This window comes from Megachile rotundata, chromosome 3, assembly GCF_050947335.1.
Source record: "Megachile rotundata isolate GNS110a chromosome 3, iyMegRotu1, whole genome shotgun sequence".
Taxonomy (NCBI): domain Eukaryota; kingdom Metazoa; phylum Arthropoda; class Insecta; order Hymenoptera; family Megachilidae; genus Megachile; species Megachile rotundata.
In genome coordinates, this window is record NC_134985.1 from 19168610 (window position 1) to 19389900 (window position 221291).

The 221291-nt window shown below is 46.6% G+C and overlaps 3 protein-coding genes and 1 long non-coding RNA gene across 7 annotated transcripts; 2 read left to right on the forward strand and 2 right to left on the reverse strand.

Annotated features, from left to right (window-relative positions):
* The first annotated feature begins 520 nt into the window (after window positions 1-520).
* Window positions 521-162394, forward strand: Shrm (shroom). Of its 4 annotated transcripts, XM_076530083.1 has the most exons (14): window positions 521-1633; window positions 21209-21697; window positions 110621-110992; window positions 112025-112337; window positions 113376-113618; window positions 113693-113847; window positions 113916-114782; window positions 114864-116597; window positions 153352-153955; window positions 154204-155113; window positions 155720-155867; window positions 158445-158655; window positions 158799-159065; window positions 159652-162394. In XM_076530083.1, exons 1-14 carry the CDS (start codon window positions 1479-1481, stop codon window positions 159901-159903), a joined length of 6720 nt encoding a protein of 2239 aa, XP_076386198.1. In that variant the 5' UTR covers window positions 521-1478; the 3' UTR covers window positions 159904-162394. The 4 variants fall into 4 exon arrangements, with proteins under 4 accessions (XP_076386198.1, XP_012146201.1, XP_012146202.1 ...); XM_012290811.2 differs by lacking the exons at window positions 521-1633; window positions 21209-21697 and adding an exon at window positions 37687-38088; XM_012290812.2 differs by lacking the exons at window positions 521-1633; window positions 21209-21697 and adding an exon at window positions 37687-38066.
* LOC143264180 (uncharacterized) lies at window positions 27163-38088 on the forward strand. Its single transcript, XM_076530084.1, has 7 exons — window positions 27163-28143; window positions 28623-28925; window positions 29167-29283; window positions 29407-29703; window positions 29953-30161; window positions 30233-30442; window positions 30501-38088. Exons 1-7 carry the CDS (start codon window positions 27910-27912, stop codon window positions 30643-30645), a joined length of 1515 nt encoding a protein of 504 aa, XP_076386199.1. The 5' UTR covers window positions 27163-27909; the 3' UTR covers window positions 30646-38088.
* LOC143264181 (uncharacterized) lies at window positions 118796-131511 on the reverse strand. Its single transcript, XR_013037720.1, has 3 exons — window positions 131132-131511; window positions 130904-131047; window positions 118796-120374 (listed from the first exon to the last, which is right to left on the reverse strand). It is a non-coding gene; the product is annotated as an uncharacterized LOC143264181 (long non-coding RNA).
* On the reverse strand, window positions 162385-168654 carry LOC100881613 (heat shock cognate 71 kDa protein-like). The gene is made up of 7 exons (XM_003705621.3): window positions 168168-168654; window positions 166861-166979; window positions 165946-166275; window positions 164903-165301; window positions 163899-164270; window positions 162880-163257; window positions 162385-162625 (listed from the first exon to the last, which is right to left on the reverse strand). Exons 1-7 carry the CDS (start codon window positions 168466-168468, stop codon window positions 162539-162541), a joined length of 1986 nt encoding a protein of 661 aa, XP_003705669.3. The 5' UTR covers window positions 168469-168654; the 3' UTR covers window positions 162385-162538.
* Window positions 168655-221291: the final 52637 nt, after the last annotated feature.

A 221291-nucleotide genomic window follows, 5' to 3' on the forward strand; every position in this document is an offset into this window, starting at 1 on the left:
GATCGCATCTTCCTTTCACTGACGTTCCACGATGGCCTCCTCTTAACGATCTGGAAGCAGTCGGCGAGGGTGTTCACGGAGGGTCCCGTCGTTATCGAGATAAACGAGAAGGAAGAAGGGGGACCGAACGAAGAGAGGCCGAACAGAGCGACGTGGAAGAAGGCTCGAGAAGAAGAGGAAGAGGGTAGCGTCCTCCTCACAGGTGTCGCTTCAGAGCGCTACCACTCGAGGCCACATTTGCTGCTGGTACCGTGAACGCGAACGAACGGTGAACCGATGCACCGACGCCGGTATTCCACGTCGAGCGTGCGTTCAACGTCCACTTCGTATCGTCGCGTCGGCGGGCAACGATCGAGCGTCGTCGCGCGGCGAGTTCGCGACGCGGGAAAACTCTGTTTCCGCTCGTGGAAAGCGTCGGTACGCCGGTGAACGCGCGCGCGCGATACCGACACGCTCGACGAAACGATAGAACCAAATCAGAATGCGTGATTTCGCAATCGGTTGTTGGCCGGTCGACCGAAAAGCTCGCAGCTGGAGATCGTGAGCAACGTATCGCGCGAGGTTCTCCGGCAACGAAAATCACCGGTATTCGGCGTCGTGATGGCGTCCGTTCGTGACTGTCCGCGCGAAAGCTTCCGGGTCGGCCCACGAAATACGAGATCGCGAGTTACCGGCAACGAGCTTGGATATCTCGGTGGATCGTGTTTCTCGGTTGTAGAGGCGGTAGTAACAGTTTAGCTAATAGGAAAAGAGAAAGAGACTTGGCCCGTCGGCGAGCGACGAAAATCGTCGAACGAGCACGGATAAAAATCGTGAAGATTTCGAGTGGCTGGATGGGACGAGAAGGAGCAACGAGACGCACCGTTAGCCAGGAACAAATTCGTTTCCTGGAAGAGCCGGCGAGGCGACGCGCTCGAGGTAAGGCGCAGGGTGGCATCGGCCGATCGTTTGGACAAAGTCGACCGGTAGGACAAGAAGACCGGTCGCCGGAACGGCCGAACACACCGTCACGAGGCGGACTCGTGCGTGCACGCCGCGGACGCTGCGTGTGTATACGAGGACGGCCGTTATGTAATCCGCTTCGGCCTACGCCAGCCGCATAAGTGATCCGCGAATCGGGAACGACTCGACGGCCGGCCGAATTTTTCATCGAGCCCGAGCGTCTTCGAGATATCGTCCTCGAGGAGGAATAATTCCTTCGAGATACCGGCCAGATATCGCCGAGCAATAAAGAAAACGTCGAGAGTATTAACTTTCCTCGGTTCGATGCTCGCTTAATCAAGACGGAGGATCAGCCGCGTCGCGAGAAACTTGACCGATCCGTTAGAGGTTAAAGGCTGCTACACACTGCCATGAGACCGCGACCGGTCGCTGTACACGCGCCGAGCGAGGGTGCAGTGAAGTGACCCCGGAGGAACGCGCCGGACAACCACGGGACAATCTCGGCCAACGATTTCCAGGCCGAGGGTGAGACAGATATGGATGACAACGCGAGGAACGGCCTGCAGGCCGACCAGTGGCTCCCAATCTTCGAGAAGGGGGAAAAGAGAGCGAACACGCTGGGCAGCGGAGCGTTCAGGTTCATCCGCACGCGCAGCAGTATCCGGCGGGAACTGAAGAGGCAGTGCAACAGGTAAGAAAGCAGACACGATTGTTCGAAAGACGCACGGCCCGTAAAATTACAGTCTTCACGGATTAACGTCTGTAAAAGTTGGTCAGGACACGCGGAATCGATCGTAGAAAAGAATCTGGATAAATTTTTTTTTTGGAACGTGCTTTTATTTTACAGCCTATTTATCAAATATTATATTTGTGAAACGTGTCTCGATGCAGATGCGATCTTTCTAAAATACGACGGGTATGAAACGCACGGAATGCACGAAACGGGCTAAACGTATGAAATTAAAATCGAAAGACCGTTATGTTGCTTATTAAAACTTCCACCAGCCGTGACCGAAACGTTAGCACGAATCCGGAATAGGTGACAGCTGGGATGGTTCACGCTCGGTTTTAAGGAAACTATGTTAGAAACAGTCACGCTCGATGCTTTTGCGAATCTTCACGAGCCGATGGATAAACGCGTAATTAGAACCAAAACTGAACCTACCGTATACAATAGGCTGGCATAATATACAAATTAATTAACAGGGTGCGTATGCATCGCGAGATATCTTGTTCTCATAATTTGCATACTTGTATCGCTAATTGCGATAAACATTTTAAGCGTATGACTCATTCCGAGATCTAATTGTTCAAGAATTAGACGAGTAGAATATCATTTACCGTATGCGAATTATTAGTAACTCAAGGTTGCACCATTTGTTGCAAACGATTTTTTAATCGCGTAAGGTCAATATTCTTTCGTGAAATAAATATCTGATTTTGGCAGAGCGATACTGCTCCAGTTCCCCGTAACAAATCGAACGATTAAATAGCAGTATATCTCAATTCTCAAATTGAAACGTCAAGTGGTAGAAGCATTCGCGAGTCGTCGAAACGGTCGAAAGCAACGGTACAGGGTCAATGTCTAGGTCCACGATCGATAGACGCTCTCTCTTCTCTGGTTGCTCGTGCTCATCTGTAAATCGGTAAATGTCACCCATCCAGAGATCGTTGGTCGTTGGCGGAGAATTCTGAGCGAGCATTGCACAGCTTGCTCGCCTAATCTGTTGGCTGCGCGTCCATCGGGTCACAAGATTCCTTGGATTAGAGCAACGGGATACCGGTTGATCGGCAGCCGGAGAATGAGCCGCGACGAAGCAGGAAGCAGAAGCAATCTGCAGAATTCGCGGTCCTTACGGTGAGAAGACCCGGGATTACTAATAGTCGACCGTGGAATCCGAGACAGTCGCTTGTCTTACGACTTCGTGATCCCTCGGGGCGATAAGGCTGGAAAAGTAATTATCGTTTGTAATTCGAGAAACGGTCGAGCGATATTAACTCGATTGTAGGTGCGTGGGCGGTGATCGAGGCAAAAACTGCGTTACCTTTTGCGCGACTTGCTTCAAAATACGATCATCGTTCGAGCATTTCGTTAATAAAAATAAAGACTATTTTATTTACGCGTTTCTCACGATCTCCAAAAGTTAATACGAACTTTGTATTTCCGAGAGGACCACCCGAAAGCTGTTTCGAAGATTACGCGAACGATAATGAATTGCTCAATTTTTGTTTTAATAGTTACAAGCTCGTCGTCGACCTCCGAAGTAGACTGCACGTATTACGAAACACCTTGTACGCTTCGATAGCTCCGAAGACATTTAACAATAAAGACTATGTTTCGTTCGATGTTGCATAAAATACCCACCACTTTGCTGTCCTTTCACGTAAGAAAATAACCCAGTAGCAATGGCAATAAATTTGTAATCGCGTGTTTCTGTTCTCCTCGTTAGAGGCGGCCAATATTAGGTACCGTGATCCGGTTGTGCCTGTGCGGCCCCATTTCAGATTCTATCTGTTGTAATTGAACGCTTCATAACACGCGTGAGAATACACGTTTTAGTAGCGTATCTTTCCACCTCGGGCGTAATATCGCGTGATGCAAAATTCCGTATCGAGAAACATTGTAATCGCGACCGAAAAATATACCCTTAACATATAAAATAGCACATGGTACACATAAAATATGGAGGACGGTCGTAAAAAACGTGAAACGACCAAATATTTCTTGGTGCAAAATTTCGCTACGGAGTCGAAAGCAATACTTATCTCGCAACTTAAAAAACCTCTCATCCGTTTCTCCTAATTTTCGAAAGTACGAAGCTCGCACACGAGTTCTAATCAAACTATAAATCAAGAATCTCGAACGTCGGATACCCCCCGCGGTATTCGGATCGAACGTATGCTATCTATAATTCATCGAGACGAGTTTTATAACCATCCAGAATTTTCGGTCGCAACACCGTTCGGTCGGTGTGGGTCAGGATTAATAAGAACATTAGAAACACCTTCTGAGCACGGGCACTGGATTTATTTCGAACACGACCGCGTTATTAATTCTCAGCGTTCCGTGGAAGAACGTTCGTTGTTCTTCTTCGATCCGGCTCGTTATCGCGTTGTACCAATTTACGATGTCCCTGTCTCTGTCTCCCTTTCCTCTGTATTCATTAATTCATCGTTTATTCGGACACTTCGGCGCTCGAATAGTCTCCCTAGTGTCATCGTAAATCACGAGCCTACACCTTTTAGTTCGATTGGCGCGACCAAAAATGTCTGTTTTAAATCACGCTGTAATTTCACGCTCGGTGCTCGCGGTAACGCGTGGGTGGTGCACGGGGAAGAAATAACTAATATCTAGCTTTTTGTTCGAATTTTAGTCGATACGGAATTTTCGAATCAAGACTCGAGCGTTCTCAAATTATTTATTACTCGTTAAGAAATTCGTATTATCTCGTAGTCGGGAACGATATTTGCTTAGAAATAAGAAATCGTTCGATGAGCATCCGAGGGGTGAAATCGTCGTAGCCATAAATTCGCGCGTAAATTTTCGCTATGAAAAAACAAGGAGTTTTCGAAAATATCAAAGCCTCTCGGTTGACCGAAAGAAAGAGGAAGAACACGTTGGCGAGGCGGTTCAGGCCGGATAATCGAACAGAAAGAATTACCGCAATATATTCCGTGTTTTAATGTTGAGCCGGATCGACCGAAACGTCGAGTTCGCTCGTTCGTGGGCCCCCGTCGCGCATAATAAGACCCTCCGCGAGGTCCACGAACAGCCGACTTTGGCCCTGCAGCTTCTCCGTGGTACGTATACAGAAACGGCCTCACACAGGCTGGCCGGGGCCCGATACACGTAGCGAAACCGTGCTCGGTTCGAACACTTCCGTGTTGTACGACTAATGAATCGCCTTCTCTCTCGAAACCCTTCCACCCTCCTCACGGTCTCTTTTCCCCTTCGCTCGCGTTCGTCTGGTCATCGCTTTGGACGATCGCGATCGCGCTTCCTCCAATCAACCTCATACGAGCATATTTATTGGTCGTACCGATGCCCGCCTGATAAAGTCCGACATTATCTGCATCTTACGAGCGGTTTTCGACGGTGTTACCTTCGAATGGCCAGCCTCGTCTCCTCGCCGTTCTTAGGGTTACCGCTACGCGTTATATCCTTCCATATGACGAAAGTCTACCGTATGAATAGTAAATCGTGCCAACGACGATGATCCTTCGAAACTTAGCGAGTATCGCGTATAAGCTCGAGATTACTACGTTACGTACATTATCGACGATATCCAGAATCTAGAGAATCGTATCCCAGAAATAGAACGAGAATGCGAATTAACGCAGACAACCTGGAAGCGATTCGAGATGCAGGGATTAAACTCGCCGTGAAGCGATCATCCCACACTGTTTTCTCCGCGCATCCACTCGATTCTGACTTAATCCAGCTGTTGGTTCGAACATACCTACGCTTGCCAGATCTCGGCATTAAACGTCTGAAAAATTCCCCGCAATCTGACTGAGTTTTAACCGCGAGATTTAAGACCTACTAGATGTTAGAATAGCGGCGATAAACACTTTTACATTGGTCAGTCCTCGTACAAGTACTGATAAATTTTCTCTGCCCTTCCTTTCGCACAACCACGAGGAATTTTATTTATCGAACGCGGGGTCATACGAGTCAACGAGTACACTTGTTTCGAGCCGTGCGAGTATGTACGTATTTTATCGTGGCCTTATCGACGGGAACGTGAGAAATCGGACACGCAGCTCGAGCCTACGGTCGATCGACTCTGACGTGCCGCGATTAGGGAAAAGTAAGACCGCTCCGATCGATCGTTAATGGAACTTCCGTCCACGTAAATCATGTTAACGAGCACTGAATTAGCTGATCGATAAAGACGAGTAGTCGGCTCGATCTACGCGTTCGCTCGAACCGGAGTAAAAAGTGCTTGAAACGTTGCTCGACTAACCTGTAATTTCTGTGTGGTTGGAGAAACGAAACCGTGAAATGCGAAAGTACTCTCCACGGATTGACTACCGCTCGAGAAACATGGTCTTGGTACATTTCGCGGACTCGATTTGTTCGGAATATAAAGTTTAGGACAATTCGAATGTAACATACGTTCCGGTACAACGACATTTACCCCAGCAAGCCCATTGTGCGCTAACCGTAATGTCAAAATCGTGATGAACCCATTCGTTTTTCATGCTCGACGGCCAAATTTCTTGTACCGGTTATCGGCAGAGACCGCGAGATAATACTACGGTAAGAAGTTTTGAAATGACCCAACATATCGTTGACCGCGGTCTGCATCGGCTTAGCAAGTGAACCCAGATCTCCTTACGCAAACCGGTAACTATTATACATTTACAAGCCATTGTTCCGCGATTTTGCATTTAGTCCGGAACAAATTCGAAAGGAGTCGCGTCTGGTGTCGCCGGGCACAATAGACAAATAGGTGGCAGAAAACGGGCCTGCGAGCTGAATAATGCGTAACGGCAAGTTCGGTACCTGTATCTGAATCTCGTATTCCGTGTACGGTTCACCGGATCCGACCTCGCCGCCACGATCTCCGGCTATTACTCATAACCATTACGTTCGGGTTCGGGCACCGATATTATCCGATGAAGTCTGATAAGCCGTTTAGACGGTTTCCAGCGTGCCGTTCCGTGCTTCATTGTACTCTCTACCGGACCAACGATCCCCCGTACACTCTTATATACTCGCCGCGTATATATGCTGTATGTAGAAGGACGCGCATGGTTACAGACCGATCCGGATAACCGATAAGCAAGGACGTGCTTATGAAACTTGGCACCTCGCTATCCACGGCTGGGATCTTCCGGGCAGCCGTTCCGTTTCAAATAATCCATAAATGTTATAGCGCTGTCTATCATTAGTTTGTATAATCGAGTTACAGATCTGCATGGATTCGATTCTGACGTTGATCGAGCGGTTGGATCGTTCATCCGGAAGCGTAGTCCAGTTCTTGATACGCTATCGCTTAATTCGAAAGGACAGGAGGTTTCATCGCTTCGTACCTCGAGTTCGTGGATTGTTTCATCGCCGCGTGATATATTACCACGCGTTGTATCACCGCGAACTACAACGACCTCGGACCATTAAGTAATAACCGGTCAATGTTTTCACGATCGGTCCGAATATATTTTTAACATCAAGTCTTCGAATACCCTGATTCATAAATTTCATTATAACGCCACGCATCATGTGATTGACCGGCTAGGACCGAATCACGTTTGTACCCTTGAGTTTATGCTATTCTCCCCGATGAATATCCCACAAACGATGTCGTTCTGAGGCTTAGCCTTTCGAGGGAAACGACGTCGACTTATCTTCGTAGCTCGAATAAGCCACGTACAATGAAGTTCGTGCTGTGCACAATGAGAGCATCGACGACAACTGTATTCCGAGGGATGTCAACGAGTTACATTTGATCAGCGGTGAAAATGTGGGGGAACGAACGACACAATCGATGGTCGTTTACACGGATTCGCGTTGAGGGATTATCGGTGTCTGCCCCGGCTAGCAATTCGCGTCGCATAATCGGATTTACCGAGTCTGAAAACGAAAGACCGCACTGTACGTTTTGTCATGCCGATAGTGCACGGTTTCCAGACATTCGCGAGACATTCTTGGAGAGGCGAGCAAACGCTCTATTAACTAAGAACGGATTATTTGCTTTATCGAACGCCCACACTTCGCGTTGCCGCACGACGTTTTCTCGACAATGCGAAATCGAGCAGTCAGAACCGCGGTTCGAATGGCGAAAGACAGCTGTCGCAATCGTAGCTCGGCAACGAGAGCTTTAAAAGGAGCGATTTTTCCAATGTCGTGACACGAGCCGGAGCAGAAACAAATTCAAAAGTATCCTTGACATTTCAGCTGGAAACGTTACACTCTCGTTCCTGTAATTTACCGTCATTACTCGTTGCGTCAAGTAACGCTTATTCCTCGAGGGGGCAAAAGAACGTGTAACCACGGTCAACCTCTATCGAATAACCGAGTCCAGGACGAAACTAAACTAACGATACGCGTGAAATAACACGCCCGTGTACTCGCACGACGGTGTACCGTTATCGACGACGCTCCGATCGCGAAGAACATCGGGGGAACCTTGATAAATAACATCGTGGAAGAGTCTCCTCCTTCCTGTTCGGCTTCGTCGTTTCGGTGGTCTTCAAAGGAAAGTGATGACTCGAGATAACGGACAAACTGGCTCAGAACCAACGAGCTGGTTCGATTAAAGCCGCACCAAAGCTCCCCGAACGGCGTGTCCGCTCACCTTCCCGAGAATCGAGAATTACGCGCGCTGCGTCTGACCCCGCCTCACCGCGACGATTCGAATAATTGCCGCGTGGTTTTCGCGGAAAACCTTTCGGTCGTTAACGAAGCGTCTTGTAACGATAGACGGAAATTGTTGATCGGCGACGAGGGAAATGCAGCATCTGCTGAATGTTCGAACGACGCGTCGCGTTTCTCTCCCCATTACGGCACACTCGGCAGAAGCGGAGAAATTCGCAGGCGATTCAGCGGGCGGCGAGTATCGCGGGAACCGATAATGGCTCTCGAGGAGATTTCAGGTTCACTGGAGTACTCGCTCCTGACGGGGAGGATCGGATAAAGATCTAAATGCCTGCATAGCTGTACGTACGGCACGCCAAGGAAGATCCTTAAATACTGGCAAGGTAACGAAGGTAAAGGTTTCTCGTGACGTCCGCTTTGGCTGGAGCCGTCAGGGGTCAGTGAGCGCTCCGGTCGGCAAACCCGGCTCTGAATTCTCTCCGTCCGAAGCTTCTGCCTCCTCTTCCTTCCTTTCGGTTCCTTCCTTTCTCTTCTCTGCGCCACCGTTCGCCGCTTCGAACACGAATATTCCACTCTGATAAGTCTCGCGACGCGATTTATTGGCCAGCCCCGGGTCAAAGGCTCCCTCGAACTGGAAACTATTAAGCGCGGGGGTCCGCCACGCCGACACGGGACCAACCGAGGCCTCTCTGGCCAAGCCGAGCCGCACCGCCGCGTAAACCGCGCGCGATTCGTCTTGATCTCGTGCTCTTGGAAAAGCTAAGTGGATGTTATAAATCTGGCCAACTCTCGCAACGCCAATTTCCGAGGGGACTGCTCCGAGGCTTTGCTATCCTGGCTCGTTGACCGTTCTATTAATTTCCTGCTCGACGCTCGACTAACTTCGAATTACCCTTCGACTTCATAATTGCCGATGGTTCTTTGGTACTCTTCGTTTCCTACGGTAATTGCGGCTGAATTATTTATACTCCGGCTGCTTCGAGTGATGTATGCGAGCCAGGCTTCCTTGAGAAGGGAATTCTTCATTGTTTCTTTTCAACGGCCGACCCTTCGTCCTGCATCGAATTAAGTCAAAGCGCTCTTTAGAAAAACATCGGCATCAACGTTATGCTTTTTCTAATCGGCCACATGCGTATATAATTTATCATGCGACGTGCTTTTTGCGAGTATGAAAATAATAACCCCTGAATTGTGACTAAAGCGTCAATCGATGTATCGACGTTTGTTATCAATTTTCCAGAAAGAAATAGAGGATTAGCTCTATCGTGTATGTAATAAAATTTCGAAAAGTATCTATCGTAAACTCTACTCTCGCGTTGTGAACATAAAATCGTTAATCGGTGTAACTTTAGTAAAATACTGGTGAAAAATGCGTGTTTTGCAGCGTTCAGCCGTTAATGATACACCAGATGTCCCTCATTACGATGCTGTTACGAGGCGAAATCGTATCTACAATTGGGTAACGAAGAACCTGAGACCTCTTTCAAGGGGAGATACTTCGCGATACGTCACTTTATACCAGTCCTAATTACTCCACTGTGTCATTTTATACCAGCGTCTAATCAGCGCTGCAATCGGCTTAACGAGAACCCCATTACGATGGTTAATAGGATTTTTCTTGCGTTACTGCTTTGACAGACGAGTCCCAATGCTTTTGTGCGTGATAGTGCATCCGATACGCGATTAGGCATTCATGCGTGAATCATGAACAATCAGCCGAGAAGACTAGGTGCAAGTGCAATTAGATGCGAAGGACCGTTCAATTGTCTTCCGTCAATATAATTATTCTAAAGAAAGGGAAAATGAATGGTTCGAGTCGGTGGCAACGTAACGGTAGCCCTTCGATTATGGTTCTTTCTGTGCAGCGAGGTGTTTTCAGACGTGGACACTTTACGACGTCTGCACCACAAGGACCTCTCCACTAGTTCTTCGAAGCGTTAAACGGTTTCGCTGTACATTCACACTTTTCATTGCGAAATTGGCTGTTACAATGTGGACAAAAGGGGGTGCAGACTTCTAATATATGATCACTTTTATTTGCTCGATGGATTAGTCTTTGTGTTCACTGTTTCTGTTTTGACCCATGTTAGCTAGTGTGCCAATGAAACTATAAGAAAATTTTACGAAGGGAAGATTGTCGAATATGTTTATTGTTCTCGATGATCCGTCTATCTGGTCTCCGTGCTCCAGGTTCTCCTGAGTATTTCAAAGACTCGTCCGACAGCGGTTGCATTAGAGTCGTCTGTTTGACCCGACCTCGTGAACCTCGCTCCACCCATGGCTCCGCTAGAACTCGTGCAAGTCGAGTCGCGTAAAAGGATCCCAGGTACGTGGAGTTGCCCTTCCTACGGTCCCATCGGCGCGATCTCTCGCGGGAAATGGAGCACACCGGTCGATTATATTCCAGCGAGGTCGAGGCTTAACTCGAGCGATCCTCTAGCTGCTGGCTGGCTTGCGTCACGGTACGCCTTTTGCGGGCACTGTTATCCAACCTGGAAGCGTTCGCGATGTCCGTGTACCTGATTCAATTAAAAATGATAACCGGCAACGGTTACTCGACGAGTTGGAAGAACGTGATACAACATTGCGGCAATTTAGGCCGGATTACGGAGAAATCGTTCGAATTACCGTGTTCCACCGTTTCTTGTCGCTATTAAGAGATTCAGCCGGCTTGTTCGACGTCGATTACCTAGCGTCGATCGACGATACGGGCGTTAGTTAGATCGTTGGTTTATTAATAAATCGCTTTAGCCGAGTAATCGCGAATCACGAGTGTAACGATACACCGTCGATGGCGAGTTCGTGTAATTCAGGCAAAATTGTAGGCTCGAGAAAGACGGTGGTGTATTTGCTCGCATAGGCGAAGAAGCGTCATTAGTTTTCGCTTCGATCGTTCGTTGGCGGACACGGAAACTATAGCAACGTGTTTCCGGTTCGACCCAGGGTCGGGGTCATCGCGTAATTCTACCTAAACAAATCGCCGTTTCGCGGTCGAGGATCAGCCCCTCGTCGTTTCGTGCTCCTCCCTTTTTCGAAGCTCACGTATCATTTTCACGAACACAACCGTCCATGGACGGTTCGTGCACGCGCTATTTACACGATGCATTAAGCCCGAACGATCGGTCCAGTCGGCGCGCTCGATCATCGACTTCCACTTCCTCGTTCGAACTTGGCGCAAGAACGAACTTTGCCTACGATAAACGACCGTTTTGAATCGTTATGACGCTCTTGCGTGCGAGCTTCTTCCACGGCTGCGTAATTTATGGATTAGCATTCGTCACGATCAGCGTGAATTCGAACTCGAAGTGTGTCAAAACAATACGTTATGGGAAAGCGCGCTTTTCTCATCGATTCGAGAAACTTGATCGTTTTTGGTGCGTGCAAAGAGAGCAATTAGACGCTGACAAACATTCGTCGAAATGCAACTAACTATATAATACTTACGGTATGAAAGTTTTCATATTTATCCACGTTTTATTCGGTCATAAAATTTCTCCCATTCGGAATTATTAACTCGCCGTTTGTAACTCGTATCGCGTGCTCGAAGAGTTCGAATTTTTATTCATGAGCAAATGGGCGGCAAAAAAGTACTCGTTCCCTTCGGAAGAAATGAAATCGAGTCGTTTAATATACTCGCGATACAAATCTCGACATTTATACGACGCGAATTCCGCTTCAGCGTCATTTCCACGTTCGTCAGTATTCCAGGCAGCAAGAATTCGATCGTTTCGTTCCATCGAGCAAAAACACGATCCCGAAGTTCGCTTTCGCGCTCGTGTTGCATCCCCAACGAGAAGTTTTGCTAGAGTTTCTTGAAATCGTGCTTGTTCCGACTGTGCCGGATCACGACCGTACTAGAGTTATTCCAGAAATACAACTCGAAGCGAGAGTCGCTCCTGCAACCACTTGTCATCCACTTAATCGACATAGCGCCAGATCGAATTCCGTGAGAGAACCGCGATTCCAGGTGTAGACCCGATGACCTGAAAGTACGAGAGAGTAATGAATATTTTATTAGAATAGAGAGTCAACCTTCTTAGATCACGTACAGCTTCTTACTCTGATCGAACTATGCTGATCAACTTTTCGAATTTCACTCATCTTATAAATAAAAGCGACACAGAGGAGTCTTCATCTGGGACGATCAGAATGTACTATATGTTAATAAATTCTGATCCCGAGTTGCCAAGTACGAGTAGCAGTTTTTCAAAGAAGGGAATCGAGTATGTGCCTTTGGCTGCTAAAGTCTTAATCCGCGGATGTCGCGGATTCGGTCGCACGATGGGGTCGTGTACAAGCTGCCGACTAGAACCAGCCGCGCATACCGTCGTGTATATCGCGGCAGCATGATTGCTACGTATTTCACGGCGGGATCATTCGCAATCGGACATTATCGAGCCGGAGAAACCATAACGAGCCCACGTAGAGAGTTGCATACGATCGGTCGGCAACGAGCATCGCGGACTCGTGTGTACGTACGTGTACACACGTGTACGGCGTCATGCACCGCCGGTGAACCGCGGGACCATAAGACACGTATGTTTATATCGTGCCGCGTTGCACACGCTCACGGTGTGCACCCATGGCGCGTGTAACGTTCACGGAAACGTATGTACATCAACTACGTGTTCGTAGTTACATAGAGTGTCGTTGTAACTGCCTACTTGAGCCGGTGGCTAGCGGCTCCCATCCCGCTCGAGCGATACACGCTTCCCTCCTGCATATTGTTCCACGATTATGCTTCCATTTCGCGGCCGTGTACGTACCAGAGTTCCGTGCGAACGCTCGGAGCCCACGACCGCTCGCAGAGACGATTATCGCGGCTTTATCGGTCGTGCGACGCTTTCACGACCGCCCGTCGACTTCGCGATAGTCTCGATGCTTTTGCTCTCGGACGTGTCTCGGGCTACCAACTTCGAGATAGCGGGTGTTGCACGGGAGCCTTAACTTTGTTTCCAGCTGTCTAGGAAAACACTGAACCGTGCAGTTTAAGAGCCTGCCAGCTAGGTACGGCCGGGTGCACCGGCGCAGGATTAAACTGGATGAAATCGAATCCTGACTTTCTCCGCTTAGAACGCTGGGGTGCGTTCAATGTACGACCTTGATCGTGATAGTATAGTACACGCAAGGTGTGCTTAGGATCGTTGTAGTTTGTTGCAATTAGTGAGCCGAAAGTGTCTTACTTCAGGGACATCGAGCGATCAAGATGCGGAAAATTAACCTTATCTGAAATATTAGGTCGTTCGAGGCCCTCGTTAGAAGGTACAAACTGGATTCGATCCGCGTGAACAAATCGGAAGCGTCAAGATCGTGCTTCGAATGACCTGGTGCGCGTAATTATACGTAGGAGGCTCCGCGACGAAAGAACTCTCGAGTTCATACTTTGACAGTAAATATATGCGCGTCCACTTTCCTGAGGGTGCGCGATCGCGTAAGATGAAAACTCGAGTCGTTCGTGGTTGCGCAAAAAGATCGCACACGGCAACTCGTTAAGGAGGTGGAGCAGCGTCTGTGCCACGAGCACTCGCGATCATCCGCTTCTAAATTATAATTTCCTTATTTACATTCCTGCTAATTGCACGTTCCTCGACGAGGTAACGCGTCCGCACGCAACTTTATCTCCTACGGTGCTTCGCACCTTTACAAATCGAACCGGCAGTCCCAGCGCGAGTACGCTGATCACATGTTTTCTACGACTGTCGCAAAATCGTAGTTTAATTGTACCGGTGAATATCCGCGGAATCACGCACCAATTAAGGCCGACGATTAAACGCTTCTGGATAAACGCACTGCGCGATGCGACCAGTTATGTTACTTTCGTTTAACAAGCAGCAACTTTGTGAGTTCATATAACGTGCGTCTACGCGAGATCGTTTTTCGGTGCGTTTAGAGATCTCTCGTGAGTCGGCGTCGTTTATTCCTGCCTTCGGCGAGATACGTTGCATCTTTTCATTGCGCCACTTAACAGTAGGTGGACGAGTGCTACGACTCGCAACAATTTAACTTTAATTTAAGACCTTTTTGCCGAGGGAACTATCAAGAAAGTCTTCCCGCGATCCATTATCCTGTGTCACGGCGTTCACCAGTTCCAGAAAGCATCGGAACTGTTGGTGGCCGTCACGGTGCGAAGTATTCGCCGATAATCGCGCGAACGGAAATTATGTTTCGCTAACGACGCGGTCGGTGTTCTTGCGGGTCGGCGACACAGAGCTCTGAAACCCGCCGACCGTTTCAGAGTGGCGGCGTGCCGCTCGAGGAATTCGCCTCGCGTCATCGTGTCGCTATATTTCCCGACAATGAGTAGTAAAGCTCGGTGATATACGCGAAAAGGGACGAGGGTGTCGGTTTTTTCGCTGCGGCATACGGATACGTTGGAAAAGAAAGCGGAGAAGGAGGAAGAGAAAGAAAGAGAAGAGGAGAGCAACGACGCGAGCAAAAAGGCTTTCGTAGCTAACCTACGAGCAAAGAAAAAAAATAATGGTTGTCCTGCAGCTACGGTAGTCTGTAAAAATGTTTCGCCGTACAGGCAACAGCAGCAGCAACAGCAGCAATGGCAGGAGCAACAACGACGAACGCATTTGAATACCGCCTGTCCTTGGCAAGTATTGTCTGCCTTCCTTCTTCTTCTCCTCTTTCTGACTCCGTTTCTTCGGCTTCTTTTGCCTCCCCTTGGTCTCCGCTACCCCTTTGCTACTCTTTCCCTTGATTCATTATACGAATCCTTCTCGTAATGCGTTCGTGTGCGTGTACTTAGCGTGCCACGTGCTCCTTCGCGCTAAATTGCCGAGTAAAACGCTCGTAATATACAGGGTGGATCATTTGATATTATTATCTTAATTTATATCGATGTCATAACGCGCAAAGAAAAATGGATTAAAATTACATGGTTGCAAACCTTCCACTTTGTATGTACATCGCCGAACACGTTAAGCTGCGCTAGAAAAATATTCGAGGGTTATCAAGCGCTCAGCTTTACGACCCCATTTCCCCTATAAATTATCGTGGAAATAATAGAGATGGACCGAAGGAACGTCGAGGTTACTTCGAAGTTCAAATAACCTTGCATTTCGGTACGTAACGCAAACGGCAACCCAGATTCGCAGAAATTAGATCTATTTTCTCGCATGATCCATAGCACGCCGGGCGCAACCCGTTCACATTCCACCGAAACAATCCAGCCGATCGGAGATATCCGGTGTCTTGTTGGGATCATTAGCTTGAGATCGTGTGACGTAACGAGCCAATCAGTGTCCCAACCGTCCGAGTAATGATCGTGTACCGAGAGGTATTAGCATCGTGGACGGACGGTCGATACCGTTAAACAAAACCTTACCCGGTGACCCTTGGCCTACAGGGTCGCCAGGGACTTTACAGATAACGAGGACGATCTCGTCGAATCGAATCGCTCGTCTTCCACTCGAATCGCCCTCTTTTTTTCGGCCTTCGGCATGCGAGAAAACGGATACGAGCAGAACGAGTAATCCGGATCGCGACCTCTGTCTTTGTTCGGAGCTCGCAATGGGAAACGGACAACGCGATCGAATCGTTGTTACCTCCTTTCCTGATCGTTTATCGTAAAACGGAGCAGATTGTAGAGGCACTTTGTAAAAAAATATGTAACACTCAGAAGCAACGAAACTCTTTTTACGCAATTCGTTCGGTAACGGATCGACAAAAATAATCGACGAGTCGTAGAAAACGTTAGAAAGGATAACGGTTATATACTCGGCGAGAGACGGCTCGACAAAAATGACGGTCATCGGGCCTTCCTAATTGCTATCTTTGATCTGTAAAACGCAGTCAAGCGTTGTCCATGCACGCTCGTGTATCCTTCGTCATCGTCTCGTTACGTTCCTTGAAAAAAGCCACAGGAACTTGCACGTTATCTTAAAATATCCCCGGCTGATTAATTTGCACGATTAGCTAATAACAGTTTGTCGTGCGCGACGATTTAAACCTATTAACGGACGCGATTCCGCTATGGTGCGCTCCAGACTCGATGAGTTACATATCCTGGTGCGACGATCGGTGGGCGGTAATGGGTTAATAACGTTCGCTCTTTCCTGCGTATACTATTACCCATTAAACGCACGCATCCGCGTGGACGTCGTCTGGACTGGAATCGAACGCTTCCGTGGATCGGGATATAATATCGTGGCCAAGATGGGACGGCATCCCGCTGATTCGCTAGATAACCAACCGAGCGAAACCGAGGAATCGTTCACGACACCGGTGACAGATCGTGACCCGTCCTGACCGTAATTACGAACCTCCAGAGCGGTTTATTGCCGTCCGACATTCCGGCGCGCCTAAAATCCTCGCGTTCGGTGGCTGTCACAACAGCCATGACATTAGTAACGCCGGATACGCCGGTCCCGGAACGAACATTCGTCCCTCGTGAGATAAGGGATCTGTCGACGTTCCAACCTCCAGGTCTGCTCGACCCTTTGGTCCCGATGTCTCGCGAGAGAATGTACTCGGTTGTCCCGGTCAAGGATTTCGGGCCACTAAGTGTCACCGCTTTTGTCCTGGAGACTGGAAGAAACTTGATGATACCGGACTTCGTGTCGTAACTTCGAAGACTTCAGAAGTCACTGTCGCAACGCTGGACTCTTGCGATCGTGAACAAAAGAAGTTCCATTGTCGTGGGACTGGACGATATAACGAAATCTGTATCGTTCATAAATTGCAAAATTCTTCCTTGCTTTTGCAAAATTTCAACAGATGTAGTAACGTTCATATTTTATACCTTGCGAGCATAATCTTGGACGTAATTCGAAAGCGTAACCTCAACCCATCGTGGCACCCTGAACCACCGAGGCATCTGGCGAACGAACCCGGTACACGAAGAGGTGCACGCGCCGTGAATTCGTGGCACGCAACAATGTCCGTTGCGTGAAAGCAAACGGTCCACGAGCGTGCCCGTCGATCACGATCGATAAGCCGACCAGAGAGGACACGCTGGAGTCTTTGTACTCTGAACCGGAGAGACAGCGGGTGCATTGTCCTGGTTCGTGGCCTTCCGCGATGGTACCCTGAAGAAGGCGCGGGGTTCAAAGGCGCCGACCACCGTCACGGCGATGCTGAATTTCGCCAAATAGGTACGCGGTCACATATAATGTGCGCATTATATTCAGCAGTCAGGAACTGGCTCGTGTTTGAACGCGGCCTCGCGTGTCTTTGCCTTTCCTCTTCGGACGAAACGCCAACAAACCGTTCCTCCCCCGCTTGTCTTGCCTCATCTTTTGTCTTTGGAACGATATTGGTTCCAGGAACTTTCACTTTTTCGTTTGAGTCTGGATCCGACCGAAATGCCAGAGGGACCGTGTTTGTTCGGAATTCGTCATCTCTCTTGGTAACGGTTTTATCGACCGTTTCGATAATCTAGCAAAACTCGTTAGGGAAGCGTTATATCCTCGACGCGTTGCATAGCTATTCGCGTGTAAGTAATAAGTACAAACACCGAAGCGTTCCTGACATCAAATTACCTAGCAACTACTGTAAATTGCACCGTATCAAAAGGCGATTCAAAGGCGAAAATAGAGAAGCTACAGGTTGTTGGACGCTTTCAATTTCCGTCGAAACTCGAGCACCTCGTGAATCTCCCTTGCTCCAGGAGCCCCAGGCGCGAATTAATAACGAGCTTGTCCATCGATAAGCCGCGAACAGGCATCGTTGCGACAAAAATAACCCGGTAAATCGAGTTCCCTTATCACGCTGGCGTCGATGATTTCACGCCAAAGATTTTTCAGCTCCTCGGGTCGAATCGATCTGTCGGATCGTGCGAAGTTACTTGCGCGTTCCGTATGATCCAGCAGCTAGCGATTAACGCTCGGCGAAAAAATAAAGGAAATCGAGCGGATTCGATTATTCGTCGAGATTCGAGGCTCGATCTGGGAAACGCGAATCGACGCGGAGAAGGATGCAAAGCGACAGTTGGGACAGGAACACGGTCGAGGAAAGGTAAGCGTTCGCTCGGAGTCGTGGAAAGAGGGAAGAGGAGATGGCACGTTACAAGGAGGAAAGAAATGGCAACGAGACACGGGAGGGACGGAGAGGAGCGAGTACGGACGACGAAGAAAACAAGAAGAAGCGGAGGATCTCGCGAAGCGAGCCACACAAAACCCGAAGAGCTGGCGAGCGAGACGAAGAGTAAGAGGGACGAGAACCAGCCCAAGTCCAGGCCATCCAGCCACGAAAAGGTGTAGGGCAAACGTATACAGGGTGTACCATAAAATCGTTCTACTCCAATTTATCTTTCTTCCTCCTACCTTTTGTAATTTGCAATTCTCCAATTATTCTCGATATTTGGATCAACGCGCCTTCGAACGATTTCAATAATTTGCATCGCATTTAAACGGAATATCTGCGAGTTTGGAATTTCACTTCTCATTCGCCACACCCGTGTCCGCATTGACAAATAGCTTGTCCATTCTTGTGCTAGAAAAGCAGATAGTACACGGTGAGAAAGTCACACGTTTTTAGTCATCAGAGTCATTTTAAGTGATAAAATATAGTTCGATGAAGCGGAAAGCTTCGTGAATCATGTTTAATGCATGACTTCGGTAATTTGTCTTCGAGCTATTATTCATGCGTTATCGATATCAAAAGTAGCACTTATATCTGGTTAACGAGAGACATCATTTTCGAAACTTTCTACGCTGAACGATATTCCTCGTAGCTCGTGGATGTCACGATAGCTGCTGCTTTAGAACAATGCTCCTCGTCGGTGGATTGGACCAGTTCGGATCGCGAGAGGGTCCTACGTGTCTCCAAATAAACTAGAACGAAATACACGGAACGAAACGTGGCAAAAAGAGAATTGAACTCTTCGGAGTGAGCAAGTTGTTTTCGGGCTGCAGTCTGCATCAGCGTAGCTCCGTCACTTGTTCGAGAACTTCAATTAACTACAGTCTTATAGCAACGTTTATCCCTTTAAAACACTCGATTACATTTTTTCTATCCTACAAAAATATATTATAAATTAAGTAAACGACCGACACTCTCGCTGTCACAGTGAAAACTGACATACCTAGTCAGACACGCTACCATAAGTTTCTGTTTGCAATTTTTCCTTCGTGTCAATCAGCGCGTTAATAGTGAAGGTATATAAAAAGTTACGTATGCAACATTGTCTTTCGAAAGTCTAGAATATGAAAGAATCGAGTTTCAAATAATTTTAATTGCAACGTGTTTTCACAACGACTCGTTAATTTAAAAGAAAGTAAGAGAATTGTACGGAAAATCTACATCGGCACGCAGTAAACGAAGCGTTGTTTATTCGTGCAAACCTCTGATCGTTTCAAAAACATTGCCCTTCCGTTTCGACTCTTTTCTCTCATTGGCTGTCACGATATTGCTCAACGCGTTATCACTTTCCTCCTCGTTAGGCGAGGCAGATAGGGACTTTCGGTTGTTCGTTGTCGATACACGACCGAATCCCCGTACACCTGACGAGGCCGTTGATTGGCCGAGGCGAAATTTCGGGACCGCTGTCTGATAATGTGCTCGCTTTTGGGACCGAGGAACGACTCGCGTTGGGCCCATGACAAAAACGAGAGATAGGAAAAAAACTCGAAGAGATAACAGCGTGGGGGGTGAACGGGTACATGAACGGCCTCCTCGGAGGGGGCTGCAGAACCGGAATTTTATACAGTGGCGTAACACACTGGATAATACGCGGAGAATCACGAAACTCCTGGTCGATGCTACCGCTCTTACCTCTTACGCGTTCTGTCCTTTTCTTTCCTCCGCGTTTCTCTCTCTGCCGAACTCTGCCTTCTCGTTTCCTTCCTTTTCTACCATCTGGTCGGGGTCGAGATTTCGTTGTTCGATTAGCCTTTCGACGAGCTGGACTGTCCTCTTATCACGAATGCCTAAGATTCGTTCGCTGCTGGTCAATTAAGTAACCCCGATACACGCGGCTAATTAATTTCTGTTGTAATTAACCTTTAACTGCGCCATTAGTTTTTGTTATATTTTCAAACTGTTCTTTTTCCGACGAAAACACACCGTTGACTTCGAAAAAGGGCGAAGCGAGCGCGTGGTCGCCGAGATACTTCCAAGAATATATTAAAATAAATTACGTGACTTTCGAAAAATCATTCCAACTGTCGTGATGTTCCGTAGAGAAGTTGCCTTCCGTGTATAATGGTAATCGGCGAGTAAACATGTTTTTCTGAAAGTTTATTTTCGCGTTGTTTAACCGAAAGCGAGTTGCGTATTAGTCAAGGTAGAACGGCGGAAAAATTCGCCATTGTGTTAGAATAATAGAGTACGGAACACAAAGAGGATCATCGATAAGGAAGAGTCGTCGGACAATGGTAAGAGAGGACGAAGCCAAGCGGTGGCGACTCCTAGCAGCGATGGCCAGAGGTATCGATGACCTTGCCAAGGTCACCGCGTCCTAACTACACAGAGACCCTTCCCTCGTTCTTTCTCCGTCCCTCTTTCATCCTGCATGGTCCTTATTATTATAAAGCAGTTGCCCTGATTCCCCCGAGGCCGTGTGCCATTCATTCGCCTCTCGTTCGTCTTCTGTGGCCCTCCACGCTCCTTTTTCCTCGCCTCGCTTTTTGTCTCGTTACATGCACACGACCATTCTTCGCCGGCTTCGACGCTGAAATCGAAACCGCTGGACCGAGGCCATTATTGCGTCTCTATTGTGCGTCTCTCTACTTCCAAGCTGCGTGCTCGCGATCCTAAGAGGTTCATTTCCCTTTTTCCGCCCTCTTTTCAACCATTTCGAACTGTTGTTTTCGCTCCGATGCACCGGAACGACACCGTCTGGTGTTTGTCGTCCGAAGTGGCCCTTGCCGATATATTCGGCGTTTCGAGAACTATGTCGTCAAAGTATCTCTCCGACGTCGAAAAACCGCAATTTTTCTCGATTTAACGCGCGTATAAATTGGTTCGCGTGTTTTCAACTCGTTTTACTTGTTTCAGAAGCAAGAACAGCGACAACCCGATGGTCCACGAGACCGGCAACAGTAACAGTGGCGGAGGATTGGGCAAATGGCTGCGCGAACATTTGGGCGGTGGCTCGAAGGGCCAAGGCCAGGACGCGTCCTCTCCGCCGAAGACGAACAGCAACAGCTTCGTTGGCAATTCTGGAAACGAGAAACCCTGCGGCAGGACCGTGTACACCTCGCAAAACCTTTACTGCAGCCTGCCGAGGGAACACGGCCGCCATCATGCTTACAATGGCGCTCGAAAGACCGGCCACGGGAATTCTGTGAAGCCCCAAGGTTACGATCGACAACGATGCGCCAGCGTGAACCATCACGAGAAGACCACCTTGAGCGACCTTGGAACCCTGACGAGAGGCGGGCCGATCTACGGCAGCGAGGGGAAGACCCCGAAGAAACGAAATCGCGATCGACGAAGGCACTCGTTGAACGAGACGCACGAGCAGGGCCGCCAACGTCGAAGAAGGTGAGTGAAAATTCTATAATTAAATAAATCGCCACGCTGGGTACGACCAGCTGGAAAATACCGATTCAACGCCGTCTCGCGCAAACCACAGAGTCATCTCTTCGATCTACGAAGACCGCAGATACCCGGTGAGATTAATTTAATTTGTTCGAGACGTCGCTGCGAACAGCGAGTTCTTTGAACGCGTTTCGGGGCTAATGCGATTGGAAACTCGATCTACACGGTGCTGCGTTCTTACTTCGTAACTTATTATTCGACTCACAGATGTTAGCGATGTTGCAAATTTTCTTTTTACTCGCTAATCGATTCTGTAGGATTCCAATAACGAATTAAACTTCGAAACTAATAAAAAAATTACCGATCATTCGATCAAATGTATCGGGATTTCTAACGTTTCTCAGCGACAAAATATTTTTGCGAAAGGAAAAAATTGTTGGGACTCTATTTACCGTAGACAGAACCCGCAATATCTCCGAGGCATGTTAAGAGAAAGAAGATAGCGAACGACGCTAACGACGTGTCATACCGACGTCTTCTTTAGATGACTAAGGGTATGCGATTATTTATAGAAGATGGAAAATGGCATGAAAAACAAGCCGATACAAAGTAAACATCTAGTCATTCAAGAATCTCTCGCACCTCGAGCTTTTCGCGTTATCTACCCCGCGTTCAACGGCGTTGATGCGCTCGTCTCCGGACAACTAATTTCACGGAACAATTTATACCCAGAGGCGGTCTCCGCTTTTCTGCGTCGATTTTCCTGTGTCAGGAAATCGATGCCCGAGGCACGGTTAGACGATCGGTCTTTTTTGTCGACCATACGTCCACGATGTCGCGGCAAGTTCGCGGAAGTCGCTTCCCGGGTACAAACAGCGGATCTAAAAAGGGAATTGCGGAGAGTAGCCCGCGGCACGCTTAGCGCTGTCGGTCGTAACACGCCATTGGTAAAAACGGCCAGAGTCGTTGGCCGCTCGTCCTCGTACACATTGAATCGTCAAACAGAAAATTACGGTACAATGCATCGAGGTGGAAACGAGCCGAACGAAGACAGCCTCTCGTCTCGTTAATCGAGGGGACGACGTACGCGGGATTTTGTTGAACATCGTTTTCCGCGTCGTCGAAGACACCGGCCATTTCTTCGAGGGAAGAAAGGACGGAGAGGAGCCTCGTTGTATTACAAGCCGACGTACTTTCGTCGAACATCGGTCAGGCAGAATTGTTTCTCGTCGGCGAGACTTCGCGCCGAGTCATTGGGCGCGCAAATGCCGACGCGATGCAAGCGGGCACGCGTTACGACAGAACTCGATGCCAATTCATTCGATGGAATTATGAAACACGCGACGAGCGTCGGCTCGGTTTTATTTCTCCGACGAAAGCGCTCGTCGTATCGTACAATTTTCTTCGGAGATGGACGCCGCGGGGTGTAACCTCGATTTTTCGACCGAGAGGAAACCACTCTCGACTAAGATGATTTAACGTGGACGGCTGCCCCCTCGAACGTCCGGTTATCGCGGGTATAGTAAGACGGCAGCTCCTTACGTCGGTTGTACGTGTCCACGACTGGTATGCGGCCAGTATGTACGTCCGGGATATATGGTTGTCTTCGTGCTGGCCCTTCGTATAAGACCCTCTTCGTGCCGGTCCTTCGTATAAGACCCTGTTCGTGCTGTACGTAGAATCCGAGGCCGCGGTTCGCGAAATACCGATGTACTCGGAGTTCGTCAGCGATCCACGAACGAGTCAGAGAAAGCGCGAAGTAAGGAAAGAAAGGGAGAGAGGCGAGCAGTAGGCTTGTTGGGTTCTGAATTTACGACGAAGACCGCGATAACCTCGATAGCCCGACACGGGTATATTGCCGCCCCGAAGACGGCCAGCTGTCTATCGCGGTTCCCCGTTGCTGCTCCGCTCACTTTCTGCATCCTGGAATTTCGGAGACGTTTCTCCTCCGGAGAGGTAACCGGGAAACGGATGAAAACTAATCGCTCGTTTCGCGGACCGACGTCCATTTATCGAGTTTCACGATCCGGGACTTTTACGCGTTTTTTAAATTCGAGGATATAAAACTGTTCGAAGCGGTAAACTCGTGGAACGAGAGCGCGATGCGTGGCACTCGAACGGTCAATGTCTAACCGACAGTAAAAATTCCAAAAGCTGCTCTCGAACGAACACACACTCGAGAGTAACAGTAGGAAGTAACTCGCGCCAGGTTCTCTCGAATAGACACGTACCTCGGCTCTTCACGGGGACATTCTCGGCGTGAAACGAGTTTACACACAACGATCGAGAGACAGGAGTCTACCGTGAATCGATAAGCACGGGACCAGGAAAAATGCTAGCACGCGCGTACACAACGTTCACTCATATCTCTGCGCGGTGCTTTATTAATGGTCGGAGCATAAACAATGACACTAGTCGTGCTAGCTGACTAGACGAGCGAAAAGTATCGCGTGCGTTACTCCACAAAGCGATATCTCGTAGGAATATCGTTCGATCGGAGGCGGACGTCTCGGTATATATTCGCGTCAAACGCAACGTACGACACCGGGAGGTGTTATACCTGTCGTGGCCGTTCTCGCTCGCGTACACGCGCGTTCGTCTATCCTGCACGGCCATCTGAAAAAGCCGTTCGAGTAACGACGTATTCTCACGCGTTTATTCGCCAGCCACGATCTACGCTCGTGGATACTAGTCGACCGGCCTGTGCCTACTTATGCGCACAGGTGCGAGCGCGAGAATGCGTTGCATCGAAGCGGATAGAAGCGTGTACCGGACGGTATAAGGTACGCGAGATAGCCGGATTCGGAGCGTTAATGTATTCGTCAGGCGGGCTACCGATACATTCGCGCCGGACGACTCTTTGCTCCTCTTCGAATCCTCTCGGGGCCCTCTTGGGACCAGCTTTCCCTTCCCTCGGTCCCAACCGTCCAACTAACTCTGGGCCTTTCTCTCTACTCTCTTTCTCCTCGCCTCGCCCTTAAACTCTCTCCGTCGTTCGCTTTCTTGCAGGCTCTCGCGAGCTAAATATAGCTAGGGCCCGGTTATAAATAGAATAACCCCGCGGGCCAAGATGGCCGGGGTCAGCTCTTGCATCGTCGATTTCACGTCCTTCTTACCTCGTCTTCTTCTTATTCTTACGCTCCCTCTTCTGCTTCTTCTCCGTCCCGGCTCCCGATTTTTCTCCTGGTTTCTTTTGCACACCTTGGCTCCTCGGATACAAGGATTTACCTGTCCCCGCGCGTTCGCACGGCTACTTCGAAGGCTTTAACACCTCCTTACCCACCCCGGGCAATTCCACGGGTCGACCTCAGACCGCCGAGGTCGGTTCCCTCGATAAGAGGTCACCGACTGAGGCCCTCGGTGTGCTGCCCTCGAAGGAACCTCGATGGTCGTTTCACCGCTCCGTAAACCTTCCGCTCGTAAATCGTAGAAATACAAATTTTGATCTCGGTGAAAATATTTGGAGAAAATTCGTGGTGAAACGAGCGTACAGACTGACTATGACGAAACGGAATGGAACGCTGAAAGGAAAGCGAGAGGATCGGTTACTCCGTTTTCGCTTTTTTTTTTTTTTCGAAGTCAACTAGACCAACGTTCGTTCACGCTCGACGAGCCACGATGTCGCGGTCGCCTCGAAGACCGTTTCGCTCTAATCGGCCCAGATTAAATGCCTCCTCCGGAACGACCTAGTGCTTTATACGGCTTGTGGAATATATCCTACGTTTATCATTCTGTACGAGAGGTCGCAGGAAGGACAAGCAGAAGCAGAGGAAGAAGAAGAAGAAGAAGAAGAAAACGAGGAAGGAGGCTGGAGGCTCCATTCGAACGTGGCCAGGGCCGTATCGGCGGGATTAATGGCAATGACATCTCGCTCGTGGCCAGATGAGATTCTCCGGCTCTGCCGCGAGAGTAGGAGCGAGAGAAAGGAGAGAAACGAGAAGGAAAGCGGCCGCGCGGAGAAACGGAGACGAAGAGAGGCGTAGAAAAGGAAGGAGGAAAGAGGAGAAGTCCAGAAGAAGAAGAAGAAGAAGTCGACGACGAAGCGGAGGAGGTGGAGGGCACCCGATGCGAGTCGAGTGCGTTGACCTTAGGATTCGACGAGCGTCCTTGAGGATACCAAGATGGCGGGTTTATGCAACCGGCCACAATGGTATCCGCGGGCAGCGTCTCTCTCTCGTCGCGTTCTATTTGACGCACGACGATTCGACGCGCTTGCATTCTCGAGGGACTCTCTGCTCGGTGCACATCGCGCACACCGTCGCGCGGCTCGCGGGATACGCGCGTGCACGCGCAACGCGCGTACCATCGCCACCGACATGAGCTTAAGACGCGCCGTTAAAGCCAGTCAGTCCAGTTTCCATCGCGGCAGCCTGCACGGGACGAGCCGGGAATACACGGCGTGGATTCGAAAGGAAATCAAATCCGAGGAAAGGCCAACGAACGGCCTGGGATGCGCTCCACGACCTCTGCGACTCTTTTCCACTACCTGCGCTCCGTTTCGATCGCGCCAAATGGAAAAGCGAGCTTCGTCCTCGATGGCTTCCTAGAGGGTTCCCGTGAACTACTCGTTGGATCGTCAACGACCCTGTTCGCCGTTCCGAGCCACTTTTTTCTCTCGACTATCGTCGATTCCTTTCGTAGACGTCCTCTCTGTCCCGAACCACGCTCGTTCCCGTAACATTTTCTGAATTCCTGCTCCGGCCGCGGCTATTCATAGCTCCCGAGGTATTTTTACCGGCGATCGTTCGCTTTCTTATTAGAACGAGATCGGTCCGTTTTCTCGATCGTCCGAACGCGATCTCGCGTGCGTGCGCACCGTCGACGACACGAAACGATTCGTCCGAGCGGCCAATAAATTTTGTCGACGGCTGTCATCCGCCGGCCCGTAAAGATTCGGGAACTGGAACTCAGGAAATTGGTACGTCAGTGTCATCGGGACGTAAAAACTCGTTTCTTGTCTACTGCACGCCGTGGCACGCATATCGGGGAAAAGAGCCGCGGGGATTCGATACTGACAATCGAACCTCGACCACTCTTGGACCGCTCGTACGTGTGCGTGCGCGTTCGCGAGGGGGAGTGCGCGCGCGTAAACGTGTGCTCGCTCATACAGGTTGGCAACGAAGCACGAGTACACGGTTACACGGGCACAGACACCGCGGAGAGACACGTACAGAAGGTACACACGCGCGACTCGAGCAGGGATCCTTGATCCTACAGGAATGCAGTCTTGGCGGCCCACGCGGCTTCAAGTACCTCGCTCTGCGTCTCTGTTCGTCGTTCCCTTTTCGAGTCGTTTCGTTCCTCTTTCTTTTTTCGTTTTCACCGGATCTAATCCCCGTAGGGCCGACTCCGTAAAGCAAAGAGTGGCACTGCTCGAATACGCGTGCCTTCTCGTTATTGCGTAGGCTACGAACGAATCGTATTCTTTTAATCGTGGGATCATCGAAAGAAAAAGTTACGTGATCCGGCACAAAAGGGTGGAAAGTAGATGGTAATCTGTGGTGGGTCGGTCCGTTCGCCAAGATAAATTGTCCGTACCACCGTTATCCCCGGTATCGTGAAATCTGAACTTGGGAAATCAAACGCGGTGATTCGTCAGGCGGTCACAGATTCCTCGATTAAAGCGGGAAAAGATCCTATACGATAAATCGTTCGAAGCGCAGAAATCCAAGCAGGTAAGAGGAGCTTGCATCGAGTCTTTCCCGAGGAAGCTTCCCGCGTCTTCTTCGTTTTCCTCGCGTCGCGATGGGAAGCACCGGCGCGAAAACTAAAAATAACGAAATAACAAAAGCGAGCCACGGGTTGTTCCGAGTGGCGATTTTTCGCGACACACGGCCACGTCTGGTTATTAATTCCTCGTCGTTTAACGTCCGGCGAAAGAAAGGTACTCGGGTTTCAGCTCGGCGTGTTTCGCCGTCATGCGGCTCTCGCGTGATCGAACGAGCCACGTCCCCCATAAATAAACTTTTCATACATCAGCTTGGAGACCGGGCGAGCGCGGAATAAAGCACATAGAGAGATGAAATCATAGGCTGCGCGCCGCAGGATACGCCGAGCATCCGCACCGACGGTGTCCGGTAGCTCGCAGCGGTTTAATCGACGTCCCGCGAGGAACTTTTCCTCCGTGTATCTCCACCGAGTGGTTAAGCGAGCGCAGCGCGCTGTATACACTCGCTCGAGAGGGAAGATCATCTTCGATCTTCAAGGTCGACTGCATGCGGCTCGAGGCCTTCTCGAGGAGGCGTCGATCCAACCGTGCCAGCGAATTCGTTCGACTGTTTTCTTCGTTCCGTAGTTGTTCCTCTTTCGTATTCTCCTACCTTCGGGTTACGCGTTTTCCAACCTTTCCTTTTATTCGCGAGACTTTTCAACGTGACTACAAGATGACGACCGAAGATCATTTGGACTTTTCCTTCGACCATGCAGACGGGGAAATGGTTGATCTCGGGGTAAGCGGAACACGAGGAAAAACGAGTAGAAATTGTGCTAATTATGTAGAATAGGGTTAACCTCGATGATCCTGATACGAAGACTTACGTTTGGAGTAATATCGTGTGCAGTTACTAATGAGTATATGTACTGAATATACTTGCAAGTAATGGAATTTAAACTTTCACTGGTAGAAACATACATTTTCACACCTGGTTAATTGAAGCGTGCACACACGTACTTGTGCATCAGTTTAGAAAACCCCTTTTACTATAATCCACAAATTTGACGCTCTACCTGTTTGCGAATGTTATTTCGCAATTGATTGTTCGCTCATATCGAAATGAAATATTGCTAGTTTATGAAATCAAGCAGGTTTACATTATATAACTGAGTGATTATAAATTTATTACGTAAGACGTTATCAACCGCTCAAGCAGTAATACGAGCAGTGCGAGTCCCAATACCGTAAATAGATAACTAATTACTGTCTCTCCAGAATTTCGATAAGATGTTTGATTACGATATTTGGGGAGAAGAAGGAGAAGGAGAAGATGAAGGAGAAGAAGAAAGAGAAGGAAGGGAAGACTATGAGGCACGAATGGAAAGAGAAGAATCGATCGGCGAAGAGTCCTCGTGGAATGTGGTCTCGAAATGGAGCGTCGAGAGCGAGGCATTTCACGATGAGGAAGAAGTAGGTGAAGCAGAAGAGTTATTTTCCTCGACGACTTCTACGACGGAAAAGTTGGACGAGGAAGCGCGAGGAATAGAGGAGTCCGTAGTTGCCGGGATACCTGAAGAGGTGCGCATAAACCTGTCATTCGCTCTCGTTCTGCCCGTGGTATTGCTATTCCTCACGACCTTCGTGATACATTGAGATTCTAAGACGCTAAACCTTCCGACTTCTCGCCTTTTATCCTCCTTATTCCTACTTTGATCCGTGTATTTGCACATAATGGCGATAAGTTCTTATTGTAAATGGAGGAGATGTAAATAATAAAGAGGTTTCTGGTGTAACGTCCTCTCCCCTTCCTCTGCGGCAGGTTTCCGCCGAACGCGAAGCCGTTATCAACAGAATAAAAGAGTTACAAGGAGAGCTGAGCGAACTGCGGAGGAAAAACAGGCTGTTAGAACTTTGGGTCAGTCGACAGATGAAGAAGGTCAGAGTAAAACGAGATCGGTTCCTTTTTTCTCCAATTTGCATCTCTTCGTTTCGCTCCAAAAAGCAATTGCAATGTTAAATGGTATCTGTCAAGTTTCTCGTAAATAAACCATTCATGTAGGCCCAAGAGAGAATGACACCCTCGGACGCCGATAAAACCATGGAACAGATGGAAGAGGTATACAAGGAAGCGTTGAAAAAGTACAAAATGCAGATCGACGAGATCATGATGCAACAGACTGAACTGATATCCGACTTTGACAATTACGTGAAAAGAGTGCACGCGACCAGAGAGGAGGAACGACAAACTTTCAACGAGTTTCTGGACCGTGAAAAGGAGGTGGCCATCGATTTGGTTTTCGAAAAAACGGGCAAAAAGCTGACAGATAGGATGATGAATGCTCTGACGCGTCGTCAGGTTTGCGTGTATGGTATTAATTATCGGATCGAACAGAAAATTCGTAGTATCTCTCACACTTACGACCTATCGTTCAAACTAAACTGCAGTTATATAGTTAACGATAATAAATCAATTAAAAATGGCAACTACTGAAATAGAGGTCGACCCAATAAATTTCACTACGAACTTTCCAAATCCGATACAAATGATCATTGTTCGGTTAGAATAACCCTCAAAGTCTTAGACAGACTTAAACCCTCAAAGTAGACAGAGCGTCGTGAAGTGTTGGCAGCAGATCGCGTGAAGTACGTATTTCTTCAGCATCGTCTGGAAGATCTGAAGGTGCGGCTCAAGATCGCGGAAACTCTAGGTGAAGGAATGACCACGATGGACTACGAGGCGCTTCACGTGGCCAATATGGGCTACAAGAACAGACTGGATGAACGAGATAGCGAGCTGGAGAAACTACGGATCAAGTACCTTCGTGTTTTCGTTTCTTAGACAAACATTTCCTTCCGCGGTGATTATCGTGCTCGATCGTTAACAGAATTGCCGAGACGGTAAACGGAGTGGCTCAGTATAAAGAGAAAGAGATATGCATCGTGGAGGACATCGAGCACCAACAGCGAAGTCTGAGCAAGTATAGCGACATTAACGCCAACATTCGAGAACGAGTGAACGTTGTTCGACTGTCGTTAAACGGAATACGGAACAGCATAAACGAGAAGAAAATCGGAGCAGGGCTGCTAGTGGCTCCGTAAGCCTCGCGAACGTTCGACAAACGATTGTTTCTTTAACCGAACTTTCGTCTACAGACAAGAGTTGCTCAAGATGGAGAGAATGATGAAGATGAAGACCATCTTGGAGGATAAGATTTTCCTGCTAAACCGCGAAGTACAACGCTACGAGGCGGGCAGACACGAGTTGCAGAAAGAAATTAGAAAATCGCGACAGCGTTGACGAGGTGGAAGTTTGGAATGTAGTCACTGACAGGAGGGTAGGAAAATTCTTGGAATTGGCAATATATCGAGTTGGCTAAAAGGTATTCTTCGTTAATATTCCGGTGGCCTCCGTGCGACTACGATGGCAGAGGAGTGTCCCTGTCGTGAAAATCCACACGAAAGGGAATTTGTTCAGCTAGCGATGCAAAACGTGGTATGAAACGATGTGTACGTGACCGCGGACTATCCACATCGAAGGAAATCTCTCGGTATTTATTATAAAATTCAATCCGGTCCTGTAATTTGTTACAATGTATGCCCGTGTAACTGTCTCGCTTAACTGGCAAGCGATTTATCAACCTCACCGTGCAGCTCGTTGTGATTCGCATTTCTCTTTGAAATGGTATTAATTTGATTGGTCGTGTCAGGCCGCCCACTGATGTTTCAAGACCGATCCGTCGACGCGAACGAGCGTACATATTAATCGAATCGACCGGATATCCCGAGGCATCGTTAGCAATTTTTTCTCTTGCGTTTTTAATCAACGTTGTAACAAGTCTGTACGTCCAGGAATTAATTACCAGAGCGTATCGAAAGAAATCGAGTCGGTTCCATGAACTTGAACGAGATTCGCGACGTCGTTTTCCTATTAACTCCGTGGCCGTGGTTCAAAACGGAGCAACGCGCGTACGATCTTAAAATTCATATTACTCTTTCCACGCATATGGAATGAAGATAGGGAACGGATTATAAATTGGCCTGCTTGTTGGAATATTAATTCTCGCCTTGTAAGCGATTCACTTCGCTTCGTTAATTAAACGATAATCCGCGTGTTCTTCGTTTTCGTATCTTTCGCGCTAGAGACGAAAAGACAAACGAGTAGGTCAATTAAAGAAACTAACTATTTATATCCGTCTGCTCTGATAAACGAGAGCAATCTGTATCTCACGATTTCTAAATTACTTAAGCGTAATCCTGAATCGAACGATTTCCGAATCGGTAAAAACTGATTACATTGTCGAGGATTACACCCGCGGCTATTGAAAACTGCGCGTTCGCGAAGTAAGTTGTTGCTCGTCTCGCAACATATTCGCTGGATGATTCTGTTGGATTTCCTGGACAACACGGGCCATATTTCTCCGAGCGTCTAACTTCGCGAAACAACTTCCCCGATGTTTCATAATCGCCATCAGAGCCGGACGATGAGTTAGCGTTCGATTAGCAAAAGCGCTTCATTGTCAGCCACGTGGGTAGTTTCATTCATTCGTCCACCCACGCGAGAACGGCGTTATTTCAAAGATTCCAAAGGTTATCCGCACGCTCACGCGCTCGATCGAGCAACAAACTCGCGAACACCAGCGCGTACTCCGTCGAAAGCTCGGAAAAGAATCGCCTATTAATTTCACGTGGGCGTTTGAACGTGCTTTGACCGGGCCAGATAAAATCAGCCAAGGGTGGATCTCCCGCTGTTCGTATCGGAAAGGGCACGGCATCGATCGACGAGCCGCTTCCCCTCTCGAAGCCTGTTCGCATGATTTCGGGCCAATTAGGAGCGGCGTCGAAGCCATTAATTCTTTTTGGTAATTTGTCCGTGGCCGGAATTGATTTAAGAGCGACGCGTGGACCGAGGGTAAGACGAATGGTTCCTCGTGTAACACGAAAAGAGATGACGTGTCAATTAAGCTACCCTACAATCCGCTGGACGATTATGCGCGAGGGCTCGAGACGCGTGGAAAGATAAATCACGATGAATCCTTCTTCGATCCATCGGGCCAAGTATTCGTATCCGTCGTTCGCGAATCGACGGCTCTCTCGCGTTCTCTTTTATTCGCGGAAAATCGTACTCGACCATCTGACCCACTGACCGACGAATCGAGTGCCGATTTCGAACTTAGAGACTTCGCAACGTAAAAATTTCTGGGAAGAATTTTTATTGCCGATCTAACGTCAACTTCTGCAGGGGTTTTTAATTTCAGGCGCGAAAAGCCTGCCTCGTTCCTTAGTAGACCGTTAGAAGAATTCGTATTCAGTGTCCTGTCGCTACCTGTCGACCTGTCACGATCCTACGATACGCCGAGGAAATTCCTAGCCGCGTCTCTGTTCCTCTTTCGGGTCCTCTCGTATACCTGGCTGCCGCAAATCGCTCGTATCTTCCCAGAAACTCTTCCATTTTTCCCCGAAGCGACAGCCAGGTTCCTTGCTGGAACTTTCTTTCCGTTTCACGGCGGTATCTCTGCGATCTGTGATTCTTACGTGACCGTTTCCGCGACGCGACAGAAACTTAGCTCGTGCAAGTGTCGAGGTCGTAGCTCCATAATAAACAGCGACACCGTCGGTTCCGTACACCGCGTAAGGCGGGTGGTTGGTCAAAGACAACCGCATGCGAAAACAGAGAGAAATCCTCCGACGAATTATGCAGATCTGACGTATTTGCATTTAGTTAGCATACACCGAGGCTCGTTGCACGGCCGGGACTGTGCCATGGACTTTCATCTGTTTACCATAAAAACGTCAACGGGATCCCGATGGATCCCGTCGACGGTCTCACGCCGCCTCGCCCTCGAATCGATACATCGATCTCACGGCACTTTACCGCGAATCGCTGTGTCATAGTTCAGAGGCTTCCAAAACGGTACCGTTTCTACCGGTTAATCGCGACCCAATTTGCGGTAAGTATGGAAATCTTCGAACTTTGAGAATTTGAAACGACCGAGAGCTTATGAATCTTTGAGAGCTTATGAATGGAAGATCGACTGTTCCATTGATAGGGGGTTGCCTAAATTTTGCGAGTCGATCGAGGTAACGCGACAATTACGCGAACGCGGAACCCTTCCGTAAAAGGGAAAACGCGCGTTAAGGAATCATGTTCATTCTCAAGGTCGACCGGTATCCTACCGGCCGCTTACCGTACACTGCATAACGCGTTTCTATTACGCGGTCAATTGCAGCGATTGTTGCGTGTCTCTCGCAATCAGCGCCACAAGCAGCGCGCGTGCTTTCTCTTTCTCCTCTTTTCTCTCTCGCCTTTCTCTTTCCCGCCCTCCCGCCTTCCGTTTTCGAAACTTTGATTTCCGAAGTGGTCTAGCATTATGTCGCTCGGCTACGAGCGGCGATCGTGAGAGAAGTGGTAGCAAAATAGCAGGTACGATGAAGAAATATCGGATAATACCGAGTGTTTGTGATTTACGAGCATTTAAATTATACCGTGCTACGCTTATGCGATTTAATTTAGCGATATTACGTATCGAACGATCGATGTTGCAAGCGAGGTTGGATCGAATGTCGCGCGGTGGTCCGCGAAAAATCGCGGATCATAGAGCGCTGTCACGGCTGGCAAATTGCGCGAGCAGGATTGACGTTTAATGGGTGTCAAAATAACAATACTCGCGACGTCGAGATTAGACAGCGCGCGTCCAGCGAACGAGGACTTGACGCGAGGAAACTATAATCCGGGTCAAATGAAACGAACGATAAATCATATCGATACAGCGGTTCTATTTTTGACGATTCCATCGTGAGTCCAGGCTATTAGTCAAAATGATACGAATGGCCTCTTCGCGTGCCCGATACGAATTACATTTTCTGCCTACTTAATGCTATCTAAATGGTACCGGTTCACGGAAATCGTCCGCTAATCGACCAGCTTGTTCGTATTGCCCCGTATAATAAGATTATGCCGGCTAGTAACCGTTATCGAATTGTACATTTATTCTGGAACTGAAAAATTATGGTGTCGAGTATCCGAATCATAAAGTACTTAAGAGGACTTGGGGATAACGACACGAAAGTAGCAAAGACACGTGACATTAGAAAATACACAATCACCTATAGCTAAAATATATTTCAAGACGACGAACTTTTTAAATTTCTGTCTAAAAAATGATGTAGCCCGAAACTGTCGTAAGAATAGAAAAGTGCACGAAATTTCGAGGTCCGTATGGCGAAAGATCGAAATCGATTGGAAACGGGTCGCGTTACACAATCGTCCCATGGAGATCCTAAATTTAGCAATAGCTCGTCCGCAGCATCGGTCTTCGAGGGTCTCGATCCGGTCACCGGAACACAAAGGTGCCTTTTCGTGCCGGTTGCGCCACACGAAAATAGCGTAATCACGGTGATTAACGAGAAAACTATGTCTTCGGTGGCTTGGTCGCGGTGATTCCGGTCGGAGCAGCACGTAGACGATCGGAGGCCAGCAGCAACCACGTGCATACCTCGTATTGTGACAGACAATGCGCGTGGATCGATATGCGGAGCAGCGATTTAAATACAATTACGCGCACACCATTCTACGTACCTTCCTTCTCGACGGATAAAAGCGTGACACGTTCGAGAAACCGCGGGCAATCTGCCGCTCTTAAGTATTTAGAAACGGTTTAATGGCACCGATTATTGAATCGTCCTCGAACCGGTGCACTGGCATCGCGATCCTCGTCCTTGACAAAAGACAGATGGTGGACAAAATAATGATCGTACAATTTTTTGTACTCGGTGTCGGGAACAATAGCCTTTTCTAAGAAAGAATGGCGATATAGGAAAAGAGGCTGTGCCATTCGCGCGAATTAAGCACGGCCGTGTGTTCGACACGTGCGAAAGAACTTTCTATGAAAAGTTGATCGAAGATGAATCGATCATTGTTCATCTAGGTCCCGTTGAACGGAAGGATCAGAAAGCGCTTTTAAGCGGAGCGATATCGAAAATCCATTACCGAGCGAGAACATATTTCAATCGATACGTATTTTCGAAAGTTCGAAATCGCGTATTGTGAACGGATTTTCGCGTTACACGGGCAGACGTGACCGACACGTGGCCGCGCGTGAAATTACAACGACACACCGAACCGTATATACACGCCCCGCATTATGTAAGTATAGCCGTAAACGTGTAATAAACGAGAAGGAATGCCGCGTTTTAGTCACATTTTATGGGACAAGAAGTCGCGCGTGGGTGAAGGAAGCGGAGAGAGAACTCGCCACGATTTTTATGGTATCGAGAGTGTACATCTGTTTTGTGGCGTGGCACCGATGTCCGTGATAAACATTCGTGTGTATCTGCTGGCACGGTAATCCGTTATCATTGAGTTCCGTTTTATGGCCATCGTCCGCCTCGAGTGCCATCGAGAAAGGTGAAATCTCCAGGGGAACGGTCTTTACGATGCGATTACGAGATTAGATGTAAATATACCTCGTTAACGTACATTTCAGAAATATTATTGTTCGCGTGAAACAGTTTCGAGATGGGAACAACATCCTGGACTACTGCATTTTTTATCTCGCCAAGCTACGAGCACTTTACCTTGCTATTAGCAAGATCGGTTCTTTAATTCTTAAAGTAACATTTTTATCGCACAATGCGCTGTATATCGTCGCGTATGTTTTAAGATCGACCGTTCTAATTGCGAGGTAAAATCTTTCGAAGACATCGTTGCTAATGTAAATTCGCCATGAAATCGCTTTATCTTCGTCCCGGGGAATCCGATGTGATTAACGATAACGTTCGATTTGACGGAAAAGAAACGTACCGGCGCGACGTGGTCGTACGCGATACGCCAGGTATTTTTATACGTCTCCCTCGACGTCCGTAGGTACCGGGTTTCGCCATTAAGCGGGTTTTTGCTCTTATTTATCATCTTCAATTTCACATTCCGGGATATGCAAATGAGACACAGGTCACGCGTTAAAACAAACGCTACAAGGAAAGAAATTCTCAGTCGCCTTTTCGCATATACGCGCTTTTAACGAACACCTACGTCGCGATTCGAAACGCCGCCAACGATAAATTGCTTTCGCTCTAAGGTCGGTCATGGCGCCGATTAATCGAAATAGCGGTCGTGTTGCAATCGAGGAAAGTTGACATCTCGATTCGAAGATGATCGATATTTCGCATCGGCCGCAAAAACGGAGCACAGTTTAAGCGCGGAAACTCGTTAATTACCCATCCGATATGCCGTCCGCAATTTTCTGTTTCGTTGAATCGGACAAATTAATCGAGAAAGAGTGACGTTTCGATTTGACGAAGATCGATATTTTGCATAGACGTAACGGCTGTTAATTATATATATTTCACATCATAGCGTTGATTCTGCTTCGACTAACGGAAAAACATCTCGTTGCAAAGGAAGTTCGCATTTCGATTTGATGAAAATCGATATATTACACCAATGAGAGCAAAAATAGAACAGAGTGCGTTAATTGCACATCCGCTGTTGCGTATGCTTCCGTGTTTATTTTATATACTTCGATTGATCGAGGAGACATCGGTGTCGTAATCGAATGTAAATCTAAGAATAATAAAAACTAAGTTTTCCTTTTACTTCGTGTTATATCGATTTATATATCAATATCGTAAGAAAGTTTTTGTAACAACCGTGGTAACGCGTCACGACGGTTCGATAAAATTTAACGAGGCAAAATTAAAATTGTAGCATAAATAAATACGTTCCCTGTTAACGCGTTTTGTCTAAGAAAAACATTACCTTTCTATTAGCGTAAGTCAGCTCGGTGGACATTAATTTTGAAAGCATCGTACCATTTACGAGTGGAAGGAAATCTCTATTTCGCATCTAAGGGAGCAAAAACGGGGCGCATCAAAGGGTCTAAACGCATCGACGCGTTAATTACACATTGGGTATCGCGTCCGCAAATTTCGCGTCGAACTAATCGCGAACAAACCGGAGAGGAAAGGTGGCTGGCAAGAAAGGACGAAGAGGAACAAAGCGCGAGGAATATAGAAGGAATAAAGAAACACAAGAGAGGAGGATAATAGACGTAGATTATAGCGAGCGGTGGGGGCTGCAGAGTGTGGAGGAAGGAAAGAAGCGGGGTAGAGCGGTCGTTTGCCTTGGATCGGCTCCGAACCAAGTCCGAGCCCAATCCCGAGAGGCCGAGCGCGAACCCGAGCCCGATCCCGATTCCGATCCCGCCTGATTTCCGCCGCGTGCATTCCAACTTGTACGTTCGGACGGGTTCGGCGAGCGTCGAGTTTAATCGGCAAGGTTCGCTGCCGCTCGGCACCTCGGCTCGGCCATGCTGTCGTGCAACTTCGGCTACAGTCGTGTATCAGCGCTCGCGCGGAGTGGATCGCGGAACGCGCTTCGTTCTAAACTCGACGATGGAATGACTGTGATCCTTTTTCTATCGTCGTCACGAGACGCCGAGAAAAGACGCTTGTCCGCGAACTGACGTTTCGCCTGCGCTTCGTCTCGATGTCACCGCGACAACACGCTCGTTATCGATCGAAAAAGTTGCACGTGGTTGCGAGCAGGATTCATCAGCCGGCGCGTTAACGTGCTGTGCGTGTAACAGTGGATGTGCTCCGTCTGTCTGTCGCTGTATGTGCATTCCGCGGACCGCTCGTCATTCTGGATAACGCTCGTGTTGGAGCGGAGGTTCGCGTAGCAACCGCGAGACAAACCGGTGCTGCTCGACGCTGAATCAACAGGTGGGAATCTGCCAACTTACAGGTATCTATTTGTTTCGATTTTTCTGTTGTACCGGTCTCCGCCAGCTGTCAGCTCGGAGCCAGCTGCCGTTGAACCTTGCGATTCCTCGCTCGTTCCTCCACTTCGCGATTCCAACACGCTCGAGGCAACTCCGTTGCCACGGTTGTTTATCGTGGGTCGAAAGGGGCCCGCGTCGTTCGTGCACCTGCGTGGCCCCTTCGCCTTCTTCCTCTCGAAAGCGTCAAACCGAAGTCGCTCCACGTGCGAATGGAAATTATACGATCCGTTGCGTAACGCTAACGTAATACTCGATTCCATCGCTCGCTTTCAAAGAAATTAAGGGGAACGCGTCGGCGTTCGAGAATTCCGTGGATATTCGAATAACAGGTGCGTCGCGCCGTTGACGAACCGTCGATAACGTCGACGGCGTGTTTACGAGTCGCGCGCATGCGCAGGACGTTCCGTTGAATTTTAACGGGTCGCGAATTTGTTTCGCGTGGAACAACGCAGAGATAAAGATCCATACCGTGCGCGTTCTTCGCAAACACGAACCACCGAGAAATACCGAGAACGAGCTTCGCAACGGGATATCGTGGCACGAGGTGCGCGCAACCCCGATTGTATGTACTTCGCCATTAACAGCACGCTAAACATTCTCAGGAAACTTTTCTCACACACGGACCTCGACCATTTTCCGACCCGTACATTATTCCTCCGCGTTTGTTTTCCAACTAGAAGGAATGCGCCTCCTTTCGTTCGTTGTTCCTAACGCTTTTAAGGCATTTCGAGAATTTATTTTGCTCGTAAAGTAGCTGGTCGAAGCGACTAAATACTTTTGTGCGTGGAAGAGTTAATACTTCGCGATCGATCGATTTTACGATAAAAAACCGCGACTCTCCGTGTCAACCTTGACATCGACTCGATATAACTTGGAGTGCCTTGACCTTTCGTCGATAAATCCGTGGGTAGCTTCTTCTTGGCGTCGTCGAAGGTCAACGCCGCTTCCTTCTCCATCCTTTCAGCGGCGATGGTTTTTCGAACGAATCGCCCGGAGCAACTCGAATCGAAATAACATCTCGCTGTTTCGTTCCGAATCGAATCGTAGCGAACAGGACGACGCTGTTTTTCTCCCGATCCGAGGGTCGAATAATTAAGTCGATTCAATACGGCATTGTGAGCTAATGGCAGAAATGGAAAATGTTCGGTCGGTGGGTCTGAATGGCAAATGTCGCGTAGTTCCGTCGACCTTGAAGCATCTTGTTGCTCCACGTCTGAGAACAGAATGCAAAATTGCTACCGCAAACCCGCAGGTATCGAGGATCGTAAAACTTGCCTACGATTGTGCTCGTTTCCCTCCGACGTTCCCTTACATGCTCATGAATGAATCATGACCACCTTTAAGAAACACAGTGGATCCTCTGCCGTATGAAGAACCTCACGTGCCACCATTGGCCATCGATACAGCTACCTGCACTTGTTAATTACGGTGCTCCAAGTCCCAGCCCCGTACCTTGTGTTAGGTGGCCGCAGGTTCGACAACCGTGCTTGTTAAAATACCATTAACTACCTGGTTGGCAATCGTTGGCTACAAGTAAAATCACGATTATTCTTAAAAAGGAATAGGCTCTTTGATACCTCGCCGTTTCTTTTGTAAACGCAAGATCGGTGATAAAACTTCTTTTAACTCCGAGATATTAATTCCTTTGAAGTTTCAGCGATCCGTCGAGTCGAATCAGAGAAAAGTATATGCAGATTGTCGAGTAATTATGCAAGCGGTGAAAAGTAACGTAAGTAGGCTAACGAAACCGATCTCACCACGGTTTTACACAAGCGGATAAAATCGGAATGTTAAACGATGCTCGCGAAACGCTTCAATTGACGATTTGACGAGCGTTCGCCAACAATTAGTAATTCAAACACGCGTTTTCTCTCGAATCTGCCCGTTTCCCTCACGCTAGGGTGCGATATCGCGCACGTTCGTGTCGTACAACGTGTATCGTTCGTCGTGTTGCGCGAATTCTAATTCGATCGTAAACTCCGTGGTATGAAAGCCAGCCATGAAAGGATGAATGTTTGCTTTATGAAAGATGCGTGCTCGAATGTAAACAAACAACGCATTCAGTTGGTGCTCCTGGGACGACCTTATCGTAGAAATGTTTGTGTAACGAGCGAGAGAGCGAACAGTTTTTTTCGGGATATCGGGTTCCAGTCGCTCGAGATTCCTCAATGAAGCGAGCACAGCCTGGTTTTCTGGGAAATGTTGTCGTACGCGATCATTCAACGAGCGCAAGGACGTTCTCGCGAGCGTTTCATTGATTCCTTATTTAGTCGAGTCAAAGTACGATTTCAACACTTGTTGCGACGCTTTCGTGACTTTGAGACGAATTCTTTGCTAATTAACAGCTTGACACCATCAATTCATCCTAATCGAGAAGTTAAATTAGATTCTACAAGTACGGAATTTTAAATGTTACAACTTTACAAAAGTCACATCGCGGTTTCGAAATGATTAGGATGGTAACTCGCCCTAATTGTTAACCCTGTGTCCTATTTCGATTGTAGCTCGACGTCACATTTCTCTTGCATTTTATTAATGATTCAGATAAACAGATTGGTTGAATTGTATATTTTCATTCAATTACTATTTATAATAAATGAAAAATGTATTCGTCACATACTCCGCACTGTTACAATACATTTTACTGAGATCCCCTTTTTTGATGTGTTTTGTAAATGAAGGAGTTGTTAGGTAACAGAAATTAAGGAGTGTAAAGGGTTAAATATGCGTTCGAAGAAACATCGCTGTATAAACGCGGCGGTGTTTAAAGAAGAAAGAAGGTGTTCGCACAGAGGATAGGTGGAAACGCCATTACCTCGAAAAGAGCACATATTGCTCAAGAGAGTTGCGCGGGAGGTCTTTCTCGCGGATTATGCGAACCCACGGTAGTTTTATTGCGGTAAATATATGCTTCTGGCTCCGTTTCTAGCGTCTTTTCTCGTCGATAACCACTATAGAACGGAGGATCCAGTTTGACTGGAACACGTTCTAGTTTCCTCGCGAGGTTAGATTACCGCGATCTGGGTTACTCGCACGAAATTGAGCAATATTTTGTACGTTGCCTATAAATCGACTCGAATCCGTAACATTATGGGTCATCAGAGGATCCGCGGAGGAACGGTCTGCTCCGAATACGCGTTAGTATCAAACGCAACGGGAGAATTATTATACACGGCATGACGGATGGTCGGGTCATTAGTGACTTGCTAATCTAGGAACTACCATACCAGGGCAGCGAGTTTTGTGCTTCGAACAAAACACGACGCTTAAGAGTTACCACGCACGCTTTGCCTCCGAGTAGATCTGCATTTTCTGTGTTACAGTTACGCGGCAAATTGCCTATACACGCTCATGTAGTAATTGGACTTCATTTGCCCTTAGGCCTCTCGAGCAGATCTCGTACAAATTGGACCGGGCTGCTCGAAGCGCTCGGATTCTACGTTTTAGATGCTCGTAGGAGAATGAACTTTCGTCCTTAATGTCTTTAATGAAAGAACCACCGACGGAACGGTAGATCTCCATAGGGAAAATGCCTGTGTAGGAAAAGAAAACGCTTTAGGATTATTAAGTATCATGCCTAGTTTGCCTAGACTATTATCGTTTTTCAAGTGCCCTTACGCTTCTTTTCTCTCCGGCATTTTCCTCGGGGATTCTTACCGGTGCCCGTTATAACGCCGTACGAGTCGCGAACAGAAGAGAGTTTTCTTCGACTCGAAAAATATGCTTCCCGAGGCACGCTCGAAGATTCCGCGATGCGAAACCACTGAATGATGATATCTGCAGCGGCGATCTCGCGATTTACTCGGTCGACGACGGTCTAGCCAGCGTATCTCGAAACATCTTGAGCATTTCTCTGCTCGTTTCTCTATCCGGCCAGCCCTCCTACCGTTTCGCGCGCGTCTGGGCCGCTCTATAGCAGCGCAGCGGATGTTCGCCGGACGACGAAAACCGGATGTCCTTCGCTTTGAGAAAAAGAGAGATTAAACGAGAAATAATGTAGGATAACGTAGGAAGAGGGGTCGAGCAGTGAATACACCCTGCGAACGAAGCCAAAGATCCGACCGAGCAATAACTTTCGCATTAATATTCCTGTTGGCAGGCAATAGCCATTCAACCGGCAACTTTCCAGAGTACGTATATAATCGACGATTCAATCGTAATCTCGGGAAATTGTCGAGGAAAGGGAGCGTCGTTCTGAACGCATCGCCTCGCATTTCGGTATCGTAAAGTCCGCCGGGGTTTCGAGACGATTAATGATAAACCTTTCAATAAATGTTGGGAATGCGTAAACGTTGAACCGCTATTGCCAATTTAAGCGGCGAGACATTCCTTCGAACCTTCCCCGAGACATCGTAACCCACTTTGTGCTTACCGAACAAACCGGGTAATTTGAAATCGTTCTCGGAACGAAATGGACTCGTATCGGGTTCGATTTGTCCTGTAATTTCGAGATAATGTTAATCGATCGGGTACACGCGCGATCCTTTATACGATCGCACTTGCATATCTACACCGGGATACAATTTATCCATTCGTGTTCGTTCCAATTGCACCGATTCTTCCATAACCTGTATCATTTTTTCAACGTTTTATAGACTTTCGAGTCGCGTTAACGCCGAAACCACCGGGGAAATCAAAACGGCATTCTTCGAATTTTTATTTGGAATTTCAGAACCTTTTTAAGACTTTCATTGAAATATATGTTGACTTTGACTTGTTTACACGCTACTTTATGTCTCGCTCTCTGCGTGTAAATGATTCGATACAATGCGATCTAGTCGCTTTTACCGCGTTTATACAAATTTATCGTACTCGTGTCCGAGCGCTCTCGCAGAAGAATTCGAATCGAATAAATGTTGCAGTTAATCTTTTTGCAGTGAAAGTTAATTAGACGCGTGTTAATTAATTTTCAACTAAAGAGCTTCCGACAGCGGAGTAGCATTGACTGCTCCAAAAAACTCGTTGAATAAATAGCGTTCTCACGAGGAGCACATTTGCAGGGACTGTTCTCCGATCAATTGCAACGAATGTATCTCATGGACGACGACCCTCTAATCGCTGTACAACTATCTTGTGTTACACGTAAATTGGTTCAGGTATTCTGTCATTCTATCCACGATCAGCTAAAATATCGATTAAACCCGAACACGAGTCAAGTGTCCAAAGAGAGGAGGGAAAGGTACACAGACTCGTGCAAATGCAAAGAAGATAAGGTATCTCGAACAGAACGCGGACAAAGGAGACCATTCGTGGTAACAATGGCAATATTTTTTTCCCCGACCGAGTTAAATATTGTCCTTTCCATAGTCAATACGTTATCTGCTCATTTCCATATGATAGGTCAATGATAACGTTTCAGAACGTTCACCGTGGAACGCGAGCGGGGATCGGGTCCGGTTCCTTTCTTCTCGCGTTTGTTTCGCGCTCCAGCAAACTCGACCCGTGTATGTCGCTCGGCAGAAAATCAAACTTTATCGAAGCTAATGATCTCGAAAAACCAGGGTCCTTGAAGTTGAAATAGGGTCATGTGTGGCCTGTTACGAAATCCTGCCTCGATATAACGCAATCGCTTTTTTAACCCTTCGGACACGTACTTCGCTTCGACGGAGTTAAATTTCGTGGGTCGTGCGAACCCATACGGTTTATTTGCATTCCACGGCTAGTTCAACCGGCACGTAATTCGATCAGGAATGTAGCGTGTGGAAATTTCAGATAAAAGTCTCCAAGACTCTACGATAATAGCGAGACCTGTCTTTATTCGTTCTTCAACATTCTTGGAGCGCGATGGTTCATGGATGAGACGTTCCTAGGACGCGTTAATGCTGTACCGTTAGCGTTGTAACTTTGTTTTCTCGTGTCGTCGGATTTTTCTCGGATACTCGACCGTCGGGATGTTTGACGGGTGACTGCATCGGAGGCGTCGATCTATTCATCGACACCCTGCTACAACGCCTCTTGCGTAACGAGGGAATTCTTCTCATCGAGATAACGGTCGACGCGTCCGACGATCGAAAATCATTATTTATTCGCAACGTTATCGATCGACGCGCGTGCGCTTTCTGGCGATCGAAAGGAAATCTCATTAATCGATATTCGAGCATTTTGCAAGATTGTTGCAACGAGAGATGCTAGATTGCGCTTTGTTGTTGCGGGTTTGTAACGCGGATTAAACTCGATTTCCTTTCGTTTCCCTCGTTTTCCTTTGGCTCACGGTTCAGATAGGCGAGCAACGATGCGTGGATGCCGCTATGTCGATCCTCGCGCACGAATACAATGACATCATTGCGTTAATTAATGATTAACGGCCTGGACAGGATGCAGCTGAACGTTTCACCGCATTCGACGCGTTGATCGGTGATGAACTAGATTGTGAGTTAATTCGAGTTTCTATTGAATATGCATTAAAAAGCGTTTTGAGCAAATAAATCTCGCCGGTGCTTACATAAACGAATATAAACGGGAACGATAACGGTCTTTGTGTAGCGTAGAAAAATTACGATTCTTGTGCCGCTAATTGACCCAACTCTTTAAATTCCAAATGCAAACTTATCATCCCAGGTGTGTTAGAAATCCGCTACAAAATTCTATCGATTTTAGACACTTTTAAACATTTCTTATTTCACATGGTACATAGTTTAAGTTCATTCATATGGCCACCTACGATCGGAATCAGGTTACAAAGTAATTGGCGAGTAATTTATTAACAGGTTGCATGTAACATGCGCGTTTCGATATTTTATAATTGCTCGATCATTTGCAGCTTAGCGATAATGGCCGGCTAGCCTATCGCTTTATCGGAATCGTATATAAATTTCTAGCAAGCATTTCCATTCCGTGTATCGCTTAGTCGAGACGGATAATGCTTTACCAGATGTTGTCGATTTTCAAGAACCACAAAAGAGTCTCCGTTACGTTACACGCTCGTCTTGTTTTATCAGTGAAAGAACGCTGGAATTCGCGAGAAAGCTTGTAGAAATTCATTAGACGAAACGTATGAAACTCGTTCGATGGTTTCTTCGTGAAAATCTTTGTCACGCTTCATCTCACCTCGATGATCATTTACGCGCGATTGGAATTCGTTGCACAGGTATCGAAGCGAGAGGCACGAGCTTGTTCCGATATCGAATTCCATCGTGCTGACGGCAATTCCGAGATCTTCGATACGATTTTAACAAGCATCGGAAACATCTAATTTCGCGTGTTTCTCTCGAAAACTCTTCTTAATTCATCGAAGTCAATCTCGGAGATTTCGATGTCAGCACGATCGACAACCGGTTAATGGACCTTTGAATGTAATTGATGCATTCGCGAGTTAATCGAGCTATTAAGTGTGACGCAATTAAGAGTACTGCTACGAACTTTGTGCCACGAGTTACTTGAATAGCGCTTTTTAGCGGGTTCAGGTATAAAGGAATAACTTGCGTTTATTTCGTTTAAGGAGCGATAGGTAATGTTCTCAAAACCCAAGGATAATGTTTCCTGTCTGTATCCCGAGGAATTGTGCAAGCACAACTGACTTGCGACAGACAATTCCTTGAATGTCAGGTTAAACGCTGCACGATTGGAATAGCTCGTGTAATAATCTGAGAACAACGCGGGACAAGAAACCCGCGACAAATTTAACTGCTTTGTTAGAACTCTACTTCTGGTGACCGTTTCGAATTAAAAACCATACTTTTCGCGTTTAATTTTCGTGCAAAAAGCCTCGTTGCTTGTTCCCGATTCAATTATTACGTTATCTCGAAAGTTTATTGGCACGCTTAACACGTCGTTAACTACGGGTTTATGATGTCGTTAATTTCTGTTCTTCATTATTTTCTTTTCATACTTCTTTCTGGTCTTTACCGTTTTAATCCAATATTAGACTGGTATTCGCTAAATATGGGTTAGAATACGGCATTTTACATATATTAAATATAAGTGTTGAATAACTTCCACAGAATTCGATTATGAATATTTATTCAGAACAAATAGGTCTAAAATTGTACAAAGAAACTGTTGAACCGCTCGAAAAAAGCCGCGACGACGACTGGATAAACAAATTTCAAAATACAAAATCATTAAATTTAACAGTGAGAAAATCTCAATCTCTAGATTCTACAAAGTAAAATTTTAACAAGCACTCTCGACTCAATTTGTTTCAAAATTGTCAGCATCTAATTCTAAATTATAATTAAACTACACGCGAGCGAAGCCTGCCTCGAATTCGGAATAACGGATTAGGGTAAGCATAGAAGAGAAGCAATTTTGGTCGCGCTTGTTTGCGTTAGATCTCGACCCTCGTTGTGCCCATAATAAAAGAAAGCGAACGACGATGCCGGCTTAACCGAATTGTTCATGGGTCGGGAAATGACGAAACGTCCATGGGAAAAGTTTGTATGGAGCACAAGGTCCGGGTACCTAGGTAGAACACGTATTGTTGCAGCTTCGCAGGTACATACCTCGGTCAATTGTTGACTTAGGACTCGAGGCAGTGTAAATAAAAGCAGTCATAGAATCGAGTTGCTCTCTCCCGCGTTGCGCGTGATTTCGATACGAGCTCGGTCGTTATCGTGGGTTTGCACGGCTCAAAACGGGATTTATCGTTGCAATAATTCACGACGTTTACGAGGAGGCGGTTGTCGATGCTTTTTCGTGCGTGAACCAGGCCAGATCGACGGAAATTACGCGATATACCGAGCTAACAGAGGAGCGAAGAATATTCGAGCAGCGTGAAAGGGAAGGGAAGAACGACCGGAAAGGAAGAGAATTCACCGGTCGCTACAAATTTGGCCATCGAACGTGTGGCGATTGCTAAAGAGCCTCGTTGCGCCGTTTCATTGAACGATGACGAGTCCCAGAGATTTTCCTGCTTATGTTGTATTAAAACTTTAAACTCCGAAAGTCGTATTTTCGAAAATTTCTACGTTATCTGTCGCGTCATGTGTACCTAACGTTACAGTATAAACAAGATCACCGTGAGACGACAATTTCTCCATTTTTTTGCAACATCAGTTTCCTCCTGAGTGCAGTCGGCAACCGTACACGCAGAGAGTCTCGATCGAAACGCGCGCGACTTCGGCCTCGAACAGATTCGCTCGATCTCATTATTTCACCGGTGTTACTTAACGGTACGCTTAGAGAATCTGCGAAGCGTGCTCGTCTCGAGCTGACACAATCGGGTCGTCTAGCCGCGAATATCTCGCGCTGAGATTTCGCGAGCGTGTCGTCCTGTCGTTTTTTTCTCGCGAAATCGTATCGCGCTGTCAGGTCGCGTTACGCGCGCAAAATACGCTCGAGGCTGGTCGATACGCGAAACGAGAAACGCTTTATCCGAGTTCGCGGTACACGCATCGCGCTCCGGCCACGGAGATACGACTGCATTCCTCGGTGCATACGTATGCAACCAGGCGAGAGAGGCGAACCGACGCGACGGAGGAACGTGGTTGGTTTTATTTTACGCCGTCGTAAACGGGAAATTCGTATCGACGTGAACGGATGTAATGGGCCAAGTTGCCGGGTACATTTAGAAATACGACCACCTGGATCGTTCTTTCCGTAATATTTTACGTGTTTTCATCGAGAATGCCGAGCTCTCTTTGCCAGAGAGATTTCCGTCCGTCAAGTGGACGCGTTCGAGCGGAGTGCAGATGGTACCGATTGAAAGTCGATCAGCCTGTTTCGAGCCAGTTTCCAACTTTTTTCTCTTGTTTCCAGCGATAAATTAGCTGCGTCCGTACTGGTAGACGGACTCTTTCAATTGGCTTTGAATTAGCTACGTGAATACTGGTAGACGAAGTCTTTAAATCGTACAGTCTCAGTCAAAAGCGACTACGTACTTCAGGACGTGTTCAATCAGCCTCAATTTCCGTGGATTACACTTTTACGTTTCTCGACAAGGTTCAGAACGTGACCTCTGGGTTCCACTTCGACTACTAAATTATCGACGCTGACTGTACTTTCGTTAAATTCTGGAATGCTACCGGTGAATAATCACAGGTTACATCGACAGGATGCAAGTTTAAGGACATGGTACTTTTTGCTCCAGCACGAGGTTCCGCTATATTAGCATTACCGCTTTTCATATTTTCATTTGCCGCTCTAATTTTCCGGCGAAGATGGCATTTTCCTACCTAGTATTTAAAATAATTAACACTCTCGTTCGTTGACACCGATATCTTAGATATGTTTAACACTAAAACTACCAAACTGGTCATATGATAGCTTCACAAGTTTCTTATTATAAGGTGCCCATTTTGTTAAAGTACATTCGTTAAAGTAAACATTGATTTTCATCAAGATAAAGACTAAATATGTGTACTGATTCATGTTTCATCGTTTGTTCATTTATTTTTTAACTTCATTTTTACTTTCAAATTGAGTACACATTATGTGTCGGTAAACCTAACCGGTCAAATGACCGCTTTACAAGTTTCTTATTATAAGGTGCCCATTTTGTTAAAGTACATTTGTTACAGTCAACATTGATTTTCATCAAGATAAAGAATAAATGTGTGTACTAATTTATGTTTCGTTTGTTGCTTTATTTTTTGACTTCATATTTAATTTCAAATTAAGTACACGTCACATATGTAGGTTTAGTGTTAATCGCTATACTCTGACAGTAGTTATGGTTATATTGTAGAATTTAGCCGGAAATGGCCTTTAACCGAAATAAAAGCGAAGAATGAGATGGTGATCGATGTCCATAGCGGTTTAATTATCAAATCGATCGAGCGATGGTGGCCCGTCACTCGGAACGTTATGCAAATGATCGCAAACGTTCGAATTAACGTCTCATTGTGCAGCGATAAATTTCGCCGTTGCTTTGAAGTTTCCAGTTCATATCGTAATCGATGTAATACGCTCCCCTATGCGGGTTGCCGATCTGTCTCTCCGGAGAGTAGCGTGCTCTCGATCGGCGACCGGTGAGTGGTAAAATCGAGCCGGTGTGTCGTTAACGCGGTTAGAACCATTTAGCACTGTCATGCCGGTGGCTCGAGAGTAGTACCTTATTCCTATTCGCCTGTACGACGCTCTATCGTAACTTTCTCCCGATCACGATTTACCCTCGATCAACCGCGGTCTTTACGCACGTGTGTACGCTATCGCGACGTATATATACGTGCTTACTTCGATTATACCTAGACTCTGACATTTGGAATGCTAATGTCGATTAGCGGAATCGATAAGCATCGAGGACCTCGTGCGGGAGTACCGCTTCTATGCCTCTCGAGTACCCACGCACTTGATTACAGACCTGTTGAGTTATTCCAGTAAAATCATTCTGAATTGGTTACTCGAATGATAAATTGTCCGACTCGATTAGAAAATGTCTTCGAACCTTATTAATCGTATCGTTATTCGATCCCTGACGATTTTCCTGTTCGAACTTGCTAATAAAATACGACTACTTAAAAATTCGAGCGTAGAAAATAAATTTTCTACATTATCGCGCGTACCTTCTAATTACTAGATCCCTCGAGATTTACCGGCTAAAATATAAAATCAACTCGCGGCAACCGACAATAGACGAACACGGGGGGTTAATGTGGTACAACACCTACGCGTTGGTCGTGTTAATGGGATTTACGTTTCCCGCCTTTGGTGTCATAACAGCGGAGGGCCTTGACGTCGAGGCAGCTTCGAAATTAATTTGTAACCGGAAAACGTAGGCACGTTTGATACTTGTGCCCGAAGGCTCTGCGCGCGCGTACATAATTTTATAATGTTGTAACGTTACGACTAGAGGGAGTGCGATTCTAATCCGTTCTTTATTCCAGCCTGTAACTAATATATGGAGTCTCGATCTGATATAATGAGGCATTGTTCTAGAGAGGGTAACATTTATTCGGAACCTCCAGGCGACTCGTTAAGGAACTAATTGAAACGATGCTTTTTTCTGCTTCTCCTCCGAACCACTCTGATTGATCGTATTATTACGACGCGAGACAGTTTATTACGAAAGATACAAAACGATAAGTGAGAAAATTAGTAACCCGAGTCGAGTAGAAACTGGTTATCAAGGTCTCTACCCTACGTCATTTGTTAATACACTCCGGAGGCACGCAGGGTTGTAATCGTATTTTAACGTTATGCGAAAAGTCGAACGTCCTTGCTGCTATTTCAAATGTAACAGTCGAATTCGTTATTGTTACGCGGGGTATAAAGTAGAAAGCAGAGGAGGATATATACTCGGTGAACGTTGCCATAAAGTCGTGAGCGACGCGGTGGACAGTTATTATGGGTCGTTCGCTTTCCGATGATACTCTTTTTGCTACACAAAGGAATACTGGAACCTTGGAATTCTCTCCCGCGATATTTTTCTCTCTCTCCCGACGACACAGAAAAGGGAAATCGTTTCCCGAAAGAGATAAAAAATACAAAGTTCGCGGTCGGATATTTGCCCTGGTATTCGCTTCCGTAAAGCCAGCATCGAGTGTATTACCGATTATAGTTAGCTCGTCGATGGATACACGCTTAATCCGGTAAGAGAAGAGGAAGAAAACGGTGTGCATATGAAGAAACGCGCGAGTCAGTGAACCTTGAGACGCTCGTAAGCTCACGGCATCGCGTTTCCCATCGGAAAGCAACAACCATCTCCGTGGCTCATTTCCAACCACAAATTCCTCGATATTTCCCCCTATTGGCGTGTCCAAGGCGGCGTGAAATATCGACGCAATAACACACTAGCCGTCCGATAAGACTCGCTAACGGTGCAAGATCTTCCCGGGCGTGTAGCGACGGGTCGCGGAAGAAGCGCGAAATGATCAGTGGCCACAAAACGGTGATGCACGATCAACGGGTGGAACTATCTCGCGAGTATTTCTCACGTTACCACACCGCAACACCGTATTTTCCGTGCGGACCGATGTGTTCTCGTTTCCTCGACCGCTCGACGACGCGAGGATGCATCTGGCTCGCCGAGTAAGGATCTTTTATGGCGATTTATCGCCACATAAGTAGCGGAGAAGGAGGCAGCTGGAGAGAAGGTGTGCAGGAAACGCGTTTACGAGCGGACCGCGCGTAATCTCGCGTCCGCGTAAACACGCGTAAGAGCGTTTCTATCCGTATAACCCGGTAACCTGCCCGATAGTTCCGTTCTATCGAAGTGTGCGCCGGTGCGCGCGAGTACTCTCACACACGCGTACACGAGCTCGAATACGCGCGAGCATTCTGACGCGATACGCGCGCGTGTCTTCCTGCGATCGAGCAGCGGTTCCCGTTGCGGCGAACATTTGCAGGTGCATACCTATGAGAGTCGTTGGAAGGTTCCTTGAACTTTGTTGCTGCGGAGACTTTTTATTTTTCTGATTGCCTCTTTAAGAACATTTGACGATTAACATTAATTACAAAGATCTTCTACTTGGTAATTCTCAGCATCAATGATTTAATCCATCTCCAAACGACAACTCTTTTTTGCGTACAGGAAAAAGAATCTGGTATTTGCTTGAATAGAAGTGAATCACTGGGGTCTGAAGGTCTCCCGTTGTCATCGTCACGATTAAATTGCCCGCTCTTAATCTAGATCTCATCGAGGCTGCGTTAAATGAAGAATGACACAGGTCCAATGTTATCGACCGGTCAGGCCTGAGAGAATACATTCGGTCGACTCTTTGTATCCGCTGCTCTTTTTTGCTTCCGTTTGTATCGAGCACAGTCTTCCGTGTCATCCACACATCACTGACTCTCGACGAAACGAGTATCTCCGATCGAACGATGGATATCGTTCCAATTCGAGGAGAGTTTCGAACTCGCGACGGGAACTCGTTCTTTACGAGGAAACAAATATTTATCGCATTCCAAACGCGTTACTAATCGGGCACTATCGTTGCTAGACCAATCGTCGTCAGGCGTTATCGGTCCCTGAACGCGTTGACCTCGGGTCGGGTCACATTGTCGTTTCATCACGCACCGAATAGAGTGCAGTAGCGAGCTTTCAAGTACGTGCTACTCTCGGTTAATCGATAATTGCATAATTTCGTGACGGGCAACTCTTTCCGCAACTGGCAAAATTAAACGTCTGCATATCTCTCGCTATAGAATTACAGTGTCTACAGTTTCATGCACGATAACCAGCGAGTACAACGCTCATTTGTCTAGTTTACGAACGCGAAATTGATCATGAATCACTTATCGATCACGTTGCTCACGATCCACGGTCAATTATGAAATTTTAAAACAATCTTGTTTCGTTTCGAAATGCGTACGAGCGATCAATGAGAATTCATGATCGATCACGTCGCGGAGGACAATCAGAGGCTTTGTTCGTGCAGGCGTCGGGACGCTGGCTGTGTTCTCCGGCTGACAGTGACCTCGTTGTCTCGATCGGACGAGGGGAGACGCGTGTCGAGTATCGATGGCAAATAAAACACATGGTTCGTCGACGCATTCCTGCAACTAGTACGGTATCGGCGCACTTGCAACCCCCTTAGACGAGAGACCGGTCGAACGAAGCCATGCAGAACACCGTTCGCCACTCTTTGGATCTAGTTAGCGAGTCTCTGGCGAGGCTTAGCCGTTCTGGAACGCGACAAGCTCGGCCCGCGAAAAAGGGCGCGACACCTAACCCAATCCCGTACCGTAATAGAGGCACGATGAATAAATTACGCGACTGGATCACACACGGGCGGTGCGTATTTTTTTTGCCACAACTGCTGCCACGGCAATCCGAGCGTGCACGAGACACGCGCTCTCGAGCCAGCACGGAATAAATTATACGCGTTAAAACCTGTATCGTGTCGTAATGGCCGGCCGAGCGCCGCTAAAATTATCCCTCTCTCGATCTTTGCAAAAACAAATGTTTCTTGCCGATCGACTGCCGAGTATCGGCTGCCGTCTCGAGCGATCGCTGCCTGCCTGACGTCATCCGCGGGAAGATATATTCCCGTCGATCGTTTACGTTCGATTAATAGCCGCCTGCGTCGATCGCGAGTTCATGGACACCCACGTTGAACTCGACGAAACGTTCGTTTCGATACATTTACCCTTTTGACGGTCCGTTCGAACGTTAGATCGTGTCGTGCTCGAAGAAGCTTGCGTTCAATTATCCGCGGGCGGATATTGTCACGCGTTCGAACACCCACGCGTTCTTTTTGCGTGATGCATCGATCCCGACGATGTTCTGTAACTACGGTGTACGGTGATATAACGAGCATCCGTTGTTGCGTCGAAACGAAGTATCATTTAATGGAGAGTGGCGGAGATTACCGACATTCCATTGACTGACGCACAAAGAAAAGGAAAAGTTGGGAAGATGGTGGTCGCTGAAGAACGATCGGAGGTTCGATTTTCTTGAAATTAGCCGGTGTCCCCCCGGATGGCAGGTAACCAAGGATCCGGACGGACGGCCGGACGCGCTTTGAAAGTTGCGAATCTGGTTTTTCTTCTCTCGCAGCAGGACGTATTAGCAGCCGTCAGCAATTACGTGAGTCCTCGTAACGTCGACCGGTGCGAAAGCCTCGTCTTGTCGAGAGTAAATCGGCAACGGGTCAATGTCCCCTGGTATACGTTCGTAAACGCGGCGAAAAGCGACGATACCGGTGCGCTTGAGATAAAGGTGCGAATGCGACATTAACACCATGGGCACGCTTGCTTGTTCCCGTCGTAGCGTCCAGCGTTCGACAGGGATTTAAATTAATGCAAATTGCCCGGATATCGACGCTTTTCGACGAATCTGACTCATAATTGAAGGATTAAATCTGCTTCTTCGCACCTCCCATACTGTGGAATTTCTTCCGTGTGCACAGAACTTGGAACACGTTTGTGTTCCTTCTTTCTCCCTCTTCTCGAAGTTCCGTTAATCTTCTCTGGCATTTATTTCGAAAAGTTACGACGCGATTCCTATTTGAATCGCTTATTAGACGACATTAAATCTCTGATAAAAATGAACGATTAGAGTCGAAGAAGAATACAATGCCCTCGTAAGTCGCGAAACGGGATCGCTGCGATTCGTGGTGCGTGCTTCGAAGCGAGATTCGAGATCGACGGAAGAAAACGCATTCGACACGGTAATATTTCATATTTTTACGGTGTTTGGGTTTTCGTTGATCGCCTACCGCAAACGCGCGAACAAATGGGGCACTTTCGTAACAATATCTCGTTCTCGTACGAGCGTGCAATGACCCAACCTGTTTCGTATCGTGTCCATAAACCCTAGGAAATAGTTCGAAGACAGCTGTTCATGCAAATCGTGCGGAGATACAAGGGACACGAGGTTCTCGACGATCCTGGTATCAGCGTATCATCGTCATTTGTACACGGTCGCCGCTGGTCGTCCGGCACAATCGGTGTTCGTACCGTTATTTAACATTATACGGAACGATCCTGAAAGCGTCTCGAAGCGGCGATACATCGAGCAGAATCACCTACAGCTTCGAACGCTTGTCAGAAGCTCACGGTAGTATGTGTATCGGTCGTATCCATCTGCGTGGTCGGACACGAGCTTCTCGTGTCGATTCTCGCTACGTTTTGTCGAGGCCACACGCTCGAAACTCTGCCTCAGGGGTCGTTGTTGTCCTCTTGGGTCACGAGATGGATCGATCTCACGACGTCACCCTCGTTTCTCGGCCAGCACACGCTTTCAGCTGACGGCTGTGTGACACAGTGGCGTAAATATGGCAGCGAGGAATGTGGCGGTGAAGCAGCACGGTTCCGGTACGATGAACCGCTGGATTTCGCGGATAACCTTTCTGAAATAACGACGTCACGTTGCGATGTGCTCCCGCTGGGAGATCCTCCAGTTTGACGGTGTGACCCAGCATCCTACGATTTATACGAGTTTTGATCGCTTCAGACTCGAGATATCGGACAAATGTCTTGGGGTATCATCCAGTCAATGGTATCTAGCTCTACTCCCCACGGAGCAGCAATTTTTATCCGTATCGTGAAATCGCATACTCGGCTTTACGAACGAGGCTAGAAAATCTAGAGTAACATCGAATATCGGTTATGATATTGATTGATTTCTCCTATCGTCACGATAGTCTACGATTATGGCGTACTCGGTGTACGTTAAATGCAGCACGAAACTGACACCCAATGGTAATTTATAGCATCTACCACGATGGTTAATGTTCAATGCCATGGTATCGGTGTCTGGACAGCTAGTTGGCGGACATTCCAATTAATTTACTCGCGGAGGGGACGATGATAGTTCGACTGAGTGCCATAACGCGACTTACGGTCTTCGACCATGCTGATATAACCATGATTTTTTCAATAACGATATGCATTTCTGAGCTTTTTCAAGTGACAATAATAAAGAATAAATTAATGCAACGAAAGAAATCCATTTAAGGATCGAAACATCGTTATAACATATATCGCGTGAGGTAGCTACCGTAAAAGTTCGAAGATACCGTTTATAATCTTTTACCCGGTTCTTCGTGATCCAACTATTTAGCCTGCGGCAGAAACGAGTTTTTAGCAAATGAGTATTTTAAATGGCCACTAATTGACGTACTGGCTCAAACTCGAACGGATGGGACACATTAACACATCGACAACCGAATGAACGTGTTTCGGCACGGGTTAGTGACATTTCAGCATTACCTTGATGTCAGGATCCTTCGGTATTTTTTCCTAAGGACGAAAACGCGTACCGATCGTTGTTAGACGATTACGTAAGAATCGCGAATACGAATGAAACAGCTTCCAAGGCCGAGCAGCAGAGAAACACGATCGTTAAACCTTCGAAGGTGGTATTTTGTGTGGCAGCCTGTTCGGCTGGCCTCTGATCCTGCGGTGCTTCGAACGAAAGTTAATACGCGACCAAGCTCTCGACTATCGTCGTGAGAATGCTCGATGAATGAGCGCATTCAATTTTCATTCTTGCACGAACTCTTCCGGTCAGGAATTCCTCTGATTCCTTCAAACGTCATGAATCACTCTGTCGAAAGAAATGACTGTGGGAACATTGATTTTAACGCGTCGACTGTCGCTGCGACAATGATCGTGTCGATGATTTACCGCGCAAATATCGCGTGTCAACTTTTAGCGAAACTGGAGATTTTGTACGGAGTTTCTTCACGTTGAAGGGTGCATTCGTATCGAATTTCAAAATCCCTAAATCGCCAGGCGCGAAGTTTAACAAATGTCAGCTGTGGCTCGAACTCGCCGCTTGCATTTACTCAGCTATTCGGTTAAAATGATCGGTCGTCGATAAATCGGCTCATTTCACCTGCCCGATGGATCACGATTTCGCGAACCGTCCATACCGCCGACAGAGCACATTTTTGCACGTACCGACGAGGACGGTAAATTCGCCGAGCAAAGGAGGATCTCTAATCTTGCGACAGAGTTATCTCATCGCTGACAACGTCGGGACGCGGTGCTTTTGGTCATCGCTGCAATTCTTAGTCTCCCCCTTTCGGAGCCTCGTTAGGAATTTCGCAAAGCGTATAATCTCCCGTGCCGTGTTTCAAGTTTCCCCGGGAAAGGAAGAGAGGGAAAGGTTTCTCGTCGCGACGGAGATTCGCGTGCGTATTATTGAAAAGAGAAAGTAGAAGGTCAGAAACATGGTACACCGTGCAACGCTCATAGACTCATTTGCGGCTTTCGAAGTAGTAATTGGTCATTTTATTCGGACTTAGGATTTATCCCCCATCGTTCGACTGATGTAGCACCGCGTCTTTTCATAATTTTGAAACTTTTATTTTAGGCAAACGTTTCCTTCTTTGCCGCGTTGGAGACTCGCGTAATAGGACACTCGATAATAACAGTTCTACAGCGGCGTAAAGGTTAGATTTCCTCGTCCGACGAAATTGATACATCGAACGTGTGTGTCTGCTGTTTGGTACAATCGACGAAAACGAACGAAAGATGACGCGAATTTTGCTCAGGCGCAAGGTGTGTGCAGCTGACTTCGAAAGACAATCATCATTAGATGACTTTGTTTGGCCGCGACGCGTTTTTAACGAAAATTGCATCGTAATTGGAGGAGCGGAGGGGCCAGTCGGTCGATTATCGAGCGTCCATTTGGTCGTGGCGTGTTCGTAATCGCACGCGAACCATGTTCCGTTCATTGAAATACGACGGGCAAACGCTGTACGCGTTCCGAACGATTACTATAAATTGTACATCGTCCGGCGAAGACAATGCTCCACGACGAAACGGACGGGACACGTGCTCGCGCGAGCACAACCGGAGAATTCGATGCGATCGAAGTTTAATAATGCTTCTACGGGGTGGCCTGTTACAGAGACTTCATTACGGCGAGCGGCGTTGTTCGGCTGCGTAGAAAAAACGCGCTTTATTCCCGTGATTACGGTCTTCAAAATTAAACACGCCGTTACGATACATAAATTACCGCTTTCCTTAAAAGGCGACAATTATTTCCCATGTTTCTTTACGCTGATCGAAATCGATAAACGAAGAAGTCGTTTCGTAGGAGATCGCTGTAAATGTCGTGTCGGAGAAAAAATCCGTATGGAGCAGCAGAATCTAATCAAATAAAATTGAAACGCGCGCGAATACTTAGGTAAATTTGTTCGACTCGTTTCTTTCTACTAATCTAGCTAAATAATAACACCGATGCGATTATATGGAAGTAAAGCTATTAACGATAAATTAACTCTAGTATTTTTCGACGAATACGATCCCCGCGCGCAATAATGGCGACGCGTAGATTCCTCCGCAAGCGCGAAGTTTGCACGAAATGCTCTAAACATCGGCGGAACAGGTACACACCGAGACACGTGTTCGCGTATGTACTCGGTGCAAATGGTAAGCCGTGCATAGCAACCAGTTTCGCCGTGTTTCGTCGAGCGTTTAGTCGCAGATCGGCTGGCGGCGTTATCCAATCTTCGATTCGAAGCCGAGACAATGACCTCGTGTTCAATTTAAATCGAAATCAAAACGACGTCGGATTCCTTGCTACGTAAATTCAGATTGCGAAACGGTAATCGGTGCAGCGCAAGGGTTTCCTTTCATCTTGAACGATCGACGTGTACCACGTGTACAAGTTGGCATTAAGTGGAACGATTTGTAAAATCATTCTCGGAATAATTTACCTTCCGAGCTCTCCGGCTAAGAACAAAACAACAGGCCAGTTCCACATAATCGCAACCGGAGGTTAAACGTTAGTTATCGTTTTATGCACGATCGTTCTAAACATTTTCACCGACTTTCCTTCGCACGCGATACTTTCGTCGATATGTCACTGTCTTCGCGGCAAAATCATTGTCAAAGTTTCACGAAATATCGAAGAATCATTCGTTACGTTTCACCGGCGTCGCGAGCGTACACAATTTTTCACCTGGCGATCCCGACAAGTAATTTACTTTCACGAGCGATTATTATGTAACCGGCGAGGAGGTCGGGTCGCAATGACCCTTGAACCTTTCCGTACCCTGTAAGGCCCCGTCTCCGAAGGACGTCGAGCCTCGGCGAACACGGATCGACCACGGTGAATTTACCACGATGCGTGGGCGATCCTCGAGAGAGCCTCTTCATATATGGCGAGAGGAGAGTCGGGAGGGCACGATGCGCCATTTATTTACGACTGTGTGCGCGTACACGCGAGCGAGTAACTCTCGGACTCTGGTATCGCGCGTCGATCATTAGCGCGAACTTCGCGAGCCTCTGCCGAGTTTCGACCCACGGATTTCTAGCTAATGCAACGGAGATCGAGGTTTCTACGCCGAATTATTTACAGCCACGAATTAAACGCGGACGAGTAATCGCTACCAATTAAAATGTTCCATCCAGTCATTAGCTCCGACCAATCCGCGCCGTCCAACGGAGATAGAATGTGCTAACGCGTTCGAGAAACGCGTCGGCGTCGCGAAGGTGTTTCCGAGAATGCTCTCTTAGACTCTATATTGAAATTGTTGGTAAACATCTGGTATAATATACCTGCGCATGTATCATTAATTTCCAAATTTGTAAAGCAATTAATTGATCTATTCGTTTTACGAAGGACACGCTAAGTACACGATAGAGATCAGATGATACAATCGTTCCATAAAAAGTCGGGTTTTTCGACTGTTTACAACGCAGAATAAGAAGAAACAAAACGAGCATTTTAAACGATGAAGTCACTGGAAACTCTCCTCCTCGAGAGGTCCAGAATGCAAATAAGGAATATATTGACGGTTCAAGGTTTCGTTTCATGAATTTATGGGCTGAATGTCGAAACAGGTTCAGTCCTGCTTTTGAAATAAAAGGTCTATGAGAAGTGGTGCAGTGCACGAAAGCACTGATCTGTGATTTAACAGCCTTGCGAAGTAATTACAATATATTAGAGACAATAAGGTACTCGATAACGAACCTACAGTTTGTTAGCAGAAAATTACAGGTCTCGGTATTTTCCCACTGCCGTTTCCCATCGCGCCGACCTGTTGATCGTCTTGCCCAAGTTTCCTAAACATTGTAGTTAATTCGATCGGGGCTGACCTAAATTCGCTTGTCTGCGAATATTGCATTCCGACAGTCGTAAACTTCCCGCACGGTAGATGAAGTATTTCCATTGTCTCGTTTCGTTCGTTATACCTCGATCCCCGATACAGGTATTTGCATACCTTTGAAAGTGCATCCGTCGTCGAGAGCAAAAGGAAACCGTCGGTGCATCGAGAAGGAAGGAAGAACCTTCGGTGCGTGAAAAGGGATCAGTCGAGGAAGAATTCGTGTGGCAACCGACTCAACGACGCGGTGCGGCGGCAACGTTCGTTCATTATGCTTGGTCTTCGATACCCGGACTATTTTTAGTGAACGCGTGGGCATAAATGAGCGCATAAAAATGCACATACCTGCCAGCTCGTTCGCCTGCCTTCGGATCGGTGAGAAAGATCGTGCAACGGAGACAGAGGATAGAAAAGAAGGAGGATGAAAAGAGAAGTGAACGCGATCAAGAAACGAAGGAGAGAAAGAAAGCCGAAGGGAACAGAGTATGTACAGGCTTGCGGGTATCGAGTATAAGAGCTGGCCGACACGTTGGCGCCACCGAAGTATTTTATGCATGCCAGATGAGAGTACTCGTCTCGGATCTGACACTGAACTCGCTTCACGACCCACGCTAGTGCAATCCACTCGCTTTCGAGACGTACGCCAACACCGAATCGAAGAGGGTCGGCTCTGTTTTGGTGATCTTCTTACGCAATCGTTTCGATGAGGCTTACGATACGTATCCGTTTCAGGCTGCAATTATACAGACTCGAGAGACGGATTTATCGTCTCTGTGCAGAGCGTGTTAGTCCTTTTTAGGGGAAAAGAGAGTGGATGGATGGAGGATTTGTCATACGAAATTGCAGTCATTCAAGATTCTGGTTATTCAAGGTTCCATCGTTCTATACACCTATGTCTGAAATTCTAACATTCGAAGTCCCACTAAACAAAGTGCTACAGTGTTCTCGATTGATTGGAGGATTCGATAGGATTCTCAAGAGCAAGTGTTCGAAAGTCTGAGATGGGCACGTACTTAGCCTGAAACCGGCGGAATAAGTGGTTCGAAGTTAGTCGATTGTAAGGCTTGTGTGACCGGGACCGAAATCGCTTCTAGAAGAAGCCGTAGTTTGGTGCGTCCTCGCTGTCTTGAATTGCTACAAAATGGGTTAAAACGTGTTGAAAGGTAAACGGATTATAGCAGGCCGATAAGGAGCGCAAGAATGGGCATGTTGCGGTAAGCCGATCTGTTCTGACCATTCAAATGTAGATCATCGAGAATCCTTCGACGAATATTCGTGTCACTAAAAGCGACCACCGCGTTGCATACATAAGTCTTCGTTGTCGATCTAGCAGCTGGGACGTATAATTAGCATTCTAATCTCGCGAGACGAGCAACCGTTTTACAACGCAATTACATCGATGTATCATCAGCTTCGACGCGTGGTCGGTACAGGATCACGAGGATGACTCAAAACTGACCTAACACGACCGAGTCGAAATCCAAGATTCTGAGTCACGCGGTTCTATCTTCTATAAATTGAATCCGACCTGAGACCGAGAAAGGGTCGGTTCGGTCCGGTTCTATGGTCGTACGAACCGAAGCTTCCGGTCCATTTGGATGCTTGCGTGCTGAATCATTTGCTGCTCTCCGAGCCGGTGATTTAAGATGGCTGGCGAGTTTTAGTCATCCCGAGATCTCCGTGCTGACCTTGCAGCTGGTTTTATTGTCGCGATGAACAGACGCATACCGCGTGTTCCGCGTCGCGCGGAACCTTCATTGTTCTCACGAGGATGCGCGCTTTTCACGATGTCACGAACGCGTTTACCGTGCACCGCTACCGCCGTTGAATGTCAACGACAGAGCAACGTCACGTTCTAGTCGTCAGCCTATCCGTGGCCGTTTTATCGCGCGTGATTCAGAGGAACGTTTGTTTATACCGCGTGCATACGCCTTTGGTCTTCACCTTGCGATACGTATTTTCATCGAACATTTCCATCGCTGACATATACGAACATCGCTTGAACGTGATTTTCATAAAACTACCTATGCCCATACTATTATATTTTTGTTCTTCTATTCATCCCGAGGGATAAACAACGCTTTCATAAATCTTAATGGCGGGTTATCATGTAAAGAGATATATCAAAAAGCGAACGAACACTCGTTTTTCTCGAAAACAAAGAAACTTTCTCCCTGTGTTTTCGACTCACTTTTACACAAAGCATAACCTCCTTTTCATGTATACCACGATTTCTACCTTAGCAACGATCGCATATCATTACTCGAATCCAAAAATCCTCGTACAACCACCGCATAAATTTTTTATCAAACCTGAAACATTTTCGTCCATGAAACCCCAAGCACATTAAATATGCATTACGAGCAAATTTCCATGCGCAAATTCCTCCCAGATATCCAACACGTATAATCACATGAAATCGCATGGCCAGTTTGGCACGCTAGTTTTTCGACATTCCGCGTGTATCAGGGAAGAGCAACATTTACACCGTGTCTCCTCTCATGCGAGTACGCGATCAGACGTTTCTCGGACACGCTTTGTCATTACTGTGCTGCCGCTTCATTACGCTTGCCGTGTCGTGCGTGCAAGAATATCCAATGACGATTGTTCGTGCGGCACACGCGTTACAGGTAGAGGTGTCGCCGATTACTCGAGTCATTAAGTAACTCGTTTTAAAAACTTAATTATATTCCAGAACTGTGCGTTTATTGGATGCTTTGAGTTGCTAGGGTTTCAGGAACATATGTTGTACAGGTGGCAATGGGGCGAGTAGTAGATGTGTGTTTAATATCTATGGTTGATGTATGTGTTTAATATCTGTGGTGTATTGAAGTATTGATGGTATTGTATTAGTGTGAGTAGTGTAGTATGGTGCGTGTAATGTTGGTGGGAAGAGTATACTGATGCGTGTAGTTCGATACGTGTAGTGTGGGCACATGTGGTATCCGTGTGAGTAGTATACTGACGCGTGTAGTTCGATACGTGTAGTGTGGGGCATGTGGTATCCGTGTGAGTAGTATACTGACGCATGTAGTATCGACGCAAGTAGTATACAGACGCGTGTACAGTCGATGCGTGTAGTTCGGTGTGAGTAGAATACTGACATGTGTAGTATCGATACATATAATATCGGAGCGTGTAGTATCACCACATATAGTATACCGGCGCGTGTAGTGTCGGCACATGTGGTATCCGTGTGAGTAGTATTCTGACGCGCGTAGTTCGATACGTGTAGTGTCGGCACATGTGGTATCCGTGTGAGTAGTATTCTGACGCGCGTAGTTTGATACGTGTAGTGTCGGCACATGTGATATCCGTGTGAGTAGTATTCTGACACATGTAGTATCGACGCAAATAGTATACGAATGCATGTACTGTCGATGCGTGTAGTTCGGTATGATTAGAATACTGACATGTGTAGTATCGATACATATAATATTGGAGCGTGTAGTATCACCACATGTAGTATACCGACGCGTGCAATATCGACACATGTGGTATCCGTGTGAGTAGTATACTAACGCATGTAGTATCGACACAAGTAGTATACGGTCCGGTACACAGTCGATGCGTGTAGTTCGGTGTGAGTAGAATACTGCCACGTGTAGTACCCATATAATATCTAAGCGTGTAGTATCACCACATGTAATATACCGACGCGTGTCGACGCGTGAACCATTGTCGCGTTCACTATCGACGCGAGTAACATACCACTGAAATATCACCACGTGTACTAACGGCGCGTGTACCACATACGACACGTGTATTATCAGCGCATATTATATCGGCGCCTGTATATCAGCACACATGGTATACGGTATGCATAATATATCGGATGTAGTGCAATCATAACATATCGCAATAGTAGTGTCTATAGTATACTGTGCCAACATATTACAACACAGTGTCGACCAGTATAGTACATATCCTGATGAAACTTGCATATGAACATAGGGTAATTGTACACGGTATCATTACGAATCCCAAGAATTTTTCGTATCTTGTGTACGAAAGTAATATATTGTGCACCTGTAGGTTGTACGACGTTACGAGGGTCGTAGCATGTACGCTTAGGTTGGCACAGCATCTCGATAAGCATCGAGGTCTCACGGTTAGGGTAGAGTAGTAGAAGCTGGTGCGATAGGACAACTCGTCGAGGAGGTGGCGAAGGTCGTTTCTTGACATTCTTGGCCGCGTCCTCGAAGTCCAACCTAGTCTCGCCACCGTTCGAGTTCGTTGATCCACGTTCGAAGAAGCGTTACAGTTTTTTCGCTTTTTATTTAGTACGAGTGACGCTATTGTAACGCTCGCACGAAGGCCAAGCGTATAAAAAGCGTCATGCTCTTTCTCGGAATCGGAAATTATTTTACCACCTTAACTTTCCTCTTCGCCATCTTTTTGCCCTGTTTGGCTTCGTTTCGAGCGGCCAGGATCGTTACCGATCGCGTGAAGGAGTTTGATCTCATTCCTCGTCGTTCGCGAGCCTCGTTTTATATCCTCCGTTCGAACCGGGATGGATCGTGTTCGTGCTTTGATTGGATGAAGTAATTGACGCACGCGCGTTTATGGCATCTTTTATGGCGCGAAACTGTTTCCTTTCTTTTTTTTCTGCTCCGTACAGCCTGTGTTACAACAGCCTACCCAAGATATCGACCGTGTAAAATGACGTATACCAATCGAAAGTAAACGCATAAAACGCATTAACACCTAATAATTACAATTTCGTTAAAGTGTTATTTTATACGATATCCGGCATACTGAAAAGAATCGATCTATGTAAAAGCAAATTCGGAAAAAATGTATTAACATTTGAATGTATCCGATGTATCTACCTATAAAAAAACTATTAACATCGCATTATGTCGTTATCGTTAAAAGCAGACCAGCCATTCAGCCTATTGTAGATGCCCCGCCCTGCATATTTCAATTATTCTAACATCCTTCGCTCGAACGATCGTATTTCATAAATATCATGGATATGCTGTTGTCGAACAGATTGTAATACGAAGAGAACGGTAATGACGGAGTGTACGTTCGATAGCCTTAAAATTCTTTCCCTACGGAATAGAGATTAACCTCGATTATTCTATTTCTGTTTCAGGTACGTTCCAAGATCATTCTGGACGACTGTGCGTACAGATTAACAGGTTGATCGAGTAGGTAACGTAGCACGCTTAAGTGAACTATATCCATCGACGGAAAAAGAATCGGTAGATAATTAAGAGTTTGCCCGGTAGGAGCAATCGATTACCCTTATCGAGATTACTCTCGATCGGTCGACCACGGCTATTAATAGTTATCTGTTGGAATTGGAATGCGATTCAAGACTTTCACTGTCACCTCCTCGCGTGAAACCCGCAGACACGCGAGCGAACAGTGGTCTCTCCACGCACGATCGCAGCCACGAGTCGCCTCTTTTCTATCTTTTTCCGTCGTCCAACTTGCGTCGAATTCGTTTTTCCTCTTTCTAGCGACGTACCAACGAGAAGCTCGCTTTCGTGCGAATGTATGCAGATTCGACTCGCGTTCAATCGAGCCGGTCGAATCGTAATTATTGTCAGTTCACCGAGCTCCATGGTTATGAATAATGCAATTAATGCAAATGGAATTTATCCGATGAAGAAACGTTTCGATCCGTTCCTAAATTCCGTCGATCTAATCCACGTTGAGAAGCCCCGTGAGAACGAGAAAATCACGATTTTATGCCTCTTTTCCGATTACTCCTTGCTGCTAATCAATTATTTTCGGTTTCAAGCAGTGACGAACAGAGCAGTGTCGTAGATTAACTTTCTTAGTAGCGAACAGTTTTTCTGTGTATTTGATTAGGTGGTTTATATTGATTGTTAATAGTAAATCGTTTTTTAGGTTCTGTTCGTTTTATGACTTCAGATTCTTTGCTTTCATAGATATACTTTAATCGTTTTCAATATCGTACGCGTAAAAGGATTACCAGATCAATATACATATCGATGTTTATTACCTAACTGCACTTTTCACGTACGCGTAATTATTTGCAGACAAAGTTTATAAATATCGTTTACGTTCTTCAAAACGCAGGTCAATGCACAATGCAACTCGCGCACACCCGGTGCATACGAATCTCGTATCCTTTCTCCAGCTCGAAAAATTCCGTTTGCATTCCGAGGCTGATGGTAAAACAAAAACTTGCAGAAACAGTAATAGCGGTAATAATAAATGAAAGCATAATAGATGACCGCGTATGTTCAGCCATATCGCTGAAAAGGTTAATGCGATATAGGTAAAAAGGAAGAATAGATGATTAATGGAGTTCCAGTGTGGAATTGATTTATAATAAATTAGCGAGGCGATGAAAACTCGAATGCTGTTCATTTTTTCTCTTATGAAACTTTTCTCTTTATCATCGTTCGGTGTCATTTCCTCGTGTAAATTAGCAGAAGTCATTAGCAAGGGAGAACCTGCTAACGTGAGAACATTTCAGGTGGAGTTCTATTTGCACCTCCGTTCAAATTAAGGAAGTCAAATCAGTTCTTTTCATATTTCACACCTGATAATTTTGTACATTCGTCACGTTATGTTTCATATAACTTCTTCACAGTTCGAGTTTCGGAAGTTAGGTTCACATCTTTCACGCCTGCTAATTTTGTTAAACCGTAATCAGACCTTGGAGTATTATCGTTACCTTTGTTCTCAGACCACTGTATTAATTTCAAGATCAGCACCTATAGACCACCCCGTTCAGTCTTTAAAATAAAAAATAAAAATACCTGGAACTCTTAAAGGTCTCGCAGTTAAGGTGATCGTAAAACGAATCGTACTTCGTGGAATTCGGTGCAAAGGACAAGATAGCACGCGAGAAGAGTTCGCAGGCCATTCCGTGTCGATTATTCCGCAAGCGTCTCCGCGCGATTGAGCGATCGTCACGCGTAGATCGGTTTCTCCCGAAGAAACTGGACGAGAACTCGCCGGCACGTTGCATTCGAAGGGGAAACGAAGGCGCACTTCATCAGCCATAATCTGTAACGGCGATTCCTCGGTTGTTCACGTTCCGCCAGGAAAAAGAAGTCGCTCCCTCTCGCTTTCTAAGCCAGGCTCGGTGTCGTCACGTGCGTGAGAGAGGAGGCTCGTTCCAGGGAACACGCCTATCTAGGTACCGTATCGTTCGCCGGTGAACGATCGTTCGTTTCCTTTTTCCACGGAGTTTTCGCGGTCCTCCGTACACGTCGCGTGCTCGCACGCCGTTTCGAGCCACTGTCCACCGCTGGAGAATATTTAACGCCGAGTCGAAGGTCCTTGGAAATCGTTCGACCCGAAGGCAATGCGTTCGATCGGCCACGGTTTGCGGTCACAGCAGATTACCCGGTACCGATAGCGTACGCTCGTGTTCCTTCGAACTTTATTGTACCCGGAATGTCATCGTTCACCGTTTCGATTCGTGTCCTCGGATCGTTCCCTTCGTCGTCGCGGAGGTTCACGGCCCTTATCGGCCCGGAGAGAGCCACACGTGTACGTATGTAAGTTCCTCGCCTCGGAACGACTCGCCAAGGTTGTTCGAGTCGAGTGCTCCGATCGTTCTCTATCGTTATTATCGGTTTATGCGAGACTCTTGTACCGAAATAATCGAGCAGTCGCGTCGTCTCCGACTCGTTACATCAGCGCTTATCGTTACCTGTTCTCCCCGAGTGCATCGAATCGCATGCACCGTGCTTTATTGATTCGATCGGTTCTACTTATTCGTCAGAAGCTGTTAGTTCGTCAGAAAACGCTTCCACCGTAACCGTAGCCTAATGATCCAAGTATATTGCACCTGGTGCACGTTGGTGGCCCTGATTTCATGGCGATTGGAATCGCTTGTGCAACGCGCGATCGCTTCGATAGCTGCAGCCACTTTATGCCGGTCAAATACGAACCACGTGCTACGAGATCGGTGAAAGTAAGCGTTTATGTTCATCATAAGGCGCGCGACGAGCCGGACTTTAATTATCCTCGCGTGCTTCCAAGCGTGCAACTACATCGAGTTCAAAAGCGAGAAGGAGAGAGAGGTGCACAGGAAGGTCGATGTTTCGTGGCTTTGAGAACGGAAACCAGTTTCCTCAAAATCGGCTCTGTTCTCCTCGAGGATGTCATTCGGTGACCTTAACCTCCGAAACCCCGTTCCACGAACCACTTTTATGCCTCCGTTTCGAGTTCACCGGCCACAGTTCTTTCGGTTAATTGTCGTTTTACATCGTGGACGTATTTTCACCTCCCGTTTCGATTTCGTAAACTTGACTCTTGAATTCATGAGAAATTGTGACATCGGACTCTTGCCCTGAATTTGACTCTTCTGGGAAAAGACTTTTTTATTCAGAAATTGCATTATTCTTTAGTTCATTAATTATTATATTTCTAACTTGAATTCATACGGTTTATAACGATATTAACATCGAGAGTGATCAGAAGAGGACAACGCAACCGTAATTTTCTCCTTCTGACGAAACTTCTCGACAAGGATCACACCGATGGTATTTAGATAGGGATCGAACGGCTGTTTCTACATCCCTGAAGATAAATTCTGATAAACGCGTACACTCGGATGATCATTATTGCTGAAATTAGGCTGTTGAAAGTTTCTTTAACTCGGTTAAAGCTGGTTCCTGCTTCTCTCTTTTCATCCAAGAATTTACATACCCTCGGATGGGTCGAAAATATTCCAAGGACTATTATCTTCACCTTGTAATCGAATTCAACGGGGGAGATAATTATCTCGAAATTCGTCGCTTAGAGATTTGAATGGCATTCCTCTTTCTAAGGTGCTGCTTAGAGCTACTTGCAACGTACCCGTTGGGGTATCTAGGTTACGGAGTTGCACAAGCTACGTTTTGTGTCTGGTGACGTGTCTACCGAGAGCAAACCATTCTCAACGTGCGCTAAGAACGAGATTCTCGAGTGCAACGACGAATCGAAGTCGTTGGATTGGTCAACGGGATCGGCAACCGGTATTTAGAACGGCTCCATTGTCTCGGTGGATGCCGGTGGATTAAATCGCTGCCGTTCGTTTCGACGATCGAAACGACCCACGATGAGATGGTAACAACGACGACGATCCCGCGATGGATTACGAGAGATATCGTTTACAAACCGAACTTTTCGACCGTAACGATTTCATCACGGTGGTGGATCATTAGCCCACTGGCGATTGTAATGACGGTAGAAGTGCTTTTTGTTCATCGGCAGGTATCGCGATCCTAATGAGACATTTTTTCGCCGTGGGGTCCCACGATTCGACTCGATCGAGTTAACAGGGGTAATCGAACTTTGAAATTCGAAATTGCACGCTTTAGCCACGACTGTTTCAGACACGATTAAATATCGAAGCGATAGATGACTCGTTGGAGCGTTTCAAATTCAAGTATTCAAATTCTTAAGCCCGTTTTTTGCGATCGTCGATGGTATGTAACGTCGAATAGGTTAAGGTCGATTCGTACTTTTCATTCGCGCGTGTTACTTCAACAAACGAGCGGAGATAGAAATAGCGGACGTCATTGATAAACCTCTTAGCGTAGAATTTTTCTAAATGCCCGTCTAATGGAAGATTAACGAGCGTCAATAATAAATTAGATTTATTAAAAATAAAAAAGCTCTTCAAAGAAAGTTACAGCGAGTTCGGCACGATGCGCGGAGTTAATAAATTACGATCGCGCATTCGTGGCATAACTATCGAACACGAATCGATGATATAAACAGTAAATATCATTATCCGAATGTAATACGCGGTGTAAATCAGCTTTTATTCGTCCATTTTGCCAAGGAATCACTGACCACAGAATTAACGTCGTCAGCCGGTTCGATTCCATTTGATTTGTGTTTCTTCCGCGTGTTTTTCCCGCCGTCTTAACAAGCTGTCCAAACTAGTTAGGCGCGTCGGTGAATGCTAGCATTAAGGTCTATCGTTTCAAAGCGAAAGCTCCATTAGAGCAACGACGTAATGACAGACCGCCCTCGATACTCGCGAGTTTTCCCCGTCCGAAGCGGGGAAAAGGTATCGCGAACGTTGTAAGAAAACGAAGTCTCTCGATCTTTAGTGTTCATTGAAATCGCGTTCGCGTTCTTGCGACGAATCGATCGAGCCTTATTACCTCGTCGGGGAAAACGTTTGCACGTAGTCGAGCATGCTCGTTAGTATCCAAGACTGCTTTTTTTACCCGGCTACTCACAATTATCGCTTTTTGCCGTTTGGTTATTAGCGAAACGCGTTCCCACATACGAGACACGAGCGCGTTCCGATGCTACGCGACGCCGACGATGAATTTCAATGGCGACGCTTCCTCCGGCTTGATCCGTGGCATTGAATCTGATCGACCAAAACGGTCGGTGCCGTTCCTTCGTACGTGACGATAAACCGTGAACGAGTCATAAAACTAAATAAGGAAACGAGATGCTCGTTGCGATCGAGAAAAGCAACCGGGTAACGAGAAGAGACTCCATTGCACTCGTTTGCTTTTGAATAATAAGGTACGAGCTCGTTTTTCGCGTTAAAAGTGGAGGAGTTCCGTGAAAAGGCTTATTTATACATTGAACATGTAGCGCGGTGCGATAAGGATAAGAATCGTGTACGCGATGTTAAGCACGTAACCTCTGATTGTTGTTGATACAAGATATAATTTTTATTAACAGGACGAATAATCCGGACAGTATCGTTTCGTTGGAAACTTTAAACGAGATTTGTCGACCTTCTAATTTGACCGCATTAACGCCCTGACACGTCGTGGGAATCTCCGGGAGACTGATGCTTGTAGGGTCTAGTCACGTCTAGAGTTGACGTCATCGATGATGTCAAAATTAGAAAAAGCGATTATACGATAAATTAAGTTAGACGACGAAATTGAAAGACCACGCGTTCACATGCTCTTTAATGTCGTACCACGTACGGTTTTCTTTTGGAAATCGTGGGTAAGACCCACGGACGTTCGTTTAACATTCGGTACGTTAAAAGATCTAAAGTCGAGAAGGATCTACGTTGTATTCTTTCGAGAATTTTGTGCTTCCAAAGACCGGGGGACCAAATACTAGAGGCATATTTAAGACACAATAGGGCAAGAGTAGTTTTTTGTCTCAGCGAGGAACAACGAAGCCAAGGGAATAAGAAAAGAGGGATTAACAAAAGTACATAATGTTGGGCCCGAGGTTTCGTACGTGAGGTTACTGCTAACAGCTAACGCTGCCCTCCTCGTCGTTTTCTCTCGTTTCCACGGAAAGCCACGGTGTTTCTCTCGCTGGATACTGTACAATGCTCGCTGTTTATTATTCCCGAGGCACGCTCGCGACTTCCGACCCAAGGATCGCGAATTATGAGTCATCGCGATGATACTCGAGAGTATCTCGAAAATCTGGCGAACCTTTTGCCCTCCTCTTCGAGTGTCCTCCGAACGAACGGCTCGAACCACGTCGTGGAAGAGACGGACGCGACAGACCGGAAATGTTTGTGGGGTTTCCAGTCGGGCTCATATTTCGATTCATCGATCGTTCGCTTCGAAATTGCACGCCTGAATTTCGAGGCCCTTGCTTACCATAAAAAGGACACAAGGTAATTTTTATCAACACAATGGAACGAAAAAAGGAAAGAGGACGAAAATCGCTGACATTTTCTTCTATAAATCCATATTCTCGGACTTTAAAAGGCGTTCACGAGTGGCTCGCATGGCATTAATCGCGGGGCAAAAGAACCTCGCGAATCCCTCGCGAGATTGATGGTTGAATAGCGTCGTCCGGTGCTGGGAGCGTGTGCTCGAGCAAGGTCCGGCTAAATGAAAACGTAGAGTACGTAGGCAGCAGCGTCGTCGTCGTCCGTGGAGTCTCGCGTTTTATGCAAACGTGAATTATGCATATACAGCCTCTGCTCGCACTCGAGGACAGTGTACGAGTCTAGATACGGATTAACCACCGTAAATTCCCTCGAAGTCATTCGCTCCCTCGTCTGGTCGACCTCGATGCAGCTGCAGCCTCAGCGAAAGAAAGAGGGAGAGGAGATGTTTTGCTCGACAGAGAACGTGTGCTCGATGTAGCGAGGATTCCACGGAATAATCCTGGCCGGTAGCCGACCTTGGCAGCGATCCTTCGGATGCCCGCGCAAGTCGCGTGCCCTACGTGTTGCCCCGAGCTGTGACATCATTAACCGCGACAGCGCGTTACGACTAAAACGAACAGCCTGTACACGGTATTAAATTTCCCCCTGGCGAAGATGCGAGAGATTTTATTCGACCCCTCGCTGGGCGAAACGAACGTCCATCCGAGTATTTACGGGGAGCGTTGCGAACCTCCTTTAGTTTTATTTTCGTCGATTTTCTCCGACCGATGGGAACTTCTCCGAGGCTAATCGCCGTGTAACCCGAAGCGAGGACTTCTGAATTTACCGTGGAATTGCAGCGATTTTGTACCTTGACCCCGTTGCCGTACGATCGAACAGTTTTCGCCGCGGTCGAAGCTTTGTTCGCTTTCAGATATTTATTTCGTGTACTTCTGTTCCATCGGAAGATACAATTCGGTAGTTAACGAGTTTCGTTACCGTGCTTTTTTTATTCTTGCCCCGAGATCTAGTTGCTGAAAGGTATCTCTTTGGGCACGGTGACGCGCTTTAGAAACACGATTGTCGCTTCAGATACGAGTACGAACGATTTGCATGAGAAAGAATCGAGTAAAAAGAATTCCTTCACGATCGATCTTTCTTTCGCCGCGGAACGTACGAGGAATTTACACGCATTCTCCGGAAGCCCATATACGAATGTTCGTATCGCGTTTATCGAATATTACCCACTTCGCTCCAGGATACTCGTATTACTTATATTAGTTTAAAAACGTTCCACGCATAATATGCTTTCGTACTTCTCTCCGATACCGACGGGTAATAGCGCGTCTCTAATGCATCCCGAGGTATTCGGACTATCAAAAATAACAAGACGATCGCGAGCCGTGGAATCCGCTGAAACTCGAAGCATCTGAAAACGGTTCTGAATTCCTTCCCACGAGAATTCCATAACATCGTGGATAATTAAGTCAACCGGGAGAAGAAAGACAGAGCAGCATAGAAGTTTCCCCAGCGCTATTCGAGGCATCCTAATTACAGGGGGCCGGCAGGCATGGCCGAAAATAGCAGAAGCTCGCCAGTTGGCCAACTTCTCGTTTTAATAAAATCCGACGCGTAGCGCACGCATCGGTGCATACCTGGCAAGCGTGGCTGGTTCTCGAGAACTCGCTGGAATCTGGTCGATGAGCATCGTGACGCTTGTTACTCGATCGCGCTAGGAGGCTAGACAGCCGAAGGAATTCCGCGTTTGATTCGTTCGGCGGAAAGGGAGAGTACGTGTGTGGTCGCGAGCGGTCCGTTCGGTTGTCGGCGTGCAAGACGCGTACCGTGTCCGTTGGCTCGACGGACGTGTCGGCGAGCGAGAAACGAGACGCTGAACGTGGGGCGGAATCGACAGCTTCGGAAATGTTGCGGCGCTCAGATTCTCTATCGACGCTTCGATCCGTTGAAAAGTCACGATGCGCGCTCGCGTCCGAGCAGACTGGTCTTGAAACGATAGGAGAGGAAAGTAATGACGAGACAGGCTGCGTTAACCGGATGATTCATTGCCACGAAGCGAAGCGGCCGCGGGCGATCGTTGGCTTTCCAAGTTCGTTCGGTACGATCGGTGCTTTAACGCTATCCGTCGAAGCGTTTCGCGGGCGGAACGATCGGATTATTACAGCGAAATTGTGGAAACCGCTCGGCCGATTTAACGGTAAAAGCACGCCGAGACGGGCATTCGATGTACGATCGATTCCTCCGAGAAACATAGTGTTCGATTTTCCTTCCACGATCGTGCAGACGGAAAGCATAACGCTATTACGCTAGGCATACGATAATGTATTGCCTGTACGTAGGATAGAGCACGCGTTACATACCCGTCCAGGACGTTTATCCTTACGTAACGGACCTAAAGCTGGGTTTACACGATCGCGCAATTTGTACGAGACGGCGATCGAATTTGTACCGGCAGATCGTTGCGTGCCAAGTCTGAAATAGCGAGAATAGTTAACCGATGATTCGAGGAATGTAAAAATAGACTATACGATCGGTTGTTGCACCTATCACAGGAAGAGGTATACAAGAGATGAATTCTTATTTTGGAGTCATCATTAGTCCAATGAAATAATAATGTAGATCTCGGGACATGTAACGATATTTCATAGCCCACATAGTATGAAGCTCTTCAGTCCTATATGCACGCTAATAGATAACAACAGATATTTCAGCGTGAAGTGAATAACTTGCCGATAGAAACGAAGGTAAAGAAAATCGTTCAGAAGTATGGAAAATCAAAAGATCAGCTATGTCGTAGGTGAAAAATGTTGGAAGCAAGAAACGAATTGAGCATGGAACGCGTTAAGCAAACAACGGGAACTCGTTTCCTCGCAACGGTGCGCTTCCACGCCCACGCCCACGCGCGAACTACTCGTCCGTGGTACACGCGTTCGATACGGAAGATTCGAGCCGATCGAACGCGTCCAACAATCAGCCTCTGGTCGGTTTCCGTGTACACACTAGCCGTTGCATCGGTTCTAACTGTTCACTGTTCGACCAACGAGGTAGAAAATCGAAGAGAAGGAAAACGAGTAAGGGAACCACCACGTAACACCGTGGGAGCCAACGACCTCGTTTCACGGTTTCTTCTCCGAGAAAGTGATCCGGCATTACGGGAGAGACCGTGGCGCCATTAACCCTCCGACAACGGAATGCACGCTCGAAATCCGCTCGAGATACTGCCGATGGGATCGCGGCCTTATAGATCGCGGTCATTTGTTCGGCACGATCGCGTTGTCTCGCGTTTTGTCGATCGTTCTTTAACCCTTTTACCGACAGTTGCCGGTACGTTGTATATGGTCCCATAAAAGATGACAATGGCCAAACTGTCGGCAGAGAAACAAGGTTTATCCTGAAGATTACGATGCTGAATTATGTACGCTCAAATTTATGGGACCATTTGCGTCACAATATTTAAGGTTAATTTTTAGTATCGAATAGAAGTTACGGGACATTCGAGGTCACTGGAGTTTTCCGTAATTTTCCACTCTTCGGACGTTTAATAAAGCACAGTTACCTGGCGGCTTGACGAATCGAATGGGAAAAGGAAACATCGAAGCGTATTTTGAAAGCGGTATAACAGCGTTCTTGGCTACTGTGTCCCGGCTATTTCCTTTCGATGTACCGCTACCTCGGATGAATAAAGCTTGGAAGATGTCCGCGATCGAACAACCGAAGAAAAACCCGCGCGCGGATGTCGTTAATTATTTCATCGATTGCGCGTCATCGTTATCCTTTCGTTCAATTATCTCGGTGGTTATTAAGAAATTAATAATTGATCCGGAATGCTCCCGAAACGTTCAACTTTTTTAATATCCTCTCGTCGTGGGCAGGAGTTAATTAAGAAACTTGCTAGGACATAAGAAATTTATTAAACCCTCGGTTAATCGTTTGTATCGAAGGATTAAGCTTAACATCGTGTTCACGGTTCATTTCGTTGTGCCTGTACGGATGTAGCCGCGAGCTAACTGCTATTTGCCATTTAAAGCAGAAGCCAACGACCCGGGGAGTAGGTTGTTTAATTATTTCAGATACACGTGACGCAACGTTCTAGGTGATCTTTAGAAATTGATCTTTTCGATGTTTATTGAATTGATTCCGTGCTGGAGATTGAATTTTAGAATCGCAACCGATCCAACGATGACTTACAGTATTTTTAACGACCTTGTCGCGAAATAGAGAGAGGTGGATTCTAATTAACAAAGCTACATTATTCGAACGAAAAGAAGTGGAAAAAATTGCTAACGGTACAGAATCCTGCATATACGTATAAAATACCTTGTCCAAATGTGCAATTTCGTTTTATCAAGATGTGCAACCAGTTCTATCACGTATTCTGCCCACCACATATTAATTCCAAAACTGGAAACGTGCACAGTAGGTCAATTACTCCTGTTTTCCAGTTTCTCACAAAATTTGACGTTTCTTTTCGCCTCTATATTTATCTTAAAAAAATGATCCTCGAAAAAAGAAACCATTAAACCACTTTCGAACGCTTTCATAAAATTAGCTCCGCGGTCGTTGATGGACCAACGTCTATAAATCTTCAAGTCAGGTTAATTAGCTTCTTTGCATAGTATATTTAAAACATGCAAATATCCTGTCGCGCTTCATGGACAGTTTTTCTGTGATCGACAAGGCGCGTTAAAAAATTCGCAACGGCGTTTTCGAAGCGTCTGCACGAAAGGATGGAAAGCATCGAGGAGGATCGAAGGTCGCCGTTTGCCTTCGGGGATAATTTCCATCCGCGTGCAACTCACACGCACTCGCAAGCACGCACACAGAGTGCCGCGCGTTCGCACGACCCGCGTTCCTAGAACAAACCCCAGTTATGGGTTTCTGTAAACTCGAACAGGTAATTCCATTAGCGGACCGCGGCGGTGGGTGTGTTTGCGGCTATGGCCGCGAGCGAATGCACGCGTGTTCGCCTAGAGAAGCGAACGTTTTACAGTTAGCCGGGAATTTTTGTGGGAAAATCGAAGCGCACGATATCCTGGCGGCATCACGTTTTAAGGACGACGTCGTGAGCTACGCCCGGCGTCGTCGTGTCAATTCCAAATACGGAGCTGGCTCGACCGACGTTGACTCGAGTCACTTTCGTTTGCTGGTCCGGGTTCGGCGGGCTTTGGCCGGCGAAAAATCTCGACGACATTTAAAATTCAGATCACCTCCGGGACCTTACTTCCCTATCGTAATGGAATTCCACGGTGAAAGCGACCGATGCTTTTGTCTCCGGATTTCGTTGGTTGCGTAACAACCTGACCCTGTTTTCGAAGTCGGGAAACGCGAAAATTTCGATCGTAACGTTTCGAATTTAGAAGCGAACGGAGTCTCCGAAGGACGTGCACTTTTCTTATCGGATCAAGAAGGCTGCGTTATTTTCACGGTGTCGAAGTACCCGTTGTTTCCGATACGTTCTCCTCGATATGCAGGGGATAAAAGGACGACGGATCGATGACTTAGCCTCCATATTTGGCTGTACACGCGATTGGACTGGAGCGAAGTACGATTCGAATACTTTGTCAGAGGACAATTGTATCGGCGCGCGTTCGTCGGCTGACATTTCTGTTCGATTGCGAAATCGTTGTTCGCCTCTTATTGTTTCGTGGTTACGGTCTATCGGAGTAGTTTATTGCCGGCCGTGTCGGTACACGACAGAAACGAGAAGGGATCCGCAAACAACGGTGGGTCTCTAACGCGACCGACTGTTTGTCTGTCTGTCCTTGATCCGAATTAAGACGCGTAGCGTTGCGAGATTAAGAAACGATGAATCCTTGCGCGATCCACGGGTGGCTCGTGTAACTCGCGGTACCCCATTACAACTGGCAGTTTCTTTTCTTTGCCAGCCGAAACGCAGCACGATCCCTCAATTATCGTAAGAAATGCCGTTACCGGGATAATCGCGCTCGTGATCGACTCGCTTTATGCCGTTTCATCCTTCGCCTTTTCTTTCCCGTTAACGATTTCGCTTGACCGTTATTTTTGCTCGCGCCCGCATGCTTCCTCGGGGAATCGTAATACTCGTCGCGACTCATCGATTCTTCGCTTCGATCAAAGAAGTCGGTTAGAATTACTCGATCGCAACTGGAACGCAAAATCGTAACACGCCTTTTTTGTCGGTACGATCCAAGTCGTCGCGGCAAAAAGATCTGCATTTATTCAGAGATAATCGCGAGTAATTGAAATCTATATAATTTCACCAAACGTTAATTCGTTCGTTTCCGATGGTCGAGCGAGATAATGTCGAAGAATATTCAGGTTCGAGGAAATTATTGGCTGGGTCGTTTCTTCGAGAAAGGCACGGACCAGAAAATGTCAATTACGAAGATTAAGTGAACGCCATCTCTAATCGATAATAAGCTGACTTAATTTGCGGAACCGAGATCTCGGAAATCTCGGTACCAGAAGAAAACGTAAAGATTCAATATGAGTTTCCTTCGGTGCAGGTTAGCAATCTGTTCTTAGGTACCCTGTAGGTTCTCTGCGTTAACCACGAACGCGCAAAACAAGCAATCGCTTATTAAAGAAGAAATTATGATACAAGTGGGTCGATGGATATTCCGCTTGTATCGCGTTAAACCGCGACGAATTTTAATCCCTGTTAAAATGCAAAGAAAAGATCGGAAGAATAGCGGAGTGGACGTAACGCGACAAAAACGCGGCGGAAGATTCCCCGGGGGAATAATCCGAGGCCGGTGTCGGGCGTAAGATTTCAAGGTGCAACAAACGTTCGCGTTTCTCGCACGACCAAAGCAAAATCGTATTGTTAAGAGGGATCGTTAACGCCGCTCCGGTGTCGGGCTTATTACGCGGCTATTCTTCGTCTTCGAAAGGACAAACAACACCGAGTCTGTGTTGAAAAGCGAACGAACGGCAAGGCACGCCTTGAAAACGGCATTCGAACCATGCAAATCGTCGTGATGGCCTCTAAGATCCGCGGCATCGGGGTCGTGCGAACCGTAAACTCTGATACGGACGTAAAGTAAAACTGCTTTTCGAGCAGCTTAAAGACGTCGTGCCCGGCCGACTGACGAAGGAACGAGCGAGCGGGTCAACCTTTCCGATCTGCAAATCGACACGACTCGTAAAACTCGTTCAAGCAGCGTGAACGCCGTGCCGACCACGAGAGCGGCTCCAATCCCGCGCAGACCGTAAATCCTAATACTCGGAGAGAGATAGAAAAAGACCGAACGAAACGAAAGAAGAGAGAGAAGAAAGAAGAAGAAGAAGAGGAGAACCGTGAGGTCGTCGTAGGTGGCGAGACGATTTCTTTGTGAGCTCTCTTCCGACCGCTTCGTGGCCGTTTAAGTCTTCTTCCTCCGCCGAGCGGCGGCGTTCCTTCTTCTTCTTCTTCTTCTTCTTCTTCTGCGCTGAGCCGCGGCTCCAGCAGATCGCCTTTGATTTGCGAAACATCAATCTTCGTAATTTATTGCCGGTCGCCGTGGCGGTGTGGCAACGCGGCCGTCGATCGACGCGAGAACGCGGTCCTTCTGCGAGCGCTGGACCAACAGACCGCCTTACGGACTAACCGATTCGACGATAATTTTGGATCCGCTCGTTTTTAATCGTAATCGCCCGACCATTACGTCGTGACCGATGTCCGCAACTTTGTGCATCGGTTAAGTAAATTTATTCTCGGTTCACCGTTGCTGCAACCGTATCCTCGTTCAGCGAGCTTCGTCGAAGCGTGCTCGATGGACGGTGTATGATGGACACGATGATTGACGTTCAAACCGCTTTGTGTGCCAATGATAAATTTTTGATCGGAGATCGAGCTCTTTGGAACGATTTAGTCATCTTCATTTATATTCACGATAAATTATACACGTAGTTTCGTCTATCTCTATTCCAGTCCTCTATATCCTTCTATTTCAAGTATTAATATCTATAGTTAATAATCGCTAACGATCCAACGCGAAACCCTGTCACGAAAAAAACTCGTAAGACAAGTGGTTAATCGTTTGTTTTTCCTTCAACGGTGATCGTTCTGCTCCGGCTCATAGGAATCTCGAGGACCACGAATATATGTATATAATTCCTGGTTACTAGGTGGTCTCGGAAACGATGCCTCGGCCTTACGTTTGAAGGATCCAGTCGGGTCCGATCTTACCGCGTCTCAGTTTACCACCCATACATCTGGCTACCTCTATGCACGGGCTCCGTGGTGTTTGATCGAAAAATGTGGAACTTTAAAAAAAGACGCTGAACGTCTGGCACGGCCGACTGTCGGAGCTCGTTAAGTCACGTGGAAACTGGGTATCGAATTTCGAAAAATTTTGTACAGGTGGTCCCTACGCTCCCCTTTAAACGTTCTGAAAAATATTCTTTCGGTACACGGGACGGTCAATTTTGCCGGGAGGGAAGACGGTTTCGACCCGAGACGAAATCTTCTCACCGGGTTATCGCCACGATTCCATCTGCCACTCTGGAATTCTCCCTCGAGTGAAACTTCCGGATTCATCGGGAGCTTTCGCTTTCTCCCTGTTGCTTCGAGTCCCAACCTCTGGCAAGTATCATACTCGTAGGGTTTCTCCTAGTTTCTCGTCCGAGAATTATCTCGAGTGTCTTTCCCCGTCGAAGATGCAGAGCAGAGTTCTGGCTCGAAGAGGTCGGTCACGAGCGGCGTCGCGGTCGACCTGACCGGAAAAGGATTCGAGATCTGGGCTACGGGCGGAGATGCAGTAGGAATTTTCGTTTCGTGCCTTCTGACTCGCCTCTCTGTCTCCTGCACGCACGGTCACGCTAAGTTTCCGTGCAAAGTCGTGCACGAACTCTATGCTCTGCCTCGGCTTTCTTCCTCTTTCTCCGGAGTTAGGTCGGCTTCGTGTTTGCTACTTGGCTGCTGCACCGTTACCTAACCTCCAACACCGGGACGCTCGTCTTCGGCCACGCACGCGTCTTTTTCGTTCGATCGAAGCGAGTCGTTCGGCATCCACGATGGAGCTTCCATCGTTCACCTTGAACCTCGAGCGAGGGTTCAAGTGGTTAGAAGCATTTACCGTGAACGGCTTCGAGAAGTGGCCATCATTGTGATCGAGCGTTATCGTCTCGATGAGGTCACGGTACCCGGTACTGGGCCAGCGTAGTCAGGCTAACCGTGTGTGGATTTATCTGATAATGCGAGGCTATTATTGGCTATCTCGCTGTTCGCTAGAACCGGGGCTGGGTAGCTGATTCCTGATGCTTGCTTTCGACCAGATTAGGTTCCGAGTCTTAAACACTCGATACAGCGATTCATTAATATCTTTCGCGATACGAGAATTTTAAGGAATCTAAATTGTAGCGTTTAATCCTTAAATGGAGACAACTGGAACTATTATGATACGACCGAAGTTAGACATTAATTTTTTTAAACGGTAGATATACAGAGCTACCCAGTCCTAATGTCTCGGAGCAAGGAGGTCAAAGAACTCTGAATTATCCTCGAACTAGAGACGCGAAAGTTTCTTGCGTTCTGGAAGTTCTAAGCATCGACCAAACGGTAGTAAAAGTGCACGAGGAAGCATATCGATCGTCACGGTACCTGGAACGATAACCTCTGCCACTTGCGCAATATCGTTCGCGTTATACAATCGTTACGATCCCTGATACGCAACGCGAGAGTATAATCGCGTCAATGACGTCTCAGGAGCAGACGTGTCGCGTTCGATAGACGTAGCCTTCGGGAGGACAATAAGACAGTCGGACCGGTTTGCATAACGCGCTGCCTGTCTCTAGAATTATATAATTAATGCATAGCTGAGCCCCGATCGATCTTCTTGGCATCTCAATTGACGGCTACAACTTTTATCCTTTCGCGACACGGCTACCGCTTTTAAAGTAGCCACGCTGGAACGACCGAGCCCGTGAAAGGAACACAGGATAAAATTGCGGAACGGTTGCTTCGAAAACTTCGGCAGATAAGATCCCCCGATCGAAACCTTTTATCGAAACGTTTATCCAGACGCGAGTTTTAATATTCCCGATTACGATCGGGGAAATTCGCGCGAGGGAAGTTAAATGCAACCTTGCGAGCCTCGAGCTCGTAATTCACCTAGAGAAGGATCGTGTTCGAGCGTATCTGCGAATCGATTCGCCTCGTACCTTGCACGAGCCAGGGTCGACCAAGCAAATTGTGGAAGGAAGCAAAGTCGTGTTTACTATTTTCAGTCATAACTTCTTTCGAATCGCCGGCACGATTCTCTGGAAACGTTGTTTCCGTCGAATCGTGCCACGCCAATCTAATTTCCGTTCCTATTAACGTTCGAGTTATTAGGAATACGATCGATCAAATTTCGTGCTGGCACGCCTGTTTGATTAACGTTCAGATAATTAAACACGTATCGTATTGAACCCGAGCCCTTTTTACCAATAAATTTCTAGCCAAGTTATTCGGCACGGAACGAAGACGTTCCTTATCATTATTGTTCTCGCGTTAAGCCCATTGAATTTCTTCTAAACTTCCTACTAGTATCACTTGACTCTATTACCGCTCTGTTTCTATTCCTATCTTCCATTTATGAACGTTTATATAACTGTATCTCGTCTTTGTATCGTAGCAGCGAGTAATTCAACTTATCACATCGTAGTCCGCCGTTTCGTTTCAACTGCCACGATGCAAAAGCTTATAATAGCGTTGCTTGTTACCGCGTATCACCAACAATGCTCGCTTTTTACAAGGAAGCGCTCTTCAAACCCGGATTCATCGTGTCCCGGATTACTCTGACTGCTGCAACAAGCTGATCTATGGAGATCATCGTGAAGTCCCTTCTTCGGAGTGCCGTGTAACCACCACCCACATCTTCGGGACGGATTAAATCTGTCCCACAATAGAGAAGCTAGCCGCTCAACTATCTCTAGCCCAGACGATTGCGAAAATAACCTCTGTCCGCTTAGGTGCCCGTGGCGCCGTAAAGGTGACGTCGAGGTCAGCTCTTCGGCTTGTTCGTGGGTGTTTTCGTGTTCGAAAGCAACGAGGAATTCGTGTGTCGTTTAAACCGAACCGTAACGATTTGACGTTCTCGGATCTCCGTTTCTCTGTACTGGACGAGCATCGGTTGCTCTAGGTCGTGTTGGGCGCCAGGTTCGCACGGATGCTCGGCAACATTAGTTCTTTGCTTCAAGGGCGAAAGGAAAGACCGTTCGACATCCTGTTTCGTCCGTTTTGTTGCCGTTCGCGTCCTTTTCTCGCTTCCTCGGAGCCGTGGTAACGGTAATTGCAAGCGGCGGGATTTACGAGCGCTAATCCACCGTGGCAACTCCGATGTCTTTCGTGGAAATCGCGGTAACGTCGAGCTTCAAGGAGTTTTAGCGATGGGTAACAGTCCATCGACGGAGGCTAACGTTAATTGGTAACGCAGTGACGAGCAGATCAAATGCACACCGAGTTCATCCGTGCTCGTAGATCCAAGACGAAATTACCAAATCGGGTAATTTTGCAAATGCGATTTTATATATCAAAATGAAAGTTGAGAAGACTACTCGCAAATAACCGCAAGTACACAGTATTTTCCCGCGGATGCACTTGCTCATTCCTAGCATAAGCGATTTAATTGAATCGTGGTGTCTTACGAGCAAAACTCCAGTAATAAACTGCAGAATGCAATATCTTTTTACATCGAACGATGTCCATCAAATTTCATGGTTCTCCTCGGGGAACGAAACCAGTCCTTTGCGTAACACGGATGGTGTATCCTTGTAAAGCCGAAGATCCGAAGGTTCTTAGATAATCTACGGGTTAAGGTGACCGTACGGTACTCGCTTTTAAAAAGTATACTGACCCAGTAACACGTGGGAACATTTAGACACGAGACTAGCTCGGTTATTCACAGCCGCATCTAATGTTTCCTTGTTTTACGCCCCGACGAGACGCGGTGTCGTAATGATTTCCGAGATTTCCCAGGCCTTTGTGGATTACGATACATTTTTCACGTGCGAGCGGACGCCTTTTTCTACCCGCTCTTGCCTGCTTAATTGGGGTACACGCTACCGTGAAATTAGCGCTGCTTGTGTCATCCTTGCGATACGACCGGGTAATTGTTTTGTGCGCGGTAAATAATTGCCTCCTACCGTGCCACGCAACGAGTCAAGCTGTATTATTTAGCATGACGGAACTTGGAGCTTCTTGCTCACTTGCTGATTTGTTCCTCATACCAGAGCTTTCTTCTAGGTACCTGGAATCCGTCCAGAAGTTGCAACATACGGGATTTGGATTGCTCTTTAGCTCGGTTAGAACTCTACTTAGGCTCATTACGTTTCGTCTCGCTGAACCGATGAAATAAAGACTTGAAACTTTTTTCTATAGACTGCGTCTACCAAGAATCCCTCCGGAAGAATCGCGGTTAACGTCGTAATTTCTTTCGTCAACGATGCTCGAAAGTATTTCGTGTTCTCTATAATATTAGTTCCGGCGATGAGCATAATATTATAATAGGTCGGTAATTTGTAAGTAAACGATTAAGGTGAAAACGACCAGTACGAAAATTAAACAATGTCTGGTGGTGCGTGAGAAACGAGAGGTTCCGCTGCAGTGACGACGGAAAAACAAGATGGTTAGACTTCGGTAAGAATGGTTATCGGCACGGTGCAATCTCCGTGAAATTAACGCCGGTCCAATTAGCGAGAAAGATTTCCTGGCCGGTCTGGCAGGATGCGTTTGCCACGAAAGGCGGAGCGCCAAATAGGAAAACGATCGACGGCGACATTATTTACCGATTCCTCTGTTGAGTCTATTATAGGGGAGCTAATTTACTCGCCTGCGCTATTCAGTTACCTGCTCGCGCCGGGCACACGGCATTCCTGAAACGTAAAAGACGCCCGACAGCACGCGGTTGTTTATGGCAATTACGAAGCCAGTACGTGTACTCGCGGATTCCTACGGCTGCCGACGTCTTCGCGGATTCCTCGTTTCATGGGCAACGATCTTCATTTGAATACGAATTCGATACGCTCGATTCCGATTGCTTGCAGCATCCAATGGCCAGCCCCTGTACGATCCTCTGGCTAAAGAAACGTACTGCATACCGAGCAACCTATACTCTTGAGTGATTACGAAAACGTTTCGCCATTAAATACGTCATAAATTATCACGTATATAGTAGTGCTAACAATATCCCTTTATGCAAATAAATCAATTTATTACGTGTCGCTGCTTTCGAGAGGTCTAGTACCACCTGCACACGAGCGAATTTTTTCCGTGTCATATCCATGTGTCTTTCTTAGCTAGCAAACAATCACGCGGAAAAAAGTCGAAGTCCAAAAGAAAACAGCAAAAGACTTAAATAGTGAAGATAGATGGGCAGGAGCGGCCGCTTTCTGATCGATGCAGTCTAGGTAGCTAAAAACCGGCGCGCCCATCATCGACCCGCTGGCTGGTTCGCAAATGTACGTAGATCTAATCGAAGCGACGCGGTCGTAAAGCTAAACAGCAACGCTCCGAACGCAGTGTCGTTAACTGCCCACGTAGGACAGCCAGTGGAGGGTAGGAATGCGGCTGACGTCTCGTTCCGTGTGTGTCTTCGGCGGGATAAGCTGCTCCTATTCGGTGGAGCAGCCTGGAGAAGACGCGAGGAACGATCGCGAGGAGCAATGAACGTCAGCCGTGTGGCGAGCACTCGTACGCGCCGGTGCTAGTCCCTTAATCGATCGAACGTCTCGAGTCGGACTCGCGATCGATCGCGGTTGCCGATCTCTCGAACGATCTGACCCTCGAGACACGGCTCAACCGTCGAGGGCATAAGTACACGTCCGTGCGATGCTCAGCCGGGGACCCGCATTTCCGGCTTCTTCGCTGACCTCACGGAAAGAACAGACAACGGCTCGTCCGCGACTCCACGTGTCGATTTACCGGCGACGTTCCACATTCCCCGCTTCCGTGTGAGAGAAGGATGGCCGTGTCGATCCTCGGACCCGGAGGAATTCGCTAAACGGTCGGACGTACGGGATACGTTGTCTTCTGACGCGCATACGGGTCGTGAACGTACGCTGAAGCATCTCGATTGCGGCTCCGTTGTTTATCGACGCCCCCGAGGTATAACTCGTGACGCGAAATCCGGTTGTTCGGTAGCGCACCACACTGGGAACAAGAATGCTATTTCGACAGAATATTCTTGTACCGACTAGTTTCTGTGTTTCAACGTACGTGTCAACCAAGATTTTTCTACTTAGGCTAATCGAGGAAGTCTCGAATTGATGATGTACTGTACCGTTCGTGTCCAACGACGTCTGTGTCATTGGGTAACAAAGGTAGCCTTTCATTGTGCTCCGTGAAAGCCCTCCCGAGCACAAAGCTCGAGATTAACCGGTAGTGAAAAGGATGGTCGGCAAGGTCGAGGCTGGACCGTTTCAATATTTCAACGTCACTGCCGTCCAAAACGGAAGAACGTCACCGTGAACGTTATCTCCGTGAAACTAGCCACGAAGCTCGTTTATCGTGCCTGAACTCGTTATAATTCATGTCCTCCTCTCGCCGCGAAGAAGAAACACGTAAACCCGATGTTTTCGTATTAAATGCGGAGAGACTCGATTTTATGGTAGAAAGTAAGAAGAAAGAAAAACAGAAGCCGTGCAATATAGAATTTCAGACTCGGCTTCCTTGACCGGAGCTGTCTCGCTTTTGCCCCGTATCTTTCGAACAATTCAATTTATGCTCGACACGGTATTCCACCTATTCTACGGTTTCGTTTTAAGCGAAAAATATGGAATCCTATCCGGTGGAATGAAGTTATCCTTGAACGCTTCTTGCATCTGTATTTCCGCAAACGTTTATTTTCACCGCACCGTGTTCTTCCTGTTGGCGACAAATGCGCTATTGCAATAACAACTATTCGGTTTGTACGCGTACCCCCAGGTAGCTATCAGGTTCTATTTGCATACTTCTTGCGCAAGTAATCCTAAACGTCAATCTGGTCGCTTTTACGTAGGCGGGATCATTTCGATGCAAGCATCAGACTGAGAAAATCACCATATGGTTCGTGCATAGATTAAGATATTCGAGACACGCGTATGCGTCATATAACTATCGAATATAACGCACCATGTGCAGCACTTAAAAACCTGTTGAACAGATAGGATCATGACAGGGGTTAAACGATGCAGAAAGTGCCAAACCGAGAGACTCGTAAATATCTCGGTGCGAAAGATATTTTTCACCGTGTTAGTATAGAATTTCCTAGTTTCGGAGATCGTGTTCTAACAAGACAGAGTGTATCGGCGTACGCGTTAAGAATTTTCGATTCGATTATTTTCCTCGTAGTTTTCATCGCGGCTTCGTTAACCTTCCTTTCTGCTCCTTTCTTACGTCCTCGTAAAAGGAGCACTTCATTGTCAGGAAATGTAACTCGTGCGGTTTTCAGTCGCATATCGATTGCAGGTGTGGCTTACGATCCTACTTATCGATTTCAAGCGTTCGGTTAGCACATGTCACTGCCGTGTGCCACGCAGAGAAATAGATTCTAGGATGAAACGAATTGATAAACTCACTTTTGCTGACACTTACGAGCAAATCTGGAAATACGGTAATGGGTCCGTTACGTCGATCAGTTTCGATCGTCTTATTAGCCAGGATAGATATAGTCGGAACGATTTCCGTGACTGTTACCCAGTTGTCGAACGTTGTTCGCGTTAAAATAGTACTGGGAAATTGATTGCGTAATTATATCGACGGTATTAACGATCGAGCGAGCATTTCCCTGCTAAGGAATCAGGAAGACTGTGCGGGTTGAGCGCGCAATTGTAAAAATCGTTTTTCAGTATCTTTTATGGTGGTTGTATCTTGTCGTAATGATAGAATATCAAAGTTTATGGTGTTCTGTAAGACATGACTTCGTGAATCAAATGTGCCTTATCTTGTTCATGTTGGCCAGAGAGAAATAAATTCTTCTACACAACGTTACTCGACAATTGCGAGTTCAAATCCGACTTCTTGGTAATATCACTCGCCATCGTGTCGTTTATCTTTTTACCTGCCGAGAGTGTTCATATCTAGAAACGAAGGACTTGCTGGAAATAGCAAGATCCGAGTTTCTTAGACGGAACACTCGTAAAAAACACTTGATGTGACGCGAGACAAAGTAATTCGTCGCTAAAATGTTAATTACACGATTCCGGAGTCAGAGGACGCGCAGCTGTGACAAGAGTTTTACGAGCACCGTTTTTTCTTCCGGTGCGAGAAACACCAGTCGTTGAATCTCTCGTCGGCAAGCGGTCAGAAGTCGTCCTTGCGCAGTTATTGCGCCACAGGATTTTGTGGTTGTCGACAAACTCGGACATAAACATTTCAGGAACCGCGCTTCCCTCGTCGTTGCTTTACGATTGTATGTTTCATCGAGAACCTTGAATGGCGGATCTGAGCGCGAGCCAAAAAACCTCCACACATTGTATTTTATTATGAAAACGCGTATCTCGTTGTTGGTCCGCCTACGGCCGAACTGGTTTAAGCGAACAATCGAAACAAAGACGAAATTGCGAGCACGATCATCGACCACGGATGCAACGAATGGGTGAGTCGCATATCGATGCCAGTTTACCTCTACGAGTCTACGATAAGAACGACGAAAGTGACATTCTTGAGACTTTGTGCTTCGAGAATACAAATCTTGGTTGCTTGCTTTACAATTTCCTTCGTGCATCATAGTCGAATAGCGAATCGCATACGAGAACAGAAATGTTCGTGCACAGTTTCTTTTTTCAAAAAGTTAATTACGGAGTCGAGGAGTGACTGGTATTTGTTATATTTGGAGCGTAACTCGTATCACGAGCGTGACTCGACAATACGAGTCAAAGGGTTAATCGAAGCTACGTATTTTCTGTACGCGATAGAGACCCAGGTGGTTCGAGGTGGGAAAAATACAATAACCTAGAATTTGTTAAGCACGGTACACGAATGCTAGGATTAAAGCTCCCCCGCAACGAACTAATAATACCCTGTAGCAACGCATTGTGTACACGAGTCGATCGGTCGATCCACGCGAAAGAGTGTCAGACGTGCTTCATTGTCGCTTCAAGTCGGCGAGGTAATTTCTATGGATAATCTTCCACGAAGTATGTCGACAGCGAGTACCAGCCTACGTGAACGGGCGTGTAAATGATCATCAAAAGGGCCAGTGATAATCCATTTTCATTCACCATCCTCGACATCGAGTTTTTGCTTTCTGTGTAATTTCTACTCTGGACGTATAATATTCAACGAACCGTAAACGAACGGACCACCGCTAAAGCGATGAACATTTCGTTAATTAAAGAGCAGCGCGCGAACGAGGGATTTCACGACCACCATCGACTCGGCTATTTTATTCCCCTCTGTCACGGAGATCTCCGCGAGTCACTCGTAAAATGAGTCACCCGAGTCGACGAGTTGACGAAACGCGATTTTCGAAAAAGTGCGACGTCAAGGTTGACAGTCCCTTTCGCGCGTTCCTCGACGGTGTCGTTCCTCCGATGCTTCGAGACTTCATCTGGGACCTTGAGACTTTGTAAAATAAAGCATCGTAAGCTGGGTCGCGAAAAATTGCCGTAAAAGCTTGGAAAGAAAACGCGTTTAAAAACGATCAATTTCGCTAAAAATATTATCGCGATGATCGTTACTCGAGGGTCCCTCAGCAATTACGTAGTGTTTTATAAGACAGAACCGAAGGGTGAAAGACTGGTCCTGGACGAGCTTGGTGCCCTCGAACCGAGCGTAATGCGTTTCTTTTCGCTGTTCACGGACCTGGTGAACACCGGAGGACTTTTCTTTCCGCAACCCTCGGAGAATTTGCGCTGCTTACAATCGTCCTGGCTGCTTCTCGGGACTCGGCGCTCGTGAGAAAAAGCCGGAATGTGGTGGAATTAATTGAAATCAGCATAGCTCGGCGCCGTGGCGAGCGTTCCTTCGTGGAAACGGCGCGACGATTAATGGCCGGGATCGTTTCATTCATCGCTGCATCAGTCGTCCAGGTGAAGGGCTGGGGGAGGAGGATTAACGCGAAGCGCGGTGCCAAAGGTCAATGCCGCGGCAGTTCCGCGGCAAGCCCCTTAACTTTGTGTGGGAAGAATTTCTGTATCTTTTCTTTCCTCTCTTCATTTTTGCCTTTTCATTTATCGCCGATTAAAGAGTACCGCGTGACGGAATTACTCGCGGTACAGTAATTGGTAGCTGCGCAGCGGGGTACCTCCACGAGATTTATTTATTTAATTATCTAATGTCAAATTTTTATTTTCTTGACTGACTGAAGTATTGACAGTTTAAATTACGTTTGATGCACTCGTTAAGATTATACGGAATCAGCCCTTCCTCGTTTCGGTTCTCTTCTTTCAGACTGCTCTAAAAAGCAATCAGTCACCATCGCCATCCATTGTTCTACTGCCGGGTTTCCACGAACGAATACGAGATACTTTTTCTGCGAAAGCATGGCGAACGGTATTCGAGCGGTATATTCACGTGAAAGCGTAAAAAGCGCGTCCGGTAGGGGCCTAGCGTGGCGGCGTGGTCATTTTGCAAGCGAATAAATTGAAAAAGGTGATTAAGGAAGAACGAGCCGTCTAAGCGAACTAGCAGAGCCGGGTACGCCACGAGATTTATCGTCGTCCAACGGACGTCTGTCATGCGAAACGTTTTCACGAGACAGACATTCCTTCGTTGAACTTGACGCTGTTCGCGAGAAACGTTCTTCCGCCAGGCGACACTATTCCATTTAATAAATACACCGTTCCATTTAGCCGGCATCGAGTCGCGCATGGCCGAAAGCGAGCCGCCTTAAGTGCACGGATTATCCGTGAAACCGTTTCTCTCGATCGAAACAGCTTTCCACGACCGAGTGACAAATGAACCCGCCCGACAATTTCGCTTGCTCGCCGATTTACGACAATTTGTACATTGACTTGTCCAGGTCGTTTAAGCGTTACGCCACGACGCGACGCCTTCTTTTTTTGGCGAGACGCTTCGCGTCCGAGGATTATCGAGGATCGTCGACAAAAGGTTGTGGACGATCGAATTTATTCGCGTGGCCCTCTCGTTGTAACCGTGGATCGATCGATCGGAGTCGTACGCCCACGCGTGCTCCGTATCCGGGCTTGGCGAAAAGGTGCGAGCGAACGTCGCGCTTTCTCTCCATTACCATCGCTGATGTATCGCCTCCGAGTCCGTCAGAAATTACGATGTGCACGGAAACACGGGACGCATGGTCCACCGATGGTATGGCTAATCGACGTCGTGGCGAATAAATTCGGGTGTAATTGGATGGCACGTTTATTGGGCTGTTCGTCTCGCCTCCATTTCGGCGTTTCTTCTCCTTCGTTTTACGCGTGGAAATTAATCGACTCGAAAATATCGAACGCGTCCAGAGTGATGGGCGTGTTCCAGGAGTTTTCAGGTTGCATTTTTTTAGATGCCAACGAACCGATGTCGAGAGAGATTATCCCGGGATTTCGAGATATGTAGGCAGGTATTTCGAGCGTTAAGTTTTATGAAAGCTTGTTAAGTTTGCTCGATAGGCTACCGGTTAGTAACAATGTCGGAATGAACAGAATGGAATTTATAATTAAACGCCCATGAAAGTATTTTATCTTTAATCTGTAATTTAAAATCTAATCATCATCTCCCGGTTTTCATACCCTGCACGATGTCCATCATGTTACTACCCGTAACATTAATCGCACCCTGAATTTTTCATCACTCTTCCATTTTTTAATTTTGTTTACTCTTGTATTCGGCGTTAATCGCGATGAAGATTTGCCCCCCATGTTACGCAAATGTTAAGCTCATTTGGAACCGGGAGCGAAAATTGCATCGCGATAGGAAGTTGTAATGACAGTGCAGGCCATCGATGATCGACACGATGAATATCTAACTATTTAATTGTCTTCTGGAAAAAAAGGAATTCACGTTCGAATTATACCAATCGGAATAAAAGTCGTAGCTTTCGTTCAAAGAATCGACTAAAGAAAGGGTCGTGGCTACCGTTCGAGCGAAGGGAAAAATATGGTCATCCGTCGACAAGATATCAGTGGACTCCGTTCCAGGAACGTCGCGCGTCTCGTCGTCGGTTCCAGAACGGGAAGAAACGAGGAAGAACGAAGCCCGTAGGATCAGCACGGTTGGCATTCCACGGAACGACATCTGTTCTCGACTGTTCCGCGTTCTCGCCATGAAGGAGCTACGGACGGCTCGTTTTGTCCGTGGCTCGGTGCTCGTCGCCGGTAATTGCGATCGATACCTCGCTCGTCCTCGACGTCCGTGTTCGTCGTCGACTCCTCGTCGAAATTAAACGACGAAGAACAGTTTCTTTCGTCGAGGACGAAAGCGGAGACACAGAGGTGGCTCCGGTCACCGTAAGAGTCGACTGAAAAACTCGCCGGCGGCATGCGCGCGGATCCGTGGCATGCGAGGACGCCACCGGTAGTTGCCCTAAAACGACCCGTTTGAACGCGTATCGAATCCATCGCGGGATTCCGCGCAATGACAGAACGCTCATAACATCATTAGTAACGTGACCGGTGTACCGCGTTGCGGGGAATTAAAGCGGAACAAATTGAAACGGAGCGGAGGCAGGCGTGCAAGAAGATGTAACAGAACGGTTGATAAAATAAACACACCTAACAGACTATACATATAATGACACGATACATACATCGGTACTGGTATTTCTTTCAACTAACATTACGATTCCCCAGCAATTATTTTCGGTACATCTGGGTACATAGCATACCAGTAACGATAACAAATCTGACCATCTTGCACGCATTTGTAATGGCGAGTACCGTGTACATTATGCCTGCGAAAACAGGCACCCGACAGCACTGATATCTCAATTACCCCAGGTAGTCATTCGTCAAACTAAATCCGTTCTTCTTCTCGCTACCCATCATCGAACCTCTTGTATTAAATCACCTGTTGGCTGACACCGCGATACTGCAAGTATCCGGCGCTCGCTCGCGGATCCATACACCGGACTGTACGCGAGCGTCAGTGATAAAGTCGCCGGAGCAAGTATTTATCTGCGGGCAAAGGTATCCCTTCTTTGCTCCGGGTTCTCCCTTTGGATCGCGGCGTCCTGCCGCGAAAAAGAAGGTCCTGCGGGCTCGGTTGCAACGCGGCGATAAATCGACGTTCATTCTCGCGCGCGCGCGTTGACCGGCAACAATGAAACAACCGATCGCGACTCGAACGAGGAAAAGAGAGCGAGCAAACCCTTCTGTTATACACCTATCTGATAGTTGGAGCGTGAGTTATTAGCGTATGGCGCTTGCGAGCGTCGTAAAGGAGCGCAAAAGCCAGCTTTACGCGGCGCGGACCTTGAAGTAGCGCCGCTCGGCAGATCCGACGATAGCTGCGGGAAACGACGTGAAATTACGGCAACAGAGTCTGCGGCGATTCTTAATGGAAGCGTGGTGCCGGACTTTGATAACGCTCTGGTTATTATTGATATTAATCGTTGTTTCGCTGCTTTCGATTATCTCGGATTTTTTCGTTGAACGATATTGCTTTTCGCACGCTCTGAACGCGATCCTGCGGGTGGATCGTGTTGCAACGCGATCAGATTAATTGGATCGACCGATGGAAATATCGAAATTGATCAGGGGTGTAGAGCGCATTAACCATTAAGTACACGATCATGTCAGACGTGGTTAAATATCGCGAAATAAAAATTCGTATCACGCTTTGGAAAATGTGTTGGATAAAATTGCGACAAGTTCTGAAACATCAATTTATCTTTTCGTGTACTAAAAAACGACCGTTTTGTGTAAAAAGTGTAAGTTAAAAATTTGTTGGACAGCACCGCGTTTGAAATCACCCTTCTTCGAACAAGATCCTTCGAAAAACCAGATCATCCGTACGCGGAGAGACGTCGAAGCAGCGCGATTAATCGAACCGACATCGCTCGAGTCGGGCATCGATTCCTCCCGCTATCAATTATGCCCGGCTTATCGAGCGCGCCGCTCGATCGTTCCTCCCTGCTGTCGATCTTTCATTCGCGACAAGGGCGAAAAAACCCGCGGACAGAGTGCCTAGTTTGGCGTGTTGAACCCGTTCCGTTTGCGATCGGTGCTCCGACTTCCCTCTTCTTCATTTTTTTTTCGCCTTTTTATTTTTTTGTTTTCGCGAGTTGTCGGACAGGTAGCGGATAACGAAACTCAGCGATCGGGTATCGATCACCGGAGTCGCGTACCGAAATCGGCCACGTAGCCGCGTTAGATCTCTCGGTTGACAGGTGACGGTCTTCGAGAATAGCTAGCGAAGTGGCAGAGAGGAATTTCGATCGAAATCTCGATACGTTGCAATTACTTTTTTTTTCGCTGCACGCGGCTTGTCGCGCGAGGTTTTTGCGAACCGAGGAGGATCGCTCGGTGCCGGTGCAGCGCGACGCGGGGCGAAGACTCGGTGCGCGTTTTTATTTTAATCGGCAGACGCGGACCGCCGTTTTTCCCCGATGCTCTTGATTTCTGGAGCAGCAGCACGTGTCGAGGCACGAAGCCGACGAAAGAGGTGGTGTCACTACCTCATACGGCTCGAGTTGGCGTGCTCGTTGCTCGAAAGACCGCTTCTTGCCCAGTTGGCGACCGTACAAGGGCCGAAAGGCCTGGAAACGAATCGAGAAAGAGACGTACACCGCCGATTGCATTCTTGGCCTTGCGACGTGTCGGCCAGTTTTTGAAATCGCGCCTGCTCATAACCCCCTAACCCACTTGACCTCTGGGTTAACGGGTTGCGACCACTCTGCCTTTCAAAAAATGACACTTTCAATGGAACGATTTACACCTTCGATTAGCATTAGTTACCGACTTTAGGAGACGATCTCGATAACATTCTTAAACTATTAACCGATCAGGGATCAGGGTCGACAGGTCTAATTAATCGAGCAACGATTCTTTCTGTAAAAAACATACATGAACGTGTGTCATGTTACGTATGACGTTAATTGCAAATTATACAGCGGATATATTGCTTGCCCTATTGCTGAATGAGCAGCGCGAAGAACGATCCGGCAAACGTCCGAGGTCTGTCGGAGGCAGGTGGTTCGTCGTCGTGGTATTCGGAGACTGAAACCGATACCGTCGCATTAAAGTCGATGTCCTCCGGTTGCCTTTTTCCGCGAGGTTGCCTTGGCCGATGACATCTGGCCGACGGTCAGGAATGCCGAGCAATAACCGGTCTCTCGATACTCGCAGGGTGTATTTCTGCCTAGGTGAAATTCCTGAACAACGAGTGCGCTCGTGCGAGCTCGCAACAGAACTCGTGCAAACTTGGCGTCTCGGCCGCTTCGTCTTCGAAACGTTTTCTCCGATGTGGTACCACTGAACGCGCGGATCGTAACGCGCTTAATGTGCATTTAAATAACAATGACGGGGTCGCGGTTGCACGCAGAGACGAATGAGCCTTATCGTACCGTTCGTAAGCTGCAATTTATCGTAACTCGAATCGCGGAACGATCGCTCGGAACTCGGTTATTCTTCGCGGTAACGGTTAATAATAACATTTTATTCCTCCGATATTTTACTCCTTTTTTTATAGCAGAACCGACTCGTCCGGGTCTCGTTTCCTACGGTTAAACGTCTTTGCTCAACGAAACGCGCAACTTCCGCGGCGAATTTCAAACCGTACAATTTCCTCGTCATAACGCTTCCCAGCACTGTGCTCTTCAGGCTCGCCGTAGGAGGAGTCGAGAACCGTCAGGTCACGAGATAGAAAGGAAGAAAAACTAGCTTCCTAGTGACCTCCTACCGTCACACCTGCGCCCATCGTTATTTCCAAACAGAGGCGGGATGCAAATTATTCAATTAACGTCCGGCGCTGTCCGGCAGCGATACGGTCTCACGGATGACTCCCGTCGGCGCCGATCTTGCCTCGAACCTGGCGAGAACTACCTCGAAACGTATTCCAGATAGCGTTGACACTTTGATTGGCAGTCCAGGGTGCCGTGGTCGAGGCACGAAGGAAGTGTCCAGTTGAGCGTCGTTTATCTGTCCGTCCGGAGAGGAACGAGGGAAAGAGTTCGATCACGGGAACGGGGTTCACCTTTCTGTCCACGTTTTTTCGTGGCACGTTTCGCGCGGATAACGCCAATTAACGGGCCGTTCCGTGTGTGGAGATTTAAAGCGGTGCATAATGGTGCGTTACGGATACGGTGAAAGTGTTGGCACGCAGGCGTCGAGGGAACAAGGAAGACGAAGAAGAAGCGGGATCCGTGTCGCGTTACGGACGTCGCGAGATCCCATCGGGACGCATAAATCAGCCCGTTGGCGATGTAATTGCCGTTAATTAAATTAACCCGCGCACGGTAGGCAGCCAGTCTCGCGTTCCCGTTACTCGGGAATCACTGGCTATCTGTAATTAGTAATTGCACGTTTACCCGACGACTGTTGCCTCTCCAACGGTCGTCTTTCCCTCGCTCCTCCCTCGGTACGCTAATTTGTCGCCGATATTTATTGTGTCTCCTGTGTCGTCGAGCGTATGCCGTTGCTCTTGCTCGACAACGTCGCTCGACATCGTATCGACCGGGTGGCCCGGCTTGATTTTCGACCACGGCGACAACGATCTCTCTTCCAACCGGTGGAAACATGATCCTGATGCATGCACGCGCATTGTGGTACGATCGGAATACGCTCGAGAGGAACGAACGCGTCGCTTCCCTCCACGACTCGCAGACGCGTATTTCTTTGGCTGATTTTAATCTGCACCGCGAGTACCGTAAACAGGCGCGAAAGGAGCCGCTGTTTATCTGTTTTACTGTAAATAGTAGGTAGCCGAGAGACGAATAAGACCCGACGAACCGGTGAGCAACGTACCGGTTGCCGCGGGGATTCGATTGTGCCACGGGGACAGGGTTAGGTCTGGATAGCAAGTGGTACAGCCGCTTCGAGAGTGACCTAAAATCGCGAATAGAACGTACGAAACTTGTTTCCTTCGGTGTTTCGGTGATACTTTGAAATTTCGAGAGCTTGCGTGCCAGCGAAGGAGTTGCAGAACCGATCGACAGAACCGATAACCTGCGAGTATTCGACCGTAGACTATCGCTTTATCTTACAGAAGGGTTCGAATTCCGTACTCTACTAATTATCAACTTACGAGCAAGCAATTTATATCGTAAACTGACGGAAGACGTATGCAAGGGTCGGCGCGATCATTCGGTATCGATATTCCGGATGAATAGCAGTCCGCGATGGAGCTTGCCCATAACAGTACAATAGGCATGGAAAAGATTTCCTTCGGAGTCATTACGCGATCGTCCGCGACGACGCGTTCGTCGCGCGCATAATGGATGTTCTCGGAAGAGAGGCACTTCCAAGAGATGCAAATGCCGATCGATCAGCGCGAGATTACTCTTCGTTGACCCAGGCGATCGTGGTCGTTTGATCTGAAATCTAGGCGATCGCGATAAAAAGCTCGCGGAGACAGAAGATGAAAGAAAGAGACGGAAGCAGAGATCGGGACCTCGTAGTGTCTCGGCTGTCAACGAGTGACAGCGGTTAACAGTATCTGGCCCCCACTTCGCGTGAATTATATGCGAGCAACGCGTGATTCACCTCTCTGTCGTCGTATGGTACAGGTGGGTGTACGTAAACGGCCGCTTACGCGGGTTACTTGTCAGTCGCGCAGGACTAAGCGGCTATATACGAGCGAAGGCAGTCCTCCTTCGCTTGACAGCCGTTGACAAGAGGGTGGTGGTCTAACGGCACTCGGTACAGGGACGTTCGTCCGCTTCGGAAGCACCGATCTCCTCTCGACGATCATCTCGCGTAGGTGGCTTCAATTACCGTGATCGGTCGCTCGAAGAAAACCTTCGTCTCGCTGACGATTCGTCCAGGTTTGCACGATGATCCGAGGAACGATCCGGGATTTACGGACGAATTCTTTTTCCTGCGGGTCGTTGTCTTCCGCACGAGAAACCGATAGTTTTCCATTGAGTAATTGAATACGATGGATAGTATCGTTGTTCGCCGATTACCCAGTGTTTCTGTTTTACTCCGTTGGTTCGATAGTATCGAAGAGGCAGGACGCATTACAGTTACGCGCGCATTCATCATACGCTTATGTAATCACGTATACTCGCTTTGGGGCTTTTCGTGGGTGTACGTATCACGCGAAAGGGCTTCGGGTTAATGACCGAAATACGGAGAAGCAGCACGAAGGGAGGTCATCGTCGAGAAAAGGTTTCGTGCACTCGTGTAATACGTACGTTTCCAGAATATCGTCTTCACGAATGTTAATCGAACGAACGTTGACTCGTACCTTCCACATCGTCTGGTTCATCCGGTCGGAAAATAAAGATAAACGAACATCGTGTCGAAAGACTTTCGAACGACCACTAGCAGACGTTCTATTCGTCCACCCACCAAAAGCTAAAAGCGAAACGGCTCGTTCGAGTGAAATTTCCTCGTCCGTGATCGTTTATAGCGAGCAGGCGCTAACGAGGAACGTAGGTCGTATTAGAAGATCCTCGCGATCGCGGCAAAAAGTACGCGACTTCGGTTAGCACCCACGCTCGCAGTCCTACGCCAATGGTCGAAGCCGAGTGGAGCGAGGAGTCGGGGCCGAGGAAGGACCGGTTCTTTCTCCGGTCGTGCGAGGTTCCTTCTGCTAGCCCGTAGGCTCGGTCCGCGGGGCCTTAGCTGGCCCTCTGGACCCCACGTTGCATCGTCTTGTTCGGCCGGTCCTCTCGAGCCAGCGCACTAACTTTGGACTCGAACAGCTTCTCTGCGAATAACCGCTGCGGGCCGCTCATTACCGCGTCCCTAGCGAGCGGACCGCTCGACTCCGAAGCTGGAATAACTTGCCGACCGCGTTCGTGTCTCCGGAGACTTCAACGCCTGGCTGGTTATGCCAACTCGCGCGCTCGGTGATTTCAACGCGTGGAACGCGCTATCCTCGGTCTATCGATCGCCCTGCCCCTTTCCGCGACTTACTTATCTCGTTTATTTGCTTTTCACCAATTTATTATCGACGTGTCTTGAATGTGTTAGCAGTAGATTGCTGGTAAAAGCAACGCGGGTCATAGATATTTTTGGAATTACCGCCATTATAAATAGCTCATTTTTTCCTTGTACTAGGTACATTGTATCGTGTATCCTTGGCCTTACATATTTTTACACCCGAATTATACCAAACAAGATTTCTCGAATTTTGAATAGCGGACGTAACCGACTATGTCACAGCATTCACGAAGGTCGCATTCAACTACTGAAAAGCTGTCCTCGAGCAAAAATTGCCTTTTGTACGGTTACGCACATTTCTTTGCTCAGCAAGTATTTGGACGGTTATTTTCGAGTTTCTATAGGTAGATTTCATCATAGATGAAGTCACGCGAATCATCGGGATTGCACAATCTGCTGATTCATACGAATGAGAGCATCCACACTTTGGACCGCGGTCGCAACGTCCATCCTTGACGAGATGTAATTCAGTCTTTTGTGAACGTTCGTAATATGGGTCCACTAGGACACTCTCGTTCGTACTCGCTTCTACGCGTAAATATTTGAAACCAAGTTGCCATAAAAATTCGTTATCGCTGTGAAATGCCGATCACCTTTTCGCGTTCGAGTTCCAATAAACCCGGAGACGTACGGCAAAGGAACGATCATCTCGTTGCACCTGGAGGAACGAACGAACCGACTTTCTTCGATTGTGTCCGTGTATAGAAACGCGGTCGCCGTAGGAGGTAGAATCTCGTGGTCTTTCAGTTGCCTTAGACTTGACGCGATGAAGCACGCAAGTGGCTCGATAACTCGCGGCTCCATAGTTACGCAGCGGGACGATACCGATCGGTCGATACGTCATTCCCGATAACTCCTTCTCTCGATAAGGAAGCACGCCGCGGCCAGGCCAGGCCATGCCCGAGGCGAACTCGCGGCGTTCCAGCAATTAATAAATTCACCCCGCGTCCGCGTTCCCGTTCAATTTATTTCTCTGTGCTCGCCGCGTAATTTAAGCTGCTCCGCAACGCCGGACACACGGTAATAGCGATATTACTGTAGACACGCGTCACTGCGTAATTTCACGTCTTTTTCTCCGCCCTCCTCTCGCTCCTCTTCTTCTCGGTCCTGCTGGTCCCGCGCGCGGAAGTCTCACGCTGATAAACTCGTTTAAGTCGGTTTCTCGAGCACCGCATCCCGTGTTTGTCCAAACGATTAATAACGTTGCATGGAATGTTAATACGCGTATACATATAAAACAGTCTTCGTATTTCTGTGTCCCGAGGTACGAGCGCAAAAATCCTTTGATCACTGCCCTCTCCCTTAGGCGCCGTATTATTCTAAGCACGCGTTTCTTGCTCGAGAAAATGCCGGCAAGGTCGAGCAGCTATTAGCGTACGCCTCGTCCGACGCCACCTCTTTCCGCGTTAATTAATCAGTCCGACTCGGTCGTATTCCGCGATGTAATTCGAGGTATACGCGTTCGCGAGACGCGATACGAGTCATGCATCGGTTTACGCCTATTCGTACACTGGATCGATTTGTCCAGCCGGTTAATTATTGCTCTGCCCATGCCAAGACGATCGATAAAGTTCGAGGTACCATCTTTCTTCGGACGCGCGTTTACGCTCGTTTAAGATGGTCGGATATCGCTTTGGTACCGATTCGTCGGCTCGATAATCGTCTCGTTCTTCTTCGCGATTATCGGCATACGAGAGCAGGAAGAAATCGAGCGTTGCTAAGAGGGAACACCTCGGGCCGTTACTCCAGGAAATCGTACGCGGCGTGTACGCATTTGCAACGCGAGCGACTCGCTGCGTGCGTAGCTTCTTTTCGACGCATTTGCACGTACAGATAAGGCCCGCGATGCGACCGTGGGAGGAACGAACCGCTCGGATTCCTCCTCGGGCCTGAGAGCCTTTCCTCGTTTCCAGCCGTGACCTATTCCGCGCGACGAATTTATTCGATCGGCTCGCGATGCCTCGATCTTCCTTCTTCCGGATGCGCGCTTCGCTTCGAGGAAATTCGCAACCGGTTGCCGTCGACGGAACTATTCGGATTTATAGAATTCCTACTAATTTTATTTATCTATTTATTAATTGGACTCTGACGTGGAACAAAAAGAGTGTTCTATTCGAGTCAATTTTTACAGTGAACTGATCTTGATATAACATTCATAGTGACCTTGAGACTAATCTTCCTTTCATTACTAAATATACGTTCTGATAGAAACTGAGCTTTTATGAATTACTTCTTACTATCTTCAACATGAATGAAAATAATTAAAATGCTCATATTAGAACACTGTGCAAGAAATGATGTAGATGTGGCACAGTAGTTATCTCATTAAATTACGACATATGACATCAGGACGTTGAACAAGTTCTCTTAACGATAATAATTTGCCATGAGAAAAGTAACATCATTTGTAGATAAGTGTACCCGATTAGTAATTACATTGAATCATCTAGAGCATATAGTGGTTTGATTATTCGTGTTAACAACACTGATCCTACATAGATATTTATTATAGTTAACAGGAAAGATGTATCGATCGCGTTCCTATTATATTTAATTACCACCAAGCTTGTATTATTTATTCCGAAATAATTAGCAATAATTAAGGATAAAAATCCAAGGAATGAAGGAACCGTACTCTAAGCAGAATCATCGCAATTCACCACCGTGGCAACGGGATCGCGATCGAACGCGACCACCGTTCGAACGAGCAAATTAGAGAAACACAATAGCCTATCAAGACGGACGATCGATCGATCGATCGAAGGGGCGAGTATGTCGAATTTTTCTCTCGCGTCGGAGATATATGATCCGAGCGATCGTTTGAAGTATCAGCTGGATCTCGCGGGGCGAAGAAATATGCAGATAGATAATCTGCGCGACAACAAATGGACGCGCGATTCGACGCGTCGTAAAGCTGAGAACAGTCGTATGAAAGTACATCCTCCTCCCGTATCGTTATCGAGCCGCATCGCCGCGGAATAATTGCTACCGAACACGGAGAATGGTAAATAACAAATTGCGAGGGGTCGATTTTTCCGTTCTACCATCTACCATCTATCTAACCATCTGGCTCTCGTTTGCTCTCTTCACTTGCTCTCGATGCTCGGTTATCGAGCGGTTAAAGATCGATCGCGATCGCTACGTCGCTCGCATTTCACGCGGCGACGAAGTCCACGATGTTCCTCGTCACGGTGGAATCGATCGATAAGATCGTCCGCCTGCACGATCCTAGCGACAACGATCGCTTCTCAAACCTAAGCTTCCTGATCGCCGGTGCCTAAGTCTCGTTATTTACTACTAAATCGCGCTGGAATATAAACTGTAAACTTTTGGACTTTATCGAGACCTCCAGAATTTTGGAAAAGTGTATTTGAGTATATAGAACTTTGAAATCTTGTGATCTCTCATTTACCTTACAATTTATAAATTAATGAGGCTTGTAGCGTTTCAAAAGTGTATCGTAAACCTGACATGTCGTTTAACAAATCACTTAACGACAGCAAATTAGTCGGAGACGGTCAACGTGTCATCGTTGATCTGTTGGAGCGTGTCCCTTCGCGTGAAAGTACGCGTTAATCAGTCGATGCAATATGGGCTTAATGCGAATCAGCAACGAACGGTCCAGCAGAACGGTCCTGAAGTTATGGTCCTGACTTTCGAAAGGGAACACGAGCCCTCGATCGCCAGCTTGGTGACCAAAACAGCGAAAATTACGATCCGTTTCTCTTTCCGCGTTTCGTCGTATTTCACCGCTCGTCGTGTCCCGACTTCCGCGATCGTTCGTCCTCGCCCTCTCCGCGAACGATCGCGTTAATAAGGACAATAAGTTTTTCGACCGGTACCAAGAATAAAAGAGTATTTACGTGTCACGCGAATGATAATTCCCGACGGGTTGTAACACTTTTTCGGCCCGTAAAATCGGGCTCTGATAAATTCTAAAAGTTTAACGTGCATGCTGGGGGAAGTTTTATGAAGACCTCGGGAGGCTCGACACAATTTTTAAAACGGGATTTTGCAGGAGAAACCTTTTACAAGACACCGAAGTATCTCTTCTGGATGCAGTGACCTTTGAGCTACTTTGGAGGAGTTTCGTTTTATTCTATTCGTTTCTCTTCGCGTTACAATTTCATACGCTGCCAATTTACGCGCCGTTCAGATAAATTTCTGTTCGAAAGTTCGACTCGGAGTTAAATCGACGTAATTAACGGTCGATTCTCGACAACGTACGTATGCGTCATCCACGACGGAACGATTAAAATAGAATAGCGTGTGGTTGCCGTCTGATTCGATAGGAAAGTAAAATCCGACTGAAAATATCGGCTTACATCATCGTCGGCGTTTCCACGACCGACAAGTGTTTATCGAGTGACGTTCGCCGGTATACCGATACGGATCAACGCGATAAAAATCGACATAGCTTGTCGATCAGCGGCCTCCCACAAAAATCCACAAACGTTTCAGCGCGTTCGACAAGCCCGTCGTTCTCACGTGCAAGTATGCGTGTTCGCCGGCTGAAAAATTCGCTTTATCTTCTCGCCGCGAAAGCGGTATGGGAGAGAACACAGTTATCTTGCTCTCACGAGTTCTCGAATTCTTATGTTATCGACGCGCAACGAACACACACGCCGTCTTCATTAATTAATTGTTATCGCGTCTATTAGCGGAAGAATCGTGATCCGCTGATGAATGGACCTCCGACGCTATCTCTTTAAATTCGAGAAGAAGAAGAAACTCGATGACTCTTCCTCGAGCAGTTACAGTTGTAGCGAGGAGTACTTGAATCTTAGAGAATTAATTATAGATACTCTTTCGACGTAATACCATCCTCGTATAATGCAGCACCTACTTGTCTTACAAGCACTTGTTAGCCCGTCATCTACGCACGCAATGCTTGAATACGAGATGAACGATTCGATAATAATCGGGAGAAAAGTGGCCTATCGAGTTACATGGAAATACCGTAAATTATCGTAGGATTATTGATGATTGTCCCGATGGTGGTTGCCGAGAGGTAAAAAATAACAGAAGCGGATAAATGGGATTAAATCTTTAGGTTGCTCTGAGCGGTTCGAGGTTTCCATAAGGATCTCTCTAACCTCTTTCCGAGTGCCTAAGATCAAAGTGTCTAGAAATATTAAGCGAAGCTACGAATAGAACATTATTTACAACCTCCGATAATCTCACCCACGTTACGGCACGTTATTCGTGGTCTGACCCAGTAATAGACCCATAATCCGGTATCCACGGAAACGAGCGTTGATCGATCCTTCGTCGAGGCGTCCTACGCCGATGGGTGTGCACAATTTCCAAAGGCTTCCGGGGAATACTCGAAAGACCGGTGCATTTTCTAAGAGACACCCTGTACGATCGCCGGCTACCGTCGTGACAACAATCTTGGCGAGGGCCCACGCAGTTTCGTGGCACAGCCCTGACGCCAACGCTCGATCCACAGGCTGGATCGTAAGTCTGGCCGGGGAAGAAGAGAAAAAAATCGAATCGCGGCCAGATTTCCATTCCGCGGCCCACGGATTCCCGTGAAACGCTTCCTTCCAGGCCCTGTTCCATTAGCTAGCTCGTTGGCCTGAATATTTATAATTCGAGCCTCGAACGACACCCGTGACGAATGTCGAGCGTTAATGCTCGCTGAATTAATAGCCCTTTTAAGAGACACCTTATCTCCGGCTTAATGACCGCTCTTCGCGACTGCGGAGCAAATGGCGAACGTTTATTCCTTGTAATTTCTGGCACTGACGATTCGCGGCACTCCATATATCGCGTCGAACATTGATATTCCGTCTAATCTTTCGCGTTAACGAATGACCGCGATTGGTGCTCCTGCGATCTGAACAGTATTTAACGATCTACGAGACGTTAAGCATTTCCTAACCGAAGTTTATACCCTCTTAGACACTCCTCCTGGTCTTCCAGCAAATTTAGTACTGACACAGATCACACCGATACGAAACCTTAACAAGATCCATAATTCAACCCATTTTTTACCACGCGAAGTACTTACGAGCTTTACTTTATCGAATTACGTTCATTTCGGAAGATCAAAGAATCAGTTTGAACGGTGAATTTTTATGTGAAAGTTTAGAACAGTTTCTGATTGAAGACAAATTAATTACTCGTTATTAATATACTTTAAAACAGAGCGAAATAAAAAGTTTATACCATAATGGTTCGGATGCTCGTGAACCTGAACGTTACCCCCTGTTAACTCGAAGCTTCTGTAATAGAGTCTTTAATTATCGATCAATCGGCAGCTGTCTCGAGATTCTCGAACTCGCTTTCGAGTGGTTGCCCGTTGGCTATGCCTGTTACGTTCCTCATAACGAAAGCCCGTTATCGTCAATCGATCTATCTTTTCCGCTGTTCTTGCAGCGGTAATTGCCTTCCATCCTGTCGTTTTGCTCGCTCGAGGCCGAGGACAGTGGGTTCGCGTTGAATTTACCGCTCGAAGTGATCGAGAAATAGACGATAAGCACTCCGTACGTCTGTATGGCATTCTATACGGCCAGCCAGTTTAACCTCCTCCCGCATTCCTCGTCAATTTCTTTTTCTTCGGGTCCACAATCGACGCGAGGAACGCGACCCGTGCGCGTTGACCTTCATTGTTTTTCCACGGGGAGGATCTTTTGCCTCCTGTTGCATCGGTGAATACGGACGAGATTTGCGACAACGCACACCGTCGACTTTGGGACCGTAAATCGAATTTTCAGTATCTATGATACATGGATTTACGTGGATTTAACATGGAGGCTGGACAAATCAGGTGTGCGAGGCGTTGACGATCAGATTCTCGAGTCCGGAAATTTAAAATAATACAAAAATTGACTACCCATTTGCCCATTATTGTCCGCAAGTGCACGCTAATTGCACATTCGTGTCGCAGCGCCTTGTCGGACGCAGTTGGCCATGCCTTAACGGATTAAAGCAATTTCAGTCAGGTCTATAAATATTCTCCGATGCTAACTGTCGTCGCTTAATTATTTCGGAGAAGCGGATTTTCTGAATAAAAACCTTAACCGAAATTGAAAAATTATCGTCGATAGTTTGATCGCGGGGTACTCCAGTGGGAACTGCAATTCTCTTCCGTGGATACTTTCACCGGTTTAATAGCGAAATTTATATCGTAGTCCTGGCATCATCGAAACGTCTTTATCTCGCGGCAGCTTGATAGATGCTGCCTCGCCGCCGTTAATTCCACGCTGCGCTCGATGAAAATAGCGCGCGGATTACGGTCGAATTAAAATCCGGCTCGAACGCTCGCTCTCGATCGTTCCTCTGAATTGCACGTGTGCCGGTGGTAACCAGTCGGCGAGACACGGAGCGCATTAATTACGTGATGTAACGCGAATCACGTTCTCCGACCGTTCTTACATACTATTTTTTTTATTTCTAGTCTGCTCGCAATCAATCGATTCTTCTTCCACCGTGCGAAAGCAGATAGGCTCTAAGTAGATCAGAATGTCGCACAAAAAATGTCATCAGCGGCCATCTTCATCGGCTTAAGAATCTTGGGTAATTCGAAAAATCCGGTGCACCAGATGTAGACTTAATCAACTTCTTAATTTACTGTACAAGATTTGTACTGTACATGATTTGTACAAGAAAGGGGTGTCGATAAAATGTATTGCAACAGTGAAGGGTATGTGTACATATACGAGTGCAAAGGGTTAAGTAACTTGACTTAAAAAGAATAATCACGAACGAGCAAGTAAATTCTTTCTAGACACCTCACTCGCGAGAAATTTCACCGGTTCCGTCACGTACGAGTCCTTTTCTCCCTTTACAACCTCGAAACGCGATACTTCTCGCGCTGCCGCCGATTCCACGAACTTATTACACGTCCTCCTAACAAATTCGCTGACAGCCATTGCTTCGTGGCTTGGTTCGCGACCTTGCAATCCGAGCGGCGCGATAAACCCGCTGGAAAGAAGGTGAGGAAAGGCTGGCGAACAGGGGAAACAACCCTCTCGAAGGAACGCGCGTGCTCGTCGCGAATGAATTGCCGCGAATTTATCACGGCGAAACTCGAGGCGACCGGATGGCCTCGCTCGGCAATTAACGCCGGTGATTTAAGCGCATACGGGCCACCTTTCAACGTGTTTCCCTTCTTTGACTCTCTTTCGCACGCGCGTAATTCCTCCACGCTCGTCCCTTCCGTTCGTCTTCATTTCGACGACTGATATTTCGTTCCGGTTCTGCGACTTCTTCCCGGAATTCTTTAATCCGCGTCCGTTTAATTCGCTCGTGTCTCGTATTTTCTTCCGTTCGACCGCATTCCGTTCTTTCTCGCTTCGTTACGTCTCGTTACGTTCCATTCAGATTCGTTCTGTCGTACGCGCGATTCCATTCCATTCAGACGCAACCCTGTGTTTGCCTCGTAACGATCTGATAATTTAGACGCGGCTCGCGTGAATTTTGTTCCGCGTTCCATTTTCCTTCGTGGAATTTGCGAAATGGAACTCGAAGATCTGCTTGGATACAAGCTCTTGATTTAATGTTTAACTCGAGGCCGAGTAGAGGGTACCTTCTTAGAATTAACGATCAGCGAAATCGATTTTTGCAATATCAGATGCACCTTGTACATTGCAAATGTACACTCATCAGATTCTAACAACGCTTACACAAAGTCAGACTAACGTTGATATTTCAACGTCGATATTTCAACATACTGGTATGATATTTCAACAATTATTTATTTAATTTTAAGAAGAAAACATTCTAAAGATCGTAGAATTAATAAACGTTGAGTCCACCTTGTGATTATTGGGTGCAGTGGCATTTCGATGGTCCCGACGCAGAAGATTACACGCCTCAAAGAATTTGCCTAAACAACTCAGCACAGTGGGCAGAACCACGCGTTCTAAAATTTCCCTTTCAAAAACCACGGAGAAACTACTTCCAGTAATTCTTACGTTCCCGTACCTAATGATCAAAGACATTCTTTCACCCTGGAGTCATTCGTCGTTGAAAGGACCTAAACCATTCACGCGTTCCTTCGCAATTTGAACAACCTTCAATAGGCCACAAAGAAATGCTGGCAAAAGCTGCGTAACTTCGTAGCACAATAGCCTCGTTGTTTCTTACGAGACATCTTCGAAGCTGGTAGCCTGGTTTTTCTAAATCCCATCATTCGCATGATTCTCTCGTTTAGAATTTTGACAGTCCCGACAGAGGAAATTACACGTTTCATCGTGGGTTCGCGTGCTCGTCGTGTCCATTGTTAAACGAGCAGTCGAAGAGACGGAGCGGACATTTCGTTGTCAGTCTGGATGCGACTGCTCGCGCGAAAGGAACCAGGATAATCGGCGGCTGGTTTCTCGCGCGCGACAATTTACATGTGAAAAGCTTGTTCACGCATCGAACCGACCTACTAGTCCACAATCGATCGCGACAAGGAGGCTGCGTTTAGGAGAATCGTCGGAATTTCTCTGGAGCGTTATTAAGCGTCGCGTATTTCAATCGGCGGAGGATCGTAAGTCTGTCCCGGCTCGTCTATTCAGGCTCCGTTCTTATTATGCGAAACTACGGGCGCCGACACGCCCACCATAACGAATCCAATTTAACGCACGCTAAAGATCGTGAGTTCCTAGTGTATACGAGGCATGATAGCGTGCTTTTATATTCAATTTATTAGTCGTGAAAGCGACTACCTAGCTCCGGCCGTGTTTACGATCGTCGTCGGTGCAGTCTGTGAAATTCGAGGGTCATGTTTCTAAGCACTTACGTTTCCAATCCTCGTTCCATCCATTCGCAGCCAGTTATTAAATACCCGTTAGCTTATTGCGAGTTGTCAATGCTCGCTGAAGCATTTATTAGCTTGGTCCGACATTCGTTTCATTAACCGATCGGTCGCAACGATACCTTGTAAGCATTGCCGTATTTAGCTGGGGTTCAGGTTAGGACCCCGAATCATTCAGATAAGCACAGTATCAAACAATCTATATTTCTTAGACAGAATGTCCGTGTACAAATGAAAGTACTCAAATTCTCAAATCCCCAAATAGTGCGCTACAGTGTCGAGTCATTATCCGAATGGACCACCGTGGCTGAAGTTACGCCAATGCTCGCGAGACGGTCGATCAATCGTTTTTCGCGTTTCGATTCCGGCTTGCATACGTATCGAGCGCATACTTTCGCTTATTACAAAATCATTTGGCTGCGTTTTGCAACGGTTGAAACGCGTACGGTCCGAGAGAAGCTACAGCGTGCGGTTCTATCAGCCCCGCGTAAAAGTCCAGCCGAGTTCGATTCTTTTTGTTCGTGGCTGGCTGGTAAACTTGCAGATGCGGCTTGTGTACGGGCGCGTGCACATAAATATACATCGTCACGAGGATGTTCGTACCGGACGCGAGACAGCGGCGAGCTGTCCTCTTCACGATTCCAAGCGAATCCCTTATTCCTCGCGAGTTTTCGTTCGACGTCTCGCCGCTCTAGACAACGGTGTCCATAGAAACGTTCACGGCGTGGCGAGAGGACACGGCACAAGAATCGCAACGGATGTTCTCCTCTACCTGCTGGTGGTAGCGTCATCGATCTTGGTCGCGAGGGGCGTAACGACGCGACGCGAAGCGCCGATTGTGCCGGTATACGCGCGCTGCCTCCAAACGAACGCGGAAGAATCTGGGACGGACTATCCGTATCTCTGGTGATCGCGGGACAAGCTACGATAACCGATGATGTATGGCCGATTGTTCGTTGGACTGTGAATCCTCGTCGAGGTTTGGATGACCCACATCTCGGTAGCAGCACGATGACGACGACGGCGATCCACCGTGACACGCGTTACCGTTCTCGTTTCGACGAAAATGTTTCGGAGAGGTCACGCGTGGGTAGCAATTTTTCTTCCGCGACAAATGAACGCAATTTTTTATACCGACTCCTGAAATGGTTAGGGAGTGACTTCCTTTGTTGACTTTCAGCTCGTTTGATCAAAAAGGTTCGATGACGTAGGTGGTTATAACTTTAGAACGTGTTTATCCGGTGCTTCGATTGATCTTCTTAAAACGTTCGTGAATGTACTACGATCGAACATATTAAATTGCCAAAAGAGTAGGAGCCGCGTGCGAAAGATTCCATTCTCTCCGAACAGTATTCATTTCTTGTACCTCGGCTATCCATTTTACGAGTACACAATGCGACCGCTGATTAAAATGGACACTATCGATCCCAGATCGCAACCTATGGTTCTCACATCTTTCTTCATTAGCAGCCCGTTTGTTTTCATCGGCGTTAGTTGGACACACCTTCTTCCGTGGACTTCATTACGGCGTAATTTGGTCAGGCGATTATCAGAGCCATCGATTTAATCGATAAGAGACGTTGTTTGTGCGACTCATCGAACGCGAGCGAAAGGTTAAGCGTGAGGCCTCTCGAGGGATTTTATCGCGGCGCGGCGTGGCGCGGACACGCCTAGCGTTCGATTCGACGAGCTCGCGCCTACTTCTGGACAATATACTTCTCCGGTTGAACAAATTGATCAGTAAGTCGCGACTCGTACAGGCTTGTGCGCGGAGATTCAGCCGAGATCTCCGGGGATCTAGATTGCCGGGAACGCGTGCTTCGGGTGAAAGCAACAGCGGTCGTAATTTACGGGCGACCGTCGTCGATCAGCCGCGATACTCGCGGAACCGCGACCAGGACTAATCGCGGAACGCTCGTGAATACGTTCTCGATTGGTGATTTTCATTTGCACACCGCCGATACCCGGTATTCAGCGCCGTTTAATGGTTATCTTAATTAACCTTTCACCAGAATCGATTAGAAGCAGCGACGCGATTGATTTCCACGCTTGGAAAAAGGAAAACGCCGATCGCGATCGGTCGGTTCGCCGATCAATGCCGAGATATCGAACGTCCGTGAACGGATGATGCCTATTTTCCATACGGAGTCGGTGTCGGATAACGAGACTGGCGTAAGAGACTCGAAGCTGTACGTCTCGATGTACGTTACGAGAATCGTACGACAGCTATCGCGATGGAGGATTTATTTACCGGCTCGTAGATGTCTCGAATGCTTCGGAGCTGCGGGATTGAGATACACCCGATCGAAACTTCCGAATCGACAATGGTGCGCGAACTCCAGGAGTCCTCTTTGGTATGGGCGAGTCTTTCTATAGAGGTATTCGAGAGTCACCCCCCGAGGCGTTCAACACCTTTAGTCCCTATACAGGGGATATTATAGTTAGCGAGGTGTTGGAACTGGAACCCAGATCCTTAGCTCGCAGCCAGGGTACTTGTTCTGGGATATGGTGTTCTCTACTCTGTAATATAATTTTTAACCTCTAGAATACTGGCAGCGTGTACACCAGGTGTGCCCTAATGACGCATTTAGAGTGCCGCTTAGAATGATATACGCTTAGCATGGTCTAATAGCGGATGTACGCGCTTAGTAATTATCATTTCGATATACTGCCACGTAACTCGTTTTTGCACGATGCAAAAATCAGGAATTATCCTGGTGCTCGATTACGTCCTCCTCGAGTAAAAATTGGTAAAAATCGGTTTAATCATTGGCGAAGAACAAGAAGCTGGAATCGAAGCGATTGTATCTTTATTTTTCGCGAGCGTTGATCCATTCGAAGTGGAGGAGAAAGAACGCGAAAGCTAACCGATCCGTTTTTACTCGATTCCGCAGGTGTATCCCGGATGGCGGGGACGTCGGTTACACGATGACGGAACTGCAACCGTCGCCGCCGGGATATCGAGTCCAGGATGAGGCCCCGGGCCCACCTTCCTGTCCTCCGGGCCCTTACAAGTACGCGAGTCATGGCCACGGGAGCGAACCTGCCAATTTCAAGAGTGCCTCGTCGTATCCTCAGGAAGGCTATGGCCTTAAGCAGAGTCCGTCTCGGACTGTGCCTTCTAACGAGTACTATCGGCGCAGAAACGACGGCAGGAGGTCCGCGGAGAACGAGCACGAGGCTGGCAACGCGGCTAAGAAAGCCACGGTTGCCGGTTACAACGAAAGTCACAAGAAGAATACTGCGGGTTATAAGAACGACAGCGGGTACGACATCTATTCTTTCTTACATTTATTTAGTTCGTTACAACTTATTCCGGGATAAAAGTCGAATCGTGCTCGAATGTCTATTTCTTGGGCTACACTTCTGAATTTCTTCTTTCCCTTTCATTCTTGAAGGAGATCTACTCGGGGATAAGGAACACGATCTCACCATTTTTCTTACAGTTCACGAGTTTATAGGTCACTGAATTTGAAACATAGCTCACACGAAAGCAATCTAGTTCTTGAAGCGATAAAAAGTAAAACCTTGGCTGATCACTCGAAGCACTTGCTCTTCTTCGCAATTTATAGTCTGAAAAGCGACTGATCCCGATCGGTCGTTAAAGCATGAAAGTAAATCGATCTCAATTATTCCGCTCTACTAATTGCGCAACACGAGTGCATCCCAGTTAATCCGGTGAGAAAGAATTCATTGAAGACCTCGTGAACGTTATCGCGAAAATTAATTATTATCCTCGGTGCGTTCGCGGACGAGCGACGAGTTTTCCCGGTTGTTCGCGCGTTACTGTTTATCGAGCGGCTTTTTGCGCGCGAGATAAGAGATACCGTTCGGCAGCCAATTAGATGTTCGCTGTATTAGTCCCGACACACTTAGATTTCGCGATAGATGGAACGTGGAGTTCCACGACGAACACGGTACGGTTGCGGCGTCCCGTCGCCATGGGGACCAAGTCCGAGGAACGACGTCGCAATTATGGCCTGATTATACGCGTTTCCAGTTACGTTGAACTTGTTCGCCATTCCATAAATTACGGCTACCGCAGCAGCACGCTCTCGCATCCTGCTAATAAAGTGGTTCAATGATAACTCGCGAGCGGATACCGGGATTACCGACGAGTCCTGCGAGTGATTCATCGCGCGTCGAGTGCTAATAACCAAGGCGATTCGCTCGCGTATAATTGCTCGTACGCGAGGAGGAACGACCAGGAGGGTTTCCATAAACGATCGGTTGCAAAGAACAGGCTGGCTGCTTGAAGCGTGCCGTTAAAGGATACGTTTCCTTGTTTGTCGGGACAGGTACAGCGAGAGCCTCGGATTCGACAGCTACACGCTTCCTCTCAATGAAAGAGACGAAGCGTCGCCACCACCGACGCCACCGGTCAGAGACGCGTCCAGCCTCAAAGGGGTCTGCTATGGACCCGGACACGAGAAGTATCCGTCGTGGCCGAGCGCGCCGGAGAGGCATCCCGACGAGGACGTCCACGGTTCGGGACACAGCGGATCCCATCGCTCCAAGTCCTGGACCGATCACACCAATTACCCGAAGGAAAAGCCTGCTCAATACACCAGACCGCACACCAAGAGGCCCAATCCTACGTTCACGCAGCAGGTGATGTACCCTAACCATTGGCGTAGCTATTTTTCTTTTACGAGGGCCAAACTTAGATCGCTACGATCACATGCCCATGCGTTATATTCCTATCCAGTTACGGCAATGACCTTATCACGGTCTTCGAAAAATTACAGAGTTCGTTCACTCTTAGCAGTGAATGAGAATTCGAGTTTTTCCTGTAGGTTACCATGCCGGACGAAAACGGTGCGTCACTGCGTGAACGAAACCGCCCCGACGAACATTCCCTCGCGTCTGGTCGGTTACGAAACGGAAAACTCATTTGCAAAGCGAGCGAAACGTCGCTTTCGAGCGTGTTAACGAGTCACGAGAGAGCTTATCGTACCATTTTCAGCGAGGTCCGCGGTCGCTGTAAAGTTTCACGGTGTCGACGGGGACGACGTCCAACGAGCGGGCGTTCGAAGGAAGTTTAATTGGTCGAACGTGTCGCGTTAAACACGGAGAACGACGGGTAGGTCAGAACCTTGGGTAAAGTCGTGCTGCGCCCTAAAACGGCGAGCATAATTAATCTCCCACACCCGCACTCTCCTTTCTCTCGGTGACATAATCGCCAGCGGTGTTGCGCCGCTGACTTCCTGAAAAGTAGGCCAGCAATTTCGAGACGAGTTGTTTCACCCGGCCGACCCGTGTCTCCGCCTTTTAATCCTGACGCGCGCGTGTACGCGAACGAATTCCAGCCTTTCCAGAACGCTACCGCCGAGAGAACGCGTTAACGCGCCGTAATTCACTCGGCTTCGCTCGCGCCCGATTTAGAATTCCCTCATTAGCCGGCCGCGCCTTTCGACAGACCCGTCTAATTAGCTCGTTACTCCTTGAAACGCGATCGAAACGCGTTTGAGCCGATAGTCGCGGAGGAGCAGAGGCTCGCGCGGCTGAAAGGAAAATGCAGTTTAAGCCGATTTACGTTCGCACTTGTAAAGCACACTTGCGCGGCAATTATGCAACGGATCACAGGATGTGGCTGGAGGAAATCGCATCGTAACGCACTTAGAAAGAACAACGATTTTCGCGTTGCAGCTGAAGACGGTGATGGAGCGATGCGAAAAGATCCCGGCAGAAACGTTCGAGTCGCGCAACAGAAGCAACGTAGAAGAGGAACCGAGATTGTGGCCTCGCGTGGATCGCGAGGGTAAAGCTTTGGGAGACGCGGAATACGTGGTGCCATCGCCTCCTGAACGCGAGCAACAAACCGCTCAGACGCTCAGCCATGCCGACCTGGAGGCCTACGTCAGGAGTTATCAAGATCCTCAAGTGTCCCAGGTAAATTCACTTCAGTTCTTCTGTAACGTTTACGATGTATCAACCAGTCGGTTAATCTAATCGTGGTTCGTCAGGTGGACATTTACAGGGAGGCTACCCTAACGCAAGCGGGTCTCGAAGAGTACACGAGGGTGCAGCATTCTCAGCAGGCCAGCTACGCACAATCCGAAGGATACCACAGCTACGTGTCCAGCGTGGACTCCACGACGAACACTCCGTTTCTCGACAGGTAAGATCATCCGGTCTGTTTCGAAGTTTGCCGTGTTAAAATGTTTACGCTCGACGTTGTTTGGACAGATTGAGAAGAGACAGCGAGGCAGTGGCTCAGAGACCAACCTCGACCTGGGAGGATACCTCGAGGGAAGGAAGAGACAGCGTGGTGACCACCTCGAGCGGAAGTGCCTCCAGCAGCGAGACCCTGAAATGGCACGGTTCCATGTCGGACGTCAGCGTGTCGAGCGGTTTACCGGCGAGACAGGGCGCGTCGGATCGATGGCATCACGGATCGATGTCCGACGTTAGCAGCGTGAACGGTGGAATTTTAACTCAGAAAACCAACAACGGTTGCCACGACAAATGGCAAGGTTCCATGAGCGACGTCAGCAGCAGCGGTTTGTCGCCAACCACGAAGGGCAGGCACAGCGAGAAGTGGCCGGACAAGTGGCAAGTTTCGATGAACGATCGCAACAAGCAGAGTCAGGGCAGATCTAGCTTACCGGCTGTGATTAATCACTGCAACTCGTCGGCCAACGTAACCGACGTTTCAACGACGGTTCGGGAGAGCAAGTGGCAGGAATCGAGCATCGACGAGGAATCGTTGGATAAATCGCAGACCAATTCCCAATGGGACAATTCGGCGAGGATCGAGGCTGACAAATATGGGTCGCTGGCTCAGCCGATGCCGCAGAGTCCGATACGTCAACAGATTGGTCAGACGACGCCTCAGAGTCCCGAAAATTGGAATCCGATTCATGGATCGATGTCGGACGTTAGTCAAGCGAACGGACTTCCGTGTAGCAAACAGTTGATCGCTCATAGTGCCAGAGTACAGACTCCGCAGAGACACCACTCGGAAAGCGTGCTTTACTTGGATCGCGAAAGGAACCAACGCAAATTGTATCCGGTCAGCACGACGCAGCCTCAGGATTCTACGCAGTCTTCGAGGTAATTTTTTTTGTCCCTTATTCAAAATTCGCGTTCCACATTAATGTCGAACATGTGATATAAAATTTGTACCTTTTTCAGAATGGCATCGGCACTGCCCCAGCAACCGCAAATGTCAGTAGCAGAGCGCATAAACGAGCTAGAGAAGCAACAGCAGCAGCAACAACAACAGCAGCAAATGCGTTACACTTATCTGGACCCAGAGAAGCGTCACAGAGTGTCGGACCCTACGTTAAAGGCTATACAGAAAAAGGCGTTGCTCTCGTTCTACGAAAGACATCATCAAGCATCCTGGCGTTCCGAGCCACAATTGGCTCAAGGAGCAGCTCCCGCCCCTCAGAGCCCTCCGCCGCAACCACCTCCTCGTCCAAGACCGCCGTCTTCGAGGCGAGCCAGTTCCGCGTCCGATTATGCCAGCGGTACATGGAGAGAAAACGGCAATAGAAACCAGAATCAAGGCAACGGGGAACTGTCGAGTCCCAAGCATCAGCACAGCAACAGCTGCGGTAGTCTGTCCACGGATTTGTTGGGACCCGTGATAGTTGGACCAGCTATATCGATCGACGATTGGGTGCCGGAGAGGCCACCCAAGAAGCCGCACCTCAGAAACGTTTACAACGATCGCGTGCCTAGCCCCGATTTGCCTCCACCTTCTCCGCCGACTGTGACGGAAAACGAGGTTCACGATTGCGACGATCCACTGCCACCTCCGCCACCCGAGCTCAGCGACGACTGCTTCGCGGAGAACCAACGTAAACCCAACAACGCGCACCATCAGCAAGAAGAGACGAAAGTCCGCGATCGGTCTTGCGACAGACACAAGCTAGAGCGACACTCCATGAGGAGATCGAAGCACGGTGCTAAAAGGGAGCACGAGAAATCTTCTGGAAAGTCGTCGCCCAACTCGCCCACGAAGACGGTGCCACAAGATCAGGAACAGCATCAGTTCGTGAGATCTGCCATAGCACTGAAACACGTGGACTCCGAAATGGTGCTGGAGAACGGAGTGTCCGCCGGTTTCGCCACTCACAGAATGGTAGCCACAGGTCGGTCCAGTTTGAGATACCCGTCGACTCAGAAGCTGATGGTCAACGGCAGAGTGACGCCAGCGAGAAGAATCTCGGAGGAGCGGTCTTTTCCCAACAGACCGCCGGCTCAACTACCTGATCTCATCTCGCAACGATACAGCGATTCGGGGAATCAGAGACCAGCTCCTCAGGTCCCTGTGGAGCCAAGAATCATTCGTCAGGAATCCATGAGAGTGGACGGATCGCGACTAGACGTCTCCGGTTTAATCAGAAATGATTCTGCTCAGAGATTAGAATCGTCGTCTGGTCAAAGACCACAACCACAAGTGCCTAAAAGTATCGACAAAAGTGCCTCGAACAATCAATCGAATCAATCCGCCAGACCGAACTACCTGCCCGTTCCAGAGAACTCCAAATGCACCAACAAGTATCTGGAGAGTGGAAATCATGGATTCACGATCGGTAGTCCCGTGAAGACGGGCTACGAAGCCAATTCGAAGATGTTCCCGTCCGAATCCAGTCCGCAGAAGTATCACGAGCCGCCGAAGTACGTGCCTAACCATCATCAGCGTCACGGGGACGCGACACAGAGGAACTATTACGCGTTGCCGCCGAAATACATCGATGCACCGAAGCAGAAGCCTCAACCCCAGTGTCCCACGGACAGATACGGTGGTTCCGGATCACCCAGTTCACCACCTCCGCCTCTTGCGCCGCGACAGAACACGCCAGGAAGAAAATCCTTACCACCCCCGCCGCGACCAGCTCCGCCTCACGCTCTTCAAGGGTGAGTCTCACGAGTTTATAATAAATTTCATCGCGTTTCGCGTCCGCGTGCGATACGACTGCTCGTACAAATAAATTTCAGCGTCGCGAAAGACGTCGACGCGAACGAATTGCTGCTTTTCGGCAGCCTTTACGCGCCGCGTCTTACAATCGCTGGGATCTCGTCGACCGTTTGCATTACGGTCGTCAATTAGAGGTCTCGAGGGTCGAAACGTCTGTCGCCGAGGTAAACGGTATGCGATCGTCGAGCAGTTTTCTGTAATTGCGGCGTAATTGAATGGTAAATGGCCGCGGCACTGGTTGCAGTATCGTTCATTATACGCGTACGTTCCTCTTATCCTACGATCGATCAGTTGAATTAGAGGTAACCGCGAGTACACCTTCCCCTGCGTTGTCGACTTATTAACGACCCGAGGAGATCGATAGATCACTCCGGGAAACCGTCGAGACGTCGAGAAAATCTTCGAGCATCCTCGAGCACGTCATTTAAGAGGATGAAACTGCTTCTCACGCGTGAGCTGGGAAAACTAGATAGAACTAGATGACCGGATCGCTTAGGTTCTTTTTAACATTTTAACACTTTGAACGTTCGAAGGTGGTAGTTAGATAGGGTCATTTGTTACTTTATGCAAATTATAATTCTCGTATCAGATATCTGGTTAGAAATGGGATCTTAACAAGTTCTTGAACTTCAGTCCTACGTAATAAATATGATACAATATGACATATTCTCCGGTTAATACAAATATAACGATAAATCGAAGAGTAAAGGCTTCTCGTTAAATATGCTATTACGTACCGCGAGTCTATCGGTTGAACGACAAGTTAACTCGTCTTATCCGTTTAAATCCGTAATTCTCGAGGGATCAGGACGTCGATGCCGATTGTTCTGCGAGGTTCGGTTTACTCGGTAGATCGTTAATTATTTTCTCGTTCGCTCGCTCGACCGAATCGCATGCATTACCATCAGATTATCATTGCAAATCTAACGGTGCCCATTACCGCGTTGATTTACGAGCGTGTGACTTTCCCTGAATCGTGACATTATTCCATGAGATACCGACCGCTTCTCGAAAATATTTATGATTCGATTTAATTGTCCAGTCCATGAATTTCAACCGCTTTTCGACGTTCTTTCCATCGTGGGCTTCAGGCTTTTTCGCATTCGGCTAGTCATAATTTTTAATTAGACAACTGAACGTGGCTCGATTCGTTCGCGAGAATAGTATTCTTGAAATTGAGAAACCGCGATTCACGCTTGCGAAGCAAGAACTCGGGCAAGGACGGTCGCACGCGCAAGAAACACCTACCTATTCAAAGAACAGAGCGACGCGTTTCGAGGAGGCAGATCCGCTCGGTGACTCGACGTCTTTGTCTATCGGTCCGTGGCTTTTTGGGTCACGAAACATTCTTCGAGGTGGAAGACAACGGTCCCGGCAGGAGGAAATTATCGATAAATTAATAATAATTGCAAGGATTCGCCGGCCAGGTCAACGAGGATACAGGATGTAGGCTCGATCTCACGGGGCGATAAGTCTTTTCACCTTTCTTTTGTTCCCTTCTCGCTCTGATTGGGTGACCAGCTGGCTTCTGTGACGCTCGAGCGGTCGTTCAGAGCGTTCGTAGACGAGGTTTCGACCTCGCGACACGGTTCGCGGAGCAAACATTTCGATTCGCCACGACCTTCGACAGGAAGAGACGAGAGATCTTCGAAAGAGTAGCAGCACCGCTGGCTGTCGATCTCTTTCGTTCCTCGTTAGCTCGTGTTTCTTCTTTGTTCAGGGTATTCGAGCCTGAGCGCAGGCTTCTTAACCTTTCGGCTAAACCGAGCCCCGCGAGGTAGAAATGTCAGAAAAAAGGTTACCGCGTGGCACCACGGGCGTGTTTGCCTGTTCTTCGGTGCTCGATTATGCTCAACGTGGCACTGCTCTCCTCTGCGATGGAACAGTTGAACGCGTGAGAATTCGTCGACTATTTGGCTTTGTTCAATAAAGGATCTTTGTATTACTACACCTGGAGGGTCTGGTTAGGACTGTGCTTGTGTACAAGTTACGCTATTCATGAATATTCGAAACTGTTTTTTCTAATTTTCGAACAATCGAAGCTTATGGATTCATCTTTAATTCGATTTGATCCGAGTCGTGAATAGCGATGAGTAGGTTGTGGGATATCGGTATTATTCTCTCTGACGTTGTAGCAATTTATTTTTAAGTTCAAGTCAGGAAAGTCAAATGTAGGTGTATGAATTCTTTGTGACTAAGAATAACAATTTTGAAGATGTTGTTGTCTTATTGACTCATCGCCCAAGATCAGAAATACAAAATGACCATTGAATCAACAGTTTTCTAATCTATTTTTGCTAAATAATTAGGTAGAAACTTTGGACCCTGCTATCTAAAGTAGATAATCCGTATGATTCAACCAAATTTATTTTTCTTCGGCGTTGCATGACAATAGATACATTAATATGTTGACGAACATAGTAAAAAAGACATTACCTAATATGAGATAAGGTAAATTATTAAAGACGATAATCGCTTATTTAGAGATTCATTTTCCACGTTTTGAGCGGTGTGATTTTGTGAAAACTATATTTCTCTTTGCGGCCATTTGTGACCTTCCTTTCTTTACAGCCGACGAAGCAAGGTGTTAAAGTCTTCCTGGGTAGTGAGTTAGAGAGCTGCATCGACAGCGTGCTCGAGAAATGTAGCGATTTACTTTTTTTCGATAACATCTGGTTAGCGGTCGGAATAAAAATATACACTGATTTAGATCAGAAATCTCGTTCGAGACTCCGGGTAATCTAATCGTGCAATTGCTGCACGATTACTCTTCGGCCTCGAGCAGGAATGTGTTTTTGCAGGAAATGTCTCTCGACTCGATTGGTGCAATTAAAAAGCCCGCGAGGAGATTCGAGTAGTCAATGATTCGTCCGATAAGGGAATAATCTGCCATAAATCGAGGCAATTCGGAAAAATACGCATAAAAATTCGCGAACGATATTCCGAGCTAGGAATTACGCGACTACCCGCAGCTTTATCGCTGATTCTCATTACTCTCGCATGCGTTTTCGCTTTTCCCCGCTTCGAATATCATGTTGTAATTGCCTCATGAATTTTCACTGTAAATTCATCGTTAACGACATCCACCGAACGAAATGTAAAAAGTACAAATAAACTCGCGAGCGTATATCATAACTCGCGAAGCAGTCGTCAGTTCGCTACACGAAAATATACAAAACAGAAACGCGTAAACTTTAACGCTTGTCGAAAATTGTAAATACGTGGACGCTCTTTTAAATTAACCCGTTCACATATGCGGCACAGTTTACTCGAAAGATTGAAATCACACGCGATTCTTAGAAAGCGAGTTGCTTAAATTAGACGGATGCTTCAGAAACATTTCATCGGTTTAATGATTGACGTACGCGACTGGTTTCGTTTGAACTCCGAGTCGTTTTAACGAGCAGCATCCTCGAGTCGCCGCAGCTAAAAAGGGATCAACTCTGGACAGTGTCATCGTCGTTACGTCGATCAACCTAGGTCTCGTCTTCTCGTCCTTTGTTTCGCGTTTCGCCCTTTTCTTGATCCCTCGCTTTCTTTTCGCCGTCGGACGAGCCAGTAAAACTCGTTTCTCTGTATGTTGACACCTTGTGGCTGTACGAAGGCAAGACCGCGACCTCGACAGGGTAGCCAGAGACTACGCTGTCAGGTATCGCTTAACACCGGTTACCTGTCCTCTCTTCGCCACGTCGGATGACACCGCGTAAAGGTATAGCCTGAAGAAGAAAAAGACAGGGCATGGTGTATCGTATTATTCCGATTTTGTTGCCGAGGAACCCAGTACCTGAACAGATACCCACTTCAAATAATCGTGAGGTATCGCGTTATGTCGATTTTGTTGTGAAGCTTGCCATTCGAAGTCTAGAATTACTCTTCCAGAGCGATTCTAAGGACCAAGTCTGGTATCTGAGGCTCTAGGAATTTTTCGTTGCATGGTCCATGGAAAAGTAACCCTGAAGTTTTTAAGAATTTATGCTCCGATTTGCGCAATTGATATTTGAACGATAAGTTAAGAAAAATTACTTGATTATTTATTGCATTTATTGAGTTCGATAGGGTGGATGATAAGCGGTTTCGAAACCAGGTATTTTTATTTGCATTGAGGCGGCGCTCTATGGTTAAAAAATCAGCTGTTTGATCGTGGTATCGACGGATTATCGTGGAAATATATTTACTCAAACACGATATTTATTGGTGTACTCGCGAAAGGAAACGCAAAAGTATATCGACTGATATTCTTTATCATGTGCGTTATAAAAATGCACGTGCCTTGGAATCTGAAGAAAAGGTGACGTGTAATCAGCGTTGTTGATAGACATTATTTGAAGATAAACATTCTTACGATTCTTGCAAATACAATCAAGAAACGTGACAGCCTTAACGCGTTAAATACACGGAGATGATGAATGGACGGCATTAGGAATTGAATATTAGATAAACAATATCTTAAGCAGCGTAGATGTGTTCACGGTGAATCGAAGTGTTCGTCACACGGTTGAAGTATTTGCACCGAGAAGCGTGGCGCAACAGAGCGAAGCGTCAGCTAATTATAAAGTGCAATTAAAAAGAGAACAACGCGTAGTTATTCGTTTCAGCAGAAGCGTATTATCTTTGCTGGGAAACTCGAGTATGGTGCACTAGTTCGAGCCACCTTCCGCGCGACACGGTAACGTCCTCCCTTCGTGCAACATGGCGAGAGACTTGTTTGACGACTTGCTAAGGAACCAGGTCAATTGCATGCAATCCTGACTAATTCTAGGCGGGTTTAGCAGCGATAGTGGTAACGCTGGTAGCTTATTCGCCTTCGTTAACCAGCCGATTAACATCCGACTAGAAGAAAGTGTTTCCGAATTTCGTAACAACCAGCTTGAGCGAGTATGTTACACCATTAGATTTCGTTTATTTGCAAACTTAGGTGAGGTAATAATATCGCGGTAGCTTCTCGAAATCCTTCCTCTAATAAAACGATTATTAATGTAATCGAACCAACGATGCATTCTTAGGATGAACGGAAACGCGTATCGCCTGCACGGTATTCTCTAGATAACCCGTTATTGGGACCGATGTATACGCTTAATTAATCGCTCGTTATAATGCAATGATTACAGCTTTCCCCGGCACGCCATTTTATAAATTACTTTGACGCGTATTTATGTATATTGATTCGTACAACGAACTTCTCGCCGTTTACTGCTATCTTTCAAGGTTTGCTTCTCTCGAACCCTCATCTATACAGCATTTTTTTTTCTTTTCACGAATGATACTCGATTCCGCGAACTGAATGCAAAAATTAATGATCGTAAAAGGGAGTGAGGTCTTGTATAGTAAATGGAATATTTTTAATCGCGAAGAGACATATTAGAAATTATTAAGTTCTTAAAAAAAATTAAAAAGTAATTGTCGAAAATATTAAGAAAATGCAATGTCTCGATTTTGAACTTTTACTCGTAAAAGAGGCTTAGAAAGAGTAGATCTACCCTTTCACGACGACTTTTCATTCGTCGAACCTGAATTTTCCCGGCAAACCTTTCACATTTTGCGAAAGGAATCTGGTCGTGTCCAGCTCGCCAGCTCCAATGCCTCGACTTCGTTCAAAACGAAACGTCGCCATTTTCTCGTCACGAAGTAAACGAGTAAGAACGAAACGACAGAGGAGTCCGAAGAACAACCACGAAGACAATGGGCAGCGAGTCGAGACCGGTGGACACCGGACACGAGCTCACGGGAGCGTCTCGAGGAACGGTATCTTCGCGACGACACTCTCCATCTTACGAACAAATGGTTAAATTACTCGACATTATTAACCGAATAATTTACCGTTATTACGCGTGACGAGAGATCGTTTGACAAACCGATCGATCGATTTTTACTGCAGCCCGACCATCGACTTCAACCGCGAAAAACGAGGTCTCGTTTCGCTTGCACCTGGGTAAACACGTGTGCCACCTACGCACCTTTCAGCGACGCAGCACGACTTACACGTCGATGATTGATTTCGAGTCACAGCTTCGATCATATTTCGTATTTAGACTCTGTGTTGCGGGTTTTGGAATATTTAGGAATTTACGAATTTAGGAATACAATTATTTGAAAATTTTTGGTTAGAGATTTCGAATGGAATATAAAAATATCAAATGTTCAAGATGGGAACTGTTCCATGGCATCTGCAAGTGCACCACCTGCTCAGCCATACATTTCGCCCTAGTCATCTGGAAGTAACATAAACTTCCTAATGTCATTCAAAGTTGCAATGAAGAAGCTGTTCCTCGACATTTATCACACGCACGTTTCTAAAATACGCCCTTGACTACCTTGCCCAAGCGCACATCACGAAGGATTTTATTTACACCGATTGCATAATAAAACTGCACGAGCATGAAGCTCATAACGATGTTATTCTACGGTGCGAAAGATTTCAACGAGGAGCGTTAATGAGATCATCAAACGAGCAATCAACGACGTTCGTAGCCGCATAGGTAAACCGTCTAACTTCTGCTCGGTTGATGTCATTCGCTATTCCGGACGGTCGTAATGCTTTCGACGTATAAATGCCGCGTTATATAGCGGTCGCTATTCCGGTCGGCTCGCGACCCTGGATCGTCTGCGAGCTCGATTTTAACGCGGCTCCAAACTCGCGTCGAGGAGGATAAAACAAACGGTGAAGCGTGCGCTGACTGTCTTTCACCCATTAATCAAACGAGCGTCCTCTCATTTGTCGGCGTGGCTTAATAAATTTGCCGACGACGCTCGTGTAATTCTGCGCGACACTGCCGATTAAATATCGGAATTCGTACCGAATCCCTGTGAATTTTCCATTTCGGATGCGCTTCGAATTTTGTTAAAGGCTTATTTGTCCAGATTTCTAACCTGGGAAATGCAAGATGTTTTTAGAACAAATGCTCGCCAGATGACCGGTCCCTACCATCTGCTTGCCAAATTTCAGGTTAGGAACTTTTCTGCAATTAGTCCGTAACCTTTCCGCAAACTCCAACAGCTTGCCAGCAGATGCGTTCTAACACGTTCGAGTACCGTTGAATTAGCAGATTCGGATTGTGAAACTACGCAACCGATAAATAGTTAATGTAACATTCCAAAATGGTACAGTGCGCGATTACAGATTGCGTACCCAATGCCGAGATAAATTATGAAAGTGAAGTTGAAAGTGAAACCTGCTTAGCGGACAATTCAAAGTTTAAGTTTGCGAAATTCAAAAGGAACTGTAATATCTAAACATCTGTACGTATATAAAAAATACTCATTCTTCTGCTATTTATTTATCGATTGAGAAAATCAAATTGGGTTCCTTTTGTCAGGAACTCTCGTTTCGCATTGTACACTCTTTCATTAAGTACTCTGTAGTCTTCTGCCAATCAGTACAGAACCTCTTATCTCGCGTTATCTCGACTGGCACCGACTGGCGGTTATTTATCATCCGATTAGTCAATAACCAAGTACAGTTGATAGAGGCTCGATCACACGCTCCAAGTGCTGGAAAGTCTCGACGACTGGTCGTCCTTGTTCCAAAGCGTTTGACACGCGTTCATTCTCGCTATTCTCGGGCAAACTTTATTCCCAGGAATGCGAACGTCCGTAACACGCGTTTTCATACCACGCCTCCTATTTATATCGCCTAGTCGCGGTCGCTGGACCGTGCTCTCCGTGCGTTCTGTCTCGCACGGAAGACGAACGTCCACGCTCTCGGAAGACGGCCAACGTAGTCGCGATCTGCGGTTTAACGTCGCCTCTTCCTGCAGGTGCAACAGTAACCGTGGTTAGCAGGCTGGATGTCACTGACCCCGGCAATTTTCCACAGAACAGCGGTCAACGATTTCCTCGGCCGTGTCGTGACGAGGTCGTGAAACGGCCATCCGTCGCGACGCGTTTAACGCAGCCTGTTTATGCGGTCGTTCGTCGTCGAATCGGTCGTTGTTTGCGGATCGTTCGGGCAACTCGCGGCCGAAGCTGCGAACACCCCGGAAACTTTACGAGCCGAGAATCTTTATTGCACGGCAGTTGGGCCGCACGTGGCCCGGAACAATCGTACAACTAACCTCCAGAAGCACGCGTCTTTGCCGCGTTTTTCGTTCGCCGGTTCCGTACGACCACCCATCCATCCGTAATAATAAAGTCGTTTTGTGCCACGTGGCTAGCTACGAACGCTTTCGCTCTCTGGAACATCCACGCTTAGCGTCTATTAATTACTATACTCGTGAATAACGCTTCATCATTTAACGTATAAAAACGTCTGTAAATTTTTCAATTTAATGCACTGATCGGTGCACATTACTGCTCATAGACTCTTCGTTGATGCGCTCATCAGTCACACGTATCTTTCGAATTACAAATTCTGCGTAACTCCAATCTCTAGTACCTATCACTGTAATTTTGTTTTGCAACACGCAGTCGGCGTGCATAAGTATATTCTTGGAGAAGATGCCAAGAGATATATCGTAGAACCGTGTAGCTAGACGCCGAAGAATGTCTACTGCTGTGCAACATGGTTCGTTATCCCATGAATTACCAGTTCTACGTTAGTTGTACGAATTAATGACTAGGTTCTACGGACTTCTGTAAGATACGATCGGCTTTGACAGTTGAAAACGTATTTTAGAGTAGAGATAACTGTGGTCGATTCGAGACGCAAACTTTCGCCGCCGTGCCACCGCCTTCGACTATTACGATAAGCGAAGAGGCACCGTCGTCCTGGTTTTCGCAATCTGTCATTCCGCTCGGCGGAACGAGAGCGAAGTGTAAACGCACTTTCTACCACCGCGTTTTTTTCAACTGTCCACGGAAGTTCACCGATAACCGCTCCATTGATAAATGAGAACGACAGCCGTGGCTTTTGCGGTAAAATCGTGCAGTTCAAGAACGACACGGTTTTTACTACACTTTCGATCAGCTGCAAATAATTAAAGATAGCGTTCCCTGTCGACTTTTTAGCAACTCTAATTAGGAACTACCGAGGGAGTGCCACAGTATTTTTAAGAACGTTTACTTAAAATAACGCTCCGATGATATTCTTTGATATTTGGCCGACGTTCAACAATCCTATCTTACAGAATTAACATTCATACTATTGCCCTCCCCGATTTCGTAGAATATCGCATGTAGAAGCGACTATTTATACCTCGCCGTTGTGCGATATTTAAACGCTGAATGCCAGTGTAATAACGCGTTTCTCCTGGCGAGACATCTTCTTTGGTTAGTCGGGGTGTTAGGCACCGCGAAGGTGAAAAACAACGAACTCGCTTTTGGAAAGCTGCCCGGTTAAGCCTTCTTCCGTCTCGAATTCGCCGAATCACGGAGCCGTGGCATCAGAATAGAAGTCGAAACGCCGCGTTGCGTCGCCGACTCCCCAAATGTATGCACAAAGGTGCGTTTCGTTTGATCGTCGATCGAAATCGTATCTCATCGTTTTGTTCCCGTATCGTCCCCGAGAGAAAGGAAGAGCCCAGGATAAAAAGTAACGGTGCCGGTACATGCGCCTTGCCGGTATTACTCATCCTGAGCAGCGTATGCACCTTTTGCCCAAGAGCGACCATAAAAATCAGGTGAAACCGGGCCGCTTGGACACGCTTGTTTCTGTACCGTTCCTCCTCCTTCCTGTTCCTTTTATTCCTCGTTTTTCCCTTCGTGAACTCCACGATTTTATCGAGCATTTCGTTCATGTGAATTCCATTCGTCATCGAGAGATACCGACGTCGATTGCTCGCCTCGTTCACGCGATAAGCGAGTTCTTATTTTGACAGGTTCGATTCGACACGAGATTCTGTGCGATCAATCAAAAAGACGCACATGTCGACGTGTCATTTCCTTTGCCGCAATTAAGATTTTTATTTTCGATGGACTAGATCTCTTAGCTGATCCTCTAGCGTCAACGTTCTGTAAATCTGAGAGTGTAACTGGAAAGTTAGACAATTTTTGATCGAAGAGTCAGTTCATGTTTTAGGGTGAGTCCCACTATGGTCTCTAGTTAGTCCAAAGGTTATTAGTAAGAACAGTCGAATACGTATCTCGCAGATGTTCAGATTAAGATTGCAAGAAAGAACGACGATCATAATTTCGATCGATCGATCGAAGAGAACGAGGCGAAACGCCGTGGAAGCCGAGAGGGGTGAGACAGGTCTTGGCCAAGCATTCAGCCACGCTTGTGCGTCAAACTCACTTACCTACGACAATCGCCGCGGGCTGTGCCGGTTTTCTGTCTTGGGACGAGCAGCGGGTCCGGTCGATCCTGGCGTGCAGACCTGTTATTACACGGGAATGCGAAAAAGGAGGACCGGACCTTCGCGGATCGAGGAAACTGTTAAAAATGTATGACCGTAGCTGAACACGCCTGACCGCCCTTCGCCTCTAATAAACGTGGCTAACGTACCGAGGCAGACCAGACGTGCCACGTGTATAGAACAGATTCTGACCGTTTAGAAGTGGTCAATTTTACGAGCCACGTACCAGAGTATGTTTTCCTAGAAATACCTATGTACACAGAGAAGAACGGAGTACCCTGAACGACAGGGGGCACATGTGGGGATTCGCCCTCGATCCTCTTATCCCCGGGGTGAAACCAAACAAAAATGCCTGGAAACCAAGCGTCCAAACATTGTTACGAAATCGATTGATCGAAGCCGATCAAAACGTTACTTCTGTCGGTTGAAAAAGAGACTTCTGTCCGTTTATAGAGTCGGACTCGTTTCTTCTTGTCAACGCTCGAGATCTCGTATCGTATGAAGGCATTGTCGAAGATCGTAGATTACGCGTATAAGTTACGAGGCGTTGTACGTCGACGGGAGCGTACACGTTCACTTAGATTTAATCGCGTCTCGAATGAATACCTTGGCCATGTTTATTACGTGAAAAGGATAATCACGTGGCCGGTATAGATCGGCGCGTATGACGTTTACAGCGTCTTCGCGGCCCTTGGAAGGCCGGCACCAAAAGGAGCCAAACGTCCTTTGAGCTATAAGCTGTCGCTCCGTAACTTCGGCAGTTGCAGCGTATAAATTACAGTATCCGCGGCTTCGTCCATCGTGGTCATAAGTTGCGAACGTAGTCCTAGAGAAACGAGTTACGATTGCAGATACTGCACCTGCGAATCGTGCTTCGCGAGATCCGACAAGCTGTTATTTAGGAATTAATAACGTTCGTCGTAACCTGATCGGTAAAAATATGATCGGTTTGTACCAACGATCGTAAGATTCGAGAGTCGAAAAGTTGCTTAAACGCGCGATCGGGAGATACAAGAATAACGAGAATCCAAACGATTTCTCCCAATATCTCCAATTTTTCAAAATATCGAGAAGGCCCCGACAGCGACACAGCTGTCGCGAAACGAAAGGCGATCCAGAAACGAGCGAATCGCGTATCTCAAAGTGTATTAGCGACTCTCTAGACGTCGTCAAATTAAACCGGTTCCTGTACCGATACATCTTCTCGCGGCGTTTCCACCGTAGCACGGTAGTGTCAGGCCGACATGTCAACGGCATTAATGCGATTCAGGGGTGCGATCATTGGCGTTTCCCGCACTATTTACATGCGTACTGTTTGCCGGTACAGATCAGAGGGACAGATAACGAGACACGTTGACCTGTCGTCGCGTTCGGTCCCTCGATCAGGCCCATCGGTATCGCTCGTGCGTCTTCGAGCGTTTTCGGTCCGCCCCGTCCTTGTCGAACTCGTTATCACCTTTCTATTCGCCTCTCGCTCTCTCGTTTGCCCCCACCCTCGCGCCAGCCTCGACGATCGCGACCCGTGCTTCCGAGTCATTCCGTTGACAGCGTTCGTGGAGTTCGCATCGCGTGGATCTTGCCGTGAGAGTCGATGACAGCTGTCAACATTGATCGTTCAACGTTGAACGCGGTCGTCTGGTTTGTTCGCGAACAGTGTTCGGTGCCTTGGGAGCCCGGCTTCTCGATTCGCTCCACTGTGAAGGAGATTGAAATTAGTGAATTCGAGAGGGTTGTTGATAAATGTGTGATCGATTGCATGGTGTCGAGACACGCGACGAGGCAGAAGCGCCAGTGACATTTTCGTCGAGAGATACGATGACCTGAGGTGTTTGCACGCGAGCATATCGACGAGCGATTGATGGACAGATGTTGAATCTGAACATATACAACGTCCTGGGAAGTATCGGCAGTATGGTCTTCGGCAGCAATAAGTTTCGAATACGAAGGTACGTGTTGATGTTTTGACCCAACACGTTTTTCCGAATTACTAATTTGTCATTTGTCTCGCTGGAAATTTACCGGTTCGATTTGCCTCGTATTCCGGATACGGGACGTTGAATTTAACCTTAGCACAGGAATATTAACCGTAAACAGCCATCGAATACAATAAGTACCTGGGATACCTGTTGCTCCTTATCTCACACGGTTTTCCACGGCTTAGAGTATCGACAGGTTATTGAGCCACGGTGGTTCTCCGCGTCGTTCGGTTAATCGATAATGCTAAGTTAGCCCGCGACGATGGGTCGTACCGTGGCAATCGCAGATTTTACACCGCGTTTCTGCGCGCGAGATTTCGAACAGCACGCGTTGCGCAATGAAATTTGGCCGATACGGTCCGGAGATCGAGGAAACGATCGCAAAGGTACACGTTGGAAGTCGAGTTTCCGGTTCATTGAAGCGCAATTGATGGCTAGCAAGTGGCCCGTTGCTTCCTTCTTCGTTCTCCGCGAAAGCATAACGATATAGAAGAATCGTCGAAAGAGACCACGACCCCGAACAGTGGTCACTTAGGTATATATGGCAACATAGGATTTTTTTGATCATCTTTCGAAATTTTCAAGTTCACAAATTTTCGAATCTGCGAAACTAAAGTTCTGAATCTTTTCATCGCTATTTTTCCTATAAGTAAGTAGGTAGATGTCCGCTCGAAAGAGTGGGCGCTTAGGTACACAGAGCGTAGATAAATCTACATTCCAAATGATCGAAGGGGGCACGACCTCGCATGGCAAATGATCGAAGAATTAATGTCACGCGTGTGTCGCGCGCGTTGTTCTTCGGGAAAACTCGTATTGTCCGTTTTCACCTGCTAGATAAGGAGACAGCCTCGTCCCGTGGACACTTCACGGCTTATTTTGTCTACGTACGGTGTACGTTAGGTAGAAAGTTTATCGACGAGCCAGGTTTTCGTTTGACAGTGATGGATGAACGCGCGTGGATAGTTTTCTTGTCGTGAACCGTACGTATCGAGCGAGACGCGCGCAAAGAAACCGACTCGGGACGAATTAATTCGCGATTTTCGGTGTGTCTCGACATTCGCCACTAAGGCAAATCGACCGTGAAAGAAACTGCGAACTTGCCGCTGCTTGATCTACCATTTTTTTGCCTTTCGGTGAACTATTAACGATCGATAATCGACCGCGTGGTAATCGCCGAGAAGATATTCCCGTTCGACTCATCGAGTTTCCGTTTTCTCGAGATATTTCCCGGTAGTCGTGATTGCATCTGCTCAAAAACGTTCCGTATGAAGATTCATCGACTTCTCGGTCACGAGCATCGAAGTACGACGTTACGGTTCGAGCTACGTCGAAAACCACTTTTTTTTCTACCGGACAACGTCCATCAACGTGTCGGACAAGCAAAATTAGCGAAGAGTGGCGCGCACGACGCGACGGCGCTGTTTCGTGCTGTTCGAATTCTGGCCGAGCATCGAGGACGATTCGCGTGGAAAAACGCGATCAGAACTGGTGTGTCTGGCTGTGTCCGCGTGTACTCGTTTTAATTAACCCATCCATCGGACGGACGTACACTCGATACGGTTCGTAGATAGGTATAGGTCGGCTAGTTTGATGGGGGGAATCGGCTTACGTAGCCTAAGAAGTAACCGAGCGACCGAAGCCTGGGAACTATCCGCTCGATACGGCCGCAAGAAGCAGAAAGAACAGCAAAGCGAGCGAGCGTGTCTCTACCTTCGCCTGCTCTCCTGTTCCTTCGTTCGTTCCTCTATTTGTCGTGCTTCGTGAGCCTCGTAGCGTCGCAAGGCCGCTTTATTTATCGAACCCGATCATCGAGATTCGTCGTCGAGTTTATTGACGGTTCGCGGTCGACTCGCGAATACACGTATACAGCTCGTATCATGATAGGCCAATAGTGCAGCCCCGTTGATGGTAATCTAGCGAACTTGTAATTTGACGAGTTCATAAAATTCGAGCAGTCAATTCGCGATGATTTTCTTCTATGCCAGTCGGTGTCGATACGTTACCAGAATGCGTCGTTTATAGGACCGTATTATGATTCACCTTGTACATTTTCTTCGACTCCTTCCTCTCTAACACCCTCGTCTTCCTGTTCACCTGTTTCTCTCGACGAACGCGCGCACTCTTTCTTCCAATCTCTCAACTATCCAATGTACGTACACGATGGTGTGGTAGGTTGTTATTTAACTGCCGGATCAAACGGATATTTAATCGGTTAATTTAACGTTTACACGTTACGACGAGACAACCGTATTTATTTCCGCTTCTTACCGCCACGCTGCTCGCGTATTTACGTGTTGCAGTACGTTAAACGTGTAACTCAAACGCGGCGGTTCTCGTTCCTTTTCATTTTATTATTTTTTATTCGATTGCCTGGTTTTTACGTTTGTTCCACGTTTGATTGGTCCACGGAGAAAGGGAGAGAGGCAATTAAGAAAACTTTATAGCACGTTTCAGTCCGATCGAGACACGGGATTCGCGTTACAGTCTGAAATACTGCGGTAGAGGTGAAACGTCGATGTCGTGTCCCATCGTTCAAATTGCAGCGCCGTTTCAAAACCTTCTCTCTTTCTCCTTCTGTGGCAATAGCTGCGGGTTACCCTCTGTTTGGAAAGGAAGCGCAGCTGCGATCAGCAAATATTAAACAAACTCGTTCGATAACGAACAATTGCTCTTTGTTGGAGTTGATCCTTGCGCCACCACCATATCGAAATTACACATTCGTGTTTCTCTAGACAAATTTCGGAGCCGCACAAAGCGCTCGTAAACATTTACGCGAGGATTATAATATTTTCGCGTCGTCTTTCGAACATATCGTGCGCTTTACATAATCTCGGTTATCTTTCCTCGGTCCTTTCGCACGTTCCACTTGCACGAACCGAAAGCACATAAAAATTCGTGCCCTTTCGAATTCAAGTCTCTCTTGTGTATCTCTCAATCAGAGAGTTCTCGTCTCTACGACGTTGATATCAGCGATCGCTTTCCTCGAGCTGGCAACATTATCGACGCTCAATTACCGTGTCCCGGAGCTCTAATTGCGCTCACCTTACTCAAGCCCGATACGTATCCAGTCCTCGATCTGCGCTCGATCGAAGTCACCGACACGCGGCCGTTCGGATCAATTAATAACAATTAAAGAGGGCCGGAAGCGGTGCTTTGCTATCTCCGTTGGGAGCGTCTTCGATCCTGCCAGCAGGCTTTTCCGGTCCTCTTCTTACGACACGCTCCGCTGTGTCTGACATAATGGACCCTTGTTCTACGTAGATCAATCTACGACAGTTCTTTGCCACTTTCCAAATTTCTAAATTCCCGCGTTTCGAAAGTTGCAAATTTTGGTACATGCTGCAAAGGTTTCAGAGCGAAGAGTATGTTGCTAACGGTGCTAAATGCATTCTTATCAAACTGGCCGTAATCTCGATATTTTATCAAGAACGCAAACTTTTAAAATTAGGGGTGCTCCATAACGAAGTGCCAAGATACCGATACGTTCGTTCTTTCGCCACGTACAAATTGCATTCCAGCCAAGGATTTGCGGTGCAATTAATTTTCGTTTCGTAAACGTGTAAATTTAACGAAACTATCTCGAGCACAGTCTGCGGAGGTTCGTTGGCGGTTCGATATTCACGATTATGTGCGTCTATAGATCTACAGGGGCGAGCATTGATATTAAGAGGCTCGTTAATATAATGACGCATCGATTCCAGGAAGCTCAAAGTAAAACATTAAATTCCGACGATTCGAAGCACCGTAATAGCGTCTATCAGCATTAAATGCAAACAATTATGCATTTATCGGGTCTGCTTCCTCTGAACGGTACAGACCAATATGTCATCAGATAAGCCTTTGCTTGTCTCGGTTCGTTTCTCCGTAGAACTACACCCATCGTTCGCCAGCTTTCAATCAAAATGCTTCAGAACCTCGCATTAACCGCGGCTTAATGGGCTGGCCAGTTAAATCGATGCTCTTCTTGGAAAATAAATCCATCAGTGTGCGCGCTGCTAACTGCCTTTCAACGATAGACTTCGAGCAGCCTCTTCGCTCGAGAGTTACACCGTCATGCAGTTATCCTGTGCAACGTGTGTATTTCGCGAGAAATATTCCGTTGATTGAAAAGCATGCGTGAAATTGATGCGACGAAAAACAGTTCGCTAAGATGAGAACAAAGGGACGGGGGATCTCTTTTTTGAGGCATGTCGAATCGCATGCGATGCGCCGTTAGCAGAGCAAACAATGCGTACGGAGGAGGCAACTTAATGAACGGATGCTGCTTTTCCGTCAGAAGCGTATGGGGACGCGCGGTAATGTAACCATTAATATTTGAAACGTATCGCCTAGGAGTACAATAGCAACCTTGCAAATCGAACCCCGTATATGAACATCGCACAATTTATAAATCGGGTGCATCGCGCGCGACTATAAATCGCGAACGATGTCTATAAATTACTGGATAAGTAAATATCACGGCAGACAATCGAAGGAAATGAGATCTAGTCGGTCTGGATTCCTGCTAGTCCAGAAGGAAGAGGTTCGACGAGCGAAGAAGCGATCGATAAAATAGTCGGAGGCATTTACATTCCCCATCGGCGACGATCTCGTTCCCGCGTGTCCGTGTCGGTGAACCCGTGTCACTGGCTGTCAATATTAGCCGAGCGTTCGGGACGCGCGATCGATTCCTCGGGACAGCCCTGACAGGATACCGGGCTCGATAAGATCGCGCCACGGCGTTACTAGCTCGCTCGATCATCCGCTCGATTTTCTCGGCGTAATTGGAGAAACGGTTGCCAAAGCTAGACAGAATTAAGAGGTCGGAAAAAAACGTATCGTGTTCGCGGGACTGAAGCCAATTAATTAGCCGGCGATCATTGAATGGCAATCGAGAGAAACGATTGCGAAATCGAACGAAGCCTATCGGGACGGAAATGCGACGAGAAAAACAACGAGATTGTGGAAAGCAATAATTATTTCACCGATGCACTTATCCAAGAGAAGAATACGTAATTAGCAGGAAAGTGCGAGATATGGTTCGACTGCGTATTTTCTCCAACCGCGATATCTGAAAAAAAAAACTATCGACTGTCTTCATCGACTTTTACAACTTCGATCTTCAACCCTTTCTGCTTGGGGGTCATTCTCCTCATGTGTGCGATGTATGAATTAAAAATGGGGAAAGTAATAACTTGAAAATAATTTGTTAAACTTTAGTTAATTGCTTGTAAAGTTGTCCAAGCACCGGAAATATATTTCCTAGCAGTCGTTAAAAAAGTTGCTTATTCGAATTAAAATTCTTGCATGGAAGATCTTAACGGAGTAATTATAGATTGTCTCAGCATCGAGTACGTGCAAGATGCGTTTACGCGCATCTTCTTCGAACTAAATCAAGAGCGCGGTAAAAATGTTTGTCGAGTTTGCGTGGCGATGTTCACCCGCGAAATAAAACCGCGCGAACCGCGCAACGAGAGCCGAAGGCAGAATGTGACGCCGCGTATTCTGCGAGCGGACGCGGAGCGTGCAATAGAGACGTCTCGCGATTTACGGCCCAGAGCTCCACCGGAGCGTCCTATGACTTTCCGCTTGATTTATGGGAGCTCCGGGGGCCGGCGATCCTCGATCCCGAGAGAGGTAATCGATTCAACGCCGGATAGATCGTGCCGGAAAAGCCGAAGCCCTTCGAAGAGAAAGCGAAATCCTCGCGAAACGACCGACGCTCTAAGCAAATCCACGTAGACGATGATTAATTACGACTACTTAATTAGAGAATTTCGTGCGGTTCGAGTCCTACGCTTCAATCTTTCCTCGGTATACAGATGTTTGATTATTGAAGGATGTCGTACACTCGCCAGATGCTGGACAGAATATCAAATGAGACGAATAGGGTCAGAGTTCACTGGATGGAACGATAATTTCGTTCTCCTGTCAGAATCGAGAACGGCTACGTGGCTATTTAACCCTTTATGGGATCAATAACCTTTGATTTCCATAGTGCCATCAGCTTCATTAACCCCAGAAGTATTCACGATCATAAATTTTGAAATTTTTCAATCCGTCAAGCAAGGTGCTCCTCTCCCTGTGTCATTACCCTAAAGAAGCCTACGTTGCAGTCGAGTACAAGACAATACAACGCGAACACGAGTCACTTATCATAAAGAATACCACGCGAAGGACACACGACCAGATGGATATCAATATTCCCGTCACGATCTGTACCGCGGCTGCTGAATCTATCGGAATTCAAAGGTATTTTACCTTGAACGAGCCTCGCATGCACACGATAGCCGGACTCGTAGGCGGAAGAACGAGCAGACCCTTTGTTTGGGCGCCCCTGCAATGTCTTCCGAGAAATCGGTCTGTTTCGCGCTGCCAACCGTGCTACCCCGGTTTGCTTCTTTTGTCATTATCGTGGAATGTCAGCCGGGAACCGTTTACGGCGTGGTAATTGCTCCTGCGAAATTGAGTTCTCGGACGACGAGATGGAATTAATCGAAGACGAGTCGCCGACAGCCAACCAGCAACGCTTCTTTTGATCCCGTTCGCATTTCGCGCGCGGGTATTCGTTGAAAACAACCTTAACACGACTCCGTTCGTCCCGTTGACTTACCACTTCGGATCCTGTTCGATTTGACCCTTCGGTCGCGTGACAGTCCTTGAGATTGCAATTGCGATCACGATCGAACTTCTGTTATCGTAATATTTCGCTTACGGAAAAATCGTAAGAAGTAGAACAGTTATTCGATGAGCAAGCAATTAAAAAGGAAGGTAGCTTTCAGTATCATTAACGTTATATTAATTACGCGGAGTATTAGGAAGAAGTTAAATTGAAAAATAAAACGACAGTATTCTTTGTACATAATTGCAATTATAGCGTATCGCATTACACGCGGTCATTTTCACAGCGGTGATCAACGTTAATGGACAAAAAAGCAATCGCGGAGAACGATTAGCGATGATCGTTGGCATAGGTCAGACCGATCGATGACGTTCGTCTGGCAATTATTACGGCTACTGGCTCCTCGCGAGGTTGGCCAATCTCGAGGGATAATAACGTCTGCCAGGATCCGTAACGAAGTAGCAAACCGCTCGTAACGTCTCGTAAAACGTCGAAAGGGGTATTAGGCGCAATATAAAAGTCCATTTCAATTCGTGTTATGTTCCGTTTACGCGGAACCCATTCACGAAGCGGTATACTTTTCCTCGTCACACTTCGGGACGATATCTTGGCAATAACGCTCGCGGTACAAGTCCAAACAGACCTTTAACACCGTCCGTCGAGACTTTAAAGGCGTTTAACAGTATGCCCTTTCGTATTGCAACCGTTAACTGCATCGGATTCTTTTTCACGCCCGATGTTGCTCGAGTCCGCTTCTTCGTAGCCGCTCCATCGCCTCCATTAAACTCTGCCTTAAAAATCCAGCTTTTCCGTTATCCTTTGTCTGCCAACGAAATGACTATTTAGTTCCCAGCGTTCGTCTTTCTTTATTTTGCTTCATTACTTTTCCATCCGAGACGGTTCGTTCTGCCCACCTAGCCTGCTCTCTATTTCTCGCCGTTAAGTTCGCGTTTTTCCATTTCTTAGAGACAACTTTCCTACACCTACTCGTTTTTCACCGCCTCATATTTGCATTAGAAATTGCTTCGCAGAACTGTATGCTACGCGGCGTATTTTATCGTTTAACCAGTTCAGTAACCCAACTGATTCAAGAATTCTTCTCGTATCGTTAATTATATCAGCACGATATCTTAGCTAAGCATTACGTTAAATTGCAGACATTGAGCTAACAGTACCTCACGAGGTAATACACGCGATGTATCAACACCGATCGACATACTTCGTACACGCTCGATAAGAGCGGAGCGAACAATGCTTTTTATCTGTGGATTATCAGAATTACACCGGATGCCGTGTAACCACGTATGGTCTGTATTTACTATCTGCATAGTCATTGAGACTCGAAGCTTAACTTGCGTCCATTTACACTTCTGAGGCTTTTAAAGTCGCTTATTCGCACTTTGCCCTTAGTCAAATGAATTTCTGTCCAAATCGATTAAGTCCTGCGTCAAGTTGGGATAGATCTCCCGAATTAATATGCTCGAGAAGGGATTAGCAGAGTGTCTCGATCGTTAATTATCGAGGATTGTCCACGGGAGGTGCAGTGTCACGTGAACACCCTGTCAAATCGTTTCCTAATTCGTTCCGAAGAAATGGTTACTCGGAGGGCAGCATGGGTTCATCATTTACGTCCCGGCGGCATGGGCTGCGATTTAATCAGCGCGGATTCCCACGATTGGCAGCACCATTTACAATTAGTCTTCGTCATCCGGTTCGGCATTAATTTCTGGAACGAGCACCGCGCTAGCTCTCTCTCCGTGGGTTGTGCGCGCGAGGATGCTTCGTCGTGAATTTCATGCCTGTCACCGCGACCCGGACACGCTACAATTTCTCGCCTAGACAGCAGAACACGGCCCTTTTATCGCGAGAATTATTTCCGCGTTATCGAGCTACCTGTTCTGTTATTAATTCGTGCTGCTCGTGCGTTCACACGGTCCGCGATGTGTCGCGTGATCGATTAATCCGGGAGTCTCGTGATTAAGATTGAAAGTTGTTCACGCGTTGGTGGTAAAAGTTGTTCTGCCGGATTGATCCGATTTTTCGTCGTTCTCTAATCTGGGTAATTAAGTTGTTTAGGCAACAGTACGAGATATTAGGTTTCTATATTTAACACCTCCGATTTGACGAGTCAAAACTAATCGAGGTATTTAACCAGACATGCATAAGTAATCAGAAAGTAGTTTTCGTCAAATGTCATTTGATCTTCCACTGCATTAATAAATGAATACATTCTGTAACTTTGTACGCCATTGAGATTTTATACTTCTTAATGATGCTTTAATTAGCACGAATTTTGTCGAGATTTAATTAGTACGTGTCGAATAGGCTGCTCATCTCGCAATGAATTTTGATTCTTTCACATAGGTCTATTCTTTGAAGTACTCTGCGTAAGAAAGTATTACAGCACAGTGTCAAAAGAACTGGCTACTTGTGAAACATTTCGAATTCCTTTACAATATTTTTTTACACAAAATGTTTCGCAGAAGTGATCTAGTCAAACAACAACATGCACTTTCATTTAAAACAGCAATGATTGCCAGAAAATCTTGAGAGTACCTCCACTATCAATACAAGACAAGTTCTACTTGTATTAATAAAATGTTTCATTCCGTATATACAGTCTATAATTTAAATGTTTTCAAAAAGAAACTGTGTCATTTGCAAAGAATGAATGATACAGTTACGCCCATAGCAGATCGATCTCATTGTCTCGTAAGATCTCGGAACATCTGTCGTCGCAGCTGCGCTCTGCAGATACCTGGCACACCGTGAAAGATTACGCGATTATTTTAGCGACGAGTAGGATCTCACCTGAGCTGTCGTTGGCAACCGCGGAACGCGGGTCTCGAGAAAAGTAAAATTGGAACGCTCGGCACGCGAGGTCCCGAGATTGCTGGCCATTCCGCCTTTGGATCGATTTTCAAACCGAGAAAGAAGCGCGACAACCTCGACCTGTGAACTTCCCTTCTCTCGCTATTCAAATAAAGATTCCATCAGTCGACCCAGGATAATGGTGTTTGCTAGCTTTTAATGCTAGTCCTTGCGACATACGTGTTTGCCGGCCTCGTAATTTTAAGGGAGAATGTGTCCTTTCGTACGTGACCATGGATGCTGACTTTATTAAATATTACAACGAGTTATATAATTACGAATTTAATTAATATACTCGTAAAATTATACGCATTTACGAAAGTATCAAACTAGAAAGTTTGCTAAACAAGTTTGACGAACAAGTGTACCGAAACGCTAATTCGAGAGCAAAACAGCCTCATAAAACATAGAAAAGTAATATAACGAGTTACCTTAAACTTTCATTAAAAACCGATGATTTCTGTTCGTTCGCAATTCGTTAGACGAACGTGACGAGAGTGAAAAAATGTACGGGCAGCAAAACGTGGAGCAAGTTTCCTCGAATTAGCGTTACCGGGAACTTCCAAGACGTCCGGTCGAATTTGTCAGTCACAGTCGAGTTAACCTGTACAGTATTCTTCTGGCCAATTAGCCATTTACGAGTTATTGCATTGTGGTGCTCGAACCAGGAACGCTCTCTTCGTCTTGGTACTGTTCGTCCCGTATCGTTAGCATGCATCTTTGCCTGGCTCGTTCGAACCTTTGGGAGACCTTGTCTCCGTTCACCGGACCATGGAAAATGAGAGTACTTCTTGCGAAGTGCTTCGTGGCGGTTTGTTTCCCGCTTTTTAACATGCCACCGTCAGATTCGTGCCTCGTGACAAATGCTTTCTACGTGTTCCTTTACGGTTCGTTCCTTCGCGTTAGCAGTTTCCTCGGTTCGGAAACGAGGTTGATCTGCTGACACTGATCTCGCCGTTGAGCCACGTCGTTGAACTGGCTGGATTTTTCCGGCGCGTTTTTATCCTCGTTATTCCTTTATTTATGCGGCTTGGATGCCGCGCGGTATAATTCAATGACCATCACGATATGCATTAAATGCAACGAGACTTTTCCGTATAAATTACATTGTTCGTTCAAATTGTATCGTTTTTAGAAAATGGGAGCATCGTGAGACGTTAAAAACTCTTTGGGATAATTCTGATTTATGTTTCTCCTGTGTGTTTGTTTAAACAGTATCGATTGTTTAAGCACGTCGAAAGTTTTTGGATCCATTTATTCATACTCGAAAAGAAACGTGACGTTTCGAGGTAGTAAACGTTGCGAAGCAATCATATGCGAATTCATAAAAGATCTTAGCGCTAGTGACCCTGTTTCTTCGTATCTTAAACTGGAGACGTTTCATCTGAAATTCAGTGCCACAGTATTTTAAATTAAGTGGTAAGTAGGTCATTTCTTGCGAGATACATTTCTTTAAGCCCCGAAGACGGAATTTTCCAGATTTCGCATAAGCAATATGAACTTCCGCATTAACATTCAATGTCCGTTTAGAATTTTCACAAGATTGCGCATTTTAATGAACGGAGAGTAAACAGAACCTATCTACGAATTAGGAAAGGCACCTACTTTGAGATTACTTCCTGTGCCCATTAACGGCGCTATTTTTTCCATCGCTATTCCATATTTGGAAAAAGGAATAATGTTAATCATACACCTTATTCGTCGGCGCATAATTTTAAAGCGTACAGAAGGCTTCTCGGAGAGGATACGAGCCATCCGAGTCTCGTAGCGATTGTTGTCAGGTATTTAAGTCGGACAGCTGGTAAACGGGGGCACTGCCAAAATTATCCCATTCAGGAGATCTCGTTCGAGTCGCAATCGGTTGGATCAGAACCTCGAAGCAAACTACGGTGTGGGTGTCGACGTCCAACAAGAGAACACGTCCCGTTTTGACAGCCATTCCGTTGCATTTGGCTTCCTGCTGTTTCACCTCTGGGAGCGTGGGTGATTCGTCAAGCACGCTTCGAGGCGGATACGCGTCACTCGGCTTTATTATTCCGGCCGAGACGTTCGATACTGTCTCTCTCCTGTGTTTTCACCCTGCTTTTATGACGAGTTGTGACTTTTATTGAACGACGTTGTTCGTTAACGCGAATATATCCGTCAAGGTTCGCTACCTCTGTTCATTTTTAATTGCTAGACCTTATGTTCCTCATCGAAGTACCATGGAAATTCGTTAGTCGATCGCTTAACAACAAACAGAGCGACGTGTCGAAGAAATTCGAGTTCGTTGACATTAAACGGCATCGGCTCGATTTCTGTTGGACTTGCTTCGGTAATCAAGCCGTTGAAGCATTACTCGAATGACCACGCGATCGATCCGGATCGATGAAACCAGTTTAGCTCGTCTCGAATTTCAAACGATCAAACATTTCTCAATTCGCGACATCGTTGACGTGTGCTCGCGCCTGTTGACGAGCCATAACCAGTCACGAGATCGCGACATGTCACAATAACAACGTCGAAACGGAGGAAAAAGCTTTGCCGTGTCCACCGAGGAACGACCGATTCCGTGGCGTGGGAAAACAAGAGTATGTGGCTCTTTTCAGCCGACACTTCCGTAACACAGGCACGCGTTACGTGTCGTCCGCCAATTAAGAAATCCATTACGTATTAATCGACGGTGGAACCGTTATGGCGGAAGGACGAGGGCCTCGGGGTCAAGCATGAATCACGGAACGTCGTTCAGCGAAGAGAATACGTAACGCGGGTTGCTTGTTGGCTGAAAGCCATGGTTCTTCATGGCTGTTCGCATCTTTGCCAAGGACACCAAACCGATCATCGACTACTCTGTTTACTCGGCTCCGAGCAAACACCGTCAATTTGCAAACGGCAGATTTCTCGAGATATTGTGGAAATTGCTTTGCGAATATAGCGGTGCTACGATTCAATAGACATTTTCTTCTATAACTGTTTTTGCCGCTAAAAAATTTTCATCCGAACAAAATCCTTTTAGCGAACCACGGAACTCGCGCATCGTTCACGATTTATTAGCACCTGGTTTTATATTTCGCTCACGTTGCTGTACAACGCGAAATTCGACTTCTAGCTTGTTTTGATTTCGAAACATCATCGTTTTAGACACCGTCTGGCCATGCATTACTGCACGTCGACCGCGAAATTAGCACCGCAGGAGCGGCTGAAAATATCGTTGAACCGAACAAACCGCGAGCAAATCGGAGCGCCTCGAGTTTAATCGCTTCGATTCGTACGCTTTAAAACCGGCGATCGGTAGGCCGCGAGTCTCGTGAAAGTCTTATCCACGTGTTCCTAGCATCGTGTACCTATTTTCTCGCTCGTAAACACATTTATTTTTGCGCCGGAGAAACGTGTCTCGTGGCTTGTTGCACCTCGACGATCAGCGACTTACGTAAAGACCATCGCGAATTTGTTCACCGGCTACGTCACGCTACGTTTGGTGATGTAATGGCGAAAATGTTGATTGTTCGTAAAGCTGCGACGACTGGTTTTAGAATATGTGTCAAGTGCACGGTGTTTGTCTTCGAAAGAGAAAGATTGTTCTTATGCTTTAATTAATTTGATCATGAAGTTTTTGAAATTGAATAATAATATGGTAATATAGTGGAGAGTGAACATTAAATTTTTTAAACGTGTATTCAAGATCGAATTCCAAATACGATCAAAAGTTTACAAAGTCTCTTCCGTTAGCAAAGCTACATGAGGGCATCAAGGATGCGAGTTAATTAATCGAGGCCAGCACCGATCGCGTACACGACCTCTGTCTGAGTTTTTACTAAGGTTACACGAGGAAAAGGGAATGGAACGGTACGCGACCGAGTACAAAGCTAATATATTACGAACAACGAGCGTAGCGGCGATAACGACGCAGGTTAACGCTGCCATACGGGCTTGATAAGGTGATAACCGGCCTCCTTTTCCCACGAGTGATTGTTGTTTATCGCCGTGATGCTTTTCACCGAAACAAAGGCGATCGTGCTCGGAACACGTTTGTCTTGGACTTAAAATCGTCAAGAACCAAGGTGAAATCTCGAACACGCGCTCTTGCGATTTTCCTCACCGCTCTGTTGTTTTGCTTGAAATGCGTGTTAATTTCTCAAATAATTACACGAAATAGCGCTAATTTAATACGTCGATAGCCACGGCAAAAACACAACGTCACGCGATAATTTGGATTATTGAACGTGTTAACACGTCGGAGCTGGACGTGTGTGGTAAGAAGTATTGAAATTCCAGTTATCAAGAATTCGAGTAATTTTCTGGTGTAATTTTTCAATTTGCTAGATTACGTTATTGGTATGATACTAATCTGTATTTCAAATTCGGTTGATCACGCGATGACTGCATAAGTAGTTATGCTCGTGTGTGGTCGGACGTTGAATTTCAAATTTAAATTTCTAATCGCGTTATTAATGCAATATTAATGCTGTTCAGAATTCCCTCCTCTCGTCGGTTCGCTGCTTAATTAAATTATGTTCAAGAAGTCCATCACTGCTCGCCACAGACATTTAACAAATGTATCTCAAGTATTTCACAAGAGTTCATATTCATTTTGTCATACTTTGCAATATCAGTCTGCAAGTTTCTATCGACTCTAAACGACTATCAGCGATAGACGTATCGATCGATCGATCGATCGGAATTTCCTCTGATTACAAGAATACGCCTCTGCCGCCTCGAGCGATCAATCGTGCAGCTTGTCACGTATTATGAATGCAACGCGTCGTTGAGCGTTTATCGAACGCGTATGCATATTCCGTTTCATAAACCCGCATGAATCACTGCGACCTTGAATGAAAATAAGCGACAGCTGATACGCGAATCCTCCTCTATTTCTTGGCGTGTTTATAAACCGGAGAACGGCTGTGTTAGCTTTTGAAATTGCGCGCCGAGGAATTCCGCGTTAGATTTCAGAAACGATCGCAATAACAACGGATCGTTGGATTTCAGTTGTTTTTAGCGCATAATTGGTCGAAATGATGCAATTTATCGTCGCATTAATGGATCGAGTGCAAAAAATGAGAAAGTATCGATGTCCTATGAATCAGCACCGAAGAATATTTGAGCGGAAAACCAACAAGACGTTAAAGCAAACTTGGTATCCACAAAAGGACAAAAACCATCGGCATAACATTATGCAAACAAAATTGGAACACGTTATGTTCAAATTGTTACGCAAGCGTTGTCGGCATAAAAAGTGGCTTCGACTTCTGGAATGACCTAATGGACCGGTACCGTATTGTTCGACAAGAATCTTCGAAGGAGAAGCGGAGATGATGCATCGAGACGATTAACGATCCTGACGAAGGACACGACCTTCGATGGTTTCCGACATCCGTTTCAATGGTAAAGATCCAGTCGTCTCCAGTTCGGTTATAAAATACATCCCTCGCACCTCTGGCCTTCTCTCGACCTTCGAATTTATCGAACAAAGTGTCAGGTAGTTATCTGAACAGCTTTGTCCTTCGTTTGGTGATAAGCAGCCGTTGTCAGAGGTGCGTTTTACGTTCCATTTATCAAACGGCCATTGGATATTTTAAATTTCTTTATTTCCAACGAGAAGATTTAAGAAAAAACCCGCATCGTGTTTCCATTGTTCGCGTTCTACTTTCCTCGAGCTAAGACTCGAGAGGAGAAAGATTTCCGTTTGGAAATAAATTTCGATTCCATACGGGGAAAAAGGAAAGCTTTTACGTAAGACATTTCCATTTCCTATATTTAATTTCAGATGTTCTAGCGAGATCTCGACTGCTGATAGAGTCGGCCAAATAGGATGAAAGCGTGGCGATGGAAAGCGAGTTGCCGAGAACCGTTGTTACAGAGCTTCCGTTTCTTCTCGCTTCTGTTTTTAATTTGGCACTCTTCAACGGCGTGCTTCGTATCGATGTACGCTTGCGACATAGATTTCATTTAGATATCAGTAGAGAGAGGGTTGAAGACTTCGGAACAAAAAGATCGAAATTAGATTTCAATTTTCAACACCTCGATGGTACACTGTCCTAGAGATAAATACTCGTGTGACTACGGCGTTAATTACTGGAAGAAAGCAAAGCGCAAATCATCCAAGTCTCGTTTCACCGACGAGATCTTTCGACCGATCGAATCCGGCGTTCGTGAGACGCGTAGAAGAGTCCGTACAGAATTCGTGTGGTAGCTATGATTCATTTACGATAGAGCTGCATGCCAAGTGCTATGGGAAAATGGTGAAATACCTGTTCGCCGATGGTGGGCCCGTTGTTCAGCTACTGCCACTCATAACAGTACTTCTCGTTCCGAGGCGAGTAGGAGTCGAGTGAAAAGACAAACGTACATTGCCCGCAGAGAACCGCTTCCACGAAGCCGAGGTCGAAAACCGTGGTTCGCGACGCGAGACCAAGGACGAGCCATGGAAATTAAAACGAATCGCGTGCAATTGTTCAATTGTCACCGTGGTGCATCGTGGTGGGCGGCCGGAATTGTTCCTTTTCCACCGAGGTTAACATCGCGAATAAAATATAAACGTGGCTTGTTAAAGATTTCTCTTAAAAATAAAATCGATACCCGATCGGACGGTGTGGCAATAAATTTTCTCCGTTCCTGTTCAACGAATCGGCTGAAAAAAAATCGCACGAAACAGGACATTGTATCCGGACGGTACAGTCGACTCTTACTTCAGCGTGCACTTTCGTTCGATGTCCTCAAGCCGAAACGCATTTTTCGAGATGGCAAGGTTACCCTACTTTTCGAGCCGCGCGAACCGCACGAGATTTCACTCGGTCCGATGTTTACGCCACGAGAATACCGTGCCACGAAATCGAAACTATGTCCAGTTTCGTTCAGGATCGAATCTCACCTTATTTCATCTGGGGATATAGAAAACTTAAGATTCTGATGTAAACATCTGAAGATATCGAAATCTGAAGATACAGGAATTTAAGAAAATAGGGGTCGGAATATATGAAAATTGTAGAACATAAGAATGTACAAGGAGGGATGTAGAAATGTGGAGATATGAGGTTCTGAAGGATACAGACTTCTAAGATATATGCAATTTTAAGAATATAGAATTCTAAAGATCTAGGAATCCACAAGTCTGAGAATTCAGAGATCTAAGAATTCACTGATACACAACTCGATTTAGTCTCAGATATTTCGTTGTTATTACTTAGCTCATCATCAAATAGTCTTCCGCGGTTCACAAATTCGTCACAGCACATATTCGCAATCTTGTACACCAGAAAAGAGAACATAGCTTTCGTTTTCGGTCTTTTATGGCTGCCGGTTTCCATGTAGCTGGCCGTACACGGCAATCAAAGAACAATAGTTTCGAGACAGGTACTAATTAGCTTTTGGTGTATCGGAACGAGCACCTGGTTCCCAGCGTGGTCGAAATCGACATGGAAACGCGTGCACGGTTGACAACACGAGAAATTTATGCGACTTACATTTGTACATACATAGTTATCTTCGATTTTGAAACGTCGAAGCATCGATTTGCCTTTAGTTAACACCTGAGGCTCGCGTTCGAATAATGATCCCGCGAAAACAATAGGCCCTGGCAAGGCGAGGTTCGCTCTCGATTGCGTCGTAGAGATTGTAAACCATCTTGGATTTTAATTTCCTGACATAGAAAGCGAAGTGACGCCGGGATCGATGCTCTAGGACTTTATCGTCGCGGTTGCTTCGGACTGAATTCCCTCAGCAGTTTTATGGTTTCCGTGGTGGACGTTTTTATCGAAGCCCTCGTACGGGGATAATTCCTAGCTTCTGTTGTTAGAGAAGTTGAACTCTAGGAATTCGTTTAACGTAATAACCGCGTATTTAGGGCTTCCGTGTGTGGATTATACTGTTGACGTATTGGGATTTTTGTGCGAACACGACTTACTAAGAGCTTGGTGAAGATTTAAATTTTGTTTCTGATTGTATAATAACTTGTCTGTGTTATAAGCAAAAGTCCATACAAACCCAGAAGCAATTTCTGAATGAACCCCTAACCTTATGACCTTTTAGACCGTGCTATGGTGTTGGGCTATTTGCATACTAAAATTTAAAATGTAGAATCGAACGTAAAGGAAAAAGTGCGAGAACAGTAGCCCATTATGCATAATGGTTCGGTACTAGGGGTAAAAATATCGGAGAAAAATTTGTATAAATTGCTTTGAATACTGTCGTAAACTCATTCCGACTGTAATTTATGTTAAGAAAGAATTGTCTATTGTCTGTTTCCAGGACATAATGCGGTTCGTTAAATAAACAGTTACATTAATAGGTTGTCGATACAGTTACGTTTCCACTTGGACGCGGCTTCAGAAACGTTTTAAGTGATATCAGCTCGTCACTGCACAGACGCGTCGAACTTTATGACACGTAAACTCGCGTTCCAGATGATTCGCTCGAATCGCTATCCTTTCGTGTCACCGGATACGAGAATCGCCACGAACGACTGATCTATCGGTTTGACGCTCTCATAAATATTAAATCGTTGCACTTCCGTCTTGTTGTCCCCGCGTGACTCTTTCTCGCGTGTTGCCAGCCAGCGTGTCTGCGGCGTAAAATAAATGCGTGATCGAGCTTGCCTACGCTTAATTAGCGAACTGTCGTAATGAGCGATCAGCAATTCTCTGTTCCCGCGCGACTCTATAGAATAAATTAACGTTTCTATTATTTCTTGCAAGGTGCATCACTCTGACGGACATGTGTGCACTCGTTTCTCGAAACGCTATTTACGTCTATTTGTTATTTTTATCGAGTCTTGACAGATTGCGAAATGAATTCTTAATGTCCATAGACTAACGAGTCTAAGTATATAAACTTGTTCATATAACCACTTCAAAAGTACTGTGCAAATACTGTATATCTCGTTGACGAAAAGAGCGAGTCTCAATTTGCAATTCAAAGCGTATTATCGGTAACTACTTTCAACGAGGCGTCACCAAGGTCTCGGAGAACATGCCCGACCATCTTGGATTCTATCCTCAATAATCGTATTTCTCCAGGTGACTAGCTACTTATCCAGAAATTTATGTACTATAAACCATACCACACCCATGTTATATCGAGGTCAAGCAGTCTTCCAAATATGAAAACCTTCCTCTTCATTCAGCTCGCGTTTAATTGGCCGAACACGCGTTCAATTTACGTGCGAGTCGACCAGCCACCTTCGACCAAACTCGAAATCCGCGAACGTTCCTGTCTACTAAACCGAGTTTATCTCCAGGCAGGACGATACGTTCGTGTATTCCGCTGGAATTTAATATCCTCGGAGAATCGATCGCCGAATAATTCAACCGTCTAAGGGAACCGATTTCCGATTGCGCGAGTGGTCAGCCGACACCGGCAGAATGTTATCAGCGTGGTTAATTGAAGTCGATAGAGGCGATAAGCGATAAAAGGGTAATCGATAGTAAATTTAAGAACGTCTCTGCCATAAAAATGGTCGCTTACACGGAATCAGCGTAGTCGATAGCGGATTATCGGTATGTTTGCGAGCGGAAAAAGCAGCCACTTCGCACCACGCCTATCTTCCGACATCGTTCGATCGCGAGTAAAAACGCGACAGCAGCCTGTATCGCGTTCGTAAATTATTCCTTAATATCCATCGACCGGTCGAAACGTTTACAATATATTGCTTCGTAATAAGCATGATTTATACTGCCTTGTAAATGTCGTTTTACGATATATCGGTCGGCTCGAGCAGCGGAAAGCTTTCGCATTATGTCGCGTATTATTGATTTTCGAGCCAATTGCCCGGCAAATTGAATCAGCTTTTTCGTTCTCAATAGAAATACGACGGTAAATGTAAAATCGCTTCCTTAATTACGGGAGATTTCCCAGTTTTCACTCGTTAAGTAATTGCAAATTTAGAAACTACTTTTGTTATCGAACTCGACGATATCGATTATGTATCTACAACTTGCAGAATGTCGGAACGTTTACTCGTGTATAAAAATTCCAAAGTACAAAGTGTTATTGATCTCGACGTGTACCGAGTACTCGACAACGATTCGACAAAAAAACAGATCAATATGTTTGTGCGGCCGTTATCACCTTTCCCCAGGAATTGATAACGGCTATATAGATAAGTATCGGCCACTTAACCAGCCCACGAAGCGAACGCGACCGACCGTGAAATTCCGTAGCAACCATCGATTACCGTGATATACTGGACTTGTTGCGACGACTACCGGTCGAAAGAAGGTGCATCCTGTCGATAATTCGATTCGTCGACTCTCACCAATGTTCTTGCGAGACCACGTTCGTTACACTCTTCTCGTTTGTTCGGGCGAAACTCGATCTCCTGGGCGGAAATTTATCGGCAATTTCTGTCCAAACGTATCTCGGCAAACTGCGCGATTTTACGTAACAAGGCATTTTAGGCTTTTTATCGGTTACGCTGTTTTCCTCGCTCGCTAAAAACCGGCGTACGCATTGAACAATATCGAACGTGATCGACTTGGCGGAAAAAGAAACGGTCGGAATTCGATAGCCACCGTTTTTATCTCGCGAATGGGGAATTTACGGCAAGGAATTCGGAATAGATAATTGGCGGTAATATTCTCGCATTAGCCGAACAGAACCGTACCAATAAAACTTTCAAAATTACCCCCCAGGATCCCTAAGCGACTTCCTAATTGATAGTACCATTAATCCCGGCGAAAGAATCGATAAATCCTGGTTCTTACGCACATTCTGAAATTCTTCTCGAAGGGGGAAAAAATATGCGTAAGAAGGGACTCCTTTGTGCGCGTTTAATTAAGCTCTCGATCGACGCTAATGTACGACGACAAGGACCGATACGTTTCTTCCAAAAAACCGAACGAATCGACACGTGTTCTTCCTTCTCGCGTGTGCATTATCCCGTGGCCGATAATTATCTGCCCTCGCGGAGAGTCGAAGAGAGAAGCGGAGAACGCGCGTGTCGTGAAAGGGGTCCTGTGCGTGTACGTAGTTACGTATGGTCGTTATTCGAAGTAACTTTTAAGCGTGACGCTCGCCAACAGGCTACTAGCCGCTGGTCCAACCTCGCTGCACGCTCGTTACTTATTTTACGAACGAGCCTTATTACCGGGGCTCGTTTAAAACCGCGGTTCGAGCATATATCACGAGCTGGAAGCAATTTGTTAAGCACTTTCCCTAGGATCCACCTTTCCGGGTTCGAGCTTTTCTAAATGAAAAACGTCCAACAAGAATCAAGCTCCCAGCCTCTAGATTACGCTGAAATTAGCTCGCGTTGATAATTACGGAAGAATTCAATGGGAGCTGGAACCATTTGCATCGTGGTCGAGCGTAACAGGAAATCGTGCTGTCTGGTCGTGTGCCTAGTGTTTGCTTACGTAATTGTACGATCGAGATTGTGGACGGGATCAATGAATCTTGTAATTGTAATGCTGGAATGTTCTGATTTTAATTTCGATAAGATATTGAATCTTAAGGGATCATTAGGGGTGCAAGGGTAGTCGAAGAATGAATCATCGGATCAGGAGTCTTCCTATTGTGTAACGAAAAATGTTGATTATCGTTACACCGTCAAGCGTGAAAAAGCAACGTCGAAGATTCGCGTCGAAGATAAGCGAGCACGCGCAACGCTCGCGGAAGTGATTCGCGTGCTCGAAGATCCGGGACGGTTGATTTTTATTCTCCGCTCTTTCTCACGCCGAAGCATCGCTCGCTTCGGAAACGATGGAGCAACGAGCGAACACGATGCTCTCTTCGTGGCCGTCGTGAGATCTTTTTTCTTCGATCGACTCTCGATCCTGCCTGTTGCGGAATTTTGATCTTCGTATAGAATAGGACAGAATTTGCAGCCCGGGGTCGGCCGGAGTTAATGGAACCATCATGCCCGACCGGCGTTGTTGAATTTGACGAATCGTGTCCTGTTTGACACACTTTGTCGCGGGTTATTGTGCATTTTTTAACGAAAACGTGATATTGGTCTTCGTTGCAAAGGAATCGAAATTATCAGTTAGTGCTGATTTGATTTTCAAATCTGATTTACCGATCATCTTGTCGAGTTAGAGGTAATTTTATCGAGTACCTGAAGGCACAGCAGGAAGAAATCTGAACATTCTAAAATCGTTAAAGATCGACCCGGAATCGAAATGATTTCTCGGTAGGAAGTCGGCGTGAGTATTAAAATAATTTACTAGAGTGGAAAGTATGAGAAAAGATATTTATCGTATGCTACATACGGACACTCGCGTTGACAAAATTATGACGAGCTGGCGAGAGAGGAGGTCCGGTAGCCGCGAAATTGTGCCGTCGACCGCGTGATTAGAATCGAGACGCGAATTTTACTTTCGTCCTTCGCTCGGGCCACCTCGTTACGGCAAAAACTTTCTTTTCCGCCGGCAGGTACGCACAATCCTAACCAGAACGGGACAGAAATCGCGACTCGAGCAGAGAACTCCGGTGCGAAGCGGCCGTGTGAACTTCGGCCAAATAGATTCCGTGAACTCGCTCTCTAAATAATTTTCTACCAGTTTTCCTAACTTGTCCTGCATCGAAGAAGATTATCACAATACTGACTTAACCATGATACAGCCTGATTTGATCCTTCATATCTATCGTGTATCGACAATACGTGGCATATTTCGAAAAGAATATTATGATTGCAAACTGTGACATAATAGTTAAAGGTCAATCATGGTGGGTTTAATTGAAATATACAATAGAGCGTGACAAAAGTTTTCCTATAATCGGGGTCAAAATCGTGATCGATCGAGTAAGGTGTTGCCGATCGATTAATTCAAGAAAGTGATTCGACAAGTATGTTTAACTAGATTTCGCGCGTGCATTTCAAAGTGTGCTTGTAAATCCAGTGTACGATGACGATTTCAGACAGACGCGGCATGACAATATCAGCCCACATTCGGTCGAAACGTACAAATCTGACACAAATTCTGATATATGTATAACAAGGTTAATCGTAGCTGGAATCGATCGAGTTTAGCCGATATCAGTTGTTATGCTTCCTGTGTTCTTATCGTACAATTGTTAAGATAATTATTTTAAACCGAAATACGGTGAATGTACCTGGTATTACCTGGTAGGATATTGAGTAAATATAAGTTTTGTTCGTGATAGAAAATTAAGGTTGAATTAGGAAATCAATTGTTGACCCTAAGATGGAAATAGAGGTCTCTCACACAGAGCGTTGACTCTTAACCACTCGTTTACCTGAATATTCAAAGAAGACGTCGTAAATCAATCAGCCAGCTACCGCAACGTTTCTTCTGTTCCCTCTAATAAGAGAAAAAGTATTCCTAACAAACGTTTCACATGCTCGACGAGGCAGGAGACGTTACACTTTCCTGCCGGTTTGCTCATTCACGATAACTTTCGCACGGAACGCGAAACACGCGTTTACGTAATCTAATTCTTGACGGATTAAGAGAGTGCAGTGTTGGAGATGCTTAAATTTAAATACGGTTACAAGGATAACTGTATCCGTCGGTTGGAAGGAAATTGCCGATATTCGTTTATGAAAATGATAACAGGTTCGTTGAGCGATTAATCAATCGCAACCTACAATTAATCATCCAGCGTGCGTCGAGGTGTATTTTGCAAGCGATACCGAACAATGATGCACTATTACTCTCGCGAGAGATCATTTCGTTTTGTTAGAAGGATCGCGATGCGTTTAATAACCGATCCCATGCACGATCGAAAATTATGAAAATAAATTGTATTGAACGAGGTACGATAACGAGGCGACTGGGATCGCCATAAACACCGTGTTCCACTGACTTTGTTAGAATTCCAAGATTATAATTGTGTGTCGATTATGCACACAAATGCAAATATCGCAATAAACTGTGTTACATATGAGCGAAGAACAGTCAACTCGAGAATTCCCATTCTGCTGACTCGTACTCGTTTATTTATGCACTGTCTGTGCATGGGCGTCACGATTTTGATCGCTGCAATTGCCTGCTCGAATACAATATGAGCTGAAATAATTTATGGAGCGTTAATAAGGTGATTTTAAATCCATTATCGTTTTGCCTGAAAGAACGGAGTTCGATCCTTGTTCGTTTTACCCAATTATAAATGAAATATTTACTATGTTATCGCTCCACAGAATATTCTTCGTTATAAAACCAGCACTTTCAACGTTTAACTCGCCAGATTTTAAGATAACTCGAAATTTTAAGATTCAGGAAATGTTTTGACGAGCGATTGTGTACGAAAGAATGGAATACCGCGATCGTCTTTTGTATAAATGGTTTACAGTTACCTAACTCAAACCTGTACTATCGTACCCTACAAACGATCGCACAGTTCGTTGAACGAAAACACGGAGGCTGTTTCAAAATCCAGGATATTCAGTATTCTCGACAGTTTTTTTCTAAGCATCTCGAATAGTTCACGTGTTTACGTACATCCTGCGTACGTGGGAAAGTCACATGGTCTCGCATCGGAATATTACTTGGATAACGATCAAATCAGAGAGATGCCGACCGCTGGAGCCACGTTCGGTGTCCATACAAATGAATCTCGTCAGAATTCGAACCATCTTACCAGTTTCTACCGGGCGCCGACCAGAAATTCAAGTACAAGCTCGCGGACGTGCGTCAAGTCGCGCGTTCGAAGCGAGCAGATGCGACTATTTATGCATGGTCCGTGGAGATAGTTAACCTACCGCGTGTCTGCGTATTTTCTGCTCTATTTTCATCCGCTTATTTTTGATGGCTGACGCCCAAACCGTTTCGGGCGCCGCGCGCGAAATAGACGATTATCAAAGGGCGTCTGTTCTGCTTATTTCATTTCTTGCGTATTTATTTTCCATTCTTTTCGTGGACTGTGACGTGTTTTGTTGCAAAAAGATTTATTGTATCGGCGCAGTTCGTGGATTCACTGAAATAGTAGATACGACTCGGTATTTGATGACTTAACTTTCGATAACGACAAGGTGACTTTGTCAAGAGAGTTACTCATCGTTTAAAACTCGACAAAGTTTTGTTAATATCTAGAAGATCGTAAGTTTCCATTGCTAACGATAGCAATTTCCCTGTTACAGGAGCCAATCGAAGGCCTCTTACCTGGCTTATCGACGCGAACGAGGAGCTCCAGACAGCGAGGGAAGTTACAAGCGAACGATGTCACCAACGTCTCGCTTAGAGGACTGGCCACCGCCGCGGGATCACGACGATCCGGTTCTTTTGCGCGTCACGCCTCATCATCCGTTGCAGCACCATCACCATCACCATCACAACAATCACCATTCGCAACAGGCCGAGCTATCGAAGTCGCACAGCGTGGACGCTCTTCATCATCGTCTGGAAGAACGGTCTAGCCAACAGCAACAGCAGCAACAACAACAACAACACTCGGCGGAGGTGATCGGAAAGTTGTCGCACGATTTGAACAAGAAACTGCAAGCCGGCGACGGTAGATCGCGAACCAGCGAGAATAATAATAACGATAACCTGGAGGATCGACATCAGCATCACCACCATCATCATCATCATCAACAACATCAGGAGAAGAGGCACGATTATGAGCAGCGCAGGGAACGGTTGTCGCCCCAGAGCGTCGAGGTCCTTAACGACAGGAACCGACAGCTGGAGCGTGAACGCAGGAAGCTAGCGGCCAGTTGCGAGCCCCTACCTCAGAACAGAGAGGTAATATTTCTTTCGATACACCTTCGCCTACCTACAAGTTTAATCTTTTGCCCCGATCATTCGTATCTGTCCGATTTTTCCGGCTTTCTTGTAACTGCGAGGGACGATTAGAAGTTTCTTCCTAGTTCTAACGTACAGGCCAATTTCCGAGAACGTACAAATTGCGTAATTCCTTTTTTCCCCGAAGATTAACAGAGCTTAATAACAAGTTGAACAAGACGTTAACGTTAATATTCTGTTGTATCTAGAAACAGTCCCGGAGCATGGACGCTCCATCGTCGGTCGTCGAGGAGGACTTCTTCCGCGAGCGGAGCGCCACCATCGAAATGACCTCGCAGAACATCGAACTTCTGAACCGGCGCAACGAGAAGAGAACGAGCGTAACTTCGACGTTGACCAACACGGTTACCACCTGCGTCACCGCGTCGTCGACGTCCACGACGATGACGATCGCGACGGATAGTTGGTCGCGTCAAGAAACATCCGTTCCGGACAAACCACCGCCACCTGTGAACTCGCCACCCAGGTCACCATCCGACCAGATAGAAGCGGACAGTCCGAGGGGAGCAGTCCCCAGACGTTCCGGAAGTTGCTCCAGTTCCTCCTCCTCTAGCAGATCGTCGGACCCTCGCGTGTCGCCCCGAAGCTTGTCCAATAGCTTTTCGAAGAACGAAAACTCTTCCAGTAGCAGGAAGGTCTGCAGTCCCACGCAAACGGACAACACCGGTTCCTCGAACGAGATCGAGTTGAGAGTGGACAGGTCATCCTCGTCGGCTCAGAAGTACAGACCTGGAGGCAGGTCCTCGACGTCCTCGATCTCTAGCGTTTCTAAAGCTTCCTCCTCGTCGTCGCCGAGGAACTCCCCGGTAGAGGAGGACAAATCGTCGCCCGCGTCCCCGTGCGTGTCGCCGCAGCCGGGAATAGAAGGCCTCACCCTGGTGCAAAGAACCGAAGTGGTTCTTCGAGTGAACGCGACCACCAGCGACGCTGCTTCGCAGACCGACACCTTGGAACCGGTCGAGCAGCCGGAAACCATCGCCAAGAGTCAGGAGATTCCTGTGTGCAGGAAGAAGCTTCCCGAAGAGATCGAGTGCGAAGAACTTGGCCGGGATTTAGCGAGCCAGCTTAATCCTAACGATAAGCTGGTGCCTCTCCTAGGTGAGTCTTTCGATAGAATCCTCGTGTATAAAAAACACGAAAAACTTGTAGAGAAATGCATGCACACGTGTTGTAAATCCTATGCGTTACACGCTGTCTCCGTTTCGACTTTTGAGACCCGACGTAGACTAATCTCGGATTACTCGCGTTCGCGACGATTACGTCTAACAAAAGATACGCAAACACCGGTATTAACAGAACTCCCGCTGGTCATTCTTCGACGGCTTATTGTAATCCCACAGATTTACCGTAGCGAAATGTCGTCGTGTACCTGCGGAGTAGATTTATCTTTATTACTCGCATGAATCAAGATAAGCTACAGCTCTATTTGTACTTAGCTGTACGACATGGAACATAACTCCGTACCACGAGGTGGAGTCCGTCGGTCGGACAATGACCCTTTTATTTTAATAAGCATTAACCCAATCGACCAGTCGACCGCGTTATTCAATTACCCGTCGTTGTTTCTAGCTCTCTTTCCGTTCCTCGTGCTGTCGCGATATCGAACACGCTCGTTAAGGCATCCCGGAGGCACGAGGATTCCTCAAGCGATGGAGAACGATGAACGGAGTAGAATCAACGCGTGTGACCATTTGTTCTTATCAGTTCCAGCTCCGGAGCACAAGAAGCCCACCGACTACGTTTCCGGTCTGTTCAGGTTGGAGGCGACCTTGCAGCCGAGACCGAGGCGACGACTCTCTCTGGAAGAGCCGACGACCCCGTGCTCTGAAAACGGGTCTGACGAGGAGAAAAAGTAAGCATCGATGCGATTAAACGACGTAATAATTATCTTGAAGGTTTATCAAACTTTTATTCGTGAGCAGCGATCGTGGTCAATTACAGCTTAAAAAGAAATTACGAGAACGATTTGTTTAAAATATAGTATCGTTAACGCGTAAAGAATTAATGTGCTATCATAAAAAAAAATGTAAATTTCAATTGGACAATTGGAGTCCGTTTCACTGTAAGAAGGAGGAGGCTAAACGATTGCAACATTGATTGCAGCCGTGCTTCACCTATCCGCGGCGTGTCCTGTCGTTATAAATGTTAAACGATCGCGGCGGATGATATGCGGGCGTCGATATTTCATACAGGTTGCTATGACTGGTACTTTCACCGAACACAGCCCGTAACCATACGACACCCGATCGCAATTTTCTCGTGCTCGCAAACGTTTTCGCGCTCGAACGTCGATTATCTAGTTAACCGAGTCCAATTAATTATCCCACGGCCGCGGGAAATTGCCAACTTCGAAACTATCGAAAGGATGCCAAGGTATTTTCCCTTTTTCGCGGTGCGAGCATCCTCGACGCGTGGCCAAAGAGGTCGCGAGCACGAGCAGATCCATAATTGACCAACGAGTAACGTCCACGTGGGCGTGACCGCGGAATTCCTAAGCAGGCATCATTTGATGGGGCTCTATTAGCGACGGGATTTAATTGTCGTTTTCGAACTCTGTGATGAATCGATGACACAGTACAGCTTCTGCCAGCTGCACGATTCGTAATTTTCCACTTACTTCTGACTAATGGATGATTACTTTCAAGTGGCTGTAAAATTTCAGAGACATAAATTATGTGTAGGATTAGTCAGAAAAACGCAGGAAATTAGAAGATGGAAAGTAACGAAATAGAAATTGCGATCTTACAGCTGCAGACTGTGAAATATCGTAATTTATAAGTTTATTAGATATTAACAATTTACGACGCAATTCGAAAGACGATATCGTTTAATGGAACTCGAATAAAAATATCCCAATAACACATAAATTTATCGAGTGTTAAATCTTGAACTTTCATCTCGTACGAAGTCGCAGTAAAATAATTCTTTATCTCGTCAGAAGCAAACATAGATTTCAATAAAAGCACGTTAATAGCGTCTGTCGTTTAAAAGGAGAGATACGAGATCCATCATTCTGACGGATTTAGTTGTTCTAGCGTAAAGGACAATATTTCCGCCGGCACGCGACGAGAGAAAGTAGTAGAGGCGCAAGATGGTTGCATAACAGGCCATAAATGATATTGTCGGATCAGCTACTCGGTGGTCTACGCATCATCGTGTTCGCCAGTCTGCGACGAACGACCGCCCGTATCGTCTCGATCGATCCTGGATTCGCGATCGACGTTGCACCGAATCGTTCAGTAATATCACCGGACATGGAGAACAAGCGCTCGAACAAGTACATCGAGATCCGTTACCTTCGTGATTCAACCGCTTTACGATCTTTCGGTTACGATAACTTGCACTTAGCCAGAGCTAACTTCTTGTCCTAGATTCGTTCCGCTTAACCGATGCAACGTAACGTCTAACTGGAAGCAGTAACAGAAGTTAATAAAGTTTCTTCGTCGATCGCAATGAAACTCGACTAAACAGTTTCCTTACCACGCCCGCGGAGGAGCCGCGTGCTTTCGAAAGCGGATGGCTTCTGTTAGCCGTGTCGGTGTGTAAGATGTGCGCTTAAACGGTGGTAAAACGCTCGGTAATCGTGCATTTACTCCGGCATTCACTTCCTCTTTTCATTAATTACGCGTTCTAGCCCCTGGATAATAACTGGACAACCGGCGTGGTTGCTTTTCGAGCCTGCACTCGCTCTATTCTGCTTTCCTTTCTTTATCACTTTCTCCGCTTTTATAGAGCCAGCGACGAACGCTCGCGTGCACACGCTTCGATAAGCGTAATCTCGAACGGATGTCACAGTTTGTAAGCTTTGGAGTTGCAATTATATTCGATACGCTAACCAACTTTGTTAGAGTTCCGAAGAGAACCGGTATCGAAACTTTTGTTCGATGATTAGTAGAGACAATATTTCTGTTGACACAACTTGGGACATGTCAAAAGTCTGATATCGTTCGATAACTCGATGTTTGGAAAAAAACTTGTAACTAATATTTCAGTTGGCCTGTTGAACGTCCTTGAAGATCAAGTACCAACCGCGAAATGCTTGAGAGCATCAGCATATTTATCAATCTTTAGCGATCAATTTGCAGTTATTACGCAATAAACGCGAAAGCGTATTACACCAACAGATGTATATCCCGATAGACATCCTCTAATCTCTATAAATATCCATCTGCCTCGTTATACCGGAGTCGCCATTTAGATTCAACTTCCTGATCCCCTGGTTAAAGTTGCTACAGACACGCGATTTTCGTTAGACAAGCTACGTTTGCAACATGGTATAGGCTGTAAGTTGTGTTAAAAAGGGTCGATCGATTCGGTCTTGAGTTTCCTTCGTGTCTTTCGTAAACAGCTCGCTGCTCACGAATATCCTTAGATAGAATATCGTCGAGGAAAGATTGGAAGAGTAATTTAGTAATTGTAAAACTTACAGGCCAGAATCGATACCTTCTGCACCGGTCACCCCGTTATCGACGGACACGACCAGCCCTTTGTCCCCAACCTCCGCGTACTTCACCACGTCCGAAGGAAAAGCGAGGTTCCTGGCGAGATACTCGCGCGACGCGACGGTCGAAAGCTTGACTCGTCAAGAGGATGAGCCGCCGGTCATTCCGACCGACAGCCTTGATCTCAGACAGAAAAAGGTACGTGTTTCTTTTCGAGGGTGAAACGTTTCACGAATTCCTGCCTCGGGAGCCTCCATTAGGAATTAAGAAAACGAGACAGGAGTTTCTGAAACGACGGTTGACCCGCGTGCGAGCGGAACTGCAATCGATTCTCTTCGCAGGAGGAGCTGATGATGAGGCTCGACAAGAAACTGGTAGTCCTCAGGGCCGAACAGGAGGCAGTCAGGGAAGAGGGAGAGGTGAACGAAGCCCTAGGGGCGCGGGTCTCCACGCGGATCTCTGCGGTCGCTCGACCCGCGGAAGCGTCCAAGTATCGGCTTCACGTGGAGGAAGTCGGCAAGATCACGAGTCTTCTTCTTGGCCTGAGCGGAAGGCTCGCTCGAGCGGAAAACGCCCTCTACGGAATGCCTGCTGATCACGCCGAGAGGGTAAGCGTCAAATCATATTATTACAGAGAGAATTCGATGATATTTTATCGAGAAAATTGAATTAGTAGACGACACAGAAATAGTCGAGATACGTATTCGATGCGTTTCGGTGAACAGGTGTGGTCCAAGGTCTCGATACAAGCAAAACGATTTGTCGTCAAAACAAGTAATTTCAATCGAACAGACACGGTAATTGATACAACACAGTTAACTGAAAATTCACCGGGAGTCCTTGGGTGTTCCTTGTTCCTCGGCAACGTGCATTCACGCGAAATGATTTGTAGTCGAACAGGAAGGCCAAGCGGCGCGGATATAATTATTCAACTAGCTGACAGAAAGTCCTCTTGATTTATCGAAGGAATCTTGCGCAATACGATTCATCGTACACTTAAAGACTAATCGTCGTAGAAACCTTGAACAATCGGCTGGTTTATGTTCGGAACATTAATAAAGCGATTATGCAGCTGCTTTGATGAAACGCAGCTTCGAATTCGTTTGACACGTTGTTTCACGATGCCCTTGTGCGAAATCTGGTCGGACTTTGAAGTTCCTATCGCGAAATACACTTTGTACTTCCTGTTTACAGAAAATTCTCGAGAGCAAGAGGGACAAGCTGATGGATCAACTGGAGGAAGCGAAGATTTTGAAGAGCAACATCGACAAACGGAGCGTGAACGTGTCGACGATTCTGTCGAAGTACCTGAACGAAGAGGAGTTCGCGGACTACCAGCACTTCATCAACATGAAGGCGAAGCTGATCGTGGACGGCCGTGAGATTCAGGACAAGGTGAAGCTTGGCGAAGAGCAACTGGCTGCTCTGAGAGAAGCGATCGACTAGTCGTAACAACGAACTGATCGCACGAGAGAAGCGTGTGTCTACGCTACAGATGTAATCTGCACGCGAGCAGAAACGCGTGTTCTAAAGTCCTTTTGATCGTGATCCAACGACAGGAAGGTGTCAACTGATATTTGCGACTCGTCGAGTTAACGATATAACGATTTTGCAGGAATCGGTGAATGGAACGTGATATATCCGTAACGAATAAGCGTACTGGTAGCTTGAAATTGTATTAGAATACGCGTCTTTGTATATACATTCGTGTCCTAGATGGACAAACTTTCGAGACTTGAAATTGGAACACATACGCCATCGTGCTTTGCCGCGGAAGACAGAGTCGCCCGAAGATTTTCAAGATCCTATCGTGATCACGAGACAGCCTCAAGTGCCTAGTCCTTGCTGAGCTCGTATCGACTGTACCGTGTTTCGCGTAATGCGCGGCTGAATCATCGTAACGCAACGAGTGGTACGCGCGAATACGATCAAGGCATGAAACAATTGCTTTTGTTAATTGTTACTGTTCGTAAAGTCATATAAGCTAAAGTAAGAAGCATCGAAATTTTAATATATTTTGCGGAACGAAATTTTGCAGCGCATAGCGAGTGGCTGGCGCGAACACGGATTACTTATAAAATTTTTAAGAATTTCAAGTATTTCGAGTTGTAGGCGTTTAAGACGTCCGAAGTTTAAAACGTACGAGTTAGTACGTTTCTCTGGCACCGTAGAGTTTTCGTAGTCGATTCGCGCCAGTCGTGCTCGAAACACTCGTGCGTAACGCGTGTTCTGTTCGCGGCGGAGCGTGGACGGTTCACCGCTGAAAGCAAACACGTGTACAACATACGGATGTTTCCATTACCTGGTTAGCATAATGTTCGCGCGCGGTGACGCATGCCGCGAGCGAAGATTCTTGACCTAGAATTACTTCTGGTGCCTTCTTATATACGATATGTGATATAAAGGGTAAGGAGTTACGTGGTCGTTATACATATACATATATCTACACGATACAGGCAACCAAGCGACGTTGTAACATGTATATAATATAAAGGATGAAGAGGATAGTCTTTAAGCGATGATACTTTGTAGGAAACACTCATACACGTATACACGCGCGCATGAACCATGACGCGAGCGCGTGAGACACGCATCAAGAACCATCATTTACACGTACATGCTCATTTATACAACGATTACTATTTTTTACGTTTTTGTTCTAACCCCAGAGGCTCCACTGAGCCTCTATGACGCTTGTGATCTTACTTACTCCTGTACGAACCTACCAAGGACTCTCGAAACCGGAAATCGGATAAATTTCGAGCCTCCATGGTGGTCCTACGAAAAATTTTATGCCTCGTTCGTTGTCCAAACTGTTTTCTTCTTGTTTCTTCGTTATTACCTGTTTCCCGCCTCCTGTTTTATCGCGAACACTTCCCGTCTTCTTCGTTGCCGATCGTCTCGGCGGTCGATCGCGACGATGAAACACGAGGACGGAGAAGACGCTACGAAGAAGACAAAATTCGTATCCGAAGGATCCTCCGGTTCTTTGAGCTCGGTAATGAGATATTTACTAGGAGACTCAAAGATGTCGAGACGGAATCCGTTTTCTGGTTCGCTCGAGCGAACGGTTCGCAACGTTACCGCGAGAATTAATCGGACGAACAATTCAAGCGTTCCAAATTCTCTTTAGAATGTTTTGTTTTAAGTTACATTCTTCGAAACGTGTACTATTTGAACAAACATCTCGAAGCGAATTAAATTTCAGGTTCGACTCGTGTGGTTCGAACCGTTTGGCGAGGAAAAAGGATTTAAAATAAAAGCAAATTGTAGCGCATTGTGAAAGACTGAGCACAGGGCATAAAATTTTGCAGCAACATTATAGTCAGTTTCTGTTCCTCGTTTGTTTCTCGATTGTACCGATACGGACGGCGATACTGTAATCTCGCCGGCCGGCTGACCGGAAACCTGCCACATTTCGTAATGTGCTTGTAAGCAGCGTTACAGCGTCGCGAGTCATCGCGGTGACTCGCGGTCAGAAGAAGTGCAAAATTGTACATAAAAAAGAAAAGAAAAGAAATCGCATGATCCGAAGTAGAAGATGAAGAAAACGAAGGCGAAGAAGAAGAAAAGAAGAAATCATGGTGCTCTGCATAATCTATTTTTTACGAGAAGAAACGTTCCATTAACGCGTAGTCTATAATATACTGTACGCTAAGGTCATTAAATATTTAATAGTGTCCCCTCACTCTGTACATACTCTTTACAAGCATACAATTTTAGTGTTAACGTGATGCGAGAAGAACCCGTTTAAACAGTTTTACAAGCTGCATATACACTCATACGCGCGTCACATACAAACACACACATGTAAACGACGACGCTAGGTCGTCGTGTTAGTCTGACAATATTATTGCATATTTCGAATGTATCGCGAAATCATTACAGTAACTACCTTTCCCAAACTCGCTTGCAATAAATAACACGTTGGAAATTACCAAGGATTTATTATATGTTGGAACCCTGCACGGATTCATTTTTGCATGGAATTATAGAAATTTTATGGAATCAGAAACTTTAAATTTTGCGCCAAATGTAGGTCCAGGCGAGAGCGGCACGTGACATTATCGACCGAGGGTATTCAGTCCACTTCCTCTATGGTCGGACCGTCTGCGGCTTGAGAAGCACCTCCACCTTCGTAAAACTTTTTCATAATTGGTTTACAAACCTACAAAAACAGTAAACTCGATTAGACTCATTTGCAGGTATTACAGTTATGAACCATTAATATCTACTTTGGCTGTAGCAGATAAGGAAGGTTGCATCGATCAGTTACCATCGACAGGAAAATAAGGAAACCATTAATGTCAATATTTCTCAACTATGTTATGGTTTCGTTTCATAGAGGGAGAACGACATTTTTGAACGTCCGTAAATGTATGATAGAAAAATTTGGAAATCATGATAAAATAGGAAAGGTACCTTTTCAATGTCTTTCAGTTTAGCCTCGAACTCTTCCTTCGTAGCAGAAATGTTGCTGTCCAACCATTTGATTATCTCGTTGCATTTGTCAGCGACGTGTTTCCGGTCACCCTCTTGTATCTTACCCTTGAGTTTCTCGTCCTCGACTGTATTCTTCATGTTGAAACAATAGGACTCGAGGTTGTTCTTCGCCGCGACCTTGTCCTTTTGCGATTGGTCCTCCGTTTGGTATCTTTCCGCTTCGCGAATCATTCGCTCGATGTCTTCCTTGCTGAGGCGACCCTTGTCGTTGGTTATCGTTATCTTGTTTTCGTTGTGCGTCGATTTCTCCACGGCAGACACGTTCAGGATGCCGTTCGCGTCAATGTCAAAGGTCACCTAGGGACAGAAAATTAAAGAAAAGCTAGACTCGAGGAGCACTTTCTCCTTTGTTCGAAGGACTGTGCGCGACCCAGACGCCATTTCGTCGGCCCGTTCCGTTTCCGCGTTTGCTTTCCGTTCCGATGCTTATCCGGACAACCTGACAATTCCAATAGAGCCCCGTCCGACCCGTGCACACTGCCGGCAACAGGCAGAAAAGAAATCACGAGACGCTGGATCGTCTGGAAAGGATCTTTCCACCCCTGTCCACTCGCAGCTTTTACCCTCGCCCTTTCGACGGACTGTGTATACCCTTGCCAAGGATTTCTTTTTTCCTCGCTCCAACCGCTGCCTTCTGCTCTGCGGAATTGTTTTCTTATCTTTGACCAGACTTCCAAGAAACGTTTATTAGCGATCTGGATCAATTTCTATTGGGTCGCTACTCTTCCTTTTCCTTCATTTATCATACTAACGTGATTTATCGCGAATGCAATTGCATTTGCAGTAACCGATTCGATGGAGTGGTACTTAAACGAAAACATACGCGAGGATATTACGATGCGAAACGGGGAGATAATGCTTCCGATATGGTATATAAAGGACTGCAAATCCCAAATAGACTATTTACCAATTCAATAGCAACACGCTAAACGTCTTACTTCGATTTGGGGCATGCCACGTGGTGCCGGTGGTATTCCGGATAGCTCAAATTTGCCCAGGAGATTGTTGTCCTTGGTCATCGCCCTCTCGCCCTCGTAAACCTGGATCAGAACGCTCGGCTGATTGTCCGAGTAGGTAGTGAAAGTCTGTGTCTGTTTGGTCGGGATCGTGGAATTGCGTTTGATTAGGGCGGTCATCACACCGCCAGCGGTCTCTATCCCTAAGGAGAGAGGAGTTACATCCAGGAGCAGCAGGTCCTGAACTGTCTCGGACTTGTCTCCCTGCAAAATGGCCGCCTGTACCGCAGCTCCGTAAGCCACTGCTTCGTCCGCGTTTATCGATTTGTTCAAGTCCTTGCCGTTAAAGAAATCCTGAAGAAAAGAAAAAGAGACAGAAATTTAATTATGCTCGAAGAAACACGATACACCCTGCAAAATTGTAAAGTATAATTTCATAAGAGCGAACGGAATTGCCGGGTGGGTAATTTGAAGGGCATTAATTAAAATTTATCTGGCCGATCGCGCCATTCGTCAGACTCGAATTCAATTACTATTATTGGTATCCCGACGATAAAAGTCGAAACCCTTGGTCCCGTTAAGGACCATAAATATATCCGAGCGGACAGGATATTTAATGGTACCGGTACAACGATGACTGGGCGTGGGGTCGAAAAACGCGAGTGTTGACTTTGTCATCGAGCTCATTAATTCTGTAACGCCGTCGCTCCAAGGGGAACCCCCTCGGTGTTGTTCGTGACCGTACCCTCGTCCGGCTTTTCGAACCCCGCTTAAAACGCAAGGGTGGCGGTCTGCTAAGAGACGTAATCGAATTTTAATGCGTTTTATCATCGAATCGGCTCTATATCATCCCGAACTTTGTTTTAACGAAGCGACACCCGATGTTAGCTCAGGGAGTTGCTTAAAAAATTGAACAAACATTGGCGCGAACTCGAAAGACGAAAAGATGGATGTTGCCCTTCGGTTTTCTGGTCGAATAAAGTCACCTGGAGGAGTCTTTGGATCCGTGGGATTCTGGTTGATCCACCGACGAGAACGATGTCGTGAATCTGCGATTTATCCATCTTCGCGTCGCGCAGAGCTTCCTCGACAGGCTGTAAGGTACCCTTGAAGAGATCCTGGTTGAGCTCCTCGAAACGGGCTCGCGTGATCGACGTGTAAAAGTCGATGCCATCGAGCAACGAGTCGATCTCGATGTTGGCCTGGGTCGACGACGACAAGGTCCTCTTGGCTCGTTCGCAAGCCGTTTGCAATCGACGGATCGCTCGCTTGTTCTTCGTCAGGTCCTTTTTAAACTTCCTCGAGAACTCTTGCGCGAAGTGTGTCACCAAACGGTTGTCGAAGTCCTCTCCACCGAGGTGCGTATCACCGGCGGTTGATTTCACCTGCGAGAACGACTCGTTATAAACAATCCCGTACCGCAGGAAAGTAAAACGCGAGATCCGAAGATTTTTCCCGATTCGATGGGAAAGGTAAAGCGAATCGGACAAACGAAGGTACAAAGAAAATTAAAAATCTTCCGTTTCCTTTGCGAAAGAAATTATCTCGCGAAGAATGCAAAGGAAACCGCTGCCGCTGCATGCATAAATGAAATATTCTCTGCTGTGTAACTTTCGCGTTATTCCTTAACATCACGGTTTTATTTAAAAACTTTTCATGGCTAAAGTTGTTTGGCGAGGGTAATGTTTCCTGTGAAACGGTAAGAAGGTCCATCTCGAGTAAGTGGAAACGACATAAGGTGGTCGTAAATTAATATGTTTTAGGTCTTTCGCATTTTGAAACTTTGGGTCATGAGAAATTAGTCGTTCTGTATTCTTAAGACCTTGCCAAAATTTCTAAAGTCCTGAGTTTCCAAATTTTAAACTTTTAAATGTTAAGAGTAACAAAATTCTGATATGGAAGCAGTGCCTGATTGAAATTCCAAGCCTGACCGATTTTACAACCACGCTATATCGCTGGGAGCAAGTATAAGCGCGAGAAACGAAGGCAGACAGGCAAAGAGTCGGCTGGTGATCTTACACGGACTTACCTCGAATATGCCATCGTTGATAGTCAGTATCGATACGTCGAAGGTACCGCCACCGAGATCGAAGATCAGAACGTTCCTTTCACTGCGTCCCTTTTTGTCGAGGCCGTAAGCAATAGCGGCGGCAGTCGGCTCGTTAATGATCCTCAGGACATTCAAGCCGGAGATAGTGCCGGCGTCCTTGGTAGCCTGACGCTGAGAATCGTTGAAGTACGCTGGTACCGTAATCACGGCGTTCGTGATGGCCTTTCCCAAATAAGCTTCCGCCGTTTCCTTCATTTTCGTCAAAACCATCGACGAGATCTCCTCGGGAAAGAAGGTTTTCGTTTCGCCCTGGAAGTAATACGACCACGGAAAATTGACCGGGAAAAGAGGCAGAAGACCTCGCGCCAAATACTTTCCAAATGATTTATCCCACTTTCGGCTAACCCTAAGTACCGATCACTACAGTTCTCTCTATTTAAAGAAAAATAATGACGCCTTTTCTACGTATAAAATTCCTGGAGAATGAATTCGCAAAGGCTGTCGAAACGTTAATATATTAAAAATTCCAAGAATAAAATACAGGAAAAATACGTTCCCCGTTTTACTTGTTATTTTCCATCAACGCGAAAAACAGCGGAAAGTTATGAAACGAGGAAATATGTACATTAAACATTTCAGTTTAACTTTAACAAAGAATGTTCTATACTATACAACAAACTTTGAAGCGTTCCGTCTACAAAGGGTTAACAAATTACATATTTACAGAACAAGACCGTACTTCAGCAGCAACAACTTCGATACTGTGTGTAAATGAGAAAATCGAACGAAACGGTACAGACTCGCGTCAAGTATTTCTAATTAAATTTCCCGTCAAAACGTCAATGTTCTAGCACGAGTGCAAACATCGGACCGCGTTAATCAGCTCGAACTCACCTTGTACTGAACTTTAATTTTCGGCTTTCCCGCGTCGTTAACAACAATGAACGGCCAGTGTTTCAAGTCAGCTTGGACCGATGGGTCGTCAAAGCGTCTGCCAATCAGCCTCTTTGCGTCTGTCGAATCATTTCATTTTACATTTCTTTTCGCCATCGATTCGAATTTGCGTGCACTCGGTTGCAGCGTACTTTTAACCAAGAACGAGTCACTCCATCACTTTTCTTCGATTCTCAGATTTAATATACCACAAAACCTCCGTGTTCTCGATTCTCCTAATTTTCACATTTTAGGGATCTCCGGATTCTAAGTTTTCAGCTTCTCAAATTCGCCAAACTCTTAAATTTCCGAATCTCAAAATTTCCAACTTCTCAAATTCGCCAAACTCTTAAATTTCCGAATCTCAAAATTTTCAACTTCTCAAATTCGCCAAACTCTTAAATTTCCGAATCTCAAAATTTACCAACGAAAATCGAAAATTAGTGATGGGGTTTTGACTTGATCATTTTCGTGCATTTTCTGGAAGCCTACAATGTACGTAATATTGGCACCGAGCGCGTAATTGGCCGGAAACGCGAGGTTGATCGAACATAGACGGGAAGAAAGATCGCGGCTACGTTCTTAACATCGTAAAACGAGAGTAAGCTTATCGTTGGCCAACGAAACGTATTCCAGCCTCGTCCACGGACGGACTACGGATACCGAAACGAAACGGTAAGTCGATTTGGCAGCGACCGAAACGAGAGCATCCTCGACTTTACAGCGGCTTCCGGTCGCGTTTCTTTTCGCAGACCGGCAACTGCACAGGAAGCCGGGCCAGAAGCCCGGAAACGACGGTGATTCTTGTAATCCTAGCTACGCTGCCAACTCGGCAGCACGATTATCGAGAATTCAATTCGAGGAACGCTCGCTCGGTTTCTACTTCGCGCTCGTACACGTACACCTAACGATAGTGAATGGGCTGGTTATCGTCTCGATTCCCTTCGAATTACGGCATTCGAACTTGGAAATGTTCGAACGTCTTGAAACTATGTTTCATTCGAAGAAAACGAAGTTTGCCGAAGTTTCGTCTCGTCATGGTTTGATCAATCCTTTGCCTTTTTATGCATTATGGTTTAACAGCTGATCCTTTGAAAACATTGCAGTTCGATAGAGACTGTATTTTTGTTCATTTAATGTAAGATTTCGTACTTGAAAAAATTATGAAAAGAACAGAGAATTTGGGTTTTAATGATTCAAGAATTTAATTTCTCCCTCTTGGAAAAAGCAGCAGTGCAATTTTTTGTGGTGTCTTATTTAGTACCTACCGAAAATCGTATTAATGGGATTCATGGCGACTTGATTCTTGGCTGCATCGCCAATTAACCTCTCCGTGTCGGTGAACGCCACGTAACTCGGCGTGGTACGATTCCCCTGGTCGTTCGCGATGATCTCAACCTTCCCGTTCTTGAATACCCCCACGCAGGAGTAGGTAGTGCCCAAGTCGATGCCAACTGCCGGTGCCGCCATCGTGGACCTGAGAAAAATTTCGAAAGCCGAGATGGAAAACGGGAGAGAACGAGTCTCGACTGTTTCGACTGTCGCGTCGCGTCTATTGTCTTCTTGCATTCAATGCTGCGCGCGATTACGCTAAATTGCGGGACTGCATAAAAGTGCGCAGACTGTTCTTCGATATATAGAACGTGGCTCGGAGAAAGTTTATTCTTCGCGAATAGACGCGGAGAGGACGATATTTCTGGGACGTGCTATAGGGGGGTTAATGTTAACGACACTTCATGCCCCGTTGTTTTTCTTGCTTTACGATGATGGCGTTCTTGTGCTTTCAAAAATGTCTGAAATATTGACGACCGACGGTGTCGGGAAGAAATTGATTTATGGATTCTTGTTCTAGTTTCGAGAGTGAAGTCGGTGATACGCCCTTCGAACTCTCCGTTGCGATTTTACATCGTTAACTCGAAAATTGTTAATTGCAAAAATTTATGATCGTGCAGTTCGTAAGCTCCCTTTTGTGAAACGTCCCGTAGACGAAAATGTACAAGGTCTAATACTCCAAAAGCTTGCAAATGTTCGAATCTTGTTCCCGCTCGAAAAACGAACATTAACTAAACCTTAACGTGACATAACTCAGGAGAACGAGAACACGAGTTTCATGAAAGACGTAATCTGGATAGTTTCCGAGAGACTTCTCGCGTTGTTTGCCAACTCTCGGCAATCCTAAAACCACCGCGCGATTTCTCTCTGGTCGTTTCGATCATCGCGCAATTACAATAGCGATAGGAAAGATCGATCGGGGCGATTCGTAAATTTCGCGCGACGCGTCGATTCCCAACCGCGACGAGTCGTTCGTGACCAGAATTTCGAATGGTCCCGCTACTGCGTCGTTGGCATGGCGGGCACAAAGGGACACAACGATACCGCCTATCCCATTTATGGCCCCATAATAAACTTTCTGTCTCGAACGATGTCGGTTTCCCTGCGAGGATGATCGATAGCCGTGAACGGAAACGCTGAGCGAATAGAATTTCGCGCACCCTTTCGTGTTTCCTTCGCTTCGAAGCACGACTACGGGTGGGTAAATAGTTTTACGTTTATTTAATCCAATGTGGAGAATTGTAATTATGAACGAAATAAAAAGAATAGGGAAGAAGGAAAATGTACAACAATTTGTAAGATAGAAAATGAGAACGTGAATATAACTGTTTGACAAGAAAGTTCAAGTTTCTGTACAACTAATGTGAACATCGACAAATTCAACGGATCAGTTGCACCGATGTAAATCAATTAAACTACGTGTCTTCTTATCGAAAACGGAACACGACCCACAGTACATACGAAGGAGTCCCGCCCCATCCTGGTCCAGCGTCTCCGAGGAGGAGCTACCAGTCAGAGTTCGATAAATTTAGCCCGTAGAGGAACCAAGCAGGATGTGACGTGTTAATTTGCTTATCCTTTCTTAAACGGCTAGAACACAGACATCGTTAACGACTATTTGGAAGCGCTTAAACTTCCCCGAAACTATTCGAAATCAACACCGATACGATCAGCCCATATCGACTGACAGTACACTGCATTTCTACGTCTCTCTGTCCCCGATTCTCCGCTCATTCTTACATTCCTGACATAAATAAACAAAACTGTCTTCGAAACTGCAGGAAACTGCCATAAATCAGTAAGAGCAAATGTAACAATAAGACGTAGAATAAAGAAAGGGGGCCAAGAATTTGCGAAGGAAACGCAAGAATGAGGTCAGTCTCGAACACGAAGAAAGTAACCAAAAGACCCACAAAGAAAAGTACGTACAACAGGAAACTAGAGGGATGTAGAAGAAGTGGGTGGACATACGTGGTCCAGGGAGGTGACGCGAATATCGAGATTGGATCGGGGAGGGTGATGGTGGAACAAGTCTCATAAATATATCGTCAGACCGGTAAACAACGGCACGCGAAGTCTGTACAGGCGATACGTCCGTTTTCGTGTCGTATACACACGCGAAGTATCGTAGAAGCGTTCGGTGGCCACGGTCGTGGTCGTGGTCGTGGTCGTGCTGCGACCGGGATTTAAAGCCGGAAAATTTATCGTTTCGCGAAGAGGCGGACAGAAGCGACGAAAGGGATGAAGCCGCGGCTGCAGGATGGAGAGGTGGGAGAGCACGAATGGATGCAACGAAACGTGGACGAGGATAGGAAGGAGAAGGACAGCGAACGTTGAAAAGCTTTGGTAAACTACCAAAATAAGTTCGGGCCGTCTGTGTATCGGGTACTATAATACTATCCGTAGAACGATTCAAAATGGTAGAAGTCCGGTTGTTACCATACCCGGTTTTTCCGTTATTCGAACAGGAGATCAGTGGCTAACGTAGAAACTACAGTGGAGGTATTATACAGACTAATTCGCGGGGGATCAAAAAGCAGATTAACGGATATCGGTGATCTACGCTATTTGTCGAACAATCGTGTTCGAAAAAAATGGATCTTGTTGCGTAACTTCGATCGGGGCCAGCGTTAATTCTTTTTGAGGAAGCCCGACACATCGTGGCCGTTGCAAAAGCAGCGAAACCGATTTCATTTTATCTGGACCCTGTCATCGGCGAATTACCGCGTAAACCGACCGGCCGAGCGGCGTTCGAGTGGATATTACGTTGGATCTGCAATAACTGTAAGCGTTTCGGGATTTATATCGTTTCATCCTCGTGTAACCACCATATTGGCCGCTGCTCCAGAGCTGCTAAGCCCCTTACCATTCGCCCCGCACCGAACAATATCCGGCTAACTTATACTCGAAATGTTGTAGCTCGCCGTTCGCCTCTCTCTGCCCTTCTCTGGCCGGGCTGATCGACTCGCGCCACCGACCAACCAGCCCTGCCGATCCGCTGAAAATATTGTAACCGGTTCCCACTTTTCTCTCATTCGATATCAGCCTCGTTATTTATGATATCTATTATCCGGCGAGAAATACGACAGCAGTCGTTCGCTTGTCCAGGCAGATTACCAGCCTCGCGAAGTCGCTTTCGATGTGCATCAGACTTTGCTCGAATTTTCCGTTCCGCCAACGCATCGCCTTCGTTTTACACGCTTTTCGATCGTCGTTAAAATAACGAAAGTGTGGATCTACTTCGACTGAGCAAAGCAAGGGAAGAACTCTCTTGAAACGCTACCGCAGCGATAAAGACTGCAGGAATTGAACTAGCTCAAGAACGCTTCTAGAAATTAAAAGATACGACTAACCCAATTCCTATCCTCTGACGTTTAAATCGTCCACGAGAAGCAAGAAAGCGTTACGCAGTAACCAAGAGACATTAATTTCTCTTTCGAAGCCAAAGAGATAGGGGCCGATAACCGAACAAAAGGGACCAGCTGTAACGTGGCGTGGCGTACATCGCGAGAAACGAGCCTTCCCCTTAAAGGCGACCATTATTCTCTCGTTTCGCTCTCATAAGTCATAAATAATACGCGACGATCAAGTTTTCGCCGCACAAGCGGTATCGAGGCCGTTGGCTGGTCGACTGCAAATCCCTTCGCGAAAGACGAAACGGCTCGACGTTAGAGATCCCCGACGATCGTATCGGGTGTCTCCCCGCTGAAGATACACGTCCTGACAAATCTCATATGGTATTCATGGAAACTGCGTATTCATCAATGAGATGATCGTTGGTACTTCGGATAAAAATCGAACGTCGAGCGTGACTGTTACCCGTCGCGTAACTTCGTCCCTCGTCCTCGTCCCCAATCCCTGGCCCCGACTCTTCCTGTCACTATAAAATACAGGGTAGCCCATTTATGAAGGACATCCTGGAATTTGTGGACTCTGGGATTTTCGGATTTTAGTAGTTTGAGCCGTTGAAAAATATCGAGTAGGTTGCCAAACGTTATCGTTTACGAAAGTAGATCTCAGTTTGCTTCTCTTCACCGTAACAATAATGTACATTCTCTGAGTTTTCGGATCAAACGCGTCTACTTCCAGAATATTACACGGAAGATTTAAATTACCGATTGTAGGACGCGAAGAATCGATTAGCGAATTTGAAAGGGTTTCTTTATAAAGAGTGCGAGTGCACCTTTTGTTCGATGTGTAATTTTGGAGCAGCATGTACTCGAGCTAGCAAGGAAGAGCATTTCCGTGGGGTGGCACCGTACGTGGGCGTACGCAGATCGGCGTGTGTGTTATTCGAGTTATTTCACACATGGCGGCCGATCGATAGGCATCGCATTGCATTCGGGAAGTTTCTGACTCTTCTTCAACCCCTCGTTCCTCTCCCGCGACTTCTCGCCTCGCTACCTTTGACGCACGCGTCGCGCGATAGACAGTTACGCGTCTTTCCGCGCGCGTACGTCCGCTTATCCCTCGAGCGGACGCGTCACTGGACGAGCAATACGCGTCGCGTCGACGCGAATGGAATCGCGTGGCGTGGATTATTTGAACGGAACGAAGCTTGATAAGCGAGCAAAGAGCTCGACTGGTAGTTTCGAATTGCCTTCTCTTTATCCTCCTGTTCTTGTACCATAATCTTGAATACCGTCTCGGTGATTGTCGTGTGCTTGGAGCGATGATTTGTTAACGTTTCGAGGAAACACAAGAGGTTTAAATAGCGGGAGTGTGCTTCGCGCAGACTCTTGGATCTTCGGAGTTTCGAAGATTTGCTGCACAATATATGCTTTGGAAGATCTTCGCTTGTCTTCTCGACTCCTCGAGCGATGATCAAACCGTTCGCAAATAAGTCGCGAAACGTTTCTGTTCTTGTGTGCAATCACGTTTCTTCCCTCGAGTCGTGATTTTCACTTCGGAATTAAAAGATTTCTGCTCTATTAAAACACGAAAGTTCTTTCGACAAATAAACATCTCCGTTCCACTAGGTACATAGAAGATTCGAATTCTATCGTCGGAATTGGTCACTCGTTTCGAAACTTACCGCTCGAGAAGATTGCTTCCGACGACCGGCAACGTCCTATAATTAAAAGCTTGACCCGATTTAAATAACGAACAGTATCGGATAGCGAAAAGATCTCCCCTTCCCGCTAGTGTTTGCTTTGCTTATCCGTCATATCCCGGTGCCGTCCCTTTTTCCATTTCATAATTGAATACTGCAGCATGCAGCAAGGGTCACGGTAATCCACATTAAACATAGCAATCTTAACTACCACCCGACACGGTTGACATTTTATTAAACCGCGTATCGTTCGTTCGCCAAGGGAGCACGCTGCTCGAGTTCCGTTTCATAATGTCGCGGATACAAGTAATTTTGATTCGTCGCAGAAAACAGTCGGTACACGGCAACAAGAGAGAAATGTTTGCTCTTCGCCGAGGCTTGACGAGTAATTTACTGTCACAACTTACCGGGACACGACACAATAACGCGTGCTTTGTTCGCGAAAGGATTAATTATACCGGGCTGGTAATCACGTACAGATGGACGTCCGACGAGTCTGTAAACGACAGCCATCGTATTTTCATTTCGCGAACCTAACGACGCGACCGCAGAAACAACGCGGTTCACCCGCTCGAAATATACGGAATATCGTTGGCGTTTAATTCGAGCCCGCGATTATCAGGATTCGAGGATCGACCGATCGTTACTCTCTTTCTCTCGGCCCCGATGCGATGGCGCTCGTTGAAAACGCTTCTCGCGGTGGCGGGATTGGCCGGCACCAAATGAAAACTCGATTCGTCCATTAGAGTTCAGCGAATAAATGGATTAAAGAAAAATTAAACAAAGTTTTAATTTTCCGGCCGAGGAATTTCGTGGAAACTAGAGGGAGACCGACCGGTGCTGCGGTATAGCCTCGTGTATTTTAACCCCTTACCGCAAATCAAATTTTCATTTATTTTTCCTGTAATACATGCATTATATTCCGCGTATCATACGCCACTGATCAGTAGAACACGTGCTAATAACGCTGCAGGTACCATACGTAATAATATTCGTGCATTGCAAAGTCATAGACACACATCTCAAGTCACAAAGAATTGCCCAGATTATACAAAAGATTATACGAAGCACTTAAGGATTTGGTATTAGTGATCCGTGTTCAGGTTAATTTTCAAAAGTGGCGATCGGACGAGTGGATATTGATTCCGCTAGAATAGGAACGCGATGGAAATTGTTCCGATCAGCAATCGTAGGCACACTTACTCGAACGATCGTTAGAGAAGGCATGGTCGTTGTCTGTCTTATCACGACCGCTCGACGGTCTGCAGGTAAGAGGATCCATCAGACACGAGGAAGCACGTCGATCCATTAATTCGTGCATCGAATGCAGGAACCCGCGCGGCTGGTCCTTAATGGAGCACCGGTTATCGGTTAAATTTCCAATAAGACTCGGGGTGCTGCGGCTGGGGAATCATCCCCTCGGTTCGACTAGCACGTACGACGGCCCGGTGTTCGCGCCACCGGAAGGCAGTTTTGACGCTTGCTTACAGTGGCATCGTGGCCAGAACGACACGAGCAACGTAATGTGCCAATAAAAATGCAAAGTACGAGTCCTCTTCGAAGCCGTAGGAAGACACTCGCGCGGGCTGTGTCGCTTCGACACGCGTGTTCTCGACGTACACCCTTTTTTCCCCTCGAGACGGGGTGAGCTCGCGCGTTCAGATTGAATACGCGTGGCTCCTCGCGCGCGAGGAGACTGCTCGAGAGACGCCTCGCGAGAGTGGCTGCGAAATAAGCATCACGAGTGGAACGACAATACCGCTCGCAGTTTTTTCCGCCCCGGAAGAGGAGGCTAAGGTCGTGGGGAATATTTGTGCAAACTTCGTTTCTCGTAATGGCGAACCCTTGTTTAACGAGTACTTGTTCAATGAGCTTGAATCTGATGCTACTTGTAGGTGGGTGGAAAAGAATCGATCCGATCGTTGAATACGATAGGTAAGAGATTGGAATTTCGAGAATTCGATATTGTTCGGATGCTCCAAGTTGGATAATAAGATAAAATTTTAGGAGTTCAACATTGTGCGACCTTGCGCATGAAAATGTAGATTGTCGAATATATTAAACATTAAAAATTTGTATCGTAATGTTTCCCATTTGCTACTTTAAATTAATGCGACTAAGCTGAATTTCACTGATAATACCTTCGTCCCCCATTTTGTCATTCCTCTAATGGACAAACTAAAGCGTTAAAACATGCCGTAAGCTAAACGCCAAATCGTCAGAAATATTTTTAGCCGGCCAGCAAGCGGTGGATCGTCTCTCGAAACCGATCGAGTGGTAATCGAGCCTCGCAACGATTCGTCCGGAAGATAATACATCAATCAGCGGTTCAATTAGCCGCAAAACCGAAATATGGTTGTCTGCAACGATTATCCTGCCGCTTCTGTTAACGATCGGCTCGAATCGCATAGGCTCGAAGGGATTCGTTTCGCAAAGGGTCGGATAGAATTGCGCGAGAGAGAAGAAGACTCGCAACGAGATGCGAAGAGGGTGAATAGGAAAATTCAGTCTGCATTCTCGTCGCACGACGTATGCTATAATCCTCGATGCAAAAATGTCCACGTCGAGCGAAGGACGACATTATAAGCGGAAGGGAATGCAGTTAATATCGCGTCTGGGTGAGCGCCGTCTGTTCCATAGCACCGCGCTGCCGAGGTACCGTGAAAAAAGTCTTGGAACAGCTTGGTGATTCGAGCTTAAGTCGAATTAAATGTGCCTTTGCGAAGGAAACGTTGCAGACCTGTTTTATGAGAGGGTTCTTTCATTACGGAACGCGCAAGACCCGAAATTCTGTTCCGCAAAGGCGAAAGCTTGTACGGTGTAATTAAAGATGTCGACGTTAATCAAATTCTATGACGTTTCAAATATCATGCGCTTAGTTATTACGCCGCGTTATTTTTCCTACTCGATACTAATTACTTTCCGAGAATTAATCAATGGAAGTTGTTCGATCATACCTTACAGAATATTGTAACATTAATGGAGGTGCCAAGCCCACCCTGACCTCCGAGTACTGCAATTTTACATCAACCTTATGTTAAATAGGAGAAGGAGCATAAGATTGCAAAATCGACTTCACAGAGTGCAGCAATGAAAGTGTTAACGTTCAGTTGTACATCCAAGTGTTGCAACGTTGAAAACAAGTTCGATTTCCTCTTGGAATCACTCGTTTAATTAGCCGCGCGCAACTATCAGAAAATACCTTTCACCGTGTTATAGATGGGTACGGAATGATTTCATCACAGGTGGTCTAAGGGACTTTACCGCGGTACGCTCGTGTTCAGTTGGAAACGCATCGGAAACGGCCGCATAGTTGCACGAATCAAAGCAATTATCGTCGTTGCTCGTTTACCCGAGGCTTGTACAGCATCGACGATCCGCGAGCGGCCGCCACAGGAATCCGTGCTCTGCATTTTTACATTATTATTCCGGATCGGTCCGCTCCGCTGTAACGAACCGTGCTCGACTTGGATCGTAAAGGCGCCGCCGAGCAACTGCGATGAAAAAGACTGGGGGCTAAGGGTGTTTTACCTGGACGCAACTGCTTGTAATACTCGACCGATCCAGAAGAAAATCTGTGCTTTCGTAGATCAATGACTGTGGGTCATTGCTGCAGAATGTATCGTGATTTCAAAAAGGAATTTCTATTTTAATGTACATCGCGTAAGTCCATATTTATCGGACTTGTGTAAATTCTATACTTTGATGACGATTACCAGTCCATTTACAATAGTTTTTATCTTAATTTCATGTAGCGATTGCAACAATGGTTTCCTAACAGGAAAACTCATCGAGCATGCAGCGGCCGGCGACTTCCGTTTTCCTGACCGCGTGTTCCGCACGGAATCGCGAAAAGACGGTATTATAATAAGAGCTTATTCAGATCTCGACCTTAAATTCATTCGTATCGCATGATTGCGGGATTATCTCGCTCGGACTACACCACCTTTTGTCGTCGACAACGAATTTATAACTCTAACGCCTGCAATAGAGTAGCATTAGCCCCGGAGCTGCTTAAGCCGTGCATGTACGCTTCGTAATAGAGATTTATAAATTTCCCTGGTCAAAGGTGTGTGTGTGGCATGTACAAACGAACAGCAACTCTGTACAAAATGTTTCTTGCACGCGCTTCCTGTTCCTCTCGCCTTTCGATCTAACGAGACGAGTCGAAGAGTCAACTGGAAGCGCTTAGCAGACAAACCGAGACGGTCGATACTCAGTCGCGATTAGAATGCAACTGGCATTTCACCGTTATGCATAATCGATCGCGCAAGACCGTCTTCTATTCGAGGACTGCATTAACCGGTCAGCGTGCGTTTCGCTGACGTATGCATTGCTTATGGACAGGGGGATTTGCTATTTTCGTTGCTCGTTCGCTTTTGATTTCTTTTTGCGACTGTTCACATCGATTACCACGCGCTCGTTATCGCGCGACACACTGCCACGCGATACATCGCGCATCGTATTTCTCTGGAATTAGCGGTACGAAGTAATCTTCAGAATTGGATTCGAGTCCCGTTACATCGAGTTATCCAGCACGTCGACGAATATTTCCTTCCAAAACTCCACATATCCAAATACTAGGTATTTCCCAAGGCGAATTTATGCATCGTAATAATATTCAAAGGCAGTTGCAGCGCTAGTTAATGTACACAAAGTTCTCGTGCTCCTTACAAATCCAGAGCCGAATACATGTTCCTCGTAATTCCGCCTACTTATCCCGCTTCCTTTCAACCATACTTCCTACTTGTAAAACGCATCTTAGAGAACGCACGCTGCGCTAATTAACGACAGAATAGGCGCAGAATGAGAGCGGCGGGTTTCTACGAGGATACCATTGCGAAGAAACAATGCATCGCTCGGTAACGTTGCTAAACTAGCCAGCAGAATCGTCCAGTTTCCAAGCTTGCCGAAATACGTATCGCTCGAAAGCGTAAAGTTGCCGAGACTCGTCGAGGAAACGAAGCAGATACACACATTTCTGTGCGGGACAAGTTGCAAAACGTTCGCGTGCACACACAGGACACGTACACCTTATAGTCCGCAATTAATTTCGTGCACACGGTTTCGTGCGGGCTGGTCTATTTAGCAAAGCGTCGAGCGTTCCGAGGATAAGTATAAATTCGCGGGAAACAATCGAAACTCCCTCTCCCGCGACGATGGTGCTCCACATTTGCCCGAGTAACAAACTACGTCCATCGTAATGCCATTAACGAACGACCATTACAATTTTCAATATTTCTTTTGTCGACACAATGCCGATGACAATAATTGCTTCGAATTCAATGACTCCGAACTATTAAACTCACAGTCAGCAATTTCGAAGCACAGATTTTTTTGCTGCCTTTGCTGGAAAGGACTCTGTAATACCAGTGACGTAAAATTATCGCGGGAAAGAAAGGGCAGCCTATAAAGAAGTTGCATGGAAACCCTGCTTCGTCATGAGAACGGTGATTCATACACCTGCTCCGTTCTTCGACCATAAAGGGACACTCATCGTAGAAATCTCATGGGGATACGCTGCGTTTTGTCTGGCGTTGAGTGCAAGTAAAACGGGGTCTATCAAAGCCGAAGTACTCGGCTTTCAATTGAAATAATAAGCATAATCCACTAGGAGTTAAATCCGATATGGGTTAAATCGTAAAACTTCTTCGAACGAACTTCGTTACGTAATAATAAAGTGGCGTATCCTCTATGACGCCAATTTCTCTGGCCACGGATAATCCTGTGTTCCCGTTCGTGACCTATCGGTTACGTTAATCGTTGCTCTCGCTCACGAGCAATTCAAAAGGCCGATAGTCGAACAACGTAACACGGACTTTCGTCGACAAACAGGCCGCCCGTTGAGACAGCCCATTGTACGCATTTGTACCAACGGACGCGGCCGAACCATTGTCCGTTCTTGATTGGTGAAATTAACAAAGACAGGCGAGCTTTCGAACGCATCCGCTATCAAACACGAAGTCGAATTCCGTGGTGACGAATCCTAATTCGATGAACCGTTTAAACCGGTTTCGAGTCGTCTCGTTTACGGAATGGCTAGCTACTAAACGAGAATAAAATTACGTCTCCTTAACGAGCCGTTAAACGGCGGTGTTCTCCGATCGTAACCGTCCATTCGACGATTCGACGGGCAAAGTATCAAAAAGTCAGTCCCGCGAGCAAACATTCTTCCGTACATGCCGGGGAAAGATAATAAATATTTTTGTCAATATTTATGCGATAGTCGGATGCGACGGGGCACGGTTCTCCCACGGGGAATAGGAAAAAACAGGGACAGGCAACGAGTACCCCGTAAAAGACGGATAAAGCTCGCCGTACAGTACGTTGAAATAAATGTCACGAGTTTAGTTACTGGCCGTAAAGCGCGGCGAGCACTCGTTGTTCAGCGTGCCGCGAACTTAGCGTTCCTCGTTATTCATCTTTTTCTCTATATTTCCGCGCACGCTTCCATTTCGTAATTTATGCCGCGTTTAATGTGGATTTTTACGTAGCCTGCCGGCCGGCACAACACCTGTATAATTGAATTTAAATGGAGCACCCGCCGTTCCCAGCGATGCGACCACCATTTCATCTTAACCGCCGCGACGCATCGCGCCGAATCGCGCCGACCAGCGTCGTCCCCGCTAGCAATTAGAAATCACTGAACGTTGTAACCATTATCTTCGTTTTTCCCTTCTGGTCGACGCTAAATTCAGATTTTATGTCGCGTTACTTCCTGGCCCTTCGTTCGAGAATTCCGGGAATTTCTGTCCCTCGAAAATTACTGCGACAACTTTTGATGGAAGCAACATTTTTTTTATGTAAGAAAGAAAAATTATTTGGAAACGTTCTGGTCGTACAACGAAAAGTGATACACGTACCGACGTAGCGCATGGCAATATAACGCGTGGTCTTGCGATCTCAGTGATAAAAGTCGCTGCAAATTTCACCGATGCAAGTTTGCCAGGGATAATTAGTTTAGCAGGGAACAATCGACAAACTGGCAGCATAATAGCGTATTTCCTTTTTCCTTCCTTTCGAGCATATTTTTCAAACAAAGGACTCTGTATTTACAGAGACAAAGGACTCGAATTCAGGAAAGCATAATGTACGACATTCGATGTACGCTAATGGAACTTTGTAATAATTGGCCGACGTGAACGAAACCGGTAATGACACGTTACGCAGAGGTGACATGTCGGCAAACGAAATTCCTTTGCGCGTGACTGCTTCCGGAAACCAGGGTGTAGGTCGCTCCTCCTACGCTGCCTTCCGCCATTTGTTTTTACGCTCTCCGTAACGGACATCGAGGCGTGCAATAATGCAGCCGGATTTTATTGCAAAATAGTATTCGACAAAAATTTTGCAATCTCCGTACAAACGGTTAGCTGTTCGAGCGTCAAGTTCATCGAACGTAAAGTTACTCTTTTAATACCTTCAAGTTCGGTGGGACTTTCGAGCGAAGGTTGAACGGCGCCGGTAATTAGCAGGGAATATAATTGCAAATTTCTAGCGTCGATTAGCATATTTCGCCGCGACTGCAGCGGCGGTTATTAAAACGTATTAAACGAGAGAGGAACGAAACCGTGTTTAATGAGACCCGGGGTATTTACCAGTTATCCCTTGCATTTTTTTCTCGTGCATCCCGCGGTACATTATCCCGGGATCACCGCGGGGGTATGTTTCGCAAGGTGAATTATTGTTGTACACACTGCGCGGTATAACGAAGCTGGGGTCCCCCATTGAGCATTCTTTGAATCTAAGCAGAACACGTGAATGGGCTTGTCTGTATGGAAGCTAATTAATCGTAATGGATAGAATGGATGTTAGCGCCACGGTATCGCGGTCAGAACGTGCTAACTTGTAAATTAATTAATACCTCCTGGCTTACTCGCTTGTTTTCTAGAATTACTCTTCTGAATATGCACATACAAATGCACTGTTACATTACTAAATGAAATATTTGTTACAGAAGCTCCGATGAATCAATCTCGTTAAAATTAATGTTATTCTCGTAACTTTCGATCTGTGAGATACGTTTCGATTAAAATTCATACCCACAATTATTTCTACTAATTTTTTACGTTTGGTATAATGAATGTTACCACTAATAAATTAATTACCGACTGCACGCTCGTTAAACGATTTCACACGAGTTACAGCTTCGAATGTAGGACATAGATTTAGCGGAATACATAAGTCTTTCGAGGTGTCGAAAGAGTTAATCAGCGAAACTCTCTATCGGCTGCAAATGAGAACAACAAACTGAAACGAGAAACGCGTGGATTGGTGTAAAACGATGATCGGAAGGTGCAGGGGCGTGCGAAACCCGGCGATAATCTCGCAAAGTGATACGGCCTCTAGATTACATAAGGCTGGCTCTCGTGCGAGATCAATACAAGAGGGAGGGACATCGGCGAGAGCCAATATTAACGATCACCGAAATATGCCGGTAAATATTTGGTGACCGTACCGAGGCTGGTCCGTTCAAGGATATCGTGTGTACACGTTCACGGGGCTGCTCGCCACGCGAATGTGTGTCCGTGATCGGCTTTCGGCGTCAGAACGGCGGATGTCGCCGGTCGATTCGAGCGGAATATGCTAGAAGCGATTTCGACGGGCTTCCAGAGCGTAATTGATTCGCAACGGTTATGTCACGCCGATGAGGAAACTGGTTGCACGCTTGCCCGCTCGATCCTTCGACTTTGCCTCTCTTCTAAATCCTGTTATACAATGAATCGCGCGAATTTTATTTGCGCGCAAAACTGCACGCTCCTTAAACGATCGAGCGCGGAAAAAAGAAACCTTGATGTTATTTATACCTCGATAAGTGGAAAGTAATCTATACCGTATCGTTCATTCAGACTGTTCATTGATTTTAATTTACACTCTCTGTTCCGTAAATCGTATAATGCAAAACATTTCTTGGATTCAGTTCATGTTAGACTGTTATCGGAATTAAAACGTAAGCATGGACACGCAGACGATTAAACTTTCCAGTGACATCATTTTTAGGAAGAAAGGAAACCACGTTTCCTGGCTGTTGCGCAGGAAAAGGGTGACGATACGATAGGAGATTCGTGGTGATTGCCGTGGTGATCCGTAGGGATCGAGGAGAGGGGCGAATAAAAGTGCATTCTTGAGGGAAGCGTGAGTGGGTGGGTCGCCGCTGTTTAGAGGGTGGCGGCTCGAGAAGTATGAATGAAACGGTGGTTACGTAAACGCAAGCCACGCGGCCGTGACATAGCACGTTGTGCAATTAACTCGTAAAAAGTGTGTCGAGCCGTGCAATTAAGGGGCGCCGCAGTAGTTAGCGACGAGAGCTCGCGCTTGTCGGTCGACTTTAAAAGAAATCACCTCCAGCTGAAAGCGACGGATAAGGCAGCGAGGGCATGAGAACCACGATAAACGGTGATATAAAAACCGCGATTTCTGACGAACGTCAGCATTACCGTGCCTCGCTATCGACTCTTTTCAAAACACGCGTCTAATGATGCGAATAAATTATTATTTTCATGGAAACGAAAGCTGAAAGCGATACTTTGTCATCAGATATTTTTAGACATATTAAATAATAATTAACAGTCTTTTCTCGGTTGATGATGAACCGAGAGCTCGTTTTGACTCATAGCCATTTTAGCCCGTAATTAAAAACTCGTTATACGTGATATTTAAAGATTGCATTCTATGGACAATTTAAATATGCTTCTTCATACTGATTTTATCTTACGATCGTCACGAATAAACTTTCTACCTGTAGTCGTTCGAGGGTTAATAACCGACCGTTCGGTACAGTGAACGGTGCAGTAAAATTTGAAACCTAACGAAACAATAGTTCTATTTTAAAATCGGTATCGAGTGTTTCATTGATCGATTGAAACATAAGACATGAATGATAGAGAACGATTGTGTGAATTTCCTGATATCGACGGTACTAAAATAAGCTTCGTTCAAGAAAGAATCGATTCGCAGAAGCGTAACATGGTCGATTTGCATGATAATTCTATGATTCGGTTCGAGGAAGCGTAATAAAAAGTGAAAACGAGCTGCAACCACGATCTTAGGAAACAATGATCTTGTACACGAGTTACGGTTGCATAATCGCGCTCGAGCGTTTTCTCGAGCGATTATCGTTTGCAAGGACACTCGCGAGCGTAACTTCCGTGGATCATGGATTACGTACCACCGGAAACTCCCGCGTCCCAATTCGAGTTTTCGAACAAGCGATTCGTCTTCCGGATCTCTCGCGAGGATCAGCGTTGCCTTAAGCTTCGGCAATTTCTTAACGCTCGCGAGGCAGAAATTTTCGAGCAAATTACGCCGAGATCGTGTCTGTGCTCCATGTGAACTTCCGGCTGCGAGCTGATCTTCCTCCATTGACTATTTTCTTAACAATAATTACTGTTACGAAGAGTAATTACGCGGTTACGGTATCGCGATGACGAGTATCCTCCGAGCGTGTCGAACGAAATTGTTCGAATTGAAAATCGGCGGAAGAAAGTAATAACGCAACGTAATCGTCGCTGGTTGAAATTTATCGAAGTCGCGCGGATTCGATGAAACTCGAAACGAAACCGTGTCTCGGTATCGTTACCTCGAATTTCCATCCTATTACTGTCGACGGCAATGTAAACGTAGGTACTTACCTAATATCACGACCGACTATTCCGGCTATTAGCAATTACGGATAATCTCCTAGGCGATCGCTTAAGAGAGCAGGGTATTATTGCTGGAAATCCGTGTAAAGGAAGGGACTACCGATGCCGTTGAATTCGCTTCCAACCTTATTGCATTACGGTAAGCGCACCGACACACTTATTTCGGTAATCATTCTTTGTTGCCGCATGTTAAAGGATTACGCAATGAATATTTTACCTTGAAACATTCGTGTTCGACATACAGACTATTCTAGGAAGAGTCGCTGTAAACCAACCTTTTCGTTCCTGATTGCTATTTTTCGACGAAAAAATATAGTAGAGAAAAAATAGACTCGTTAGAAGGTTACTAAGTTGAACACGCAATGTTAAATCGAATTAAATTGTCAGATACTATTTTTGTACTTTGTAGTACTTCATAGAAAAAATATATGTGATAATATTGCATAGCATGTTATTGTCTGTCACAATAAAAGAAAACATTATATAATATACACTTTTTAATAATTTCATCGATTTAACTGATTGACGATTAAAGACACATGTTGCGCGGTGTTAAAAGTCATGACTTTGTACCGCGATTGTCGGCAAAAGGGGCCACGCGAAAGCCTTTATAATTCATGAAACTTCAGTGCACTCCGAAACGCAAATTGCAACGGCTCATTACAGAAACCCTACATCAGTGACGTATCCAAAGATACCGGTCGATATTTAATGAAATATCAATTGCAGGGTTGGCAGTGAACCCTCCGTAACCCGTTACCGAACACAATGATCCCCAGGAAACTAGAAAATCCAATTTCAGCGCGAAACAGTTGGAAAATCAGATCCGAAATCAATGATCGATGCGTCATCGCGGAGGGGTGCATACTTGAGCGCGATCGCGAGCAGACGAGAAGCCCGACACAGACGGGACTCGGTGTCCGACGACTAATTAGTATTTTGACGTGGACACGCGGGATGAATCTCGCGTATTGCGCGATGGACCGCGCGTCAGAGTAAACGTGAATCCGATACGACGCCGATCAACCCCTACGTGCCTACGCTGTCGGATCTATTTGCAAATTGCTTTTCCCTCGACCGGTTGACCCGCCGATAAACGTGGACGCGATTGGGGTAGAAACGCGGCGCGTTTGTCTGATTGAAACTGCGAGATCGCGACGCGACGAAGAGGAAGTCGCGCGAATTCGAACCCCCCGACATCCACCAACGCGAGAATTATTTCCGACCGTGTCGATACTTTCGGGGACGTCACGATTCGGAGGCGGCTTCCATCCAAACGATTTGAGTTGAAAAGTTCCCTATGAAAATTTAGGAATTTATAAAAAGTAGCACAAGATTCTTAAAGAAAAACTGCGTAGCGGTAAGAAATATTTTAATTTGCTAGCGAACGATGTGAATCATCGTCGGTGAATAATGGCGAAAGGAAAATAAGGAAACGTCCGAGATTCAAGTATGCTAATTGCAATGCCGATGGTTCTCATCGATAATCTGAACTTATCGAGAATGTCGAGACTGCCAGATCGCGGCGATCCCCCGATGATGCTATCCCTCGATTCCTCGGGACATCCAGAATTCCAAGCCTCCCTAGGTTCCCAAGAATCGTCTGAACTTTTGGTACCTTCGGACCCCAAGGATCCCTCGGGTCTGGACGTCCTTAAATTTCACGGTCCCTCGAAAATATCGCGGGACTTCCTGGAACCCTCAAGAATTCCAAGGTTGTCGGAAGTTTCAGGGAACTTCGATACCCTTATTGCATTCGTAATTGGAAGCAAACTGTAAACCATCATTTTATCATTCAGACGTAGTTCGACATCAGATTAAACATGATCCGAAGATTGAGCAAAAATTTGAACAGTGAAATTTCGTATTAAGTTGGTAAGGCTATATTTAAACGAAAGAGATAAGAATGATAAAATTATCATCCTGCCTCGGTTACACCCGCTATTCTTAACGATGTTATCGATCAATATTATCATGCATAATCGGTAAAAATACCTTTGCTATGTATATCACGGACAATATTCTTATTTTTATTACCCATTATGATTACGCACTGACTACGATATATTAGTGTTATCGTAACATGCACCATCTTAAGTAGAAAAGGTCAACAATGCGGATCTCAGCGGGAAAAAAGTGTCCTCGCAGAAACGTGAGCCGCATCGGGAGATCGACAAAAATACGATCGGACTCTGCTGCATTCTCTGTTCGTACCGGAAATATCAGTGTCGATATTCCACGGATCGTGAGTCATCTGGCAGCGACTCATCAAATGTCGCACTACTGCTACGTCGTCCAGGAAAAAACAATTCATTGAACGTAATTTTTCCTTCGATCGCAGTGGTAGGATCGGGCTCGTTCCAACGTAGAAAGGTAAGGTGATGTTATTCGACACGAAGCATGAATCAGTCAATGAAACGAGCGCCAATTGCTTGCGCGCGTGTGTGTTCCAACAATACCCGTTATCGATGATATCACTTCGTGCGTCGTCATTAACGAGTGGGAAGAATTTCTTTGACAAACGAACAAAACCTTAAAATCGAGATCTGTTTATCGTCTTTAATGCGCGTTGAGTCATTTCACGAAAACATCTGTGAATTAAACGCCGGAAATAGATCAATGATTAATTCATTATTTGTCAACCTCGTCGTATTTATTTGCGACAAACAGTGTAGCTTGACGTATACTTATGTAAAATATCTGTAGAGTTTAATTCATTCATAGAAATTCAAGCGAAATCTCGGTGATTATTAGATAAAAGAGAGATTTTCAATAAGAAGCGAGAGAAACAATTTTTATAGAACGTGACATCATCATCGGGCTCTAAAAACAGGATACGAGCGAGTCATAGCAAAATAAAATTCTCCGTGATATAAGGCTGTTCGTGGTTGAGTAATTCTGAGCACACACGTATACACGCGATACAAGTTTCTATAGGTCATTCAGAAAATGCGTGCCTCCTCGACGTGAATCATCTTTACTACATAGCGTAAACATTACATAACCGGTTCTCCAGCGTGAAATCCTACCAGTTTCTTTCAAAAATCGCGATTTAATAAGCGCACAATTACCGGCACGACTTTACGAATTAATTGTCTGCAAGAGAGCGAAGCACGAACAGTCCGTTTCCGTATAATAAGAATAATTAGACAACTCTGTTATTATCGTCATAAGCATTAGACGAATTCCATGTAACGGTACAGCCGAGAAATTCCACACGATTCCTGACCATAATATCGTACTAAAACCGTGACTGCGTCTCGTCGAAGAAATCTCTGCGTAGTATTCAAATGTCAGACATTCATAGTCGCATAAATCTTGGCAAATGTCAACCTTTTACGATCCTCGAATTCCACGAGATTCGAACGTAGTGGCGTTTTTGTCACGATACCTTAGTGTTACATATCGCATACTGTAAGTATCTCGGTAGAGATCAGGGCTGTCAGAGGACGTCTAACCTGGAGATCCTCGAGTATCTGGGATGTTAGATACAGAGATCCTCGGTGTCGGGGGATATTAATACTAGAAATCCCCTAAAGTCGGAAAATGCCGAGATTGGCGAGCTTCGAGTATCTGGAGACGTTAGATGCGAGGATCTCGGAATACCCGAAGATGTTGAATGCGAAGATATCCGAGTACGTGCACGAGTCGGAACCGAAGAGTACCCGAGAATGCGAAGACCCATACGTGTCAGAACTAGAAAGTCCTGAGAGCTAGAGAATATCAGGCTAGCCTCGAGCATTAGGGTATGTCAAAAGTAAAAATAAACGTCAACCGTTTACGATCCTCGAATTCCACATAATACGAACGGTGCTGCGTTTTTGTCCTCTCTTCCTTTTCTAGCCCTCTCCCGCCGAGGCGCGGAACGAACACGCGTCTAGGAACATTTCCAACCGGAGCTGGTGTTAATGATAACCGGCCAGGTATTGCCACGAGAGACGTCGTTATCTTTACAACGCGTGCACACAATCGTCGCGTAACAGTTCCGACCTGTTTTTCCATTCTCTCGCTCGTTGCACGCCGTACCGTTTCTGGAACGAGCGGTGGGACGCGCGTCGCGGCGCAACACGCTTCGCATTCTTTTCGCGAGGGAGTACAGAGCGGAGAGAAAAAATGGAGAATAAGTCGATTGTTCGAAAGTGGAATTTACCGACGATGTTGCGTCAACGTTGGGAGGTCTTTTAACGCGTTCACTGCCACCGTGCAAATGGGCACATGTTGCAAAGCACGTAGGGACAATAATTACTAGCACCGCTGGACGGAGTAGCCACCATGAATAGAGTACAAGTTTCCAGCGAAATCTTACGACCTTGGTCAACTAATACGGGACAATAGGCAATCATGTTTTCGCGCCGATACAATTGCCCATTCAATTATCGTAACCGCGTCTTATCGCAAAGTACTTGACACGCTCCGTGACAAGATTGAATTGCTAAAACCATTGACGTAACTAGGATTTTTATCTGAAATGTATTACATCCCTCACCCGTCAGAATTCCTAAGCATCGATACTTGAAGTGGTTTACAAATTTTGAACATTCATACTTTTTGAGAGTTTAAAAATTTCTAGCATCATATCGGGTGTGCTATGTCACACAGTCTAGTTCCTCCACGCTGCACAGGGAGGCTACTCCTCATATTTTGATGGGATCAGACTTACCCTGATCCCTACCTTTTTACGCCAATGACTAAAAGTTGTTACGTCGACTTCGAAAACAGCCGAGATTACTTGAGCTCCTTATTACGTGGTTTTCCTCGAGCTGGGTATCAATGCTAGCCTACATTCGAGATCCATCGTGCAATCGACGCGTTTAATCATTGCGGTCGTTTCTCGCGTCCAGAATAACGAGTTACGGTCTTTCAAAGCCGCGAAAAATTTTACATATTAAACTGCGTAGAGGAATAATTTGCCTCGAGTCAATATTTTAATTGGATATATTTCCACGGATATTTATCTTCCGCACGAATTTTTGTGCGCGCGTTCCGCATCTTCAAAAGAACTTGCTCGATCAATGCAAAGTAAATACAGCGTTCCTGTTTGACAGAAAATCGTTGGAGAAACAAAATATTTCAAGTTTGCGTCGTCGCTGCGTTATCGATTTATTCTAATCGCACACGCGTGTTTCGGTACATTTGCTCGCTGATCGTAGCTAAAATTTCTGCGAGGATCGAGCATCCTAGATACGCGAACGGAGTTTTCTATGCAGTTTCGAGGGTCGCAGTTTTGCCGGCCACTTATCGGAGCTTCGTATGCGCCGGATGCGGCCCGATGGCACGTATTAGGAATTTCAATGCCTGTCCGCTGCGATTATCTTTCAAAACATACGTTCCAGTCGACTCGGTTATTCGTTCAGCCGTTGAGCCGTGATTCACGGGAGAGCATGACATCGTTGTCGTCGATTAGAACGTTTACAAGAGGAAAAAATAACCAAACGATACATTCTTCGCTGTTCAAAGAAAATTGTTACGAAAGAGAATATCCTTCGCAAGATAGCTTACGATCAGAAAAATTAGAAAGCTTGTAGCTTCAAAATTTCTGAACTTCTAATACGAGGTGCGACCCTTTTGCAACGGAGGAGTTATATTTTTGACGGTCAGGCCACCCTGACACGCATCTAATTACGGTAATGCTTTTTGAGCGCGTCATTGCTCAGACAGAACAATGCAAAGGAAGTAATTAGCAACGTGTGAATCATGAATTTATTTCTGGTCTTTTACGTCTACGATTGTATGTGCACGGAATGTAATCGTGAGCAGACCGCATCCTCGTTCCTTATCGCGGTCAATGATAAATTTGAATCTCGTACGACACTCGTCGCTAGAAAAAAGAGGCGAGAGCATCGTTTAGTCGAATTTATTTGACCGTTCTCGTGGCGGCAGCATTAATATTTGATCGTCACTCGCGTGGGAACGAGTTTCACTTTTTTCCACGGTGAAGTGGAAATTCCGTCTTCCGCTCTATTGGCTCGTATTCCGCGTGCTCTGTTTCCTTTTTGTGCCGACCGTTGGCAATGAACGTACGGCCGTGCTTCGTTTCTTTTTTCCTTCTGTCTATCCCCCTCTTTTTCGTTCTTACTTTTTTCCCCTCTCTCATCGTTCATTCGTTAATTGGTTTCTCCTTTGGAGTAAATATTGAAGCACCGCTCTGTTATCGAACGGGGCGAAACAATTGCGCCGAAAGTTCCGTTAGTAGGTCGACGTGAAAGGCATTACTCGATTTACGACCGATCAAACGGACCAGTCTCGTCGGTCCGCGATAATTTTTACCCTTTTGCACATTGTGCAACCGCGATCGAACACGTGCCCACGACAACGTCGATGCCCGATAATTCCGACCTTTGGAGCCGACGTATCGAAAATCCTCTCAGCTTTTAGAAGTCGAATACCGTCAAATTAAATTACCGAATCGAGCCGATTCGAATCAGAGCCCGCACGACATCCGCTGTTTGTTCGCTTCCGGCCGAATTCGTAAAAAAAGCTAACATTTTCAAAGGATCAAGAGTGTCACCGCGAACGAGGATGACGAAGAATCGCTTTCCCTTTCCGGGAAAGCACCGCTACCATTTTCCTGATTCCGCTCGTAGCAGTGTGCCGGCTGACCACGCGTGCATACCGACGCATCTAAAATTACTCACCGGATGCTACGCGCGCCACTGCCGGTTGCGCAATCGTCGTGCGTATGTGCGCCTCCGTGCACACACGCGTTACGCAGGTTCATATAGAGATAGGTGCACGTAGGTGCGCGGATCGCGAGCGTAAGTGGTCGTAGTGGTAAGCGCACTCGTCATCCTCGTTCGAGCGAGCGCGCGGCCGTCCCCTAGCGATCGTGACTCAATCGCGAAGGCACGTACGACTAATTGCTCGTTTGCATGAGAAAAAGAGGTTTCCGGTGCTGGCGGACCTGCGCGAATCGAATTCATTCGGTGAACGGAGATCGACAAGGTTCCTGTGGCTTATTAATATGTAATTGTTGCGTTCTCGTTTTCTTCCCTCGTTCATTCGCGCGGACGTTGTGAAAAACGCTCGACGCCAACTTTTTTCGTCGAAGGCTTTCGCGTCGGAATCGACTTCGAAAGGAAGCCGCTCCCGATGCAACGTCCCTTCTAAAGGGCATTGTTCCTTTTTTGCCGCCGCGAATGTTGCATACTTTCTACTTCGTTTTTCGAGGGGGAAAGTTTGCGGAGGTTGCAGATTCGAGCATTGGACCTCCGATGCTTTGGCAACTGTATATTTTATCGACGGTTCTTGTACCCTGTATTTCCTTTTACGTCGGAGGAGTTCTGTAATGGATGCCACGAAATTGCAACTTTGCAAATTGTGGCTGAAAACGCGTTAGGCTTCTCTGGATTTCCATATTTCTTGTGTTTCTAAATCGCTGGTAAAAATGAGGTAAATTTTCGAGAATCGAGATTATATCGAGCGAGCGGTGACGAGAAATGTCAAGGTTTCCCAGCGACTTCCTAACACCTTCAATTTCACCGGAGCAACGTATAAGTGTAACGCGCAGGGTTGTTTAAATAATAAAGGGAGGATACGCCTGAACGAGCACGCTCGAGATTAATGAAGCTTTCAATGCTAATGAGCATATACGTACAATCTTCTCGCGCGAATTTATTGGACATGTTTCTTACTGTTATATCAGACCTACATATATGTGTTTGTTTTTCCACGTCAGGTTGAAAGACTACCGTACGTGTGACGCATGGTGTGACAGGCGAGGAAACGTTTAACGCTTCAGAAAATTATACAAAAAGGCATGGTAAAAGAATTGGTTGTTGCATAACCAAGGACATGACAAACTCGCGTCTTTTCTCGCGAAATAAGCTAGGTATGCAACAAAAGACGCGGTAAAACATCGAAGCGTAATACCGAACGTAAAAGCTGCATGTGTTCTCTTTGTTACGGTGTCAAAGAAGTAGCAGATAATCGACAGAACGTCGATGCATCATTTTGTACGTCAAGGAATATTTCGTGTCCGTGAATCTACCACCTGCGTTTATTTGCAAAAATAACGTTCGATGCAAATGAGACTAAAGGTAGGAAAATTAATGAAAATATCCACGGTACGCGTAAAAAGCATCTTCGCTCGCGAAAATAAAATTATTGCAGATACACCATCGCCACTTTGATATCCCGCGCAACTTTCATTAACAACGTTTCTTCATTTTTATAAAAGTGTTTTATATGTGCGGAGTTACTGTTCCATTTTCAATAATATTGCAAACACGTACCGCACGCGAACATAATACAAATAAAAATTATTTATTACTCTTCCAGTTACAAAAAATTTATTACCAACGTATCATGATCCGGTCGATACGCTATAACTTGAACAAGTAATATTTCTTCGTATCCAGAGATAGCGGAAATATTTTATAAGGAAAAAGTTACTACTACATTCTGAATAACGTTACAAACACGTACAATGTACGAATACGAGTAAACGTTACATAACTCTTCTACCGGGAAATATAGAAAATATTACATTTGTAACAGTCGCGAAACAATCAACCAAAAATAATCGACAAATTTTATAACACGAATGATTCGTGTAAAATCGAACAATACCGCATTTATATTTCCAGCAGGAAGTATCGTACACAAACGAAAGGAACCATTGGCGTAACTAGAACTTTTGTCTGGTATCAATCAAGTTCCTTAGTTTCAATAATAATATAAACACTCGCTATTAAACATTTACGAATTTGTACAGTCAACAATTTGAAAATTTTTAAGCCCAAAAATTTCTAATACATGAAACCTTCGAGTCATGTAGTGAGTCAGTATTTTGGAGGAGTACACCTACATACGCCCATGTAAAAAGTATCGAAGACGTGGTTCGATAAGAGGACCGTCTAACCGCGATATTAAATAAAAGAGAAGTACTCGAGCGAAACACGAAGCAACCCGATTGTCGATGGATCTCCGACGCCTGCTGTCGCGTTTCACGTACGTTTATTATGGTGTACGGTCACCAGCACCATTATCGCAACGTCGGTGAGGCTGTTTGAAAATGCACCACTATTAAAGCGCATCCCTCGTATCCTTCCCGACGGTGCGCGTACGGTATTCGTTGATATGCAGACGATGACACGCTTTCCGGTTCCGGCAGATTTCGCACTCCCGTCTCGTATATCGCGAGGCTGCTGGAGCTTCTCGCGCAAATCCTCCTGGGGCCGCTTCGAGACGCACCGGTCTGTAGCTTCGTCCATTTTTCATCGCACGCAGAATATACGAGCGATCGTTATCGCGAGGCGAAGAGAAGCCAACACCTACCGGCGGTTTTGTTAATAGATGCTGCTTCATAATTTATCTACGCCTATTGACAATTTAAAATTCTATTACGTTTCTGGGGCAAGACATTGTTTCTCGTTCGTTAATTTTCCAAAGTCCCAAAGTTCTGAAACTCTGAGCTATATAATAGTCCCAAAGTTGTGAAATTCTACAGACCCAAAATAGCAAAGTTCGTGACTGCGAAAAGAAGGAAGCGTCTCCCAGGAAAAACAAGAGACTTCGTTACCGTGCAGCTTACGGTCCAGAACGTTAGGTTTCCACGAGGCGTAAGCGACTAGGGGTTGGTCGATGTCCCGACGGTGAAAACTTTTCTGCTCGTTTTGGAAACACGATCGGACGATACATTGCCGGTACGTGCGGAGTATATCGAAGCCGGGGCACCGGTTAACGTCGAGCTTCGTGCATACGCGGCCAACCAACGAAAAAGCTCGTTGGTTGCTACACGTGAGCCGAACGTACCGCATACATGGAAAATCCACCACTTCCCGCCAAAGAAAATTCGTTTTTCCTTGTTCGCCGTTCCACCCTGTCTTCGACGATGCTTTCTCTTCGTCCGTTCGTGGCTGCATGGCGAATCGAGTCTGACACGATGTACGAGCTCGCTTGTAATCGGTCCGCTATTCGAACACGCGCTTTTCTCCATTTCTACTTGGCTTCACATCCTTCGGAGACAATGTGGCGTCTGTCCTCGAGTAGCGGCCTGGAAAACGGGGCATTGCGCTAAAACTCAACCGTTTCTCCTTGCCTCCGTACACCCGGCTTCTTTGTCTGTTCGCTTCTGTCCGAGCACGGGCAACAATAGCGACACGAATTTCGTTCCCTTCCCGCTTTTTCTATCCACGGCCGTAACTCTTCGACCGGCTCGTGCAAATCACATTAGCGTCATCCTCCTGACGCGTTTCGCTGTTTTGCAAGAGGAACGACGGCGACACGATGCTCGACTATGAATACCTCGCGTCCATCCTCTTTCTTCCTAGCACGGCATGCTTCCTCGCGTGGCTTTATGATTCGCGTTTTCGGCTGGCCGGGCTCGATTGCTTCGTTCCTCTCGCGTGTGGGTCACTCGACCTCGTTCGCCCTATGCCCGTTTACGTTCGTCCTTCTCTCTCTGCCTCGTTCCTCTCCGATCGGACCGTCCTTCTCCGACACGCTTCGTTTTCGTTCCATCCTCGTTGCGCCGCGAATTTGAAGGATTGCGACGCGCTCGCTTGCTCGCTCGTACCGAGTTATGCAACTGAAGCACCGCTCGACTGCGTGATTATTTCATGCGTGAAAGTAGCGCCGGGAATACCAGGCGCATAATAATGTTGAATATGAAATTGCCAGGGCGCGGATGCGGAATCTCGGCGACGAAGCCGAAACGCTCCGAGAATTATCGTTTGACACGGTCCACGTTAATCTTTGCCTCGATCGAGAATCAAAGCCGATTGGAAACCTAAATTAGATCGACTTTTCCTGTCTTTCAGAGGTAATCGTTATTGGCATGTCTCTTGAACAAACATCGGAGACTTGTAGGAACACTTGCTATTATTAATATTATATTTTACTTTGCTCGAAGAATAACCGATGGTGTCATCTCGATGTTCGCACACCTGTGTATACAGCGCTGAAGCTACAGTGTCTGTCGAGTATCGATTACGCAAAACGTTATACCGCTATCGTATAAACGCTTACGACGATCGCATTAACTTTTTTAACGCTTTTGCGAGTTAAGTCTTGTTACATGCAGTCATTACTGCAGCGGTATTCCAGGAAGCGAAGCTTATTTATATAGCATAATCGTTGATTTGCTAAATTTATACGTCCCGGTGCAATTGGTTGAAATCCAGTACCTCGTACAAAACCCATTCAAAAAAGATACGATACCCAGGACATTTACAAAATCAACAACTCAATTTGAACGAACCATCGCAAATTCAGTACGTAACACGATACAGATATCTGTTCGAATCTCGATTTCGAGCCACCGGTAACAGTACAGCCAAACTTCGAATGTACTACACGTACACGCGTCGGTACGATTCTGGTTAAAATCCAGGGAACCGGTGTATCGTCGGTGAACGGTGAATTGGTCGATTTTTATTGGCGCTTCCCAGCGCATTCGTGGCCCCGTTTCAGGAAGTGCACTCCTGTCCATTGTTAAGTAGATTTATACGATGCACCGATGACTATCGGAAACCGCGTCCGCAGTGCCCTACGTTCATTGCCTTCCCATCTTTCACCCCTCCGCTCCCCCTAACCCTTTCTTCGCCCTTTGTTTTTCCATCTTCTCTCTCCCGAGAATTTCCGCGCGCATATTTCGTCTCGCTCGAACGATCGCCGCTATTCCGCTCTGCTTTCTTCCGGTCAATTCGAGGCCGTCGCTTCCATCGGGCGAATTATCCGCCACGCGAGCCCAGCCTGCTCCGCGTTTCACCCTACCCACGGATCACCCTGGAATTCGAATGGAAAATTCGTGTTTTTATTCCACTGGATGTCGCTCTCGCGCCGAAGATTTATATGTTTTTATGCGTCACGTTGTTCGAGCGTGGATCGGCTTACCGAACCACCCATCCCCGCGACCGTAATATATTTATTTGGACACCGCTTTTGTAGCGTTTGGAGTTTCGATCTGCTACCGGCTCGATTGTACCCTTCGCGGGGAGATTCGCGTCTACTTGTTTCCCCGCTTTCGAACTCACGGATCCAGCTACGTTCCAGTAAACGGTATCGTTCGAGGACGTACCACTTACCGGGACAAAGGACAACGTCCCCGAAGAGCTTTATGGCACCGCAAGTTTGGCAACTAACAGTTTCTCCTACGTGCACCCGACTGCAATAAGAATGATTCGCCGTTCTCTTTCACCCTCGTTGGAATTCCGTGTTCATCGTTTGCCGATATTTCGAAAGTAAACTTCTGCGAAACTTCGTCCACGGAATCTAATGAGCCCGCTTGCTTTCGTGGCCAGTTTTCTTTGAAGTTTCCCTCGCTCGACGAGGGTCTTCGTCCGAGCTTCGCGCTCAAAGGATGCCAACCTTAATCCTCGATACTTCGATCGCTTTTATCCTTCTTCGACGATGCAACAATTTCCCGTGATTCGAACGTTCTCGCCTTAAATTAGTTGCACGAGAGTAGCTCTCGCTTAATTCTTGTAAAAATTCGAACGCGTAACTAACCGTGTGTAGTCTGTACCTCGTTATACAGTAGCAGCGTGTTTATCGCGAAACGATAAAGCTGGACTTTGCCGAGAAGCACCACGGTTCGATACGTACAACACCGATTAATAATTCAATATCAATTACCGAGCACTTGTCCAACGAGTTCCTCGTGAGTCGCCGCGTTTCATGGTTCCACATCGTGGCCCGGCTAAATGAAGCGTTGATAATCTCATCTTGGACGATCTCGGTCTATTAAGACTCCGATCATAAACGTTCGCTTTCTTACGGCTGGCCGTTATAAATGAAGACCACCGGACCCGCAGGCTACGGCGCACCGTCTCCTTAGCCAGAAATTCCTCTTCAAAGCCAGAAGGAAGGAATAATTCTTAAATAAATTTTTCTTCCGCGAAGGCACGCGCCGTGAACGAGCAATTAACCTCGACCACGGAGGATACAGCGTTTCTTAAACGGGGAGGGGTTCCGTCTTTTCGGTGGTAGACGATCTTTTAATCCAAATTAATGCTTTTAGCGAAATTGCATGGAAGCCTGCAGCGATGCTGTCCTTTCCATGTGCCCCTGGGCTCTTTTTTTTTTTAACTACCTACTTGTCTTTCACCGCGTCTCTTTGCTTCTTTCTCCCTTTCTCCTCTCTTCTGTTCTGTTCTGTTCTGTTTGTGACCCGCGATCGATAATTTTATTCCACGCTGCATTCTCCCCTGGCTCGCTGAATTTACCCACTTTGCGAATCGACCTACTTTTTTCCCAGCTTCAATTTCATCAACGTAGGACAATCCTAAATCTTTTATTCGCCGCGTATCCTCCGCTTCTAAAGGCTCTGTAGCTTTTTCTGTTAATACAAGTCATCTTGTTTGTACATTTCTTTTATCCAGACTACGTTCCGAGCAAGAAATAAAGAAGTATCGGGAAATTTCTATACAATATGTTCGCTTTTATTCGTAACGCGTCGCTGAAGTTTGGGCTTCACGAATTTGGGACCTGAGATCTCGGGTGACCTGGAGACCTGAAGATCTAGAACTTGAAATACGAAGAGAAGCTCGGTCCAGAGGCATGTTAATAAGAATTTAGGATTTTCCCTCCGTCCCGAAATGTTCTCCGAATCATACTGTTATATAGACAATAATAAACCATCTGGAAAGTCGGATACACGTGGGATTATAGTTGTATTTTAAAAATTGGAAAAGAACGATTTTGAAGTGTGTTCGCGCACAGAACCTAGAGCAACCGCGCAGGCGGATTTTACTACGCTTTGAAATTAGAATTGCAATTGTAAAATTGCTCCGTGTCCAATGTACCGTGAAGGGGAGGTAGATACGAAGATCGCTGGGCAATCTTAGCCACGCTTATCAGCGAACCGTGGCTCGAAGTAGTGGTACGAAGAATTCATTGAACTCTAACTGGCACTAGAATGGAACGATTTAGCGCAGCCGTGTACAACACGATCAGGCCAGGCTGGTTCGTGTTCGGTTGTGGTCGAAACGCGAATACAGAGAAACGGGGAGAGAGGGAGAGAGTGAGAGACGAGCACGTCATTCCCTTCGATCAAGAGACCGTACTTTCATCCAGCTCATTCCGGAGATCGTTCGTTTGGTCGTCCCTAATGCCGGAGCAATGACCTTGCAGCATTTCGCCGTGCAAACTGCAACTCATTCGGCTGTCTCTGTTCGCTCCCCTTGCTCTTCGGCTCCCCTTTCTGTCTTGTTCTCTTGCTCGTTGGCCTGATACCCTCGCAGCAGAGATACACTGCTACGGTCTCTCGTGCAATCTGCAACCGTTGCAACGAGCACTCGAGTGTGAACGCAACGGGGATCGTACTTGATCGTTTTAAAGATCGAGAGACGGGCTTAAAGAGGATATGCTGGATTTGTTCGTGACCCCGGTGCATTTCTTCTCGCTCTTTATCCGTGTAATTTGTAATCGATGGCCTCTCGGTTTCGTTCGGTCCCAACGGGATCGCGGCGATCTTGAAATTCCTCGATGCAACGTACGAGAGGTATTTGTTTGTTGGATGGCGGGATCACCGGCATTACGGTAATTAGGACGAGGGATGTTTCGATGCTTTTCGAGGCATTTGTTTCCCAGTTTCGGATTAAAAGGTGCATTAGCAACCGTTGATGATTATTCGACCGCGATATGGGTCGTTAATCTTGCTACTTTACACGAAAAGACTTACAAACACGTTTATTTAACCCCTTGCACTATGACTTATTTGTCAGGTGCGTCAGTCAGAACTACCCAATTAAGCTATAATATTAAAATAGACAAAAAAATTGAAATGTTATTTCAATATCTTATTATTTAATCGTTGACTATGCAAATTATGATTTGACTTGAACTCCAAATTGAAGCGCATTAAAAATTTCAGTAAAATTGATCACGGCCGAGGTACGAGTGCATCACAAGTCAAACTCGTCAAAATCGCGCAAAGGATTAATCGCTAAACTTGTTACTATATCATAAACTATGGTATAGTATCAGTGTAGGAAATTATTTACGCAAACTTAGAGCAAGCGATAAATCTAGAACGTCTACGTGGTTGCGAACCATTTTAGAATTAGCTACGTCCTTTTAATCATAATAGTCAACCGGAGCTTCGTTTGCACGAGACCAGAATTACTTCCTGTCGTCAAAGTTTCTTCGAAGAAACTTTGGTGTAACTAGCCCGGCAGGTAACACGATTCGTCGATGTTAGCGTTGCATTTAATCAGTCGATATGGCGCTGTACGTCTCGCGAGGACGGACACTACGTTATCCTCGGCCGAATGCTTTATTCGGCCCATTCGTGTTATTCGCAGAAATCGCGACCGAATGAATGCGAATTCCAGGAGATTGAGAGCAATTTCCGTGGTACGCGACAAAACAGAGATTGCGATTCCAGCGTGAATCATCTCGTGGTCGTAACTTATCAAGCACGTGGTTCGCTCGAGGATTACGTTCCAACGAGTCGGTTCGGTTTTTGTTAGAAGCCTGGGATCCTGAATGGGTACCTGTGAAGCTACGCGCGTATTCGCCAATCAAACTTCTTGTTGGCGCGACTAGACAGGAAGAGTAAGGCTCGTTTCACAGTGGCCACTTTCCGTATCGCCACTTTCATTCATGACCTAACCGTTCGCGCGAAATAGAAACCGGGACACGGAATATCTAATCGAGAATCTGCCGAGACTTTAATTATTCTTCTCATCGGAGGTTAACGGTTATAATTGAAATACGCTAGCATTTAAGTGCTGTACGTTGTAGAAATTTAAGAACGTATAGACGTACGTTCATTCATATGTACTTAGCATTACTGATCGGTTCACTCGGAGATTCTAGATAAGCCGTGTTCTACCCTGTTTTCTCTCTCCTTCCGTTCATTCCCTCGTACCTCGACCACCATAGATGCTTCCTCGCTACAAAAGCAGCACAGTTTTATCAGCGCCACGTGAAAACAGCGACTGCCGTAGATGGCAAATGCTAGTCTGAAACGAGCCTAACCACGTTGGAGGAGAGGAGATCGGACCAAAGTCTGCTACGAGGCTGATTACGAAATGGAAGCAAAAAAAGACGCCATCGGGGTATCGGGCCGAAGGAGATAAAAACGAGGCAGGGAAAACGAAGGGAGCGAAAGCAGGGGAGAGGGTTCGTTGGAGATTGCCTCGACGTTTCGTTGGCCTGGCCCTTAACGAACCTTTAATGCCTAGCCTGGCACGGTGACGAAGGGAGCTCCAAGATGATCCGGTGCTGGCCGAAAGCGACACCGAATTCCCCGGCATTTAACCCGGTGCGTTAACCTTTCTGAAACCGAAGCAATTGCACTCATTGTCCGGGAACGATAGCTGAAGAAGAAGTAGGATGAAGCCAGAAGACGAAACGGGACGGCGGTCGTGGATGGAAAAAGAAGGAGGATCGAAGAGGAGGAGGGAAAGGATGAGCGATTTAACGTCTAATTGGACGTGTACTTTTTCACCGGACCTTCCATCCCAACGGCGCGAGTGTGGGTGCGGATCGCGTTGGTCGGGGTGGCAGAAAAGAAAGAAATCATCGCGTACGACATTTGCCCCTTTGCATGCTTACCGTTTCGTTGTGCGTGGCTCGAGGGGAAGTCACACCGTAGGTATGCGCGTCACGCGGCACTCGTGGAAGGTTAACGAACACGGTCACTGCTAATTGACTTTTTAACCGCTAATTAAGCCCGCGACGAACCCAACCGTACGATATCGTTGCGCCACGCGGTAAGGATGTACATTTTCGACGACTCCGTTTCGAACTAGGACGAATCGGTGCCGACACAATGGTGATTCACGGGTCACTTTCGCTATACCTATGACTCTATTAGGATCCGAAATTGATGTCTCGTATTCGGCACGCGTTCTTCCTCCGCCACCGTACGCTGGAACAATACAAGTGCACGCGTAAAACCCATCAGGATGCCTAGAACGTTCACGTGCACGGAATTAACGTGACTTTACAGAATTATCGATGACGCAATCGTCCACCTTTTCTCTCGGATCAGAAACCAGGAGCCTGCTGGCTACGTTTCTGGCCACTGACACGCGATACTTTCGATTCGCGTATTTGAAAATGTGGGTTAATGGACGCGTCGATCTCCCTTACGGGCCGGCGAGAGGGACCGTTGATCGCAAGATTGTTTTTCGGACGGAAAAAAGTTCGCACGGTCCAGTTGCTTCAAGGCGAGCCGGTAGGACGTGCATACCCACGCGGGCTACCGTCGAAGATTGCACCTGTGCACGCCGAGAATACGCATCGGTGTCTGAAATGACCCCGTTAACCGGGATCCCGGCTTTCGCGCGTAAGACGGCGCGAAATTGGCCGCGCAACAAAGGGAAATCGAGCAAACGACCTCGTCGTGCGCGATCGTTGTCGTTGGCGAAGGAAAACTTTGATCTCGCTTCTCGTTCGATAAAATCTTTCATAATTTCTCGTAAACTATCGAACGTACATCGAAAATGAGCAAGCTTTCGAAACGGAATTGTGCTGTGACGTTTGACGATTAATATTTGAAGCCGTCTGACTCTTTATCCCAGGTCAAATTTAAATATCGCTATGCAGAGCTTACAAATTTAACGATCTCGTCTGGTAGGCACGTAACTCGGCAGCAGCACGGAGCACAGAAGTCATTAATTAAGCCTCGTCGTCCCTAATTCGTCGTTGTCCGATTTACTCTCGCCGCGAGGCGTCCCATGCTGCGTGCCGGCCATCGACACACTTAAACGGCCAGTCCTGATGTCTCCTTTGGTAACATTACGTAATTACCCTTCTGTTCGTTCCAGCGGAGGTAAGAAGCAGCCTGAACGTTGATAGGGTGAAACGGAGAGGATGAGTCAGCCCAGACACTGCAACCGTTTAACCTCGGGTCGCATTAGCCGCAATCGTTACACCGAAAACATAATTACACCGGTTGTTACATGCTCGATCTACTCCCACTCGGACGCATAGTTTCGTTGCTTTATCGCGAAACGTGCGATGTCTGCGCGACTTTTATTCCCGAGCCGCGACTACCGACCCAACTCGTTCTTAATTGTTTCAATTCGGGTCGTTGCGTCTTAGAACCGAGCGGACTGGTGCATGGGTCGCTCGTAATTCCGACAAAGTGCCCCAACTATTTTCACTTTGTTCCCGCGTTCCTTAATAATTGACTAGCAACTAAACGGCTCCGCTTTCGGGCGATTTCGCGCCACCTTCTTCGACGTCTACACGTTTTCAACGAATCGACGCGGTTGCAAATCGCCGAATAACAAGTGGAATCGTTAACCGACCCATTCCAGACGACGTCTAAATGATCGCGTCGATGCATCGAAGGCGAAAAGCGGAGAAGCACGTTTCCACGAGGTCCGCCCGAGAGACCGAATTTTGCCAAGGTATACTTATCGCGATCCGGTGTCGCGTAAATTATGTTCGTGCCATTATCGCGGGCCAAAATCACGGACACCGTAGAAGCGATTCGCCACGGTCGAGGGCAGCGGCCTTGGGGGGTTTAGGTTCGTCGGAACGGTTAGGGCAAGCGGTAAAACGAGATTCGCGTGTACATTTTTTTCTTATCTGGCGCGCGGGACGCGAAACTAGACAGGAGGGTTCGAAATTCAGGGGGTGAATACGCCCTACGAAAACGCGCACAGTCTAGCGGCGCTCACGAAACCGTAAAATATCTTGGCCGGTGAGATATTTTGCCCGCGGGTCCTCGCTTCCGGTTTCGAAGGAAAGAAGAGCGCGGTGGCGCTTGACGGAACCGTGGAAGCGAACGAGATGGACAGAGGAAGAGGGCGCGGGGACGCGATGCGAGGACGAGGCGAGAAGAAGAGAGAGAGAAAGAGGAAAGAGACAACGTCTGGAGAATACAGAATTGGCCGTAACATAAAGAAGCGGAAGGTACGAGGATGGCAACCCTCGTGAAGGGGAACTCGTGATAACGTGCTTCGGATATAAGTACCGCGGGGAGTATGAACGTAACTCCTCGTCCTTGCACAGCTGCGTAAGAATACACTCTCGCAACTTCTCGCGAGAATACGAACCACGAACAAGCCTCGTCTCGACTCGAGAACGTTTCGTGTGTCCGCGTTTTCGCATTTCCGACGCTGAAACTTTATCTTACTTTACGGCGAATCAACGACCGCGCTTTATCATTGTTCTCGACCCCCTACGCTCTTTATACCGAGTCAGTATCGCGACCAGATTACGTATACTCGCGATGGTAACGAGTCGCACAAAGGTCTCGTAGTTTTCTTTCTTTTTTTTCTCTCCGCCGAGAACGCTGGCTAAGACGGTCGAATAATCTTAACGAGACGCGGTTTCTACTTAGCAAAATTAGACGTTCCGTTTCCACGGGCGTCGTTCTCGGTTCCCGTAAGCATCGTCGCGCGGAGACAGATAGGATCTTCCCGTTAGTGTTAGCGGCAGCTAATCGCGCGCATCCCCTCGAGACACCTCTGGCATAAAAAGAGGGACAGAGACGGGCAGGATAATCTTAACTCGAGCGGAGCTGAGAATCCCTGCGAGAACAGGCCACTCGACCCGTTGGTATACCTCCTGTCCCGGTGCACCGAGAGACGTGCACTCAGCCCGAATTTACGCGCGAGTGTTTACGGGACAAGATGGCGCCACGATGCCACCCTTACGCGTGTTAACGCCGCCGCAAGATAGCGGCCGCGCACCCCTCGTCTTTCAAGACAATGGGAACGATAGCGTGTACGGTGACGATACTTGTTCAGGTCACAACCAAATACCGTCAACGTTCGGAGAAAAAAAGGCCGCTGGATGTCGAGGAGGTTCCCTTCCATCATCCCTTGGAATTACTCGCGAAGACGAGCTCTTCTTTGGACTTCGTATCTCGCAGTCGCACAGCCACGATCCGACGTTTCCTCATATGGCGAAGCCAGCCGGGATTTTTAAAGCATTTATCTTGAGCAGAGAGAATCCGAGTCTCGTGAAATATGTGGGAGAGAAGAAAATTTTCTAGGTACCGGACCAGCCGATTAATGATGGCTCGTTGCAGGATGGATTAGCGAAAAACGATGTCGGTGAATAATAGTCATGGTGGTTCGGAACGTTTTTGTGCAGGTGCGAAGATAAATACTGTGTGGAACGTTCGAGGTATGCTCGGAATTAGTTCTTGGTTATTAATGAGTATGAATTCGTGGATCTTCGTAAAATGCTAAGGGAATTATTTTGGAGAATGTTTATTCGTCGTTCGGAGCATCGACTGAGCAATAAACGGTTCTCCCTAAAGATCTGGTTTTACACCCGAAAAGAAAAGGAAAACGGTGGTCTTCCACAGCTTGCAAGCGTCTTCTTTAACGAATAATATAGGTCATTCCGTATATAGAACTGGTACTCTCGTATTGTACAATTCGGGCCGTTTCGTATGTATCGTCACTTATTCTCTAAAAGAATAACATAACTTCCGAACATGTTCTACCCTTTGAGCTCGCACCGCTTATGCGACAGTCCGATATTACACTCGCGTTCGGGAACGAATATTTTCATCTTGTTCGACATACTTGGGAAATTACAAAAAATTAGGACATCTGTATCGGTAGAAAAGTATTCGTTACGACTGTGAAGTATTCGTATCGTGCACTTGTGCATAAGAAGATTAACCCACATTTCTATCTCAGCTATCATTACACCGTCATTAGTATAGTTGGAACACGTTCGAAATTTAATTACGCTATCTGAAACCTGGTCTTTCCAAGCGCAAACAAGAAAAAAACTTGATTAACAAGGCAGCAATTACACGCACCGCGAGTCTTCGTTGCACATGCATGCCAGAACCGACATAAATCCTGGCCAATAAGTCGTTGGCTGTCGAGCGTCACTGTACATCCTCCAGTCGCCATAATCCGTCGGATGGACTGCATAATTCATTCTCTCCGTCATTGGCAGGCCTCGAAGTCCGATGACTCGTTATACCTCGGCGCACGAGCTACGATTACCGAATGGTAATGGCGTCCGCTCGCATACTCTTACCGTTCGGTTTGGCGCGTAACTCGCCACGGACGGCTACAAAGCGACTGCAACTGCAATTAACTTGCCCGATTTGTCGCCTGATTTCCATCGCCAGCTACCTTCCCAGAATTCTCAACTTTTTCTAATTAATTAGACGCGTCTCGTTGCGCTCGAGGTCGATTCGCGTCCGTGATCGAGATGATCGAGTCTCCTTTTATTCCACACTGTTTACCGCGAATTGGGTGTACCGAAATATCGAAAGCACTTGTGCCTAGTAGCCGTGGTCAACTTTTCAAATTTCCGAAATTTCGAAGCACGAAATTCCCTACGTTTCAAACTTCTCCGATTGCAAAGTTCCAAATTTCTAAAGTCGAAAAATTCTAAAATTCCAAAGCACCCGGCCCACCCACGGTATTCGAATCGAATTCCTGGGCAAATTACTCGTACCGTATGAGATTCCCCGATCGATTAACCAAGGTTTCTTGGAAATTTTGTTTAAATTCCTTTTCGGTCGTAACTCGACATCAAAGTTTCAGCGCTTAGGTCAAAAGACTCCGCCGTCATGCGTCATTAACGCGATCCGAGCTCACACTTCGCGAACGTGCTTCTCGTCTAATGGTCGCTAATATATCATACTTTTTTCAGCTGTCACCTATGCGTCATCTATTTCGCGATCACGCATTGCTCGCTTCCGTGGAGGAACCGACGTTTCATCCATCCTCCGTCACCTCTGTTCCTCGGCTACAAGTTCTTGCACTCTCCTGCGCCTTTGTACATCCTCCTTATTCCGCCTCTATTTCAGAGCCAGACACGCAACATCCAAACAGCAAATACAATTTCATAGTCGATGCTATCTCGTTCGAGTTTTATCATCGATTCACGGCAAAGACCGTTGCGACGCTCTAGATATGCATATCCCTGCTATCAAGTCGATGCACACTGCTTCCTTCTCGACGATTTCTAGCCTCCTCCACGAGACACAATACGCGTTGGTTCGGCTAACGCGCATGCATATCTCGGATACGTGTGCACGTCGGGCTACGTAGACTCTTTTCAACTAGAAATCCGTTATCCACTCGTCGTCGCGTATTTTCTCAAAGAGCCTTGTCAATAACTTCGTCGCCAATCTTGGCTGCGTGTACCTTTAATCTAGCCTCGCGAGCAAAACGCACGAGCACCCCTCGGGACGTCGGCGGAAACGGAACAGCCCGAGCAAAATTTGAAATTTTATGTGTAGCTGACACGCCGTTTCCTGGAATAATTCCGAAGCCTTCGAAGCCTCGTTCGGAGAACCGAGTGATCGAAACGTCGTCGACGAGCGCAGCTTTCATCGAAATTCGAATTTTCGCAGTTGCGACGTTCTTCCTCCGCGTTTCGTTCTAGTTCGCACGATACCCTCTCCGTCTGCTCGCGACCATAACGCGTGTACACGTTCGGTACATACTCGCGTCGTCGTGGCGCGGCATCCTCGAGGGAAGCACCCTCGAGGATCGGAATGCTTTGCCGCCCTCCATGACCGCCCCTCCGGCCTCTGCAACCCTCCTCGCGCAGAAAATCCAAACATTCTTTTGGGTTTATCAACTTTGTGTTTAATTCAGGAGATTCCAGCCGGAGAAGATCCAGTCGGCTTAGCGTACCGGGAGGCGACCGGACGCAGCCAGGGTGCAGAGCGTCGCGTAAATATCGCTTTATAATAAACCCCGAGCTTCACGGGGAAAAAGGAAGCCTCCGAGACGCTTAACGCGCTTAGAAAATGATCAGGAGCCCGATCTAATAATCCCTCTGTCCTCTTCCTCGTCGATTGGTACACGAAACACACCGGCGAAATCCGGTAAGTGGGCTTCGCGATATTAAAAAACTGCTGCTCGTTAAAAAATACTTAACCCGGTGGAAATTGCAGTTGGCGCGAAGTTGGCGAACGAACGATCGACAGCGACGAGTTCGATGGAAATGGAGAGTCCCTTCTGGTAGACGATATCGAGACATTAATTTTACGGGTCCCTCCCGTGGCCTGTACTTTAAAAGTCGTTATTACGTAAGCGTACACGTTCTTGCAACGAAGTTACGAAACCGTTATCGATGCTGTTTTTACTTTTTTCTCTTCGCCATCCCCACCCTCGCCGGCTTTAGGGCGCTCTCCACGTTTCATTTTTATTTCCCTTTCTGACGAGAGAATTCGAGAACTCGCCGAACAACGCACAGCGTTCCGTTCTCCTATTATCCTTATTATCGGTATCAAGTGAAACGAAAGTTCGCAAACTTCGGAATCCCGGGTGCCGGCTTCGTTCCGCTTTATCTGCGCCAACCAAACGACCACCTAGCCTAACTTACCGATTCTCGACATCCTAATCTCACCGGGATACCACTGGCTAACGTACTTTTCGACTCGATAAAGACCGTATCCTACGCGAGATAAAGAGCCTTCACCATCCGTCAGGCCATGTTTCCAACGCGGCGTTACCTTGAAAAACGCGTCACGTACCGATGGAAATCCCTCGGAGCAGATTTCACCGCGAACTAATTCTCCGTCTCTCTTCCTTCGATCGCTTTTCCTCCTTGATTCTCTTCCTTCTTCGTTCGCTTGCCGACCAAGAGGCGAAACGAACGTGTGATTCGCTGTTCATCGATCTTCGATGGTCTTATGAGTCTGCGGAGCTTTTAAACCTCGGCAGGCGGTTGAAACCGTTCGTTGCCAGATCTTGCACCAGGTTTTTCTTGACTCGATGCCCGAGTAACTCGCGTGTATGTTGATGCACAATCAATTGGTCAAAATTCGCGATTTCTCTGTGCTAAACTTTACTCTTAATTTACGCAGTCACGAGTCTGTTTTCATTAGGGAGTAATTTATCATTCTGGGGCGCCTTGTCGATGACATCGTAAAACATTTGGAACGCTTCGACGCGTTCGGAGGAATTAATTCCACGTCGGAGGGGTCGACTATTATTTTTCGCGGGATCGTGATTCGAAGTTTTTAAGACGACGAAGTGGGCCCTTGAAAGTAGGTAGCCGCGTGTTTGTGACACTCTGCCCGCGCCCGCGCGCTCGTGCTCGCCGTATTGATTGAATTAATTGAGTGGTCGGAATGGCGGGAGGACGAGAACGGCCGTGCACACGTGCGCGTGGTTCATAGATTTCCCGTCGGAGTCTATGTAAGCTTGTACGTGGATAAGGGTGCCGGATGAATGGACGGATGAAATGGATTTACACGAAGCGGCCGAACATATTTCAGGAGATCATAAGAGCGGGCGAATCTCAAAGATGGAGTGGAGCGCGGAGGAACGGGAGATCGACCGCAGGATATGACAGCCACACGAAAGCGCCCTTCCTCCTACCGTGTTACGACAAATGTGTGCTAGCAGGATCAATCGAACGTCTCGCGGAACACGTGGTCCGGAACATAATGGGAAATCGATATCGTCCCGAAAACGTATCCTTCTCGACGATCGCGCGACTCGTTCCGTAACTTTCGTTCGCGATAATTGGAATTCATTGTCTCGAGTCCTTCGCGATCGGGTTTGTCACGGAGCTTCGTTGAACACTGATACTACCGGTAATCGATGAACGAGAGAGGGTTCTAAAAAACAAGTTACGCCGTGCAACAAAAGTTGTGCGCCAAACATTAGTTGAAACACGAAATAATGAAAGTTTGGAAAATAGTCCGATATCAAGCATTCGCTTTTAACGGTTAAATGTAACATCGTTACAGGCCGTTAATTGAAGTTCCAATGGTTCGAAACTCGATGCGGTGCTAATTTGGCATAGATTAAGAAAGGAAATGATCATCGTGAGAAAGCTTTCTCGGCTGAAATGTTAGAAGGATCAATTTATAGGGGACGATGCACAGTTTCAGGCTATTAAACGATCAGAAACACAGAGGCAAGTGGGCGTCGAGCATAGCACTGCGGCGTCGTGCTACACTTATATTCTTCAAACTTTACGACGAATGAAAGAGACATTTCTTGGCATTCAACCAAGAGAAATATCTGCGGAAGAAGCGTGTGTGGAGCTTTTATAACGGCGCGGAATATGGATGAATACTCTTTCGCTGAAAGGGGCTACTCTTCGAACAGAAAAATTATCGGCATTACGATTTTCTCGGTTATTAATGGGCTCACCATTCAGCCCGAAACCGCTATCTCACCGTTAAATAGTTTCTTGGAAAAGAAACGCAGACGTACGCGATAGCCTGTTCATCAAATCTTTCGCTTCGATACATCACGAAACAAAACATGTTGTTCGTTCGCTAAAACGATCCGGCGAACGGTAAAAACACGACTAAATCCAATAGTATCTTTTTTGCGCTATTTACACGTCGTGTTCGAAGACACGGCGATAAAAATATTTTTATCATTGGACGCCGCCATCGGACCGACAATATCGGCCACGTAAAAATCTGCTAGAGCATTTCGTTGTAGAAAATATTGGGATTTCGCGATCGTGCTGCCTTCTTGCATGGCCCGAACAGGGATGAATTTAATGCTCGCCCCGTCACCGCCTTTGCCCGAGGTCAAATCCCAGCCACCAGAGGTCCAACAGGATTATCGTAATGGTTCGCTAAGGTTCAACGCTGGTTCTCGACCTCTGTCTACGTTCGAAATCCTGGAACAGATCGGTGGGGGAGTTCTCTGCTTGCCAACGTGGCTCGGCACGCGCTATCGAGCACGATATCGAAGACAGTCCTTCAGTTATCGAAGCTACCTAGAGCCAGGAAGCTTACACGAATCTATAGAGTTATTATACCGCGATGGAAACTATTAGCTGACAATTTGAATCGATTAATTGCTGCCCCGATTCGTTTACATTTATCGGGGTATGTTTTTTCAACAGAAAAACGATGAAATTCAGAACCAACGTGCAATTGTTCATATACAAACATTTGGCCGAAAACGCGTTCATATGCGTTTGTTTGCGTAAAAAACATATATTTTCAATCTTGAAGGGAAAATAAAAAGCACTCGGTATCTTGTTAAACGTTTTTGTACAAATATTTTCAAATAGTTTTTTCTGCCGTTTCTGCACCCTTTTTATACATCCATTTTATCGTTTACAAACAAAAATATGAATTTTATGTTTTATTGCGAAGAATATTCAACGGTATTTCATCGCGCTGTTTCGGAGAACGCGAGTCCCTGATTTGAGGAATATTAATCAGTTTTCGCAACGGTAATGGTAGTTACGAACGTCATCAAGCACCGAAGGTCAGTTTTACGATGCCGTTTTCGTTTCAAGACGATAATAATGAATTTCGCTTAATGCGACTATAATGACTCGCAACGGTCCTTTTATTTCCCTTAATATAACTTAATTACCAGTTGTTGCGGTAATTTTCCCAGTTTCGATATTTGTGTTTCCGCAGGAATTCACGTGGTACGTGCACTTTAACGCGATGCTTCCGCTCCACAAGAATCAACGTAGAACGAAGATCTCTCATGGTTTCAAATTCCCACATTTGTACAGTTGTGAACTGGGAAATTAGGGAATACGTGTATAGATGGGTACCAAAAGAATTCGTTCGCTTCCACGTTGGTCAGCCATACTTTTCATCTCGTCAGCTTCATTACCCTCGCGAGACACGTTTCGCGTCCGATGCAATGAGATTGCCGGATGTAGAAGACACGGGAAGACAAGGGACAGGAATGATCGACTTCTTTTTCCTGCACGGAACGGGACAAACGGGGAAACGACGGGTCAGAAGGTAGCAAACTCGTTTCTTCGTCCCCTCTTTCCGCCTGTTCCCGTTTCGCTCTTGCTACCATCTCCTGTTGGATGTTCTTTTTCTACGTTCTTCCTTTATTTCCTTCTCCTGTCTCCGGTTAACGTCGCGAGTCACGTCGTGTCAGAAGGGTTTTGCGAGCCACCGGATGACTGCCGGCGGGTGATACGTCGCTTTCTCGCGTGACGTCACCCTCTCCGTCCCCCTTATCGCGAAAGAAAACCGACCGATAGCGTTGCCGGTGGTCTGGAAAGAGAGGAAAGAAGAACGAACGGGGTTGGAGTCGGGTGACCGTCCGCGAAAAGCTCCCTTAGATGCGCCAGAGGGGCTCAACGTTACAAATGACCACGGCGCTATGCATATCCGACTAGACTCGAGCCACCACCAACCCTTCTACGAGTTGAGAAACATCCCTCGTCCTCTAATACGTCACTGACGAAGTTCTTGCCCCTCCTTTTCCCTCCACCCGCTCTCAGCTATTTTCCTTCGCGCATAATGGCTACGACAAGTGCCATTATTGGAAAATTTGTTTTGCCCGTCTCGTTCAGGCACCTATATGAGAGTTTCGTGGATGTATTTACCTCCTCTCCACTGTCTAAACGAATATTTTCAGTCGGTACTGCAAAACGAAATGCGCGTTGCACGGTGTTCTTAGCCGGCTATCTTTTACAGCGGAAGCGTTTGGGTGGGTTATTAAAATCCTAGCCGCTTTATCGCTCGCGAAATTGCAGCCTCTTTGCACCCCCTTTCTGTGTGATACTTCAGTGAAGTTGGACGAGATCGAAGTTGAAAGGAATTTTTGCATAAATCTGTATACGATGGAGGAAGCCGAAAGAAACGAGACCGTGTACGAAATTCGATTTCCCTCGATACTGCTCATGAGTTCTCGTTTCAGTCCCGTACAACCCCCTATTATTTTCTTTATCGCGCAATCTCTTTTGGGGAAGCGGCGAAACAGATCGCGCGACGAAAAAGCAAAGACGATAATTCTTGATCACCGTTTCGCTTCAAGATTTATCGATTCGACGCCTATTTCGTGGAACGCGGAAATAAATGGGGACGATTACGCTCGAACACCGTGAACGGATATCTCGGTCGAAAACCTGTTGATACGTAGCCGAATCGCGTGTGTGGGAGAGAACAAATATACGGGAAGCGGTATCGCAGTTGCGACTATGGAGAACGTCGCTTTTTTTTCTTCGTCTTCGCGCGTTTGCCACCCCTCGTGTTCGCTCCTGGCGGCAAAACGAGTACAAAACAGGGAACGTTCCGTGAACGAGAAAAGAGGAAGCGACTCTCGCGTACGATAAAGGAGAAACGACGAGCGCGTCACGAAAGAGGGCTAATTTCTAGCGAGGGTGAAAAACGGAGGCTGCAGAGGGTACACACTGCTTCGCATGGAAGAAAAAGTGGAACGAGATACGTAACGCGTTGACCTTCGCGAGAATGGCAAGGGGAACCGGAAAAGACGGGGGTGATCGCGTTTACATGCAAATGCAGCGCGCCACTCGGTAAATGTTTCTGCACGATAAAAGTCTTGTAGAGGCGCGGCAGCCATAGCGCGAATTTACGTGCATCCCCACAAGCCTCCTCGTACCCTTCTTGCAAACAGGATGTTCAGCTTATACGGTCGCTAAGTGTCTGCAGATATATGTGTATAAAAGGGGGCAGGCCGAGTAGGTACGAGGCACTTCGGTGCATCCGAATTATTAACAGCCCCTAAGCCACTCTTACCGTCATCCTACCTCTCATCCACGGCCCACATTCCGTGTCCTGTCCGTTATATTACCAAAGACGAACGAACATTGTCGCTATTCACGAATTTTTAAAACGGTCATGGCCTCCGTGTTCCGATATATTTATCCGACTCCTTAAACGTTTCGCTCCGCAAGCGATACTTTCTTTGGAGAATAGATTTTATAAGGGAAGCGCGGCACGATGTTCGCCCTGACGGGGATCACGATACAAATCGTTATCCTGGCTCGGCGGTTTTAGCCGGTTCGCGTTAATTTCCCTAGCTACGGAAATCCTAATTAATGAGGGTGTATTACGTGGCGGGGGGAGTCGTTGGGTGGGTTCAGGCGGAGGTCACGGCGGGGTCGAGAACTGGGCTAGATCGAGACGGTGTAAGGCGGAGGGGTACGTGCGGTGCAAAGAAATAGGTGGAGAACCAGGGGGTGCAGAGAGTGTAGCAACTAATCGGGTAATTTTTCCGGCATCAGTCGGTGAATATCAACGCCGGGGTTGAGCCCCCTGTGGCGTTAAGAACGACAAACGATCGCCGATCCGTCTGGCTCAACTCAACTTCGTACCGACAGTCGCTCGCCCTGCACCACCCCACGTACCCTCCTCTTCAAACCCCTTTTCGAACCTGTCCTTCTCCCTCGAGGATCCAACCTCCGAATCCCTTTTCTAGCTCGCGGAACGATCGCGTTCTACGACCCTTCAGGGCGTGTTTTTCGAGTACGAAACTTGCACGCACACGAGCGCCATAGGAAGTCTGATCGGGACGGGTTCGCCGTTTCGCACCCTTCGAAACGATCCTTCCTGAAGCGTGTCGAGATAATTGCTAGTCGAGGGGCACGAGCACGCGTGTTTGAACCTGCTGAAGGGAGCATTGTTGTAATCGGGAAGCAGGTAGATAGCATCTGGTTGACTCGATCGTCTGGAAAATGCGTCTCCGACATATTGGCACTTTCTTCTTTCTATTCCAAGTACTTCGATCTTAGACTTTACAAAAAAAATATTTTGTAACTCCTAATATTTCAATCCACATAATGCATTTAATTTCTCATTCACATTAGAACTAGTATTACTCATGAGTGTTACCAAGAATCGTTGCGAAAAAGTCTCGCAGGAAAACAGTCATAGACTAAGATGATAGGTATTTATATTCTGCGTTGACTGTATCTATCGATTTACTAGCTGGATTACCTCGTTTGATCGTGGAGGTTAGTGGACGCGAATTTTCCAGCAAAACGAATTTCGCTATCGGCCGAAGAGGCATCGTAGAGATCCCGGGACGATGGGACACGGACGTTATCAAGCGAATTGCAACATGGGAAAAGTTCGAGTACCTGCGAACAAGAGAAAATCGTGTCACGAGAGGAAAGAGTAACCGCTTGTGCCGTGCGGTTAACCGGAAACGGAAAAGGTCAAATCGCGTCTGCGGCCAAGCCCGGACGGCCGACGAAGAACCGCGATAATTGGAACAAAGAGACTTAGTTCCAAGGGCTAGAACGGCTCCTCATCCTCGGAATCTCTCTCCCTGATTTTCCGACTCTCTCTTTTTACCAGCGATAATGTTCAACTCTTTCGAACTCCGTTACCGGTATACTACTTCCGGGACACCAGGAAAAATTTTCCCTTTATTCCCTCGTTTTTTCCTTTTTCTCCTCTTTTACTCTCCGCTCGCTTCGTCTCGTCCGTTTCTATGCCGTTCTTGTAAACATGCGCGTGATACGGTAAAACTGCTTGAATAAAAATTGCTTGATTAACCCCGGGTCTGTATGGTAAGCTATCTCATACGCCCATTCATTTTATAACATAATATAAAATCTGTCTCCCTTGTACATAAAATAATTAAATTTTAAATTATCAACTCGAAGTACATCGTTCGATAAATGCGTTGTTAGTCTTTGCGTGTTTTAAGCTCGAATTAACTCGTCAATCTTGATTAACAGGTAAACAATAGCGGGGCAAAAAATTTTAAGTACTTAAATCTCGTAATAATGATGTTCAACATCCTTTCTCCTGGAACTAGAAATAAACACTGATTGCTTTTATGATCGTGTAACAATGGACTCCTTGGAACAAAAGAAGTTGGTATACAAAGAAGATAATAATGAAAAGCAACGATTTCGATCATCCTCGATAAGAAAGCATTTTTTAAAGCGACGGAGTAACATTTCCACAGAAATTTGTACACGCGATTTAATTGTAATAAATCCGATGTTTCGAAGTATATCATCCGCAGTCCGAGAGATGAACAGTCACCATCCACGTGCATGAAACGATCGATGAATCATCTTCGAGTCATCCGTCCGGATCGTTAAGCTCGATCTTCCTCCCTCGGTAAAGGAGAGTCACGCCGCAAGATGTAACGTCATTCTATCGTGGCCAATGCCAATTCTTGGCTTCCTCTCCGCGTTCACGATTCACCGTATTTACATAATGGGCATCGAAACCAGCGTGATTTCCACGAACCGAAGAGTGTTTCTCGCGACACGCGCGTAGAACGCGATCCGTGGCCAATGAGAACGTAACTGCGAGTGCAATGTGTTCGCAAGTGTCCCCAAGGAGGACCCCGTTTTATTCAGCGCTTCCTTCGTCGCCCTCTAACACCGTCGTTCAATCACTGTCCATAGAATACCTATTTCGCGACTAAACGAAGTTAGCCTCTTCCGTCTCGTGTTTTTCTTCTTTCTTCCGTCAGATGTTGCTCGTCTCGATCACGAGGGAAAGAACGCAATAGGGTGCATGAAACTCGAGGAAGAAACTGCGACGGATATACACTGTCGCTCAAAAGTATTTGTATTTGTGTTAGTTCTTCCAAATAGAATTTTTAAATTCCAGTGTCACGGAATAATAAGATCAAGAATCTGGTATCTCAAATTTCTCTTGTTCCAAGGTTCTAGTGTTTCGAAGTTCTAAATTCTGACTACTAAAGTCTGAGCTCCTAAAGTCCTAAGATGTCCTTAATGTTCTGAAAGCTTGTGGGCCGAAATTTTTAACGTTCCACATTTTCTGTGTCTCCAGATCTCAGCATCTGAGTAAATTTCTAAAGGGAAGTTGCACGGGTTGAGAATCCCTGGTCTAAACGAAAGGGCCAAATACATATCTATCGAATACAAAAGACGGGGTGGACAAATACTTTTGAGCGATAGTGTATGGTGGCTGGAAGCACGAGGACGACCAACGGAAGGGGTGGTGGATGGCGTGATCGGTGTTGTTTCAACGTGAACCGAGAAGAACTCTCGGAAATAGGATGGAAGGAGAGGTGGGAAGGAAAATAAGGCGGAAGCGATATTGCTCCATGTGGCTGGAAACTCGTTTCGTCCATTAAAGCGCGGTTTCTTGCTGGCATGGTTTTTACCCTTGAAAGGATCGGCGAAGCTCCTAACGGACTCCTGGCCCCGACAGATCGTCGAAATATACATGGACGAAACACAGCGTAACCGTCTAACGGAGCTTGTCTCGATATACAGCCTTCAGGATACTTCACGGTGACTCACCCTTGCAAGTCACCCCCTTGACAAAAGCCTAAGTGAAATTTCGTGCCGTCGTGTTCTCTCTCCTTTTCTAGCAACCCGTTTCCACGCTCGCTGAACACCGCTCGCTCGTCTTTACGAGTCGAAATAAAGGATTCTCCTTGGCTTCGCGAGGCTACCTTGCCTCTTTTACCCCGGAGCTGCATCCAAATTTTCGTACTCCACTTCTCCTGACGGAAAGAAACCTTGGCACAACGTCCTGCTGGCTGTGTCGGGGCTACGATAAAAACCGTTTAAAATACGAACGGCCAGGACAGAGACAACGTTTGGGAAATTAATTCCCGGGGATACTTAAACGCGTATGTATATTTCTTGCGCCGTTCTACCGGGGAACACTTGCGAGTCATTCGATTTAAAACGCTTCCGTAAATTGCGGTCGAAGGAAAAACGTTATAAAAGAGAAATTATCGGGTGACGTTAACGCTAACGCGAGTCTTAATGCTCGGTAACCCTTTGACCGTCGACCCGCCATTTACATTTATCAATCGGAGAGGCGGTATTTATATTAGACACGAGTGTACGATGTCTTTCTGACTCTGTTCTTTGTGCATCGAGCGAACGAGCAACGATGATAAATTTCAAAGAAAATCTGAACGTTAAGGGGTTAACAAGTTGAAAGTAAAAAGTTCTTGTTGAACAACGGGAAGAAGCGTAATAAACGGAAACGATTTCTGTCGATCAAACGCCGAGCAGTTTCTCGAAGGATCATATATTTAACCTTCAACTACGTGGATAAACGAGCGTGAAACAACGTAGATGTATTGCCGGTAAAAAACCAAGCACGTTCCGTGTAACGAAGGCTCTTGCGGTAGGCGAAGAGTGTACCCACGCGTGCCACGACTCGAATAAAGGGGATAAGGTTCGAGGCCAGGAATATCGTTGATATATTGCACCCAGTCCATATCTTCGTATTAGCACGCACAAAAATGGACACCCCTAGTTTACTTAACCGACCACTGTAATCCAAAGTAGTCGTAAAGTTGCATTTATTATCGGGCCTTAATATTCGAACCGAATAAACAGGTTTCCGACCGAAGTAAACCTTTAATACGTTGCAGATTCATGATTGTTCAACCCTTGCAATACCAAACCTTACAGCGGAACAACTTATGCTTATAATATATTCTAAATGGGTATCAAATATTTAATTAAAATTACAGAATTTCGGTGTCAGAAAAAAAATGCATGAACCTCTGTCAGAAAGGTGTAAGGGCTAAAAGGACTCGCATCTTATGACACGTTTCGCAGGGTTATTTTATTCATTCACATTTTGGAAGGTCTTTTCTATTTTTCGTTCGACCTTGTCGACGTTAATCCCTCGAGAATGTCACGGGCCTCGAGGATATTCTAGAGAAGGACCACGATATCGTATACGTAGTAGACCCTCGGTGACAAATGTTATCTGATTTTAATGGAGACAGGTCTCATAGGTCTAGAAGTGTTCGGGACTGGTAGGGGATATAAATTCCGGCACGAGTGATTTCACGTCAGTGATTTTAATTCGACTTTAACCTGCGCCAGGTTATCAGGTGGCAGGGATTACGGAAGGGTGGTTTTTTGTGGCGGCGAAATCTCGACCCCTAAAAAGTGGGGACCGTCGAGATAGGAAATTTGTCGGGGGTTATGCAAAGGACAGGTCGCTTCGTTATGCATAAAGGGAATTTCACGGCGCAAGGCTTATTATGGCAATTAAACTAGATTATGTTTTTAATTATTAAAGCGGCACTTCGTGCCACGGAATTCGATGTTGCATCTAACAGCTAATCACCGCTGTTTCAGAATGCTTTAAATAGCGTCGCGCTTCGTTTGCACGTTCGAAATTTTTAAATGCCACAAAAGCGACGTTTCCACGTACGCTTATGTAAACTCGAGGTATAAACGTTCGATGATTCAGGTAAACGATGCTATTAGATATTTAAAATAATTAATTGGAATTCAAACAGTGTGCGCTTTTCAACATCAATGTTTCCCCGCGACTTGTTCTCTGTCGTATTAACAGAATGTACGATAGTTCCACTGTCATTCGTTGATAAGCGCTAATTGCATTTTGATATTCCACTTGAAAGAACATGCCGATAAATTTTTTAGAAGATAAAATACTGCAAAGCGGTTTTGTAAATGAATGTTTACCGCATAAAATGACTTACTTATCATGATTGAAGTTCGGAGGTAGAATTTTCCCACAAAGTAGCGACGTTAATTAGCCCTCAAGATCATGTAATTTAACGCTGTTGGGTTATTTTCTTTGAGGCTATGTAAAAAGAAGAGCATGCACCACCGACCATAAACTTCTTCCGACTTCAAAGATGTGATGTCGTCAAAAATTATCAAAGTACTTAATCTAATGGCAACCGATTAAAGTTTACGCGAAAATAAAAAGTCTGCAGTTTTCTCCTCGATTGTTAAACGAAGTTTTATCGCGAGAGAAACATTTGAAAGGCCGTACTGGAAAGATGTATTCGTATAATACATTGAATTAATCGTGTCTTTTGATTTCGTTTCCTTCGCTCTCTGACATCCACTAATTCCAGTAAGTTTTCCCGAGGTGCGAGGAATAGTCGAAGCTGAAAGCACCATCCCAGATAGCACGATTTTGCGGTTCGCGACGACCAGCTCGCTTCCTCAGGCTTTAATGGACCACCGGGACGAAGTCACGGGGACAGGAAGTGCGCCCTCGAGAAGCGACATGAAATCGCGGTTAACCATTCGATTTTGCACATACGGCAACCGCTGAGAGCGAAAATTCGATTCTTCCTTAGAAGCCATTAAGTGCACGGCAAATAGGCAAGCACGTTAAGGTCCATCGATCAATGGACCATTCGAACGAGCCAAATTAAAACGATTATGTTCTTTCGCTCGCTCGACTAGGTTCGCGCGTCAAAACTCGGCTTCATAATAAATTTTACCGCTTCATCGGGAAACCTTTCTCTTCTCTGCGTGTACACGCGTGTAACCGCCTGCGTAAAAACGCGTTACTCGCGGACCAGGAAAAAATTTGATATATTGCAAGTTGTCGAGCGTAATGTGTCTCATACATCATCCCAAGGAATGCGAATCGAGAGCTCCCTTAATTTCGTTCAAACCCTCGTACGAGGCATTTTTACGAGTCTGTTTGAAGACGGCGCGGTCGATTGGTCCGTGACAGACTGCCACCAGCGGGGAAGAAAAGGTTTCTTAAACCGGTGTCTTTGTCCCACTTACGGCATCTAATATTGTGGCCATAGGGGTCGTTTCCGTAATGCTGGCTCCCTGATGCGGTCTGCGTCTTGCCATAAAATTTGATTCTCTAACCTTTCTCGATAAGTCGTAAAAATTCCATGGATGTTCTTTAAAATGTACGTATAATGCTATTTCTTGTTTCTGATAGTATTTACAATCTTTCAAATATCTCTATTATTATTGGCGTTTCTTTACAGTCCAGCGCAATAAATTGCAAGTTTCAATCGAGTTAATTAAATTTACGTAATTTATGCGTGGAAGAAGAGCGAAATAAAAATCCGACGGAAATATAATTTCATAACGGTTAGGAAAAATGAAATTTTCCGGGAAAAATGATGTGGAAATATAGGATTTTTGCATGCATACCCTGGCTCAATTCGGAAAATGTAATTCCTCTCGACAGTTTCATCAAGTCAAACTCAGCTGAAACTAAATATGCAGCGACGATATCGAACGGTGTACAGCCTTCGCGTACACACGTTGGTCCTCGTTAGTAATCGGACTTTCTACCCCGTTTCGAAATCGGTCGAGGAAATTTATTTCGGATTCGCGGCACAGATCGCGTGATTTATGACCATCTTCGCCGCGATCCGAAGCCATCCATCGAATCGGCAGGTTGCATCGAAGATGCAGCGTTCTTTATTGTCCGATGAACCGGACTTGGGGCCGAAAGAGATCGTTAGCGTTACTAGCACCCGTACGTCCTCGTCCCATAAATTCCAGCATCAAGGATGCGAGTGTGCTCAGGCTGTCCAACGAGGGTCATTCGAAGAATAACAGTTGACACGAATAGTTGCGACTATACGCGCTCGTTGCAGCCTTTGCCGTGGCATTATGCAACCTAAGTTACGTCATCCTTACGGTGTTTCTTGCCGGTGCTCCGAGCACGATCGCGAAAATCGTGAGCGGGCAAAGAGAACACGCAAGACACGGTACCCGAATGGTCGTTGATCATTCGTGTATCGCGCGCCGCACAGCGCCGTTCACCTTGGACCACACTCTGCTCAAACCTGCACGTGGAAGCACTAAAAATCTGCACGTAACTCCGGGTAATTGCACGTTGACGAATATTAATCTTTGCATGGTAAGCGGCGAACGCGAGTTTCTAATTATTTTCGGCGATACATTATAACGCCATGATATACAATCGCGAGACATTTTGTAGAAGGATAAATGACGATAGTTCAGAAACTACGAGAAAAGCAGTAGCCATAAATTGCGTGATCGTACAACATCACGCATGGCGATCCTCTAAACAATTTAAAGCGCAATGATAGAAGAGACGAGTCAGCCTCTGCGCGGACAGACGCTGCTCGAATCGGATAGCGAGACGTTAAATAGGAGATAAACTTGTTTCGAATGGTTTCATGGGAAGCACGAAGGAGATATCGTGGCAGAAGATACAGAAGTTGAGGATATCCTCGGCTATTGCACCCTGGTGACGGGAGACGGTCGAAAGAGGGTTAACGATCAGGTCATTGTACTGGAAGATGACCTTTCGAGCAACAGTAGACCCGTTGACCGAAAATACTCGTAACGAGCGAACTCGACTATATACGGGCCCCGACAAAACGACGTTAAAGGGGTTAACAGTCGTAACGACGATGCTGTGTTAAGATATTATCGGAAATAGGCAATGTGAGAGGTTCAGATCTTCCGGACGCGATACCGTTACGTTTTCTTCGTATTCTCTTGTACACGGTGCCAACCGACCAACGAAATAATGTACTGGCGTGGAACCGAAACGTTCAATTCATCGACGTTTGTCCATGCAATGGCGTCGCGACAAATTCGTCGGGCGTATTCCCTATGCAGCCACGGAAGAATAAGGACAGTCGGAGAGAAGAATGGAATTAACGGAACGGGTGAACTTTGAGCGGATATATTGGACGCACAAAGTATTTTCTAGACTAACAAATATGGCCAACGGCGAAAATCGACGATCCTATGTATCTCGCAACAAGAAAGCTTTCGAGGGCTGGGCTTGGATCCAACAACAACCGCCATATTTATGGTGCATCTTAACCCAGTGAGAATCGAACGTGGCGATGTGTAAGTCGAAAGGTTACGTGAGGTCAGGATTCGATGTAACGGCGGAAATTCATCAGGAGCATATTAGCAATATTTGAAAGTCAAGACGATTATTTATCTTGGTCGACTGATATTGATGCGCTTCGAAAGCACTATGCTTCCACTTATCCATCCGCTATTTTTCTTGTCACGTTAACGTCCGACGATTTCGTTGGAAACGTATCGGGGGCAAGCACATTTCT

Excerpts from the sequence above, each read along its gene's own strand:
- Shrm (XM_076530083.1), top strand. The coding sequence starts at position 1,479 with ATGGATGACAACGCGAGGAACGGCCTGCAGGCCGACCAGTGGCTCCCA. Across the intron at positions 21,698-110,620 it reads GGCCGCCAACGTCGAAGAAG|GTGTATCCCGGATGGCGGGG; the intron begins GTGAGTGAAAAT and ends TCGATTCCGCAG. Across the intron at positions 158,656-158,798 it reads TTGATCTCAGACAGAAAAAG|GAGGAGCTGATGATGAGGCT; the intron begins GTACGTGTTTCT and ends TTCTCTTCGCAG.
- LOC143264180 (XM_076530084.1), top strand. The coding sequence starts at position 27,910 with ATGCGGCTCGAGGCCTTCTCGAGGAGGCGTCGATCCAACCGTGCCAGC. Across the intron at positions 28,144-28,622 it reads GGGAAATGGTTGATCTCGGG|AATTTCGATAAGATGTTTGA; the intron begins GTAAGCGGAACA and ends CTGTCTCTCCAG. Across the intron at positions 29,704-29,952 it reads ATGCTCTGACGCGTCGTCAG|ACAGAGCGTCGTGAAGTGTT; the intron begins GTTTGCGTGTAT and ends CCCTCAAAGTAG.
- LOC100881613 (XM_003705621.3), bottom strand. The coding sequence starts at position 168,468 with ATGCAAGAAGACAATAGACGCGACGCGACAGTCGAAACAGTCGAGACT. Across the intron at positions 166,276-166,860 it reads AAATTAAAGTTCAGTACAAG|GGCGAAACGAAAACCTTCTT; the intron begins GTGAGTTCGAGC and ends TATTACTTCCAG. Across the intron at positions 164,271-164,902 it reads GGATCCAAAGACTCCTCCAG|GATTTCTTTAACGGCAAGGA; the intron begins GTGACTTTATTC and ends TCTTTTCTTCAG.